General features: G+C 46.2%; 1 protein-coding gene across 7 annotated transcripts; it reads left to right on the top strand.

Annotated features, from left to right (window-relative positions):
* Positions 1 to 20,932: 20,932 nt before the first annotated feature.
* Positions 20,933 to 211,628, top strand: LOXHD1 (lipoxygenase homology PLAT domains 1). Of its 7 annotated transcripts, XM_060310521.1 has the most exons (39): positions 20,933 to 21,645; positions 23,555 to 23,739; positions 46,206 to 46,304; positions 52,477 to 52,625; positions 61,600 to 61,723; positions 64,414 to 64,664; positions 73,925 to 74,060; positions 74,588 to 74,748; positions 75,761 to 75,847; positions 76,276 to 76,411; positions 87,990 to 88,144; positions 89,561 to 89,721; positions 100,648 to 100,724; positions 102,911 to 103,107; positions 105,534 to 105,726; positions 108,754 to 108,914; positions 111,447 to 111,915; positions 112,366 to 112,520; positions 114,632 to 114,765; positions 122,922 to 123,088; positions 123,842 to 123,946; positions 128,193 to 128,321; positions 129,454 to 129,618; positions 130,117 to 130,298; positions 134,676 to 134,792; positions 135,533 to 135,695; positions 139,355 to 139,509; positions 143,423 to 143,632; positions 143,756 to 143,891; positions 167,592 to 167,800; positions 168,664 to 168,849; positions 171,626 to 171,753; positions 177,992 to 178,109; positions 179,033 to 179,207; positions 180,777 to 180,962; positions 196,016 to 196,186; positions 202,482 to 202,614; positions 203,960 to 204,118; positions 209,716 to 211,628. In XM_060310521.1, exons 1-39 carry the CDS (start codon positions 21,488 to 21,490, stop codon positions 210,194 to 210,196), a joined length of 6,663 nt encoding a protein of 2,220 aa, XP_060166504.1. In that variant the 5' UTR covers positions 20,933 to 21,487; the 3' UTR covers positions 210,197 to 211,628. The 7 variants fall into 7 exon arrangements, with proteins under 7 accessions (XP_060166504.1, XP_060166505.1, XP_060166506.1 ...); XM_060310522.1 differs by lacking the exon at positions 129,454 to 129,618; XM_060310523.1 differs by lacking the exons at positions 20,933 to 21,645; positions 23,555 to 23,739; positions 46,206 to 46,304; positions 52,477 to 52,625; positions 61,600 to 61,723 and adding an exon at positions 63,042 to 63,181.
* Positions 211,629 to 216,770: the final 5,142 nt, after the last annotated feature.

The following is a 216,770-nucleotide window of genomic DNA, read 5'->3' as shown; positions in this document are numbered from 1 at the left end:
AAACTAAAAAGCTTTTGCACAACGATGGAAACTATCAACAAAATGAAAAGGCAGCCTCCTGAATAAAAGAAGATATCTGATAAGCGGTTAATACTCAAGGTATACAAAGAGCTCTTATAATTTAACAACAAAAAATGAACAACCCGATTAAAAAATGACCTCAGGACCTGAAGAGATGTTTTCCCAAGGAAGAAATACAGATGGCCAAAAGACACATTAAAAGATGCTCAACATCACTAATCATCAGGTAAATGCAAATCAAAAACCACAATGAGATACCACTCATATCTGTCAGGATAGCTATCATAAAGAAAAAACAACAAATAACAAGTGTTGGTGAGGATGTGGAGAAAAGAGAATCCTCGTGTGCTGTTGGTAAGAACGGAATTTGGTGCAGCCACTATGGAAAACAGTATGGGGTTTTCTCAAAAAAATGAAAACTAGAACTGCCATATGATCCAGCAGTTCTGAGTATTTACCAGAAGAAAACAAAAACACTAATTCAAAAATATATATGTACTCCAATATTTATTGCAGCATTATTTACAATAGCTTAGATATGGAAGCAATCTAAATGTCCATTGATAGATGAGTGGATAAAGAAAATTATAGATATAGATAAATAATGGAATACTACTCAGTCATAAAAAATAAAATCTTGCCATTTGTGACAACATGGATGGATCTAGAGGGTATTATGTCAAGTGAAACGTCAGTCAGAGAAAGATAAATACTGCATGATCTCACTAACGTGGAATCTAAAAAATAAAACAAACAAACAAAACAAAATGAAAACAGACTCATAGATATGGAAGTGGTTGCCAGAAGGGAGGGAGTGGGGAGATGGGTAAAATAGGTGAAAGGGATTAGTAGGGACAAACCTCCAGTTATATAACAAATAAGTTATGGGGATGTAATATACAGCATAAGAAATATGGTCAATAATATTATAATAACTTTGTATGGGGACAGATTGTTATTAGACTTATCATGGTGATCACTTCAAAATGTCTACAAATGTCAAATCACTATATAGTATACCTGAAACAAACATAATATGTATGACTATATTTCAATTAAAAAATATTTTTAAACAAAGGAAAAAAGACAATTTTCCCTTCTGTGATGTGGAGTGTGGAATTGCTGGGGACCAGTTAGGAGGCTACTGATGGTGATGAGGACTAGGGTAGAGCAAAGGGGCAGAGCTGAGAGCTCTGGAGGAGATAAACAGAGTAAGCAGACCATGGATCAGGTTCAGAGATGTATTGGGTGGGGGTGGGGGAGGGGAAGTGAGGTGTCAAGGATGACACTTTCTCAGCAGAGACACAGAAGGCTGAGACACCAGCTCTGCCCTGAGTATGGGATTGCCCGGTGGAGGAGAGAGATCAGCAAGTGTGACAAAGTCACCAAATGGGAAGTTTCAACCGAGGTACCAACCAACAATGGATGCCACCTCCCCAAGAGGTGCTGGACCATGTACACAATTTTTACACAAATTAGCTCAAAACTAGTTAAACTGTTCTTGGCCCCTTCATGCGACTGAAGATTATAAAAGAGGTGGCAAAAAAAAAAAAAAAGAGGTGGCAGAGTTGATAGAATAGTTGGTTTTTGAGAAGGATTTCCAATGTAGAGACCAGTGACCCCCCGTCTCAAGATAAAGGGGTGGGGTGGGGGTCAATGATACCTCTTAACCCCAGGCTTAGTGAGAGGGGCTTCCATGGGACCACCTGGGGAGCATGTCATGGATTCCCTGCACCTGGAATGCAGGGCACTGGAGCCCCACTCTTGCCTGGGGAAGATAAAGTGGCCCAGGGCAGCATGGTCCAGCGAGTGGGGAAAGTTCCAATAGAGTCCTGGAAGAGATGTGTGGCAGAGAGGTCAGCCAGAGGTCATTTGACAGGGGATTTCTGTGGAAGAGGGTAGCCTGCCAAGGGGAGGGACCCTTGGCAGTCGGGGGTTGTGGGGATGCACTGCTGGGGCAGAAGCTGAGGTGGGATTAGGAACTGTCCATCCAAAAGAGGGACAGGGAGCTGAGTTGGAAGGAGTCCTGGGAGCAAACACACAAAGTTTCCCAAGGAAGAGTTGGCCTTAAATATCCAAGGGACCCAACCCTGCAGTGGGGTGGATGTGGGGTGGGGTCAGACCTCCAGTCCCCAAGAGAGGGAGGAGGTCAGAGGGATAGAAGGATGTTCTGCACCTCCCCCCTTCCCTGACCTTGTGAAAATCACAAAGAATGAGTTTGGTGAGTGCGGGCAGGCAGGGTGGGGTGGGGTGCAGGGGCCTGGGACTGGGCTGGAGTAGTAGACAGAGCCAGATTTGGGGTCCTAGTCAGCGGAGCTAAGGAGTGGGTACTTTGTTTTCTAGGAGATGGGGCAACAAGGGAATAATGTGTCCGCATCAATTTTCTGGGAAAGCAACCTGGCAGGAGGACAGAGATTTGCTGGGCATCCAGCTAGGGGACCTGGTCCCAGTGAGACAGGAGGAAGGTGGAGACTAAGAAGGTGGCACAGGGGACAGAGAGGAGGCGTTGACTGCAAAGATGTGCTCTAAGGGGTTTTGCCCTTGACAATGGGTGTGTGAGTGCGTGCACTTTTTTTGATTGGGACAGGAAGAGGAGTGGGTGGAAATGGGGGTAGGGGGTTGGAGCCAGCATGGCTGGAGAATGGGGGGGGATAGGGAGGGGTGAGGAGATGAGAGCCTACGGGCCTTGAGGAGGGATCAGGACTTTATTCTAAGTGCATGAGAAGCCTTTGGAACATATACACTGGGGAGTGACATGATCTGATTTATTTTTAAGTAAAATCCCTCGGGCTGCTCTGAGCAGAGTGGATAGGAGGGAAGGGGGCGGAAGTGGTTGAAGATGTACTTTCCTGATACACCAGGTAGCGGAACAGGGACAGGGTTTGCCTAAAATGTCTGTGAGAACTAACATTTCAGTGAAACAGGAAAACCACCAATCCCACATCACTGCATCACCTGTCCTGCTCCCAGAATAAGAGGTGGTTCATTTTGAGATACCAGACCAGCTAGTACCTTGAATGAGAAATTAGGGACACTAGGTGGGTAGGGAGCCACGGGAGGGAGCCGGAGCCGCCAGGACGAGCACTCCTGTTCTTTGCACTTGTATATGCTCTGTAGCCACCCCCAACCCACATACCTGTAATTCACTCATTCACTCATCATTGCTTGAGTCACACTCACACTCTGCTAGGCACTGGGGATACACAGGACCTCCTGGGAAGGAGCTGTGTCTAGTGGAAGAGAGAAGTCATTGGGGAAGATTGAGTTTTTGCCCTTGTTCTCACCCCTCACCGTGTCCACACCCTTTGCTATGTACCTTTACAGCCCTTGACAATGGGCTCGGACATGTGCATTGCTTTGCTTGGTTGAGGTTGTTAGTAGATTGATGAAAGTGCTTGCCTTGTCAGGGTGGCCCTCCTTGCCCTTCGACCATGGCCATGAGAAGAGCTTTCTCTAGGCAGCTGAACCCATTAGCACAGGCCTGCCCTAGCCACAGCCAGCTGGTCCTGTAGCTGGATGCAGAGCAGTTGAGCTCAGTGAAGATGTCACCCCAGCTGAGCCCCAGACATGTGAGAAATAATGCTTATGCCACTGAGATTTCTGTGGTGGTTGTGTCACAAGAGCTTGCTGGTACGGAGATGCACACTCTAGCTCCGATGTTAGAGTAGACTAGGCTCACACAAGGAAAGCACCAGGTATGTTTAGAAAACAGAACTTCTTCAGTTTAATTGTAGTGTGGGTTTCCTAAGGGGGAGGTTGGATCAGATTACAGGACCTCCAATGCCATGGAATTCTATTAGTGCTGGGGGTATTTGTTATTCTTTTTTTGGCAACCCAACATCTGAATGCCCTTCTAAAGTTTGAGGAGAGCACAGGTCCCAGGTTAAGAGCTGAAAATGCCAAATCCTCACTTTCCCAGCCTCCTTTCCAGCAAGGTGTGGGCACACCACTTAGGCTCAACAAATCAGATGCACAAGCCCCAGACTCTGAATTGGCACAAGGCAGCAGAGTCCATTCTGGTCCAGCATCGGTGGCAGCGGGGTCCTTACCCAACCACATGACCTCAGGCATCTTTCCAGGGTGCAGCCCCTAAGCATGGTTCTTAGCCCTCTGGAAAATCCTGAAACCCCTCTTCCCCCCATTAACTTTTAAATAAATAATTTTTCTACTTAAACTAGCCAGTGTTAGTTTCTGTTGCTTGCAATCCAGTATCCTGGCTGATAAAATTTGGCTGTACTGAGATGTAACTGAAGGTTTTTGAACTGGAGAGTGACACGACCAAAGGCAAGCTTTAGGAGAACTGATTCAGCAGCAGAGGGATGTAGTTAAAGGGGAAGGAGACTTGGGCAATGAGATCGTTTTGTGTGTGTGAGAGAGCGTGTATGTGAGAGAACATGTGTGTGCAAGCATGCATTTGTGCACACGTGCCAGTGGTCAATGGGATAAACAGGCCCCTCCTTCAACCAGAAGTTTGGGGTCCCAATAATTATCCTGTCTGCACTTTGTGTCAGCTTTATCAAGAGTGCAGAAGTATACGTCCATGTTCAGGGCCTCATGGTAAGCCTAGGTTGGACAAGGTGGCTGACACAGACCTCGCTCTGCCTGGGATGGAAGGTAGGTCTGCAAATCATGCCCTGAGCACCTTTTCCCAAGTCAAACATGTGCAGGGTCCTCACACCAAAGAGCCTGGGTTGGGGATCGGGTCAGCAGCCAGGACTGCACCGGGGGCCTGGCCCGGATAAACTTTCATAGTGGAAGACAGCAGGTGAGGCAGGCCAGTGAGAGACAGGGCAGAGCCCGAGGCCCAGCACTGCCTTCTCATGCTCCCTTCCAGTCAATCCTCTCCCCACGTGCCTAGCCCCTACAACCACTAGGCTAGTTTCACCACTTCTAGAATGTCAGATACATGTGATCAGACAGCATGTAGTTTATTCTGACTGGTTTCTTTTTCTACGAATAATGCTTTCGGGACTCATCCGTGTTTGGGCGTGTATCACCTCTTCTTCCCTTTTTTATGGCTGAATAGTCTTGGCCAGTCAATGGGCATCTGAGTTGTTTCTAGTTTGTGGCTATTGTGAATAAAGCTTCTGTGAACATTCAAATGCAGCTTTTGTATGGACATATATTTTCACTCCTCTTAGGTAGATACCCAGGAGTGGAATTATGGGTTGTGTGGGAAGGGTCTTTATAAGAAAGTGACGAACTCTTTTGCAAAGTGGTGGTACCATTTTACACTGCCACCAGCGGTGTGAGAGTTCTAGTTGCTCCACGTCCCCATCAACACTTGGTATGGTTTCAGACTCTGCTCTCTTAATCATTGTGTTCTAAGGCCATGGGATTCTCTAAAAATATTTTGGTTTCAGTTTTTTGAAAAAATTCCAATAAAAATTTAAATTATTTTTTCTCTGAATGGGTCCGCATGTAAAATGAACACTCTATTTCATTTTTTTCTCTGAATGGATCCTCATGAAAAATGTTATTTCCCTAGTGATTTCCCAGTAATCTTTTAAGGTCTCCATCCTGAAGAACCGAATGCATAATTAACCACGGAGGTCAAACCATATGGTGCCAGCAGGGGGCGTGCGTCACCCACACTTAAACTCCACTTCTATTCCTCTTTCAGTCTTTGAGGGGACCCTACACCATCCCTCAGCAGAACACAGGCGGAGGTAAAGTTGATCTTTCCTGAGTGATGACGTTTAGGGCCAGAAATACCTTCCCCTGGTAGGGACTTGGGTGGCTCCAAAACACAAAGCTGCCCCAGGCTCTGGGGAGGGATGTGAGCGCCGACTGCTGCTTGGATGTCCTGCATCACGCAGGAGCTTTGAAAACTCCCACTGCCCAGGCTGCCCCAGACTGACCTCTGGGACAACCCAGGCATCAGCGTTTAAAAACTCTCCAGGTGGCTCTGATGTGCAGCCGGGGCTGTGCACCCTGGGATGGAAGCTTGTTAATCCTCCCCCATGGCCCAGGTGAGCTGATCAAGTTAGTGAGTTCACCTGGGACATAGAGGTCACAGTGGCTCCAAATTTCAGTACATAGAAAAATCCCTGGGAGGAGAGGGGGGTTGTTGAAAATGTAGGTTCCAAGTTTCCCCCTCAGAGATTTTGATTCAGTGGTTGGGGGTAAGGGATCAGAAATTATCATTTTGATGAGTTGTTCCACAGAGTCGAATCCAGAGTCCTGGAATCCCACCTTAGGAAAAATTGACCTTGACAGCATCTCAGAGGGTAGGAGACTGAGAACAGAGAAGGGGAGGTGGTGCCAGGGGGTCCTGGGCACTGCGGCTTGGGGCTAAGGGCACTGTGGGTGGGCTCAGCTCCGGGCAAAGAGGTTGTGAGACACAGAGATGACAGAGAGGAACCATGAAAGTCTTGTGGCTGTTGCAGACCAGCTCCCTCCTCCTCTCTGCACCCCACCTCAGGCTGGGGGGCCAGGCATGGCGGGCAGAGGCCCTCCTGCCCTCCTCAGTCCCCGGTGGTGGTGGGACAGAGGCCCCTCTATCTGATCTAGGTTCTGCAGCAGAGCTAGAGCTGGCGAATCATGGTGGCCACTAGCTGGGGGGCCTGTCATTGTTCCTCAATGTCCACCTGCACCTGCCACTCAGTGTCATAGAATGTCCCAGCTACCTGATGGAGAGTCAGCCAGGTCCAAGTCCACAAAGGCCCCTGGAGCGCCCCCTGCTGTAGGCAGACAAGCAATGCTATCCAGCCCTCATATCTCTTGTGACACTGTCACCCCAGGCAGTGCTCCTATCCTTCTTCATGGATTGAGCTGAAACCTGCCTTTCTGTAATCACCACCTGCGGGTGTAAGATTGCCCTTTCAGCCTTAGTCTAGACAATCATTCACATTTGTAGACTCTTGAAATGTCCTCTTCTCCAGGCCAAACGTGCTCAGAACGATATTGGTTCTGGAACACTTTACCAATCTATCTTGTAAAGTGTGTTTGCTTTTCAGCCCATTCTGTTTTCCTTGTAGCTGCTTTAGAGCTCTGCTGCAATTTGTTCATTCGTGCATCCATTCATTCACTGAACAAAGGGGTACTGAAGGCCACAGTGTGCCAGGCATCTTATAGGTACTGGGAACCTAACAGTGAGCAAGGGGGCACCAGCCCTGCCCTCACAGAGCTCAAGGCTGGGAGAGGCGGGACATGGGTAACAAGTAAGCAGGGCCTTACAAGACAGTCCTCCCAGGAAACTGGATTTCTCATCTGTTCACTAGTGTCTCTGATGTGTTAGTGTGGGTCGGGACCCACAAAGGAAGGAGGACGCCGGCGGTTGGCCCTTGCCTACGGGACCCGAAGGAAGGCTTCTGGGACAATCTGAGATGATAACGAAGTAACACACACAGCCCACCACCCCCGCCCCCGCCATACAAAATAAGAAAGAGAGAAGTCCTCAGTCATGAACGTTTATTAAGCTTCTACTGTCTTCCAGAGGCTTCCGCTTACTGAGTATTTTCTCCAAGTGCTCAATATGCTTTAATGAGTCATTCTCCCCCTTTTATAGGTGGAGAGACAGGCTTGCCCAGGCTGCACAGCCAGGAGGCGGTGGGCAGACCAGTTTTGTCTGATGACTTCACGCCACCAGGACAGAGGAATGAGAGGATTGAAAATTTCTAGCTTTCAGGATTTACATAGAAATCTTAAATTCGGGTTGTGAGAAATCTTAATAAAATCTTAATAAAATAAAATAAGCAAGGAAGAGGAGTCCAGTGGCCCTAAGGAAAACTTGCTTGCTGATCTGGGGTAGAGAGGGGTCTCTGGTTCTCTCTCTCACTCAGAAGCCCCGTGTGGGGCTGCAGGGATGGTAAGGGCTGAGTGGGGTGGGCATCCAGGTGAGCTCGCAGGGTTTCTATTATCTCCTTGCAAGTGCAGAGGGCAATATGGGTAAATGGAGAGCTCTTGTTAGAACAGATGCTGGTTAATCTTGCCGGCCTGTCGGGGCACTGTGGGGGTCACCTAGGACTTGAAGGGCTTTCCCAGTGCCCTCAGCTCTGGCTGCAACACCAGGAACTCATGACTCAGAAAACACTCTGTGGGTGGTCTGAGTGCTCATCAGAGCAGCAGGTCTCTCCTGGCTGAATGGCCACTTCCAGAGCCAGCAGACTTGAGGAGATGGAAGCAGAGAGATCGAGAAGGATCCAGTAAAAACATTGCCTGCCCCGTAAGATGAGCAGAGGTCATGAATAATAGAGAGAAATGGAGTCCTCTGAGTCCTGGGGGCCCGGCTTGTTTGGGGCCCTGCCCTCCTCAGGAAGGTCTCAGGCCCTGGGGGCATCGTTCACGGCCCTTGGGGCTGTGAGGCTGGGGCATCTTTATGGGAGATGCCCCACCTGCCCCTGCTGTGAGGCCAGGTAGGAAACAGATGCCAAGGGCTTGATGTCACCTGATTCTGCATGAAAGGGGGAGGGGGCGGGTGGGAAGGAGGATAGCCTGTCCTCAGTCCCCATGAATAAGTCATGAGACCCAAAGAGAACGGCAGGTGCAGAGGAGGGGGCCAGAAATAAAGCACCGAGGTTCTGCTCAGGGGCCAGCGAGGAGAGGGGAGCAGGGCAGCTGTGTGGGCATGTGTGGGCTCTGGCCCCCCCAGGCGTGTGCACGGGAGCTCCAGGTGAGAGGGCCGCGGGTCCAAGCAGGTGCAAAGGGGTGGGCACCGTGAGCCAGTGAGTGGCAGGAAGGGACAGCCGGCAAAATGATGCCCCAGAAGAGAAAGAGGAGGAAGGAGGACATCGACTTTCTAGGCCTGTATGAGCAGGAGCTGCTGAGCTACGCCTCAGAAGATGACGAAGAGGAGCTGGAGCACGAGTACTACAAGGCCAAAGGTGTGCGGGGTCCTGGCCTGCGGGGCGGGGGCGCAGGCGGGGCCCACGGGGGCGGCACCATCCTGTCCCTGGCTTTGAGGGAGGAACTTTAGGTTCCAACCCAGCCCCTTTCTCGTGGATTATCCTGTTGGGTCTATCCTACACCCCCTTGGGGTACACTGGGGCCTCCACTGTAGCGAGGGTCACAGAGCCTGATTGGCACAGAATAGACTAGAACCGAGTGCCCACACTCTCCAGGTCCTACACGTCCCAGAAGCCATGTTCGCGCCTGGTCTCTGAGGTGTGGCCTGCGTCAGGCTGTGCAGAGGCCTGTGGGAAGAGACCTGGTCATCAGCGGGTGCCGAGCAGGGGCTGGGGCCCGCTGCCCACCGCGGCCGATGGAGGTGAGGGCCTGGGGCTTTGCAAGGCGATGGCCCTGGCCCACATGGGAGGGCAGTTGGTGCTTTGGACCCGGGCCCAGTCCTTCCGGTCTCACCTTCCTCTGGGGTGTATGGGAGCTGCTTAGAAATGCTCTACCGTCTTGTCAGGTAAACCAGAGAAGGGGTGAACGGGGGGCCCAGGGGCCAGTGTTGGCTTTTGCGGAGAGATTCTTTTTGCTTTGCTGTTTTTGTTGGTGTTGTTTTACTTTCACAGTTAAAAAAAAATATGATTGACTGTGAATGCCCATAGGCAGCGGACTTTATCACTCATAGGTCTGTGTTACTCCTCAATGCTGCCTGCCTGGCCCCTGAAGGCATTTAAATTCTCAGCGCTTCCTCTAAACTGGCTCACTTCTCCCTGTAAGCACCAGACTGACTCCCCCATTCATTCAGCAGATAAGTACCGAATGCTTGCTCTGTGCCTCCCATGGGCTTGTTTGCCCTCCTTAATTCCTGTCTGCTGGGAGTTCCTTGATTATATCCGATTCTGTTGGGCTTGTGGCCTCAGCCATCCTGACCTCTGTGCGGGGGGTGGGGGTGGGGCTCCTTTATTTGTCCTGACTCCTAACCCAGCTCCCAGCACAGACCCCAGGCTCAGAGAAGGTGGTCGCTGCTATGGCACTTTGAGGCTGTGACTCTGCTGAAGCCTCTTTCCTGGCGTGGTGTCCTGGGCACCTTCGGGGGTGGAGGTGGGTACTGTGGGGAGGAAAGAAGGACCTAGAACAAGTGAGGTATCGCTGCCTTTTCTCAGCGCGTGTGCTCCAAGCTCTGTCTGGTGGGGCTAGGGGAATTGAGGCTAGATGTGCGGGCAGCACCCATCACAAATACTCTCAGCTTTGGGGTGATTTGCCCCAGCCAGCACGCCTGCTGGTGAGAGCACTCGGAAACCTCTCATAGCCGCCATCCCATCCACTTCTGTTCATGGGTTCTGCCTGCCTTAGTGTGACGATGTGATCCTTCACAGCTTCCCTCTTCTTTTCACCCTTCTCAAAGCCTCTTTACTTCCATTCTCACTTGGAATTCTCAATATCCCCGAGAACAGTCAAGGCAGGTGTGATTAGTCTCAGGTTAATGACTGAGGCTCCGAGAACTGACGTGATGTCAACAAGGTCACAAGCAGGAGAGACAGGAACTTCAACGGTTCCCAAGACAAGTCCCCACTTCAGGCCACGATGCTGTTCGATAGAATCATGTATTTAATGCATCAGGCACCACGCTGAGCACTTTACCCACGTGGATCGGTTTAATCTTCACAACAACCCAACAAGGTGGGTTGGGTTCTTAAAATCTGCTTTTTCAGGTGAGGAAACTGAGGCACAGGGAAGTTAAGTAACATGCCTAAGATCACAAAGCTAGGAAGTAACAGAGTTAGGATTTGAATCTTGCTGCTCCGGCTGGCCCTTACTCTTGTACTGTCCAATCTTGACGCTGCTGAAAATAGCTGGAGGAGAGCAGGCCAGGGTGGGTGCCATGCTGACATTTCTAAGAGACACAGACCCACTGACTCCGCAGTCAGCTACAGGAATGGGCGATAAATGTGTAAGATTCTGACAGTAGTCACTGTCTGAACTTTACCTGCACTGTCATTGTTACCCTCTCTGCTCTAGAACGATGTGTCGCCTACTCCCTTTGAGCACTGGGTTCTTGCATTTTGTGGAGAATCTTGATGAGTGTGATGGGGAAGAAGAAGGAAGAGGAGGAAGGCCTAGGTTTCCTTCTCTGTTGCTCAGGTCACCTCCAGGCTACACTGGAGATTATCAACAGCCAGAGGAAGGAGAGCAGCTTCCCTCCATGCTCTGAGGGTAGGCTGAGGCTGGTGCACTGGTCTACCTCCTGACTAATACAGGGCCCATGAGGGGAAGAGAGTGACTCCTACCAGAATCTGGGATCCGAAGGGACCTCAGAGGTCATGCTGCACAAGCTTCTAGCCCTGGGGCCCTTTCCTCTCCTGTATCCCAGACAGGGGGCTACCCAGCGTCTGTTGGAATACAGTTTCCCAAGGCAGCCTTCCTTCTTGGGGATGTTGTTAATGGAGATGATGGTAGTGATGTTGAAGATGATATTGATGTTGATGATGACAACAGTGGAGATGATGATGGTGATGTGATGATGGTAACAGTTTACCACTTATGGAATGTATATCTTTCATCCAGCTGCGAAGGAGTGTCTGTAAGATAAATTCCCAGAAGTGGAAATATGCTAGGTCAATGAGTATGAAAGTTGAAAACTTTGTTTTATTTGATTTAATCCTTATGATAATCCTTCAAGGAAGAAATTCTCTCTCTTTCGGTGATAAGGAAAATGAATCTCAGTAAGAAATTTGGTTGAAATCATACAGCCAGTATGGTAGAATTGAGATTTACATACTGGTCGATTTATTTCCATAGTCCACATTCATTTCATTGATTGTTTCATTCATTCACTTGTTTTTTCATTCATTCATCCATGTAATTATTTATCGAGCATCTCCCATTTGTCGTGCTCTGTGCTAGGAGCAACGCTTGTTGCTGTTGACAGTTCTTCTTTGTGCTGACCAGGGGATGTTACTAGTTGGGACCCTCCTCTCTGGACCAAACAGAGTTTTGTGTCTTTCATGAGATACCTGTCTTCTCTAAGATAGTTCTTCAGCTGTCTGAACTTTTTAAATTAAAAATTTTAAATTGAAGAATAATATACATATTATATATATGTATATACAGCACATTATAGAATATATATAATATGTATGTGCACATATAAATTATATATGTAATATATATAATTAGCACAAAACTCAAAAAAGAACAGCTGATGAATTTTTACACATGTGCATGCTTGTGTAACCACCATTCAGAACAGGACACAACATTTCTAACCTCCTGAAAGCTCCTTTAAAATTCTTCCCAGAGGTAATGGCCCTCCTGATTCTATCACATACATTAGTTGTTTTTTTTTTTTTTTTTTTTGCGGTACGTGGGCCCCTGACTGTTGTGGCCTCTCCCGTTACGGAGCACAGGCTCCGGACGCGCACATGCACTCATTTCTCTCGGATTTATAATTGGAAGTAGAATCACTGAGCCATAGGGTGGGCTTATGTTTAGTTGCCAGGACTTGTACCAATCTCTACTCCCACCAGCAATGTATGAGCGTGCCAATGGCCCCACACTCTTGACAATACTTAGTATTTGTCCATCTTTTTAATTTTAGCCATTCTGGTGGGTACATGTAGTGTCTCATGGTAATTTTAATTTGCATTTCCCTTATGAATAATGATGCTGAGCCCTTTTCCCTATGTTTATGGGCCATTTGGATATCCTCTTTTATGACATGCCTATTTAAGTCTTTTGCCCATTTTTCAACTTTATTGAAATATAATTAACAATAAAAGGAATCTACTTTAAAAGTGCCATTTGATGGGTATTGACAAATGTATACATCTATGTAACCACTAGCACCATTTATCTATAGGGCATTTAAATTATCCCTCAAAAGTTCCACGTGCCCCTTCCCAGGCAATTCCCCCTAACTTCAACCCTAGGCAACCATGCTCTGCTTTCTGTTAAAACAGATTAAAGTTCACAGAGCTGGCATTACATATCGTGTAGTGCTTTGTGTTTGACTTCTTTTGCTCCACATCGTGTGTCTGAGATTCATCCATATTGCATATGTCAGTTGTTCGTTCCTTTTTATCACTGAGTAGGATTCCACTGTCTGGATATACCACACTTTTAAAAATTCATTCACTTGTTGATACATTTAGGTTGTTTTTCCAGTTTAGAGCTGTTATGAATACAGCTGCTATGAAAGTGTGTGTGCAGATCTTTGTGTGGACATGTTCTTATTTCTCTTGGGTAAATACCTAAAAGGGGAATTTCTGGGTCTTATGGTAAGTGTATGTTTATCTTTAAAACAAATTATTGCCCATTAAAGCAATTGTCTGGTCTTTCTTTTTCTTACTGATTTGTGTGAATTCTTTACATTTTCTGAGTATGAGTCCATTTTTGGCGACAGGCAGACCCCGGAGATATTGTGGATTCGGTTCCAGAGCCCAGCAATGTAGCAAATATCACAATAAAGCGAGTCATACCAATTTTTTGGTTTCCCAGTGCATATGAAAGTTATGTTTCACACCATACTGTAGTCTATTAAGTGTACAATAGCATTATGTCTAAGAAATGTACATATCTTAATTTAGAAATACATTATTGCTAAAAAATATGCTAACCATCGTCTGAGCCTTCGGCAAGTCAATCTTTTTACAGTAGTAACATCAAAGATTACTGATCATAGATCATCATAACAAATATAATAATAATGAAAAAGTTTGAAATATTGCGAGAATTACCAAAACGTGACAGAGACAGGCGTGAGCAAATGCTGAGTGAGCAAATGCTGTTGGAAAAATGGCACCGATAGACCTGCTTGACACAGGGTGGCCACAAACCCTCCATTTGTAAGAAACATGATATCTGTAAAGCACAATAAAAGGGAATTGTGATAAAACAAGGTATTATGTGGGATGCCTGTGTGTGCATTCCAAATATCTTCTAGTCCGTGGCTTGCCTTTTCATTCTCCTGATGGTCTTAATTTTAACTGTCTAATTTATCATTTTTTAATGGTTAGTGTCCTATTTGAGAAGTAGCTCTGTACACTTGGGGCAGCTATGGAGGTAGTTTCTTTATCCCTCTCCCATACCCCAGACTCCTTTCTCTAAACCAGGCATCTCCAGGCCTGTATGTCTTCTCTCATGTGATGTGGTTCTAGAATTTCCACCGTGCTGGTCATTTTCCTATGAACACTCAGTTGGGAAACATCCTTGTATATGTGCAAACCATATGGGCAACACTTCAGGTCCTGGAGTTATCTCAGGGAGGGCTCTAGGAGTTGTTTGCCGATCAGGAATCCCTGTGGTGTAGACTGTGAAGAATGAAGGCTTTGGTTATCACAAGAGACAGGGAGTCACACAAATGTACTTCTTCCTTTCTCCCCCTCACGGGGACCTTCATCAGAACCAGGGACGTCAAAAGACAAGACACCAACAGCAAACAGAACAAGCTTCAAGGGGACAAAGAGAGGGGAATTCCGTGCCCCTGCCCACAGGGACTCACTGGCAAAGTTCTGCATCCCCCCCCACTAAGATGTGTTATCCTGAGATTGCCATGGCAACACCCAGGAGGTCACAGGAAGTGAGGCCTGCAAGGCAGCCTTGTGTAGAGGGCAGAGAGAAAGGTGAGAGCCAGGGGCGGGCTCTGAAGAAGGTCTTGGCTAGGATGGCACCCATGTGCTGTGCTGGAAAGATCACAGACAGGCGTTGGGAGGCCTTGGGCTGGGCTCTGGTGTTGACATTGTGTGTTGTGTGACCTGGGCTTGTCCCCTTGCCTGCAGGTTCCTTACCTGTAGGATGAATGTGCAGCATTAAGTGGGAGATTGTGGTCTCAGAGCAGGGCTTGGTGTGGGTCTGACCCTGGCTCAGAGGCTTGCGGGCTGCAGCAGGGGTCCAGAGCGTGCTCTGGGGCTGGGCATCCCCCTGTGGATCCGGCAGGAGCTATGGCTTCTCCGAGTCCACATAGGATTCTGGGCTTTCTTCTGAGCCTGCGGTCTGTCTTTTTTCCTCCTGCAGTGTACGAGGTGGTCACAGCCACGGGGGATGTTCGTGGCGCAGGGACCAGTGCCAATGTCTTCATCACCCTTTTTGGAGAGAATGGGCTCTCTCCCAAGCTCCATCTTACCAGCAAGTGAGTACCAACTCAGCCTTGGTGGGGTCCTGGGCTGTTAGTGGGGGTTGATAAAGTTCTGGAACCCATGAGAGAAGACAGGTGTGTCCACAGGTGTATTAAGTGGTGTGGGCCTTGCTAACAACCGATCACGTGCCAGCCAGGCCCCTCCCAGTGATTTCCTTAGCTCCTCTCTTGATTTTTTTGTGTATGGTAATGCTTACTTTGGCTCTCAGAATTCCCAAGAATTCATATTAGCTGTCCTTTGATGTGGGAGCATAAGCCCTCAGGATCAAGAAACCTGGTCTAGGCCCAGCTTTACCATTTAGTTGCCGTATAACTTTGGTCAAATCTCTTGGCATCCAAAGCTTTGGCTTCCTCATATGTCATCTGGAAGTGATAATCCTCATCTTACCAAACTCATAGGACTTTTGGGAAGAGGGGACAAGGCCATGCATGTGAGGGAGCCACGAGCTTAAACGCTCTGCACCTACGTCTCACCTGGGACCAGCATCAAACTGAACCTGCCTGCCCGCTAACACACACTCAAGTCAGTGCGTGTGTTTGTGTAGATGTGCTTGTGTGTGCACACTTGTGCCCTCCATTTCATTGTGTCCCATTGAGAGCAGAGGCTGCTGTCTCTTCCTTTCCATCCCCTCCCCCCCACCACACATGTGCACACACAGTTACTACACATGGCAACTTTCTAGCAGAATCATGGCATTCCAGAGATGGCCAGGGACCTCACTGGTGGCCTGGGCAGCTGTATTTCACCCTGTGCTGAGTGGAACAGGGGATTGGTCAGCTGGTTTTGGGCTCCCAATACCCTAGCATTCCTCCCCCTGGAGGAGCTTGACTTATGTTTATCATATCCACCGAGTTTCTCAGTCAGATACTCTTTGCACCGTGGGCTCTGTAGCCAAGAAAAACTTGAAAACAACTAAATCTATTCCAACCTGCTTACGGGGCATCTGGGGCCTAGAGGGGAGTGGTGAGCAACTCTGAGTCATGGAACTTTTGATGGTAAAGCTGGTCCTCAAACCCCAGGGTCTTGATGCAGACATTTCCTCAAGCACATGACCCCGTGGCCCTAGAGGATGTGTGGGAGACTCCCCTGCAGGCCTCCTGGGGCTCCAGGGTGTGACCTCTGGGGTTTATAGCTTGACACCTCCAGGGGCGGCAGGCGAAGCAGTAGAAAGGTGGGTCCACAGGCCAGGAGATCCACAAACTCTGTGCTTAGCAGACAGACCAGGCCCCAGTGGAACACATTTAACCTGAGGGCAGCCTCTGGTGTAAATGCGGCAGCGCTGAGGCAGGCGTAACGTCCTATTTTGTCCATTTCCGCAGAACAGGGTACCTGCCCTCTTGTACTGCTTACACTGCCGAGTGACTCGCTTGTGGAAGCCCTTTGCTCCAGTGCTGTGGGCACGGTAAAGAGAATACATGAAATCCATCCTCTGCCATGTGTCCTCCCCGGAGTGCACCCCTCTAGGGAGAAGCCACTAGACCCTGGGGAGTTGGCCAGCTTCGTTTCTGGAGTCCCCAGCCTGTCTTTTTTTTTTTTTTTTAACAAAAAGAGCCATTTCCCCTCTTGTGGTGGTTCCTCACTGGCTTTCCTCCTTTCATGCACCTGGACCCTCAGACTCTCCCCCCTCACCTTTTTCCTCTGTCAAAACACCTTCTCAGGAAGGTCCCCAGAGTCAACTTTTATAACCGCATGTGAAGGTCTGTCACTGTGTCCCCTCGCCCTGGGAGTCTTGAGTTCCAGCCTTCCTTCTCAATGGGAAGGAAATCTTTGTCACGGTAAAGGGTCTCAGGCACGACTGAGCTGGCAGGGCCAGCAGGTCTCCGGGTGCTTCTGAAGCCACACAGAGGCAGCCAGCTTCTCTGAGATAGCCTGCATGTAGGAATCAACTTCCCCCCAATTACTCCACGGGTCTGCTGGTAGGGGTCCCTCCTGTACCTGTGTCCTGCTCCAAGCAGGGCATCAAGGGCACAGATTAGGCCAGGGTCCCAATCCGGCTGGTCCAGAGGGCTCTTCAGGGGCCCGCAGGAAATGGGTAGTTTCAGGGATACAGGCACGTTTGCAGCATCAGCTGTATGTCCTTGGAGAGGCTGGAGAGGTGATGCATAGCGGGATGCATAGGCGGACCCAGAGGATGATGGGAGGTCTGTTTTGTGCCTGCAGCACCTATCTCAGTGCTTTGCAAATAGAGCTCACTAGACGATTTGGTATCAGTGTGGCTAGAATAGGACTTTACAGGGAAGGATATGTGATCTGGACCTCGACAGGTGAAAAGGACTCATAGAGGAGGGGCAGAAAGAGGGTACTTTAGATGAGGGGGAACAGCTGAAAAAGTATGGAGGCCACAAGGGACACTGCAGACCAATGGGGGCTGGATGGGGACTTACCAGCTGCATGGAGGGGCAGAGAGGAGGGAGGTGGGAAAGGCAGGGGAGGACCAGACTGGAGAAAGCCTTGTGGAGGCTTGATGTACGGTGCAGACAAGAAGGGTTAATCTGACTGCGGTGAGCAGGGTAAACGGGGAGAGAGGAGACCAGAGTCTGGCTGCTGCAAGACCCGAGAAATTGTCTATAAAGAGAATCGCATAGACACAATCCTCACCATCTGAGACCCTTCCAATTCAAGATGGAGATCTCGAGTCTGGGAGGGGAGTACTGCTTTCCGAGGAAGTCCAGGTTGCCGTGTAACCAGCATGCAGAGGCCACGGAGGTCCCCGAGCTCTGTGAGATTTAGATGCAGTTAGCCCAGCCCAGCCCTCACCCTCAGCAGTCCCTGGGGTCTGGCCCACTGGTCTCGCGATCTCCTGTCCTCTCACTGTCTGCTGCTGTTCCCTCCTGGCCACACTGTGTCACCCCAAACCCACACCCACACCCCTGTGTCAACTGGAACTGAGCTCCTTTTCCTTGTTTTACACCCACAAACACGCACACATACATCCACGCAAGCACACATATACACATGCACACATGCACACACGCACACACAAACTACAAGGCATTTTGGTGTGCATCAGACTTCACTGATAACTCGGGGTGCCAGAGTTCACGTGGAAGCAACACAGACAACTTAAAGTGGAATACTAGATAGACGCCCCACCTGCCCGCACCAAGGTCTTAAAGTTAAGCCACCACCCTTCCTGGAAGTTCTCCCCAACCCCTTTCTCTGCAGCCTCTGGCCGTGTCTCTCACCCCACCTTTCTCTCCTGCCTCTCCCTCGTCCTCTTTCTTCTCTCTCCCATCAATTCCACTCTTTCTTGTGGCCTTTCTCCTCTGCCCCAGGCCTTTACCTTCTACTCCCGGCTGGCTTATTAGGATTTTTTATTCTCCAAAACAAAATAATTCCTGCTGCAAGAAGAGCCTCGGTGCCTGACGTTAAAATGCTGACGGGTCTCACCCTCATGGTCTGGGGTCTAAATTCCTCGGCACACGTTGGACCCTCTCTTAGGCAGCAAAGAGTGGGACACGTTCACTTCATTCCCCTGCTAGCTGACCTCCGCTCTGACCTCCACACTAGCGAAATACCAACAGCTCTGGATCCCAGAGGAAGCCCCCTTCCCTGTGACCCAGGACCACCCCCAACAATGAGTCACATGCTTAGGATATGGCAAAAGGATGGGATCTCATGTATCTTCTGGAACACGGTTCTCCTGTTGAGAATTCACCAACTGCAAGTGTGGTAGAATCCTGGCATTTTAGTCTGCTGGCTCTGCCCAGGGGGTAGCTAAAATGCCCTGTGCTGCCTGGAAAGGGTGGGATCCCTGTGGAACGGCAGGCACGGGCAGGGAGCTGTGTCCTGCATTTGACGATTGACCAGGAGCTGTGGAAAACCTGTCATCTCCCACAAGGAAATGTGAAGAAGTGTCTATTTCTGATGTTTCTTTGGCCAGGGACCTCTGTCGTTTGCTGTTTCCATACCGCCTTCAGTCAGTTTTCTGAAACCCACCAGCATTTGCATTCTGACTTATTGGAAGGAGGGATTCCGGAGTCTGACCCCAAGTGGGCTGGGGTTGGAGCTCATCTGGGATTGTTTTGGCCCCTCCCTGAGAGGAGGGAGTCTGTAGAGCCCTGTGTCTGCAGTCCTTTGCTTTCCCTTCTCTGAAGAGAGACCCCTGAAATGCAGAAGGCTTTGCTCTTGTCCGCCAGGATATTGGTCTCCATGTCGTAAACACTGTGGATGATTGCGTCACATCCTGTGGTGCCCTGGATGCTCCAGTGTGGTCCTGAGAGAGCGTGGAGCACGCCTTCTGCCCATCCTGGCAAACCTTTCCTCCTCGTTTCCCTTCTTCCACCTCGCTTTTTAAAATGTCTTTTTTGAGTGACTGTAAAGCAGCATGGTCGATTATTTAACAAACACGCTGGAAAGCGCCAACCCACATTCCACTTGGTCACGCGTGCAGGGCCTTTTTGAAGGTGCAGAGCTCCCCTTGCTGGATGCAGCTGCTGGAGCTGGAACTCTTATGAGAAGCACCCTAAAAAGCCAGCTGCTTTCCATCCAAATCACACCTTGTGTTTTCTTTTCCAAATCATCCTCCACTTCCCCTACTCATTGGCATTGGTTGTTTCCCAAATTCCATGCACCCTCAGCAGATGAAGCCCAGCGAGCCTCAAATTCATTCCGAAGAATTCACCACAAGCAGCTGTGGGCTGGATGGAGCGGGGGGTTCTGAAACAGGGGACTGTACTTTTTTCATAATTACGAAATCAAGATGTGCTTCCTTCAGAAAACTGAAAAAAATGAACACAAGAATAAATAACCAGCACTTCATAATAGTCTTATTATGTAGACATGATGTTTTTGTATAAATCCTCCCCCTCTTTATTGTTTTTAAATGAACTTGGTGTCCTTTTTGTATTAGTTGTTGTTTATACATTCTATTTTTAACCTGCTTTTTCTTTTAAGCCTATTTCATAAACCTGTTTCTGTTGTATTAAATACTCTTTCACAATAGGATTTTTAATGGCTGCATAATATTCCATCATAGAGCTTCCCAGGGTGACTGCTTTGTAGGGTATTTATATGATATAGAGACTCCTGTCTATTCTAAAAATCGACTTCCTTGTCTTGTATACTGAAACAGAAAATACCTCTCATTCATTTCCTTGTTTCCCATTCACACAGTCCTGATGCACATAATCGATGTTCACGTGTTTTGCAAGTCATTTAACAACTGCTTTGACTCTGCAACAGAATACAGGCCATGTTGTCACTCGCCCTTGGAAGTGAGATTCTGACAGGTCCATGTCGCCAGCCTGGGGGCGGGCCTTTTCACTCCAGCAAAACCCGGAATTTCCCGCCACTCTCTCCTCCCGCTCTGTTCCCCGGGCTACACCACTGGGGGCTCTTCTCCCTGACAAGGCGGCCTCGGTGCACATTTTTACCTGATTTTGTGAGCTCTGCACTGCTTTAGGAGGGCCCTGGGCCCCATGTCTCATGCTGTGCCCACCATAAGGAAATATCTCCCCAGACCAGACTGTTTGCCAGAGTGGGTCTGTTTGCAGAATCACAGCTTCTGGGTCTCTAGAACCTTAAAAGCCTTCTGTTACTGAGAGAGTCTGAGTCTTTGCTGCCTTGGGGAGAAGGCCTTTCACCTCCCACTTTATTTTGAAACATGTGATGGCCAATGAACAGACATATCTTCTGCGTTTTTCTTTTCCTATGGGCTGTGTGCTGGTGCTGAAAGCCCTGGCCGGGAGCACTGAGAGAGGTCCACAGCTCTCAGCCCTGTGAGGCCTTCACTGTGGTAGCAGGAAGAGCTGCAAGCAGGCCTGGGCTCAAGCGGCGGGCGTCCTGGCCTACACAGAGGACAGAGCAGATGTCCACGTGAGATTCAGGCTTCCACTCCCAGAGGACTCGGTGCTCCAGCCTTCCTGTGTCTAAGCTGATGGATGCTAGGACGCTCCCGAGTCTGGACTTGCTTGGGCATCTCATTGAGAAACAACTCAGGTGCACTTGCTTCTGTTTGCACCCTCTGTGGGATGCCAGACATGCATTCCCTCACTGCCCCCACTTCCCTGGTCACTGGTTTGTGTTGAATGTTTCCTTCCTTGGAATGGCAGGACCATGGCCCACCACCCAAGGTATGCATCCACTTGGGGCTGCCATTGCAACTCTTCCCAGCAAGAGCAAGGCAGGTGAGGAGGAGAGGCCAGGAGGCCTGCAGACCCAAGAGCACCATGGCATTTATCACACCTTCCTTCCTCCTCCACTCTCCCAACCCAGAGCAACAACAGAGCATTGGATCATGACTTTGGGAGCCAGGTTCTGGTCCCAGCTCTGCTACCAACTAGCAATTTACTTGTTTGTAAAATGGGGCTAATGTTGCCCACCATGCTTGCCTTAATGATACGTAGCAAGGATCCCACAAGAACCTGGGCGTGAAAGCAAGGAATGAATACTAACCATCCTTGCCCTCCACCTCTCCAAACCATGTCAGAAAGGAATCTCAGAATGGGATTGGCTGGCAGTAGCACTTCCTGGAGTGGGATGGTGGAGGAAGTAGGGGGATGCCAGCCTTTGGCTCTCCTCCAGGGCCTGTGAACCAAGTGCTGGTCTGTGCTAACTGTGCACACCTTCATTGCAGGAGCAAATCTGCCTTTGAGAAAGCCAACGTCGATGTGTTCCGGGTGAGAACCAATAATGTGGGCCTCATCTACAAAATCAGGTGAGAACTTGGCCCCTGACCAGGTTGGGTGAGAGGAAGGCAAGTAGAATAGGAACTGATTTCACTACTGACACTTTTGGGTGTTGATTGCTCTCCTGACGTCATCTGAGGGGTGACCAAAGGCCCAAATCTTTCCCTCCCACTCTGAGTCATTGTGCCCTAAATTTGCCCATTAGAGTTTCACTTCTTTGGGTTAAGACAACTTGAGACAATTTTTCACACACTTGGGAAGTATGCTCTGAGAAACCCTAGCAAAGTGATTAGTAGACTCAGTCCAGATTGCCTTCGTTCAAATTTCTGCCCTGCCATTTACCAGTTGTGGGACTTTGGGAAGGTTTCCTCTCCAGGCCTCAGTTTCCTTGTCTGTAATAATGGTGCCCAGCTCCTAAGGCACCATTAGAGTTAGTAAGAATTCAATGAGTCAGTGTTTAGAATATTAACTGGCATACAGTAAGCGCCCAGTGAGTGTTAGAGATGCCAGGTCACATTGCAGGATGCCTTTTCACAGAGATCTCCCCTAATCTTGCTCTGTCTGGTGGAGTTTTTGTGAATGTGTGGGGAGGGATAACTCTGCCAGCCTGGTTGCTAAGGAACAGCCTTCAATTGCCCCTGTTTGCCCCCCTTCACCTACTGCCACCCCCAATCAAGTCATGCCCATTTGCCAGCATGTCAAGATCACTTATGGTCTGACTGTACCCAGACTAGAGGGCCTGGACAGAAGGGAAATGCTACCTCCATTCAGTCCTTGTTTTTTTTTTTTTCCTCCCACTAGAAAATATAGGGCCATGAACTCTCTTTACTGGGAAAATAAGGGACTTATGAGGGCCCTGGCACCGGTTGTGTGGGGAAAGGGGGTTATGAACACGGAAGGGGCTCTTATGGGGGAGGGTCGGGAAGAAGGTGTCAGTGTGTGGGAAAGGCAGCCACTAAGCTGAGGTCCACTATGTGCCAGGCTCCATGCCGGGCAGAGCCATGCATCCTTGGGTATATCATGTGTGTCATCCATGTGTGTGTTGTCTTGGACTGTGGTTGTCCCGTTAAGACCTGCAAGTTGTAAGGCCTCACTGTGATGGGATGCTTGGTGCTAAGTGAGGTCGTCCAAGGGTCAAGTTCTGGGGAAGAAACTGGGCCTCAAAGAGAAAACTGGACTGCCAAGGATGAAGAGGACTGTAGGAAGTGGCAGAAGATAATGGGGGCCAGATTTTGAAAAGTCTGGATCTCTGCTGCCCAGCTCAGCAGCCCCTGGCCCCACGGCGCTATTGATCACTCTAATGTGGCTAGCCCAAACCAGATGCACTGTGTGTGCAAAAACACACCAGGTCTTTGGAAAACTAGTATGAAGTAAAGGATGTAAGATAGCTCATTAATAGATGTTTACACGGTTACCCACTGAAATGATAAGTGGATTAAACAAATTATATTATTAAAATTAGTTTCACCAGTGTCTTTCTTTTTCAATGTGGCTACTAGAAAATCTAAAATTACCTATCTGGCTCACACATGAAGCTCATGTGATATTTCTATGGGGCAACACCAGTCCTATGTGGCCATGGGGGATCCTCTGGGTGGTGGGACTGAGTATCTGGGGTGCGGGGGTGTGTCTGGGAGTCAGGGAGAGAGGGGAAGCTCAAGATGGTCCCGCTGCAAGCCTTAGCAATCCTGGATTTTCCATGGAAGGCAATATCTCCTTGTGGGCAATGTAACGATGCAACATTCATTCATAAGCTCATCCACCTTGCAAGGAGTCCCCACTTTGTAGATAAGGAAACTGAGGTTGGAGAGGTAAAGTAACAACAACATCAAAATGATTAAACCTCTCTTTGGAACAAACATTGGGGTATTTCGGTATGGAAGGGGCATCGTTTCTGTTCTGCCAGTGACGGTGCGGGTGTCTGTTTCTGCACACCAGGATCGAGCATGACAACACAGGTTTGCACGCCAGCTGGTACCTGGACCGTGTGATTGTGACCGACATGAAGCGGCCTCACCTCCGTTACTACTTCAACTGCAACAACTGGCTGAGCAAGGTGGAGGGTGACCGCCAGTGGTGTCGCGACCTGTTGGCCAGCTTCAACCCCATGGACGTGCCCAGAGGTCAGTGCCCAGGCTGGCTTGCCCACCATCCCTCCCTGCCTGCACTGGGCTCACCCAGGCCTCTGTCTTGTTCTGGGCAGCCCCATCACCCCTTGCCACCTCTTGCTGTTGGCTAGGGCCCAGGGGAAGCCCCAGCTTTTCCTTGGGTCCCTCCCAAGAGCAAGTTCTGGGGGCTCATGGAAGTGGGAGATGCAGGAGGTCCTGGAGCCGTGATGGAGGAATGGGCACAGCCCTGAGTGTACCCTATGTTTTCAACAGCTCTTGTTGATGAGTATCTATGGAGCGTTCTCTCTGAGTTCAAAGGCAGTTTTCCCTGTCTTCCTGTTCCCTAGCTTTTTTTCTGATGACCAAGGAAGGTGAGTTCCAGCCAGGGGGGCATGGTGGATGTGAATCGCAATCTACAGCTTCCAGAGTTCCATCGTGCTGCCCCCAACTCCTCCTGATTTTATGAGGAGTGAAACAACTTATTTCAAGTACATTTGGCCCAAATCCTTAAATTCAGTCATTTTTAGCTCTACAGGAAAAATGGGAGGCAGGGGATCAAAGCATATAAAAATGCACGTTGTATCTCATGTCCTATTTTATCACTCCTTTGTCACCTAAAGTCCTGACCTCACCTCACCCCATTATTGAACATATTTGTCTTTTCAAATAAGGGGACATCACATGTGGGTACCGTCATCATAATAGCCTGATTGCACAGAGTCATGGGCCATCGGAGGGGAAAGGAACTTGGCGGCCAGGAGAAGAGAAGTGACTTTCCCACGGTCACCCAGTAGAACACGTTTCACCTCCCAGCACGTACCCAGTGGTCTCCAAGTGCCACTGGCTCTTGCACCCCAGCTGAGCACATAAACATATCCTCTCTTCCAATGGACTTCAGCTCTCAATTTCTCTGTCTACCTCTTATGTCCCACCTCCCAGCTGACCTTGAACACTTGCCCCATTCCTCTGTTGTCCCCATCACAATAACCTGCGGCTTCACTGATTCTTTTTTTAAAGATATGTTATCCATCTTTTACTACAAAAGCCAAATTTGATCATTGCAGAAAATTTAGAAAATATGGAAACACAATTATATAAGAAGAATACCTGTAATCCCATCACCTGGAAAAACATCACTGGTGAAATTTTTGCACACTTATTTCTAGTCTTTTCTATGAATATATAGTTTGAAAGGATGGGCTGTTACAACATCTCCTGTTTTAGAGCATGTATATTTCTAAGCCATTAAATGTCACTCAACACCCCTACTTGTAATGGCTCTGTAGCATTCTGGTGTAGGGAGATACCATCATTTATTCATTGAATCCTTTATAGTTGGACATTTATACTGTGTTCCCCCTCTAAATTTTTTGTTATTATAAATAATACTATTATGAACAATACACCTAAATCTTTGCACAGATAAATGATTCTTTCCTTAAGATAAATTCCTAAGTGGAATTTCTAGGTCAGATAGAATACACAGGGTTAAGGCTTTTAATGGGTATTCCCAAAGTGTGCTAGAAAGGACCCATCAGTGCACAGTCCCACCAGCTGTGCAGGAGCACCCACTCCACTCAGCCTTGCCAACAGCTGGTAGTATTGTTTAATTTCCCAACTGGATGGGAACAGGGGCTTTTATTATGTTTTTTAATTAACTTTTTATTGGAGTATAGTTTATTTACAATGTTGTGTTACTTTCAGGTGTACAGCAAAGTGAATCAGTTGTATGTATACATATATCCACTCTTTTTTAGATTCTTTTCCCATATAGGCCATTACAGAGTATTGAGTAGAGTTCCCTGTGCTATACAGTAGGTCTTTATTAGTTATCTATTTTATATATAGTAGTGTGTATATGTCAATCCTAATCTCCCAATTTATCCCTCCCCCCACTTACCCTCTGCTAACTGTAAGTTTGTTTTCTACATCTGTAACTCTATTTCTGTTTTGTAGACAAGTTTATTTGTACCCTTTTTTTAGATTCCACATATAAGCAATGTCATATGATATTTGTCTTTCTCTTTCTGAATTACTTCAGTCAGTAGGTCCATCTTCACTCTCTAGGTCCATCCATGTTGCTGCAAATGGCATTATTTCGTTCTTTTTATGGCTGAGTAATATTCCATTCCATTCCAATATTCCATTGTATATATGTACCACATCTTCCGCATTGTATATATGTACCACATCTTCTTTATCCATTCCTCTGTTGATGTACACTTAGGCTGCTTCCATGTCCTGGCTATTGTAAATAGTGCTGCAATGAACATTGAGGTGCATGTATCTTTTCGAATTATGGTTTTCTCCAGTTATATTCCCAGGAGTGGGATTGCTGGATCATACAGTAACTGTATTTTTAGTTTTTTAAGGAACCTCCATACTGTTCTCCATAGTGGCTGTACCAGTTTACATTCCCACCTCTAGTGTAGGAGGGTTCCCTTTTCTCCACACCCTCTCCAGCATTTATTGTTTGTAGGTTTTTTGGTGATGGCCATTCTGGAAAAGGAGCTTTTCAATGTTCTCCCTTTGATTACTGGTGAGGTTGAACATTTTCATATGTTTATTGGCCATTTGTGGTGTGTGTGTGTGTGTGTGTGAATTGCCTGCCCATGCCCCCGTGCCTGTCTTTTCTATTGGGCTGAATTTCACCAATTCTCCTATAGACCTTAGGCACTTTAATCCTTGATCCAGTCTCTTTATCAGGATCAATCCTTAGCAAATTGTCAAGCTTGCCATCTTTCTCTTTTGTTCTCTTAGTTTCCCCTTTCTTGGCCTTTTCCCTCCTTTTAGCTCCTTATCCAACCTTCTGCTTTGGTCACATGAAAATCCATTGCTCCACTGTTAGGAGAAGAGCTTCTGAAAATCACCATTGAGAAAGAATGAATTAACTCAGTGGTTCCCCAACTTTCCACAAGAACTGTCCAGGGTAGTGTTTTCTTAAAGTCTCTGAATCAGGCTGCCTAACTGGGCTCCCTGCTCCTTTATGGGCTGGGGGGCATTGGGTTTTTAGTATTTCCAGGCTAGATTCTGGGAGAGGGAATGAAAAAAATGATCTTCATATATTCAGGGACTGTGTTGGTAAACAAAAGGTTAAGTTTCTTTTCTTTTCACCTGGAATTATACTAACTTGGTGTTTGGAGGTCTTTGATCATCAAAATGGGGAAGATAATTATTTCTTTATTCGTAGTTTGACAGGTAAAAATGTTTCAAAATGTGCGATGTGGGCCACAATAGAAGGAGGAGAGAGGAAAGGGGGCATTTTCTGAGTGTATTCCATGCCCTCCTCCCCTTGTTCCCCTCTCCCCACCCCCAAGGGCCATCTCCCAAAGTTCTGGCTAATAATCAGCCGGAACTTTCTTTCATTCCGGCTCCTCAGGGAAGGTTGGTGTTCCAGGCTGACCGACCGACCCTTTGACCAAGGTGATCAGCAGATAATAGTGGAGTGGAGGGGACTGGGCCTTGATCAGTTTTCTAGATGGTTCCTCTACAGGGGATCTCGCATATCATGCTTAAAGACACAAGTGCCTGAGGGGAGCTTGCCCTCCCTGGTGCAGAAGCTAAGCCGAGGTGCACTGGAACTGCTGCCCCGGACAAGAATATCACCCTCGCCGCGTGGCACAGAGCCTGGCATTTCGTCTCTAGGCTTCTATTTAAGTATACTTTGGGGGAGGGACCCAACATGTTCCTACCACCTTGAGGGGAATGGCTGAGTCAGGGCTGTCCTCTTCCTCATGGAGCCACTGGCACCAGTATGAACAGAGACAGCAGGTTCAAGAAGAAGGAGGTAGGAGTCGACCAGCTCACAGTCATGTGGATGGAGGATCCGAGAACCTAGTTCTATTTCTTAGTTGTCAATCGGTTGGTAAAATCTGGCACCTTAAGGGAACCAGGCAATAGGACCAACCAAAAGGGCTTTGTCTTTTGGTCTTCTTTGCATCTGATCACCAGGCCTGGGGGGATGTTGCTGGGGCCTGGGGGCCCAGGCTGTTATATCTCCCCAATCCATCTGGGGTTCCCAAATCCCAGCCACTCACATTCCTCCTTCAAGACTTTTGCTTTATTCAAATATCACTTTCGTTATTATTATTCTTCTTTAACTCACTTTTTACAACTTATATTAACTTGTAAGTATATTTTAAAAAGAAAGTTGAGGGCTTCCCTAGTGGCGCAGTGGTTGAGAGTCCGCCTGCCGAGGGCTTCCCTAGTGGCGCAGTGGTTGAGAGTCCGCCTGCCGATGTAGGCAACACGGGTTCGTGCCCCGGTACGGGAAGATCCCACATGCCATGGAGCGGCTGGGCCCGTGAGCCATGGCCGCTGAGCCTGTGCGTCCGGAGCCTGTGCTCCTCAACGGGAGAGGTCACAACAGTGAGAGGCCTGCGAACTGCAAAAAAAAAAAAAAAAAAAAAAAGTGGATATAGCTATCATTAAAAACTTTATTGTTATCCTTTGCTACAAACATCAAGGATAATTAGCACATATTAAAATAAATATGCAACATTAGATAAGCCTCATGTATCACCCCTAGCATCCCACATACCACCAGTGGTGTGCAAACTGCATCCTTGGAAACACTACCAGCTCTGCTCTGAGAGAAAGGGAAAGCAGAGGCCAGGAGGGAGGGGAGGAGGGCTGCGAAGGTATCTGGGCTCTCCTCTTCATGAGTCTTTGCTTCGCTTTGTCCTTGCCACACTTCTGGGGGTGGGGGTGAGGGAAGGCAGGCAGGTGTTAATTACACAAATGAGTAAACTGAGGCCCGGGAGGTGGTGACTCATCCAAGATCAGACAGCCAATCACTGACAGAGCTGGGACTAGAAGGCAGGGCTACTAGTTGTTGGTGGAATGTGCCTTCTGTCTGCCCCTTGGACAGGGCAAGACCAAGGGCACCTGAGAGATCAGAGCCTGAGGGATCAGAGTGAGGAGCTCATGGAGGTCAGCTGGCCCAGCCTCCTGCTGTCACAGGAATCCTTCCACAGCATCCCCGCCAGTTGCTTCTCCAGCTTTGGTTTAAATCTAGCCTTTCTTGAGTGGGGAATGCTGCCCAACCTCCCAGTGCAACCCATCCCACTGATGAGCGGCACTTGTTGTCAGAAGGATCAGCCTGAAATTAAACCCCCATGAGTCTCCCTGAGATGTTTGCTAATCTGATTCAGACCTCCCCTCACCCGGTACAGGAGATTTTCACGTTAGCCCTTTGGCTGTAGGAAGACAGGGCTCTCTCCTCTCAGGATTGCACCCCTAGGTTCCTCAGCCTCTCCTCTTGTGGGTGTTCCCCAGCCTGACTCCTGAGCAGCGCTGGTTTATCATTGCCCCTCAAGAACGTGCCTCCCAAGCTAGAACCCTGCGTTTCAGATGGGGCCTCATCAGAACAGCAGGCAGAGGGCCTCCCTGACTCCATTGCCTGCTTCTTTTTAAAAATTATTGTGGAAAAATATACATAATATTTATTGCCTGCTTCTTTTAAAATATTATTGTGGAAAAATATACATAATATTTACCATCTTAACTATTTTCAAATGCACCATTCAATGGCACCAAGTACATTCACATTGTTGTGAAACCATCACTACAATCCACCTCCAGAATTCTTTCATCTTCCCCAGCTGAAATTTGTACCTATTAAAGAATAACTCCATATTCCCCTCCCCCTCCCCCAACCCCTGGTAACCTCTATTCTTCTTCCTGTCTCTCTGAAAATGACTACTTAGGAACCTCATATAAGTGGGATCATAGAATATTTGTCCTTTTGTGACTGCTTATTTCACTTAGCATAGTATCTTCAAGGTTCATCCACATTGTAGCATGTGTCAGAATTTCCTTTCTTTGTAAGGCTGAATAATATTCCATTGTATGTATAGACCGCATTTTATTTATCCATTTGTCTGTCAATGGACCTTTGGGTTGTTTCCACCTTTTGACTATTGTGAATAATGTTGCTGTAAACATTGATGTACGAATATCTGTTCGAGTTCCTGCCTTCAGTTCTTTTGGATATATACCCAGAAGTCGAATTACTGGATCATATGGTAATTCTATGTTTAACTTTTTGAGGCACTGCCACGCTCCTTTCCGCAGCAGCTGCACCATTTTGCATTCCTACCAGCAATTCCAATTTTTCCACACACTCATCAATACTTGTTATTTTCTGGGGTTTTTATTTGTTTATATTTGATAATAACCATCTTAATGGTTGTGAGGTGGTGTCTCAACTGTGGTTTCGATTTGCATTTCCTGGGGATAAGTGACGTTGTGCATCTCTTCATGTGCTTATTGGTCATTTGTATATCTTTTTGGAGAAATGTCCATTCAAGTCCTTTGCCCATTTTTTAATCAGGTTGTTTGTTTTCTTGTGGAGTTGTAAGAGTCTATCCAGAATATATTTCTGGATATAAACCCTTTATCAGACATGATTTACAAATATTTTCTCCCATTCCATGGGCTGCCTTTTGTGCTATTTGTGTCTGCTGGTGCATAAAAGTTTTTAATTTTTATGAAGTCTAATTTCCCTAGTTTTTCTTTTGTTGCTTATGCTTCTGGTGTCATATCCGAAGTCACTGCCAAATCCTATGCCATGAAGCTTTTGTCCCAGTGTTTTCTTCTAAGAGTGCTATAGATTTAGCTCTTACATTTTGGTTGTTGATCTATTTTGAATTAAATTTTGTATATGGTGAAAGGTAAGGGTCCAACTTCATTATTTTGTATGTGGATATTCAGTTTTCTCAGCACCATTTGTGGAAAAGACTGTGCTAAGACCATTCCCCATTGAATAGTCTTAGCACCCTTGTTGAAAATCATTTGGCCATATATATGAGGGTTTATTTCTGGGCTCTCTGTTATATTCCATTGGTCTAAATGTCTGTCCTTATGCTAGTACCACACCATTTTTATTACTGTAATTTTGTAGGAGTTTTGAAATCAGGATGTGTGAGACTTCCAAATTTGTTCTTCTTTTTATTTTATTTTTTAGATTTTTTGATGTGGACCATTGAATTTGTTACAATATTGCTTCTGTTTTATGTTTTGGTTTTTTGGCCCTGAGGCATGTGGGATCTTAGCTCCTTGACCAGGGATCAAACGTGCACCCCCTGCATTGGAAGGCGAAGTCTTAACCACTGGACCTCCAGGGAAGTGCCTGTTATTCTTTTTAAAGATTGTTTTGGCTATTCAGTGTCCCTTGATGTCCTGCTTCTTTTTTTCTACTTTTTTTGTTTATTGGGATATACTTCACATACCATATAATTCACCCTTAAAGTGTACATTCAATGTTTTTTTATATATTTGTGAAGTGCAACCATCACCACAATCAAATTTAGAACATTTTTATCATTCCAAAAGAAGTCCTATACCCTTTAGCAGTCACTCACAACACACCCCCTCCCAATACTCCCTAGGTCTAGGCAACCATTAATTTACTTTCTATCTTTATAGTTTTGTCTATTCTAGACATTTCATATACACAGAATCATATAATATGGGGCCTTCTGTGACTTGTTTCTTTCATACAGCATGTTTTCAAGGTTTTATTTTTTTGTTTTTGTTTTTGTTTTTTGCGGTACACGGGCCTCTCACTGTTGTGGCCTCTCCCGTTGCGGAGCACAGGCTCCAGACGCACAGGCTCAGCGGTCATGGCTCACGGGCCCAGCCGCTCCGCGGCATGTGGGATCTTCCCGGACCGGGGCACGAACCCGTGTCCCCTGCATCGGCAGGCGGACTCTCAACCACTGCGCCACCAGGGAAGCCCTGTTTTCAAGGTTTATTCATGTTATAGCATATATCAGTAATTCATTTCTTTTTATGGCCTAATAATACTCCTTTTTATATTTATACTACATTTTATTTATCCATTCATTGGTTAATGGACATTTGGTTTACATCCTGCTTCTTTCAATGCACCCTAAATTCTCATTAAGTATTTGTAACAGTGACACTACACCATAATCACCGGGAAGAAAAGATGAAAATGCTCTCTCCACCCCAAGTCCTCAGTCCTTGCCCAGGACTTAGAGGCTGCTGGAGAAACCTATGGATTCTCCTGACTCATCCCCACGTGAGTCAGCAGGTGTGGGTGTCCCAATCTTGGCTGGCTCTCCACCACATCTCAACAAAAAAATGATCCAGGCAGACATCACACCTCCTAATTAAGCATCTCAGATATATATGCAGCCTGAACAGGGAGGCTGCAGCCACCTCTATGCTCATTTCCTTCTTAGAATGGGTGTCGGGGGTCCTGGCACTTCCTGGGGCCTGGGGAGGGTTGCCAGCTGCTTTTTCAGCATATCTGTGTTGATTACACCTGGAAACACAGTCTTGACTATCGAATCGTTCCAGAAGTGTGGCGAATTTTCCCTCCTGCCATCTGGTTCTTTGTATTCCCCCACCTCCATTGACATGGACACCTGATTCCCTTCCTAGAGGATTTATTTCATCCTGTCTGGAATGGCTCACCCTTTTGACACCCAGAACCCAGAGGGGCATTGACATTTACACACTGATGAAAGCCCTTGGCCAGGATCTAAGGACAGTCTCCCAGCCCTTGAACTGAAGCTTCATCATTAGCAACTGCCATTGGTGATGCCCCCCCCTGAGCTGCTCTTAGATTCTGGGTCAGGGTGAAAATATGGTCTTTTCCCTCAAGGTGCTCACAGTCTAAGAGAGGACAGACATTGCCATAGTACAAGGTATTCACAAAGAAGGTGGAGGACATGATGGTTCAGAGCTCCCGTCTCAAGTCACAGAGTCCTAGGTTCAAATCCCAATGACGCCACCTACTAGCTATGGACAAAATCCTTCTTCAGACTGTGTCTTCGTGTGCATATACCTTACAGATAGTATCTTATTTAAAATTCATAACACGCTGAGGAAGTAAGGTCTATTATTATCTCCGCTTTGCACCTACAACGAAGGTCAGGGTGAAAACATCCATGACCCTGAGTAGTCTCCTCCTCTGTTTCTTGATCTCAGGCCAGCAACTCCCCTTTCTCAACCTGTTTGCTCAGACTGTGTTGGCTCTAGTGTCTGGCAGGCAGCACTCTGAAAGCTGTTCTCTCCGGCACTAATAAACCATGAAGAGGTTTCAAGGGACCCATGGGAAATGGGATTGAAGCCTGAGGGACAGGATGAGACACCCTCTCCCCACCTACTCCCAGATTGTGGAGTGGAAGCCAGACTACTGAGAGCAGTTTCTGGGGTTCAGGCCCCACCTCAGCTACCCCGAAAAGGACTGAATAGGACTGCTCTCGCCAGAGCCCCAGGGCCCGCCTTTCTGCCTGCTGCCTTGGGGGCTTCTCCTTTCTCCCAGACATCTGTCTCAAGTCAGTTTGAGAGAAAATTGTGGATCACCCACTAAAATATATACCAGGGTCAGAGGAAACATCAGGGCCCGTGCCTCTTCCCCCTCACCTGCTCTATTTCACCCTCTCCTTCTGTTTTCTCCATGCCACCCAAACCCCATTGGGTCTAAAGCCCCAGCCTCTCTGGAAAGCATCACCTGTGCCCTTGCCTTGGGTTTTTCTCTCCCTGCAAACTCTGGAGAAAGTGAAGTCTGTGCCTTCCACTGTAGGGCAGTGATTCTCAGCATAGGGCCCCCACCCCAAAGGCAGTTAGGGGATGTGTAAGGAATCTCATGGGCAGAGAGGAGGAACTTTTCCACCTGCTCCCTGAGGTTCAGATACATTCTGGCTGAATCAGCTATAGCCAGAACGAGCCACTGTGGCTGATGGGGGTGTGCTATAGCCCTCAGGAGTTTTGAGATGGATAAATGGCTGAGAAACACCATATCTCAGAGACCGCTGTTTGCCTCTTTGGGTTCTAACTCCTTAATAAGTGTCTATCTGGTGTCTCCGGCTAAGCTCAGGTTTCTCTGAGGGTAACACTTTCACTTGTGCCTGCGCACTTGGTCACTTCGGTGGGGCTTGGGTGAAGATCGATAGGACGCGGGCTCGTGTGTGTGTGGGCTGTGTGCAGACACATCCACTCATGAAGACCAGCAGCAGAGATGGGTGGAAAGAGCTCTCCTGGGGCACAGAGAGCTGGCTTCTAGACTTGCCCCTCTGTAATTGTGCCCCTTAGGCAAGTTACTTGTCCTCTGGGCTGCCTTCTCATCTTACCAGAAAACCCGGATGTTGTCCAAGGTCCCTTGAGGCACTAGCTTCCTCTGGTACTCTGCTAGCTAAGCATCTCTCGGCCCTTTAACCTGGCTCCATGTTTCTTCTGCCCAGTGATCCCCTTGATGCTGGGTCACCTTTAGTGTGACATTTGTGGGGCACAGCACCCACATGCAGTTGATAACACACTGCAGACTTACACAGGCTGAGAACGCAGGGCTACCCGTGCCTTTCTGGCCCCAGGGAGGCTCAGGGCACATCCCTGAAGCTGGAGGTGGGATGGGGTGGCACTGAAAGATCAGGGGTGGGGATGTGGAGGTAGACAGGCAGGATAAGATGGAGTAGATTTGGGGTGACCCAGTGTTGGGGCTCGAAGGAGCATAAGCCAGGGGCTCTCACCGGTAGGGAGGCACGGGCAAGACCTGTTTAGGGCAGACATGGCCTTCTCACTGCCAATATGACGTCATTTCCTGCCTGCTGGCCAAGTAATTGTCCCCATCCTGGTGCCAACCCACAAACCCTCCCACCTTGAAAAGCACTGAGTTGATCACGTGCCTTAAGTCAGTACTGAGCCCACATTGCAACAGGAGAGCCTGCCAGCTTGGCAGTGAGACAGGCTTCTGAAGCCAGGAGCTGAGTTCCAGCTGGCCTGGGGGCTGTGCATACCCCAGGGCTGTCAGAGCCCAGGCACAACAGCTCATCAGGGTTTCAGACCAGGCCTCACTGACAGCCGAGAGGGCCCTTGCATTCAGAAGGGCCCGGAGTGAGGTGGGCCCGGCCACCACCCCTGCTCCCAGCTGGGACCTGTTCGTTAGGGACAAACGTTCTTCTAAGGAGCGTTTAGTCTTCTTTGGTGGATTAATAATAAATACGCCTGCAGCCAGTTTTGTGTTGTGCTCCACAGAGACTGAGGGGCTGGTAGTTGGAGGAAAGGGAGCCCACAAGGAGGAGCAGCAGCTTGGGCAGGTGGGCTGCGTGCAGTGTGCAGGCGGCGGGGAGGCAGATGACGTCCTCATTGCTTCCCGGTCTGGAGCAAATGGATTGGCTTTTTTTTTTTTTGCTCTACCAAATGAGACAGCCAGTGCTGGGGGCCCAAAGTTGCCCAGAGCTGGGGACCAGGTAAAAGTGACATTGCGTTCCTCTGGCACAATCACTGTTTCCACTCCTGTTTATTTCATCAGGTAACTGGGGTATAATTTCCAGCCCAGGCTGTGCTACACAATGATTATCACACAGCTCCGGGTGTGCACCAGGTCTTGGCAAGACTGTGTTGGGCACAGTGCCCAGGGTGCATTTGAAAAAAGGACAGCACAAGAAAGGGATCGTGATTAACGTCTTAGGGGCATGTGCAGGTTGTGCTGACCTGCAGTGGATTACGGACCAGCCAGAGAACCGCATGGTACAGGAGCAAATGCAAGCAGCCTGGGTGACTGATGCAAAAGACACCCATCGTGAGAGCCCTGCCAAATAAACCCGCAGCCCTGACCTACTCCCAGATTCTATTGGATGATATCATAGAGTAGTTAGATCATTAATTTAAAAATATAGCTCTCAGAAAGCACATGGGCTGTGCACCCTGAGTTCTAGTTCTGGCTTTGCCCCCAGCAGGGGTGGGACATGGGGCAGAGCTCAGTTCCTCTCCTGTCCTCAGTTTCTTCCTCTGTGGAGTAGGGGCACCAGATGGCCTCTTGGGTCTTTTCAGTACTAGTAGAGTGTTTATTTTCACAAGCCAACAGAGGATTGTCTGGGGCTAGCCTTCCTCTACGGGGGCAGGAGGAGATTGACTTTTGGCCCCTCCCCTTCTACAGTGGATGCTTCTTCCCCATTTCATCCCCACCCCCTACTTTCTATTCTTTTGCACGTGCCCATCTCCCCACCAAGAGCTCTGTCTCTGAACCCCCAATCTCTGTGGTCAAAACCTGGCTCTGCCTTTCTACCAGTTAAGCATGAACAGATGCCTTAATCTCTCTACCTCTATTTCCTTGTCTGTGAAGTGGGGATAACATTAATTCCCACTTCAGAAAGTGCTTGAGCTGGTTAATTAGGGGAGTGAACGTTAAAGGACTTAGTGCAGTGCAGAACATAGAATAAATGCTCAGTACATGAGGCAAGTCTGGTTGTCGCTGTTGTTACAAAGCCAGTGTTTCTCCCCCTGCTGCTTCTTCCACATCTAGGCTTGCGCTGACACTGAGATGCACAGACTCAAGATTCTGGCCTCTCAGACTCAGAAAGGACTTTGGAGGCACTAAGCGTCAGGATCCCCTCTAGAATCCGGCAGGCTCATCTAGACAACTGGGGATAGGCTCATGACCTTGACGGCAGCCAAAGCTTGCGAGGGGCACCGCTCTTCCCAAACCCCTTCCCTCTCCCTGACGTTTCCCCCGAACCCAGCTCAAATGTTACTCAGGGTCCCCTAGCTCTGTTTGCTGTGGCTGCTTCATGGGAATCATGATTCCTCGGAACCCTACAGAGGTGGTCCTGGGCCCACGGACTCCCAGCCCCGAGGGCTTCGGGGTGGGGAGAGCAGGGCCAGCCCCGCAGCGCTCTCCTCCTCTGAACTTCACAGCAGCTTCCCACCCACCCCATCTGCTACCACCTAGCATTGCAGAAAGTCATCTCCGGAAAGAGTGGGAAGAAGAGAACTGCTTTGAATGAGGCCCCAGTGAAGAGTACCAGATAATTTCAGTACCCAGAACGACCTTATCTACCCTCCTCCGTGTTACAGAGAAGAGATCAGAAGCCCAGGGAAGTTGAGCAAACTGCTCTTGGTCACACAGTGTAACTATAGGCAGAGCTAGAGCCTTGGGCTCAAGAGGCCAGCTCACGCTCCTCCAATGTCATTCGGTGATTCAGTGGGCAGTGCACATTTACTGGGAATCTTCTCTGCACCAGATCCTGGGCTCAGGGTAAATATGTAAGGCCTTTTCTCTGTAGGAGCTTAGAGTCTAGAGGGGAGAGAGTCAGGCCAGTAAATAATCACAGTACAAAGGGATAGAGTGTTGTAGGTGGGGGATGACCCAGGCCAATGGAAGCACAGATGAAGGAGGAATCAGGAGGGCTTCATAGAGGAGGTGATGCTCAATCTGTGACTTCATGGGTGAGGAGTTCGCCCGGCTTTCAAACAGAATGAGGGCACTTTAGGAACTGATGGGTCTTGGTGGCACAGTGTCTCATTCACAAAGCTGGGGACAGACCCTCAAATTCGCAGCTTCACTGTGGCCTCAGGTTCCCTGGGACCACTGCCAGCAACATTCTCTTTCAACCAACCAGCCAGAACCTTTGGGGGAATGCATGGAATTGTATATTTGCCCCATACTTGGTTATTTTGGTTTTCAAATAGGTGTTTATAATAACCTTTGTTTCTATTTTTGGAAATTGCACTTTCACAGAGCTGTATTATGTAATCATGAAAATGTGAGTTTATGATACAGATATTGCCTTGGCCTGTGGGTGTCCATTCCAGCCACCAATGGTTTCCTACTTGACCCCTCCCCTGAGCATCAAGTGTTTTTCATATTCTTTTCCATTATAGGTTATTACAAGATATTGAATATAGTTCCCTGTGCTAGACTGTAGGTCGTTGTTGTTTATCTAGTTTATATATAGTAGTTTGTATCTGTTAATCCCTAATTTATCCCTCCCCTTCTTTCCCCTTTGGTAACCATTAGTTTGCTTTCTATGTCTGTAAGTCTATTTCTGTTTCATAAATAAGTTCATTTGTACCATTTATTTAGATTCCACATATAAGTGATATCATATGATATTTGTCTTTCTCTGTCTGTCTTACTTCACTTAATGTGATAATCTCTGGGTCCATCCATGTTGCTGCAAATGGCATTATTTCATTCTTTTTTTCTGGCTGAGTAATAGCCCATTGTATATATGTACCACATCTTCATTATCCATTCATCTGTTGATGGACACTTAGGTTGCTTCCATGTCTTGGCTATTGTAAATAGTGCTGCTGTGAACATTGGGGTGCATGTATCTTTTCAAATTAGAGTTTTTGTCTTTTCTAGATATATGCCCAGGAGTGGGATTGCTGGGTCATATGGTAACTGTATTTTCAGTTTTTTAAGGAAGCTCCATACTGTTCTCCATAGTGGCTGCACCAATTTACATTCCCACCAACAGTGCAGGAGGGTTCCCTTTTCTCCACACCTTCTCCAGCATTTGTTATTTGTAGACTTTTTGATGATGGCCATTTTGACTGGAATGAGGTGTTACCTCACTGTAGTTTTGATTTGCATTTCTCTAATAATTAACAATGCTGAGCAACTTTTCATGTGCCTGTTGGCCTTATGTGCCTATATGTCTTCTTTGGAAAAATGTCTATTCAGGTCTTCTGCCCATGTTTTGATTGGTTTCTTTGTTTTGTTTTCTTTTTTTTTAAATTAAGCTGTATAAGCTGTTTGTATGTTTCTGACGTAGGGAGGTATTATCACATCCCCATTTTGCAGATGAAGGAAACAAAGGCACAAAAAGGTTAAGTAATTTGTTTATAAGTGAAGGAGCCAAAAGTGAACCCAGAGACTTGAACTTAATCACTGTGTAGGACAGCCTTAGAGACACCTCTGTTAACATTTCGGTGAATTTCTTTTCTATTCTTTTTTTGTGCATGAATGTATTAAACACTATATATTGATGAAAAATGGTATTGTATTATAGTCAGATTTATATCCAATTTTTTTCACTTAATAGCATTGACTAATTTTCTAAACTATTATTTTAAATGGCTGCATGGTATTTCATGAATGAGTGAATACTGTAATTCACCCCCAACAATCCCTCATTTTGGATATTTTTTTTTTTTTTTTTTTTGCATACAGGTTGACATTTATTAACATACATTCTTTTTTTTTTTTAACATCTTTATTGGGGTATAATTGCTTTACAATGGTGTGTTAGTTTCTGCTTTATAACATTGGATATTTTTAAGTTGTTCTCAATTTCTTGTTATTACTAACCGTGCTGTGATAGCCATCTTTTTAGGTAATCAATGAACACAATTATTTCCTAGCATAAACTAATTGTTATGCACAGGGATTGAATTGTTGGCTCAAGGGGTTCACAGAATGATAAGTCTTTTGACACGTGTTACTCACCTCGGGCAGCAACTGAGAAGTGCTGGCTTCCCAGCACTGTGGGAGGATAAACTCCAGCAATGGAGTGGAATCTGGGTTGGAAAGAGGAAATGCAGCCACAGTTGCTGAGTGTGCACGTGGAAGGGAAGGACCTTCAGCAGCGCAGCAGGAGTGGGGCAGGCGAGCAATGGGGGTGCGTGTGGAAATAGCTCCGTGGGGCTTGGCAGTGAGGGAGGTGAGCACGAGGTGGAGTAAAAGCTTATCTACTCAATACTGTCAAACGCCTGATAGCGTTAGGCTGACATCACAGTTTCCTAGGAAATATATGAGCTGTATATTTATTTGGGGGTGGGGGAGATGAAAAGAGCAGAGTACTTTTTCTTGATTACCACCCAAGAGCGACTACTCATGACTGAGTGATGTTTTAATGTTGTGTAACCAGGCTCAGCTGAGTTCAACCCTTGGCCTGTGTTCTAGCAAGTGTTAGGTGCCAAATAAGTGATGCAGACCCCAGAAGTTCTGGAATGGAGCACTTAGGGCTTGGGAGGTAGGGCCCTTCAGAGAGAATCTGGGGTTTAAGCTACAGTCGGTAGGGTGGGTGTAATGACAGCTAAGGAGAGAGCCTTCTTGTCTGGATCCCTTGAGTCCAGGTGTGGGTTTCAATCTTTTCCAACTGTGAAAACTCGTGTCAACCTCCTGCTTCCATAGATTGCCTCATCAGTAGATGGTGACAATAGCCATTGTGAGGATTACAGGAGATAATAGGTGTGCTGGCCCACACTAGTTCTCAGTAAGCCCTGGAGGCTCTCATTATCTATTTTTTAAAAAATTCTTTATTGGAGTCTAATTGCTTTACAATGGTGTGTTAGTTTCTGCTTTATAACAAAGTGAATCAGTTATACATATACATATGTTCCCATATCTCTTCCCTCTTGCGTCTCCCTCCCTCCCACCCCCCTAGGTGGTCACAAAGCACCGAGCTGATCTCCCTGTGCTATGCGGCTGCTTCCCACTAGCTGTCTATTGATTAGTGGGTGTGTCTGCAAGGGCAGCGAAGTCGAGGGCCTTATAGAGAAAGCAGAGGTGTTCCAGTCCTGTTTAAAGAACAGGGTGAATCTGGGTGAGAGATTTGGGTTTCTGGACTGGAGAGAAGAAGGAGGAAACTGTATGGGGACAGCACTGGGGGAGGGAGAATTCGAGCCCATGGGCCTGGGAAGGCATTCACTGATCAGTGGCCATGACCTAGCTCTCAGCATGGAGCCTTGCCGCCCATCCTTGGGTTCTGCAGACCACATTCTCCCCATACCCATGCAGGCTTGAGTAGTTAGGGGCATTCCCTGGCTGGGGGGAGAACATTCCCCCTCGGCTTCCACCCCCAGGGCAGCCCCCCCTGAATCTCTCTCCCTGCCATTTTCATCTCCTCCCACGCAGCGCCTGTGAGATCTCACTTCTGTGTGTTGGCATCCTTGCTCTGGGTGAGCGGAAGTGCCGGGTGTCAGGGTGTGAACCTGGCAGATGCGGTTGGGGGTGGGGTAAAATCAAGACCCGTCATCCTCCTTCCAACCCTCCTCCCCAGTCTCACCTGCCAAAATAAATAAAGCCACTTTCTAATTAAACAGGATCTGGGGATGGGCGAAAGGCAGGGAAAGAAACTCAGTCAGCTCATCATTAGCTCATTCATGATTCTCTGCTTCCTGAAAAAGCCTGGACCACGTGAGCTTCTCGGAGGCTCAAACCACGTTGGGGTTGGGATGGTCTCTTCCTTGGCAAGTGGGACAGAGGCTTAGTTATGGGGTCTTTGCTAGGCTTCTGCTGTTGGGCACACGATGAGCAGCTCAGCTGGCTCAGTTGTGCACGCGGCACCAGGACTTGGGGCTTCCGGCCCCCTCAGGGCTCTGCCTCCCCCTGCCACCCAGGGTTGCTCTTTGGAGATGTGTCCCGTCACTGCTGTGTGCTGACTGTTCCAGACAGCGCGCTGGGGAGGCTGTGGGAGCCGCTGGCACACCCGGCAGCGCAGGAGGCATCTGGGGTCTGCCAGTGCCTGCCTTTTCTGGAAGCCGGCACATGCAACTTCCGGCTGGTCCGCAGGGGACAGATTTCCTGTTTGGAGGGAGTAGCCTTGTGCCTCTGCAATGGGGCGTGCAGAAGCAAAAAAGGGCAAGGGCAAGGCTGGACTTGGGTATCCCCTGGGCAGGGCAAGAAGGACACAGACAACCCAATGATGTGGCCTTGAGGTAGCAATCTGTCTTTAAGCTGTAAATGATACTATCCGTACAGCACCCCAGCTCAACGCTGTTTGGCTTTGGAAGGTACCAGATGATCGGCACCGTGATCTGTATCTGTTGTATATTGTTCAGATCAAACGTTTCAATTAGTTTGTCCACTCCGAGCTCCCGCTGACCTTTAGTGGAAGGAGGCTACTACCTGAAAGGTAGGGTTGCTGGGTTCAGATGTACAGGCTATGCACTGCACAAGTGCAACTATGTAAGGAGACAGCTTTCACATCATAGAGCTTGTAGATTTATGCATTTATTATGACAGTCATCCAACAGATGGCAGTAATGTGTCTTGAGGAAGGGATCCCTTTATCTAATTTGCACAAAGGCACCATTTGGGCTAACGGTAACCCTGCTGAAAGGCCAGAGAGAAATCAGTTCTAGGGAGAATTTTATAACAGATAATATGCCAAATGGGTAAACCACAGGCCAACTTTAGGGCTGGGGTGGGCCATCTCTAGTCCCTGTTTCTCCCATGCTCACTCAGGAAGGGGGTGAACTCCTTGTTAGTCCCTCCTCCAGCCTGACCTTCCCCCTCTCCCCATCTCTGCTCCTTGCTCGTTCACAACCAGGCAATGAGCTGAAAGGCATAACGCCAAAGATTGTAGAACTGGACCTGCCATCGTCCCCACCTTCAGAAAACCCCAGACCAGACCCCCTTCTCCGCTGGACTCAAGGGAACAGCAGGCTCAGCCTAGTCACACAACGTTGTAAGGGCAGGAAAAACGGAGCACAGGACCTGCTCCTTCTCACCCCTTCCACCCCAACAGAGAAAGGGCAATAGTTCCCCCACCTTCAGAGCCCTGAGCTGCTTAGCTAGTGGTTAGGTTGTGCTGTGATTATCCTGCAACCAGCAGCTGACTCCCCTGCGCCAGGCAGCTCCGTTCCCATCCAGGCCACAGAGAGCAGAGTTGCCTGCAGTCCTGTGCCAGAAACACACAGGACGGTGCCTGAGAGCACAAGAGAACACAGGGCAGGGGGTGGCCAAACCCGGTCTTCTACCTGTCTTTGTGTGGACCATGAGACTAGAAAGGCTTTTACGTATTTAAAGGGTTGAAAAGAAATCAAAACAAGAAGAATATTCCATGACACAGGAAGCCTGCAAGCCCTAGAATATTTATTATTTGGCACTTACAGAAAAATGTTGCTGACCTCTGGCCAAGAGCATGAGAGCCCATGAGGTACTCTGGAAACAGCCCTGGATTTGGAGACAAGAGACATGGCTTTGAGCCCTGCGGGCAACATTTAGCAGCTGTGTGTCCTCAGCTAAGCCACCTTGCTCTCTGAGCCCCGGTACCTCGTCTGTCAGTAAGAATGTTCACAGTACCTGCCCTCCCCATGTGGCCCTTGCATGGATCAGACTCCATCAAGGACACGCAAGTGCCTTGTGAACTGCAGCCCCTGTGTGAAGGTTTAGTATTATTTGCCAGGGAAGGTGAGTCATTCCTGGCCTCTTCTTTCCACCTTTCTTCTCATCATCTTTCTCCAGACTGCCTTGCTCCCTTGGCCTCTGGGGCAGGGATTTTTCCCGGCCCTTCCCCTTTCCCCCTGGCCGAACCACCCACTGTGCCAGAAAGGCAAGTTTGCGTTTGTTGAAACTCTGATCACGGGAAATTGGGGGGCTCTCATGTGAACACTTAAGAGGAAGCCTTGCTGTACTGTGCTGGCCGTTTGCCAATGGTGAGGGACCAGAGCCCTGCTTTTATTCTTTCATCAATATATGCACTTCATCACAACTTCAAATGGGCGCTGGGCCCTAGGGCTTGCTTGGAAAATGGCAAATCAGATATTATGGGGTTCTGCCTGAAGAGGAAATATGGGAAAAGGGAGAGAGAACAGTAATAAAAGAAGCTTCTTTGTCTGTCTATGGGGCCTTTTTTTTTTAAAATTAATTAATTAATTTTGGCTGTGTTGGGTCTTCGTTTCTGTGCGAGGGCTTTCTCTAGTTGCAGCGAGCGGGGGCCACTCTTCATCGCGGTGCGTGGGCCTCTCACTGTCGCGGCCTCTCTTGTTGCGGAGCACAAGCTCCAGACGCGCAGGCTCAGTAGTTGTGGCTCACGGGCCTAGTTGCTCCGGGGCATGTGAGATCTTCCTGGACCAGGGCTCGAACCCGTGTCCCCTGCCTTGGCAGGCAGACTCTCAACCACTGCACCACCAGGGAAGCCCTATGGGGCCTTTTAAAGAGCAGATTTAAAAGGCAGTTCTTGGCCACTCCTCAGTGTGATCAAGGGTCATCTTCTATCCATCCAGCCAGCTACATGGGGACCCAGCACCTCATCTTGCTGTAGAAAGTTCCACAGAGTTTAGAAGACAGTCTAGCCTTGTTCCAGAATCGACTTCCTCCTGCATTCTGTTCATCTGGCTTCCTGATCCCTGGGCACGGGCCCCTGATAGCCTCGCCTGGCAAGGCCTAGAAGCTTTCTCTGGCCTATTGGCCCCTGACCATTGGCTTATCATCCTGCTGCCTCACTTAGGCCCTGATACTCTGCTTCTCTGGTCTTTCCCAGGATGAGGATGTGTGTTCCCAAAGCCCTTCATGGACTCCTGCTTTCCGGGCCTCATCTGCATGGGACTTGGGTACCTCTCCCATCCTCTGAGATGCTTCTTTGTTCTCCTGGCTTCCCTCCATAGTCTGCAAGGCTGCCTTTCCTGGTCAAATGTTGTGGAATTGCAGATTGAAGAGGACCCTTAGTGTTCTCACATCCCTCACCTCTTCCATTTTCTCCACAGCATCCCTGACAGGTGGCTCCCCACCAATGTGCTTGGCATAGAGTGACTGCTTAGGTGTCTCTGGGATTGGGAAACTCACTTCCCCCGAGGGCATCCCAGTCCTTTGTTGGATAGCCCTACATAGAAAATGTTTCTTTTGGTGAGCTAAAACATTCCTCTTTATAATTCAACCCACTAATTCAAATTCCGCCTTCTGGAATGATTCAGAGTGTCTGCTACTCCTTCCACAAATATTCCCTAGCCCCCTCATCCTTTCTCCTGCTTCACTGTGCCCAGTTCCCTTTGGGGTCCTGTTGCCCCTCTGACTGATGCTCAGCAGTGGCCTTCAGAGCCTCTCCCAGTCCCCACGCCACCCTGGCACCACCGGCCCTGCAGAGGGGTTTTGCCTCTGTGTGAAGTGAGCCCTGGACTGCACCTGAGAAAGGACTTGAACCAAAGTGAGTGGCTCTCAGAGGCCCTGCCAGCCAGAGGAGGAAAGAACTCCTGCAGGAGGCCTGTGCACCTTGGAGGATGATCAAGAACAGGATTCGCTGGATGAACCCCCGATGAAGGGTCCCTGGAAGGCAACCTGGAAATCTGCCTTGTTAACAAGCTCCCCTGGGAGCCTGAATGTGGCCCAAGTTTCAAGTCACTGAGCCGGGGTTTGCCTGTCTGGACTCTTCTGAAGGCCCTGGCTCCGTGTCTCGTCTCAGAAGAGTCTTAGTGGTGAAGCAAGAAGGGGTGGGAATCTGAGAACAACTGTCTTACTGAAGCCTTCATTTGGGGACAAAGATTGGAGGGTTTTCCCTCTCCCTGGATGGGTTTCACCAAGTAAAGATTGAGGAGAGAAAGAGAAGACTTTGCTCCTTCTTGGCTCAATGTCCTCAGCAGGTCAAAGGCCAGCCGTCAGGGCTGTGCGGGTGGAGTGTCCTCCGTGGGTTCCCTGCAGGATTCTGCACTGTGTCATCTCTAGAGGGCAGCCCTGTACTGCTGGACAGGATTCGAGATGGGAAGGGATGAAATTAGATTTCTTCTCACCTCCCCACCTCAGTCCTTTGCCCTGAGCAACTTGATGAGACTTTGAGATTTAGGAAATTCAATTCAATTAGCTTTTCAACATACTCAGTGAGACTCTAATATGTGCCCAGCACTGCGCTAGGGGCTGTGAGAGAAGCCATATGAGAGAAGGAAGTCCTGCTCCCAGACCTCTTTTAAGTTCTTGAGGAACATAGAATTCTCACCTGCAGGAAACAGCAAACAGCACAAGGAGGAGATGGTGAAACTTGGAAATCATTGACACAGAGAACATGACAGAGCCAAGCAACACAGAGGAGCAAGACACATGGGGGCTGGGACATGAAGGAAGTCTCTAGGGAGGAGGTGGGCAGAGGGGCTCTGATTTGGGCCTCAGTTAAAACAGCTCTAATTTTTATCAGCTTCATATATTAGGCATAAGACATCTAAAAAAAAAAAGATTCTGGTACATGAAAAATAGAAAGCTATTGTAGGAAGGGGAAAGGGAAGGGAAAGTTGCCTCAGCCCTTAGAATTGTTGGCACCCAAAGAAAATCTAGAGGAATCTCCATTTCACACCACATAGCAATCCTTGGCTTTTGCTACCCCACCCTAAGGCAGGCTCCGGTTGGGGAGACCCGGGCAGGGCTCAACATGTTGTCAAGTTTACCTTGAGCTCCACCACCCCCTGACTTGAGGCCATGGCCAAGGCTTAAGCATTTTGGGGTTACAGAGAATGGATTTCTGTTCAATAAATGGAGCAAAGATACAGGAAGCCGATACAGGTCTTTAAATGAGGTAATGCCTGAACATGCATTTGCTAGCTATTATTGGTTCCTCTGGTCTTTGCATTGGTTATGGCCTTGACAACTTACATATAAATTTGATTTTTATTTGCATAATCAATTTTCCCCCATGAATTTTTATACTGTGATGCAGCATAGAGAACAGATTGGAGAAGACAGAGTAGAGGCTGGGGACCCAGTGGGAGTATCCAGAGGAGAAACGCTGGTGGTGGGTTGGTTGTATTTGCGTTGATTCATGCAACCCAAGGCAACAAGTTAGTAGATAAAAACAGAAGTCCCCTCTACCTCTGATTTCTGCTCTGCACGCAGTTCAGCCATGACCATTTAGAACCAACGTCAGGCGACTTGTGTCTTGCTTGGTTATTGAAAGTAATGGTGACAATTCATGCATTGCTGGAGGGAAGGGTGGATGGTTGGTAGCTACTTTGGCCTCTGTTCTTCTCTACTCAGGACCTGAATGAGCTGAGACTTTCTCTGTCTTCATCTCCAGGTAACAAGTATGAACTCAAGGTGTACACTGGTGATGTCATTGGTGCAGGGACTGATGCTGACATCTTCATCAATATCTTTGGAGAGTATGGAGACACAGGTAATGGGTTTGAAATCCTTTCTTCAAAAGCCATGCCCAGAACTACTTCTTAAGTGGGCTGTTTTCCACCCTCCTGGAAGAGGAAGGCAACTCCAGTCTCCTCTAGGCTCTCCTGTTGAGCCTCTCTCTTCTTCTTGTGACGTGGTTTGTCATGGCCTTCCTTGGGCAGCATGGTGTCCATCTTGTCAAGTTTGTGTGTGTGGTGTGTTTTCAGAGTAAGTTGTGCTTGGATTTTTGGTTGATTTAAAATCATCCTGCATCCTAGAACAGACCCAGGCTCCACATCTCCAGGGGACTCATCCTCACTCTCTATCTATCTCCCTAGGCTCCATGCCCATCTTGAATTATATTTTGGGATGTGACTGGGCATGGCCTGATTCATTGCATGATTTGGGGCAGACAAGAATGGGGCCAGGGGATAGACTTACACTTGGCCTCATAGGTGGAGCAGGAACTGAGGGCACAGACACAGCTGCCGGTGTTGGAAGGAAGTTCAGGCCAGCAGAACTGAGACAGGTGGTGTTGTCCTGCTTCTGCCAATTTAAGGGAATACTACAGGAGTCAGAAAGCTACAAAGACATGAATTTTGGACACAGTATATTAAATAATAAAAATGCATTGCTGGGATTTTAAGAAAAAAGAGAAATCTCCAGGTGTCAGAAATGAAGAGAGAACTTAAACTAAAGTATCAGCTATGAATTGATGCTGTGGATCTTGGAATCAGGGAGCCTTTATGTTCAACAATCTACAGGATGGATTTCCATACACATTTGGGGTCAGAAAATGATATTTTGGCTCTGTATGAGGCAAAATATGCAAAAAATTAGAACCACACATAAAGCCAGGATCCCTGAAGTTCACAGGAACATCTTCAGTGAAAAAATAGACTAGGAAAAAAATTGCTCATCAGTATAGTAAACTTATCTCTGTAAGAACTCTAGATTAAAAAGACAGTTAATGGGAAATTGATATCTTAGGCTTACACACATGTGGGCTTGAGGTCTGATTTTACACTACAAGTGTGATTTGGGAACCCTCCCCCTCAGGTACAGAAAATTCATTCCATGCCAGTAATACCCTTTGGTGGTTGGCAGAAGCACTTGCAAGACTTCATGAGATTCCCACAGATAAAGTACTGGAGATGAGTTCACGTTCCAAAACTACAAAACACTCAAGGACACAATCCACCATGACTAACCATCAATAGACACAACACACAATAAGATTAAATTCTCCAGAATTTCAGGTAATAGAGTTATCTGAGAAAGGCTATAACTTAAGTATGTTTAAACTGTCTATAGACATGAAACAAACAGTTAAGGAAAACAACAAGGCACTATGAAAAATATAGCAAACAGAAATACAGTAAATGAAAATATAGTTACTTAATATAAACACTTAATGGTTGGGTTAAACAACACAATTAGAAACTGTTGAATAGAGAATTATTGAACTGTAAGAGAAATATAAACAAAACATGCAGATGTGGCCGAGACATAAAGGGTTGGAAAATATCAGTGAGAGGTCATGAGATGTGGAGGAGAGAATAAGTTCTGACATGTTGAACAGGAGTTTCAGAAACAGAATATATAGAATAGGTGAGAGGAAATATTTGAATAGATAATGGCTGATCACGTTTTTTCAGAATTAAGCAAAGATATGACTCTTCAGATTAAAGTAACAAAAGACACTGAACATGATAAATAAAAACAGATCCACATTTAGATTCATTGTAGTGAAGCCAAAGGCCAAGAGAAAGATCTTAAAAGTAACCAGATTTGGTGGATTATTTTCTATAAACGCAATTAGATTGATAGCAAATTCCTATCAGCAAGCTATAGAGGATATAAGTTTATGGAATAATATCTTCAATCTTCTGGGAATTCCCTGGTGGTCCAGTGGTCGTGGAACTAAGATCCCATAAGTTGTGTGGCATGGCCAAAATAAAAAAAGCAAAAACAAAACAAAAAACAAACAAAAAACACCCAAACTTCAATCTTCTGAGCAAGGACATATATCAACCTAGAATTCTGTACTCAACTAGGTTATCATTCCAGAGTGAAGGCAAAATTAATGGATTTCCAAGCAAACAAAGAGAAATAGGACTGACCACTCACTCATAGACCCACGCTTAAATAACCACTGAAGGATATACTTTAAGAAAAAGGAAATTGTACCCAGAAGAAAAGTGTGAGATGCAAGAAACAAAGATGAGCCCCCCAAATGATAATTATATAACAAATTTAAGAAAGCATTGACTATAAAAAATGATACTAATAATAACTATTATCAAGACATGAGAAAATGTGGACCCTAAACACTGAAAGATAGCAGTCTTTGAGAAAGAAAGGAGATAATGAGAGTTAAAACATAACTTGGTTGTAGCCCATTCCCCTACCCTAGGAGAGCAGATAAGTTGATTAACTTTAGACTTTAATAGTCAAGTATGCATATTAAAATTGTAAAAGTAACCACCCCCAAATAGAAATGTATAATTTCTAAACCAATGGAGGGAATAAAAGGGAATAAAGACTCAATCAACCAAATAGAAGTCAGGAAATGAAGAAAAAAAAAGCATGGCTACTAGCAAAAAGTAAGATAAGTGTGTAAATAATACAATAAATAGAAATAAACTAAACTCATCAATTAAAGAATAGATATTCTCATATTAAATTAAAAGAAATAAAATCCAGCTTAAATATATGATACATAAATGTCTGAGAATATATACAATGGAATAAAGTATACCAGGAACATATCAACTACAAGAAAGAAGCTGGTGCTGCTATATTAATATCCATCAAATTAAACTTTCAGACAAAACACTTCATTAGAAATAAGTGTATTATACAATGACAAAAAGAGCAATTAACCTGGAAGATATGATAATTCTGAACTTGTACAGTTTTAACAACATATTTTCAAAATATGTGAAGCAAAAAATAATAAAATTCTTGGAGAAACTTGACAAGTACATAATCATAGTGGAAGATTTTAATACAACACTCTCAGTAACTGATAAGTCAAATGGATAAAAATTTAGTATGGGTGCAGATTTTAACAACACAGTTAATAGCCTTGATCTAATGGAAGTATGTAGATTCCTAAATCCAAATGGTAAAGAATACATTCTTTTCAAGTGCATAATGACAAATGCAAGTGAATCAATAACATAGAGACAACATTCTTTGATCACAAGTCAATAAAATTAGAAGAAACTTCAACCTCTGGCCCCATTTAGAAATAAAACTTAATTTTCATAAAAACTAATGATCATCTATAAAATCATTAGAACTTAAAAATCATTAGAACCAATGAGAAAGTTTAATAAAGGTGTTGGATACAAGATTAATACACAAATATTAACATAAACAGCAAGCAAATATTTAATTTAAAAATATATGATTTACAATAGCAATTATATGTCTAAGAAAAACTAGCAAAAGCACATTCTGGAAAAAAATAAAGATTTCTACTTAAGGATACACAAGAATAACTAAATATATGGAAAAATATATTATGTTCATGGATGAGAAAAGCCTTAAGTTCAGTAAGATATCCAAATTTCTCAGATTATTCTATAAATGCAATACAATTTCAGTCAAATTCCCAAAAGGCAATATCCCACAGCTTAAGCTGCTATTAAAATTCATGTCCACAAAGGGCTAAGTATTGCCAAGATAACTTTGAATAATGAAAATAATATTTACAGTATTAATAATATGAGGATATTTACCCTGCCAAATATTAAAACATTCAGATCTCTAAAAACTAAAACAGTAAGATATGGATAGAAGGATAAACAAATAAACGAATAGAATAAAGAGTCTAGAAATACACAGAAAATGGTATAAATCAGAGGGAAGAGGATGAAATATTCAACTACTGATGTTTAAACAATTGTCTAACCATATGAGAAAAGATAAAAGTAGATCTTTTTACCTTTCATCATACACAAAAATAGGTTCCAAATGGGCTAGAGACTTAAATGTGAAAAAGCAAACTATGAAATTTTTAGAAGAAACTTTGAGTGTCTTTTTAAAAATCTCAATTTAGGATGGAGTTTCTTGAACAATTCACTAAAAGCACAAACAACAAAGGGGAATATTGATAAAGTCCATTAAAACAAGAAAAATGTCTATATGCTAAAAGCCATAGACAAAGGAAAGACAATAGAAAAATATGATAAAGTACATGAACAGGAAAATTATGGAAGAGCAAGGTCTAAATGGCCAATATATATATGAACCAATCTCTCAGATGTATTTATTGAATATATATATGAATGTCTTTCCAAATAATCTTTTAACCTTTTCAAATAAACAAGGGAATGCAAATTAAAACCATAATTAGATGCCATTGTACACACACTGAAACAAAATTTTAAATATATGTGTTAATAATGATTATGGGGAATGGGAACCCTCATGCACTGCTGGTGGTAATTGATGTAGTACAACCATTTTGGAAGGTAATTTTGCAATACCTAATACACTGAAGATGAATATACCTCAGGACCCAGCAACTCTATAGGTGTCTATTCAGATCAGTTCTTACAAATGGGCAGCAGAAGGTAAGTACAAGAGAGTCCAATTCAGTGCTGTTTACAATAGCAATCAACTAGAAACAATCAAATGTACATCGGTGAAAGAATGAACACATAATAGTGTTTTCTTCATTCAATGACTATTATACAGAAGTTGGACGAATTCTGTTACTAGCATCAACAGAATAATCTCAAAAGCATGACATTAACTTAAAAAAAAGTAAGTTGCACAAGGGTGTGTGATGATAGGACGATGGTAACAGGAGCAATAGCAACGGCCCTGTCCCTTATACAGCACCTACCATCTCCAGGCGCTGCCATAAGGGCTTTGCACACATCCATTCAGTTAATTCTCACAGCAGCCCCAATGAGGTGGAGCCCTTATCATCCCTATTGTACAGACAAGGAACTTATCTTAAGACAGAGCAACGTGCACTATGATCTTATTTCTGTAAAATTCTAAAACATTCAAAAATAATATATTTTCTTTATGGATACATACATGTGCAAGCAAAAATTCACGGGAACAATGGATACCAGTTGACTATAGTGTTTGTTTGTGGGAGGGTGTGGCGGGGGAAGGGATGGACCATGAGACTTTAGACCTACCCGTCATGTTTAATTTCCTTTAAAAAAGAGAAAGGCCTAAGTTAATTACACAAAATGTTAATATCTGTTATACCTCTTACATCTGGGTGGTGGGTACATGGATGACTATTATTATTATCTATATGTTTGAGGTGTGGCAATTTAAAATTTAGAAAAATTTAAAGAATCAAATTTTGGAAAAGAAAGAAAACAGAATAGCATAAGCAAAAGGCTGGTGCTTAGGTGGGGTTGTAAGGGTTAATGTGACTGGTAGGCCTCGGAGGGTAATAATGGAAAACTGAAAAGTAGAAGGAACAGGTTAGATCGAGTCCTAACTATGTGCTCACTACCTGTGTGCCTTTTGGCCAGTTGTTTAGCTTCTCCAAGTCTCAGTTTCTTCATCTGCAAAACAGAGTTGATAATACTTCCCTCCTAGATTGTGCCGTGGAATAAGTGAGGGAAGAAACCGTGTTAAACACCCAGCAGTGTCTGATGCTACTTATCATCACTGTTTTCCAGAGGAGTCAGGCCTAAGGAAGCCTGCTGGCTGATGTCAGGGTCCCAGCCACAGCCCCTAGACCAACGACCATGGTTGTGTTCCTAGTTCAGGGCCAGCAGCCAGTAAACAAGGCAGGGCCTCAGGTCCAGGGATGGGGGTGCAAATCAGTTTACTAGGGTGGGGACTCTGGGTTAAGGCAGAAATCAGAAGCCCAGTTGTGGGTCCTGGGCACAAGCCACACACAAGGCAAGCCTTGGCCTTGACTGGTGGCTGGAGGGATTTAAGGAGCCTGTAGATCTTGGGGTGAAGCTGCCCTTTTTTTAAATTAATAAACTTTATTTTTTAGAGCAGTTTTAGGTTCACAGCAAAATCGAGTGGAAGTACAGAGAGTGTCCACATACCTCCTGTCACAACCCACCACCTCGCACCGTGGTGACTTTTGAAACCATCCTTCAGTGGGCAGCCCATTAAAGTCTGGAGCTGTTTCTTTCTCGTCCTCTGGTCTCCTTTGTAACTTTCTCATGTGTCTGTGCATACAGGTGAGCGTAGGCTGGAGAATGGAAAGGACAACTTTGAAAAGGGAGCGGAAGACAAGTTCACAGTGGATGCCCCGGATCTGGGACAGCTCGTGAAGATCAATGTTGGCCACAATAACAAGGGGCCGTCTGCAGGCTGGTTCCTGTCAAAGGTGGGTTCAGCTGACTGTCTGTGGTCCCTTGGCCTGAGAGGCAGGAATTCTGGCTCTTCAGAAGTTATATTTCAGCCCTAACTTCCCTCTTTAGATCTGTCTCCACTCTTCTGCCTAAGTCCACTGGCCAACCATGCTGCCCTCCCAGTAGCCTCCAAGGCTTTGCCTGTGTTATCACCTTCCTAGAAGGACCACTTCTGTCATCTGAACCCAGCCAGGGTCTGATCATCCTTCAGGGCTCTACCATGAAGTGTTTGCCCTCTGACCACCAGAACCTCTCCCTCCCATGAATGTCTATAACCCCGCCGGGCTTGTAGCGGTTCATTTCACCTTAATCATAAGCTACATTGTGACTTATCTTGGCCTGTTGCTTTGTACCTCAAACTTCTGGATCTCAGGTCCTCATGATTTCACCTACCCAGGACAAAGTGAAGAATCAAGAAGAAAGCAAAAAGGCTTCTGAGAAGCTAAGACATATCTGGCTCAAAGTTCATGAGGAGAGCTCATGTCCCTGGCATTACCTTGCTCTGCCCTGATTCTGAAGGCAAGACCCCTCAGATTCTCACTCAGTGCTTGCTTATAATCCCTTCTAGCAAACTTGCTACCTGTAATTTTAAACCTATAGTAGAAAATTAGAAGGAAAAAGACACACTGTAATTGGTAGGGTTATTGAGAACTGTAATGGGGAGTCAGAGAAGATATAAAAAGCCAAAAGAATATTGAAAAATTATGGAAGTCTGAGGTCATTTAGAAAATGGACTATGTATTTTCCTTAGTCACGAGCTCTCCATCTATTTCAGCTCATCACAGAATGATAGGAGAAGATTGATGGGTAACATATTTTGGAAAATATTTTGAAAAGGTCTTATGGCCTAAAAACAGAAAACCCTCGGATTATAATAATTTGACTATTTAGAATGAAGCTGTCTGATAGTTGAGGTTTTGTTATTCCTTAATCTATCATCTTGTGTCAGTTAGGAACATATCTGGCTGCAAGGATCAGAAAATTGAAGTGCAATGTTAACCGATCAGGGGCTTATTTTTCTCATCTCACATGAGATACAGAGATGGTCAGCTCAGGGCTGGCGCAGCTACTTTCTGAGACTCCTGGTCTCTCGCTGTGTCACCATCCTCAGCACTGCGGCTTTCATCCTCCAGCTTGTTGTCTCATGATCACGTGGTGGCTGCTGAACCTCTCTGCATCTCATCTGTGTTCTAGGCAGGAAGAAAAGAGAAGACCAAAGGGGAAAGACATTTTTCTGGCAAGTCTTGCTTTATTTTGAGAGAAACAAAGCTCTCCTTGGAACTTTTGCCTGTGTCACGTGGCCACCCTAGCTACGCTGGAAACTGGGACTTCAAGTAGGCTTTCCAGCCCTCATAGTAGAAGTAGGCTAAGAAGGTGATTGGAAAGGGTGTTGAGTAAGCATCCTTGAGTGTCTGCCACACGTCTCTCCATAACTAGCCTCAAAGTTCCTTGAGGGTACCTCCCAGCTCTTGGCATGGGACAAGGTGCTGAATCAGTGGAGCAAGGAATGGCCAAGTGTCCTTTGGAAAGAGGGGGCTGGCCTGGCCCTAAGGGCAGCCAGCCTAATTCTGAACAGGGTTCCAGGAGGCTAAGTGGAACTGCTGCTTGGATTGGAGAAGAAATGGGGCAGGAGTCCAGGTCCCAAAGAGCCAATGTGCGGGCAGAGGTGTGTCTTCAGGGCAGACAAGGGAGAGGAGGCAGGTGTGTTTTAGGACCTCAGCCAGGATGGGGCACAGAGCAGGTACCTTGCAGCCCAGTTCCTTCATCCTGGGAGGGAAGACTGAATGAAAACACAGGTGTAGTGGAAGGAGCCGCAAAGTGCACCCGAGGGCCTGAGGGAGGCCTTGACGTAGTCGTTGCAGCTGTACTTCTTGAAGGCAGCTTCCTTCTTGATCACCTGGGCCCTCACCCCCTATGCTCTCGGGAGCTATGTGAAGGAGGCAGGTTTGCACACCGAAACAGGTCCTTTTGTCATCTTCATGCTCAAAGGACAGGGCAGCTTGGCGAGATGTGAAAAATATATGGGTGAGAACACTTTTTTCCTTTAAAACATTATAAATCTTGTTCTGTTACCTTCTGAAATTTGACATCGAAGCCAAGCAGACATTTATTTCTTTCTGGACAAACTGTTTTGTGGTTTTTTGTTTTTCATCCAGGATGCTTATGGGATTTTTTTCTTTTTATTTATAATTTAATTCTTGCCAGATAATGTCTAGGAGTGGGGTCTTTGTTAGTTCATTCATCTTCCCTCCTCTCCCCTCCTCTCCCTTCTCCTTTACTCCCCTCCTCTCCCATTTCCACCCTTCCTCCCTTCTTCCATCCCTCCCTCCCTCCCTCCTTCCTTCCTTCCTTCCTTCCTTCCTTCCTTCCTTCCTTCCTTCCTTCCTTCTTTCCTTCCCTTGTTTTTAACTTCTCTGGAACAAGTTGAATCTTTTCCATGATGCCTAGGATTATTTGTTTGTTTATAGCTCGGAAAAAAGATTTCCTATTATATACTAGATTCTTACTTGAATGGCTTTTTTCGGGTCTCTTCTTCAGGAGCACCAGTTATCCATTTATTGGCTCTCCACTCTCTGTCTTCCAAAGATCTCAGCTTCCCTTTTATTCCTTTCATCTCTATTTTCTTTGCATTCCATAAGAACTTGTCAAATTCTCCCCCACCTCATTATTGATTTGATTTTTCACACTACCAGTTGCATTTCTTTCTACTATTAATATGCATTTTAATTCTGAATGTTTCTTCTATTTTTTTCTTCTTACGAAAGTAATATATATTTATTGTAAAAAGTTTAGGAAATACAAGTAAGCAAAAATAAGATAATCTGAACCACCATAATTTCACCACCCAGAAATTACATATCCTCCAGACATTTTTCTGTGAATGAATACACATATGTCATTTTTAATAATGGGTTCATAATAAGCACAATGTTTTACAAACTGTTTTGTTTTTACTTTCAAGTGTAACATGCCTGTTTCCCCATGCTATTGAAATAGAATAACATTGATATTTTACAATGTAATTTTTAATGCCTATAATATTTCATTGCCCAGATATACCATGAATTATTAAACCAATTCCCCTTTGTTGAACATTTCAATTTTTTTCTCAAAATTATTGATACTATAAATTGTGCTGCAACAAACATTCTTGTAGCTTATCTTTATACACATCTATGATTATTTCCTACAATTAATTCCTAGGAGATGGTTAAAGAGCATGCAGAATTGTAAGAACTTTGATGTATTTGCTGCTGTATAGTATTGCTTTCCTGGATACCTTTCCCATGTAATCTAGCTCTCCTTTCATATCATTTTATTGCCTTTTCACTGCAGCCCTTTCTATTTAAAGATGTTTACTCCTGTTCATAAAGACCATATCTTCTTATATTCTATTAAGCATACCCATTTCTTGAATTCTTTTTCTGTATCCTTTATCCAGTCCTTTCCAGAGTTCTGCTCCTCTTCTGATTCTTCAGAATGATGTTTCCTTCCGCCCTCCCTCCTTCCTACTCTTCCGCCTTCCTTTTCCTCTTCTTACTGGTTGCTAGTCAGACACTATTTTAAACCAGAAGCCCAAGCAGGCTACTTTCAGTGTGAGATTGGTTATTCTCTTTGGAGCCAGTGTTATGTGTAGGGGCAAGTTCAGGGCCTGGTTGTCAGGTCCCCACCTGTCCCCTGAGTGTCAAGGTGGGTGTCCCTCCAAAGGTTCACTGGCTTCTGAAGAACTCCTAACAGTCTGTTCCTTTAATGTAAGCCAAACCAAAATGCCCCTTGGGGATAAGACATAAAAATAATTCAGGAATTTTGCAGGTCAGAACACCTGGATTTACTAGATATTTTCCTGAAGGAAGAATTACGATGAGAGAGGAGGAAGGCGGGTTTTAGGTCCCAGGTAGGGTGGACTCAAGCTGAAAACCAGAGGCTAGAGGAAACCCTGGGCCACCTCTCATCGCTTTGTGACTACACAATGCATAGCCAGCCCTCACCTCCTGCCTTCCCTCTTGACTGGGTCTCCACGCTGCCCCCTCCTCACCTAACCTCCACAGAGACACCAATTAAAATGCTGTTAAATTGTCTGCATTTCCAAATTTGACACTTGCACAGTAAGTGCTCCCATTCTCGAAGTTGCCCGGTTGGTTGCCTTGGACATCACATGACAACTGCTCCTTTGGTATTTATGTGTGAGGGCTTGGTGGGATAAATCTGAAAGCCAATATTATTAACCCCTTCATAAGTCATCTCCCTCCTCTTCTTCCTTAGTCAATTGCCCATGTGTGTTCCTCAGCCCCCTGTTCTTTATCCCCTCTCCGGGGCTGGCATCCTCCCTCCCCCAGGCTTTGCACATGGCTTGGGTCCCCGTGTCTGCTTAGTCCAACAATTGTGACTGACTCAACTGATCAGTTCAACTCAATGATCACCACAAAAGAGCAAGAGTCACGGGATGGAACATTACGCTGCCAGTGGGCCTTGCCCTTGGCCCATCTGCTTCAGTAGAGGACTTGCTTGAGGCCCCACAGCTCTTCAGTGACAGTACTGGGACCTGCCGCAGGTCCTCTGGACTCTGAGTCTGGACTCTCTCCACTGTGTCATGCATTAGAAAATCCAGAATTGGATGGATCGCCTGCCACATGCCTTAGGGAGTGTAAGTTCAACCAGTACCACTGGCTCTAACAGGAAGAGGAGACAGAGGCTAATGAACAGATTTCAGGGACCTCAGGAAGCCCAACATGGCCTCATGTCACCAATTTATACTCAACATTCAACAAACATTTACTGATTGATTATTATATCCTAGGCCCTGAGCTACCAACTGCAGCTGTTGCAGTGAACATGGTTCTGCTTCTAAAAGAGACAAGGCGAGTTCCTGAATACTTCCTTACTATAAGGCAGGTTACTTACTTTAACCTTATATTCCAAAACTTCAGGAAAAGTCCAGCTTTCAGTGAACAAACATTCTGTCCTAAGTGTCCCACATGTGTTGATCAAACCAAATTTCCCAGTTTGAAAATCAGAAAACAGAATCACCCCAACTTTAATACGAAGCAGGATGAGATGAGTCTTACGTGAGGTACAAAAAAAATGTTGGGTGAGTTGTGCCTGATTGAGCAACAGAGAAGGCTTCAGGGAGGGTCCGTTGGAGCTGGGCCATGAAGATGGGCAGGGCTTTGCCAGGAGGAGCAGGGAGGACTCCTTTGGGCAGAGGGGATGACAGATGAGGGGCAGCTGGAAGGTGGCACAGGGATACTAAATAACTGGACCAGGGCACAGGGCTCAGAGAACTGAGAAATAATGTCAGGAAGAAGGTGAGGGCAGGACCATCGCAGGCGCTGATCAGAATAAGCCATCGAAGGTCTTTATCGAATGAGGCAGCCGAGGCAGTAATGAAGGAGTGGGTGTGTGGGCAGGCTCAGAGGGGAGGGATGAAGTGTAGAGGAAAGGGCGAGAGCATTGCGGGTGTCACCATTCAAATGCTGTCATTTACCATGACTCATATTTGTGGTATGTTACACAGTAATTGACACAGTATTGCAGTGTGATGAGCGAGGTGCAGAGCGTGTGGGGAAGGAGGAGGACACCGACCCCCCTTCCTTCGCTGAGCTTTGTTCCCCCCATAGAACATTCCCTTGTTCTTCCATGACACCAGGTCTCCCCTGCTAAGCCCTGGATGCCAAGATTTTTTTCCAAGTAGGTTTGTAAACTCCAAAGTCTTCCTCTTTTATCTTCTCCTGTGTCAAAACCTACCTGCCCCTTGCCCTATGATCTAGGAACTCCAAATGTAAACCACAGTTCAATAGTGGTTCCTGGAATGTGGCGATGACTGCTTATGAGTCAAGCAAGGGCCACCTTTACTGGATAACAGGTACGCATGTTCAAAGGGATGATTGGAAACAGGGATAGGTCTTGCATTCATTTCCTGCCCCGTGGCTGATACAGAGAGGGAACACTGTGGATCACCCAGACTGTCTGCATCTCAGGCACCTCGGCACGTGGGCGGGAAGGAGGAGACCCTTCAGCTTCTCCAGATTGCCCTATGTGTGTGGGGTTTGTTTCTTCTGCCCAGAATGGGTCTCCGCTCCAATCAGGTTATGGAAAGTTGGTGGAAATTATTCCCATATGGAGGAGGGAGAGCTGCTGTGAGTCATGGTTGACTCTCTACACTGATCTGCAAGGTATCGACTCCAAGACAAACCCCATGTGCTCACACAGACATGTTTACCCTGTGCGGGAGGAAATGCAGGCCCCCGTGTCCTGGACTGCTTGGATGTGTCTGTGAACCATCTGGAGAGAACAAGAAAGAAAGAACCCCTGCTTGGCAGCTTCATCTTTTCCTCCTCTTTTTCGCGGTTGGTTTATCCTTCTTGGCTTTTCGTAACGGTGGTCTCGCCTCGTAACTGCTCTGCCCCTGTTGCTGCAGGACAGAGCGGGCTGCACCGTGGACAGGCCCCCTTGTCTGGCTGCCATCTCGCCTCCCAAGGGCTCATGTCCCCTGGTTTCCCTCTTGCTTCTTAGAAGGTCAGCCCAGCCTATAGGCTTGTCTGCAGGTGAGAATATTCCTCCAGGAGATAACAGCTCTTGTCTTCCATTAGGTTATTGCTTCTGTCTGTCTGTCTGTCTCTCACACACACACTCCAGGTGTGTGCTTCTATCATTCATGATAAAGGCCACTCTGTCTTTCCAGTCTTATTTTACAGTTGTCTCTGCCAGAACAGCAGACTGTGAAACTGTGGTCTGGAGGGAGCACCACCATTTCATTCTGTTAGCAAAATCCATTCCTGAGCTGTCTTGAGTTCTTAAAAGGAACTTTATGAAAACCCAGGGATGTCTGGGCAACTTGTGAACACAAGTGGAAAAGCTGCTTGTTCTCCCCCAGAGGGGCCCTTACTAATATCCTTTAAGCAACAGGGGTCATGGGTCCCAAGCAACAGGACCCACATCTGCAGAGGCCAGAATGCCTTTGGGAGAGTCCTCTGCCACGTCCCCCTGGACAACCTTCCTGTGCCGACACAGGCTCCTTCTACATCTCACCCCTCTGCTCCTTCCTACAGCACTCACCATTTGCTACTAGATGTGTTCCAAAATGTTCCACCCTCTGGGAGCCAGCCTCCTCCAGCCTCATCCTGCAGACCTTGGGGCTAACAGATGTCATCAGTAATTGTTTATATATTTCAATACTCATTTGGAAACTTTCCAGAACTGTTCCTGGACTTTTATACTTTTTATATCAGTGCTTAAGTGTTTATGTCTCAGCCTTTCTTTGTGATTTCAGAATGTCTGATTTTTAGAATCTTGTTGGTTATTCAAATATTCATTCATATATTTTCTCTTCCCTTTGTGGTTCAGCTACTTTTGTCCTACAGAGTTATTTAATGGCAACACATTCTATTTTTCAGATTAGCTGAACTTCTCAAGCCAGGAATGTCCATCAGCTATCAGGCCAGGAGAAGGCCCTTTATTGATGACATCTTTGTGAACTGTGAGGGTGTTTTGTCATTTGCTCTTGGAATTACGGCTGGCACACCAGTCTGTGAACATTTAAAGACAGAAATGGTGAATCTGTATATCTGTCGATTAGTAGACTTGACAGCTTATCTGATAAACTAATTCTTTTCCTTCTTCACCTTGCTCTTCCAACCCTGTGAGGGTCAGCATAAAGGGGGTCAGGAGGTATAGCCCAGATCCTTGGCTCCCCAATCTCCCCACAGCCTCAACCCTGGGAGAGGAAAGATATAGAGAAATGTGCAGATACATGAATTGGGAGAGGCTGGACTTCCTTTCAAGGCAGAACCCCTTCTGGACAGGCCACAGAGGTCTCCAGGCAGTCAGCTCTGAAAGTACAGACACTCGATAGAAATCAGCAAGCTCTGAAGGCTGACTCACACCAACCAAACTTACAAGGGACTGACTTATAAACCAGAGCTTAAATGCTGATATATCTGGAGAGAGAACCCTGGTGGGACGGCTGGTCCTGGCCACTGGCTCAGGCCACTCACCCCTCTCTGGTGGGTGGTATACTCAGGAGTTCAGCTCTCAGCCCAGAAGATTCCTTGTTGAACATTGCATTAGAACAAGGTGAGGTGCCTTTAGGCAGACCAAGACATGCCCTGTTTCCACACTACAGACACTCTGATCTTAGGAAGTGAGTCTTTCACTGAGAATCAGAGCCCCACTCTGTCAGGCAGTCCTGGGAGTACCTGGGCAGGTATTTTTACTTTCCAACTCACCCTGTCTGTCACCAGATGCATCTGCCTTCCCATTATGACTGGAGGCTTGGTCTGGTTATTGATGATCACACTTATCTTAGAGTGAGTTTTCAGCTGGATGTTCCTGGGACATTTTGGGAGGGCCCCTCAGCTCCTTGGTGAGCTCTAGAAGACATAGTTATCTCAGCCTCACCAACATAGCTCACATGTGAGTCCCCGCGGGGGCTTCAAGGATGCTCAGTTCTCCTCACTTCACTGTCAGTGGCTGACCTTTTCCAACCTGGTCACCAGATACTGGGATTCTGTGTGCCAGATTCAGGGCTTGTAGTTCCCTTTATGTGGACTCTGCTTCTCAGCAAGAAGGTCAGAATCCCAATCTTCAGCAGGTGAGGAAGACGGTGGTCTTGATGCTGTCTGTAAATCGAGGCTTCCAGTTCTAGCACCTCAGTCTCACAGGGTCCATCCTGCTAAGTTTCTTGCATAGCATTTTTTTAATGATCCTTAGCAGAGGAGGGAACAAGACTCAGTAATTCAAGGAGTTAATTGTCAGTCATCCCTGTTTGACTCTCAGTGCTTTGCAAGGTTTTCCTGACAACAGGTGTGTCCTTGTGATAAGCTTTCCTTGGGCCACGAGGAAGATGAGAAAGTATACTTGGAGTTCACTCAAGTGATGGAGGAATGGATTCGGTCACCAGGTGTGACCTCAATGACACTTAACCTTCCTTCCCTCTCTTCTTCTTCCCAGATTGTCATTGAAGATATTGGGAATAAAAGAAAATATGATTTCCCTCTTAACCGCTGGCTGGCCTTGGATGAAGACGATGGCAAAATTCAGAGGGATATCTTAGTGGCCGGAGCTGAGACCACAGGTAGAACAGAGGAAAGGGGAAGCCCAATTGGCTAATATTTCACTTTCTGCCTGAGGGTCAATGTTCTCATCTGTGGGTCTGCAGGCCTGCAACCAAGTGGGAAGCAGCCATGTCTTTAGACAACATTCCTGCTGCCCCTGAAAGTGTTCTGTCCCCCCGGGCTGGAGTCTGGGGCTCTGCTGATACCAGAGGTGATGGGGAGGCGCCCCTGAGCAGACACTGACTTCCCAGGGCAAGAGAAGTTATGCACAGGATGGAGCCGGGGGTGTGAACTCCCGACACATGTGGGTGTTTATGAGGGTGTTGACTGACCCTTACCTCCTCCTCCTACTGAGCGCTTCCTATATGGCAGACTCTCTCTAGGCACCTGACTCATGTCATTCCTCTAATACTCACAACAACCCTATAGTATGAGAACGGTTACTGTTCCCATTTCACAGTAGAGGAAATTGAGTCACAAGTTAAGAGACCTGTTCCAGGTCACACAGCTGATAAGTGACAAATCCAGGATTTGGTCTGCCTCCTAAATCTCTACCCTGTGTGAGTTCCATGGAAAACCTGAAGCTCCCAGCATGGAAGTTCATAGCTGTTCCAGAATATCAATGTTGGTGAACGCGCACAGCTGAGAACATGCTCTGGGACAGACCCTCCCATGGCTCCCACTGCAGAGAGAATGAGTCCAAGTTCTGGGGTATAAGATAAAATTGCTCCACGATTGGGCTCCAATTGACCATTTCAGCAGCATCTTTCAACATCTTCTACTACCACTTCCACACACACTCCCTGTCCCTCCCCCGATCTGCACACCTTTCACTCTTTCCCACACCTACCCCCTCTCCCTGTTCCCCCCATCTCACCCACATGCTTCCCTCTCCCCTCCCCTTAGCTGCTGGCCTTACTCTTTCTCTTCCTTTCTCTTCGGAATATGCTTTCTCCTCAGCCTGTTACGCCATTTCTCTTCTTTCTGCTTCTCAAATTCCTGCTGCCAGTCACTTCCTCTGAAACTTCCCCTACCCCCTATAGACAGGGCCATCTCTCCCTTCTCTTGCTCCAGACATTTTGGGAAGAACGTGACTGCTATTGTTTAGGAGACCAATGCTCCTCTGCTCCAGTGCTTTTCAACCATGGCATTATGGCGCCTTGGCCTGGGTGAGGGGTGCCACGTTGTCGGGTGTGTCACGACTTTGCATTCTATAGTTTGAGAATTATTTACTTAAAACATCCACTAGAGCAGATTTAATATGCCCCCTTTAACTGTGTTACTATTACTTGCTTCCAGTGGTAGACAAGGAGAAATGACAGTGAGAGGCTGGAATTGCTGACAACTTAGGCTATGACAGTATGCCTAGTGTGAGAACACCATCTGTCCATGTGCTGTGAAGTAAAGCTGGACACCCACTCTTTGAGGGCAGTGGCTATTCCTTTTTATCTTCATAGTCTCCCAAGGCCTGTCATAGAGTAAGCACTCGGTAAATGTTTGTTGAGCAAGGGAAAGTGTGAATGTATGAATGAATAATGCGTCCATGTGGTTGCATGTGCTATCTCCCAAAGACATTTTGTTTCTCTGAGATCAGGGGATGGGGGTAGGATGAAAGGGAGGTGGGGGACTAACAAGGCTTAAAGTACCACTTGCCTTAGACTCTGGGACAGTGTGAAAAAAGGCAGACCACACCTTAGCAGAATTTCCTATAGTTTCCTGTTCAAATGTTTGTCTTTGGTGTTTTCCTTTAGTCTGTCTCATCTCAGAGTTTAATCTCCTCTTGCTGGCTCTTCCCCAGAACTCCATGTCCTCACATTGCCTTCTGACTGACCAAAACCCCAAATGGCCCAACCCACAATGTCCTCTCCCTCCCTCAATCTTCCGCATCCCACCACCTCAGGTGGTAAAGGAGGACATTAGTGTCCTCTATTAAGAGTTATGTTTTTAGGGCTTCCCTGGTGGCGCAGTGGTTAAGAATCTGCCTGCCAATGCAGGGGACATGGGTTTGAGCCCTGGTCTGGGAGGGTCCCACATGCTGCGGAGCGGCTAGGCCCGTGAGCCACAACTGCTGAGGCTGCGCGTCTGGACCCTGTGCTCCACAACAATAGAAGCCACAACAATGAGAGGCCCGCGCACCGCGATGAGGAGTGGCCCCCGCTTGCCGCAGCTAGAGAAAGCCTGTGCACAGAGACGAAGATCCAACACGGCCAAAAATAAATAAATAAATTAAAAAAAAAAAGAGTTATGTTTTTAAGTTATGTGCAAAAGAGCAAGCTCCATGAATCAGATAGTCCTGAATATAAATCTCTCTTAATCGAGTTGACTATTCTAATTAAATGAGACATAATAGAATTCATCTGGCAGCTATTAATAATATGCACATGGTAATTAGCATTAATAATAAGTACTATTCTTAACCAACCCAAGCTCTTCCTTCTCTTTGTTAGTTTCCTGTAATGGGGGCTGGCAGCTTCCTGTAACCTGCAGTTTGTTCCTAAACTCAGATGCACTGACACACCAACTCCAAAAAAGATAAAGTGAAGTGGAAAGGGGCACTGGATGTCGTCTGGGGGAGGAGGACTTAGGGGGATGGGGATGTACAGCAGAGGGAGGGCCTAGGGAGGTGTGGTCAGGTGGCGGAGAAGGTGGGTAGGATATTGTTGTCAGCTTGCACTGAACCCTCTCCTTCCCCCTGTTGTTTCCATACCAGCCATCTCATATATTGTCACCGTCTTCACTGGGGACGTCCGGGGTGCTGGGACCAAATCCAAAATCTACCTGGTCATGTTCGGGGCCAGAGGAAATAAGAACAGTGGGAAAATCTTCCTGGAGGGCGGTGTGTTTTGCCGTGGCCGCAGAGACATCTTCAACATCGAGCTGGCTGTCCTCCTCAGCCCATTGAGCCGGGTCTCCATCGGACATGGCAATGTGGGAGCCAATAGAGGCTGGTACTGTGAGAAGGTAAGGGAGGCTGGGGAGGACCCTGCCCTGATTCAACCCTTCTCTTTAACTTGCAAATACAAACTCTAATCTGCATCCTACTTCCTACTTCCTTTGCACCAGTTACAAAGTACATGAGAAATCCCTCTCACGGGGCCTTTTTTTTTTTTTTTTAATTCAAACAGAAAGTTACAAAAATTATAATCATCCTCATCAGTTCACTCAGTCCCATGTAATTAATTTTTTTTATCTTGATCTTTTGTTAGCACTTTTATGAGTTCATCAGTTTCCCATTAGAGTTCTGAAAATGCTTATTCATTCAGTTCAGCAGTATAGTCAGTTACCAGAAACCTGTACTTGTCAGAGTCTTTTCCATGAATTCCTTAAAGATGAAACCCTTCTAGAGGAACATTTTTGCGAAAGCATCAGAGTACACACAGAATTGTCTGTAAATGACAAAAGACTTAAAAATGACCACAGTTAAAGATTTGATGAAAGTTCATAATAATGTAATTGACAAGGAAATGTAGTTATTTCTGAGATATACATTTTAAAGTAATAACTAGAATTATGACTTATAACATTATACCAGAACATATAAGATTTTTAGAAATTTCATGTAATGTCTGAAACATTTATATTAACATACTTCCATACAAATAACCCAAAGAAAGTTTAGTATGAGTTGCTTTTGTTTGTTTGTTTTTTATACTGCAGGTTCTTATTAGTCATCAATTTTATACACAGCAGTGTATACATGTCAATCCCAATCGCCCAATTCAGCACACCACCATCCCCACTCCACCGCAGTTTTCCTACCTTGGTGTCCATACGTTTATTCTCTACATCTGGGTCTCAACTCCTGCCCTGCAAACCGGTTCATCTGTACCATATTTCTAGGTTCCACATATATGCGTTAATAAACGATATTTGTTTTTCTCTTTCTGACTTACTTCACTCTGTATGACAGTCTCTAGATCCATCCATGTCTCAACAAATTACTCAATATCCTTCCTTTTAATGGCTGAGTAATATTCCATTGTATATATGTACTGCATCTTCTTTATCCATTCATCTGTCGATGGGCATTTAGGTTGCTTCCATGACCTGGCTATTGTAAATAGTGCTGCAACGAAAATTGGGGTGCATGTGTCTTTTTGAATTATGGTTTTCTTGGGGTATATGCCCAGTAGTGGGATTGCTGGATCATATGGTAGTTCTATTTTTAGCTTTTTAAGGAACGTCCATACTGTTCTCCATAATGGCTGTATCAATTTACATTCCCACCAACAGTGCAAGAGGGTACCCTTTTCTCCACACCCTCTCCAGCATTTGTTGTTTGTAGATTTTCTGATGATGCCCATTCTAACTGGTGTGGGGTGATACCTCATTGTAGTTTTGATTTGCATTTCTCTAATAATTAGTGACATTGAGCATCTTTTCATGTGCCTCTTGGCCATCTGTATGTCTTCTTTGGAGAAATGTCTATTTAGGTCTTCTACCCATTTTTGGATTGGGTTGTTTGTTTCTTTAATATTGAGCTGCATGAGCTGTTTGTATATTTTGGAGATTAATCCTTTGTCTGCTGATTCATGTGCAAATATTTTCTCACACTCTGAGGGCTGTCTTTTTGTCTTGTTTATGGTTTCCTTTGCTGTGCAAAAGCTTTGAACTTTCATTAGGTCCCATTTGTTTATTTTTGTTTTTATTTCCATTACTCTAGGAGGTGGATTAAAAACTATCTTGCTGTGATTTATGTCAAAGAGTGTTCTTTCTATGTTTTCCTCTAAGAGTTTTATAGTCCCCGGCCTTACATTTAGGTCTCAAATCCATTTTGAGTTTATTTTTGTGTATGGTGTTAGGGAGTGTTCTAATTTCATTCTTTTATATGTAGCTGTCCAGTTTTCCCATCACCATTTATTGAAGATACTGTCTTTTCTCCATTGTATATCTTTGCCTCCTTTGTCATAGATTAGTTGACCATAGGTGCATGGGTTTATCTCCAGGCTTTCTGTCTTGTTCCATTGATCTGTTTCTGCTTTTGTGCCAATACCACATTGTTTTGATTACTGTAGCTTTGTAGTATAGTCTGAAGTCAGGGAGTCTGATTCCTGCAGTTCCGCTTTTTTCCCTCAAGACTGCTTTTGCTATTTGGGGTCTTTTGTGTCTCCATATAAATTTGAAGATGATTTGTTCTAGCTCCATAGAAAATGCCATTGGTAATTTGATAGGGATTACATTGAATCTGTAGATTGCTTTAGGTAGTATAGTCATTTTCACAATACTGATTCTTCCAATCCAAGAACATGGTATATCTCTCCATCTGTTGGTATCATCTTTAATTTCTTTCATCAGTGTCTTATAGTTTTCTGCAAACAGGTTTTTGTTTCCCTAGGTAGATTTATTCCTAGGTATTTTATTCTTTTTGTTGCAGTGGTAAATGGGAGTGTTTCCATAATTTCTCTTTCAGATTTTCCATCATTAGTGTACAGGAATGCAAGAGATTTCTGTGCATTAACTTTGTATCCTGCTACTTAACCAAATTCATTGATTAGCTCTAGTAGTTTTCTGGTAGCATCTTTTGGATTCTCTATGTATAGTATCACATCATCTGCAAACAGTGACAGTTTTACTTCTTCTTTTCCAATTTGTATTATTTTATTTCTTTTTCTTCTCTGACTGCCATGGCTAGGGCTTCCAAAACTATGTTGAATAATAGTGGTGAGAGTGGACATCCTTGTCTTGTTCCTGATCCTAGAGGAAATGCTTTCAGCTTTTCACCATTGAGAATGATGTTTGCTGTGGGTTTGTCGTATATGGCCTTTATTACGTTGAGGTAGGTTCCCTCTATGCCCACTTTCTGGAGAGTTTTTATCATAAATTGGTGTTGAATTTTGTCGAAAACTTTTTCTGCATCTATTGAGATGATCATATGGTTTTTATCCTTCAATTTGTTAATACGGTGTATCACATTTATTAATTTGCATATAATGAATAATCCTTCAATTCCTGGGATAAATCCCACTTGATCATGGTGTATGATCCTTTTAATGTGCAGTTGGATTCTATTTGATAGTATTTTGTTGAGAACTTTTGCATCTATATTCATCAGTGATATTGACCTGTAGTTTTCTTTTTTTGTGACATCTTTGTCTGATTTTGGTATCACGGTGATGGTGGCCTTGTAGAATGAGTTTGGGCGTGTTCCTTCCTCTGCTATATTTTGGAAGAGTTTGAGAAGGATAGGTGTTAGCTCTTCTCTAAATGTTTGATAGAATTGGCCTATGAAGCCATCTGGTCCTGGGTTTTTGTTTGTTGGAAGATTTTTAATCACAGTTTCAATTTCAGTGCTTGTGATTGGTCTGTTTATATTTTCTGTTTCTTCCTGGTTCAGTCTCGGAAGGTTGTGCCTTTCTAAGGATTTGTCCATTTCGTTCAGGTTGTCTATTTTATTGGCATATAGTTGCTTGTAGTAACCTCTCATGATCCTTTGTATTTCTGCAGTGTCAGTTGTTACTTCTCCTCTTTCATTTCTAATTCTATTGATTTGAGCCTTCTCCCTTTTTTTCTTGATGAGTGTGGCTAATGGATTATCAATTTTGTTTATCTTCTCAAAGAACCAACTTTTAGTTTTATTGATCTTTGCTATTGTTTCATTCATTTCTTTTTCCTTTATTTCTGATCTGATCTTTATGATTTCTGTCCTGCTAAATTTGGGGGGTTTTTGTTCTTCTTTCTCTAATTGCTTTAGGTGTAAGTTAGGTTGTTTATTTGAGATGTTGCTTGTTTCTTGAGGTAGGATTGTATTGCTATAAACTTCCCTCTTAGAACTGCTTTTGCTGCAACCCATACGTTTTGGGTCATTGTGTTTTCATTGTCATTTGTTTCTAGGTATTCTTTGATTTCCTGTTTGATTTCTTCAGTGATCTCTTGGTTATTTAGTAGCATATTGTTTAGCCTCCATGTGTTTGTATATTTTACAGTTTTTTTCATGTAATTGATATCTAGTCTCATTGTTGTTGGAAAAGATACTTGATATGATTTCAATTTTCTTAAATTTACCAAGGCTTGATTCGTGACCCAGGGTGTGATCTATCCTGGAGAATGTTCCGTGCACACTTGAGAAGAAAGTGTATTCTGTTGTTTTTGGATGGAATGTCCTAAAAATATCAGTTAGGTCCATCTTGTTTAATGTGTCATCTAATGCTTGTGTTTCCTTATTTATTTTCATTTTAGATGATCTGTCCATTGGTGAAAGTGGGGTGTTATTAAAGTCTCCTACTATGATTATGTTACTGTCAATTTCCCCTTTTATGGCTGTTAACATTTTCCTTTTGTATTGAGGTACTCCTACGTTGGGTGCATAAATATTTACAATTCCTATATCTTCTTCTTGGACTAATCCCTTGATCATTATGTAGTGTCCTTCTTTGTCTCTTGTAATAGTCTTTCTTTTAAAGTCTATTTTGTGTGATATGAGAATTACTACTCCAGTTTTCTTTTGATTTCCATTTGCATGGAATACGTTTTTCCATCCCCTCACTTGCATTCTGTATGTGTCCCTATGTCTGAAATGGGTCTCTTGTAGACAGCATATATACAGGTCCTGTTTTTGTATCCATTCAGCCAGTCTATGTCTTTTGGTTGGAGCATTTAATCCATTTACATTTAAGGTAGTTATCAATATGTATGTTCCCATTACCATTTTCTTAATTGTTTTGGGTTTGTTATTGTAGGTCTTTTCCTTCTCTTGTGTTTCCTGCCTAGAGAAGTTCCTTTAGCATTTTTTGTAAAGCTGGTTTGGTGGTGCTGAATTCTCTTAGCTTTTTCTTGTCTGTAAAAGTTTAAATTTCTCTGTTGAATCTGTATGAGATCCTTGCTGGGTAGAGTAATCTTGGTTGTAAGTTTTTCCCTTTCATCATTTTAAGTATGTCCTGCCACTCACTTCTGGCTTGTAGAGTTTCTGCTGAAAGATCAGCTGTTAACCTTATGGGGATTCCCTTGTATGTTATTTGCTGTTTTTCCCTTGCTGCTTTTAATATTTTTTCTTTGTATTTAATTTTTGATAGTTTGATTAATATGTTTCTTGGCTTGTTTCTTCTTGGATTTATCCTGTATGGGACTCTCTGCACTTCCTGGACTTGATTGACTATTTCCTTTCCCATATTAGGGAAGTTTTCAACTATAATCTCTTCAAATATTTTATCAGTTCCTTTCTTTTTCTCTTCTTCTAGTATCCCTATAATTCAAATGTTGGGGCATTTAATGTTGTCCCAGAAGTCTCTGAGACTGTCCTCAATTCTTTTCATTCTTTTTTCTTTATTCTGCTCTGTGGTAGTTATTTCCACTATTTTATCTTCTAGGTCACATATCCGTTCTTCTGCCTCAGTTATTCTGCTATTGATTCCTTCTAGAGAATTTTTAATTTCATTTATTGTGTTGTTCCTCTCTGTTTGTTTGCTCTTTAGTTCTTCTAGGTCCTTGTTAAATGTTTCTTGTATTTTCTCCATTCTATTTCCAAAATTTTGGATCATCTTTACTATCATTACTCTGAATTCTTTTTTGGGTAGACTGCCTATTTCTTCTTCATTTGTTTGGCCTGGTGGGTTTTTACCTGCTCCTTCATCTGCTGGGTATTTCTCTGTCTTTCCATTTTGCTTAACTTATTGTGTTTGGGGTCTCCTTTTTGCAGCCTGCAAGTTCGTAATTCCCATTGTTTTTTGTGTCTGCCCCCAGTGGGTAAGTTTGGTTCAGTGGGTTGTGTAGGCTTCCTTGTGGAGGGGACTGGTTGCCTGTGTTCTGGTGGATGAAGCTGGATCTTGTCTTTCTGGTGGGCAGGACCATGTCCAGTGGTGTGTTTTGGGATGTCTGTGAACTTATTATGATTTTAGGCAGCCTCTCTGCTAATGGATGGGGTTGTGTTCCTGTCTTTCTAGTTGTTTGGCATGGGGTGTCCAGCACTGGAGCTTGCTGGTCATTGAGTGGAGCTGGGTCTTCACGTTGAGATGGAGATCTCTGGGTGAACTCTCGCCGATTGATATTACGTGGGGCCGGGAGGTCTCTGATGGTCCAATTTCCTGAACTCGGCTCTCCCACCTCAGCAGCACAGGCCTGACACCCGGCCAGAGCACCAAAACCCTGTCAGCCACACAGCTCAGAAGAAAAGGGAGAAAAAAAAGAAGGAAAGAAAAATAAAATAAAATTTTTAAAATAAAAAATAATTAAAATAAACATATTTTTAAAGTAATTTTTTTAAAAAAAGAAGAGAGCAACCAAACTAATAAACAAATCCACCAATGATAACAAGCGCTAAAAACCATACTAAGTTAAACATAAAAATCAGAAACTAGTCAGTCGTATACAGCAAACCCGAAGTCTACAGTTGCTCCCAAAGTCAACCACCGCAATTTTGGGATGACTCATTGTCTAATCAGGTATTCCACAGATGCAGGGTATATCAAGTTGATTGTGAAGATTTAATCTGCTGCTCCTGAGGCTGCACGGAGAAATTTCCCTTTCTCTTCTTTGTCCACACAACTCCTGGGTTTCAGCTTTGGATTTGGCCCTACCTCTGCATGTAGGTCACACTCTGACATCTGTTCTTCACCCACACAGGAGGGGGTTAAAGGAGGGCTGATTAAGGGGCTCTGGCTCACCCAGGCCGGGGGAGAGAGAGGTACAGAATGCAGCACGAGCCTGCGGCGGCAGAGGCCAGTGTGACATTGCAATAGCCTGAGGTGTGCCATGTGTTCTCCTGGGGAAGTTGTCCCTGGATCATGGAACCCTGGCAGTGGTGGGCTGCACAGGCTCCCGGGAGGGGAGGTGTGGATAGTGACCTGTGCTTGCACACAGGATTCTTGGTGGCTGCAGTAGCAGCCTTAGCATTTTATGCCTGTCTCTGGTGTCCGCACTGATAGCCGTGGCTCACACCTGTCTCTGAAGCTCTTTTAGGCAGTGCTCTGAATCTCCTCTCCTCGTGCACCCCAAAACAACAGTCTCTTGACTCTTAGGAAGTTCTAGACTTTTTCCCAGACTCCCTCCTGGTTAGCTGTGGTGCACTAGCCCCCTTCCAGCTGTGTTCACGCAGCCAACCCCTGTCCTCTCCCTGGGATCTGACCTCCGAAGCCCGAACCTCAGCTCCCAGCCCCCACCTGTCCTGGCGGGTGAGCAGACAAACCTCTCAGGCTGGTGCGTGCTGGTTGGCCCCAATCATCTTTGCGGGAATCTCTCCGCTTTGCCCTCTGCAGCCCTATTGCTGTGCTCTCCTCCATGGCTCCACAGCTTCCCCCAAGCCCACTCCCGTTTCTACAAGTGAAGGGGCTTCCTAGTGTGTGGAAACTTTTCCTCCTTCACAGCTCCCTCCCAGAGGTGTAGGTCCCCTCCCTATTTTTTTGTCTCTGTTTTTTCTTTTTCCCTACCCAGCTACGTGGGGAGTTTCTTGTCTTTGGGGAAGTCTGAGGTCTTCTGCCAGCGTTCAGTAGGTGTTCTTTAGGAGTTGTTGCACATTTAGATGTATTTTTGATGTATTTGTGGGGAGGAAGGTGATCTCCACGTCTTACTCCTCCGCCATCTTGAAGGTCCTCTCAATGGTGGATGCCATTAAAAAATTTTTTGACATTTACTTTACAATGCGCTTCAATTTAGGTATATGTTCCAAGAGTTGAACTTAAGATTTTGATTTTATTTATTAAATTCAGTTTGTTACTTTTGTTTTTGAATCTTCTATCTCCTTAATAGCATTTTGTCTGTTTGATCTATTAATTACGAAGAAATATGTGTTGAAATTTCCAATGTCGGTGGTAGATATTTAAATTTCTTACTGTAGAACTAACAATTTTTGCTTTATATAGTTTTAGGCTACGTTGTGAGGTGTAGAATTAGTATAACCTTCTGGTTAATTGAATCTTTATCACAATCCTATCTGATACTATCTAGCTTTTAACTGATAAATTTAGTCATTTATGTTTTTTATAACTATTAACATGTCTGTTTGTCCTGCTTTTACTATGTCTTTCTTTTTTCTTTTTTCTTTTTTTTTTTTTGATTAACTGATTGGTTGTGGGTTTTATTTTCTTGATAGTGATTTGGAAATTATACACTCTCTGGTTTTTTTAGTGGTTACTATTGAAATTTTAACATACATACTTACTGTAACAAGACCTAAATTTAACCGCCATCTCTAACTCCCTCTTAGACAAATCAAGAACCTTAGAAATTTCTAATGGTAATAATCCTGCATCTAGATTGCATGCCAATTTTGAAAGTAGAGTATTTTAGCTCTCCTTTGAATTATTTTTAAATTCACATATTATATGCTGTTGTTTTGTAGAGTCATATTTGTCCAGATTTACCTACCTGTTTGCCAGTGTGTTTGCTTGCCAATTCTTCTTGCATCTAAGACCTCTTTTCTGGTGTCAATTTTCTTCTTCCTCCTGAAGTACTATGCTTTAGAAGTTCCTTTGGTTAAGTAAGGTCTATTGGTTGTAAACTCTGTTTTTGTTAGTTTGAAAATTATTTTATTTCATTTTCATTCTTGAAAGAAATTTCAGGATACAGAACTCTAGATTGAGTTATAATGCCCCCACCCTCCAATATCCTCTGGCTTCTGTTAGTCCAATTGCCATCATCTGTCTTTTTTCTCTTGATGCTCTTAAGATCTCTGTCTTTGGCATTCTGATGCTTCTCTTCAAAACACCTAGGTGTGTCTGGGTTAGACAGAATGCCATGTTCTAAACCCATAAGTTCTGAATGTGGGTAGAGATGGAGAAGGTGTAGGAGAGAAGGTTAGAATGCCATGTTCTAAACCCATAAGTTCAGAATGTGGGTAGAGATGGAGAAGATGTAGGAGAGAAGGTTAAATAAGGATCAAGTCCTGAAGAGGGTAGTTAGTTTTTGTATTAAATTATAGATATTAATTACCTTTTATGTGACTGACCTTTTTTCCACAAGACAAATATAGGGTATTAATTTAGTATTCTAGTTAACTTGGTTCAGATGGAGATTTTACAATGTGCATAAGGAAATATGGTATTCAAAAAGGGTATGTGTATAGAGAAAAATGTTTGAGGTTTGGAATATAGATGATACCTACTTGGGAAGATTTCTTAGAGGAGGTATTTCTTGATCTAAGATTTAATGAGATGGGCAGTGGGAAGAAAAGTGACATTCCTTGAGGTAAGTAATGCAGACAACCCTAAATGTGGGGCTAAGGAGGCTGTTGAACATTACAAAGAAGTCCCAGCCAGGGGACCTACTGTAGGAGATGTGATCTGCTCCCCCAGGTGGTGATTTTGTGCCCCTTCACTGGCATCCAGCAGACCTTCCCTTGCAGCAGCTGGCTGGATGAGAAGAAGACAGATGGGCTGATCGAGAGGCAGCTCTACGAGATGGTGTCTCTCAGGAAGAAGAGGCTGAAAAGTAGGTGGAGGGGCCCAGAGCCAGCAAAGGCCAGGATTGTCAAACCACTGGGCGCTCCTTCTTCTCAATTCTCCTCTGGAAAGGAAGGGAAAGGGTCCCCCAGGGACCTCAGTTCTCCAAGGTACAGACCACACAGAATTACAGACATGGCACCAAGGCTGATACTCCAGCAGCCCCAAATCGCTAAGCTGCTGTGATGGGCTAGTTGTTAAACTGAATAGCTGCACACACTGCACTCTGAATGTACTGGCCATAGGGTGGGTGGAGTCAACTATTCCCCCTATTTAAAATGTACTAATAGACTTTCACCACTAAAAGGAACATTAAGGCACACTCTCTCAAATAGCAAGGAATCCTTGGCTTCCCAAATTTAGTATTTGTTATAATGGGTTTCTGAGGGTAGGACACACCTGTATACAACCTGTACTTCAGTCCTGATCACCTTTGATTTGCTTGTCTTCCCCACTGGTAGCTTGAAAATCTCTTCACTTTTGAAGTTAATGGTACAACTTGACCTGTCTCTGCAGAATTCCCATGGTCCCTGTGGGTCTGGACGACCGACTTGAAGAAAGCTGGTACCAACTCTCCTATCTTCATCCAGATTTATGGGCAGAAGGGGCGGACGGATGAGATTCTCCTGAATCCCAACAACAAGTGGTTCAAACCCGGAATCATTGAGAAATTTAGGGTAGGAAGAGTGACAGAGTGGGAGGGAAGAAAGAGAAAGGGGTGTAAGAAGCATTTGTCATGGGATTCTGGTTTCCTAAGCCAGGTTTGGACCAAGTTTGAAGACAAAAAGGTAAAGTAGAGACCCTAGGCCCCTGCAAGGAATGCCACATTTAATGTACGGGCAATGTACTGATGGGGTGCAGTTTAGATCTGGCCCTTCATCTGAATCAAACAGTCCAGAACCAAGCATGGGAGAAGAAGCAAGTATGTAATGGCTTTGGACATTCAGGAGCCTGGTGACTTGGGGAATCATTTTAGAACAGAGACCCTGAGCACAGTTAGTGTCAAACCGCCCAGTGTGGACTGAATTAGAGAGTGAGGAGCAAATTTAAAGGAAAGTATACATTTTGGAACATTTAAAAAGAAATTCAGCTTTAAATTTTCAGTATGTATGTAAGCAGAGCAAGGCTTGTTTTGTCAACGGAAGTGCTGCTCTGACCTTTAGGTAAGAATAATTTGTAATTTGCAGCTCTCTTCTCAGAGCACCCCGTTGGCGCTTCTATTATACCTTCAGTTCATTGCTCTTTATGTATTTGTCTTCCTGGCTAGACTTGGAGCCCCTAGGGAAAGGGCATGACCACTGTATTGATCTTTTTGTCTGTTTCAGTGCCCAGCAGAGTCCTGGGGCTTGGGCCTGTGCTAATTTGCAGGGCTGCCATATGGATTTTGTAATTGAAAGCTTATTGCTTGGAAGATTTTATTTAGTCTGGATCCTACTGTGGGTCAGTTATTTTTGTTCAGTTTCACCAGCCCAGATTGAACCTTAGCTCTACGTGGCTGTCTCTCCCTCATGTGCCATTGGTTAAAAGAGCACAAGAAGATAGAATATATGAGGGTGGTTTGAAGCAAACCCACCCTTGATGCTGAAGAAACAGCTCAAAGTGGGTACCCTCCTGGCAGGGGGTCAGCTATGAGGGTAAACACATTTCACTTGGTTCTGTCCACTCAGGCCTTGTTATTTCTCACCATAGATTGAGCTCCCAGACCTCGGCAGGTTTTATAAGATTCGGGCGTGGCATGATAAAAGGAGTCCTGGTTCTGGATGGCATTTAGAAAAGGTGAGATGTACCATCTTGGGGGTTAGAAGGTGGTTGGGAGAGGAACCAAAATGGTCTCTTTCTAATGACCTTGTCTTGTTAGTTTGCGTTTATCTGTTGGGAGTGTGGGTGGGGAAGGGTTGTAGTGAGACCTAAATTTGGACACATGACACATGGACTTCCTGACGGGGACAGGACTTCCAAAGTAGAGTAAGAAGTTGCTTAGGTTTCAGCAGACTTGCACTGTGTCCTAATCACCTGGCTGCTAGGCAACTGTGGGTGTCCAGGGGACCAGAGGGATAAATATTAATCTGGCACTCCATCTTCCACAAGAGTCCTCCCTAGGGGACGGCCTTGTCCTCCTTGAGATGAACTAGCAGAACGGGAACCTCAAGGCATGGATGAATATCTCTGGTACACCACTTGCTCACTCCAGGACTTCATTCCAGATGACCCTGATGAACACCCTGACCAAGGACAAGTATAACTTCAACTGCAATCGCTGGCTGGATGCCAATGAGGATGACAATGAGATCGTTAGGGAAATGACTGCCGAGGGTCCAACAGTACGGAGGATAATGGGCAGTAAGTATTGACTGGCTCTCATCCTGGGGGAGGTAATGGAGCTCTTACTTGGTGTGCCAATGGGTGTCTAGCCCATGAGCTGGTAGTCTTGTCCACTATGCACCATCAGGCTCCTTCTGAATGAGGACTGGGTTTAGAAGGTCCTAGACTCAAGACCGGCTTGTAGTAGCCATCTCCACGATGCTAAGGCTTTATGATGGGCATGGGTGAGAATGGGGAGATTTCTGGGTCTTCAGGTTGGCTATGAGGGGATGAGAAGAATCCACACTGAACAATATTTCTCCACACACTCCCTGAAATTAAAGGCAACTCTTCAAATTATGCATAAGATGATCCTCAAAAAGGAAGGCTGGATCTTGGCTCTTATAGACACACTTGACTGCTCCCTTATGAATCCTCTATTTCTTTTTGGAGCTAGTAGAAGAGAGCTGAGCTTTTAAATAAATTTATTTATTTATTTTTGGCTGTGTTGGGTCTTCGTTTCTGTGCGAGGGCTTTCTCTAGTTGTGGCAAGCGGGGGCCACTCTTCATCGCGGTGCGCGGGCCTCTCACTGTCGCGGCCTCTCTTGTTGCAGAGCACAGGCTCCAGACGCGCAGGCTCAGTAGTTGTGGCTCACGGGCCCAGTTGCTCCGTGGCAGGTGGGATCTTCCCAGACCAGGGCTCGAGCCCGTATCCCCTGCCTTGGCAGGCAGATTCTCAACCACTGTGCCATCAGGGAAGCCCGAGAGCTGAGCTTTTAATCTGGAGTCTAGCAACCACATTCAAAGAGGGAAAAGGAGATCATTTTGCCTCTAGGTTATACCGCCAGAGTGCTGGCAAATACACGGCACGTGTCCTATCCTTTTCTCTTGGCAGACATTACTGAGTAATCACAGCATTCTCTCCCATTTAGTCTGAAATGAGCTTCATAGCCCTCAATATAGCACTGCAAGCAAACATTAGCAATTGATCAGAATTGGCACTTAATATAATTAACCTATTTTCTATCCTTGTGGCTGTGCTTAATTTTTTTTTAATAGTAAAATAACATTGCAAAATTACAAAAAGTGAATTACGATGTCATCCATAGTTCCAGTAGTCCTTCTAAGTATTTGGATAGTGTCACTTCTCAGGCATTTGCACACCCAGTAGAAGCTCTGTATATATATTTTTAAACAATTTGAACAGAGTGAAATACACAAAAACATAGAAACCCCAAACAGCAAATATCTAAAAAGGGATCACCCTGTTAGTCTAATTAGGCCATGCTTGCAATTAGTACTATTTTATGATTCTTCTTCATTTTTAATTAAAATGGACTATGGAATATTTGTGTTCAAAGGTCGTTAAAATAGATTGATGCATATAAGGAAACTGAGGAAGTTCTTGCCCTGATTATACAGTTAGAGACAGAGTGAGACCTAGAACAAGATCTCCTGCCTCCTAGGTCAGCAAACTATACTCTGCCTTTTCACATTCAGCAGTATTTTCTTTGTCAACAAGACTATCATCTCCCTGTAAATATGATAAATAACATAAGATTCCTGCCCACCCCCCAATTAGGACTCTATGTGACGTATCCCACCAAGGCAGAAACACACCTGCTGTTACCTGATCTGCCCTCTTTATGTGCCAGAATTGAGCCTGCAGGTATGAACAATTGAGGAGATGGTCTTGGGATCTAACTGCTTTCTAAATCCTTCTAACCAGTTCTCATAATTTTAGTTCCTCACTCCCTATTTCTAAAGTTACCTGGTGCTGTCATTCCTGACACTTTGCAACCTTACTTCTCAAATTTCACAGCTGATAGCTCTGATCAATTCTCTCTGGTCTGTTAAGTCAGGGGACCTCAAACTTCAGCATTGTCACCTGAAGGGCTTCTTAAAACACAGATTGCTGGGGCCCACCCACAGATTTTCTAATTCAGTAGGTCTGGGGTGGGGGGCTCAGGAATTTGTCCAACAAATTTCTAGGGGCTGTCAGCGCTCCTGGTGAGGACCCACTGTGCTAAGGCACTGTGAAAAGCACACTTTTCTAGCTGTGCTCCAGCTTCTGAAATCTGGTTGCTGTTGTCTATATTCATCCCTTTCCCTGAGCCTTATTGGTGAACATTTTTTGTTTGGTTAAATCTAAAATACCTGTATGCTATCATTTTAGTGAGTTTTTTTCAGAGAGAAAGCTGCCATTTTTACTTAAATGCCCAGGATGTTCTTTTACCTCCATCTCCTCCGTACCTTGACTGAAGCATGGCTCCCCTCCCCCCAAAACCCAGTTTTCCGTCCTCACAGCTGTGGGGCTAGCGGGAGGGGGCATTCTCCTGACTCCCACTGCCCTTTCGGCCTCGAGGCTCACACCACCCACAATGTGGCCTCTGCCCCAGCTCATTTCCATCTTCTGTTCACTCTGGACATGTTCCTCTTTTGCAAGGTGCCCCCTAGTCATTCTCTAGACCCCTCAACTCCTACCATCGTTCTAGGACAGTGAACCAGTCTGCTTGGGCTGCCATAACAAAATACCACAGACTGGGGGGCTGAAACAACATAAATTTATTTTCTCACAGTTCTGGAGGCTAGAAGCCCAAGATCAAGGTGTTGGCAGGTTGGCTTTCTCCTGAGACCTCTCTCCTTGCCTTGAAAGTGACCATCTTCTCGCTGTGTCCTCACATGACCTTTCCCCTGTGTGTGTGCTCATGTCTATGTCCTAATCTCTTCTTATAAGGACATCAATCATATTGGATTAAGGCCCACACATACGACCTCATTTTACTTTATTTACTTCTTTAAAGATCCTACTTCCAAATACATTCTGAGGTACTGGCGGGTTATGACTTCAACATATGGATTTGGTGGGGGACACAACTCAGCCCATAACAGATGGTGTCTCTGAAAGTATGCTCAAGGTCCCATTTATATAAAAATTGCCTAGAGTGTTTGTTAAAATGAATATCCCTGGGCCCAATCCCAGATATACTGACTAGGCTCTCTGAGGGCTATGCCTGGTAATCGGTATTTTTATCAAGCACACCAAGTAATTTTTGCACATATCAAAACCTGAGAGCTTTTGTTCTGCTTCTATCAATGTCCATGTGGACAACCCATTCATCCACATGCTGGTCCTCGTCCACTTTGCTCACCTCCACCTCCCCATGCAACCAGCCACTCCTCAGTACCTCACTTGGGCTCATCCCACAAAGCTGCTCCTCTGAGCTCTGACTCAGTCCCCACCTCTGACTCAGGCTCCTGCCCTCGCAGGCCTCTCATGACCTTGATGACACTCACACCACCCTTGAACTTGAACTCCATCCAGTTCCTTCCTCCCCACATTTCTCCTGCTCTGTCAAGGACTTGTGAGTGTGTGGAGGATGTATTTTAGGGGCAAGAAATCATCCAGGGGAAAGAAAAAGTGGTCCTGAAATTGTGCAGGGTTCAGGTAGACTGTGGAGGAGGACATAAATTCAAGAAATACTCTGAAGGTGGAACTGGTAGGAGTTGAATGAATGCAGTAGACACAGTAGGGAGGTAAACTTCCTGCTGAGGAAGATGGGAGAAACTTTGTTCAGGCATTTGAGCTAGGTCTTGCATGGTAGGGATGTGATAGATAAGGAGAGATCACGGTGGGAGGGGCGGGAAGGAAGAGCATTTCTATAGGTTACATACAAAAACACCCTTGAAACATTTTAAACAGCGTATAAGATATGGGGCTATCATAGCTGTCTTTTGTTTGTTTTTGCCTTCTGTGATACTATTAAAGAACAACTGCAATTAAAAAAAATTCTCTAACGACTAGTATTGGATTGAAGTGAGATAAGCTGGGACCTGGCACCATTTACTGGAGTGCTTGAATCTCTAGCGACAGAATACAAAGAAACTATAAGGGACTAAAAATAACTGCACACATAACTGCAGTTGGGGGCAATTATAAGATACAAGAAGACCACAAACCAACTGCCATTGCTGAGGTACCGGGAGCAAAAGCATAATCCCTGCACACAGCACCGCCAAGGGTGTGGACAGACACCCAAGCCGCCCCTCCAGCCTGACCCACCAATCCGCCCCCACCCTCACCCTATTTAAGGGACCAGCTTGCCCTCCTCAGAGAGCAAGCAAGGGCACCTGCTACTTGTTTTCACTCCCTCGTGCTCTGGCACGAGTCCCAGTAAAGCCTTGCCTGGATTTCTCTTCTGGCCTCTTATCAATTTCTATTGATTAAAGACTTCAAGGACCCGGGTTAGTGACAGAAGGGCTGTCTGTCCTGGCTATAAGGGCAGTTTAATGCCTTCTGGGGGTCCTTGGCAGTACTTTGGAGCCCATATCAACTCGAATTTCTTTTCCCCAACTGTTCTTTCTGGCTCACATAAATTCCTCTTGTTCTTGGAACACTCCCACTCTTGCTCTTGGAACACTCACCTCTACAGGAACTCACATCTCCTTTTCTGGTCTGGATGCTTCTTTGTAACAGTAAATAGAGCGGGTGGCAACATCTCACTTCCCCAGTTGGTACCAAGGTATACCAAGGTATAATGTGCAGGGCTTCCTGAAAATCCCTTCAGTGGAGAGTCTTGGACTCATGTAAAATGAGTAAATACCAATTTAAAACCAATTCTCTATGTTTGAAATTGTGTACTCCTAGTTTATTTAAAAAATAAGGGTCAGTCAAAGAAGAAATCAACACCACGTCTGAGAGCCAAGATGCCTTCCGGGGTGATTGCACTGATTAACACAGACCAGGAGACACAGACAAAACACTCACCAGCCCACAATTTATCTCCACCTTGCCTTTCCCTCAGGAGCTATGTGAGATAGTAAAACCAATGAGATCTGCATTCTGCACTGCATGCCCAGCAGAAGGGATTACATACCACTGATGAGCCAGCAAGAGACCACTGGTCTCAAGTGCTGAAAACTGTGGCTTCTTGCTAATCAGGCTGAGCTGTAATTTTAAAATTAAAGTACAAGAGGCTCTAGTACTTACCCATCTGTTTAAAGTCTTTCACTGCTGATGGCTAATATAATTATTTTTAATTGTCCACAGACTTCTTGCCAGGAAGGTGCTTAGAACCTCAGTGGCAGGTGGGCTGGGAGTGGCCCCTAGAGAGAATTGGGACCCCTGACAATGTCCAGCCAATAGGACCTTCGAGCTCCTGAGCAAAGGGGACTGGGATTCCCAGGCATAGAGATTTCTAAATTCCCTCATCAGCTTGCCTCTGGGAATGGCCTAATAGATACAGCCCCAAAAGGCAAAACCGACCTTCATCAAAAGTCAGAATGAAGTGAGACTGGTGCCCTCCCTTCCCTTTTGTGTTTCCACGTTTCAGTACTCACTCCAGTTAATGCTCTTTGTTCCTCTTACTGTTAACACAGCCTATCATTGGGAGCGTAACACAAAAGCATCAGCTTCATTTATGCGAAGGCTAAAAGTTTAAAACATTTATCTTTTGCATTTTAATAAAGTTGACCGGAGAGGCAGCAGTGGTTGAATTTCAGGTGCTGTCCCTCTGAAGAGGGAGGGACAGGAGACCCTTGGGGGCAGGACAGGAGACACTGTTGGGGGCAGGAGACCTTTCCCCACTCTTGACTTCAGTGGCTGCCTTTGCCAGCCCCACTCAGGCAGGTCCGTGGATAAGCAGATATCCTTGACCTTTTCTTCTAACAAATGCTTTTGCTATAGACACTATATATTCAGACCCACATATTTAAAGGTCAAATTTAATTTTCAGATGTCTTCATATCTCCAAATAAAAATGGGTATATTACTGAAAAATTAAATTAAACTTACTGGTGATTTGTCTGATTCCTCATGTACTTTATCTTCTTTTTAGATGGACCACCAATGAGTAGTGTCCGTTTTTTAAAACAGCTTTATTGAGGTATTCATTTTCCATACAATTCATTTATTTAAAGTATTCAGTGGCTTTTAGTATATTGATAGAATCACGTATCCTTGACCACTATCAAATTCCAGAACATTTTCATTGCATACCCATACCCATTAGCAGTCACACCCATTCCCCCACCTCACTCCTTATCTCTGTACTTACCCATCTGTTTAAACCAATAATCTATTTTTTGTCTCTATAGATTTGCTTGTTCTGGACATTTCATATAAATGGAATCATTTAATATATGACTTTTTGTATCTGTTTCTTTCACTCAGCATAATGTTTTTAATGTCCATTCACCTTGTAGCATGCATCTGTATTTCATTTCTTTTAAATGCTGAATAATATTTCACTGTAAGGATATACCACATTCAACTGTTAATGGACATTTGGGTTATTTCTACCTTTGGGCTATTATGAATAATGTGGCTATGAATATTCATGTAAAGTTTTTTTGTGGACATATGTTTTCATTTCTCTTGGATATATACCTATGAGCTGAATTGCTGGCTGTATGGTAATTCTGTTTTGAGTTTTGAGAAACTATCATACTATTTTTCAAACAGCTGCACCATTTTGCATTTCCATCAGCAATGTATGAGAGTTCCAATTTCTCTACATCCTTGCCAACACTTGTTATTCTTCTTTATTATTCTTTTTTGCTATTGTTTTGGCTATTCTGGGTTCCCTAAAATTCCATATGTATTTTAGAGATGGCTTGTCAATTTCTACAAAGAAATCATTTAAGATCGTGATAGAGATTGCATTTTATCTGTAGATCAGTTTGGGAAGTATTGCCATCTTAACAATATTAAGTCTTCCAATCTGTGAACATCTTTAATTTCTTTCAACAGTTTTTTAGTTTGCAGAGCTTAAGTTTTTCACTTTTTTCTTTTTTATTGAGGTATAATTGACTTACAATGTTATATTTAGTTTCAGGTGTACAACATAATGATTCAAAATTTGTATATATTGCAAAGTGATCACCACAGTAAGTCTAGTTAACATCCATCACAACACGTTGTTACATAATTTTTTTCTTGTGATGAGAACTTTTAAGATATACTGTATTAACAATTTCAAATATGCAGTATGGTATTATTAACCATAGTTGCCATGCTGTACATTACATCTCCATGACTTATTAATTGGTTTTCACTTGTTTTTAAAAATTTATTCATAACTATTTTATTCTTTTCTTGTCTTTTTTTTTTTTTTTTGGTGGTACGCGGGCCTCTCACTGTTGTGGCCTCTCCCATTGCGGAGCACAGGCTCCGGACGCGCAGGCTCAGCAGCCATGGCTCACGGGCCCAGCCGCTCCGCGGCATGTGGGATCTTCCCAGACTGGGGCACGAACCTGTGTCCCCTGCATGGGCAGGCGGACTCTCAACCACTGTGCCACCAGGGAAGCCCTATTTTATTCTTTTTGATGCTATTTTGAATGGAAATGTTTTCTTAATTTTTTTTTTCAGATTGTTCATTGCAAGGTAATAGAAATACAGTTGATTTTGCTATATTGATCTTGTACTCCACAACTTTGCTGAACTCTTATTAGTTCTAATAGTTTTTAGTGAATTCCTTATGATTTTCAATATACAAGATCATGTCATCCATGAATAGAGATAGTTTTACTTCTTTCTAATCTTGATACCTCGTTGCCTTGGCTAAAACCTCCAATACCGTGTTGAAGAGAAGTGGTGGGAGCAGAGATCCTTGTCTTGTTCCGGATCTTAGGGGGAAAGCATCCACTCTTTCACCATTAAATATGATGTCAGCTGTGGGTACTTCATAGATGACTTTTATGGGTTGATGAAGTTCCCTTTCATTCTTAGTTTGTTGATTTTTCATCATGAAAGAGTGTTGAATTTTGTCAAATGCGTTTTCTGAGTCTATTGAGATGATCATGTGATTTTTGTTTCTTTATTCTATTAATATGTTATATTACATTAGTTGATTTTCAGAAATTTAACTTGTATCCCTGGGATAGATCCTACCTTGCCATGGTGTATAGTTCTTTTTTATGGGGCTGGATTTGTTTTGCTAATATTTTTTTGAGGATTTTTGCATCTGTATTCATAACATTGGTCTGTAGTTTTCTTTTCTTTTGGTACCTTTGTCTGGTTTTGGAGCAGGGATATGCTAGCTTCACAAAATGAGTTCAGAAGTATTGCCTTCTACTTTATTTGAGAAGAATTGGTATTAATTCTTCTTTACATGTTTGGTAAAATTCAGTAGTGAAGACATCTAGGCCTGAGCTTTTCTTCATGTGTAGCTTTCTGAATTCTGATTCAATCTTTTACTTGTTATAAATTTATTCATATTGTCTATTTCTTCTTGAGCCATCCTTTTACTCTCAATCTATTTCTGTCTGAATCTAAAGTGTGTCTCTTCCATATATCAGATAGTTAGATGTATTATTTATTCTGCCAATCTCTGTGTAATAAGGAGTATGACTTCTTTTTCATATTTGACTGCTGACAGCTTTCCAGTTACACCAGTAGCTTTCTGCCTCATGTCTGGGCAATTTGGTAAGAAAGCCTGGATGCTCCCTTCCTTCACACTTGTGGAAAGTTCAAGCCATACAAGGACCCATGTGAAGAAACTCTCACCCCTTAACCACCATAAAATGTCAAACCAGTCATCCCTCTCTGCTGTCTCCAGCCATTTTTGGACCTGCTTGAGGGCCTATCATGCTCTCCCCAGAACTGCTCATTATGTGAGTAATCATTTTATATTCACTCTTGGTACATGTGTGGTATCATCAGCCTTGATAGCTGAGCAAATTTGGAGTAGGGAGACCCATCCTGTCTCTGCAGGATTACCACCATATTTTGCCTTTTGATTGAAATATTTAGTCCATTTACATTTAATGTAACTACTAATATGGCAGGATTTATGTCTGCCATTTTGCTATTTGCTTTCTATATATCTTCTCTTTTTTTGTTGTTTCTTTATTCTTCCTTCTTTTGTGGTAAATAGATATTTTCTAGAATACCATTTTAGTTCCCTTGTTTCTTTTAATATATATACATATATGTATATGTATATATAGTGAGAGTTATTTTCTTAGTAGGAAGAATTATACTTAGGGAATTATACCAGGGAATTATAATTAACATCTTAACTTATAACATTCTAGTTCAGATTAATACCAGCTTAATTTCAATAATATACAAAATCTCTGCTCCAGTGTAGGTTTGTTTCTTTTCACCTCCTTTGTGCTATATTGCCATACAGATTATATCTTTGTACATTATAAACCCACCAATACAGTTTTACATTTATTGCTTTATGGAGTTGTCTTTTATATAAGATTTGAGAGGAAAAGAGTTACAAACAAAAATTAAAGTATACTGTCTATATATTTACCTAAGTCATTGCTTTTCCTGGTTCTCTTTATGTCTTTGGGTGTGTTCAAGTTACTGTTTAATGTCCAATGTGAAGGACTCCCTTTAATATTTCTTGTAGAGCAGGTCTGATGGTGATGAATTCTTTTAGTTTTTGTTTATCTGGGAATGCCTTAATATTCCCTTCATTTAAAAAAAATAGACTTTTTTTTTTTTTTTTTTTTTTGCGGTACGCGGGCCTCTCACTTGTGGCCCCTCCCTCCGCGGAGCACAGGCTCCGGAAGCGCAGACCCAGCAGCCATGGCTCACGGGCCCAGCCGCTCCGCGGCATGTGGGATCCTCCCGGACCAGGTCACGAACCCGTGTCCCCTGCATCGGCAGGTGGACTCTCAACCACTGCGCCACCAGGGAAGCCCCCCCCCCCAAAAATAGACTTTTTAGAGCAGTTTTAGGTTCAGAGCAAAATCCCTCTGCTTCACTGACTGCTGCTTTTCATCTGAGTTGCTAGCTTCTCCTGGGCTTGACCTCTAATGTTGGTATCCCTCTATAGTCCTTGTCTGCATCCTCTCCATAGGGGATCTCATCTGGTCCTGTGACTTTCAATGGAATCTATATGCCTATGATGACCAAAGTCAGGTCAACACTCCTGACCCTCCACACACATATTCAACTGCCATCTTGACCTCTTTTTATGATCGTCTAATAAACATCTCAAATTTATAATGAATAAACAACCATTGATTTTTATTTCCAAACCCATCATTCTCCCCAAGTGTCCCTATGGCTTGTTGCTAACACTATTCACCTAGTTGCCCAAGCCAGAAACCTAGGAATCGTCCCTGGTTCTTCTCTTTCCCTCAATTGTCTATCCAGTCCATCAACAAGCACTGTTGTTTCTACCTCAAAAATGTATCTCTAATCTACCAACTTCTCTCCATCTCCACTGTACCCCCAGTCCTAGGCGTCCTCCTCTCTTTTCTAGACTACTGTAATTTTTCCACTAACTGGCCTCTCTGATTCACTCTTTCTTCCCCTACAGTCAGTTCTCCACATGGCAGCCAAATGCTCTTTAAAACATAGATCAGACTAAGTTACTTCCTTGCCTAAAGCCCTATAAAGGCTTCCTGTTGTATTAAAAACAAAAACACAAAGGAAGCCACATGTCTTACCTTAACCCTGTCCTCCTCTGGGCCTCATCTCATCCCCTCCTTCTCCCTCCACTCCAGCCATATTGGCCTTCTCTCCGCTCCTGAAACATAGCTGCTCATCTCCAAATTCGGGCTTCACACCTACCAGCACCCTCTTCTCTCACTACGCCTGTGGCTGGCTCCTATCACCAACATTTTAGTCCAAGCCTTGCCTCCTTGCAGCAAGCTTTTCTGCATCTCTAAATCATCTTCACCCCCTTACTGTACACCTCCCTACTTCCATCACACCCTGTGGCATCACTCCATTATACTATCTTTGTTACAGATACAACTCAGAAATTTTCCTGTTCATGATTTATGATTTTACTGTCCATCTCTCCTCTCCACCCTTCCATTCTCAACTTTAATATAAGTGCCATTGAACAGGAGTCTGTCCTGCTCACTGCTGAATCCCTGCACCTATAATAATGCCTGCCATTCACTAGGCTTCAGTAAACAGATATTGGGCAAAGGAATGAATGAATGAATGAATGAATTTCACTTTTAGCTTAGGAAGTAAGGCCTTATGTGCCAGATGCAGGGTTGCCTGCTCCACTGTACATTTTCAACATGGGAAGAAGATGCTGCCCTTCCCATAGCAGCTGCACTTTGTGCCTTTCTCTCTGCTTCTCTTCCTGGCATGTCCATAGCACTGGGGAGTTCTGAAGAGAAGGGAAGGCTCAGTTCTGGTTCAAAAGAAAAGTTATCTTACTTTTCTTAATAAGACAGGACTCATGAATTGGAGGACAACCTAAGGCAAAAAGTCTACTGGGTTGGATGGAATCAAGTGCCAAAATGTTTGAATTAGACCTGTGGTCCCCAAACACTGCCAACTCCACCAGAGTCCCCTGGGGGAGCTTGTAAATAATGCAGTTTTAGGGGTCCCACTCTGGAAACTAAGATTTGGGAAGTCTGAAGTGGTGCTCAGGAATCTGAATTCTTATAAAAGTTTCCCATGGGATTCTGACAGTTAGCCAGGATTGGGAACCTCTGGTCTGTCTGGGACAAGGGATTTGCAGATGAGCTGGCCCTTGACTGGTGTGAGGCAGCTGGCGGAATGAGCAAGGTCAGCCCAGATGAGAGCCGGGGGGAGAGGGGGAGGCAGTGCTCAGAGGTGGGGAGCAGCAGGGCCAGTGCTGGGAGCAGGGGGCTGCCAGCTAGTTGTGTCCCTCTCTCTGCCTGCCAGTGGCCCGGTACCGCGTGACAGTGTGCACTGGGGAACTTGAAGGTGCGGGAACGGATGCCAACGTCTACCTCTGCCTTTTTGGTGATGTGGGGGACACGGGGGAGCGGCTGCTCTACAACTGCAGGAATAACACCGACCTGTTTGTGAAGGGCAACGTAAGTTCCAGCAGTGCACCTCCCTCAGCCCCGCCCCACCCCTTCCCATTCCCTTATCTTCCCTGCTCTAAGTAGAGCTGATCACTGGTACTGGTGCCTCGGCCATCAGGGAGGCTGTCTCTGGGTGTGCGAACAGGGAACTACATGCATGACAGCCACCAGGCTCCTAAGACTGGGAGCTGGCCCACACCTTAGCTTTGAGAAGAGGGCAGAGCAGGAAGACACTTGAGGTGGGCAGGGAAGGAAGCTGGGCACCTTATGTGTGGACTGAAGGTCCCAGGCATGCTGAAAGCTGGGACACCTGAAGGAACATTGCATCTCCACTAGGCATGACCACTGGCAGCAACTTGTTCGTTTCCTTTTTGAAAGAGAAATCAGGAAAGATGCTAAACATGGAAGTGGGAGAATTGGGTTCTATTCCTAGCCTCATTACAAACATGCTGGGTGATCCCTTTGGTTTCCCCAACCATCCTGGATTTACTGGGGAGGCTGTGTGAAACAATGGGGAAAGAGTCAGGAGGATTGGGGCCAGACCCTCCATTCTCTGAGCCTCAGTTTCCTTGCGTCTGAAATGGGGGAAAGGATGCCTACCTGTGGCTGGCTGTTGTGAGGATTAGAGATGACAGATGTACTGCCTGCCAGCAGACGTGGCCCTCAGCACATAGTAGGTGCTCAGTTAAGAGTCATAGTTCAATAATGTGAGACCCAAGTTTGCTCATCAGGTGAAGAGATTTGGTAAGCCTTGGTCCTCTCCTTCCTCTGCCACCTCTTCCTTAGCAAGGGCAGGGCAAGCCCTGGAATTCAAGTGGAGGTCTTTCTCCACCCTTTCCTACTCTTCTCTTTCTACATCTTCTGATTCCTTCCTTCATGAATCCCACCCTCGAGTTCCTGTTCCCAGAGGGCCCCAGGTACACTTGTGTAGACTTGGCAAGTCTGCAGCCCCTGCTGCATTCCTGCTGCTTCACTGGCAGGCAAAACTGTGAAATTAATAAGACCACTGGTCCCCCTAATCATTCCCTTTCTCAAAAGGGAGCCAGTGTCCTTCTGTAGCAAGGAGCCAGAGGAGATTAACCAAGGAATTAATTCATGATAAATGATTAGTGACTGATAACAGCTTAATCTATTAATCCTCCTAGGGGATTTGCCTTTTAAAAGGAGATCACAGGGAACGGCCATCGTTTATCCAAAAATACAGATCTCAGTTGTTGGGAACTTGACATCGAACATAGTCCAGTGGGAGAAATTGAGGGAGAGGTGCAATTTGTTCTTTATGGGTAGCCCCTGGCCCACCTGTGAAAGACCAATAGCCCAACCCATTGGCTATGGGTTTTAGGATTTCTGGGCCTGTGTCTTCCCTTGGTGTTTGGGTCCCAGGGGAGCCACCGTCTAACTGGCCTTGCTGTCTTCCCCACAAAGGCCGATGAGTTCACCATTGAGTCCGTCACCATGCGGAAGGTAAGGCGGGTGAGGGTCAGACACGACGGCAAAGGCAGCGGCAGTGGCTGGTTCCTGGATCGGGTGCTGGTGAGAGAGGAGGGGCAGCCCGAGAGCGACAACGTGGAGTTCCCTTGTCTCAGGTACATGAGTCCTGTCTGTTTTGATTTTCTCCAGCTTAGGTTATGGGCCTTAGTTTTGGGAAGACTCAGCCTATTCCAGGTGCAGGGAGCAAAATCATAGCTTAAGGATATAGTTGGTCCAGAAAGAGAGGTGGCCCTGCTGGTGGCACTTAGACCTGGGCCTCATATCCCCGCCACCCCCAGCACACACAGGTGACGGAACAACAGCACTGGTATCCCAGTGTGGTGCTGCTACGAAGTCTATTAATTACCGAAATGCTGGCATTTTTCAGTGATAAAATATGACAACTTCAGACTTTAACTGAGAGTTACCTCAGAGGCTTTGTTACATGCTGAACTAAACTTTTGAATTAAAGGTGGGTTTTTTCCCCATTTGGATGGCCTTCTACCACATCTTTTCCCTTTTAATATCTTGTCAAGATATTTTACTTTGTTTTCATTTCCTTATCCCAGCTTACTAGTGAGGTAAATTTTCTTTTCTCTTGTCTTCAGCATTTGGATTTCTTTCACAGCCAGTTTGGGCTCTATCAAACGTTCCTGATAGAGACATTTCTATAATGAGGAACAATACCAGCATTGTTTGTGCTGTCTGGTTGGCCATTCCCATTCACCCGTACAATGTCTGGGAGGTACACGCTTAACTGGAGCTTTGGATCAACGAGGCTCTGCAAATCCCAGGCCCAAGCTGAGTCTTGCACCTATGGACAAGGTGCTGCGTGCGTGCGTGTCCAAGGTCACTTCCTTAGGGCTGGCCCAGGCTTCTCGCCTAAGGGCAGCTCTGCTCGGAGTGGGTGGGGGCAGGTTGCCTAACAGCAGCGAATGCATTGCTCTTTCTCTACCAGGCACACAGACGCACTCGTGCACACATGTGCATGCAGACACATTTGCTACAGCTGATTTGCTTACCACCACACCAGCCCAGGAAGAGCAGCTTCCCAGCTATGGAGGGCCACTGGGGCAATCCCAGGGCACAATGATTGTGAAATGTTTTTGTCCATGACAAAGGCATCTACAGTCTTCAAAGTATGGCCACTGTTAGTATTAAGAGGATTACGTTGGAAAGATAGGTAATGATGCAGGCAGCTCCAAGTCAGTGGCACTAATAGACAGAAAGAGGCTCCGAGTAAGGGTTGGGGAGCCAGGGAAGGCTTCTCAAGAGAGGCAGACAGGACCTGGGCCTGGAAGGAAGATCGGAGAGTGAATGGATGGTGAAGAGAAGGGAGGGTGGGTCATCCAGGCTGGAGAAGTGGTGAGAGGCATGGGACTGAGGAGGGGGTTCGCAGAGGTTGCTAAGGGCTGCCTGGCCCATGGGGAGGGAGCACGAAGAAGGAGGGGGTGGGAGAGTTCTGGTCTCTCCTCAACACTGACCCGTTTGCTCCCTGCTGGACCCAGAGGCTGCCTGGCTGGGATGCTGGATGGACCAGGCTTCCTTGTTTTATTCCCGTCCACTCAAAAGATATTTATGAAGCATTTATATACGCTTGCCCCCTGTCTTCATGAAGTTTGTTGTCTGGAAGGGAACTAAACAATAAGCAAACGAATACACTAAGAAAGCCACAATTGCTGACTTTGAGGAGTGGGCTGGAGGAAACGCACAGTGGTGGCAGCAGCTGCTGGAGAGGCCACACTGAGATGGAGAGGGTGGGTCAGAGATGGAGAAGGTGGGTGGGTCTGTCTTCATGGGGACATTTAGGCTGAATTCTTGCAGGATGAAAAGGAGAGTGCCAGGGGAAAGAGCTTGAGGGTTCTAGAACTCCAATGAGACCAAAGCAGGTGGACAAAGGAGAAAGCCACGTGGTGGGGTCAGAGGTGGGCAGAGGCCCATATCAGGAGGGCTTGGTGGGGCTCTTCCATTTTGGGTAGTTCCCTCTGGTTTCTGCGTGGAGGACAGGTGGTAGGGAGTCCAGAGAGGAAACAGAATGGCAAGAGGTGTTGTGGGGTCCATGACAGTATGTATTAGTTTGCTAGGGCTGCTGTAACAACGTACCACAAACTGAGTGGCTTAAACAGCAGAATTTTGCCTCGCAGTTCTGGAGGCCAGAAGTCCAGACTCAAGGTGTCGGCAGGACCATGCTCTCCCGAAGGAGCTCTGAACAGGGTCTGCTCCACGCCTCTCAGCTTGTGGCAACCGCAGGCGTTCCTGGGCTTGTAGATGGCCATCTTCTCCCTCTGTCTTCACATTGTCTGCCCTCTGTATGTGTCTGTCTCTGTGTCCAGATTTCCACTTTTTATAAGGATATCAGTCATTTTAGATGAGGGCCCACCTTAATGACCTCATTTTAACTCAGTTACCTCTGTGAGGACACTATTTCCAAATAAAGTCACATTCTGAGGTACTAAGGTTAAGGCTTCAACAGATCTTTCCTTGTGGGGGGACACAATTCAGCCCGTAACTTGGCAGCCTGGCCCCAGGTGGTGGCAGCAAAGGTAGGGGGAAGGGCTACACCACAGGTGGATCCTGGAGGTGGAGTTCATAGGACCTGCCACTAAGAGAGAGGAGAATTGGAGACCCCAGGTCTCTGCCTTCAGTAGGTGGGCAGAGGTCACCCTCTGTACCGAAATGGGAAGCCTGGGGAGCGAGGGCTGAGGGTTGGGGATGGGTGGACTCTGCAGGTCCAGTGGGGCCATGTTAGTTTTGAGATGCTTGTGCATCAAGTAGGCAGAGTCAGGCCTTGAGAAATAAATTCAGGAAATGAGAGCATAGAGATGGAATTTAAAGTCAGGGAAATGGAGGGGATCCTTTAGGGAGAGTGTGGATGAAGAAAATGAGGACTGAGCCCTGGGACAGGTGAGGAAGAAGAGGGGGAATGTGAAAAGGGGATGAGGAAGAAGTCTGAGTGTCCACACTGGCTGAATTGCCACGAGCGTGGTGCAAGGGCCAGGAATCTGGCCACCTACCTGCTATGTGACTTTGGGCAAAGCTCTTAACTTCTCTGGTCTTCTGTGCCTTCCCAACCAGCAAGTGTCTTACGGTGATTATGAGGGTGAAATCCGGTTGCACTTTGAAAGGAGCCAAGTCTGCTGATGACACAGGCGATGCTGTTGCTGCTGGTGATTGTAGGGCTGACTAGGAGCTGAAGCCTCTGACATACCCCAGGGCTCTCCATGCCCCCAAACACTTAAGAGTTCACACAGTTTTTAGAAAATGGATTCTTTTTTTTTTCCCCCTGATCTATACAGTAGGTCTTTGTTGGTTATCCTTTTTAATACAGCAGCGTGTACATGTCAATCCCAAACTCCCTAACTATCCCTTCCCTCCACCCTTCCTCTCCAGTAACCATAAGTTCATTCTCTAAGTCTGTGAGTCCGTTTCTGTTTTGTAAATACATTCATTTGTATCATTTCTTTTTAGATTCCTCATATAAGCGATATCATATGATATTTTTCTCTGTCTGACACTTCATTCGGCATGACAATCTCTAAGTCCATCCATGTTGCTACAAATGTCATTATTTCATTCTTTTTTATGGCTGAGTAATATTCCATTGTATATATGTACCACATCTTCTTTATCCATTCATCTATCGATGGACATTTAGGTTGCTTCCGTGTCTTGGCTATTGTAAACAGTGCTGCAATGAACATTGGGGTGCATGTATCCTTTAGGACCATGTTTTTCTCCAGATAAATGTCCAGGAGTGGGATTGCAGGGTCATATGGTAGCTCTATTTTCAGTTTTTTAAGGAAACTCCGTACTGTTCTCCAGAGTGGCTGTACCAATTTACATTCCCACCAACAGTGTAGGAGGATTCCTTTCTCTTCACACCCTCTCCAGCATTTATTGTTTGTGGATTTTTTGATGATGGCCATTTTGACTGGTGTGAGGTGATATCTCATTGTAGTTTTGATTTGCATTTCTTTAATCATTAGCGATGCTGAACATCTTTTCATGTGCCTCTTGGCCATCCGTATGTCTTCCTTGGAAAAATGTCTATTTAGGTCTTCTGCTTATTTTTTGATTGGGTTGTTTGTTTTGATGATATTAAGCAGCATGAGCTGTTTGTAAATTTTGGAGACTAATCTCATGTCGGTCCCATCATGCGCAAATATTTTCTCCCAGTCTGTGGGTTGTCTTTTCATTTTGTTTATGGTTCCCTTTGCTGTGCAAAAACTTTTGAATTTAATTAGGTCCCATTTTTAAATTTTTGTTTTTATTTCCATTACTCTGGGAGACGGATTGGAAAAGATATTGCTGTGATTTATGTCAGAGAGTGTTCTGCCTATGTTTTCCTCTAAGAGTATTACAGTGTCCAGTCTCACATTTAGGTCTTTAATCCATTTTGAGCTTATTTTTGTGTATGGTGTTAAATAATGATCTAATTTCATTTTTTTACATGTAGCTGTCCAGTTTTCCCAGTACCATTTGTTGAAGAGACTTTCTTTCCACCATTGTATAGTCTTGCCTCCTTTGTCATGGATTTATTGACCATAGGTGCGTGGGTTTATTACTGGACTTTCTATCCTGTTCCATTGATCTATAGGTCTATTTTTGTGCCAGTACCATACTGTTTTGATGACTATAGCTTTGTAGTATAGTCTGAAGTCAGGAAGCCTGATTCCTCCAGCTCCATTTTTCTTTCTCAAGATTGCTTTGGCTATTCGGGGTCTTTTGTGTCTCCATACAAATTTTAGGGTTTTTCTGTTCTAGTTCTGCAAAAAATGCCATTGGTAATTTGATAGGGATTGTATTGAATCTGTAGATTGCCTTGGGTAGTATAGTCATTTTCTCAATATTTAATCTTCCAATCCAAGAGCATGGTATATCTTTCTATCCGTTTATGTCTTCTTCAATTTCTTTCATCAGCATCTTATAGTTTTTGGAGTACAGGTCTTTTGTCTCCTTAGGTAGGTTTATTCCTTAGGTCTTTTGTCTCCTTAGGTATTTTATTCTTTCTGATGCAATGGGAAATGGGATTGTTTCTTGACTTTCTCTTTCTGATCTTTCATTGTTAGTATATAGAAATGCAACAGATTTCTGTGTATTAATTTAGTAGGCTGCAACTTTCCCAAATTTATTGATGAGCTCTAGTAGTTTTCTGGAAGCATCTTTAGGCTTTTCTATGTATAACATCATGTCATCTGCAAGCAGTGACTGTTTAACCTCTTCTTTTCTAATTTGGATTCCTTTTATTTCTTTTTCTTCTCTGCTGTAGTTAGGGCTTCCAAAACTATGTTGAATAAAAGTGGTGAGAGTGGGCATCCTTGTCTTATTCCTGATCTTAGAGGAAATGCTTTCAGCTTTTCACCATTGAGTATGATGCTAGCTGTAGGTTTGTTGTATATGGCCTTTATTACATTGAGGTAGGTTCCCTCTATGCCCACTTTCTGGAGAGTTTTTATCATAAATGGGTGTTGAATTTTGTCAAAAGCTTTTTCTGTATCTTTTGAGATGATCATATGGTTTTTATTCTTCAATTTGTGGATGTGGTGTATCACATTGACTGATTTGTGGATATTGAAGAATCCTTGCACCCCTGGGATAAATCCCACTCAATCATGGTGTATGAGCCTTTTAATGTATTTTTGGATTTGAATTGCTAGTATTTTGTTGAGGATTTTTGCATCTATGTTCATCAGTGATATTGGCCTGTAAATTTCTTTTTCAGTGGTATCTTTGTCTGGTTTTGGCATCAGGGTGATTGTGGCCTCATAGAATGGGTTTGGGAGTCTTCCTTCCTCTGCAATTTTTGGGAAAACTTTCAGAAGGATAGGTGTTAGCTCTTCTCTAAATGTTTGATAGAATTCTCCTGTGAAGTCATCAGGTCCTGGACTTTTGTTTGTTGGGAGTTTTTAAATTATAGTTTCAATTTCAGTGTTTGTGATTGGTCTGTTCATATTTTCTAATTCTTCCTGGTTCAGTCTTGGGAGACTGTACCTTTCTAAGAATTTGTCCATTTCTTCCAGGTTGTCCATTTTATTGGCATACAGTTGCATGTAGTAGTCTCCTGTGATCCTTTGTATTTCTGTAGTGTCAGTTGTAACTTCTCCTTTTTCATTTCTAATTTTATTGATTTGAGTCCTCTCCCTCTTTTTCTTGATCAGTCTGGCTAATGGTTTATCAATTTTGTTTATCTTTTCAAAGAACCAGCTTTTTGTTTCATTGATCTTTGCTATTGTCTTCCTTGTCTCTATTTCATTTATTTCTGCTCTGATCTTTATGATTTCTTTCTTTCTACTGACTTTCAGTTTTGTTTGTTCTTCTTTCTCTAGTTGCTTTGGGTGTAAGGTTAGCTTGTTTATTTGAGATTTTTCTTGTTTCCTGAGGTAAGATTGTATTGCTATAAACTTTCCTCTTAGAACTGCTTTTGTTGTATCCCATAGGTTTTGGATGGTTGTGCTTTCATTTTCATTTGTCTCTAGGTATTTTTTTATTTCCTCTTTTATTTCTTCAGTGATCCATTGGTTGTTAACTAGCAAATTGTTTAGCAGCAAATTGTTTAACCTCCACATGTTTGTGTTTTTGATAGTTTTTTTTTCTTGTAGTTCATTTCTAATCTCATAGCATTGTGGTCGGAAAAGATGCTTGATATGATTTCAATTTTCTTAAATTAACCAAGGCTTGCTTTGTGGCCCAGGATGTGGTCAATCCTGGAGAATGTTCCATGTGCACTTTAGAAGAAAGTGTAATCTGCTGTTTTGGGATGCAATGTCCTATAAATATCAATTAAATCTATCTGGTCTATTTTGTCATTTAAAGCTTGTGTTTCCTTATTAATTTTCTGTCTGGATGATCTGTCCATTGATAAAAATGGAGTGTTAACATCCCCCACTGTTATTGTGTAACTGTCAATTTCTCCCTTTATGGCTATTAGTATTTGTCTTATATGTTGAGGTGCTCCTATGTTGCATGCATATATGTTTACAATTGTTATATCTTCTTCTTGGATTGATCCCTTGATTGTTATGTAGTGTCCTTCTTTGTCTCTTATAACCGTCTTTATTGTTAAGTCTATTTTGTCTGTTATGAATATTCTACTCCAGCTTTCTTTTTTTTTTTTTTTCCCAGCTTTCTTTTGAATTCCATTTGCATGGAAGACCTTCTTCCATATCTTCACTTTCAGGCTGTATGTGTCCCTAGGTCTGCTGTGGGTCTCCTGTAGACAGCATACACACGGATCTTGTTTTCAAATCCATTCAGCCAGTCTATGTCTTTTGGTTGGTGCATTTAATCCATTCACACTTAAGGTAATTATCGATATGTGTATTGCTATTGCCATTTTCTTAATTGTTTTGGGTTTCTTTTTGTAGGTCTTTTTTCTTTCCTTCCTCTTTTGTTCTCTTCTCTTGTGGTTTGATGACCATCGTTAGTGTTGTGTTTCTGTTGCTTTTTCTTTTGTGTGTGTATATCTATTGTAGTTTTGGGTTTGCTCTTCCCATGACGTTTTGATATAGCAGTCTATATATGTACAAGGTTGTTTTAAGTTGCTAGTCTCTTTCCCACCTAGAGGAGTTCCTTTAGCATTTGTTGCACAGCTGGTCTGGTGGTGCTGAATTCTCTTAGCTTTTGCTTGTCTGTAAAGCTTTTGATTTCTCTGTCGAATCTGAATGAGATCCTTGCCAGGTAGAGTAGGCTTGGTTGTAGGTACTTCCCTTTCATCGCTTTAAATATATCTTGTCACTCCCTTCTGGCTTGTAGAGTTTCTGCTGAGAAATCAGCTGTTAAACTTATGGGAGTTCCCTTGTATGTTATTTGTCATTTTTCCCTTGTTGTTTTTAATAATTTTTCTTTGTCTTTAATTTTTGTCAGTTTGATTACTATGTGTCTCAGTGTGTTTCTCCTTGGGTTTATCCTGCCTGGGACTCTCTGCACTTCCTGGACTTGGGTGGCTATTTCCTTTCCCATATTAGAGAAGTTTTTGAGTATAATCTCTTCAAATATTTTCTCGGGTCCTTTCTCTCTCTCTTTCCCTTATGGGACCCCTATAACGAGAATGTTGGTGCATTTAATGTTGTCCCAGAGGTCTCTTAGGCTGTCTGCATTTCTTTTCATTCTTTTTTCTTTATTCTGTTCTGTAGCAGTGATTTCCACCATTCTGTCTCTCAGGTCACTTATCCGTTCTTCTGCCTCAGTTATTCTGCTATTGATTCCTTCTAGTGTAGTTTTTATTTCAGTTATTGTATTGTTCATCTCTGTTTGTTTGTTCCTTAATTCTTCTAGGTTTTTGTTAAACATTTCTTGCATCTCCTCAATCTTTGCCTCCATTCTTTTTCTGAGGTCCTGGATCATCTTCACTATCATTATTCTGAATTCTTTTTCTGGAAGGTTTCCTATCTCCACTTCATTTAGCTGTTTTTCTAGTGTTTTATCTTATACCTTCATCTGGGACATAATCCTCTGCCTTTTCATTTTGTCTATCTTTCTGTGATTGTGTTTTTCATTCTGCAGGCTGCAGGATTGTAGTTCTTCTTGCTTCAGCTGTCTGCCCTCTGGTGGATGAGGCTATCTAAGAGGCTTAGAAAATGGATTCTGATATCTTGGTGAGGTGTGTGGTGATGGCATTTGCTGCTTCAGGATCCAGGAGGACTCTGAAGAACCTGGAGCTAGAACCTGGGCTCACAAACTGCTTCTTTCTTCACCTGAGCTATTATTTTACTCCCTGGGAGAGGAGAACAAACCAGGCCTATTTATCAGAACTTCTCTGCCAGGATCAGGGAGTGGTGAGCATCTTAGCTATGGTAGATGTGTGTGTGTTTATGTGTGTGTGTGTGTGTGTGTGTGTGCCTACGTGTGTACGTGTGTGTTTAGGTGCATGTGTTTATGTGTGTGTGCATGTGTTTATGTGTGTGCATGTGTTTGTGTGTGTGTTCATGTATGTACGTGTGTGTGCACACGTGTGCATACTTGCACATTTTTGTGAGCCCAGAGAAAGAGTAATAAAATCTCCAGCAGACTGGCTTATCCATTTAGCAACATCTCACTCTGAAACTGGGCTGAAGTGTTTGAAGCTGAAAGAAAATGACTATATTTGGAAATACCTATTAATATCCTGCAAGTATTTAGGTGGAAACTGAAATGACAAGTCATGGTTTCCTCTGCTGCTGGGGAGGGCCTGGGGATGGAGAAGTGGTGGAGAGAAAGAAGGGAGAGCAGATGGGATTTTGCGATGGCCAGTGGTCTGCTGACTATCCACCCTCCCTGTCCCTGTGAGCACACTGACAGGGCCACATCACTGCCTCCTCCTCCGTGGTCTCCAAGTCTGTGGGAGATGCTGCAGTGACCTCAGCAGGACAATCAGAGGTTGATTGAGGAGCTCTAGTCAGCACTCCCTTGCTCCCCAAAATCTCTCCCTTACCCTGTCATCAAAGCCATGAGTTTGTACCTTAATGTCTTATAATCTCAGACGGTTTTTGGTGTTCTAGATTCACAGCATGAAAGCTCATGGGAAGCATAACAACTTAATTGTCAGCTAGTGTTTTTTTTTAATTGAAGTATAGTTGATTTACAATATTGTGTTAGTCTCAGGTAGTGATTCAATTATATTTTTCAGATTACTTTCCATTATAGGCTATTACAGGATATTGAATATTGTTCCCCGTGTTATACAGTAGATCCTGTTGCTTATCTATTTTATGTGTAGTAGTCAGTGGTAGCTAACAGCCAGCTGATAGCAAGGTCCCATGGGAATGTAAGATCATGTACTTAGTGGGGGAGGGCAAGAGCGAAGAGATGTGAGAGACCACAGTGTTGCCTGAATTGACCCTGGGGAGGGGAGTAGTATATTGGCAGAGAGGACTGTGGTTTAGAGAAGACTGAGCTCCATGTTGGGAGCGCTGGAGAGGAGACAGTGCTTTGACTTCCTTTGATAGGTTCTGTGGCCCAGGGATTGCCTCCCTCTAGGGAGTATAATAGGAGTGGGCTGCAAAGACAAGCACCAAGATGTAGACAAATGGTCAAGAAGAAAGTACCTTTGTTTCCCCATTGCCCTGGAGAACACTGAGGGTGTCTCTTCTTTTGCCATCAGCCCATATCACAGACTGCCTTGGGTACTGGGGCCTGGATAACTCGTGCTTGCACGATTGTCTGATTTCCCAGCCTGGGTCTCTGTGCTCTGTGGGAGCAGTGCTTTTCATGCAGATTGGTCCAATGTCTTTTTCACTGGCAGATGCCATGGCCCACTCCGACATATTGATGAGTCATAGCCCTCAAATCCCAGCCGTGCAGGGTCCAGACCCAGCTTCTCCTTGTTGGCAAATCTCATTCATCCTTGAGGACTCAGATCAGTGGCCCTTCACCATGAGCCCTTCTCACTTCTCTACACTTCTGTTGCACTTACTTTGGTTTAACATCCATCCTTGTCTTGGTCTCTGGTACCTCAGCCAGTCTGTCCTGCCTTCTTAACTAGACTGCAGGTTCTCCAGGGGCTGGGCTGTGTCTTATTCATCATAGTGCATCTTCTCTGCCTTCTCCCCACCCCAGAGCTCTCATCACAGTGCCACGCACATGATGGACTCTTAGAAAAAGAGGTGGGTTGTTTTTTTTTATGATAACGATGACACAGGTGTTCATGGCTTTTAGGACAGACTCTTTACCGTGATTACCGAGGTTCCACATCAAGTGACCCTGCCACCTCTCCAGCCTCATCTGCCAGCACTGCACCGTTCACTCGTTCCATTCCATCCACACTGGCTGTCCGTCTGCTCCTGGAGGCTTCACTCCGTCCTAGCATGTTGTTCACTCTGAATGCGCCTCCTTCCTCTCCTGGTTAACTCTTTGTCATCCTTCCAGTCTCAGCCAGATATCACCTCCCCAGGGCAGCCCTCCTTCCCTAGTCTGGGTTGGGATCCTTTGTTCTGAGCTCTGGTAGAACCATTTCCCTTTGCTGAGTTCAAAGCTCTGGCCTCCTGGTGACTCTGCATGAATTGTGTGATGGTTGGTTGTCAGGCTGCCCCACTCAAAGAGCTAACAGCCCCTCGTTTGCCCAGCAGGTGGTTGGACAAGGATAAGGATGATGGGCAGTTGGTCCGAGAATTGCTGCCCAGCGACAGCAATGCGACACTGAAGAGTAAGTCATCCTGAGGACAGGTGGTAGGTGTGCCCTGGGCAGGACAGACGCCCTCCCTTGGCTGCTTAGAAGGCAGTTGGGGAAAACACATGCCCTTCACTCCACAGAGGCAGCACTGGGCAGGGTGGAGAGGAAGAGGCTCTGAGGGAGGATCTGGAAATCTGTCTGTCTGCGCTGTGCACACAGCTGCGTTATGGCCCTCAGTGTGGGACCCTGATGCATGTGGACCTCTGTCAATGACAGTAACAAGAGCAGTAACAGGCTAATGTTGCCCATTGCTGGGGGTACCTATCATTCAGGGCCTGGAGAGGATAAACACGTTTGGAAGGGGCTATACAATGAAAACATTGTTTTCAATGCCAAGAATTATCCTGGAGGCCTTACAGCTTTCCTTAATGGTGTTATTTCTTCAAGTGCCTTGGTTTGATCATGAGCATTAGACAAAGTTTAAAAGAAACATACCCAGAATCCTCAGTAATACCAACACCTCATTCCTTTTACAAGACCTCATATTTATCATTGATTATCTCATGTGAGCCCTGTGATAACCCCAGAAGGTAGGCAGAGCTGATGTTGTTATGCCCATTTGTCAGATGGGGACACATCTGGTGGAGCTAAATATCTTTGTAAGGTCAGATAGAAAATTCAAGAGTTGGAATTCTACATTCTCTGAATGCAGAATTACAGAATTTAAGAGCTGGGATGATCCTTAAGAGATGAACTAATGCCCCCATTAGACACACGACCCATGCCTGTGGCAAGGGGATCCCCTAGTACAGCCAGGTCTGCACCCAGCAGTGGAGCTGGTACCAGTGCCCAAGAGTCTGTGTCTCCCTGCCTTGCCCTTTCCACTCCAGCAAGCCCTGCTTTACCACATGGAAAGGACCCTTCAGGCTCTCCACTCCCAAGTCAGAACTTTTGAAAGGATTTAGATGGAAAATGGTGTAAAGACGAGGTCTTTTTTTCTCAGTTCCTGCTCTATCTTTACAGCAAGAAGGACAAAAGCCACTTCCTCGGTGCCCTCAGGTGTCCCTGGAGGAGTGGGTCTGGGCCATACCCACAGGTCTGGCCTCTACCAGGGCCTGGCGGGTCTGTAGGGCTGTCCCCCCAGCAGCTGTGCTCAGCTGCCTTTCTCTGAGTCTTTTTTGCCAGTGCTGGAAGGCCCTGAGACAGCCATGCACAGCGGGCCTTGGAACTAGCATCACTTGCCTTCTCAGTGCTTCCCTCCTCATTCCCAAGACCCATACCCTGCAACAAACCTATAGGACTTGGGGTCGTGGCTCAGGTTATCCCAGGACTTGCCTTTTACCAGGCCTTTGTATCCTCCCTTGTGGACAGACGGTGAAGACCTTTCTAGGTCATAAGATGGAGTAGCATCAGCATGGCATTTCAGTTGAGAACGGGGCCGAACGGGGTCCATGTTAGGGTTTCCCTCATAGTTGACTCCTTCTTCTTCTTTTTTTTAAATATCTCCAACTATTTTATTTTAATATATAAACATCAATACATAATAGTTCAAAGAAAGTAGTTGTGATTATTTCAATATCATGCCAGAAAGTTTATTTGCTAAAACTCAGCTTCCATTTCTCAATTTTCTCAATTTTTAAAAAATGAATACAAGGTTATTTTCTTAAATGACTGTGTAAAAACAACTCTCAAATATGCTTAATGTTGAATGCCTAGTGTGTAATGCTAGGCTGGCTCCTTCTTAACTGTTGCCATCTTGAGCCAAATACATTATCTTCTGAAGCTCAGATTCCTCACCTGTAAAACCGAGGTCAGAACACTCAGCACTAACACCGTGTAAACGTGCTACACACTGTCTGCAGGGAGGTAGATGCTCCCTTTGCCTCAGTTTCTTCATCCGTCAGACAAGAAATTGCATGAGGTGTTTGCTTTAAATCCTTGTCTCTTACATTTTAGTATTCTTTGCAAGTCTTCCTGTTCCCAGTGCATTCACACCCCATGGGGCAGGCCAAGCAGGTATTAGAATTCTGATTTTGAGATGAGGGGGGCTGGCAGGAGCCACCCCCCAGTCTCAGGGTTACATAAAGAGAGCAAGACCCCGGGCTCCCAACCCCCAGCTGAGCACCCCAGACCTGGCGGAACAGCCTCCTGCCCCACGCTCCCTCCCGCTCACCCTGCACTAAACCCTCCCTTCCTTCCTCCTGCCTCGGGCTGTTCAGACTTCCGCTATCACATCAGCCTGAAGACAGGGGACCTCCCTGGGGCCAGCACAGATTCTACAGTCTACATCAAGCTCTATGGGGACAAATCTGACACCATCAAGCAAGATCTTCTTGTCTCTGACAACAACCTGAAAGACTACTTTGAACGTGGCCGGGTGGATGAGTTCACCCTGGAGACCCTGAACATTGGACCCGTAAGTCTTCTTCCTGAGACTATGTGATGGCATCTTACCCGTTCACCTGCGTGTATCTGCACATGGATTCACACACACACACACACACACACACACACACACACACACACACTTGCAGACACACAGATGAACCCATTTTGAAGGAAAAAAATGACCAAGGGCATGGGTAGTGAAGTACGTTGTTTTCCAGTTATGACCTGGAGCAGCAGAAGACATGTGAACAGTGGTCAAGCTTCCAGAATCTCTTTGGGGCTTGAAGATGTATTCTTAGTGGCTGTAATCCCAACATTTCCTTTACCTCCATAGCCAGGACTGATGGACCTGGGTCCCAAACACTGGAGAAGGGGACTGTGGTGTACAGGGAAGGAAGAGAGGAGGAAAAGCTGTGAAGAGGGACTGAAAATACTTCCCAATTCCAAACTAGAGTGTGTATCAGAGTGACGCTCAGGAAGCCCGTTTCAGTGTTTACTCCCAGGCCACACCTGAGAGACTCTGCCTTAGAGGATGGGGCCCCCAAGGGTCTCCCTCCATCATGTCTCCAGGTGGCCCTGCTGCGAGGGGTCTGAGCACTTCACCTGGAGAAGTGTGGATCTGACTGCCTGCACTCAAGTGTTGGAGACTTTTCTAGAAATGTCTGAGCTGGGCTTCATGTTATCACCTGCCCGTCTCAGGAGGTGGCTTGTGGAAACTGAGAGGGTTACAACCTCCCCTTTGCTAACCCCTTCCCCTCTTGGTGAGCCTCACCTTATTTCAGGTGCTCTGGGGAATGATCTCATGTCAGTCATTTATATCTTGAAGGTAATGAGCTTAAATCAAGATTTTCCTTGATCAAAATGTATTTACATTTTAAGCTGAATTAATAATTATAGACTGAAATGCTGTTTGCATTACTAAGGATTTCTGGCAACAGCCAACAGATAAATGAGATATCTGAGGGATGGGGGAGGGCGTTAGGGCCCTTCTCGTGTTTCTGAAACCCCCTCAACAAACAGTGTGGCCAAGAGGGTGGGAGCGTGGTTTCAGGCTGCCGACTGCCTGGGTCTGAAGCCCAGTGTTTCCACGTACCTGCCGTGTGCAAGTTACTTCATCTCTGTTTGCCTCAGTTTCCTCATTACTATCAAAAGGGATCCCAATGAGATTGTTATAGCATTAACTATGTTAGTAACACCCACATGCAGTAGTGTGTTCAATAAACACTAGCTGTTATGGACTGAACCATTGCTCACGTCCGGTGCTGGTCGTTGTGGAACTGACAGGTAGTCCCTGCCATTAAGGTGCTTTCTGTCACATCAGGTAGAAAATACCTGTCCCAGTCTTTGCTCTGTCACAGTCCCAGCACCACAGAAAGACAACGAAGCTCTCCCGTGCCCCTTGGCACACACCCCAAAGGCTCTCAAGCTGTGTCTGTAGATATAGTTGGTCTCCTTCCCACAATTCCAGGGGATCGGGCTACATGCACTCAGCTGCGATAGTGCTTCCGTTACCAGCTGCAAAGGTGCACTTAGTATGCAAAAGAGTGAGAGCAAGGCTTACAGGGACAATTTTCTAAACCTAGCCTTTGGGCACCAGACTCACGGCAAGCGTCACTCCTCCAAACCACCACGAAGAGGATCTAGGGGGTGCTGGAAGGGATCTCAAAGGCCATCTGATAATTCCATCTGATGTTAGAATTGCCCTGTATACAGCATTTCAAAAAAAACCATAAAAGTCATTTGAATGTTGAAGAGCCAGGTACATTTAAGGATGGTAACATGATCATTTATGCGCTCATCTATGTTACTTGTGGGCAAAGATTAACATAAAATATAAAATAGTGAAGCAACTGAACTATGGAGTATTATAGGGAAAAAGTGCACTTCAGTGCTAAGAGTGAGAGGAGGAATTGGACACAGAATGACAGAGCCCTAAGAGGTTGTCTGCATATTCTATCACCTGTAGGATGGGTGTGTCGAAGAAGACATGTAAAAATACGTACAATAGTGGATGGTTTAAAACAAAACAAAGCCAAATCACCAGCGTGGCTGTCAGAAGCTGTTGGTTAATATTTTGAACGTTTGCTTTCTCGTGCATTCACCGCATTCTTAGGAAGTCCACCACCTAACTTTCAGTACATACTGGAGCTTTCAAAGCTCCTGCCACACCTGTTCCCACACTTGTTTCTCACAATGTACCCAGGAGGTGAGCTGGACTAAAGACTTGAGGACAGAGGCTCCAGGCAGCAGAGGTGGTGCCCTGGTGCCCTGGCTGGCTGAGGGCAGGCAAGCCTGGGACCCAGCCTCCTCCTGCTAAGCCTGCGCCTCCCAAGGAACTGGAGACCGGGTTGAGGAGGGCCATTTGTGCCGGTGTTTGGGGGTGGGTAGGGATGGAGGGATGAAGGTTTCTACACAGTGGCTCCTTGCTCACTTGCACCCTGGGTTTCCTTCCAGATCAACCGGCTGGTGGTCGGGCACGACAACACGGGCATGAACGCCAGCTGGTTCCTGGGCAGCATCCAGATCCATGTGCCCCGACAAGGCAAGCAGTACATCTTCCCTGCCAACCGCTGGCTGGACAAGAACAAGGCTGATGGGCGCCTGGAGGTGGAGCTGTACCCCAGCGATGTCGTGGACATCCAGAAACGTACGGAGGTGGCCATGGCGGGACTGTCAACAATGTTCCCCGTAGGGTGGGGCAGCAGGGAAGGAGGAGGGACTGTGGGCGACTTGGGTCTTGTCTCAAAGGGGGGAAGCTTCCAGTTGTCCCTGGTACCAGGGTTCTGGGAGGGAAACGGGGCTCCTTTTACAGATGAGGAGACTGAGGACTCAATGGATAAAACATTTTTTGGGGGGATAAAGGCAGCAAATGACTTTATTAAGAAATATACTTTCTGGGAATTCCCTGGAGGTCCAGTGGTTAGGACTCCATGCTTCCACTGCAAGGGACATGGGTTCCATCCCCGGTCAGGGAACTAAGATCCCACATGCTGCGTGGCGCGGCCAAAAAAAGGAATATAGCTTGTCAGCCCTGTGTTCAAGAGGAGTTTGAGAAATAGTCTTCCCCCCGGGAAGATTGGGGAGGAGATAAGCTGTTTATTCATTTATTTATTCAATAAATATACGTTGAATGTTTCTCTGTGCCAGCACTGCCCTAGGCTTTGCAGAGGCAGCCATGAGCAAAACAGACCATTCAACGTATATTTATTGAACATGTATTTTTATTGAATGTGCACATGCATGCACACACACAATCCCCTCCTTCCAGCCTTCAATAATCAATATTTGATTTGTACATATTATAACCATGTAAATATTCTTCACTACTGACACCTACTTATAACAATTAAATTTAATTTTTATACAACTTTTTGTTTTTTCTGGAGTTAATAATAGCCTCACTTATTCATTAGCAGAGTTTTCGATATACCCATCTATATTTCTATATACCCATCTGTACACCCACCTATCTGCATTAGTGCGCTAGGGCTACCATAAAAAATATCACAGACTAGGTGGCTTAAGCAACAAAAATGTGTTTTCTCCCGGTTCTGGAGGCTGGAAGTCCAAGATCAAGGTGTCAGCAGGTTGGGTTTCCTCTGTCCTGGGCTTGCAGATGGCCACCTTCTCACTGTCTCTCACAGGGTCTTCCTGTGTGCATGTGCATGTCTGTGTCCCAATCTCTTCTTACAAGGACACCAGTCATTGGATTGGGACCCACCTTAATGGCCTCATTTTAACTTAATCACCTCTATGAAGGCCCTGTCTCCAAATACAGTCACATTCTGAGATACTACGGGTTAGAGTATCAGCATATGAATTTTGGGGGTACACAATTCTGCCATTACACCATCTTATCTCCATCTTCCCAATAGAACTAAAATTATTTTCATATGTTCAAACCCAACAGGAATTCTGTTGGTTTCCTCTCTGTACTCTTCTCCCCCACTCCCTGTCTCAAGGGAGACTCTGTCCTGTTCTCTAGGCTGCCATGAAGCTGTCCTTTTGAGACTTCCTTTCTACTATCTTTTGGACATTCCATTCTTCTCTCATCTGGGTCAAATCTCCTGTTTCCTGGATTTCATGCCTTCCTCTGCTTTGGTTTATTCCCTCATTTTAGAGGGAACACATTCTCCACTGCAATGGAAAATTTGAATGTCTGCAAATGTCTTTGGTCTACTGTCACCATTGATCCATAATTTGGCTTGTTAGAGAATTCTGAGTTCGAGCTCAGAGTTTAGAAGGAATTATTCTACCATCTTCTAGCTCCCAGGGTTGCATCTGGGAAGTCTGATGCCATTCTGTTACCCAACACTTTGGGTTTTTTCTCTCTAAAAGCCTATAGGATCCTATTTCTATCCTTAGCATTCTGAAATTTCATGATGTCCTCGCTGCCTTTTGTGATTTAATTTCATCCAATCTTCTGGGAACTCACGGGCTCCCTCAGTCTAGAAGCATTTTTTAGTTTGGGGACCCTTTTTTGTATTTATTTCTTTGACAATTTCCACCTCTCTATTTCCTCTGTTTCCTTTAGAACTGAACTTGTAGTGAGATGCTGGACTTCCTCTGATTTTCTTACCTTTCTATCATTTGTTCTTGGGAAATTTCCTTTCTGCTCTTCAGAACTCTCCTTGACTTTACCGTTGCTTTGGAATATCTTCTTTCAGCTAATACCACATTCATTCCCAAGAGCTGGCTCTCGTTCTCTGAATGCTCATTTTTCTCTGTCCTCATTTTGTATAATCCTGGCTGCTATTTTTCTAAGAACCGAGAGAGGGAACTGGGTTCAGGGTTCTCTCCATTCACAATGCCGGCTTTTCCTGAGTCCCCCTGTGGTCCATCTGCTAGCCCACCCTCACTCCCAGCTGAGGCCAATATCTCTAGTTCAACTTCTTCAGGCTCTCAGCTAGTCCTCTTGTTTTCAGCCCCCAATTTCTCACATTGCTACGGTAGTGGGAGATCCCTCATCTTGTTGAAAATAACAGTCTTAACTTGAAAAAAATTATGATTTTGTCTTATAGCATTGCTGAGAGGGCAAGTCTTGTAATAGTCACTTTGAATAAATATGGTCCCATAGTTCTGGGAGACATTTTGCTCTCCTATGGGAAGTGCCCTCTAGGGGTAAACACCTGTAACACATTTCCACCCTCTAACAGCCTGATCAAGTATTACTACTTCAAAATACAGACAATTCTCTGTGTAGCTGTATCTGTTGATATCATCTGAAAGGTGCATATATTTAAATGAAAATTATCATTTCAACCCCTCCTCCTTTACCGAAAATAAGGAAAAGAAACAAACACACAGCCCTGTACTTCTTTCCGCACTGTGGTGTCTGCCCAGGGGTAGGCACACAGCAGAGGGTGCCAGCTGGTGTACTGACTACTCTTCGTCCCTGGCTCCAGAGGACATGTGTGACACACAGGATAACTGAGCTTTGCAGTCTGATGGCTTGGGTTTGCCATTTCCACCACCTACTCAATTCTTCTAAGCCTCAGTTTGGCAATCTTCAAAATGGAAATAATGGGGTTTATGATATTGATGGGAGGGTTGGATAAGAGAATGCCTAAGAAGCACCAGACACAGGGTAGAGGCTTGCGAAGTGTTTGCTTTGTAATGATTACTACTACCGTTATTACTAAATGTCCCATTTCTCCCCCATGTGCCCACCCAGTGATCCACTACGAGGTTGAGATTTGGACAGGGGATGTGGGCGGCGCAAGCACCACTGCCCGAGTCTACATGCAGATCTACGGCGAGGAAGGCAAGACAGAAGTGCTCTTCCTCTCCAGCCGCTCAAAAGTGTTTGAGCGGGCGTCCAAGGACACATTCCAGGTGTGTGTGGGCAAAGCAGTGGGGTTGTCAACAGAGGGCCCAGCAGTTGTCTGAAAGTGGAGGTATTGGTTCTCAGCCCTGGCTTCTTATTAGAATCACCTGGGGAGCTTTAGAAAAAAGGGCTGCTTGGTCTATACCTGCATCAGTTAAATCAGAACCTTTGTGGTGGGACGTGTTTTCTGGGAACGTTTCTGAATGCTTTACCAGAGATACTAATATGCTGCCAATGCTGAGAACTGCTGGAGCAGGTGATTCTAATTTAGCAAAATACTGCACGAGACCCTTGGTTACTACATTCATTCCCAGCCTTGGCCTCTGATTCTACCACTCACTCAGCCTGACGGTGGGGCCGTGCCTCCCAAACAGGATACTGGGAGGCTTGGGGTCTCCCGGCTGTGTTCTGAGGGCCCCAGATCTCCTCACTTCCCTTCGAGTAGAGGAGAAAAAGAGATGAGAGTGCGAGCATGTTGTTGACAGGAGAGGAAGGAGGATGCAAGGGTGGTGCCCCCTGGGGAGGCACATGAATGTCTTATGTGGGACATGAGTGCGTGTGTGCATGTGTGTGTCTGCAGACCTGTGTGTGAATGAAGCGTATTCATGCTGGCTGGTCTATGGGTGTCTGTGTGCCCCAAGCAGCTTGGCCCTCAGCAAAGAGTCCTAACCCAGTGCCCAGCAGAGAGGGTCCTGGCTGAGCTGGGCCAGTGTCACAGGTGTCTGGAATGTTAGCACTGAAGGGGGCCTCCTGGAGTCCAACCCCTCATTACACTGCTGAGGATGCAGAGGCCCGAGCGGTTCACCTCTCTGAGCCTCAGCTTCTTTATCAGCTCAAACCTAGCTTCATAATACCTGCCTGGCCTGCTTCACAGCCCCTGGAAAGATCAAAATAGTCAAAGTCAGCGAAAGGACTTGGGAAATCAAGTCATGCAGATGTAAGAGCAGGGCATCTTCTGGATGTGAACAGACTGCATGGCTGCACACGGTGGTGGCTGCATTAACGGCTGGGCAGACAGTTGGGGGGAGAGGGGACAGCAAGTGAGCTGGCTTGCAAGGATGCTGTGACCTGGAAAGCACTAGAGAGGAGATGGAATGTGCTGAAGAAGGGACTTACCGTATCGAGAGCCCATCCCCTATGTAGCTGAGAAGAATACGTTCCTCTTCCTGGGGGCCCTGGGCTCCATTCTGGCTAATAATTTCCTCACAAAGATGGTTTTGGCTGCATTGTGGCTTCATGAACCGGGAGTCAGAAGGCCCGAGTTCTCATCTAGGCCTGGGCTCCAATTATGGGACACTGAACAACTCGTAGGACAGCCCTGGGCCTCAGTTTCCCCAGCACACAAGCAGAGAACTGGTGGGACTGGGCTTTAAGGATTGTCAAACACCCAGGCAAGGGCCCATCAGCACAGGGAGCCCTAAGAGTGGCCCGACCGGCAGGAACTCCATGTGAGCTGTCCCCTGAGCTCTGCGGGGGCCAGACCACCCCACAGTATGAGGCTCAGAATAGAGTGGCAGATCGAAGGTCAAGGACCTGATCCTGTGAAGCAAAGCTAAATCCACGGACACTGCCCTTTGAGCCAGACACGTGCTAGGCCCAGTGGGAGAGAAAAGCAAGAACGAACAGTCCCTGCTCTCAGGAATTCCCACTTGATGTGTAGACACCAGAGCTCATGGGCAAAGAGGGCATCCAGGCCGGGCCAAGCTCTGGGCCCTCTCCCCTCTGAGCTCCCAGGGAGAGGAGACGCTGGTGTGTGGGAGGGGCCTGGGGGAGACTTCTATTTTTTGAAAAATTAACACTTATTTTTTGCTTCTTGCAAAATTTATACATAATTAATGCTGAAAAAAAATGTTCGGAAGGAGAGCACAGAAAAGCACAAACTAAAAAAAATAAAGTAATAATAAAGCTCAGGAATGAGAATGAATAGGTTTTAGAGGTAGAGGAAGGAATGAAGGCATTCTGCGTGAGGGAATAAAGATGAAGATATGGAATTTAAAAAAAAAGAAGGAATGAGGGCTTCCCTGGTGGCGCAGTGGTTGAGAGTCCGCCTGCCGATGCAGGGGACACGGCTTCGTGCCCCGGTCCGGGAAGATCCCACATGCCGCGGAGCGGCTGGGCCCGTGAGCCATGGCCGCTGAGCCTACGCGTCCAGAGCCTGTGCTCCGCAACGGGAGAGGCCACAACAGTGAGAGGCCCGCGTACCGCAATAAAAAAAAAAAAAAAGAATGAGTGTGATGTGTGTGGGGTGTGTGTGTGTGTGTGTGTGTCTGTGTGTGTGTGTAAAGGGGGAAAGAGAAAGAGAGGGAGGGAGACCATCTTTGCCCTCTGTACAGGGGTTTAGAAGGACACCCGCTTGCGGGGAGGGGGAGGCGGGAAGGGAAACCAGGCTTGCGTGCACGAGAGGAGGAGCGGTGGCAACTTTGAGCTCAGAGGTCCCAGCCTCTTCATCCCACGCTCCTGGCGCAAGACGCGCCAGGCTCCTCAGGGGGCGGGGCGGAGGCCACCCCCGACCCCCAGCCACTGCCCCGCGCTTTGAGCAGCTGGAGGCGGCGGACGTGGGCCAGGTCTTCAAGATCCGGCTCGGCCACACGGGCGAGGGCCTCAGCCCCAGCTGGTTCGTGGACACCGTGTGGCTGCGGCACACGGCAGTGCGGGAGGAGGACCTCACGCCCGAGGAGGAGGCGCGGAGGAAGAAGGAGAAGGACAAGTTGCGGCAGCTGCTCAAAAAGGAGCGTCTGAAGGCCAAGCTGCAGAGGAAGAAGAAGAAGAAGAAGGGCAGCGACGAGGAGGACGAGGGGGAGGAGGAGGAAGAGTCCTCGTCGGAGGAGTCCTCGTCGGAGGAGGAGGACGAGGAAACCGAGGAGGAGGAGGAGGAGGAGGAATTCGGACCCGGGATGCAGGAGGTGATCGAGGAGTACAAGTTTGACGCCCACCGCTGGCTGGCCCGGGGCAAGGAGGACAATGAACTTGTCGTGGAGCTGGTGCCCGCAGGCCGAGAGGGTCCTGAGCGTAAGCCTGAGGAGGTGTCAGATGGTCCCCTGGGGGGTGGCAGGGAGGGGGAGGGTGCCCAGCTCTCCTCTCACGTGGGGGGCCCATGGCTCTCCTCACCTGCCCTCTGCTGAAATGCCTCCACGGACAGTTCTTTGCTGGGGTTGGCATTGCCCTTGTCCTGAGACTCTTGGAAGGAGCCCTGGTATAACTCGCTGTAACTCCACGTGGGGGACATCGGTAGGAGGGTTGCTGACTGTGAGTTTTGCCAGGACTCTCAGCCTCTTGGGCTTCATGGCAAAGAGAAGTCTTGGGTAGGGAGGAGGGACGGGTTCAATTCTAGGTTAATGTAGATGCGGGTGTACCCGGAGGTCCTTCCTACTCCCACCATCTGGCTAGATCAGAGGGGTTGAGCCTCAGGTCCACCCCGAGGCCCAGGTGTCCTCAACACTGTGTGTTTTGTGTCCCCAGCCAACACCTACGAGGTCCAGGTGATCACGGGGAGTGTGCCCAAGGCTGGCACCGATGCCAATGTCTTCCTGACCATCTACGGGGAGGAATATGGGGACACGGGAGAGCGGCCCCTAAAGAAGTCGGACAAGTCCAACAAGTTTGAGCAGGGGCAGGTAGGGCTTGGGCTCTCTGACCCCAGGCGGTGGGTGGGACCCAGATGGAGAGAGCCCTCTGGTGATTCCTGAGGCAGCTCCACCTAGCACAGCACTGCTGTGTCCAGCAGTGTGCTCTGTTCAATCCAGCCAGGTAGAATGGAAGTGCCTCTTCTGTAAGCACCGGCGCTTTGTGGTGGGGACCTAAGAAAGGCACTGGTGGGGATCAGTGCCAGGAAGCCCACAGCAACTAACTGGAGATAGTATAGGTAGCAGATGCTCAGGTGCTGAGTGAGTGGGGCAGGGGTTCAAGGAGGAAGTGCTGACGTAAGATGGTGCTTTGGGGGAAACTTAGTGAGAAGGAGGGATGTGAACTGGGCCGTGGTGGGTGACTATGGTGTCCATGTCTAAAGATGACAGTGAGAGAGGTGTTCTCTGAAGATGTGACCGCATGACAAAGACGTGGGAGTGGAAGTGTGGAAGGCCAGTTGGAGGACAGTGGGTCTTCTCGCTATGCTGTGGTTAATGCCAAGCCATGGTGGGCGCTGCCTCTGGGAAGCTTGACGGGACCAATTTAAGGGGTGAGGGCATGAGAGCCTTGAAGGACAGGCTGAGAAGCCCGACCTGCATCCTGAGGCAGTGACGCCACAAAGGCTTTTGAGCATTGAGAGAAATGCATACCTCTCCCTCTTCTAGGTATAGTAGGAAAAGCATGGAAAATACATCTGTCCTTCTTGTCCTTTGAGATTTTACTACATCCTCTGGCTAGACTGTCTCTCATCTCACCTTTCACATTTCTGCCCCCATCCCAAAGCCAGATTCCCTTATCAACACAGAGGAAAACCAGAAATAAACCAAATCCATTAAAAATACTTCTGGGCTCATTGCTTGATTTATTTCAGATATCCCCTGCTTTTTCCTTCAACACTGCCTTCCCATGACCTGAGAATCAGGATTTATTTCTGTGTTTCAGTACTTTCATTTAAAAATTATAGCCACTATGATGGCTCGAATTGGAAGAAAATTGCTATAGAGGGTGTAACTGGTACGGCTGATGAAATTTGAATAGGGACTGTATGTTAGATAATAGTGTGTTGATTTTAAGTTTCCTGAATTTGGTCATTGTACTCTGATTATATGAGAATGTCCTTGTTCTTAGAAAATCTATGTTGAAGAATTTGAGTGGAGGATCATGATATCTGCCATATACTTTCAAATGATTCAGAAAAAAAATAGAGAAAGGGCAAGAGAGTGTGGGAGAGAAAGCAAATGTTGCAAAATCTAAGTGAAGGATATACAAAATTTCAATGGGTCCTGGTATCATCTGCTTCCTCCAGTGCGTATGTGTATACTTGTATCGTACACAGTCTCTCTTCTCACCTGAATGGTGAGCAATCCAAGTCTTACACTCCGAATTCTGTCAGTCACTTTAGATTTGCACTTTGGCTTATAGTAGGTACTTAATTAAAATTTATGGTTGAAGGAGTTTATGCATGTATGTGCACGCGCAGCACGTGGTCTCAGCACACACCCAAGCAACAGGCCGTACACACACACACACACACACACACACACACTCCCCATAACACAACAGGGAGCGCCCAGCCAACCTGTTTTCTCCTCTACTCCTCTCTTATGGTCACCTTCGTCACCCTCCTACTCCTGCCTCCACATTGCAGGACACAGTGAAAGTGAGACCTCCCTGGCAGGTGCAGGTGTAAAGACAGTAGTGCAACAGGTGAAGGGAATTAAGAGTTGCAAACTTCCAGCTATAAAATAAGTAAGTCACAGGAATGGAATGTACGCATAAGGAATATAGTCAATAATGTTGTAACAATGATGGTAACTGGTCTTTATGTGGTGATCATTCCATAATGTATAAAAACATCAAGACACTATGTTGCACACCTGAAACTAATATAATTTTGTATATTAATGATAACTCAGTAAACAAAAACAAAAACCAATAGAGTAGACCGAACACCAGACAACTGACTGCATTTTCCATTCCGCCTTCCCCTGATGCTTTGGGTCTTACAGCCGGTCTCAGGCTGCCCCAAGTCCTGGGAAGGTGAAGCTGATGGCGAGGTGGGGAGGGCTGCCCCCCAGTGTGCTACTCTGACCCTTCCCAGACAGACACCTTCACCATCTACGCCATTGACCTTGGCCCCCTGACCAAGATTCGGATTCGCCATGACAACTCGGGCAACAGAGCAGGCTGGTTCCTGGACAGAATAGACATCACTGACATGAACAACGAGATCACGTGAGTGGGACTGGAGGGGAGGGAGGGAAGGCCATGCCTGCCACGAAGTAGTCATGGAAAAAAGGGTGGGAGTGGGGTGGCTGTGATGGGTGAGGGTTGGGATAGGGTGGCTGTGGCGGGTGAGGGTGGGGGTAGGGTGGCTGTGGCGGGTGAGGGTGGGGGTGGTGTGGCTGTGGTGGGTGAGGGTGGGGGTGGGGTGTCTAGGATGTGGGTTTGGCCCATGGAGCTGGCTGGGTGGGCATTGCCTCCCTCCCTTCCCTCTCCCTGAGCAGCCCCTCAGCTGCTTGCCCTGTCAGGTGACAGTCTGGTAGGACATCCAATCCAGTTCTTGACTCCATCATTTCAGAAAGTCAGGTTTTCTGTCCTTGCCATGGCCCAATCTCCATGGCCAGACTTAGAACCCATAAGTCTCTCCATGTACAAAGTGACTTCCAGGACATTGTTTTAATGTTCTAGACTAGAAATAAGCAAACTTATTCTGTAAAGGCCAGAGAGCAAATATTTTAGGTTTTCAGGGCCATTTGGTCTCTGTAACAACTGCTCGACTTTGCCTTTGCTGCAGAAAAACAGCCATAGATGATGCTGAGTGAATTGAAGTGGCTGTGTTTCACTAAAACTTCATTTATAGACACTGAAACTTGAATTGCAAGTAATTTTCACATTTCACAAAATATTATTGTTTTTAGATTTTTTTCAACCATTTAAAGATGTGAAATCTCTGCTTAGTTTGTGGGATGTACATAAGCAGGTGGGCCAGGTTTGGCCCACAGGCAATAGTTTGCTGGCCCATGCTTCAGATTCACAACTAGCCCCAGGAGCTCGCTCCCCTTATCTCCTCCTCTTCCATCGCCATCCTTTCTCATTGGTGCTGTACAGTTTCTTTTCTTTGTTTCCTTGGTATTAAGCAGCGGTAAGGGCTCTGTGCTGAGCCAGCTCCAACCACTTGCAAGTAGAGAGAGCAACTCTGAGCAAAGCCTGCCCTGGGAGATAGATGTAAAATCATGGGAGACTGGTAAAAGATGGTGGAGTAGAAGGACGTGCGCTCACTCCCTCTTGCAAGAATCACAACTAACTGCTGAACAATCATCGACAGGAAGACACTGGAACTCACCAAAAAAGATACCCCACATCCAAAGCCAAAGGCAAAGCCTCAATGAGATGGTGGGAGCGGTGCAATCACAATAAAATCAAATCCCATAACCTCTGGGTGGGTGACTTATGAACTGGAGAACAATTATACCACAGAAGTCCACCAACTGGAGTGAAGGTTCTAGCCCCACATCAGGCTTCCCAACCTTAGCGTCTGGCAATGGGAGGAGGAATTCCAAGAGAATCAGGCTTTGAAGCCTAGCAGGATTTGACTGCAGGACTTCAACAGGACTGGGGGAAACAGAGACTCCACTCATGGAGGGCACACACAAAGTAGTGTGTGCACCAGGACCCAGGGGGAAGGAGCAGTGACCCCACAGGAGACTGAACCAGACCTACCTGCTTGTATTGGAGGTTCTCCTGCAGAGGAGGGGGGCAGCTGTGGCTCACCATGAGGATAAGGACACTGGCAGCAGAAGTTCTGGGAAGTACTCCTTGGCGTGAGCCTTCCCATAGTCCACCATTAGCCCCACCAAAGAGGCTGTAGGATCCAGTGCTGGGTCACCTCAGGCCAAACAACCAACGGGGAGGGAACTCAGCCCCACCCACCAGCAGACAAGCCTATTAAAGTTTTACTGAACTCTGCCCACCAGAGCAACACCCAGCTCTACCCACCACCAGTCCCTCCCATCAGGAAGCTTGCACAAGCCTCTTAGATAGCCTCATCCACCAGAGGGCAGACAGCAGAAGCAAGAAGAACCACAGTCCTGCAGCCTGTGGAACAAAAACCACATTCACAGAAAGACAGACAAAATGAAAAGGCAGAGGACTATGTATCAGATGAAGGAACAAGATAAAACACCAGAAAAACAACTAAATAAAGTGGAGATAGGCAACCTTCCAGAAAAAGAATTCAGAATAATAATAGTGAAGATGATCCAGGACCTCGGAAAAAGAATGAAGGCAAAGAGCGAGAAGATGCAAGAAATGTTTAACAAAAACCTAGAAGAATTAAAGAACAAACAGAGATGAACAATACAATAACTGAAATGAAAAATACACTAGAAGGAATCAATAGCAGAATACCTGAGGCAGAAGAACGGATAAGTGACCTGGAAGACAGAATGGTGGAAATCACTGCCACGGAACAGAATAAAGAAAAAAGAATGAAAAGAAATGAAGACAGCCTAAGAGACCTCTGGACAACATTAAACGCAACAACATTCACATTACAGTGGTCCCAGAACGAGAAGAGAGAGAGAAAGGACCCGAGAAAATATTTGAAGAGAGTATATTCAAAAACTTCTCTACCATGGGAAAGGAACTAACCACCCAAGTCCAGGAAGTGCAGAGAGTCCCAGGCAGGATAAACCCAAGGAGAAACACACTGAGACACATAGTAATCAAATTGACAAAAATTAAAGACAAAGAAAAATTATTAAAAGCAACAAGGGAAAAACAACAAATAACATACAAGGGAACTCCCATAAGGTTAACAGCTGATTTCTCAGCAGAAACTCTACAAGCCAGAAGGGAGTGGCATGACATATTTAAAGTGATGGAAGGGAAGAACCTACAACCAAACCTACTCTACACGGCAAGGATCTCATTCAGGTTCGACAGAGAAATCAAAAGCTTTACAGACAAGCAATAGTTAAGAGAATTCAGCACCACCAAACCAGCTCTACAGCAAATGCTAAAAGAACTTCTCTAAGTGGGAAACACAAGAGAAGAAAAGGACTTACAAAAACAAACCCAAAACAATTAAGAAAATGGTAATAGGAACATACATATCGATAATTACCTTAAATGTGAATGGATTAAACGCTCCAACCAAAAGACACAGGCTCGCCGAATGGATACAAAAACAAGACCCACATATATGCTGTCTACAAGAGACCCATTTCAGACCTAGGGACACATACGGACTGAAAGTTAGGGGATGGAAAAAGATATTCCATGCAAATGGAAATCAAGAGAAAGCTGGAGTAGCAATACTCATATCAGATAAAATAGACTTTAAAATAAAGAATGTTACAAAAGACAAGGACACTATGTAATGATCAAGAGATCAATCCAAGAAGAAGATATAACAATTATAAATATATATGCACCCAACATAGGAGCACCTCAATACATAAGGCAAATGCTAACAGCTATACAAGAGGAAATTGACAGTAACACAATAATAGTGGGGGACTTTAACACCTCACTTACACCAATGGAGAGATCATCCAGACAGAACAGAACTGGAACAAAAAATCCTAAAATTTGTATGGAGACATGGAAGACCCCGAATAGCCAAAGCAATCTTGAGGGTAAAAAACAGAGCTGGAGGAATCAGATTCCCTGACTTCAGACTATACTACAAAGCTACAGTAATCAAGACAATATGGTACTGGAACAAAAACAGAAGTATAGATCAATGGAACAGGATAGAAAGCCCAGAGATAAACCCACACACCTATGGTCAACTAATCTATGACAAAGGAGGCAAGGGTATACAATGGAGAAAAGACAGTCTCTTCAGTAAGTGGTGCTGGGGACTTCCCTTGTGGCACAGTGGTTAAGAATCCTCCTGCCAATGCAGGGGACACAGGTTCGAACCCTGGTCTGGGAAGATCCCACGTGCCACAGGGCAACTAAGCCTGTGCACCACAACTACTGAGCCTGCTCTGTAGAGCCCGTGAGCCACAACTACTGAGCCCATGTGCCACAACTAACTGAAGCTCATGCGCCTAGAGCCCATGCTCTGCAACAAGAGAAGCCACTGCCATGAGAAGCCCTTGCACTGCAACGAAGAGTAGCACCCACTCCCCACAACTAGAGAAAAGCCGCGTGCAGCAATGAAGACCCAACACAGCCAAAAATAAATAAATATAAATTAAAAAAAAAAAGTGGTGCTGGGAAAACTGGACAGCTACATGTAAAAGAATGAAATTAGAAAACACCCTAACACCATACACAAAAATAAATGCAAAATGGATTAAATACCTAAATGTAAGACTGGACACTGTAAAACTCTTAGAGGAAAACATAGGAAGAACACTCCTTGACATAAATCACAGCAAGATCTTTTATGACCCCTCTCCTAGAGTAATGGAAATAAAAACAAAATAAACAAATGGGACCTAATGAAACTTAAAAGCTTTTGCACAGCAAAGGAAACTATAAACAAGACAAAAAGACAACCCTCAGAATGAGAGAAAATATTTGCAAATGAATCAACAAACAAAGGATTAATCTCCAAAATATATAAACAGCTCATGCAGCTCAATATTAAAAAAAACTAAACAACCCAATCAAAAAATGGGCAGAAGACCTAAATAGATATTTCTCCAAAGAAGACATACAGATGGCCAAGAGGCACATGAAAAATGCTCAACATCACTAATTATTAGAGAAATGCAAATCAAAACTACAATGAGGTATCGCCTCACACCAGTTAGAATGGGCATCATCAGAAAATCTCCAAACAAGTGCTGGAGAGGGGGTGGAGAAAAGGGGACCCTGTTGCACTGTTGGTGGGAATGTAAATTGATACAGCCACTATGGAGAACAGTATGGAGGTTCCTTAAAAAACTAAAATTAGAATTACCATATGAACCAGCAATCCCACTACTGGGCATATACCCAGAGAATACAATAATTCAACATGCACATGCACAACAATGTTCATTGCAGCACTATTTACCATAGCCAGGTCATGGAAGCAACCTAAATGCCCATCGGCAGACAAATGGATAAAGAAGATGTGGTACATATATACAATGGAATGTTACTCAGCCATAAAATGGAACGAAATTGGGTCATTTGTAGAGATGTGGATGGACCTAGAGATTGTCACAGAGAGTGAAGTAAGTCAGAAAGAGAAAAACAAATATCATATATTAACACATATGTGGAATCTAGAAAAATGGTACAGATGAACCAGTTTGCAAGGCAGAAATAGAGACACAGATGTAGAGAACAAACATCTGGACACCAAGGGGGGGAAGCTGCGTGGGGGTGGGGTGGGGTGGTGGTGGTGCGATGAACTGGGAGATTGGGACTGACATATATACACTAATATGTATAAAATAGATAAGTAATAAGAACCTGCTATATAAAAAATAAATAAATAAAATAGAATTCAAATTAAAAAAAAATGGCCGTTCAGAGAAAGAAAAATTAGAGCAGCAAATCTGCTCTCTCTCTCGAAGAGACACCGTCTTCCCCGACAGTGCCTGTGGCCTCCCATGACCTTTATTAGCTCAGGAATAAGACCTTTGCAGCCAGAAGGGTAAACGAACACTGACCTCATCCCTCAGCTGCCTCTGGACCCAGTCACATGTCTCCATGCAAAGTGACTCCACCCTGACTCCCCTTTGCCGCTCATGCCCCACCCCCAATCCATCGCCACTGTGTCAGAAAAGCTCAGCCAGACCCCCTCTCCCCATCTTCAGCACCCCCTGGTCAGAGCCTCCTGGCTGGTGCCTCTGCTTCACCCAGGCCCTCCTAGTGTCTACAGCCATCCAGCCTTTAGGCCACGTCCCTCCTCTGCTCACATCCCGCAGAGGCCTTCTTGGTGATGAAACTCGGGGCCCAGCAGCCACACAGAGTGTAAGGGGAAGAGCAGAGGCACAAACCCAGAGTTCTGGAATTCCAGACCCACTGTTGCTATGCCGCTCTTCCAGTACCACCAGTTGACATACTTGATGTGCTCCAGCCTTTATGCACAAAATGGGAACACATTAAATACATTTTACAGCGTTCAGTTTTGCAATCCACTCATTCCAGTTTAACTTTCAAGTGAAACTCGTACTTTTAGTGGCCCCGAGCTTTGTTCCAACGCTCAGTTTAAACCTCCTGCTGACCCAACCCCTGGGTCTTCCTTCCATTGCCCTTGCTTAAGTGGAGTGGTGGGCATACCTGGCCAGAACACCTGCATGCCTCTCTTCCCCTTTGCTTCTGAAAAATCCCTACCTACTCCCCTCTGCAGACCTGCCTGAGCAGGATTTATTCCTGTGGGAGGAAGGGGAGGGGCCAATAGGCCCAGTCCTCCACTAGACCTCCTGTGAGTGCTTGTTGTTGCTGTGAGGATAGAGGCTAAACATCCAGTGCTCAGGCCCATCCTGGCTCCAGCTCTGGTTCTCCTGCCTGCGGAGGCTGCAGCCATGGGCGTGCTAAGGGCCTTTAACTTCATGGTGCAGGTATCTCAGGGACCACGGGGGTGGTGCCAAGAAGCCAGGCTCTGACTCCCCGCGCGTGCGCTCTTCACGGGTGTGGGAGGGCTTGTGCCTTCCCCTCTTACTGACTTTTTTCTCTCCCAGCATCAGTCTCCCCCAGCTCTTTCTTTATGCATCTCTCTCCCTCTGTCCCTGTCCTCCTCCAGCTTCCCATACTCTCATTACTCCACCTCGGCCCCAATCCCACTCTTTTCCTTACTTCTGTCTCTCTCCCTTAATCGGCCATAATTTAGAACTAAAGCCTATTATTCATAAATTAGTAAAAGTTTAACTTTCCCACTCATATATTTGAAAGGCAGAGAAGTGGAACGATATACATTTTTCACTTAAACACTAATGTCATAGCAATTTGGTTTATATCTCCCAAGGTTAAATCCACATCTCTCAATACACAGGTGCCCCTCTGTGCCCCATCCGAGCCCCTGGGCCAAGGTGGCGTCCTCTGGCGCTGCCCCTCTACCATGCTGATGTTGGGAAGCAGTAAGGACTGTAGGAGGATGGGGGGCTCAGACAGGGACAAGACCCTGGGCCTACACTGCTCCCACCTCTCCAGACTTTGACCAGACCCTGAATGCATCTTATGCACCTGGACAGCGGTGGGGAAGGGGTGCAGATGGGGCTGTAGAGATGGGCTGCATCCCCAAACCCTCTGAGTTGTTCTGGAAGCTCAGGAGCCCAGTGGGAACTGTCCAGCCCACAATCTCCAGAGATCCCAGGCATGGACTGAAGAGGAAGAAAGGAAGCATTAAGAAGAATCATCATCATCTTCACAATAGTTTTAGCAAATTCCTAACCAAGAGCGTACTGAGAGCCAGGCAGTTTTTTGAAGCACTTAAAAATGTTTGAGTCGGGAAATTCTCACAACCACCTATGAAATAGGCACTATCATCCTCATTCTACAGAGGGTTGCCTGATAAACTGCAGAATGGCCAATTAGATTTGAATGTCAGATAAGCAATGGATAATGTTTTAGTATAAGTATGTCCCCAATACTAGATAGGACATACTTACATTTCAATGTAAGATAAGCAAGATAAGCAAGTATTATTACTTGCTTATCTAAAATTCCAATTTAACTGGGAGTCCTGTGATTTTATTGGCTAAATCTGGCAACCTTCGCACAAAGAGGTAAAGAAACTTGTTCAAACTCACATGACCGTAGGCCGCAGAGCCAGGATTCAACCCCAGTCTGGCTCTAGAGGCGAGTCCTCAGTTCCCGCACCCTGCTGCCTCTCTCGGCCCCCATCCTTAGTTCCCTTCCGTCCAGGCGCCTTCCTTGCTCTGGGTTCAGCCTCTCCACTGAGGAGTCTACCTCGGACCTCCCTTCCCTGGGTGATGCCCGCTGTCTGCTGTGCCAGCTCCTTAGCCATACTCTTTGCACCTTCCAGAAGCATAATTGGGTCATTCCATTAAAATCCACTAATTCAGCCCTTGGGTATGAAGCCCCTCCTATGTGTACAACATTCTCTGCCAAAGTGGCTCTGGCTAACAGGTTGATTCTAGAAAAGGCTGGAACAGTCCCCAGAAGCCCCTTTTCCTCTAGATTCCTCCAATAGGACCCTGATTGAGGGTTTGCTGTGCTCCAGGCACTGTTACCCAGCCATTTTCAGTGGGGCTGTATGGAAACCACATCCCATGTTTGTTGTCTACTCTAGCCAAGTGACTAATGGGGTGACTCCCAGGCTAGGTAGGATGGGAGGGCAATGCTGGGGGTGCGGGGGAAGACAGGGGAGCATTTGGGCCCCATGATGGCCTCTCGTTCCTCAGCCCATGACTACTGTTTCATGACACCTTTCCAAAGAGACATCCCTCAATTCTCCTCACCCCCTGTCCCCACAGGTACTACTTTCCGTGCCAGCGCTGGCTGGCAGTGGAGGAGGATGACGGCCAGCTGTCCAGGGAGCTGTTGCCAGTGGATGAGTCCTATGTGCTGCCGCCAAGCGAGGATGAGGAGGGTGGGGGAGATGACAGCAACCCCCTCGACAACCTGGCCCTGGAGCAGAAAGGTTTCCTAACCTAGAGCTGATTTCTCCCCTCCAGCACCCCTTTCCTCTGTCTCTCCCCCACTAGGTCTCCATCTTCCCTTCCCCTGTGGGCTCTGGGCACTTCCTTCCCTGGGAATCTATCTGTTTTCTCATTCCTCCATGGCAAGAATGGGGAGGTGAAGGGGGCGTATTCTCACATGTCTAGCATATGGCTGGGTATGAAGTACATGGCCTAGCATGGAGTTATTGTCAGGAATAGAATGGAATGGAAGGAATGGAATGGAATGGAATAGAATAGAATAGTTATAGCTGACTCTGACTTAGACTTGTGTCCTCCCCTCCAGGCACATTATAGACTCTCAATATGGATATTTTCGTCAAGGGAAAGAATGAACTTTCAAGAGTTCTATGACGCTTGTGTTCCCTTCCTTGAAACATGCATCCCTAAAACTTCCCAACCTGAAGGAGTCACACCAGGGCTCCTGGCTGTTGAGTCTCTGAACCCCACAGTCACCCCAAGTCTTCCCCAAGCATCCTACAACTTTACTGATTGAGGGTTTCCTGTGTGAGCTGGATGTGGGGTGGGGGGACCTCATCTCTGCCTTCAGGAAGTTTCCAGACTAAAGGCAGCTGCAGAAGAACACATGCTACAAGTAAAGTGATTCATAAAAACAGCCAACACGAGCAGAGAAACATGCTCAGTACGTTTTCTTCCTCCTCCCTTCATGGGAGGTGGAATCTACCACTCACTTCTCCACACTCTTCTCCTGGCAGATAAATCTACCACATTCTCAGTGACCATAAAGACTGGGGACAAGAAGAACGCGGGCACCGATGCCAACGTCTTCATCACACTCTTTGGCACTCAAGATGACACTGGTAAGAAAGCAACGCAGGGCCGAGGTTCACCCACGTTCCCCTCCAGGGAGACTGGGAGATTCAGTGCAATTTTCCAAGGAATTACTGGACGTGACTCTCCCTCTTTCTCTCTTTTATTTTAAGAAACCATATTTTTAAATTCTCTTTATTACTTTATTTTATTTTATGAAGAATACTTAACATGCAATCTATTTTCTTACCAAATTTTAAATGTACGATACATGGTCATTGACTATAGGTATGTGGTGTACAGCAGATCTCTAGAGCTTATTAAACTTACTAAACTGAAACTTTATGCCTGTTGATTATTAAACCCCCATTTCCTCCTATCCCCACCTCCTGATAACTACCATTTCCATCTTTGATTTTATGAATTTGATTTTGATACTTCATTTAAATGGAGTCATGCTCTATTCATCCTTTTGTGTCTGGCTAATTTCACTTAGCATAATATCCTCAGGAACCATCCACATTGTTGCATATTGGAGAATCTCCTTTCACAAGGCTGTATAATATTCCATTGCATGTACATACCATATTTTCTTTATCCATTCATCTGTCAATAGACATTTAGGATTTTTCCCATTCTTAGCTATTGTGAATAGCGCTGCAATGAACACATGAGCGCTAATACTTTTCAAGAATCTGATTTCAATTCTTTTGGATATATACCCAGAATTGGGATTGTGGGTTCATATGGTAGTTCTCTTTTTAACTTTTTTAGGAACTTTCATACTATTATCCATAGCAACTGAATCATTTTTCATTCCCACCAACTGTGTGCAGGGGTTCCAATTTCTCTACATCCTCACCAACACTTGTTGTCTTTTGGTTTGTTTGGGTTTTTTAAAATTTATTTATTTTTGGCTGCATCAGGTCTTACTTGCAGCACATGAGATCTTTCATTGCGGTGCCCGGGCTTTTTGTTGCAGTGCAAGGGCTTCTCTCTAGTTGTGACATGTGGGCTTTGTAGTTGTGGCACGCAGACTTACTTGCCCCGTGGCATGTGGGATCTTAGTTCCTGACCAGAGATGGAACCCACGTCCCCTGCACTGAAAGGCAGATTCTTAACCACTGGACCACCAGGAAAGTCCCCTTTTGTTTTTTTGATAGTAACCATCCTGACAGGTGTGAGATATCTCATTATGGTTTTGATTTGCATTTACTTCATGGTTAGTGACAATGAGCCTTTTTTCTTATACTGTTGGCCATTTTTATGTCTTCTGTGGAGAAATGTCTATTTAAGTCCTTAGCCCGTTTTTAATTGGGTTCTTAGTTTTTTTGTATTTGAGTTGTAAGATTACTTTATATATTTTGGTGATTAACCCCTTATAGATATATAGTTTGCAAATATGTTCTCCCATTCTGCTTTTGTTTTTGTTTTTTTGCGGTACGCGGGCCTCTCATTGTTGTGGCCTCTCCCGTTGCGGAGCACAGGCTCTGGATGCGTAGGCTCAGCGGCCATGGCTCACGGGCCCAGCCGCTCCACGGCATGTGGGATCTTCCCGGACCGGGGCACGAACCCGTGTCCCCTGCATCGGCAGGCGGACTCTCAACCACTGCGCCACCAGGGAAGCCCCTCCCATTCTGTATGTTGCCTTTTCACTCTGTTGTTTCCTTTGCTGTGTAGAAACTTTTTAGTTTAATGTAGTCCCTCTTGTTAATTTTATTTTTTGTTGCTGTGCTTTTGGTGGCATATTCATGAAGTCATTGCCAAGACCAATGTCATAAAGTGTTTCTTTTATGCTTTGTTCTAGGAGTTTTACAGTTTTGGTCCTTCTGTTTAAATCTGTAATTCATTTTGAGTTGATTTTTATGTACAGTATGAGATAAGGGTCCAAATTAAGTATTTTACACGTAGACATCCATTTCCACCATTTATTGGAGAGGCTATCCTTTCCCCATTGTGTATTCTTGCATGCCTCTGACTCTTGAAAGATTTCATGCAACTAGCCCCAACAGAGAAAGGCAATTCCTTTTTTCTTAAAAATCTCCCTGTGAGGTGACTTGTTTGCCTCGGTTGTGAATGCCAGTTCTTTTAAAATTCTTCCTAAATCTTACTAAGTCAGGCCTACTGCATTCTGGGGACAGAGAGCCCCCTGCCCTCTCTTGGTCCTCACTGCTGCCTCTACCACCTCTAGCACCTTTGGAAGCCATGTCAATCATCTTCCCTTCGGTATCCTCTCCCCAAGTAATGGTACCTGATTCTTTGTCCAGGCCTTTCTGAAAGTTTTTACAATTTCCTGTGCCGTTCCTTGAGGTGTCATTCTGTTTTACTTTCAAAACTGTAGCAAACGGGCTCCTCGGTCCAAACAGCGAGTGATCTCTTCTCTGTGTCTTTTGCCAGCTTTCTCCTTCTGTTCTAAAGGCAGAGGTAGCCCTAACTCTATCTCTACCTCAATAACAACCTGGGAACCAGTGGCTCTTCCCAACCTCCAGTGAGATTCAGCCAGTGGGTTCCATGGTACTCTCCAGATGAGATGCTCAGGGAGTCTTGGGGTCCTTCTGGAGCCTCTGTCAAGGCAATCAGAGAAGGTGGAATGTAGTGCTGGAGTCAGCCATCCACTTGGACCATGTGTCCAGCCATCCTGTCATGTTCCTCCATTCAGAGAGGAACCAGTCCCTCAAATATGTAGTCATCCCATATTTGCTCAAAACCCTGTGGGTCCAGAGCTCTATGCCAAGAATTGCTGAAGAATGAAGGAGCTTAATCCCTGACTTTGGGGTACTCTTATTCTAATTCAGCACTGTGGTGATATAGAGCATGGACTCAAGCTTGACTGATTGGTTTAAACTTCTGCCCTACCACTTATTAGCTGTGTGACCTTGGGCAAGTTCCTTAATCTCTCTGTGCTTTAGTTTCCCCCATTTGTAAAATGGAGATTATATTAGTACATGCCTCATAGAGTTGTGTATTTAATGAAATTGAACATGTAAAATATTTGAGACAAAATGACACTCAATAAAACATTTATTATTATTATTATTTACTAGGTTAGGTAATGCAGATATAATGAATGAATCAGACCAAAACTTATAAATGAACGTCCTTGCAATAGTTACTGAGCCATGGTCAATGAAATTGAGGGGCCCTAACAACTGCTTTTATTTGCCAAGGAATTGCTATGTGTTAGGCACATTCTTGAAGACGCAAGTCATCATTTTATTAAATACAACAACTCTATGGGGAAGACCATCCCTTTTGACATTCGAGGAAACCAGTTTCAGGGAATTAAGTAATTTGTCCAAGGCCACCCAGATGCTAAGTGGCAAAACCGGGCATCTAACCAAGGTCTGTCTGACTCTGTGTGCTGAAACCAGTCTGCAATGAGTCTAGATTATCAGAAGACTTCCTACATGAGGTGGGACTTACAGGGTTAAGGAGACTTGAAAGCTGAGGCAGGAGGAGATGGTGATGATCCTGAAACCACCTTAAATTTCAGACTGACACGCAGCCAGAGTCCCAGGACAGATGATGTATGTGAGATGCCTGGTCAGGGGCATTTGAAGCCAACCCTCCTTCTGTCATCCAGAGAAGAGGCTCAGAGAATTCCCGCATGCCCCATCCCTGCAGGGGAGGCCCTGTTTCCCCAGGGAGCGTGGGAGGGTGGCTCTGTCACTGGCTCCCTCCCGGCCATGGAGAAACGCGGGGATTGTGAAAAGGGAGCACACATTGACTTAGGGCCCCACCACTTCCTCCTGGATGACCTTGGATAAGGCACTTAATTTCTGGGTGTGTCTCCTTTTCTTTAGATGCAAACTGGAAATAAAAATATATATGTCAAGGGCTTCCCTGGTGGCGCAGTGGTTGAGAGTCCACCTGCCGATGCAGGGGACACGGGTTCGTGCCCCGGTCTGGGAAGGTCCCACATGCCGCGGAGTGGCTGGGCCCGTGAGCCATGGCCGCTGGGCTTGCGCGTCCAGAGCCTGTGCTCCGCAACGGGAGAGGCCACAACAGTGAGAGGCCCGCGTACGGCAAAATAAATAAATATATAAATAAATAAATATATATATATATAATATATATATATTATATATGTCAAAAGATTATTGTAAAGCTTAATAAAAGGACATACATACACACACACACAAAATGCCAAAGACGCCAAGTGGATGGTAATTGTACAGCCTAAATTTGATGAAAGTTCAGAAATTTGGTCATGATGAGGAGAGACGAAAAAAGGTGGTCAGACTAGGTTGGGAGGTCTCAGGCCCAGCCAGTCATTTGGGGTCATTTGGTTGGCAGGAATGACCCTCCTGAAATCCTCCAAGACAAACAGTGACAAGTTTGAGAGGGACAGCATCGAAATCTTCACAGTGGAGACCCTGGACCTGGGAGATCTGTGGAAAGTCAGGATCGGCCATGACAACACAGGTCTCTGCCTTCCCTCCCTCTTTTCCTGGCTAAGAACGTGAGGACCATGGTCAGGTCCCCGTGGGTGTCTAGGCAAGAATCTGAGGTAGACTTGGATGTCATCTGCCTTCCATAATGACACAGCTTCCTCAGTCCCTCCAGTCTGGTAGAGTCCTGGCTGCACGCAGAGATTCTGGTCTAATTGATCAGGGAGGGGCCAGGACACTGGTGACTTTTAAAGCTTTCCCCAAAACCGCACTCCCAGAAATTTCAGTGGGCAGCCAGATTTGAGAATCCCTGATCAGTGGTCCTCAAATTTGAATGTGTATCAGAGCCACGTTGGGGGGCTTGTTAACACACAGATTTCTGGGCCCCACCCACAGCCTTTGGTTGGAGTAGGTCTGGGGTGGGACCCGAGAGCTTATGTTTCTCACTGGTAATGCTGAGGCTGCTAGGCCGGGGGATCTACTTTGAGAACCACTGATGGAGCCAGTTCTTCCCAGAACCCACTGACACTGCAGCCACACAAAAGCTGTGCCCAAGTTTGTTCTCTCTCAGTAAAGCAGACTCATTTTCTTGGTCTTCAAACCATATCTTCTAAGCCTGAGGAGGCCTTCCTCCTTCCCTCTGGGACTGAGGAACAGGGTCTCTGCCTGGCTTCCATTTCTTTCTTTAAACCTGAGCGCTCATTTTCCCAGGGAGGAGCATCGATCCTTCACTAGTTTCCCTTGCCTTCATGCATCGCACACTGAGGCCAGGGAGCCCAGGGTTTCGCCCCGTCACTGGGTGGAACTATGGAGTCCTCGTTAACACAGGCTCCCTCTGGCATCTCTGGGCTCCCTCTTCGGAGCACCTTCCACCTTGGACAGTGTGCTTGCTCCCCTCCCTCAGACTCTCTGCCTCCTGTCATCTCCTCCCCATGCTCCTTTGCTCTTGCTAATTTCACTGACAGTAGGCTGCAGTGTGATCCACCTTCAGCTGGGTGCAGGGGAATCAGTTCAGTAATGCTGTAAGCAAAAGGGATGGCATGTTCACGGTGGAGCTATAAGCGCCAGCCGTCGAGCAGGGAAGTGTGTTTGGAGTCCCTGAAGTTGTTCACAGAAAACCATCTGTGTAGAGGTCCTTGATGAGTTCTGTGTCTCCTTCCCTCCAGGCAAGGCTCCAGGCTGGTTTTTAGACTGGGTAGAGGTGGACGCCCCATCCCTTGGAAGGTGCATGACATTCCCCTGTGGCCGCTGGTTGGCCAAGAATGAAGACGATGGTGCCATCGTCAGGGACCTCTTCCACGCGGAACTTCAGACAAGGCTGTATACACCATGTAGGAATCTTGCACAGCAAGGCTGGGCCTCCTCCTGCACCCCATTGCTCACCACCCCAACTCAGTCCCGGTCCATCATCCAGTGTTGACCCTTGTCCAGGCACACCTTGGAAATTCCCCTGGCCCTGTGCTGGCTGTGGACAGAGCCCTGGACCCAGGGAAAGGAAATATGGGATGTATTCCACACTGTACCCCAAACTAGCTGGTGACAACAGGCAGAGTGCCTGTGCTTTCAGCCAGTCTGTTGTACTAGCTCTGTGATGGGAGAGGCACGGAGACCCTGGTCTGAGGTGAAAGGAGCTTTCTGTGGGCACTAGGCATGACAAAACACCTCCCCTCACCCTGTGGTTGCTAGGCAACCATGTGAAGGTTCAGGTCCCTGGGTAGCAGCTCCCAGTGAAGGGACCATCTGGGGTGGTGGTGCTCATGAAGAACTTGACCTGCCTGTGTCCTGTTTTCACTTCCCCTCTGACTTTGCCCTCTGTCCCCCACCCTTAGTTGTCCCTTACGAGATCACCCTCTACACCAGTGATGTCTTTGCCGCTGGGACAAACGCCAACATCTTCATCATCATCTATGGCTGCGATGCTGTGTGCACCCAGCAGAAGTACCTGTGCACCAACAAGAGGGAGCAGAAGCTGTTCTTTGAGAGGAAGTCTGCCTCCCGCTTCATAATGGAGGTACCTGGGTCGGCAGGCAGCCGGGGGAGCCAGGACTGGGGGCGGGATGGACCAGAAGACAAGAAGGGGCCCTTTGTCCGGAGTCTGACGTGAGCCTTCCGTCTGATGCGCTGCTGTGAGTGAGGGAGACAGGCAGTTCATCCAACCTCTCTGAGCCTCAGCGCATCTGAGTAGCCAGGAGGACAGTGAACCTGCCCTTCCAGGACCAGTGTCTGAATCAAAGGTGATCATGAGTGCACAGGGCTTAGGGAGCTAGAAGCACAATTCCAGTTCCATTGGGGCCATCTCCAGTGCTACCAACAACAGAGACCCGTGGAGAGAGCCGGCTTCCAGACTTTCTCGTCATATAGTTGTCTCCCGTTCATCTGCTGAGCTATGACCAATCCTCTCATATACACAAAAGCATCCGTATACTCCTCGGCTCCCCCTCAACTCTGGCCTGAGAGTCGTTCGACGGTTACTGTGGATGTATGTCACCACATCCACACCTTGGTATTCTCTGCACTCAGTCCCGTGCCTCCCTGTGCACTCCACCGCGTGCCAGGTGGGGTGGGAGAGACAAGGGAAGAAGAGGACCCAGACTATGCCTGCAAGGGGCTTGCAGTCCAGCTGGGGAACTCCAGATCTCACACGAGGCTAATGAGAGAGTCTGGCGATCATCATAGTAACTGATCCTGGGGGTAGGAAGGCACCATCATAGGGCTTTACCCATATTAACTCACTTAACCCTCATAGCAACTCTGCGCTTTAATCATCCCTGCTTAAATATGGGGAAACTGAGGCACAGAGCGTTTAGTAGCTTACATGAAATCACACAACCAAGGCATAGTGGAAGCAGGATTCAAAGCCAGGAGGACTGGCTCACAATATGTGCTCTTAGCTGCTGTAGTAGACTAGTCCATGGTGATGAGGGCAAACAGCGGGGCTGGCTGAGAGTGCTACAGGTGCTCAGAGATGAGAGAGGGCTCCCTGGAAGTGGTGGTTTTGAGCTGGACCTGAAAGTGGACATAAGCGGGAACAAGGAGGGAAGGATTCCTAGCAAGGGGAACATCATGGCCAGAGGTGGAAGTCAACACAGCAAGTGGCTTGAGGTTTGGCCAGAGGGGATAGGAGGAGAGTGATGCAACTTGGCTAGAGGACGAGATGGAGCAGGACCTAAAGGGGATGACTCTGCAGGACGAGAGATGGGAGCCAGGTAGTGGGGACCTTTTCAGATGTGCCCCTTACTTTCTGGTGGGAAACAAAGTCCAGAGCCCCTTCCTTCTTCCTCGGGCTGTGTCTGCCCTGGGGGACACCCTTTCCCCTCCCCACCTTCTCTGGGAGCAGTCAGCACTTCTGGGAAGTTTGCCACCTTGGTGGAGTTTTGTTTGTTTGTTTGTTTTTTGCAGTGCGCGGGCCTCTCACTGCCGTGGCCTCTCCCATTGCGGAGCACAGGCTCCGGACGCGCAGGCTCAGCGGCCATGGCTCACGGGCCCAGACGCTCCACGGCATGTGGGATCCTCCCGGACCGGGGCACGAACCCATGTCCCCCACATCAGCAGGCGGACTCTCAAACACTGCGCCGCCTTGGTGGAGTTTTTTAACAAGGAAAATTCAAGGGTGATTCATCTATGCACACAGAGCAACACCTCACCCACCCGAGATGTCAAGGCGTGTGTGTCATGCAAGCCTGATGCCGTCAGGGGCCCGAGCTGTGATTACACCTCAGCATGGCTTCTGGGGAGTTTTATTAATGAAGTCCGCCTAATGGGCAGCTATAATTTGCCAGCAATTTGTTGCTATCTTATCTCTTTTCAAATCTCTCTGGGAGCTGCGTGTATGAGAGCTTAGAAACAAATGAGATCGCTTTGTGCCCCTGTCTCTCCATTTCTCTTTTCCAGTTGATCTTCAGATAAGAGGTGGAGCGCTGGTTTGCGAGCCCATAACCCTGGGTTCTGGTTCTGCTCAGCCTCTAACCCATGAGCAAGCCCCATCCTCTCTCCCTGGTCTCATCCTCAGACACACGGATCGGCTGGGAAAATAACAACAATAGCTAATAATTACTGAGCACTTCCCATGTGCCAACCTTGTCCTCAGCACTTGGTGTCCCAAGTCACCATTCCCAGAGTTAGGCTGGCAAACGATTCCATTCGCCAGCTGCCTGGCAGCTCAGCGTCCTTGAGTGCAGATTCTGTGAGCCACGATCTCACCCGTAGCTTCCTGTTTCTCCTGTTGTCAGAGGATAAGGCCCTGTGAAATCACTGGTCTCCGTTTAATGATTCAGAAAGCCCGGGGACTCGTGGGGGACACCACTTCTCTGATGATGCATGGGTGAGCTGGCCAGCGGGGAGTTGGAGCGGAGCTGCAGGGCAGCAGAAGCAATGACAGTTATAGCATCTTGTTAACTCAGGGCGTCTCCAGCAATGTGGCACCATGTTGGTCACTTGGAAGGAGAGAATCACTGACAAGAAGAAGCACGTCTGCGATCTTAGATGTAGGAGTGACCTCGAAGGGTTGCTCTGCCCATGCCTCTGCCTTCAGCTGAGCAATCTTCCTATTTGATAGATGAGGCAGTTGAGACCTGGAAGGTCAAGTGCCTTGTCTAGATCACACAGCTCGTAGGGCTGCAACTGGGAAGGATGGAGGTGGGGTGGGAATAGGGGGAGGTTTCTCAAGCAGGGCTGATGGGCCTTCCCATGGCTGCTGACTGTGGGCCTGTGTGTGTGTGGAGGGTATGCAGTGGTCGGAGCTGTTCTAGTTCATTCCCAGGTCACATCTGTCTAGAGTTATAGAGGCTTTGCATTTGATGAATGACTCACTCACTCATTCAGATGCCACTCACTCATCGGGAGCTCTCATCCATCCTGGAGCCGTCTCTTTGTAGCACTGAGACCTTGATGGAGCAGGCCAGGCAGGTAGCTTTGCACAGCTGCTACCAGGAAACTCAAGTCTGCACACCCTCTTTAACCCCCAACTGCCAAAGCAAAAGGCATGAATTCTGTGGACCAACCATGAGCCAGAGCACCTGGGTAGTACCATATTTCCCTACCCTCTTTTCCCTTTACCCCGACTTCCTTGTTTATATCCACCTGTGATCGCTCAGATCCCCATAGGGCTGAGGCAGGGTGTGAACTGATACCTACAGCACCATTTCAGAAGACAATATGACACATGAGAACTGGGCGAGGCCCTGGAGTGGGACCTGGTGGGATGACGGAGGGCAGCCTGGCAGAGAGAGAGCCGGGGAGACAGGTGCCAGCTGAGTGGCTGCCTTGCCTTGTGTCTGGCCACCTCCCTGCTTCCTTAGAGGGCTCCGAGGGAAGAATCTGGGGATCAGTCACTCCTGGCTGAGTTCCTCCCTTGCATCTTATGCCCATAGGCTCCAGGCAGGAGAGACGGGAGAGCACAGCTCCTGAATTTCAGGGACTCACTGTGGCACGCACGTAATCAGCTCTTTCATTCAAGGGGACGTTCATACATACCTTGGTGGTTAAGGTTCAGCACTGCATGTGAGAGAACACAGCTGACTTTGTCATACCCATTTTTCAAATGAGGAAACAATCATTCTTTCATCCTTCCAGCCAATAGTTATTGAGAATCTAGTTTCTGGGCTTTGGGGATGCAGTGATGAGCAAAACAGATGTGATGCCTACCCTTGTGGCTTTCAGTGGTAGAGAAGAAGGTATCACACCTTCTTTATCACACAGGTAAATGCAAACTTCTGAGAACTGCTGTGGGGGGTGGTTATAGGGTGCTGTCAGACCCTAACATGAAGAGATTTGACTTTCTTAAGGTGGTCAAGGGGGTTCCCTGAAGAAGTGATCCTTGAGCTGAGACCTGAATGATGAGGTTGAACAAACACTGGTTTAGGTAAAGAAGAGAAAAGGGAAGGGGCAGGGGGAGCATGTGCAAAGGCCCTGTGACAAGAGAATGTAGAGTTTGAGGGACTGGAATTTGAGGGATATAGAAGAGGAGTGGCTGGAGATGAAGGGGGCTCTTGGGGGCCAAGGAGAAGGTAAGGGTGGTAAGAGAGGGCATGGGCAGAACTAGAACTCATCTTCTGATACCCCCCAGTCAGTTCTTAAGCCACTGCTAGAAGACAAGGAGCTGGGCTCCACCATGAAAAGGGGGGGGGCAGCCTCCCAGAGCTTGAGTGAACTGAGTTCTGAAGTCTAGGCTGATGTTAAGCTTGCAGGGAGGAAGGGAGGGATGAGCACGGCATATGTAGGGGAGGGCGGGGGCTGGCTTGACTGGACAGGAGGGACATACTGGGAGAAAGTGACCCCAGGAAGTTCAAAGGGACTCAAGGGTGGATGCCCTGGGGAGGCAGGGTTTTGCTGAAGTTGTACTTTCCAGGACCTTTCAGCCAACATCTGGTACATTTTCTCCTTTCCAAAGTTAGAAGATGTGGGAGAAATCATTGAAAAAATTCGGATTGGCCATGATAATACGGGCATAAATCCTGGTTGGCACTGCTCCCACGTGGACATCCGCAGGCTCCTCCCAGATAAAGATGTGAGTTTCTGACTGATCTGTCCTGCTGTTTCTTTTGTTCCTTTTCAGAAGGGATTAAAGACAGATTCTTTGTAAGAAACGGTAGCCTTTTTAAGTTGAGATAAAATCATCTAAGGAAAATTCAGCCAGTTCACTCCGAGTGCAGGAACTAACTCAGGTCCAAGGCAGAATCTTTTAGAACCTGGCTTATGGGTCAAGAAGGAGGGTCTGGGCAACCATGTCTCTGCTCCCCACCCCCAAAGCCATACTACCAGTGAGTGACCAAGTGTGCCCTTCCTGCAACTCAAGGTCGACTCAGAGAAAGAAACCCACCTAACCAACTTGGAAAACATTCCAAAACCATGAAATTCTAAACCTAGGAAGCAGCTGTCAGTCATGGCTGTGGTATGAGCTGGGAGCTGGGAGCAGTTTAAAAAAAACAGAGCTTCTTCCCCTTGCCTGCTGAGTCTGAGTCTCTGGGATGGGGTTCAGATATCTATTTTTAAGTGACTCAGGGAACTCCACCTTCAAGAGCCTACCCCTGACATGGTATGGAAAGTGCTTTAAGTAAGACTGGATCTGCCGGATTTGGGGCAGGCCGGGTGGGTGGGTGGGGGCTCCTCTGTGGCTTTTGTATTATCAGTAGGGCTCCATCACCCCTGTCCTTGGTTGGTCCCCATGAGTGTTGACATGGTGATGAATGACTGAAGTTGGCAGTTTCCACATTAAGGGCTCAGTTTCCTCCTTCCTCCTCACCCCAGGGCACAGAGACCTTGACCTTCCCTTGTGATCGATGGCTTGCCACCTCAGAGGACGACAAGAAGACCATTCGAGAACTGGTCCCTTATGATATCTTCACTGAGAAATACATGAAAGATGGGTCTTTAAGGCAAGTCTACAAGGAAGTGGAAGAGCCTCTGGACAGTAAGTGTGGTGTGATCGCCCTCATCACTGTCAGCAGAGCCCTCCCTTGTAGGGCACCTGCCCTGTGCTGGGCGGAGCCTTTGCACCCAGGAGGTAGAGTCTATAATTACCTTCACTCCATAGACAGGGCAACTGAGGCTCACAGAGGTTACATAACCTGCCGAAGTTCACTCAGCTAATAAAATGGCAGGGCTATTCTTCAAAGGTACTCAGCTATCTCACTCCGAGGTTTGTGCGCAAATCCTTTCCTGGTCTGACGGTGTGATCATACATCCAAATGTGTGCCCTCCTGTGCCTGGACTATACTGGTCCTTGTTCTCTCCCTTGCTTAGTTAATTTGGCTACTAATCTGCAGGGCTTGGTCCTCTCTGCTCTTGCTGGATCCAGCTGTCCCAACCGAGTATGAATCAAATAGCATCCTGGCTTTGTACAGAACTGGAGCTGTGGCGTGTTTGTTCTCAGGGGCTAGGTGCAGCTCTAGTGTCCAAGGTCATGGGTTTCTTTTCTGTATGCGCCAGTTTGCTTGTTCTCATTGATGAGGTTTTTTTCTGCCTGATTTGCCCCAGCCTGACCACACACTTCTTGCTCTCATTCCTTTGCTTTTGAACTACCATGTTCTGGTTCTCTTCTTACCTCTCTGGCCGGCCCCTGAGTGCCGTTCTCCCTTCTCTTGCCGGGTGGTATTGCTCCAGGCTCAGCCCTCAGCCTCAGCTGAGCCTCTGCTGTAGCTCTCACATTTCCTTTAGTCTGAGTTGCCATTTGCTTCAGAGAGAAAAACAAGTGTTGCCTCAATAACGTGCCTTTCCCTACCCATATCCCTTTCTCCAAATTTGCTTTGCTATTGAATCTGGCGGATAATCCCCTTTTCTACTTGGATCCCAGAGGATGCCCAGGAAAGCTGGCCCGGTGGCACACTTTGCTGTTCTGTATTAATAACATGCCACAAACCCACTCTGTGCTGGGTGGTGTTTCTAGGGAAACATCTTTCCACGGAGAGCTGTGTGGCCTTGGTGGGATAGGGAGGGAGGAAGATCCAGGAATAGTAGGATTTGACTGCCTGACCACATTGCTCAGCACCCGGACGCTGAATCGGTTTTCCTAATTCCCAAAGGACTGGAGAGAGTGACGGGGGGTCGGGGGTGGGGAGAAAGGGGCAGGAAGGCCATTTAATCGCAGCCCTGGGGACACAGCACCCCACTCTGGGATGAGGGCTCCTAGAAGAGGTCCCGCCCAGGTGTGAAGCAGGGCTGAGTGCACAGCCAGCAAATGGATGGGGAGAGAAAATGAGGGGGGTGGGGACAGTCGACTGTCGTGTCTAAACCGTGGCAAGATTCCTAATGTTACCTCATGTCAGTATTAGCCAGACAGGCGTGGGAGATGTTGATTCTTTTCGACACGAGAGGATTTGTTTAATGCACACGTGAAATGCTGGCCAGATTTTGAGCTGAGCCGAGCAAGGTGGGGGTGCTGGTTCCTGTCCTTGAGGGGACAGGCCTCTGAGAGCAGTTCTCCCAGTGCGCCAAGGAGGCTTAGCCAGCACAGTGCTGGGTGGGGCGGCAGAGAAGGGAGGGTGGGAAAGGGGACGTAGGGAGGGGGCAGAGTTCAGGATTGGATGTGAGTTTGTGCTCTGTGGTCTAGTCAAGGTGGACATGGGGGTGTGGGTCCAGAGCACAGGAGGGAACTGGGCTGGAGATGCAGCTGCGGGGAACTCACAGAAGTCAACACCCGGAGCAGGCCGGGTAAGAGCTGCGGGAAGTGGACTGTCCTGGGAGACGTGGGCATCCGAGGGTAGGCAGACGATCAGGAACCTATAAAGATGCTCAGGGAGCAGCCAGAGAGGCAGAAGGAGAGCAGGAAAGAATAATGCTCTGGAATCCAAGGGAAAATGAGGGTAATAATAGGAACCGTGTTCTGGGCGTGAGCGTGTTCCACACCAACCGGTAAGAGCAGCTCACATCACCTTACTCTTCTACATTTAATTACATGTGGTTTTGAGCCCACTTGCAAGGGTTGGTAAGAAAGTCCATCTCAGTCACTGCAGGGAGGGGGCATCCCCTTTTCTAGGGTCTTATAAAAATCCGAGGCTCACATCAGGGGCCTGGCCCTTAGTCCAGGTGGGAACAACCTACACCTGTGGTCTCCTGCCGCTCGGTGACACTGCTGCTGCTTGCTCCCCGCCGACATGCAGGTTTCATCTCTCTGGATGGCAGCAATGCTTCTCCATGGACCCTGGCTTTGTCAAAAGACCCTCTCTCTCTTTTTTTTTTTAAAATAAATTTATTTATTTATTTATTTTTGGTTGCTTTGGGTCTTTGTTGCTGCGTGCAGACTTTCTCTAGTTGCGGTGAGCGGGGGCTCCTCTTCATTGCGGTGTGCGGGCTTCTCATTGTGGTGCGCAGGCTTCTCATTGTGGTGGCTTGTCTTTGTTGCGGTGCACGGGCTCTAGGCACGCGGGCTTCAGTAGTTGTGGCTCGCAGGCTCTAGAGCGCAGGCTCAGTAGTTGTGGTGCACAGGCTTAGTTGCTCCATGGCATGTGGGATCTTCCCGGACCAGGGCTCAAACCCGTGTCCCCTGCATTGACAGGCGGATTCTTAACCACTGTGCCACCAGGGAAGCCCAAAAGACCCTCTCTTCAGCCTGGAGGCCTCCTTGCTTCAAGTCCCCAGATAAGCCAGGCAGCTGTCTCCTTATTGGGTCCCTTTGTGCAGGTGAGGGTTTCCTACCACCCATAGGGACTCTCTAACCCTCACCTGCTCCCAGGCTGGGGAAACTGACCTTCTTCCCAGTTGGACCATTTCCGCCTTCACCTCAAAGCCACAACTTTCATCCTTCCCCTTGGGGATAGTCCAGCTAAGTCCCCTCTTCCCTGGCCTGGAACTCTGAAGCCCCTAGGATAAAGGAATATGGAGAGGAGATAAAGAATGCTCAGGCTTCCTAAAAACAAAGCCTGGCCTTTCCCTCCTGGGCTGCGGATTGGGAAAGGGGCTCCTTTGTTCTTCCCTGATGAGTGTAGAGCAGCAAAACAAAAACAAGACAGTGTTTAGTTTCATTTTCCTGAATAACTTTTAATAACTGTCACACCAGTATTTATTGAGCCCTTTCCAAAGGCCATAGGAGATAAAGGAGTGGGTGGCAGTGACTGTGGCTTTGGTGAGGGGGGTTTCCCTGGAGTGCTGGGGGCAGGCTGGTTGAAGAGTAAATGAAAATACGAAAGACACTGAGGGGAAGCTAGTCTTTCAAAAATATTTGATTTTTTCCATAAACCGTTTAGAAGGATCTGGCACTGATACCGGTCACCCTCACATGGGAAGGCACCTTACTGTCAGTGTGTCACGGTAGATAGATTTAGTGACCACGGTGTGCATGTGTGTCAGGCAGTTTTCTGAGTCTTTCCCCCGGAAGCTATAAGCAGCTGGAGGGGTGGATGGTTTGAGGGGGCTGGAAAAGTCTCCATCCCTTGGGTCTCTTAGAGGTAAACTTCCCACTGGTGAAGCCACTCCGACCTGTAGCAGAATGTGTGTAAGGGAACAGACAAAAGGAGGACACTCAGTTCTCCTGGAGTCCCGGGCCACAGCTGAATACCACCTACAAATCCAGTTCCCCCAAACCTAAACAATGCCATCCCTTTCTTCCCTTTGTCTGTCCGGCTGCCCACCCAGTTGTGCTGTACTCGGTGCAGATCTTCACAGGAAACGTTCCCGGGGCAGGGACGGACGCCAAGGTCTACATCACCATCTATGGAGACCTCGGGGACACGGGAGAGCGGTACCTCGGCAAGTCAGAGAACCGCACCAACAAATTCGAGAGAGGAACGGTAGGCGGAGCCCGCCGAGTTACCCCGCCCCTCTCCTCCCTGTCGCGTTATCATTATGGGGGGTGGGGATGAAAGGGGCCAGCTCTTTTTGTCTTGGAACTTTGCGGGATGTCATGCACCCTTATGTGGGCATTTGCCCCCCACAGAGTCTGCTCCCCTTCTCTCAGCCTACGCAGGGTCCTGCATGTGGAGTAGGGGTGGGGCTTGAGCAAGTGGAGTAGGGGTGGGGCTTTGAGGACTGGGTTGTCTTCAAAGAATCCAGCTCACTGCAGTGGTTCACGAGCATGGAGTGGTGAGCACCTGCAGAGTGGCGGTGTTGCCCGGACAGCAGCTTGAACTAGGGGTCTGGAGGCCTCGTTCTGCCATCCACTCCTTACATGGCTGAGCACCTCTGGCCTCAGTTTCCTCATCTGTGAAATAAGGAGGCTGATGTGAATCAGCTAAACTGTTGTGCAGAGTCCTGGGCAGCACCGAGGCTGGGCAGCACGGGAGCCACAGAAGTGTAGGGGCAGCAGACGGGCAGCCACTCCTCCCGCACAGGTCCACTCTGACCCAGCCTATCTATTGGAGGGCCAAGAAAGCCCTCTATTAAGCAAGGGGCTCTGTGGCTACGGAAAAGCCTTGAAAACCACCCCACTGGATGGTGTCCAAGACCCTGCCAGCTCTGACCTAACAGTGGTTTTACAAAAAAGAAGATATCCGACCAAACTTGCCTTCCCACCAGCTTGGCCTCCCTCTCCCCGCCAGAGCTCCCCTCTCTGGAAGGTGCCCCTGCCGCCTTCCCCCTCCATTCACTGAACCCCCCCAGACCAGGCTACAGCTGTGGGGATGAGAGCAAGGTGATTGGCTCTAACTGAGTCTGCGGCCCTCCCTGTGGAGTGCCTGGGGAGATTCCCGCATCAACCAGCGGGTGTTTATCAGGGGTCTCCTTAAGCCCGACCCCCAGCCAGGCATGACCTTTAGTGCTGAGACATTCGCAACTTGGTGAGGAGGAAAGTAGCTCTGGGCCAAGCAGGTGTCACTAAGCAGGTCTGCAGCTGGCGGGTAACCCCAGGAGCCAGACCCCCTGGAAGGAGCCCCAGCCTGACCTCCAGGTCTGGGAGGAGTCAGGCCCCAGGGCTGCCTTTGCTCTATCATCCAAATATGAACCCATTACCTTTAGCTTTGGTTTACTGCTTCTGGAATGGGAATAGCTACTTAGACCCCTGAACTGAAAAACTGAACAAGAGATAGAAGAGCACTTTGTATCAGGGAGAAAAAATTTATAACACACACACACAATATAGTTGTTTGCCACACTTAGACAAGGCAGCTAATAGGAGGTCTATTCATTTTGGAAAAACAGAATAACAAAGAGGTCAAGTGACTCATGTGGTGTGCCTGACTCTGAAGTAGGGACGTTATGATCAGGCTGACTCACATATGCTGCTCTGGCACGTGGCCATGCCATGCGGCGCAGGCGTGCCCAGACCTGCGGCTGGGGCCAGATCACGTGCGTTCAGCTCCTGTCTCTGACACTGACTAGCTGTGTGATCCTGGGCAAGTTCCCTAGCATCTCTGTGCCTCAGTTTCCTCCACCATAAAATAAGTTCACTGAATTAAAACATGTGACGTGCCTAGAACCATGCCTGGCATGAAGTTAGCTCCTTGTTAGTGCTGGCTGTTGTTGAGGCTTGGGAGAGCCCACCTTTCCTGTAGCTCATCACAGTGCCTGGAAAATGCACCATCAGACAGCAGTGTGAGCCATGTGGATGAAAGGTCGCTCGTTCGTGGCTAAATCCACAGGGCCTAGCAGAGTAGGCGCATAAATATTTTTTGAGTGAATAAATGAATGAAGGTATAAATGAAGGTGATGCAATCCATTCTCCTCTGTATTTAGATTCAGATTTTTTTCTCTCTTAGCAATTATGACATTACAAGAAAAGTCTCTGCCTCATCCCTTTCTCTTCCTTCCCTCCTGTGTTGATGTCCCACTGGGGGAGCTGCAGCTACTTCTGGCTCAGTCACTGATGAGTTAGGACTTTAAGTTCACTGCTGAGCATCTAAAAGCTTCCACTTCTCTACTTATTTGCTCCAGAATCTAGGAGTCACCTGGACACCCCTCTCCCTATCAGCACTCCCTTCCCACCCATATCCAATCAATCTTGGAGAGTCGTGGAGAGGATCTCTTCTAAATAACTCTCAGATCAGCCCGGTCAACTTTGTCACTACTCAGCCCTTCCTTATTGCACCTTGTTTAGTGAGCCAGTCTCGTCTCCCTGCTCCAGGCCCCTGAAATCTGATCCATCCTCCAGCTGTCCCCAATTAACCCTTCCAAAGGTGGCCGACTCACTCCCTCACTTCAACCTGTCAAGCTCCCCACCGATCCCAGATCTGGTCTGAGCCTTTCATGGGATTCACAAACCTTCACTGCCTGCCCAGCCAGCCTGCATAGAATGTCCCCCTGGGCCCCAGTTTCCAGAATGCTCCATACTTTCTTCTGTCTCCACTTTTTCCCAAGCCTTTTCTCTGCATCTGTGCACATACGCACATAGGAAATACAGAGTGCTGCTCTGTGGTTTTAACTTTTTACATAAAAGGCATCATCCTATATGCGTGCTTTTTGCATGCAATGGAGTATCTTCGAAATCTATGTGTCCGGAGAGTCAAACACAGATATTGTCGTCTTGTTCTTTGTAACCACTGCACACATAACATTCCACACACGACATTGCCATGGTTATTTACCATTCCCTAAGCACTGTGGACACCAAGGTGGGTCCCAATTTTCCACTGTAAAAAGATATCCTGCAATAAGCATCCTTGTGCACGTATGAAGGTGTCCCCCCAGGACAGATGCAAAGTGGAATTGCTGTGTCGTAAGGTGTACCCATTTTTGCTCTAATGGACTCAGCCACTTGCCAGTGCCCCAAGGCCTGCACAGGCCCACACCCGCCATCAGCATCACACCATCCACCTGCACTTTCCTCAGCCCGCAGCCTGACCTGCCCTGGCTGCCTAGAAGGCCCAGCCCCCCAACTTCAGCGTAATGCCTCCACCTGGCAAGTCTTGCCAGCCCTGCCCCTAGTCCTCGCGCAGGTGGCTGTTCCCACCACCTGGGCTGTCCTGAAGAGGAGCCCAGCATGTCCTATCATCCCTGGGTTCCCAGCACTCAGCACAGTGACTTAGCATATCTTTCAGAAGGGAAGTGGGTGTCATTCAGGGTCACCTCTCCCTCTTCCCCCTCCCCAGGCTCCTGCCAGCTGTGTTTTGACCCCACTTCTAGAACTCCACATGTCACTGAGCAATCCTAAAGGAATGCAAGCACCCAAGAGTGCAATGTCACATCACTAAAGATATAATCAGGGACACAGAGAAGGGCCAATGTCACACCCCTGACAAAATCCCTCATGAACCCACAGTCCAGGTGATAGGCCCTGTGCTCTCCCCAGCCTGGCCTCCGCCACAGCCTCTCCCCTCTCTGCCTGCACTCCTGCAGCCTGACCTGGCTCCTCCAGCTGCCAGCTTCCCCTGGGAATTTCAAGCCTCCTCTCATTATTCAGAAAGATTTCACCTCTTCCATAGCTCTTACCGTCCAGCCTCCCACCTGACCTCAAGCCAATACTCAGCATAACTAAGGATGTCCAGGTACCAGGCTGAGCACCCCACTCACACAGCTCGTCAGGGTCCATATTCCAAACACCCACAGGGCTTATCCCAAGAGGAGCCGGACTGCAAAACGGGGCCATTGTGGAAGCGAGGCCTTGGAATACCAAACTCTGCGTTAGGGATTTGGGCCTGGAAGGCTCCTGGCTAGAAAGGGTCTGTTCAGCCCAACAGTTGAGGGGGATGGAAGGTACTGGATGGATGGGGTTGGAGTGGGTGGAGGTGGGGAGCGCCCCGCCACCCAAGTCCACACATCTGGACTCCCCAGGCCGACACCTTCATCATCGAGGCTGCTGACCTGGGTGTCATCTACAAGATCAAGCTCCGCCACGACAACACCAAATTGTGTGCAGACTGGTACGTGGAGAAGGTGGAGATCTGGAACGACACCAACGAGGACGAGTTCCTGTTCCTGTGCGGGCGCTGGCTGTCCCTGAAGAAGGAGGACGGGCGGCTCGAGAGGCTCTTTTATGAGAAGGTGCGTGAAAGGCAGCCGGGGGGCTTGGTTCAGCCATGGCCTGTTATCCTCATACCTGGGGTGGCTCAGTGGAGCACAGGGTGCCAGAGGTGTAACGGGCCTGGGTTGTGCTCCTCCGGACAGGAGTACACTGGGGACCGGAGCAGCAACTGCAGCAGCCCCGCTGACTTCTGGGAGATCGCCCTGAGCTCCAAGATGGCCGATGTCGACATCGCCACAGTGACAGGGGCCATGGCTGACTACGTTCAGGAAGGCCCAGGTAAGTCAAGCAGAGAACTCATCAGAGGAGGAGCAGGCACATGGATGTGTTTCAACTGTTCTTGGACAGGCCATGTGTTGACCCCACCATCATTTGACCTACATTTAACACTTTGTAATTTACACACAGTTTCCTCACATGTTGTCTATTTCCATCCCCAGGATAGCCCTGTGAACCGAGAGATGTTGACCTAAAACAAATAGATTGCCAGTCATTTCTCCAGTGAAAATGGGTTTATTCAGGATCAGCAGAGAATTGCAGCTTGGAGTCTGCAACCAGGGCAAGCTACACGCAATTCCCCATAGAGCAACGGGAGGAGAACTCTTTTATAGAGGAGAAAATGAAGTTGGGAAGGCTGTAGTAAACGAAGAGTCCGTGGCTGTTCACTGGCTGAGTTGTTGCCAGGAGAGGAGTCTTTCTCCTTCCTGTTGGGCTCTGCCTGCTGTCACAAGGCATGAGCGCTCCCCCTTCTGGTCTCCTGACTCTATGTAATTGAGGTTTCTATTTATTAATTTTTTATATTTTCTCCTGTTGATCAAGACCTTTCTATGAAAGTATCGCTGATCAAGAGTCAGGTCTTCTGGTTTCAGCAGTTTTTTTGTCCCTTAATGTCAGGAAGGGCCTTTCCTGGGTGTAGTGTCCCATGTTGGAGAGAAAGTGCACAGACTGGAATCCTAATGAGATCACATTTGAGTAACAAGGAGGGGTAGGAGAGAGACCTCTCGAGCATTTTTTTAATCCAAAGTCTATGTTACAAAGATAATAGGCTCTGGAGATTATCTGAAGCGTTATGTCATCATCAAAGGTTTGGAAAGAAACTTCTGACAGACCTGATCTGGATATCTTGGGGAAGTTGTCTCATCAAATATCGTATGCTTCAATTCCAGGAGATATTTACTTTCATGTCACTAGATGATGTGCAAGTCCAATCAGGATTTGGAAGCCTTCTTTGTCACGTGAATCCAAGAGTCTGTTCCCTGGAGTTTGGCAGCACAGGTGTTGGTTAGCAGTACTTGATAGGGGCCTCTCCAGAAAGAGTGAAGATAGTCTTTCTGGAGATATCTTTTCCAATAGACAAACTACCCAGGCTGTAAGGTGTGATGCTTAAGGTCTTTGTCCCCAGAGAGCACGCTGTGAAAAGATTGCTCTACAAAAAACACGATTATTTTTAACAAAAGCAGTATGAGAGTCTCTCTCCTTTTGTTGGCTGTGGATCAGAAAAAGCAGAAGCCAAGAGCTTTGGGTGTCCTGTGACTGTCTCAAAGGGCGAGTGTTTGTGAGTTCCAAAAGGAGTGGATCTAAGATTTAGAAGGATCAATGGCAAACTTTGGGACAAGGTATTTGGAGGGTTTCTACAAATGTTGCCGTTGAGTCTTAATAATGCCGTTAGTGCACTTGACTAAACCAGACCATTGAGGGTGATAAGCACAGTGAAGTAAAACCAGCCACACAGTGCAGACTTGTCAAAGTACCTGACGAGCAAAATGCATTCCTCAATCGCTGTGAAGTTCGAGAGGAGTTCCTCAGGTAGGGAGAATCTTTTCCAAAAGGACTTTAGCCACAGAAGAGGCAGTAGCCTGTCTGCAAAGGAAGGCTTTGGTCCAGTGTGAAACATACAGACCATGACTGAAAGATATTTATCTCCATGAGATGGAGGAAGTTGTATGAAATCCATTTACCAGACCTCAAATGGTCCATTAGGAAGTTTAAAATGCCCAGGGGCAGTACAAACAGGCTTCCCTGAATTGTATTTCAGATAAGTGGAATAGTGAGGTAGGCGCTTTTTGTGGCTTTGTTAATGTTTCCTCACTGATATTGATTCATGGGTGCTATCTTTTTGCCAGTAGACCAATGGTTTAATGCATGTACAATGGTGATTAGTGGGAATTTTAGATCTCTAGTAGGACTGGGTTGTTATTTGGTCCAAATCAGAGCTTTCTCTTTTTATCAAACCAACAACTGTTGAATTTTCAATCTTGCTTTTCTTTTTTCTGAGGCCAATTGTTGGGCTTCTCTAGCCAGTTTTGCTATGTTATCATTTGGGGAAATATCCCTTTGGACCATGACAGAGGTTTGACTGCTTTCAGTTCCATTAAGGTCAGCATTCCTTGCAGAAATGTCAGCAAGGTGATTTCCCTCAGCTTCCAAAGAGTCAAGTTTAGAATGCCTTAGAATCTTATCAATAGCTAAAACATTGCATCCAATCATTCCTGAACATAGGGATCATTTTAAATTTTATTTCCACTGGAAGTAAAGAAGCCATGCTCTCCCCACAACATTCCAAAATCACAAACTATTCCAAAAGCATATCTACTATCAGTATGAATATTGACAGTTTTGTCCTTGGCTAAATTACGAGCTCGTGTAAGATTGTAACCTATGGAGCTCACTTTTGAGTAACCATATGAACCACAGGGCTGAAGTAGCCATAGGTAACAACATCAAAAGGAGTTGCAATAGCATACCCAGCACAATATTTATCATTGTCACCTTCTGAATAAGAACTATCAATGAACCATGAGAAGTCAACATTACCCAGAAGAATTTCCTGAAAGTCATCAGGAGGAGTCAGGAGGTGACCCATCAGCATTAAGCAGTGGTGAGGGACTTCATCACAGAGGGAGAGGAGAAGGGTAGCCAGGGTAAGGTTATTACAACGTAAAAGAGTTACGTGGGGACTTCCCTGGTGGCACAGTGGCTAAGAATCCGCCTGCCAATGCAGGAGACATGGGTTTGAGCCCTGGTCCGGGAAGATCCCACATGCCGCGGAGCAGCTAAGCCCATGTGCCACAACTACAGAGCCTGCGCTCTAGAGCCCACGAGCCACAACTACTGAGCCCACGTGCCACAACTACTGAAGCCCGCATGCCTAGAGCCCGTGCTCCGCAACAAGAGAAGCCACCACAATGAGAAGCCCGTGCACAACAACGAAGCGTAGCCCCTGCTCGCTGCAACTAGAGAAAGTCCGCATGCAGCAACGAAGACCCAACGCAGCCATAAATAAATAATTTTTTTTTAAAAGAGTTATGTGAGGACCAGTTAACAAAAGGACTTCATAGGAAGTGAGGTGGCTGACTTAGAAATGTTGAGTATGATGAGAATTCAGGAGGGCTTCTACTTCATGAGGTACAAAAATGGTTAAAGAAGATCCCACAATGATTTTCTCAGTAGCCCTTAACCAAAAGGGCAGTGGCTGTAATGGCTCTAAGGCAAAGGTGGTATCCCAGTGGCACAGGCTCCAGTTGCTGGCTACAATGCCCTATGGGCCAATGGCGTTCCCTGTGTTTTGGGGTAAATACCCCAGGGATAGCCTCTTCCTTTTCATATACCAAAAGGGAAAAGGAAATCTGATTTCCATTTGGGATGCCCAAGGGCAGGTGGGTTCATCAAACTCTCCTTTAAGGCCTTAAAAGCTATGTAACTGGTTCTTCCCATAATATTAGGTCAGGGTTGTTATTGTTTAGTGAAACATACAGAGGTTTGGCCTTAAGAGAGGAATTTGGAATCCAATTTTCGCAATAACAAAGTAGCCCAAGAAAACCGAGCAGTCAGTGCTTAGTTTGGGGTTTGGGGAAACTTGGGACACCATGAAGTCTATCTGGAACTAGGTATAGCTCTTGTTCTGACATAAAATGCCCTAAATATTGAAACTAGGTTTGGACAAACTGCAACTTTTCTTTGGCAATCTTATATCCCTTCAAGATTAAAAGCTTTAGCAAGTAGACACTGTCTTCTTATGAGGAAGCTTGAGAAGGAGAGAAAAGAAACAAATCATCCGCGTGTCGCAACAAAGTAGATCCCTAGGGAAATTTATATCATCCAGATCAGCCTTCAGGATTTGTGAGAAAAAAGGACTCCTAGAAAAACCCTGAAGCATTGCTGTCCAGGGGAATTGTTTTTCTTCCCAAGTGAATGCAAAAAGGTATTGGCTAGCTTCATCAACTGGAATACTAATTGATGTACTGCATAAATCATTTACAGTCAAGAATTTGCTTCTGTGGGAATGAATATTAGTAACATTTGAGGTTTAGGAACAATAGGGTGTTGAGGGATAACTATGCTTTCTATTGCTCGAGGTCCAAGACGAACCTCTACCCTTGACCCTTAGGTTTTCTCACCAGCAAATGGGAGAGTTACAGGGGCTAGTACAAGAAATAATGAAGCCTTGAGCCTTGCAGTCTTCTATTATTGACTTATGCCTTGAAGGGCTTCTTCACTTATACAATATTGATGAATTCTGAGAAGAGATTTTTGGGAATCTATTTGAACCTTGGTGGGAGGTACACTGTGAATTTTTGCCAGTATTGGTTGGAGGTTTTGCCCTTAAGGAAGCTGGTAGCTGATTCAATAGGGACAAATCATCAGTGTTTCCAGAATCATCTCTACTACTGTCAGAGGCGGAACAAATAAAAAATGTCAAAGGGTCATTTAACTCATCTGGTTGGCTGCTTTGATGACTACTGTCAAGTTCTAGAATTATTTCCCCTTTGGGGGAGAAATTCCAACATGATACTTCTCTAAGAAATCTTGGCCTAATAAATGGGAGTGGAGGAACAAAGGAGAAAAGGGTGTGTATTTCTCAAAGGGCCTAAGCAAAAGGGAATAGGTTCAGAGACAGGAACCTCTTGAGGTTCATTAGAGATCCCCACTATTTGAAGTGGTTTAGTACTCTGGGGCAGGGGCTGCTTGAGTAGGGGGGTTGAGCATTGGGAGTGTGCCTCCGTGACAGGACTGGGAGAGATTCATTCCCAACCTGGAGAAATGTTTCTCCGAGCTGATTAAGAGGGAGGATAGGGCAGAGCTCCTGTATTTTCTGTGAGCCCTGTCTGAGAACTGGGAGGACGTTGGAGGGCTGAAGGTGCCTGAAGCACTTAAATCTGTAGCAATCTCTTTTCCAATGTCCTGTATGTTTGCCATAATAGCAGAAACTAAAGGGTTTAGGTTTTGTTTAGGGGCCTTCAATTGTTGGCGATGAAGAATAAGAATTTTGGTGGTCCTCCTTTTAGGTGGCTCATCTAGAGTGCGAGAGAGCTGGTGTGCCAAGTTAACTAACCTGGAGTGGACACAGTTTACCATTCCATCCTGGTCCTTTTTTGCTAGAAGGGAAAGTTTCCTGTTTAGCTACTCAGAGTTAAAAGCTACTCAGGTGGAATCAATAATCTGAAGTCAGTTATAATAGTTATGAACAGGTTCATCAGATTTTTGTGTGCAAGCCTGAATTTTGTTGCAATCAACAGGCTTTGGAAAAGCCTTAGGAATCGCCCGACAAAGTCACCTAGCGATTGCCTGAGCCTGATCATATACCTCGTTTTATTGCACTTTGCTTTCTTGTGCTTCACAGATATTGCGTTTTTTACAAATTGAAGGTTCGTGGCATCTCAGTGTAGAGCAAGCCTATCAGCGCCATTTTTCCAACAGTATTCGCTCCTTTCCTTGTCTTTGTGTCACATTTTGGTAATTCTTGCAATATGTCAAACATTTTTATTATTATTATATTTGTTCTGGTGATCTGTGATGAGTGATCTTTGATGGTACTATTGTAATTGTTTTGGTGTGCCACAAACCTATACAAGATAGGTGAACCAATATAAGATAGTGAACTTAATCAATAAATGTTGTGCATGTTCTGACTGCTCTACCAACCAGCCATTCCCTGTCTCCCTCTCCTGTGGCCTCCCTATTCGCAGAGACACAACAATATTGAAATTAGGCCAGTTAATGCCTACAGTGGCCTCTTGAGTGGTCAAATGAAAGGAAGTTGCAAATCTCTCACTTTAAGTCAAAAGCTTAAAATGACTAGGCTTAGTTAGGAAGGTATATTGAAAGCCAGGACAGTCTGAAAGCTAGGCCTCTTGCACCAAAGAGTTGTGAATGCAAAGAAAAAGTTCTTGAAGGAAATTATTATAAAGGTGCTACTCCAGTGAACACACGAATGATAAGAAAGTGAAACAGCCTCATTGCAAACATGGAGAAAGTTTTCATGGTCTGGATAGAAGATCAAACCAGCCACAACATTCCCTTAAGACAAAGCCTAATCCAGAGCAAGCCTTTAACTCTTCAATTCTATGAAGGCTGAGAGAGGTAAGGAAGCTGCAGAAGAAAAGTTTGAAATTAGCAGAGGTTGGTTCATGAGGTTTAAGGAAAGAAGCCGTCTCTGTAACATCAGAGTGCAAGGTGAAATAGCAAGTGCTGATGTAGAAGCTGCAGCAAGTTATCCAGAAGATCTAGCTGAGGTAATGAAGGCAGCTACACTAAACAACAGATTTTCAATGTAGGCAAAACAGCCTTATATTGGAAGACGATGTCATCTAGGACTTTTATAGCTAGAGAGAAGTCAATACCTGGCTTCAAAGCTTTAAGAACAGCTGACTCTCTTGCTAGGGGCTAATGCAGCCAGTGATTTTAATTTGAAGCCAATTCTCATTCACCATTCTAAAAATCCTAGGGCCCTTAAGCATTATGTTCAATCTACTTTGTCTACGCTTTATAAATGGAACAACAAAGCCTGGATGACAGCACATCACTTTACAGCATAATTTACTGAATATTTTAAGCCCACTGTTGAGACATACTGCTCCGAAAAAAAAACAAAAAAAGATTCTTTTCAAAATATTACTACTTACTGACAACGCACCTGGTCACCCAAGAGCTCTGATGGAGATGTACAGTGAGATTAATGTTGTTTTCATGCCTGCTAACACAACATCCATTCTGCAGCCCATGGATCAAGGAGTCATTTTGACTTTCAAGTCTTATTCTTTAATAAATACATTTTATAAGGCTATAGCTGGCATAGATAGTGATTCCTTTATTAGATCTGGGCAAAGTGAATTGAAAGCCTCTGGAAAGAATTCACCATTCTGGATGCCACTGAAAATATCTGTGATTCATGAGAAGAGGTCAAAATACCAGCATTAGCAGGAGTTTGAAAGAAGTTGACTCCAGCCCTCATGGATGACTTCGAGGGGCTCAAGACTTCAGTGGAGGAAATAACTGCAGGTGTGGTGGAAATAGCAAGAGAGCTAGAATTAGAGGTGGAACCTGAAAATGTGACTGAATTGCTGCCGTCTCATGATAAAACTTTAGCAGATGTGAAGTCGCTTCTTATGGATGAGAAAAGAAGGTGGTTTCTTGAAAAGGAATCTACTCCTGGTGAAGATACTGTGAAGATTGTTGAAATGACAATATAAGATTCAGAATATTACTTAAACTTAGCTGATAAAGCAGTAACAGGGTTTGAGAAAACTGACTCCAATTTTGAAAGAAGTTCTACTGTGGGTAAAGTGCTATCAGAGAGCATTGCACACTACAGAGAAATTGTTCATGAAAGGAAGAGTCAATCGATGCGGCCAACTTCACTGTGGTCTTATTTTTCTTTTTTCTTTTTTTTTTTTTTTGCGGTACGCTGGCCTCTCACTGTTGTGGCCTCTCCCCTTGCGGAACACAGGCTCCGGACGCGCAGGCTCAGCGGCCATGGCTCACGGGCCCAGCCGCTCCGCGGCATGTGTGATCTTCCTGGACCGGGGCACGAACCCGCGTCCCCTGCATCGGCAGGCGGACTCTCAACCACTGCGCCACCAGGGAAGCCCCACTGTGGTCTTATTTTAAGAAATTGCCCCAGCTGCCCCAGCCTTCAGCACCACCACCCTGACCAGTCAGCAGCCACCAACACCGAAGCAAGATCCTCCACCAGCAAAAAGGTTTATGACTCACTGAAGGCTCAGATGGTGGTTAGCATTTTTTGGCGATAAAGTATTTTTAAATTAAGGTATGTAGTTTTTATAGATATAATGCTATTGCACACTTAATAGATTATAGTCTAGCATAAGCATAACTTTTATATCCACTGGGAAACCAAAAAATTTATGTGACTCACTTCATTGCAATATTTGCCGTATGGCAGTGGTCTGAAGTTGAACCTGCAATGTCCTCAAGGTATTTCTATAGTGAAATAGCAGGATGGCTTCCAGTTGTGAGTCTAGACACCTTTCAGGATTTTCCCAATTAACAGTTTTCTTTTTTAATAAATTTATTTATTTATTTATCTATTTTTGGCTGCATTGGGTCTTTGTTGCTGCACGTGGGCTTTCTCTAGTTGCAGCGAGCAGGGGCTACTCTTTGGTGCAGTGCGTGGTCTTCTCATTGCAGTGGAGCATGGGTTCTAGGCGTGCGGGCTTCAGTAGTTGTGGCTAGTGGGCTCTAGAGCGCAGGCTCAGTAGTCGTGGCACACAGACTTAAATTGCTCCACCGCATGCAGGATCTTCCCGGACCAGGGATCGAACCCATGTCCCCTGCATTGGCAGGCGGTTCTTAACCACTGCGCCACCAGAAAAGCCCCAATTAACAGTTTTCATTCAGTGCTGGGCCTGGCCTTCATCACCAAGCATATTCACTGAACTGAATATCACCACTAGCTGATATGTCAGAGAAGCCAGGTTGATGAGTTTGAATGACTATATTAAATTCCTCCTCAAATCTGTAAGGATCATTGGTTACTTTGGGAAAATCTTTGACTATGGCTCAAAGTTCAGCTTTATTCCTGGGAATATAAGAAATTAAGGATTTAGGAGGGAGGAGATCAAGATGGTGGAGTAGGAGGAGACCAAGCTCAACTCCCACCATGAACACATCAAAAATACATCTACAGGGGCTTCCCTGGTGGCGCAGTGGTTGAGAGTCCGCCTGCCGATGTAGGGGATGCGGGTTCGTGCCCCGGTCCGGGAAGATCCCACATGCCACGGAGCGGCTGCGCCAGTGAGCCATGGCCGCCGAGCCTGCGTGTCCGGAGCCTGTGCTCCGCAAAGGGAGAGGCCACAGCAGTGAGAGACCCGCGTACCGCAAAAAAAAAAAACAAAAAAAAACGTCTACATGTGGAGCAGTTCTCACTGAAAATAGACTGGAGGCTGGCAGAGAGACACATCAACCAAGGCTGTAAAGAAAGATCCACATGGAAGTCAGGAAGGGAAGAGAATCGATCAGGTCAGGACCTGTGCCCTAGGAGGGGACACAGAAGAGGAGGGGATGATTACACAGGCTCGGAGATCTCCTTGGGGAGTGAGCAGTTCAAGTCACATACTGGACACCCCTGCCCTGGGGTCTGACACCAAGGAGACAACTTCCCTTAACTGGCTTGAAAACCAGTGGGACTAACAGGAGGCTGTAAGAAACCTGGACTCTGCACATAGGCTTGCTTACTCCCAGGAACAAGGCAGAGGAAGCAGATTGACACTTCCCAGGACTCCAGCCTGTTTCCCACACCGAGCACCCACTCCACCCCTCTAGCTCCAGTGCAGCTCCACTAGGGTGAAGGCTGGCATTGCCGAGAAGAGTGTGCAATTTTGTGGGGGACAGAGCCAGCTTGGACCTGGCACTTCATCTGAATAGGGTGAGTGTGGCCATTACTGGCACTCGCAGAGATGGTAGATCAAGAGCACAGTGGAGCTCTGACCGATGTACCAGGACCAGCCAGCGCATGCCCTGGCCCACACTGGGTGCCCACTCTGACCTCTCTTGCTCCAACACTACTCCCCTCTTGGACAAAGGTGCTAATGCTGGGAGGAGAACCCACTTAGAAGGAACGGAACCAGTTTGGACCTGACCCTCAGGACTTCTGCCTCGGCACCCTGGGACCTGACCCCAACCCCAAGAGGGTGGTGTTGGCCACTGAGCATAGCAGAAGCCCTGGCTCATAACCGGCTCTGGCTCTAGCCTCTCCATCTCCAGCCCCACTTCCCACCAAGGTGATAGCTGCCCGCACACCCCAGGGAAGACATGACTTGTGCTGACTTCAGATCCAGCTCTCTCACCAAAGCCATTGGGCACACACAGACTGCATAGGACTGCTCCCACACAAGGACACCCCTTCAAGACTGGGATAGGTAACTGTTTTACCCAATTTCATAGAGACAGAGAAAGTTAAGCAAAATGCAAAGACAGAGGAATGTGTTTCAAATGAAAGAACAAGACAGAAACTCTGAAAAAACAACTAATAAAACAGAGGTAAATAATTTACCAGATGAAGAGTTCAAAGCATTAGAAATAAGAACGCTAACTGAACTAAGGGGAAAAAATGGATGAACACTGAGAATTTTAACAAGGAACTAGAAAATATAAAAAAAGAACCAATTAGAGCTGAAGAATACAATAACTGAAATGAAAAACACACTAGAAGGAATTAACAGCAGACTAGGTGATACAGAAGAATGCATAAGTGATCTGGAAGATAGAATAATGGAAATCATCCAATGAAAACAGCAAAAAGAAAATCAAATTTTAAAAAAATGAGAAGAGTTTAAGGGACCTCTGAGAGAACATGAAGCACACTAACACTCGCATTGTAAGGATCCCAGGAGAAGGGAGAGAAAAAGGTCAAAAATATATTTAATGAAAGTATGGCTGAAAACTTACTGAACCTGATAAATGCAACAGATATCCAGATAAAGGAAACCCTGAAAGTCCCAAACAAGATGAACCCAAAGAGACCCACAGCAAGACATATAATTACAATGGCAAAAGTTAAAGGCAAAGAGAGAATTCTAAAGGCAGCAAGAGAAAAACAGAGTCACATATTGTAAATCAACTATACTTTAATTAAAAAAAAAAAAAGTACCAGACACTGGGGAAAAAAAGAGTCACATACAAAAGAACGCCCATAAGACTATCAGCTGATTTTTCTGCAGACACTTTGTAGACCAGAAGGGAGTGGCGTGGCATCTTTGAAATGCTGAGAGGGAAAAAGCTACAACATAGGACACTCTACCGAGCAAGATTGTCATTCTTGCTGGAGAGATAAAGAACTTCTCAGACAAACAAAAATTAAAAGTTCATAAATACTAAACCGGCCCTAAAAGAAATGTTAAAGGGTCTTCTCTAAGTGGAAAAGAAAAGGCTGCGGAGACTTCAAGATGGCGGAGGAGTAAGACGTGGAGATCACCTTCCTCCCCACAAATACATCAGAAATACATCTATATGAGGAACAACAACTACAGAACACCTACTGAACACTGGCAGAAGACCTCAGACCTCCCAAAAGGCAAGAAACTCCCCACGTACCTGGGTAGGGCAAAAGAAAAAACAGAGACAAAAGAATGGGGACGGCACCTGCACCTCACGGAGGGAGCTGTGAAGGGGGAAAAGTTTCCACACCCTAGGAAGCCCCTTCACTGGCAGAGACGGGGGAGGGGGTGGAAGGGGGGTGGGAAGCTTCGGAGCCACAGACAAGGGAGCAGCAACAGAGGTGCAGAGGGCAAAGCGGAGAGATTCCCGCAGAGAGGATCAGTGCCGACCAGCACTCACCAGCCTGAGAGGCTTGTCTGCTCACCCGCCGGGGTGGGCGGGGGCTGGGAGCTGAGGCTCGGACTTCAGAGATCAGATCCCAGGGAGAGGACTGGGGTTGGCTGCGTGAACACAGCCTGAACGGTCTAGTGTGCCACAGCTAGCCGGCAGGGAGTCCGGGAAAAGTCTGCAGCTGCCGAAGAGGCAAGAGATCATTGTTTCCTGGTGCGTGAGGAGAGGGGATTCAGAGCACCGCCTAAACGAGCTCCAGAGACTAGCGCGAGCCGCGGCTATCAGCACAAACCCCAGAGATGGGCATGAAATGCTAAGGCTGCCGCTGCAGCCACCAAGAAGCCTGTGTGCAAGCACGGGTCACTCTCCACACCTCCCCTCCCGGGAGCCCGTGCAGCCCACCACTGCCAGGGTCCTGTGATCCAGGGACAACTTCCCTGGGAGAACACACAGGAGAACACACGGCGCGCCTCAGGCTGTTGCAATGTCACACTGGCCTCTGCTGCAGCAGGCTTGCTCTGCATTTCGTGCCCCTCCCTTCCCCTGGCCTGAGTGAGCCAGAACCCCCTAATCAGCTGCTACTTTAACCCCGTCCTGTCTGAGCGAAGAACAGACGCCCTCAGGCGACCTACACACACACACACACACACACATGCAAAGGCGGGGCCAAATCCAAAGCTGAACCCTGGGAGCTGTGCGAACAAAGAAGAGAAAGGGAAATCTCTCCCAGCAGCCTCAGGAGCAGAGGATTAAATCTCCACAATCAACTTGATGTACCCTGCATCTCTGGAATAACTGAATAGACAACGAATCATCCCAAAATTGAAGTGGTGGACTCTGGGAGCAACTGTAGACTTGGGGTTTGCTTTCTGCAAATAATTTGTTTCTGGTTTTATGTTTATCTTAGTTTAGTATTTAGAATTTATTATCATTGGAAGATTTGTTTATTGATTTGGTTGCTCGCTTCCTTTTTTTATATATATAGACATATATATCTTTTTCCTTTTTCTCTTTTTGTGAGTGTGTATGTGTATGTTTCTTTGTGTGAATTTTTCTGAATAGCTTTGCTTTTACGATTTGTCCTCAGGTTCTGTCTGTCCTTTTTCTTTTTCAGTATAGTTTTTAGCACTTGTTATCATTGGTGGATCTTCTTTCTTTCTTTCTTTATTACTTTTTAATTATTTAATTTTTAATAATTTTTTATTTTAATAACTTTATTTTATTTTTCTTTCTTTTTTTTTCTCCCTTTTCTCCTGAACCATGTGGCTGGCAGGGTCTTGGTGCTCTAGCCAGGTGTCAGGCCTGTGCCTCTGAGGTGGGAGAGCTGAGTTCAGGACATTGGTCCACCAGAGACCTCCCAGCTCCATGTAATATCAAAGAGTGAAAGCTCTCCCAGAGATCTCCATCTCAACGCTAACACCCAGCTCCACTCAACGACCAGCAAGCTACAGTGCTAGACACCCTATACCAAACAACTAGCAAGACATGAACACACCCCACCCATTAGCAGAGAGGCTGCCTAAAATCATAAGGTCACAGACACCCCAAAACATACCACCAGACGTGGACCTGCCCTCCATTTACATTTAAGATAGTTATCAATCGTGGAGCTGGGAGGCCTCTGGTGGACCAATGTCCTGAACTTGGTTCTCCCACCTCAGAGGCACAGCCCTCATGCCTGGGTGGAGCACCAAGAGCCTGTCATCCACACAGCTCAGAATAAAAGGGAGAAAAAAAGAAAGAATGAAAAAGATAAAATAAAATAATTTAAAAAAATAATTATTAAAAAAATATTAAAGTAATAAAAAAGAAAGAAAGAAGAGAGCAAACAAACCAAAAAACAAATCCACCAATGATAAGAAGTGCTAAAAACTATACTAGGAAAAATATTTTAAAAACAGACAGACAGAACCCTAGGACAAATGGTAAAAGCAAAGCTATACAGACAAAATTAGACACAGAAGCATACACATACACATTCACAAAAAGAGAAAAAGGGGAAAAAATATATATCATTGCTCCCAAAGTCCACTTCCTCAAGTGTCCATCGACAGATGAATGGATATAGAAGATGTGGCACATATATACAATGGAATATTACTCAGCCATAAAAAGAAATGAAATTGAGTTTTTTGTAGTGAAGTGGATGGACCTAGAGTCTGTCATACACAGTGAAGTAAGTCAGAAAGAGAAAAACAAATACTGTATGCTAACACATATATATGGAATCTAAAAACAAAAGAAAAAAGAAAAAATGATCATGAAGAACCTAGGGGCAAGACAGGAATAAAGATGCAGACCTACTAGAGAATGGACTTGAGGACATGTGGAGGGGGAAGGGTAAGCTGGGACAAAGTGAGAGAGTGGCATGGACATATATGCACTACCAAATGTAAAATAGATAGCTAGTGGGAAGAAGCTGCATAGCACAGGGAGATCAGCTCAGTGCTTTGTGACCACCTAGAGGGGTGGGATAGGCAGGGTGGGCAGGAGGGAGACACAAGAGGGAAGAGATATGGAGATATATGTATATGTATAACTGATTCACTTTGTTATACAGAAGAAACTAACACACCATTGTAAAGCAATTATACTCCAGTAAAGATGTTTAAAAAAATGTAAATGCTCCAACCAAAAGACATAGACTGGCTGTATAAACAAGATACCAAACAAGACCTGTATATATGCTGTCTCCAAGAGACCCACTTCAGATCTAGGGACACATACAGACTGAAAGTGAGGGGATGGAAAAAGATATTCTATTCAAACAGAAATCAAAAGAAAGCTGGAGAAGCAATTCTCATATCAGACAAAATAGACTTTAAAGACTATTATAAGAGACAAAGAAGGACACTACATATTGATCAAGGGATCAATCAAGAAGAACACATAACAATTGTAAATATTTATGCACCCGACATAGGAGCACCTCAGTACATAAGGCAAATGCTAACAGCCATAAAAGGGGAAATTGACAGTAACACAATCATAGTAGAGGACTTTAACACCCCACTTTCACCAATGGAAAGAGCATCAAAAATGAAAATAAATAAGGAAACACAACGTTTAAATAACACATTAAACAAGATGGACTTAATTGATATTTATAGGACATTCCATCTAAAAACAACAGAATACATTTTCTTCTCAAGTGCTTATGAAACATTCTCTAGGATAGATCATATCTTGGGTCACAAATCAAGCCTTGGTAAATTTAAGAAAATTGAGAGCAGAAGCAAGAAGAACTACAATCCTGCAGCCTGTGGAACAGAAACCACATTCACAGAAAGATAGACAAGATGAAAAGGCAGAGGGCTATGTACCAGATGAAGGAACAAGATAAAACCTCAGCAAAACAACTAAATGAAATGGAGATAGACAATCTTCCAGAAAAAGAATTCAGAATAATGATAGTGAAGATGATCCAGGACCTCAGAAAAAGGATAGAGGCAAAGATCGAGAAGATGCAAGAAATGTTTAACAAAGAACTAGAAGAATTAAAGAATAAACAAACAGAGATGAACAATACAATAATTGAAATGAAAAATACACTAGAAGGAATCAATAGCAGAATAACTGAGGCAGAAGAAAGGATAAGTGACCTGGAAGACAGAATGGTGGAATTCACAGCTGTGGAACAGAATAATGAAAAAAGAGCAAAAAGAAATGAAGACAGACTAAGAGACCTCTGGGACAATATTAAACACAACAATATTTGCATTATAGGGGTCCCAGAAGGAGAAGAGAGAGAGATAGGACTGAGAAAATATTTGAAGAGATTATAGACTAAAACTTCCCTACATGGGAAAAGAAATAGCCACCCAAATCCAGGAAACACATAGAGTCCCATACAGGATAAACCCAAGGAGAAACATGCCGAGACACATAGTAATCAAGTTGGCAAACATTAAAGACAAAGAAAAATTATTGAAAGCAGCAAGGGAAAAACGACAAATAACATACAAGGGAACTCCCATAAGGTTAACAGCTGATTTCTCAGCAGAAACTCTACAAGCCAGAAGGGAGTGGCATGATATATTTAAAGTGATGAAAGGGAAGAACCTACAACCAAGATGACTCTACCCAGCAAGTATCTCATTCAGATTCGATGGAGAAATCAAAAGCTTTACAGAAAAGCAAAAGCTAAGAGAATTCAGCACCACCAAACCAGCTCTACAGAAAATGCTAAAGGAACTACTCTAAGTGGGGAACACAAGAGAAGAAGAGGACTTACAAAAAGAAACCCAAAACAATTAAGAAAATGGTAATAGGAACATACATATTGATAATTACCTTAAATGTGAATGGATTAAATGCTCCAACCAAAAGAAACAGGCTTGCTGAATGGATACAAAAACAAGACCCACATATAAGTTGTCTACAAGAGACCCACTTCAGACCTAGGGACACATACAGACTGAAAGTGAGGGGATGGAAAAAGATATTCCATGCATATGGAAATCAAAAGAAAGCTGGAGTAGCTATACTCATATCAGATAAAGTAGACATTAAAATAAAGAATGTTACAACAGACAAGGAAGGACACTACGTAATGATCAAGGGATCAATCCAAGAAGAAGATATAACAATTATAAATATACATGCACCCAACATAGGAGCACCTCAATACATAAAGCAACTGCTAACATCTCTAAAAGAGGAAATCAGCAGTAACACAATAATAGTGGGAGACATTAACACCTCACTTACACCAATGGACAGATCATCCAAACAGAAAATTAATAAGGAGACACAAGTTTAAATGACACAATAGACCAGATAGATTTAACTGATATTTATAGGACATTCCATCCAAAAACAGCAGATTACACTTTCTTCTCAAGTGCACATGGAACATTCTCCAGGATAAATCACACCTTGGGTCACAAAACAAGCCTCAGTAAATTTAAGAAAATTGAAATCATATCAAGCACCTTTTCCAACCACAATGCTATGAGGTTAGAAATCAATTACAGGGAAAAAAACATAAAAAACACAAACACATGGAGGCTAAACAATACGTTACTAAATAACCAAGAGATCACTGAAGAAATCAAAGAGGAAATCAAAAAATACCTAGAGACAAATGACAATGAAAACATGATGATCCAAAACCTATGGGATGCAGCAAAAGCAGTTCTAAGAGGGAAGTTTATAGCTATACGAGCCTACCTCAAGAAACAAGAAAAGTCTCATAAACAATCTAACGTTACACCTAAAGGAACTAGAGAAAGAAGAACAAACAAAACCCAAAGTTAGCAGAAGGAAAGAAATCATAAAGATCAGAGCAGAGGGGGGCTTCCCTGGTGGCGCAGTGGTTGAGAGTCCACCTGCTGATGCAGGGGACACGGGTTTGTGTCCTGGTCCGGGAAGATCCCACATGCCATGGAGCATCCAGGCCCGTGAGCCATGGCCGCTGAGCCTGCACATCCGGAGCCTGTGCTCCAAAATGGGAGAGGCCACAACAGTGAGAGGCCTGTGTACTGCAAAAAAAAAAAGATCAGAGCAGAAATAAATGAAATAGAAACAAAGAAAACAGTAGCAAAGATCAATAAAACTAAAAGCTGGTTCTTTGAGAAGATAAACAAAATTGATAATCCATAGCCAGACTCATCAAGAAAAAGAGGGAGAGGACTCAAATCAATAAAATTAGAAATGAAAAAGGAGAAGTTACAACAGAAACCGCAGAAATACAAAGCATCCTAAGAGAGTACCACAAGCAACTCTAGGCCAATAAAATGGACAACCTGGAAGAAATGGACAAATTCGTAGAATGGTATAACCTTCCAAGACTGAACCAGGAAGAAACAGAAAATATGAATAGACAAATAACAATAATGAAATTGAAACTGTGATTAAAAATCTTCCAACAAACAAAAGTCCAGGACCAGATGGCTTCACAGGTGAATTCTATCAAACATTTAGACAAGAGCTAAAACCCATCCTTCTCAAACTCTTCCAAAAAATTGCAGAGGAAGGAACACTCCCAAACTCATTCTATCAGGCCACCATCACCCTGATACCAAAACTAGACAAAGATATAACAAAAAAAGAAAATTACAGACCAATATCACTGATGAATATAGATGCAAAAATCCTCAACAAAATACTAGCACACAGAATCCAACAACACATTAAAAGGATCATACACCATGACCAAGTGGGATTTATCCCAGGGATGCAAGGATTCTTCAATATACACAAATCAATCAACGTGATACACCATATTAACAAATTGAAGAATAAAAACCATATGATCATCTCAATAGATGCAGAAAAAGCTTTTGACAAAATTCAACACCCATTTATGATAAAAACTCTCCAGAAAGTGTGCATAGAGGGAACCTACCTCAACATAATAAAGGCCATATACGACAACCCCACAGAAAACATCATTCTCAATGGTGAAAAACTGAAAGCATTTCCTCTAAGATCAGGAGGAAGACAAGGATGTCCACTCTCACCACTACTATTCAACATAGTTTTGGAAGTCCTAGCCACGGCACTCAGAGAAGAAAAAGAAATAAAAGGAATACAAATTGGGAAAGAAGAAGTGAAACTGTCACTGTTTTCAGTTGACATAATACTATACATAGAGAATCCTAAAAATGCCACCAGAAAACTACTAGAGCTAATCAATGAATTTGGTAAAGTTGCAGGATACAAAATTAATGCACAGAAATCTCTTGCATTCCTATACACTAATGATGAAAAATCTGAAAGAGAAATTATGGAAACACTCCCATTTACCATTGCAACAAAAAGAATGAAATACCTAGGAATAAACCTACCTAGGGAAACAAAAACCTGTATGCAGAAAACTATAAGACACTGATGAAAGAAATTAAAGATAATACCAACAGATGGAGAGATATACCATGTTCGTGGAATGGGAGAATCAACATTGTGAAAATGACTACACTACCCAAAGCAATCTACAGATTCAGTGCAATCCCTATCAAATTACCAATGGCATTTTTTACGGATCTAGAACAAATCATCTTAAAATTTGTATGGAGACACAAAAGACCCCGAATAGCCAAAGCAGTCTTGAGGGAAAAAAAAGGAGCTGGAGGAATCAGACTCCCTGACTTCAGGCTATACTATAAAGCTACAGTAATCAAGACAATATGGTACTGGCACAAAAACAGAAACATAGATCAATGGAACAAGATAGAAAGCCCAGAGATAAACCCACACACCTATGGTCAACTAATCTATGACAAAGGAGGCAAGGATATACAATGGAGAAAAGACAGTCTCTTCAATAAGTGGTGCTGGGAAAACTGGACAGCTACATATAAAAGAATGAAATTAGAACACTCCCTAACACCATACACAAAAATAAACTCAAAATGGATTTGAGACCTAAATGTAAGGCTGGGGACTATAAAACTCTTAGAGGAAAACACAGAAAGAACACTCTTTGACATAAATCACAGCAAGATATTTTTTGATCCACCTCCTAGAGTAATGGAAATAAAAACAAAAATAAACAAATGGGACCTAATGAAAGTTCAAAGCTTTTGCACAGCAAAGGAAACCATAAACAAGACGAAAAGACAGCCCTCAGAGTGTGAGAAAATATTTGCACATGAATCAGCAGACAAAGGATTAATCTCCAAAATATACAAACAGCTCATGCAGCTCAATATTAAAGAAACAAACAACCCAATCCAAAAATGGGCAGAAGACCTAAATAGACATTTCTCCAAAGAAGACATACAGATGGCAAAGAGGCACATGAAAAGATGCTCAACGTCACTAATTATTAGAGAAATGAAAATCAAAACTACAATAAGGTATCACCTCACAGTTAGAATAGGCATCATCAGAAAATCTACAAAAAACAAATGCTGAAGGGGGTGTGGAGAAAAGGGAACCCTCTTGCATTGTTGGTGGGAATGTAAATTGATACAGCCACTATGGAGAACAGTATGGAGGTTCCTTAGAAAACTAAAAATAGAATTACCATATGACCCAGCAATCCCACTACTGGGCACATACCCTGAGAAAATCATAATTCAAAACAAGTCATGTACCACAATGCTCATAGCAGCTCTATTTACAAAAGCCAGGACATGGAAGCAACCTAAGTGTTCATTGACAGATGAATGGGCAAAGAAGATGTGGCACATGTGTACAATGGAATATTACTCAGCCATAAAAAGAAATGAAATTGAGTTATTTGTAGTGAGGTGGATGGACCTAGAGTCTGTCATACACAGTGAAGTAAGTCAGAAAGAGAAAAACAAATACTGTATGCTAACACATATTTATGGAATCCAAAAAAAAAAAATGGTTCTAAAGAACCTATGGGCCGGACAGGAATAAAGACGCAGACGTAGAGAATGGACCTGAGGGCATGAGGAGGGGGAAGGGTAAGCTGGGACGAAGTGAGAGAGTGGCATGGACCTATATACACTACCAAATGTAAAATAGATAGCTAGTGGGAAGCAGCCACATAGCACAGGGAGATGAGCTCAGTGCTTTGTGACCACCTAGAGGGGTGGGATAGGGAGGGTAGGAGGGAGACATGGGAAGGAGACCCAAGAGGGAGGAGGTATGGGGATATATGTGTATGTATAGCTGATTCACTTTGTTATAAAGTAGAAACTAGCACACCATTGTAGAGCAATTATAGTCCAATAATGATGTTTAAAAAAAACAAAGCTGCAACAAGAAGTAAGAACTTCTAGGAAAGGAAAAATCCCACTAGGAAAGGCAAATAAATTCTATAACTATAATAGATAAAAGATAGACATGAAGATATAAAATATGACATCAAAAACACAAAACATGGGGGAGGGGAGTAAAAAAAAATGTAGATCTTTTAGGCAGTATTTGAACTTAAAAGACTACCAGTTTAAAACAAAGTAGATATAGTTATGGGTCAACACATACAAACCCCAAGATAACCACAAATCAAAAACCTACAATAGATACACAAAAAACTAGAGAGAAAGGAACACAAGCAAATCATCAAACCGAAAGGGAAGAAACTAAAAAGAAGAAAAGAACAAAGAACTACAAAAAAACAGGAAACAAGTAACAAAATGACATAGCTATCGATAATCATTTTAAATGTCAATGGATTAAATGCACCAATCAAAAGACATAGGGTGGCTGATTGGATTAAAAACAAGACCCATCTATACTGCTACTTACAAAAGGCTCACTTGCAGAGAGGCAATTTTAGGCTTATGATAATGTTTGGAAGCCTCAAAGTACCAATCTAAATACACATTCCATTCAGTTCTAGAAATTTTAGCACTATTGTATTCCAATTTGGTTTTAAAAAAATTCAGTTTGAAAAAAAAAAATTCAGTTTGGGGATTTCAGAAGTTCCATTTGGCCATTGATATTCTAAATTGCCTTTGGTCAGGTAGATCCATTTAGTTAGAAATGTGTATGAGGAAGAGCTGAGGTTTTTACACATAAAATTGACCAGATTCCCTGTAGGGGTGCCCTCAAAATATTTAGATAACTGGGATCCTATTTCTCAGAGGTTTTTCTATAGAGTAAAAGAATAATTTTTAAAAAGATTAAAAAACTCAACCATCTTACATTTTAAACAACTCAGTTCAATAGCTTAAACAGTTCAAATATCTCAAACAGCTTGCAAAGGAACTGCAGGCCTAACACTAGCAAGTTCTAAGGGAACAGGTTGGTTCTAGAGGAGCCAGGCCAAAGGCTTCTCAGCCCACTTCTCATAGAACAACCCCTACTCCAAAGGAATGGGTCAAAGGTTGAAACAGCGCAGTTGCAATGAAACAGCCCCCGTTCCAAAGGGAACAGGCTGAAACCTAACCAGTTTCAGTTGAAAGAGTCTGATCTCAAAATCTGACCAAGGTGGCAAATGAGTGCTCGTATACAGAACAAGGCCTTAACCAGAAAGGACAAAACCTTAAAACAGATCCCAGAGAAAGCCTGGAAAGCTTCAAATGCAAAGAGAGTATGAGCTCAGATCCAGGAGAAAGACATACCTTCAAACTCCAGGGTTGACAAGAAAAGCAGTGGGCACAATGGGCTCAATTGTGGGTATCTCACCTGTTTGCTCACCAGCCCCAGACCTGTCGGGGCTCTTCTCTGGATCCCTGTACGGGCCACCAAAATGTTGACCTAAAACAAATAGGCTGCCAGTTATTTCTCTAGCAAAATGGGTTTTTTGGGATCAGCAGAGAATTGCAATTCGGAGTCTGCAACCCTGGCAAACTACCTGCAAGTCCCCACAGAGCAAGGGAGAAGAACTCTTGGAAAAGGCTGTTGGGAGAGTTGTAGTAAACAAAGAGTCCAGGACTTTTCATTGACTGAGTTGTTGCCAGGAAAGAAGTGGAGTCTTTCTTGTTTCTGTTGGACACTGCCATGATCATAGGGAGTGAGAGCTCCCCCTTCTGGTCTCCAGACTCTAGTTGATTGACGTTTTTGTTTATTAATTCTGTTTACAGAGGCCAGCAATTAGCCTCCTTTACAGATGGGGAAACAAAGGCTAAGAGAAGTTAGGATGATGATATCCTTAATCTGCTGATCTACCACCAGGAGGGTATCATCCTAAACTCTGCCCTCACCCAGACTGCCAAGAAATAGTTTCAGCCCAGAGAGCCTAGGACAATTCTCATGAGACAGAAATCAAGAGCAGCAATGAGAATTCCTTGTATGTTGTTTAGGACTCAGCCATGCAAATTTTAGGCATGAGCAGTGGCGGGGTGGCGGGGGTGGGCAGTGGGAAGAAGAAGTCCTGAGCTGGTTTTTTGGAGATTTAAGTTCCATTTCTGGCTCTGACAAGAAAACGTGTGGCCTTGGACGAGTCACTCTTTTAGCTTCAGTTTTTTCCTGCTTCTTAAAACAATATTGTAATCCCCTGAGAAGTTCATTTTTTCCAACCAGATTTTTGAGATAAGGCGGTTGTATATTTTTCTGTTGGACATTTAAATCCACTGCTTTTCTGTTCAATTCAATATTGTAATCCCCTGAGAAGTTCATATTGTACATATAGATCTTTTAGGCAGTATTTGAACTTAAAACAATATTGTAATCCCCTGAGAAGTTCATTTTTTCCAACCAGATTTTTGAGATAAGGCAGTTGTATATTTTTCTGTTGGACATTTAAATCCACTGCTTTTCTGTTCAGTTCTCTTAGATATAAGAGCATGTCAACCACTATATTTTTCTCCAGAAGACCACATGGAGGGTCTGTGGGATAGGATTGGGCAGAGAGCCAATCTTTTTATACTCTACCTTCTTAGACAGGACCCACAAGAAAGTGCTTCTCCTTAATTAAGCACGATGATCAACTGTGGAAAGGCCAGTGGGGCTCTCCTTGTAAAGATGAAATGCAGCCATGGGCAGAAAACAATGCAGGTAATTCCAGCCAGGAAGGTCTAGTCTGGAAATTTTTCAAAGGGCTACAGATTGCATAATCTAACATCTACCACCCCAGGGCAGTGTCTCCCTAGCTGTTGAGGAAGATGAGCCAGGAGAAGGTTTTCCAACCTGTTTCAGTTAGTAACTGCAAGTAACAAGAGACCTAAAGATAATGGCTTAAATGAACAAGGAATTTTTCTTTTCTTACACATAAAAATTCAAAGAGAAGCAGTTGAGAATGATATAGCAGCCCCAGTGAATTCAGGGACCTAGGCTCTTTCAACCTGACCACTCTGGCAATCTTACAAGTGGCTTCCATCCTAAAGGTTGCCCATGGTTCCAAGATGACCTGGAGCTGGAGCTCCAGACATCACATCCACATTCCAAGCAGAATGAATGGAAGGGTGAGGGGCAAAAATATGATCCTCCCAGTTGAGTCAGACCCTTTAAAAGAAATTTCCCGACATCTTATATATCATGACCACCCCTAGCTGCAAGGAGAATGGAAACTGGCTGGGCAACTAGAACTCTATGCCATACTACCTGAGCAAGTTTTTATGCTGTTTGATCTGGATTGTTTTGGAAATGAGTTCCTTCTAGAACTTTCATTTACCAGGTTACATATATAAATGCTATTGTATTATCTTCCCTAAATTCCTACTTTCCGTGAGACCTTGCTTTTGCCAACCTCATTTTTGCTGTGATAAGCTTTTCTTATCTATGATAAGCTTTTCGGGCATCTAACCCCTGTACTTGGCTAGCCATTATCGTTCTCACCCCACTTCACATGGGAGTGCTAGGTGCAACTAAGATAATTGGTCAACAGGGCTTTAAGATGTGGCAACGATGCTCTCTTTGATCTTCTCTTGGGAGTTACTAGCTCCCTCAGTCCTTGGAGGGTAGATACTTGCCAGTCTGAAAAGCTCTGTTGTACTTTGTCTCAGAGGCAGGGAGCTGAGACCAGTGCCTCCAGAGGTCATTTCCAAGTGTCCGAGCCTACCCTGGTCCACGTGGCCCGTGATGAGGCTGGGCTCCCATGATCTCTTGCAGTTATTCCCTACTATGTGTCAGTCACCACGGGGAAGCAGAAGGATGCAGCCACCGACAGCCGGGCCTTCATCTTCCTGATCGGAGAGGATGACGAGCGCAGTAACCGCATCTGGCTGGACTATCCCCGAGGGAAGAAGGGCTTCAGCTGCGGCTCGGTGGAGGAGTTCTATGTTGCAGGCTTGGATGTGGGCGTTATCAAGAAAATAGAGGTGCTGGGCCCTAGGGCCTCGGGATGGTGACCACCCCTAGGGAAGGAGGGAAGGAACTGACCAGTACACAGGTGGGAGGGTGAGTGGGCCCGACCTGAACCCCACTCAAAACAGGCAGCGGAGGAAGAGCTCCTGGCCCCTGCCATCAACTAGCTGGGTGACCTTGGTTGCATCACCTGCCCCTCCAGGTCCGTTTTCCAGCCACCCAATGGGGATGCCTGTGTATTAGTTTTTTATCGCTGTGTAACAAATTACTACAAACTTAATAACTTAAGGCCACACAAATGTATTATCTCACAGTGTCCTGAGTCGGAAGTCCAGGGGTGAGTTAGCTGGATCCTCTTCTCAAGGTCTCACTGGGCTGAAATCAAGTTGCTGCCACGGCTGGGGTCTCATCTGAGACTTGGGGTCCTGTCCCAAGCTCAATGGCCATTGGAGGAATCTGTTTCCTTGTAGTTGTAGGACCAAGGCCAGAGGCTGCCTGCATTCCCTGCCACGTGACCCTCTCCAAAATAAGGCAGTTTGTTTCTTCAAAGCCATTCAGAGAAGATCTCTTCTGCTTCAAATCTCTCTGACTTCTTCCATCTCTGACGTCTAGACCCTCTTTTAAAGGGCTCGCCTAATGAGGTCAGGCCCACCTAGAATAATCTTTCGATTAATTCAAAGTCACCTGACTAGAGACTTTAATTACATCTGCAAAATCTCTCCACCTTCACGGGAGGGACTCTGGTCGGTGAGTGTGAAGCACGTTGGAAGGCAATGCTGAGGGAGGAGGCAGAAGAGTGGGGAAGCGGACCCTGGGCAGGGAGGGCTTCTTTCCCAGTTGTGCCCTGTCCTCATGGCCCCTGTGTGTCCCCTCCTAGCTGGGCCACGACGGGGCCTCCCCCGAGAGCTGCTGGCTGGTGGAGGAGCTATGCTTGGCTGTGCCCACCCAGGGCACCAAGTACACGTTGCGCTGCAATTGCTGGCTCGCCAAGGACCGAGGAGATGGAGTCACCTCCCGTGTCTTTGACCTCCTGGATGCCACGGTGGTGAACATCGGGGTGAAGGTATAGAGGGCACCTGTGTGTGTGCATTGTGTGGCTAAGGGCAGTGCAGGCTGAGGTGGGCGAGCAGCAGGGGAAATGGAAGTGAGAGAAGCAGCAGACTCATCCCTGGGGCATTGGCAGGGGCTGCAGCCCTATATAGCAGCCAGACCCACTTTGCTAGGAGCCAAGAGAATCAAGTCTCTTCTTGTCTGCAGCTCTGTAACGTTGCACAAGTCATCTGGCCTCTCCAGGCCTTGGTTTTCTCATACAGCACATGGAAATAATGCTTTCCATCCTGTTCCATGTAAGATCTTGATGAGAACTAATGACACCATGAACAGTCCAGAAAAGCTTTGCCTGCTCTACACAGACATGCAGAGTCATTATTCTCCAAAGGATGCCGCAACAACACCAGTAGGCCAGTCATGAGGACAGATGGCATTTGGGAGACTGTGAGCCTCTGGGTCTCATAGTGTAGTGAGTGCTGTCTGCATAAGACCCCCTTAAGGGGAAAAAGCTGGAAGGCAGGTGCTCTAAGCTCCTGTCCCATCTCCACCTCTAACTAGCCAAAGGACCTGGGACAAGTTGTATAAAGTCCCAGGTCGGTGTCAGGCAGGAAGCAGGATGCCTGGGTACTGGGCCCCAAGGAAACGTGGCCAGCTGGTGGCGCAGAGGCCTCTGTGTCACATGACCCTGCAGGTTCCCTTTCTCTCTGAAAAGCTGTGGGGTAAATGGAAGGTCCCAGCCCTCATCTCTATTCCTGAATCCAAACCAATGCACTACTAGATTTAGGTCAGAAGCCGTCACACAAAGGTAAGGAGAAATCGCTCTGGGCCTGAGCATGCCCTGCCTATATAGTATATGGAAACAGAACGAAGAGCTGAGTTATGGGCTCTAAAACTCTTGCCAGGCAGGAGTGTGGATGCCTGCCCATCCCCTGCTTGACAGCCAGAGAGCAGAACTTTCTACGGCATCGATACCCCCTCCCTTGCTCAGCCATCTCCATCTGTGGCCAGACGGTCAGTGCAGGAGAGCACACAATTCATCCACGGACCTCCGTCCTGACCCAATTCCCAGCAGGCACGTGGGTGTGTGTGTGTGTGTGTGTCACTCCCAGCGCATACGCACACCCCGCTCGGTACAGCTGCATCTCCCTCTGAGCTCTTTAGTCTGTGGAAATCCAGACCCACACCCCAGTTATTCATGTTACAAAAGAACACACGTTTGTCACTTAACAAAGAACTGTAGGGCTCTTTGGACTGGCCACCTCCCCAGGACATCTGATATCAGACTGGAATTACAAAAGCTCTGTTTCTGTGTCTCTTTCTGGAAACACACCTATGACATAAAAAAGAGATGTGTCTGCATAAAGGAGAGAAAGATGGACACAGAGAACACAGGAGTCTGGAGAGATCAGCCTTAAAGGGACAGTCTCCATGGGGCCACAAAGCACTCACTTTGATCATTCTGTTTCTATGTCTGCTGGATTAGAGCAAAATAGTGTCGGGCTTCTGCTTTCATTTCTGATAGCTCCGTGCCCATCACAAATGCCCTTGTTAGGTGGTCTAAGAGGATTTTCCTGGTAAAGCAAGGTGCTCTTCAATGACCCCCTTGGCAAACATGTTCTCCTGGCCAGGCCTGAAATACTACTTCGAACCTTGCAGTAGCGTGGTGAAGATTCTAGATGCTGCTTGAAAACGCACAACATCGCTGCCATGAATAACTTGGGTTACGAGTCCGAAAGCACCTGGGTGATGGGGACCTAGCGCCTGCACGAGTGACAGCAGCCACTGGGGAAGGGAAGGGCCGGGTACAGGTATATGCAGAGGAGATGCTCAGCCTGGCACATCCTTGGCCACGTGTGCAAGCCTCTCCGGAACCTTCGAGACCTAATTGCTAGTCCTTGGGCACCTGGTGAGAGGCGTGGAGTAAGAAGCCAGGACCAGAGAACCTTCCAGGTCAGGGGTGAAGATGGCCCCTCTTGACACGAGGCTGCCTCTTGGAGGAGCCAAGGCAGGGGCCTCGGTGAGGGCACCATCCTCAGAGGAGTAGGCTGCTCCCTCCGCCTCCAGCAGAGACAAAGGGAATATGTCCTCTTTGGAGCAAACCTCAGGCAAAAGGGCAAAATTCCAATCTAAAGTGAAAACCACGTACAATAGGCGGCTGTCCCACTTCACAAGTGAATGGAGGCAGAAGTCCCTGAACCATCAGACTGGGCACGCTTCCCACTCACCGATGTGCAGGGTGTGTGCTGGCTGCAGCAGGAAGGAGGGGGTCCCTCACAACCATCCCCAAGGCGACGTGTCTGTAGCTCTCACAACTCTACAAAGTGCTTATCCCTATTTTATGGAGGAGGAAGCAGAGGCTGGAGAAGGTGGGGCCTCTGCCCAGGTCAACAGCTAGCACGGGACGGATCTGGGACTCAAATGGCGCCCTGCATGGCTCCAAAAGCCACTGTCTGCCCAACACACGCTGCTGGGATGAACAGACTTAGGTTGGGATTCTACTGACAAAGAAATTGGTTAATGCTGGGGCTCTTGGTCATATTCCTACTGCGCACGTGTTCCCTATCAGAAACTGAACTCCTCTCCAGCACTGAACTGGACACAGCCAGGGACACAGACAGTAACAAGGCCTAGCTCTTGCTCTCCAGACATTTACAGTTGATTAGGGGGAGATCTCTTTTCAGAGCCATGGAGCTTGGAGGGCGTGTTGTCTTGCCCCAGTGAGAAGGAGGCAAATCCGTGGGGTTAACGGTTGAGCCCAATGCCCAGGACCCACATCCCTCTCGTGGCAGGTGCTCTATGAAATGACGGTGTGGACGGGCGACGTGGTTGGTGGTGGCACCGACTCCAACATCTTTATGACCCTCTACGGCACCAACGGCAGCACAGAGGAGGTGCAGCTGGACAAAAAGAAGGCCAGGTATCTGGAGGTGGCCTGTGCCCCTTGCCCCTTTGCCCCTCCACACACCCAATCCTCCACCATCCAGCCCCATCCTGCCTTTAAATAGACTGCTTCCCTCACTCTCCTCTCATCCCCTGGGGCCTCCATGCCTCTGTGTGATTTCTCCCTCCTGGAAAGCTCTTCATCCACTCTCTCTGTCTCAAGACCCTTCTGTTTCAAGGGCTAGCTCAAATCCACCTCCTCCAGGAAGCCTACCTTGATCACCTCAACCCATAGCACTCCTTCCTTCCTACCTTCTGCCTTTCCTTCTTTCCTTCTGTCACTCAAAGATGTTTACTGTAAGGTCTGTGTTAGTTGATAGCGTTGTGTCATTGTGTATCTCCTGCTTTCATTCTTTGTATGGTAGTAATGTAGCCTGTTCACATCAGGGGAAGCTGGGTGAAGGGAACACAGAAACCCTGTTCTATTTTGCAACTTGCCTGCAAGTTCAAAATGATTACAAAAAGGCTAAAATAATTTTTAAAATATTAAAAAACAGTTGAACACCTATGTCAGACACTGTCAGACATTGGAGAAACTGTACAACCGGAAAGAGAAGATGCTCAAACTCACAATGCTTAACACCTGAGGGAACCACAGCAACAGCATGGACACTGATGTGGGCTTATTTTCTGCTGGACATTTTTCTAAGCCCTTTGAATGTATTGATACACCTAGTCTTCCCTACAACTCTATGAGGACCATTATTATCATCCCCATTCTATAGATAAGAAAACTGAGGCACAGCAGGGTCAAGTCATGTTGCTCAAGGTCCCAGAGCCAGTAAGCTATGGCACTGGGCACTGCACCCAGGTGGCCCCAGTCTTAAGCATTAGGTTCTACTGCCTCTTAAGATAGTTATTAGTAATGGCAATAAAGGTGAACCTCTTGTAGTGATTCCTGTCTGCGCCTTCCGGCAAATCCTCAGCTTGGTCCTGGGTTTTGTTTGGTTTTCTATGTTCAGCCATCGTCCCCCAAACCATCCCTGACCCCTGATATCTTAAGCATCAGAGGGGAGAGACTCAGAGTCCAAGCCTAGGATTTCTAAAACCCATCCACAGCCACTCACCCCTGAGACCACACTGCTGCCTCCCCAGGCTGGAGGGCAGCATCCAGAGAAGCCTCCTTTCTGAGTCCTCACAGCTCCTGACTCTGGCCTTGCCTGCAGGCCTCAGTAAGTACTTCTGGATGGTGGCGGTGGTGAGGATGGTGAGGACGATGCTGAAGCTCTTGGGAGCCAGGCACAGGTTTCTTCCCACGGACAGAGCCGTTCACGAGAGCGGGAACTCTGCTCATCTTACGCAGCTCGTGCCTGGGGGTCTGATGAGAACAGTTTTTGCCTGTCTTCTCTTAGCACTTCTACACTCTCATTATGCAACTCCTGTTTCCTTCTGGAATTCTCCCGTGACCAATTCTCCCCTGATGATGATTGTAACAATGGCTAACATTCAACGAGCACCTGCTCCCTGCCAGGCACCCTTGTAAGTGCTTTTTAAAGATATATTAACTCACAACCAGTAAGGTGCCTGAGACACAGAAAGGTGAAGTAACTCCTCAAAGTCACTCAGGTAGTAAGCAGGCGAGCTGAGGTTCGAACTCCTGAAATTGTGGGAATAAACGAAGGCCGAGTGAGAACAGAGGCTATTTCTTTAGAGCTGGCTATAGCAAGGGTGTGAGCCACCATCTCTTTGTTTGGCAGAGGCTAAGGCTGTCAGGACTCTGGCAAAGCTTCAGAGTGTAGCATTACTGGGGGCATGGCGAAGCTGAAGGGGAGCTACCTAGAATCAGGCATCTTATGTGATTGAATTGGGGAACGTATCTGGGTTTCTCTGATTGTCTTGAGTTGGGAGAGGGGGCAAATCAGGGAAGCTGGCAGTCACTCCCCGCATCCTGACCATCATGGGCCCACTGCTGGTGAGGCTGCAGTCTGGCTGCCTGGGATGACTGCTGCTGCAGAGGTGGTGGGTCAGAGTTCTGTTATCATCTCTGGTCTAGCCAGTGTCTGTTTGTATCTTCAATCTCTCACAATATTTACCGCTATACTTTGACCCTAGTCTCCACCCCGCCCCCAGATTCCTGGAATTTCTCGGATTAATTATCCGACGCCTACGTTCCACCTTATTTTATAGACACATGCAGACACAGTTGCTGGTGGGAAAGATAGATACCTCCTTTCTGGTAGTATCTAAATTCCAAAAATGTTGCTTGAAAATTATACCATATTGCAAATGCTTCAAGGTACCTTGTTAAAGAATTTTGGTTTTCCAAATTAAGATTTATTCTTTGAAGAGAGCCATCATTTCTTAATTATTCTGGAGGGCAAGCTCAGGGCTCTTACCCAAGACATATTTTGCTTCATTGCATTTGCAAGTGGCCCGAAGTTCAGCCTGTGTCTTGGAGTCCTCATTATAGGGGTCAGCATCTTGACTCAGGGACTTGGATTGTAAGACCCACTGGGCTTGTGTCGTGCACACAGTTTAGTGTTGTGCAAGGGAGCCTTTCCCAAGAAATGGCGTGTGACCAGGATGGAGGCAGAAACGTGCATGTGTCACACAGAAAGCATTGTGTAGGTTTGCCTGCTGCAGCACCCCTGTTGTAAAATGCTATACCCAGAGGCCAAATTTGATAGCAATTCCCTCAACCCCACTCCCCAGCTAAAGTTCCCAACTTGTCATCTTGCCACTTTGGGGGAAACTGTTCTGGTAAATTAATTCACAGTGAGATGGTCGTGAATGCATGTGGCATTCAAAAAAATGATGCCCTCAAAAGGTAATGCTTAAACCCAAGGAATGACTGTCTAACAGTGGAACTTGAGGCAATTAGTTTCTAATGGATGTAGGGGCTATTTTTAGGCAAATAGATGTGGTTTTTCTCTAGAGGGAAGTAAGTGCCTGTAAGGAATCATTCCTAGGCCCAGTGGAGACACCAGGAACTGGGAAATTCTTTGGTCTGGAAGCAAACCAGATTCTCAGAGTTCTGTTGGCTTTGCCCTTCTGGATGGCCCCCTGGCTTCCACTAACCCTTAGTGCAAAGAAGATGAAAAGAGACTCAGCTCAAGAGAACGCAAACGGAGGGCAGAGCCCAGATGGCTTTCCAATTGCCACTTCAGGAGGCATTTGGGAGCCACTAGTGACGGTGGCCTGGGCTTAGCTTGTAATAGCTTGTAAGTTTTGAACCTTTCCCTCATATCTTTCTCACTTAGATCTCACACTGCCTGGTTAGTGATAAAGCTCTGAGAATGGAAAGGGCCCGTCTTTGGGGACTTCCTGGGCAGGGGAGCTGGTGGGGAGGCTCCTGGAGTTGGTCAGGCTTGGAGGGAGGTCTCAGGGCTGAGTGGGAATGGTGGTAGTCTGAGAGAAGAGGCAAGCGGGCTGAGTTGCAGGGACCGGTGCCTTTGAAAGATCAGGCAGTTGGGAAGTCCTAGCACCCGCTGCTGGGTGACCCCTCTTGACACATCATCTTCAACTCAGAGGCTGCCCTTTAAAAGGACACTGGAAGGTTCGAACATGTGCTGGGCCTGATCATAGCATTTGAGGATGGTAGAGATTTAGAATCTGTTTGAGATTTCTTTAACTTTGATCTACTCTCAAACCAGGGCAAGGATGCTCATGAGATATGGAGGCAGACGGGTTGATGCAGCTCCCTGCTGCACAGCAAGTTCAATGATCTTATTGGTCCCTGAGGAGCCCGGTTCAGAGGAGCCAGGGCCTGTGGGCTCTGCCTTTTACCCCTCAGTTACATCAGCACCTGTGGACACCTACACCACCGCTGAGGCAGTCCTGCTGCTACTCACCAATGCCTGGAGTTCTCTCTGTGCTGGGTCTCTCATCTGCGCCCCCTACAGTCCCGAAGTGCACATTCTTGCCACTTGGGTCTGTATTAGTTTCCCGAGGTTATGATAAAAATTTACTACAAACCTAGTGGCTTAAAACAACGCAAACTTATTCTCTAACATTGTGCTGATGAGCACTTCGGGCCTGGCGAACAGAGGTCTGGTGGCTACTGCAAGGGCCTGGGGAAGGGAGACAGTAGAGGCACTGAGGTTGGCCAAACTGTTGACAATTAAACAATCGGCTCTTGGGACAGAGCTGGGACCGACTTATTAAGGGTTGGCCAATGCTGTCCTTAGAGGGACAGAGCTGCCCCCAGTTGCTGTGGGATGCAGCATGGGCTAGATGGCCACTGGTACTGGAAGGAGCTGGGTCTAACATGAAGCTACAGGTGAGCCTCTGATCCCAGCCAACTCCAGGAGCCTCAGCCCTACCTCTAAGATGCACAGAGGCAAAGTGCCTGAGCAGCTGCCCCAGGGAGGCTAGCTTTGAGCCCCATAACCTTCTTCCCTATCTTCCAGCCACCCCCTCCCCAGGCTCCCTACCCATACATCTTCCCCAGCTTCTTAACAATGTCTAAAACTTTTCCATTAAATACTGGCCCTTCCAGCCTAAGGCTTCGGGTTTGGTTGGCCTGAGGCTGTCCTCCGTCACAGAGACTGGTGAGTGAGTGGGCGCTAGGCCGTTTCCCAAGGACAGCCTTTGATGGGGTGGAGAACAGAAAGAAGGGCTGACAGGAAGGGAGTGAGGGGCGGCTAAAGCTGCTGAGCTCCTTCAGGTGGATGAGCAGGACAAAGCCAGGGCCACTTCGGCAGCCCCATCCTTCTGAGCCAGAGGCAAGGGGACCTGACTCAGAGGCTGACCACTTCTCCAGGGGGGACCCTCAGTGTGTGGCTCTCTCTCGTGTCAACTGGGATGTCTTGAGGGGCTTGGAGCAGCAGGAAAAATGTGGCTGGTGAGCTGTGGAGGAATGAAGGGCCAATGAGGGGCTTTCCTTTCAGATGGAGGCCTTTTACCCTGAGGAGAGGAGTCTATCCAGGTGTAATTGGGGTTTAGCCTTTAATGGAGGGTGAGGGGGCAACTGTAACCCAGTCTTTGGTTTTCTAAAAGAAAAGCTTATTTCTCTCTCCCTTTTTCCTTACACCTGCCCCACCATAAAATCTCCATAAAAGGGAGATATTTGGCTAAATTCAAAGGGTGAAAATTAAAAAAAAAAAATACAAAGCACAGATTTCTAGAGTTCCTTTATTCTGCAAAATTATACACTGACAAGAGTAAGGAATCAATGAGTTGAAAGATTATTTGAGAGAATCTCCACTATGTGAGATGAGCTTGACAGGGGAGTTTGTGAGCACTGCCTTCCGGTGCCCACGTGACCAGAGGGACAGACAGTTTAAACTAGAGCAGGAGGGATTTAGGGCAGACTTCTGGGAGAGTGTTTTTACGTCTAATAATCATAAAGTGCACATAAGCAAGTTATCAAAGGGATTAGGCCTCTTGAAGACGAGGGGTAGTGAGTTCTGAGTTTGCAGCATTTGCAGTCCCAGCTCCCACTGGCTGTGGCCTCTGTTTTTAAAAGTACGTTTTGTTCAAGGAAGCGTAAAATTGCCATGCAGTGTCATATCTTCAGTGATACCTGCGTTACCCCCAGGGGCTTAACAGCAGCAGCATCTGGGATCAGTGAGCAGTCGAGCAATGTCAGCACTGATGGTCACATTTTGCATGCAGCACTCTGGGAAGAGCAGTAAGAAATAAAGATAGAGTGTCTCTGAGATGATGTGGTCATTCGGTAGCAAAATAGTAATAGCAACAAAAGCAATGTTAACTGCCATTTTACAGTTATTACTAGTATTTCCCAACCTAGGGCCACTGCCTTCAGTTATGCATATTCTGTACAGAAAAATGTGAACAACACTATCTAGAGTTGTGCAGTGCACAACTTGCCCCACCATTCGTGGCAGCCCGTCACTCATAGAGTCTCATTTAAAATCTTGCAGGTATGGAATTTTTTTCACATTTTAAGTTGATTTCACATCCATTTGGTCCTCATGACAGTTTTATGAGATTGCCGGGCCAGTGTCATTTTCCCTAGACTACAGATGAGGAAACCAAATCCCAGAGAGGAGCTGGGACTGTTCCATGTGGTTAGCAGAATGAGATTAAGACCCAGAACTGGTACCTCTTGAATCAGGACCGTATCTACCAGCAACTCACTTAACCCAGTCTTTTGGGAACACATCTGGGTTGCAAGAGACAGGCTAGTGGGGAGTCACAGGAAGCTGAGAGGCCTCTTCTTCTCTCCTTACCCTGAATCTGGTCTCTGGCATGGCCTCGCCCTCTCACCATGGCCAGCCTCCCTTCTTCATGCCCCTCCTCTCCACCCCCAGATTTGAGCGAGAGCAGAATGACACCTTCATCATGGAGATTCTGGACATCGCCCCGTTCACCAAGATGCGGATCCGAATTGATGGCCTGGGCAGCCGGCCCGAGTGGTTCCTGGAGAGGGTAACATGGCTGGACCCTCACCCTCCCTTCCACCCACTGCCCACCCGTTCTTCCTGCTCCTTTGGGCTCTCAATGGGCCTTGTTAAAGTGCAAATGTCACCTTAAAGGGTTGTTATGCAGACCTGGCCCAGATAATCAATACGCCCTTTGGTGTGAATTAATCAGAGAACCTAGTTTTATTTATTTGAGTCCAGTCAAAACTGAATCAGCTGCCAGGGAATACAGCCTGCCCTGTCGACAGAGACAGGGTGTGGGCTTCCTGGAGGAAGCGAGTTGGGAGGGGTGAGAGGGGAGCAGGAGCTGGGGCGGCAAGGCTCCAATGGTGGGAACATTAGGCAGACGGCAAGGAGGCTTCCGGTGCCCCTGTGATCACGGTTAGCTGGCTGCCTCTTCTTCCATCTTGGGCCAATGCTCCCCTGTGAGTCATCCTCTCATCCCTCATCCATCAAAGGCCATCGGTCCCAAGTCCCCTCAGGCTCTGCTCCCCTGTCCAGCCTTTAGCAGATTTTTCTTGAGCCAACAGTAGGGTGCTCCCACCAAGGACAATCTGGCGAGCTTGGGTACACAGTTCCGGGATCTATGGCTGACAGTGGTTTGGTTGGTCTGTTTTTCTGTCATTCATTCAGCAAACATTTCTCATGCACAGTGATGGGCACCTCTCGGAAATATATTTAGACGAATTGCCCATTTCCAACTCCCCAAGTGAGGGTAGTCATGGCAGGGGCTTCAGACCCTGTGCCAGGCCCGCGGGGCAGGGTCTTTTCCTGGAGAGGACCCTTTCCTCATGCCTCGAGTCTAAATCAGAAGAACTTGTCTCAGGCCTGGGATCATGGGTCCCGGGGGTCCAGATGAGGGGGCTGCATAGCAGGTGGGCAGCTGGCAGAGGTGAGGGAGGTCTTCCCATGCTGGCCTCTCTCCCCCAGATCCTCCTGAAGAACATGAACACTGGAGACCTGACCATGTTCTACTACGGAGACTGGCTGTCCCAGCGGAAGGGCAAGAAGACCCTGGTGTGTGAGATGTGTGCCGTCATCGACGGGGAGGAGATGATGGAGTGGACTTCCTATACCGTCTCAGTGAAGACCAGTGACATCCGGGGTGAGTCAGTGGGTCCCTCCCTTCTCCTATACCCACCTGCCACTAACCCTGCCCCTCCTTACATTCTGGCTCAGGTCCTGGGCTCCGGTCAAGACATTTTTCTCTGGATGGTCTTCCAAAAGTTAGTCAGGCCAGCTCCTTTCCACAGTGTGCCACCTTCTGCCTGAACAAAGTATTCCTCCCAGTGACTGACTCGGCCCTGTCCTTCCTGCCTCAGCGAAGTGAGGGAGAACGTTACCAGGCCGTATGGTCAGCACTTCTGAAAACGGTGCAGGAGATTAGCTCAGAGGCCCTCTGTCCTCCTGCTGCCTCCTGACACCCCTCACCCAGGTGCCATGCATCTTGGATGCCCCTGGGTTCCTTCCCACATCCCTGTGCTTGGCCGCCATCTGCTGTGTGCCAGCTTTGGCCTGGGGTCTTAGGATGGGATAAGTCCCTGAGCCCGTGTGTGACTGACATTCGAGGGCAGCAAAGACAGCGAGGCTGTGACAGAAGTTGGCACAGGTGCTGGGAACCCAGAGGAGGGCACCTTACCCAGCCTGAGATCAGAGGCAAGGGTCATGGAACTGCTTCCCAGAGGTGGTGCCAAAGTCTGGCCCAGAAAGACAAACAGAAGCCGGTAAGGCAGAGGGGACAGCAGAGGAGGGGCCTTCCAAGCAAAAGTACAAGCGAGCTCAAAGGCCAGCAGCTGAGAGGAAAGCAATGCCTCCTGCCTCCCCTCCCCTATACCAAGCCTGTTCCCCAGCAGCTGGTGCAAGGAATCTGGCAAACTCACTCACACTACTTATAAATGGCTGGTGAGAGAGCCCCTTGTTGGCCCTGGTAGCTTACATTTCAACAGAGAAGCATTCAGCCAAAGAAATGAAGCATCTCCGGCATACATGATGGGTCAGGACAGCTGGCAAAGTTTTTTTTGGCACCTCCCTTCTTCCTTTCCTCCTCAGAGTGAAGCCTTCACTCTCTTCGCTTAAAGTTCCAAGTGTTCACAGTTTTCGAGTCCCTCATCCCTTCATGATGTGCTCTCAGAAAACAATAACTACATTTTTAACCACAGGGTGTGTATCAGAAAATCTTCAAGGAGTGACCTCTCCCAGAAGCCTTTTCTTTTCAGCTGGGGTCAGTACCTCTATTTGGCTTAAGCAAATGATGTGAAGCTCTAGTGTAGAATGTCAACCAGAGGCAGATTTGGGAACAAGGAACTTTCACATTTTACAGGAGGGAGTTTATTTCTAAACTGTAAAGCCAGCCTACACGACACATGTTTAAGTATGGGTGTATTTCCCCCAAACTAGGTGAGTTCTTGTACCAAACCATTCATACTTGGTAACCAGGATCCCAGTTAGCCCAACAGCATTTACAAGCCACAGAGGTGAGATGAAGGATAGAGTTGTAGACCTGGGAGCCCTATGACACTGACCAGCCCTTTCCGACCTCACCCCTGGCCTCGATGACTCTGAACTTGCCCATGTGCCCCCCTGGCTCCTCCCAGGATCCCGAGAGTGAGGCCAGAACAAGAGAGCTATGATTCACAAAGTCCAGCACCCAGAGCCCTTGTCTTGTGCACCCCAGGAGCGGGCACCGATGCCAATGTGTTCATCATCATCTTTGGGGAGAATGGGGACAGCGGGACCCTGGCCCTGAAGCAGTCTGCCAACTGGAACAAGTTCGAGCGGAACAGCACCGACACGTTCAACTTTTCCGACATGCTGAGCCTGGGCCACCTCTGCAAGCTGAGGGTCTGGCACGACAACAAAGGTAGCTCAGGCTCAAGGTCAGGGTGGGAGGGAGGGCAGACCTCAGCTCTCCACCTGAGCCCCACCCCATCTCCCTGGCAGCACGTGGATCCTTCTACCCCAGGGTGACAGGGAACCGAAAGCAGTTGATTGCCACCATTTTTTTTTTAATTTATTTATTTTTGACTGCGTTGGGTCTTTGTTGCTGAGCGCAGGCTTTCTCTAGTTGCGGCGAATAGGGGCTACTCTTCATTGTAGCGCGCAGGCTTCTCATTGCGGTGGCTTATGTTGTTGCAGAGCACAGGCTATAGGCACACGGGCTTCAGTAGTTGTGCCACGTGGGCTCAGTAGTTGTGGCTCGTGGGCTCTAGAGCGCAGGCTCAGTAGTTGTGGCGCACGGGCTTAGTTGCTCCGCGGCATGTGGGATCTTCCCGGACCAGGGCTTGAACCTGTTTCCCCTCCACTGGCAGGCGGATTCTTAACCACTGCGCCACCAGGGAGGCCCGATTGCCACCATTTTGACTGTTCCATCAGTTAGAACAGCCAATGTTTCTGGGCAAATTTTAGTTCCTCCTGCCCCCCCTGCCCCCTGGGGTGTTGAGTAGCTCTTAATTTTCTGTTATGTTGGGGCATTAATTCTACTTAGTTCAGATATAAAAATTAAGAAAAGAAGGGCTACATCACCAAATTCACTTCCCATGGATTTTCTATAAAGGATTATGTTTGTTTATTTATAATAGCTAGTCTAAAATTAGTCAAATTCACTTATAAATATGAATGATGGGATAGACTACAAGCCAAGCGAGACATTTATTTTTAACTTCAAAATACCTAAGGAATACTTTATCATATCTGTAATTGTGCTGAATTTTTTCATTACCCTTTTGTTGTCTTCAGGCCACTCTGAACACTTTTTTCTGGCTTTGGGTCTTTATGTTACACATTATATAATTAGAAAAGAGTTGTTAAATACTAAATTTCACCTCCTTGAGACACATTACTTTCTTAATTTGTGTGTTCTAACTCACCCTCTTGTCTTCCATTGAAACTGGCCTCAACAAAGCTATTCACTCAAATCCTTCTCCAGTCTTTCCTGAGTTTCCCCCATGAGTGGCCCAGAGGCGTCCTGAGTGTTGTATTTGTCCTTACTTCTTCCAAATCCTGACAGAGGACCAATATGTCTGTCATGGTATCTGATGAAGCCCAACTTGGCAGCTTTAACATGGGTTAAACAGTACAATTTTTTCAATAACATGGGATAAGCTCTTATTAAGCACAGAGAAAGTACTCAGTCTTCAGAGCAATAATCTAATGAAGATTTGCACAGCCCTCAGTTTTCAAATCTCAGTGTACGCATGCAGTCATTCATTGAGCGAACATTTACAGCATTCACTATGGTCCTAGTGCTCTGTTAAATATGAAAGATACAAACATTTGACCCTTACAACAATCTTGTGAATTCCTGCAACAAAAGCACTGAATTATCTCCCTTTTCTACAACCAAGAAATATTGAGGCCCTGTGAAGTTTGAACAACTTACTCAGAATCACACAGCAAGAAAGAGACACAGCCAAAACTCAAATTCAGGTCTTCTGATGCCTGTTCTGGGATACCAGCCCATCCTGCCAGTTCCATTCTGCACCCTCACCAGCCACTGTGCCAACAGGTCAAAAAAGAAGAGGAGGAGATGAGGACAGCTTCTTCTACCTCCCTTCTCCCCCATACATATTTATTGTCAGGGTACAGGGGAGGATGACTTCTCCAGAAAAGTGGAAGGGGATGCTTATTCCTCTCCTGTTCATTCAGTGTCATTATACGTCTATGGAAAGAAACATACTTGCAAAATATTCTCAAAATATCCCTAATGAATCTCTACTCTTTCCCAATAAGGAAACAAAACAAAGATCCCTGAATTCTTTCTCACTCTCTCATCATCCATTATGATTGTTTTAGAACTAGTAGAAGGTTGGCCAGTGGTCGAAAGTCTGGCTTAACAACAAGAGCCAAATTATTAAGATCATCTCCTGCCCCAGACAGTTCATAAGATCAAGATGAGCCGCTGCCCACGCCATGCCACAGATGGATCACTTAGTCAAGACAATCACTTCAGTGTTTGAACAAGATACCAGGGGCTCAGTAAAAGCGCTGAGCCCCAATGTGTGTGTCACCACAAGCCTAATTAGAGTGTTTCGACAGACCAGATTGATGAGGGTGGGTGGGGATGGGGTTTGTCTACCCTAATATCCATGCATACAGTTTCCTGTTGCAGTGTCCATGCCAGAGGCAAACCATAGTTTAGGAAGTATATTCCTGGGAAGTGTGCCCCTGTCCTAATCAGAAAGAAGTACATTTTATCTCTGGACTGCCAACACACCCTGGCAAGGCATTACTCTTGAGATCAGGGGCCACAGCTCATTCATATTTATTTTCATAACTGCCTACAAAGGTGCCTGTGGCACAGTGGAGACTCACTAAATCTTAGCTTAGTTGAGACTCTACCCCCTCCCCCACTCCCAGGACAGAGCTGAGAAATACCAGGGCCTTTAATTCTGTTCTTCCACAGCCCCTATCTCAGAAGAAACAGAGAAGCAAAGGGACTAGAACCTTGAGAAGGAAGAAATATTATTCCCAGCCAGTCTGAACAATCCCCTTAGGGTTCAACCACATGATGGGATCAGAGGTCAAGGGGCTCCCTGATCACTTCCTAGTCAGGTCAGAGAACTGGGCAGGGTAGAACTTCATGTAGACCATGATGACCTCCATCCCTTTTCCAAGAAGGGAAGACAGTGTCAGAGCCATTTTTAATATGAAGGTTTCACTCACAGGGTTGTGAGGGTGGAGGGGATGACCAGAAAGACTGAGGATGCCCGTGTTAAATACCAGTTCTGGGTAAACACGCTATAGCCTTTGGAGCTGTGTAGCTGTCCAGGGTACTGACTTCTCTCTGGCGTCTCTCAATTCTGGACCCTGCCACCTGTTTCTAGGGTTCCCACTTTTGAGGCTGACTATTTTCAGACTGGACTGTTATAGACTTCCCTCAGCTTGCCAAAATGGTTCAACTTACCATACGTCTCATCCTCAATTCACAGCAATAAAAGACAGATAATTGCTGATCCAAGATCAAAGTTCATCTCTGTTTCCTGTCTTCAAAGGCTGCTGTCTTCAACTCCATCTTATCTAACTCCACCTGACTAAATATCTGAAACCCTACTGGTTCTTTGTTCCTTGGATGACTTCTCCTGTTGCTACCACACCTTCAAAGTCTGCCTTCTCCTTCCATCCCCATCTGTTTCTCATCACAGACTTTCCAGAGTCCTCTTAGGCATTCCTGCTCCGTGTGGTATCCCTCCTTCCAAACTACCTAGGAGAGCAAAGGCACACATATTTCAGAAAAATGTTCCAGAGAGTCAAGCAGTAGCATTCCAGGAGTCAGGGATAATGTTTGCCTGTAGTGATGCCTATGTTTCCCCCTTTCTTGTTTTTCTCCTCCTACCTGACATGTCCTCTTCCCAGACAACATGAGCCTTTCAGTTCCTCTACTACTGTAGTCCTAATGATTCCTAACAAGTCCTAACAAGTTTTTATATTGATTTCAGTCAATAAATCAAATGTAACCAATTCTCATTATCCACAATAGTTTTGCACTCTAAAGTTGCTGCAAACACTGAACCACTGCTCCTAGGGAAAATACAAGGTTAGGTTCCTGCAGGCCTCTGGTCACAGCATTTTCATCAACCAGTCAATACATAACTTTGTTTTATGTGTGTTCCTGTTTAAAGACACCTCATCTAATATATATTCTTGATTAATTTTTTTAACATCTTTATTGGAGTATAATTGCTTTACAATGGTGTGTTAGTTTCTGCTTTATAACAAAGTGAATCAGTTATACATATACATATGTTCCCATATCTCTTCCCTGTTGCATCTCCCTCCCTCCCACCCTCCCTATCCCACCCCTCTAGGTGGTCACAAACCACCTAGCTGATCTCCCTGTGCTATGTGGCTGCTTCCCACTAGCTATCTATTTTCCGTTTCGTAGTCCATGCCACTCTCTCACTTTGTCACAGCTTACCCTTCCCCCTCCCCATATCCTCAAGTCCATGCTCTAGTAGGTCTGTGTCTTTATTCCCGTCTTACCCCTAGGTTCTTCATGACGTTTTTTTTTCTTAGATTCCATATATATGTGTTAGCATACGGTATTTGTTTTTCTCCTTCTGACTTACTTCACTCTGTATGATAGACTCTAGGTCTATCCACCTCACTACAAATATCTCAATTTCGTTTCTTTTTATGGCTGAGTAATATTCCATTGTATATATGTGTCACATCTTCTTTATCCATTCTTCTGTTGATGGACACTTAGGTTGCTTCCATGTCCTGGCTATTGTAAATAGAGATGCGATGAACATTTTGGTACATAACTCTTTTTGAATTATGGTTTTCTCAGGGTATATGCCCAGTAGTAGGATTGATGCGTCGTATGGTAGTTCTATTTGTAGTTTTTTAAGGAACCTCCATACTGTTCTCCATAGTGGCTGTATCAATTCACATTCCCACCAACAGTGCAAGAGGGTTCCCTTTTCTCCACACCCTCTCCAGCATTTACTGTTTGTAGATTTTTTGATGATGGCCATTCTGACTGGTGTGAGGTGATACCTCACTGAAGTTTTGATTTGCATTTCTCTAATGATTAGTGATGCTGAACATCCTTTCATGTGTTTGTTGGACATCTGTACATCTTCTTTGGAGAAATGTCTATTTAGGTCTTCTGCCCATTTTTGGATTGGGTTGTTTGTTTTTTTGTTATTGAACTGCATGAGCTGCTTGTAAATTTTGGAGATTAATCCTTTGTTTGTTGATTCATTTGCAAATATTTTCTCCCATTCTGAGGGTTGTCTTTTGGTCTTGTTTATGGTTTCCTTTGCTGTGCAAAAGCTTTTAAGTTTCATTAGGTCCCATTTGTTATTTTTGTTTTTATTTCCATTTCTCTAGGAGTTCTTGATTTATTAACAGTGAACTCATGGTCATCAATACTATAACTCATGCCTAAAGGAACATTAAGTGACAAATCTATTTTCTTTGTAAGGCACATCACAGCCTTGTTGCACTTAGAAACACTAGACAGCTCTCTAGCACTATGCTTGGGGGACATTTAAAACAGCAAAATTACCAACAAAAGCATAAAAATGTAAAAATAAAAAACCATAGCACTAAATAGACCAAACAAAGGACACTTATTCATAGTGTGAAAGCTGAAACAAGGAGGCAGAGCACCGTCTTGTTTAACCTCAGCTGGCAACATGTGCATCAGACAGCTCAAATTTTTTGCCACTCTGCACATGTCCATGAATAACTGTGAAAACGCTGTGAGTATTGATTTTAGGGTTACAAATAAATTTTAGCAAGTAGGTTAATTTGTAAATACGGATAATACACAAATAATAAGATTCAACTGGATCTATCTTTGAAAAGGTGATATTTAAGCTAAGACCTGAAGTATTGATAGGAATAGACATTTGGTTAGGTGTGGTGTTTACCAAAAATGAAGCATATTTGAGGCAGAATGAATAGAAAACATAAAAGTCCTGAAATATAAAAAATATTGATATGTTCCAGAAATGAAAGAAGAGTTCAGAATGACTACAAAATAGGGAACGGGGTTGGGAGCTAGAAAGTAGACTGGAATCAGGCTGTGCAAGTTATTATAAGCCATGTCAAGGATTGGGTCTTTATCCTAATTGTCCTGAGAAGCCATCAAAGGATCTCAGAACAGTAGTCACATGGGGAAGATTACCATAGTATCTGTGGGGGATAGGTTAAATGGAAGAGAAAACAAACTTCAAAAGACTGGCTAAGAGATGATGGGAGATAATGATGCTTTGCACAATGATGGTAGCAGTGGGGAATGGAGAAAATGTAGAAAGATTTGAGAAATATTTAAGGCAGAAAGCTTATTAAAGGTCTGGCTAAGAAGGAAACTTGAGCAAGAATGGTGAGGATGCTTGAGGAGTTTCTTCATCTTGATATGTTTAATTTAAAGGTCTGGAAGACATCTAAGAGGTGATAGCTAGTAACAGTGGGGTCTGGAGCTCAGGAGGAAAACTAGCTGGGAGATATTGATCTAAGAGTTGTTAGTACAGAGACATTACTGAAGCCATGAGAGTGATAAGAGCATTTGTGGAGGAAGTGCAGCTTGAGAAAAACAAAAGTGGCCGAGAGCAGATTCCTGAGAATTCTAACCTGAGGTTAGATAATAGAAGGGAAGGAAGAGGAGAAGGAGGAAGAAAAGAGGAGGAAAATGGATTGCCTTAACATTTTTTTACTTCCAAAGGGGAATGTGTCTGGGGAGATGGACCCTGTCTGAGGAACTATGTAATGTTGAGGATCGTTCACTGGTCATGAAATCCCAAGAAGTGGTGTGTTGGTTCATGATGCCATAGTTTCCTGGGCATAAATTTAATAAAGGAAATATGAAAACACATTTGTTTTCAAATAGCAAAGCAATTTAAACTATTGAAAATGTTTATTTCTCCCTAGCAAATTCCCAGAATCCCTTGGTGAGAAATATTTTTATGCAGCCAAACATTTAAATCACTGTAACAAGGGAAAAGGAGGGGAAGATAAAGAGCCTTCTGTCATTTAAGGATTCATGTTTATAAGACAAAAATGTTCGTCACTGCCTCCTAAGTACTCCTCCCCCCCACACACACACAAATTGTCAGGGAAACTTTCTCACCTAGCTTCACCCTCTCTGTTTTCTTGTCCTTTTTATAAAGTGGAATTGCCTTTTTATTCCTGACTGTTCCAGTCCATCCAGTGAATGGCGTGGTACATATGAATTTGCAACAATGAGAAATCTCTAAGATGAACTTCCATTAAAAAGGTTTTCTCTTCTCTTCACTCTCTTCTCTTTCCTAGCTCTCTGAACTTCGAGGCCAGCCCTTGTTTAAATTTTACCTGGCATGAAATAACTTACATCTTTGGCCAAGCCAACAGTTATTCATAAATAGATACCTAAGAGATGAGTTTTCACCTGAAATTCTCTTCCCCTGATAAATTCTAATGCATCCTTCAAACTCCAGATTAACTACCACTTTTTACATGAAATGAAATTAGATGCTCCTTACTCGATGCTCCCGAACTGTTCTGTTTATAACTCTATTCATAGCGCTTACTGTGCTGAATTGTAATTGCCTTGCCAATTACGACTGGCAGATTTTGAATCTCTAAACAGTAGGTCTCTAACTTGTTTGATTCAACTTTGAATTCTCAGTGCCTTGCACTTAGTAGCTATTTAATAATTATGTGAACAAATAACTAAATTCATGTCAAACATCAGCTTGTAGCAGCTTCTTAAGCCTAAATGGATGACTCCAAATGCCATCCTTTTCTGGACTCCCAGGGAAATACCTTTCTCCTCTCTGTGTTTGAGAAGCTCCAGATGTAGCACATTCTATCAGACACTCCTTCAAAGCATTTGTAATTCTCCAAAGGCAGATTTAGTGGGTCAAATGTTCCCCCTGAATTCTTGGCCACTTAGAACCTCAGAATGTGACCTTAATTGCAGATAGGGCCTTTATTAGTTAAGGATTTTGAGATGAAATCATCCTGGATTTAGGGTGGTTCCTAAATCCAATGACTTCTGTTCCTATAAGAAGATGAGAGGACACAAAGAGACATATGGAGAAGTCCACGTGAAGATAGAGGCAGAGACCGGAAATAGAGAACAGAGCTCAAAGACATTGAATGCCAGCGATTGCCAGGAGCTACCCAGAGCTAGGAAGAGGCCAGGAGGATTCTTTCTTGGAGTCTTCAGAAGGATCATTCCCCACTGACACCTTGTTTTCAGACTTGTAGCCTCCATGGTGGTGAGAGAATAAGTTTCTTTTTTTTTTAAGCCACCAAGTTTGTGGTAATTGGTTACAGCAGCCCTAAGAATTGAATACAGTAAGGAAGAGGCCCTTCCAGGGAATAGTGTAGACTTCCTGAGGGCTCCAATTCAATCACCTTTCTGCAGCAAAATATCTGCCTCAGGATTTGCTGCTGAATAGAAAAATATTCAAGCCATTGGGCCAAGATAAAATGCACCATATCAGAGTGAAGTCCCATCAGAGAGCTTGAAGTCAGCAAGGTTAACTGCAGCAGCTTAAAGTACAGTGAGGTGGTCCAGAGCTATAATTCTCAAGATGGTGTCAAGTTGGGATCTGCTTGACAAACATTGCTCTTAACTTTTGCAGCTAGGGTCTCCATAGCCCTGCAGGCAGTTCAGTGGTAACTGGGGCTCAGAAACCAACTATTCTTCTAAGCAGGAAAAAGAGGAAGAATCTAGAACTAAAAGGCATCAGACTAGCTTCTGTTTCTACTATGTGCTTGACATTGAATTCCAGCCCCTGAGACTTCTGCCTTGTGACCTAACTCCAAACATGCACCCTGCCATGATTACATCTCCCTGTTTATGATTAACAAACTCTCTTATGTACTGATCTCCTCACTGTAAGTTCTTCCTATTGCCTTACCTTACTTAAACCGTCCCCCAGAATAGTCATTATATTTGTAACTGCATGCTTAGCCTCTGTCTCCCTTACTTATCAGTTCCATGAGTACCATTGTCATATTCATTGCTCTTTCCCTAATGCCTATCACACTGCCTGTAATATAGTAGGAACTTAATATAGAATTTATTTATACCTCTGTTTCAGTCCCTCTGATCATTCCTGTCTTTTTATGCCTCCACCACAGGGAACGCACATTTCTCCCAAATCAGAATTTTTCCTTGTGTCTTAGTACTTTCAAAAACTGAGTACTAGCCATGAACCTCAGGGTCATCACTAGGTCCTCTAATAATGGCTGTCCCCACTCCTTAGACACTATGCACATATCTAGACTTTCTCAGTTTTCTCAAGGAAAAAAACTGCATTTTTCTTCTATGCAAAAACTCTGCATTCAAATTTGTCTCACCACTGTCAAAACCTTGAAAGAAAAGGGAGGCAGTTCAGCACCTTGGACAGCTCTAAGCCATACTAACGATTGTTTGTTGCTACTACTTTGGCTCTTCAAAGAACTTGATGCCTCCCTTGGATAGCCCAAGACTGATTGCCTTTGGCCCCATCATGGCTCTTTGAACCTAAAGAAATCCCAAGTCATTGATGTTAATCTCTTCCCTTTGTAAGCAGAGAAATGGCCTTCTCCTTTCCAACCAGACTTTGGATCTGAAAGCAGGATCCTATCATCGGCAGGGAAAGAAAGATTTTTGTGTCTTCATTGAGCCCAAGTGGTTGGGATACTAGGGTCAGGAGAGGAACAAGGTTCTGTGCCTAACTTTTTCTTTATAGTAACTTTATCTTCCAGAGATGAAAGTTTAAATATTAATATAAGTCAAGACAGCTAGATATGTATAATGAACTTCCACATACCCATCACATGGATTCAACACATGATTTGTCATACCTGCTTTACCCTTTTTTTCTTTTTTGGCTTCTTTTTGTTTGCTGAAAGATATAAAATCAAATCCTAAACCTCATGTCATTTCGCCCAAACATATTTAGTATGCTTCTCTTTTAAAAGTAGATATTTTCTCAATGCCATTATCACACTTAACAATGATTTATTTATGTCATCCAATTTCCACTCCATATGCAAATTTCCTTAATAACATAAAAAATGTCTTTGTACTTTTGGTTTTATGTGAATCAGGATGCAAACAAGGTCCACACAGCATATTTAGTTGTTATGCTTCTTTAGCCTCCTTTAATGAAGAGCCATACCTAATCCCTTTATTTTTTCATGCCATTGACTGTTGAAGGAACTGGGCCCAATGATCTATAAAATTTTCACACTCCAGACCTGCCTGTTTGCTTCTTCTTGGTATCATTGCTTCCTTATTCCCCATATTTCCTACAATCTGGAGGTCAGCTCTAAAGGCTTGATTAGCTTCAGGTTCAACATTCTTTGGCAAGAATGCCTTATAGGTGGTATCAAGGCTACTTTAAAATGGGACCTGTGTCCTTCATATTACATCACAGCTGTCTCAGTCTCACTGATGCTCACATCTAATGGTGGATCCAGGGGCTGTCTACTTGATTCCTCCATTGTAAATTTCCCCCCATCACTCTTCATCTAATGGCTTCTCCCAGTGACGATCAATTAGGGTTACAAATGATTTTCTAATTGTTATTTCTTATCCACTTATTAGCTAGAATTCTTCTGTAAAAAATTGTCCCTCAGGCTATTTGATTACCATGAAATATAGTTCATAAATGAAAATCAAGATAAATGATTAATTCTTCTCCTTAATTCCAATCACCCAGATAGCTTTTACAACACTGAACAAATTATAACAGAGTGTTTATTTTCTAATTCATCTTGTTCTTCTTGCTTGCTTCCTCTGAAAACTCTGATGAAATCACAGAATGAATTTATATATTTTCTTTTGAATAATATAAATTCATAGAAATATAAAGGACCACAGAAGTCACATTGCTCAAGTAAGGAAACTGAGGCATGCAGATATGATAATACGTTCAGTATGGTGGGTATGCTGAGAATGCAGTCCAGATTTGCCAAATCCATGTGTGTCATTCTGGGCATCCTAGTTTGGATGATGTACATGTGAAAGTGTTTGTGGAAGAATAATAGCTAGATTCTTGTATTCTTTAATAACTAGGACTGTGATGGTTCCATAACTCATTTCAAATCATCTATTTATCTTGTTTAAGAAATTTTGTTTACCCACATGGTAAACAAAAGGTCCAATTTTGTTTGGACCTTAGCTTGACCAAAAAAAAAAAAACCTGAGAGTTCACTATAGAAAGTAAATATAATTTATCAATTCTATGTTTATTGAGCATTAAGTCAATATCCCTGTGTTGCAATCAAGAAGTCATAAGACATGGTTCCCACACCTTAAAATCTAACTGGAGAAGTCAGACATACAACATAAAATCACCATTAAAGAGTTAGTTCATGTTCATGACCTCAATAGCAAAGATTTCCCAAGCCATCTGTGTTCATAGCCAAGGGAATGGACAGATGATGAATGCTATGGGACTGGGGAGTTTGGAGGGTTTCATAGAGGAGGTGGGGCCTAAGTTGTCCAGAGGATAGGTGGGAATTTAGGACAGGGAAATAGCTTGGAGCCTTAATGAAGAGGTAGAAAATGCTAAAGTGGTGCTGAATAAATCTATCTAAGTAGGGTGGAGGATTTGCATTAGGGGGGTCTTCCTTATTGAGGTAAGGAATGAAGTGTATGGAGATAGGGTGAAGAAAGCCCTACATATGAAAACACAGAATTGGGCCCTTTTTTCCCATCAGGTATGGAAGGCCACTGAGGAATCACAGGTAGTAGATGGCATGATGAAGTCCAGGAAGCATGTAGCAGTCAGTCTCTCTCCCACTCAGAATCTGCCCTCTCTTGGCTGGAAAGATTGGGACCCCATGCTCATTCAGTTTTTAAGCTTTTTTCTTATAGTAAACCTTAGGACATTTGGGATAAAACAATCAATTCTACTAGGGCAGGCCTCTGCTCCCTGGTGGGGCTTTGAATTATTTTCCCCCTCCACTCACAGAATGTTACCACCAGCTTCCTTCTTCCTCATTCTTCCCTATTCACTAATAGTGCACACTCACGCATTCAATAAACATTTGTTGAATAATGTGCTATAAGCATTGCTCTAGGCACTAAATATAGTGGTGGATATATCAGGCAAGACCCCTGCTTTCATGGGGCTTACAACCTAGTAAAAGACAGACAATATATAGAAAATGTGCAAGGAAATAAAAACAAAATTATTTCAGATTGTGAAATGGGTATATGTTGATGTGATGGCAAGTAATTGAGGATGAGGAAACCTCTGCAAATAGTGTGGTTAGGAAAGGTCTTCCCAAAGACAGGACATTTGATCTGACGCCTCAGTGATGAAACACTATGGGCATTCAGAGCCTGGGGTATATTTTTCCAGGCAGACCAAAAAGTATATGCAAAGTTTCCAAGGCAAGACTGGATTTCATATATTAAGATACTAAAAGACCAGTGTAAGTGAAATATAGTAAGTAAAATTGCAAGTAGTATGAAATGAAATCAGAATGGAAAGGGACAAAGTCATGTCGATTCTTAGAGTTGCTAGTGAGCTGTTTGTATTTTATTCTGAGAGTGCTGGGAAGCCATTGAAGGGTTTTCCATGGAGAAGTCACAAAATCCGATTCATGATTTTAAAAGATCACTACGATGCATGTAGAAGGATAGTAATTATACCATTGCATATAGAAGTAAAAGTCTGGTTAGCAACTAATTATCCATCAATAAGAACAAGGTAGAAAATTTATTTTGTGTGCATACAATGGAATACCATGCAACTGTGAAAAATGATGGGCAGATATTTATGTACTGATATAGATTGTAAGTGAAAAGGTAAGATGTCAGGCAGTGTGGGGTGTTTGCTATATTTGTGTAAAAAAAAAAAGTAGGACTCTAAAAGAGGAGACTTTGTAAAGAAATGGATTCTCTAATGGTGTGATTCAGATGGTTCCCTATTGGTCTATGGTGGAGACCATCCAGGTAGTGCTGGCCACACAACTAGCCATGCTATAACTGTCGGTCTGTCAACTTCTCTGGTGCCTTCAACAGCAGAACCCAGCCACATGGCATCAGCCTGCCCAGGGCTGCCTGTTCCCATGTTTGATAGGTTATTAGTCTAGAAAGTTGTAGTAGGATCCCTGTTAATCACATTCAACATTTCCAAAACAAGGCAACTAAATAAGCAGTGAGCATGAGGCTGAGAATGAAGCTTCTTTATCTCAGAATGGTTGGGGTTAGCCTGCTATTTACCATGGAAGAAGTTTCTTTGCAGAATCAAACTTGGAAAGAGAACTGGAGATGGGGTGAGACAATGCCATGCTTTCAGAGGAGAGAGGAAAGGGGGATGAGGAGGGAAGGGAGCAACCTGCCAAGAAGCACCAGGGCAACCCGGGCCAGGTAGGCTCCTCCTCTGGTTGTCTTCAACCACACACTGGGGCACTGAATTGCCTGTGAATAAAGTCAAAGCCAGCCCAGAATCCACCCTTCCCATGAGCTCACTGTTTTCCTCTGTCACCACCCTGCCTGGAGCTCAGGAAGTGTAATTCAGGAGTGAAACCTGCCCAGCACGTACAGCAGGGTGAAGAGTGCATTCCAGCAACAGAAGTGATCTCATGATGACCCACCTCTCTGGTTAATGTCATCCCCCTCCACTAACACTCACACACACTTATGCACACACTAACACAAAATTCTCATTGATTCCCATTGATCATTATTGCCATGATATCATAGAAAGACCATCATCCTGGAGAAGAGATGACTCTGATACATTAAGCCAAGGTGTGGCTCTGGGACCAGCAGAACCAGGAGCACCCGAGAACTGGTTAGAGAAAGAAATTCTTGGACCCCAGGACCCCACTACAAACCTAACTGAATCAGAATCTCTGGGGGTGGGGCCCAGTTATCTGTTTTAACAAAGTCCTCCAGGTAATTGCCATGCAGGCTCAAGTTCTCAGCCTTGGCTACACATTGGAATCACCTGGGAAGCTTTAAAGACTGTTGATGCCTGGGTCACACTCCAGAGATCCTGTTGTAGTTGATTTGGGTAAGGCCTGGACAGGGAATCACCTCATTCATATTCACACACACACACACACACACACACCCACACACACACACCCACAGTAGGGGATTGGGGGAGAGCAAAGAATGTCTTCCACTGGGACATCTTCCAACAGGACAAATGATTTGTCTTCTCTTCCTCTGCCTCCCTCTTCACTCCCTCTTCCTTCCTATGTTCCGCTCTCGAAGCCTGGTAGGACTGCTTCCATGGGTCTGACATGCACCATCTCTAGACTGAATACTTCGAGCCTTATTAAGCAGTTGAATTAGTGTATGATAGTATCAGGAATCATCTCAGAAAGCAACCAATTTACAAACTTACAGATGGAACTGGCCCTAATGCAGGAAAGTAAATATATTTATTGAGTTTTAAAAAGTTTATCATAAATACTGACATTTTAAAATAAAGCACCTTAAGTGTATCTAATAGAATGTAAACACTCGAGCAGTTTGATGCCCACATTTATCCACTTAAATGAATACCCAGACTGTTACTACTCAAATATTTTACATCATTTCTTAATCTTTTTGAACTTATATTCTATGTAATTCTGAAAAGATGAGGAACAGGGAAGTGAAGTAACTTGCCCGAGGTCACATAGCATGTATATGGCAGCTCTGGGTATGAATCCAGATATCTTGCTTCGGATTCTGTTATTTCCATTTATTACTAACCATTTGTTATTTACATTTTGAATTTAAATAAAACTTAAAATATGCATGCCAAAAAAATTTTGTTGATAAAATAACTCACCACTTTTTAACTCGACAGAACTATTTTAAAATTTAACTTGTTTTAGGACTTGCTGTTTTCCACTTTCAGTAAAGATCTATGTTTTAAAACATATGAAGTACTTTTTACACTGGGAATGAAGCTATACTAGGACTGCCAATATGTGTGCTCTGTCCATGAGCCTTAATATCTACTCCCTGCAGACTGGGCGACTGGAAGTATGTGTCCACCTTTGTGTGTCTCTTTGTGTTTATAACCCTTGAGACCAATGGCAAGATCTAGAGTTGTTGCTTTGAGCAGTGTCTGATCCTAGAGAATGGCTTTTTGGTGGGGACAGTGGGACTGCCCCCACAGCCCCAAGTGGCACGAGAAGGCAAGATGTGAGACTAGAATATATACATGCCTTCCTTGTAGGGTTGCCTTGTGGACATACTATGGACATATACATATTAAAGGACATACACGACCCTCTAAGAGTTCATGAACCCAAGTTAAGGATTTTGCAAAGAGAATTATAGCCTCTGGGCTAGAAGTGTCTCAGAGATAATCTAACCCAACCCTTCATTTCATCAACAAGAAGACAAAGGCCCAGGAGGACAGAGAACTTGTCCAGGGCCACACAGCCAGTGGGCAGGGGGAATGGAAGTCTGATAGGGGAGGGAGAGCACGTTCAGCTCCCAGTCCCCATGTCTCTTTCCTACAGGGATATTTCCTGGCTGGCACCTGAGCTATGTCGACGTGAAGGACAATTCCCGCGATGAGACCTTCCGTTTCCAATGTGACTGCTGGTTCTCCAAGAATGAGGGCGACAGGCAGACAGTCCGTGACTTTGCCTGTGCCAACAATGAGATCCACGATGAGCTGGAGGAGACCAGTACGTGTGGAGACCGGTGGGCCCTGCTTCGATTCAGCCTGGGCTGAATCTTCAGTTAAACGAGAGTTAGCTCAGGAGGGAGGTGGGAACAATGTTGGAAAATCTAAAGAAGGAGCTCTTACAGCTGCAGGGGAATCAGATGCCCAATGAAGGAAATAATATTGGAGAGGTGCATAAGTAAGCACGCTAAATGTTGTTTCGTGGACCTGGAACAGCCAAGATACTGGTACCAGCTCATGGCCCCAAATCACAGGGACTAATTGGGTAGAGGAAAACCCACAGGGTATAAGCTTACTCTGCCCTGAGGGCTGGGCTGGGCAGTTTGATGTGATGCTCCCTCTGGTTTATTTTTCTGTCATGGACTCTCTCCAACTGATGTCTGTGACAACAGCCACCAAATCAAGCCTTCCTGGAAACAGAATGTGCAGGGCAGCCAGCTTCTCCACCAACCACTTTCTCTTTGGTTCCTTCCTCAGGGGATGTTTAAAGGGAAAGAGTAATTGGTCCATGAGGTGGATGGCCATCCAGGACCAGGGAAGTGTTTCATTAATACAGATGCTAGTATCTGCATCCAACAGATTTGACAAAGGCTTATCAGTAGCAGAGCGTGAAGAAAGGCTCTTCCAACCTTAGTTATTAAGGTAACACTAGCTGCCTGAAGACATAAACCCCCAAATCTCAATGGCTAAATACAACAAAATTTGTTTCTCACTCACATAATAAACTGTCCAGTGAGAGTGTTTGGCAAGAGGCCTTCCACACTGTGATTCAGGGACCCAAGTTCTTCTCATCTGTCTGCCATTTTCAGCACGTGACTGCCACATTTCTTGCAGAGGGAAAAGAGAGCATGGAGAAGGCACACTCCCCTACCTTAACATATTAACTCACATTCTATTAGTCATGCAGCTCCACCTAGATGTAAAGGCATCTGGGTAATGCCATACCTGGCTGGACAGTCACTCCCTGGCAAGCACTGTACACCACGTGGCAAGGGAAGCGTGGATCCTTGGTGGAAAGCCACTCAGCCTTCTCCACCATGCCATCAAAACTACCCAATGATGGACTTAGCTACTTCGAGAGGCAGTGAACACTGATGTCCCTGGTAGCATTCAAACAAGGGCCAACTACTCATCTATCAGCTTTACTGCATGGGAATTCCTGCCCTAATTCAGAGGGTGAACTCTCAGCTTCTGTAATCGCACTTACTGAGAAGTTACTGGGGACCCAGTTTTATTTTAGATGCTAAGTGTGACGCACACTGCTTTGTGATTTCTAGTTTATTTGTATGGACCTTTGTCCACGTGCAGTTCTCCCTACACAGCTGTAAGCTCCCAAAGGTCAAGGACAAAATCACTCATGTTTGTAGCCCTCTGCAGCTCTCTAGGCTTTGGGGCTTAGTAGGTACACAAGTCGTTAGTGCTCAGCAAATGGAAGAAGATGCAGTCGGTCGTTTTCCTTAGAGCCTCACAATCTCATTAGAGGGAGAGGCTAATATACAAATGCCAACACAAACAATAGAGGCTCCTTGGGCCATTGGTGTTCAGGGGAGAAGAGATTCGTCAGGCTGTGAGAATAACCACTGAGCTTCCTTCCCAGATTTCCTGCCAAACAGCTGCTAAGACCTACGGGATTTGGGTTGGCAGGGAGATGGGCAGAGGGGAAGCATCACTTGCATTATTTCCAGAAGGATGTGTGTGGGCTAGAGATGGGAGGGCAGGGACACGGAGCCCAGGAGACGGCCTGGATCAGTCCGTCTTTACTAGGAGCCTGCAGAGGGCAGAGTGGCGCCTTCTAGGCTGCCCACAGGGGGAGAGACAGTGACACCCGTGTCCTAAGATGGAGGCTTATCCTGGGGAGAGCCAGGGCCGCAGTTCAAGCCAATCATTTCAACCCTCAGCTAATTTTATTTAACCACTTGGCAAATACTTATTGAAAACCTACTAAGTGCCACGGCCTAGTGTGGGTTCTGGGGACACATGGGTTCTGGGGACACGCTAATGAATAAAGCAGAGACCCTGCCCTCGTGGCACTTACATTCTGTGTCTGTGTCCCCAGGGGCACCTCTGGGCACTTGACTTGTGAGAGTAAACATGCTCTCATACTTGAACAGAGCTTCACGTGTGTGAAAGCATTCCACACATCCCCTGCTCTCACCGGGTCCTCGCCACCCCACTCCCACCCTATGAGCTAGATAGGGGGCAACTTCACCCCTCTATATCATAGGTAAGGAAAACCAAAAACCAGAAAGGTGAGGTGACATGTCTAAGGCCTAGCCATTAGGACTCATATATCCTGATTGCTAGACCACGACTCATCGCACCACCGCAGCCTAATTGGGCCTGGCTGGTACTCCAGACTGATCCATTGCCCCACCTTGTTTAGCTTCCTGTTTTCTGCCTTCACCTCCAACTCTTTGTTTTTTTTTTTTTAATATAAATTTATTTATTTATTTATTTTTGGCCGTGTTGGGTCTTCGTTTCTGTGCGTGGGCTTTCTCTACTTGTGGCAAGCAGGGGCCACTCTTCATCACGGTGCGCGGGCCTCTCACTGTCGCGGCCTTTCTTGTTGCGGAGCACAGGCTCCAGATGCACAGGCTCAGTAGTTGTGGCTCACGGGCCCAGCCACTCCACGGCATGTGGGATCTTCCCGGACCAGGGCTCAAACCCGTGCCCCCTGCATTGGCAGGCGGACTCTCAACCACTGCGCCGCCAGGGAAGCCCCACCTCCAACTCTTGTTAGCGATTCCTGAAGCTGCTCCCCATCCTCTGCAGGCATCCGTCTCTGCAGGTGATTCCAATGTGCAGGCAAAGCTGAAAATCATTGGCAACCTTCAAATAATACTGATGTCGGATCCTCACTCCAGAGATTTTGTTATAATCACTCCAGGCTAAGTCCTGAACAGTAGGATCACATGCTCATATGTGCATACACATGCACACAGCACACACACATACATGCACACCCTCATGCATGCACACACACACACACACATGCATACACACATGCACACCTGGGAGGACAAAAATATCTCTCTCTCTGGAACATCCTCCAACAAGACCAATGTCTCCCTCTTTACAGCCCTCCTCCTTCTTATCCACCCGCACTTGAAGCCTTTTAGGGCTGCTCAGGCAGCCTTATCTGCAACATTTCCAGCCCAAATACAGTCCAACTTGATGGCCAACTCCCCAAGGATGGAAGACGCACTGCTCCACAAGGCAGCTCTGTTTTAAAAAAAATCATCTTTATATTTACATTCTTGAAGTTTCTATCCTTTGGCAGTCCCAATGGGATGGGGTCAAACAGAAAATTTCAGGAGTGGTCAGGACCCTTGGTTGTATGTGCCTGAACCCCACCCGTAAGCTGGCTCCAGCAGAAAGGGAGCATATTGGTTCCCAGAACTTGGAAGTTTCAGGTGGAGCTGGCTGGGACTTGGCTGTCTCCAGAGGCTACAATGGTTTTAGTATGTCTTTGTCCCCCTTTTCCTCTTAACTGTTTCTTTCTCTACATCATGAGAAGATGGCAGCTGGTACCCACAACCCCACTGCCTTCTAACACAACAGCTTCGGTGGAAGGGAAGAGAGTGTCTCTTAGGGAATAATTCTGACTCTCCAGGCCCGGGACTCTCAACCCCATGCAAACCACATGGTAGGAGCTCGCCAGAGAAGGGTCCTGACAACATGAGGTGGGGAAGGCGACGTGGAGCAGTAAGGTCCTGACGCCCACCAGATGCCCAGGCGTCCTCTGGTGCTACTGCATGGAATCAGGTGCCCCTGCAGTCCTGGCCTCAAGGCAAACACCTGTCTGTTCAGGAGCTGCTCACCTGGTGGGATGTTGGATCCTCTCGGTGCATCCTGGGTTGCTGGTTCATCTCCCTCTGAGGGTGCCACGCCCAGAGCCCAGGCAAGATGTCAAGTGTGGCCAGATCTCTCTCCTCTCCTGCCACCTGAACCACATTCACCACATTCAATGGCTTTGCTGATGGCCCCTTCGTGTGAGTGACTCGCACGGTGGCTGCTGAGCCACTTTCTCCAGCCGGGCTGGTCCTGTATGGGTGTTGGCCCCGGGGTGAGCCTCATACGGACCCCTCCTAGGCTGGGCTCCTACCGGCCCCACTCTTTCAGGTCCCTGGTCCTCCTCTGTCCTTTCCTCCCAGCAACCTATAAATAAAACTGAGAGTCATGCCTTCCACATTTTTATCAAGCCATTGATGAAATGACTTTCCAAGGTGGACATATGCTGATTGAGAGACCGTTGATGCAGCTGGCCACATTTGTTTCTAATCTGTGTAAATGTCCTCACTTACACACCTTCCTTCTCTACCTTCTCCCCGGGGCCATGAGGAGAGGATTGCTTATGGTCCACATGCGCTGCTTCTCGAATGTTCCACTTGAGTTGATCGTAGAGAGCAAGTAGGTTCCTAGCGCTCCCTGCCTCCTCTCCTGGGCTCTGACAAGCCATTTCCTTTACAATGCCCAGGATCCACTTTGAATTCACAGGTGTCTGGTTTGCAGAAATACTTTACCGGCTGCTGGGAAAGCAGAATGGCAGTGGGACCACGCCCTCCCTGCAATGGCCTCGAGCCGTGGGCAGTGGCACAGCCATTTCACGTCCTTGGGCTGTGAGCGGTCGGGCCTGCAGAGCCTCGCTCTTCTTCCAGGGCTTGTGCTGTGGGTCTCTTCCCCTATCGTGGGCATTTTTGCCCTGATTCATTCTACCTGTGACTTGAGAGGAGTCGCAAAGGCAACAGTTTGCTGAGAGGCCGGGATTGACGTTACATGGAGCTGTAGGCACAGCCATCCCTTCTAATTGTCTTTATCACATCTCTGAGATAAAAGCACAGAGATCAAACTATCCCTTTGGATCCAGAATCCCAAATCCTCAATGATTCACTTACTGCAGCAAGAGCTGTATGCACAGGGAAACCTCCAGACAACTATTGTGTCCTCCCGTGTGCCAGCTCCATCCCAGCCCGGTCCCTGGGGAGTGGGGCTGGATCATGTGGATTTCAAGCCCCTCTCATGCCCCTCAGTCTCTTTGCTTACGCTGCTCCCTCCTCCTAGAGCATCCCTCGGTTTTCCGCTGATCATAATCATGGCTCTTTTTCAAGACCAAGCTCATACGCCATCTTCTTCATGAAGCTTACTGCGATCAGCCCAATCGTTCATTGTTCACTCAATAAATATTTATTGAGTGCCTATGTGCCAGGCACTGTTCTGGGCTCTTGGGATCTATAAGTGAGCAAAACGAAGACCCCTGCCCTCATGGAGCTTACATTCAAGTGGGAGGGGGGAATACAATAAACGGTAAAATAATCAGTAAACTCCTTAGCATGTTAGAAGGTACTAGGTGATAAGGGAAGATAATAGAGCTCAGTAGGGCAGGCGCTGGGGAAATCAGGCAGGAAGTGTGGTTTGGGTGGTCTGACAGACTCTGTGAGAAGGTGACATCTGAGTAGGGAGGAAGGAGGGGAGGGAGTGAGTCAAGCCAACATGGGTGGGGGTGGGGAGAGAAAGGGGACATGCTCAAGGCAGAGCTCTGAGGCCGGAGTGTGCCTCCTGTTCTGGAACGGCACGGAGGCTGAGCAGAGCGAGCAAGGGAGAAAGTACTGGAAGATGAGGTTTGAGAGGTAATGGGAGCCTGCTTTACCCTCCCTCCCATGCTATTTTGGTCCTTTGTTTAAGGTTATTCTGTCCTGTGGTGCAGTCGGTGTTTCTGTCTGGGGCTAGAGATGAGTTCTAGTGTCGCCCAGAGTCTAGTCCAGTCCTGACACTTGGCAAATGCTGACATGCTTGTGGGAACTGCGGGGGAGGGAGGTCGTGATGCTGAGCACGACACCAGAGTGAGAGCTGAGACAAGACAGGGAATGAGACTGCTTGCTACAGAAAGTTCCCCGCCTCTCCTCCCTTCTCTTTACACACCAGCTCCACTTTGCATCTCACAGAATCTTCCATCCCTGAGAACCAGGCCCCAGCGTCTCTCCGAAAACTCATCCTAATCTCATGGATCCTGGAGGCAGAGGCATTTGGCCCTTCACTCCCAGTGGCTCCCATGCTTGCCAGGCAAAGAGATTGCTACTATAGATAAAATGAGGACACCACTCTAGACCCCAAATTGAGGCAGGTTCTATTTATAGTGCCTCAGTTGTAGCGATTTTAACCTGCGCCCCACCCCAACCCCCTTAAGGCTGTGATCTAAGACCAGATGTAGGACCTGCAAGGAGTGGCCAGTTTGCTCCTGCTCTGATGGTGGGTGCTGCTTCCCCTCTGCTGACTCTCTCCCACCTTTTCCACCACAGCCTATGAGATCATCATAGAAACTGGCAACGGAGGCGAAACCAGGGAGAACGTCTGGCTCATCCTGGAGGGCAGGAAGAACCGATCCAAAGAGTTTCTCGTGGAAAATTCTTCTAGACAGCGGGCGTTTAGGAAGTAGGAAGAGGGGTGCCCACAGGGGAATGCGGATGGGTGGGGTGGGTAAGAGAGGGACCCCAAGAACCAACCCTTTTAGTGGGGGCCATAAATATACAAATGGGCCTAACCAGCAAGAATTTATTGAGTGCCTACTGTGTGCCAACCCCATTCGAGCTCCAAGGGATGAAACAAGGAGATTTAGAAGAGGGAAGAGAGGGGACTGTCATTTAAAGAGAGCCCCCTCTAAGAGACTAGAATCTATATTATTCCAACTACTAGAAAGAAGGGATAATTTTGTAATATGATAGAAGTGCTAATTATGGCTACAATGGCAATCACAGTACAATATATAAATGTTTCCAAGTAACATGTTGTACACCTTAAATTTACACAATAGTATATGTCAAATGTATTTCAATTTTTAAAAAGTTAATGGAAAACTACAACAAAAATCAGTTAATTAATTAAAGCAAGCCCACTCTGCGGCAGGACCGGGAATCACACATATCATCCTGTGTCCCTACAGATGAGGAGCTCACAGTCTAGTTGAAAAGGGAGACATTCACCCATAAGAATGCAGAAGGATCATATAAGACAGCGTAGACTTTTAGGAGGGAGGGAGGGGAGAGCCTCTAAGATGCTTTATAGGAAAATCAAAATTGGGTCTCGTGTAACAGGTGCCTCTGCTAGCACTCCCGGCTGCCTGCCACACGCCGGAGACTCTCACCGCCTCCTGCACGTCTGAGCCACCTCTGAACTGCTCAGAAGCCCCCTTCATCTCCCCGCTCTGTCCAGAATTGCCTACATAAAGTCTCCCCCTGCCATAACCCCACTGTACCTTCTATTCAAACCCCTCTGAGTGGGGATGGTCAGAGCTGACCCCCCCCCCGCAGACTGCCCCTCCCCCTTCTTTTCCACTGCACTTTACCTCAATGAACCCAGCCAAGTCATCACTCCCCCGAGAAATGTCTGCACCTCCAATCCCGCTGTTCCCATCCCTTGACTTTGCCAAGTCAGATCGACATCAGAGGACTCTTCCCTTCCCCCGCCTCTGCTCTCTGAATCTCATCACCCTCTTCAACCCAATGTCCAAGGCCCAGGACCTCACCTACCTCCAACACCATTCGGTATTACCAATCATTGATTGGACCAAGTAGCCGGAAGGGCTTTTTAATGGTTATGATTGTCTTGTTCCGAAACTAGACTGAACCCTTAAGCAGTGGAGACCTGACATCAGGTCTTGCTTGCTATTCTATCTCTGTTCTTCAGACCAGTGCTTAGGATACAGTTGGCACTCAGTAAATGCTTACTTCCTTCAGTGGGCATGAGCAGTTCTCACTGGCCATATCTTTGCATCCTGCAGGGGGACCACAGACATATTTGAGTTTGACAGCGTCTATCTGGGAGACATTGCCTCCCTCTGCGTGGGCCACCTCGCCAGGGAAGACCGGTTCATCCCCAAGAGAGAGCTGGTCTGGCACGTCAAGACCATCACCATCACCGAGATGGAGTACGGCAACGTGTATGTCCTGGGCCTCTGCCCTCTTCTCCAGGAAGGGCCACGCCCTCAGCGGGGAGGGCCTGTGGCCAGACCAGATGGCAGGGTGTGAGGTGTCCCCTTTGAGGCTGAGGTCGCCTCACTCAGGAGGCGTATGAGGCAGGAAGGGAAGAGGCAGCTACACTGGTTCTGGAGCTTTCTGAACCAGAGGCTTACCCCAGAGGCAGGGGACTAGACTGGATGACCTTGGGTGCTCCAGTGATGCTTCTCTGGAAGGAAAGAAGAGCCAGTCAGACAGGGCCAGACGGCTGAGTCTCTCCTTCCCTTCCCCCATGATCACTGTATAATGATAAAGAGATACAGCTTTGAAGCCTGCTGCTCCAGTCAGAGTGAAAGCCCGTCATTCCTGTGGGCAGAGTAGAGACCAGCTGGAGTAATCCCATGGCCCACGGGCCCTGAGGACCCCAGATAAGGAGATTTACACTTCCCCCACCAAGGCCTTCTGGGAAGTCAGGCATTTCTGCAGGATTAAGGGTCTTAGTTACCTGGGTAACAGTTCACAGCCATCAGTTTTTCTAATTAATACCACTTGGTAACCACGTTGGAAGACAGAAAGAGCCCTGAGGCTCTGGGAGGCAGGAAAGACACTAAGAAGGAACCGGGAGATGAGCAAGGGGAGGCCAAGGGCAGCGCATGCCTCGGGGAGGGTAGGCGCAGAGAGCAGCTAAGGCAGCTGGACATCCCCCCAGAACCACTGCCGGCCCCCCCCCCAGCTCCCCTCGTGCCCCTCCCGGCCTGGCCCTGCTCCTGGCAACGCCTTTCACAAGAAGCGCATGGGACAGAAGCAGCAGCCCTGCCTGACCAGGCGGGTCCCAGCTTCAGGCTCCAGCCTTCAGGAGCCCAGCTTCTCAGAGGAATGTCTGTCCACATTAGACCTGCCACCTGCAGGCTCCCTGGACTTGGCTGCCTCTGACCAAGCTTCCAGCTTGGGAATCAAGCAGGAAAGGTTCTCACATTTGAACTTGCGTCTTAGACACCTCAGGCTGCCATAACTGACTCTGCAGACTGGGCGGCTCAAACAACAGGCATTCTTTTCTCACAGTTCTGGAGGCTGGAAGTCAGAAATCAGGGTGCCAGCAGGGTTGGGTTCTTATGAGGCCTCTCTTCCTAGCTCACTGTGTTCTCGCATGGCAGAGAAAGAGAGAGGGAGATCTGGCATCTCTTCCTCTTCATATAAGGGCACTAATCCCATCATGAGTCCCCACCCTCAGGACCTCATCAAAACCTGATCACCTCCCAAAGCCCCCATCTCCAAATACCATCACTTTGGGGGTTAGGGGCCTCAACATGTGAATTTGGGAGGAGAGAACTCAGCTCATAGCAGCTTCCCTCTCAGGCTGCAATGTTATTTATTGCTCTTTTTGAGAAAAGAGCAATTAATTTACAACAGTAAATCCTGTAAGAGCAATACTGACAAGGACTTGAGAGGTGGGATACAGGGGTCTGGAAGAGTTCCAGCTCACCCAGCGAGCCAGGGCCAGGTCAAAGCCCCTTCTGCAACTTGAACTGTCTCCCTATGGAAAGGAGCATGGCTGCTGATACTGCGCCTCTGCAAATGCCCCAAATAAACAAAACAATACAATACAATAGTAAGTCACCACCTGAGTTAGCTTTAAATCCACAGTGTTGGCTGTGACAGAGAGAGCGCTAAGGATCTCAGCACCCCTCAGCACCTTCTAGCGTCAGGAGGAAGGGGGTGAAGAACTTCCCATCCCACAGTCCTGGGGCCGTTATAGGATTTTTCATCCAGTGGAAAGAATCTGCCACTCCCAGTGAAGCATCTTTTCCTACATTCTCAAGAGTGTGGCCTTTTGTCAGCACGGTGCTTGGGCTGGAAGGGGAGGGAGGGATGTCTGTGGGGTGGGGATCTTCCCTAAGGGAAGTGGGTGCAGGGAGTGCAGACACCCGGATGCTAGAGCTGTCACGGATCAGCCGTGTAGCCTCAGGCCATAACCCAGCACCTCTCAGGGAAGAGAGCTGGATGCCCTCTAGAGTCTGGTGGGAGGGGAAGGATGGCAGGGGTTCCAGCCTGGAGGGCTCTCAGAAGTCATACTCCAGCCTACCTACCTGCGCTGGGCTCAAGCCTGTGATTCCTGGTGTATGAGAACCTCCCCCCAACAAAATATCACCTCTATACAGAGAGGGGACAGTACAGGGGTGTTCCATCATTGTGGCTATTTTCGTGTCATCATTCTAGAACACATTTAAATTCTACTGTGTAAAGACCACTTAACTAGCACTGTATATGGATCCACATGTCCTTTCTAACCAGCATGTTGGACCATAATATTTGGATTTCCATGAAATACAAATTAATTTAATCTCATAAACACAACAATCTCAAATTTTTATGTTCCAACCGATTCCAGTCCTGGCTCTTCTTCTTCAGCGTTTCTGACCAGCTCTGTTTCGTCACTAATATCCTCAGGACCTCGGTGGAAGGACACACAGAGAGGCTTTTGTTTCTTTTTTTAAAACCCAAAGTGGAATCGTTGTTTTATCCCATTATCATATATAATACATAATCATTTTAAAATTCAAATAAGGCAAAAAAAAGTGTGTAAAACAAAGTAAAAATTCTCTAAAGCCCTACCCATCAGAGATGGCCATCTTGAGCATTTGGTGACCCTGTTCTCTCTGGCATATTTCTAATGTCTCACACACACACACTGTTCACAGAAGTGTGATCATATTCTACTTGGTTTTTTTAGCATGTTCATGTTTTTGTTTGTTATTCTCTGCCTTGCCTTTATTGTCGCCCATGACCCTACCCCCATTGCCAGTGGGAACAGCCTGGCATGTTCTTCTGCAGCTGGAGTCTTAACTCCACAAAGCCCTGAGGTCCCACATTTTGGTGATCTTATAATTACGTCTATTAGGAAACATTTCCTTATAACTACACCAGTGAATATTTTTCAGCCACTAAAAACAACAAATTAGGTTTCCCTGGTGGTGCAGTGGTTAAGAATCTGCCTGCTGGGCTTCCCTGGTGGCGCAGTGGTTGAGAGTCCGCCTGCCGATGCAGGGGACATGGGTTCGTGCCCCGGTCCAGAAAGATCCCACATGCCACAGAGCGACTGGGCCCGTGAGTCATGGCCACTGAGCCTGTGCGTTCGGAGCCTGTGCTCCGCAATGGGAGAGGCCACAACAGTGAGAGGCCCACATACAGCAAAAAAAAAAAAAAAAAAAAAAAAGGAATCTGCTTGCCAATGCAAGGGACAGAGGTTCGAACCCTGGTCCAGGAAGATCCCACATGCCGCGGAGCAACAAAGCCTGTGCACCACAACTACTGAGCCTGCACTCTGGAGCCCGTGAGACAAAACTGCCAAAGCCCACGTGCCTAGAGCTTGTGCTTCTCAACGAGAAGTCACTGCAGTGAGAAGCCCACGCACTGCGATGAGGCATAGCCCCCACTTGCTGCACCTAGAGAAAGCCCGAGTGCAGCAACGAAGACCCAACACAGCCAAAAATAAATAAATAAATTTATTAAAAAAAAAAAGAAAGATTTAAATATGTACCAGAAGACTTGGATCAATTCCCAGGAAGTATTGTTGAGTGAGAAAAGTAAGATATGGGAAGGAATGCATTATATGCTGCCATTTTGTAAAGGGAACACTGATGTCCCGAATGTGTCTGTGTCTATGTGGGTCTGTGCAGGGTTGGGTGAAATGGAGGGAAATTTGGCAAGATACATCTACAGCTGTTACATGGGTTATCTGAGGTGAAGGCGAGATGCAGGAGGGGTACGGAAAGAGAAAAAGGAGATAGAGCCAAGCAAAAAGGAAAAGAAAAAGAATACATTTAGAAGAACACCCATATGATCACAGGATTTTTGCATTTATATAGAATTATGTATATTAGTGGGCATTTGCATAAAGAAATACATTTTAAGTGAATGTTTAAGCAAAGAATGCGATTATATCTCCCTCTTAGAAAGTATGGTATGTAACAACAATCTAGATTTATCAAGTGACGAGTTGGGGGCAGAGAGATCTCAAGACAGAGTAATGATTTCTTGTGAAGTGTCTTTAAACGGCTGGCTTGTCAGGTGGCCAGGCAGGCTGTCTCTGGGCCCCAGCTCTGTGTCAACTTGTGCAATGACTTCTCTTCTCCAAGCCTTCATTTCCTTTCTGTGAAATGGGAAGACGAAGTCTACGTATGACTCAGGGTTGTTGTGGGAGTTGATGAGATGCACGAATGCAAAGTCCAGGCATTTAGTGAGCAAGCAGAAAACCAAGTTCTTTTTGCTGTTATGTATTTTCATCTAAAAATTGATTTTGCACCACTGGGCACGCCCTTTCAGGGCTGTGTTCCTGAAATCATTAGCCAGTGCCAGGATTGCTTATTTCCAAAGCTGTTATTTCCAAAGTGATTTGGATGGGAAGAAAACCATGGCAGTCGTTCAGTCCAAACCTCTAGCACTGCCAATGGGAAAATCAAAGTCACGTAGGTAGTAGGTGGCAGGGCTGGGGCAGACCCCAGGCCCCCTTACACCCTATGCAGTGTTTTCTCACTGTGCCCTCTGACTTCTTTCTTGGTAATTATTGGACTCACTGTCATTACCCAGAGGCTAACATTGTGGTGGGGGGAGGGTGTAAAGAAGGGACTTTTTGGTCCAAGACCATTTCTCTTGGCCCTGGACTTGCTTCTGTTTGTGGTAGCTTCTTCAATACTTTGTACTGAAGTACTTTGCACCCCTTTGTACTATGTTGTCCATGAGCACATGCGTGTGTGTGTATGCACATGCAACACACACACACACTCATAGTTCAACTCAGCCAAGTGCGAGGGTTTTGGGAGCACACATTTCATAGCTACTTTTCCACTTGGCTTTGCCTGAGATCGTTGTTCTGGATCCCATAGCGCCTCTGAAGGTGACAACACTGGGTAAAATCATTCATCGGTCCCTTTGAAGGGGCAAGGGGATCAGCCTGGTTGGCGTGGAGTGAGCTTAGAGAAAGGCAGACAGCAAGTCAGAAAGGTAAACGCTGGGAGGAGGGTCGGATCATGTAAGGTCTTGCAGGCCTTTGTAAGGTGGTGATTTTTATTTATTCTGGGAAGCCGGTGGAGGGCTCTGAGCAGAAGGACGACATTCTTGGGCTTACATCTCCACAGGGTCACTTGGATGCTGTGGAGAGGAGTCACGATAAGTAGCGAGAAGCAGGCAGACCAGTTAGGAGGCTGACACGTTCCAGGTCAAAGGTGGTGGTGACTTGGATGAGAGGGGCAGCAGGGCGGAGAGTGAGAGAGCGCATGCTTTTTCAAGTGGGCTGATTCTGGGCCTATTGTGAAGATGGGGTCAGTGGGAATTGCTGGTGGATCGGATGTGGAGTGTGAGGGGAAAAGGAAAAGGAAAATCAAGGAGCAACTAAAATTATGAAGATGTCACTCCCTGTCAACTTTCAGATAAACGAGACCCATCTTCACATTTTAATGCAGACATTTCCCGCCCTAAGATCCTGTCACCTGGGGAAGGAACCACTTGTGGATGCGCAGGTCCTGGGGGAGGGCGTGAGCCTTGGCTGGTGTGCACTAACCTCCCCGACTCCCCCCGCTTCCAGGTACTTCTTCAACTGCGACTGCCTCATCCCCCTCAAGAGGAAGAGGAAGTACTTCAAGGTTTTCGAGGTCACCAAGACCACGGAGAGCTTCGCCAGCAAGGTCCAGAGCCTGGTGCTGGTCAAGTACGAGGTCATCGTGACGACGGGCTATGAGCCAGGGGCGGGCACCGATGCCAACGTCTTCGTGACCATCTTTGGGGCCAACGGCGACACGGGCAAGCGGGAGCTGAAGCAGAAGATGCGCAACCTGTTCGAGAGGGGCAGCACCGACCACTTCTTCCTGGAGACGCTGGAGCTGGGCGAGCTGCGCAAGGTGCGGCTGGAGCACGACAGCAGCGGCTACAGCTCCGGCTGGCTGGTGGAGAAGGTGGAGGTCACCAACACCAGCACCGGCGTGGCCACCATCTTCACCTGCGGCAGGTGGCTGGACCAGAAGCGGGGCGACGGGCTCACCTGGAGAGACCTCTTCCCTTCCGTATGAGGGCTAGAGGCCCTCGCTGCCCCTTCCCACCAACTTGTCCCAACCACACCCGCTCCCCCCCACCTTGGCTTTCAGCAGTCCTTTCCCGAAAGCCTCCTGGAGCTGGGACTGGGGGCCAGAGCTCCATGGTCCTTCAGAGGCCATTGTGGGCAACGGCTCGTGGGGTCCTACACCCTCTCGGGTCTCCTGGATCCAGATGAATCCATCAACCTGTGGCATAATCCGTTGCTGCACAAAAATAACTTTTTGCATTTTCTTTTTCAATAATAGCAGTGACCAGGCTGAAGCTTGCTGCCAGGTGTGGATGGGAAATTGGGGCTTCACCCAGGGGATAGAAGTGGGGAAGAAGAGGCCATCAAGATGATGTATTTTAAGCAAAAACTAATTAACACTATTTTCCCAGAAAAGCTGGGCTAATTAAATTATTACCAACCACACCCTGCAAAGGACTCATCTGGGCATCTGCTCACTTAGATATGCATCCTTTTTCCCAGTTTCAATAAATCCAGGGGCAAACAGAGAAAAACATCAGGAGGAAGAATTTTAGCTGGAAGGATTTATGACCCTGTGAACAGGTACACGAGTCTTTCTGTCACTTTACAAAGGACGCATTGCCAAGTGCTGGCTGGCTGCCCCAGCCAGTGATAACACAGTTGAGAGCCGGAGACCTGAGCAGGTGATAGGGTGCGGGGAATAGGGGGAAGAAGGTGCCTGGAACAGTGCCTGGAACTGCCTGGTCCCTGCTGCACCCGGGCTTGGAGGGGAGGAGGGCATCGGTGGTGTTTAGAACTACGGCTTGCTGTGGGCAATGTGGACTGAAAGCTGAGAAGGGACTGGAACAGAATAAAGATGTGGTCTCTGCCCTCAAAGGGGATGTGACCCTGATGGAGAGGCAGCAAGAGAACCATATACTCATGTGCATGCACAGATGTGCACGTACACACACACACACACACACACATCCTGATCAACAATCACAGCTGGAGTGCAGTACAACTCAGCCCCTGACTTCTGATTTTCCTGCGGAGGCAGGGGTGGGACTGAGCAGAAAGGTGCATCAGGCCAGGAAGACTTCCTGTAGGAGGTACCAAGTACCAGGATTTCTGCTGTGTCACCATGGACCCTCTAGCCCAGACAGGTGTAAACTTGGTGAGGCTTCATGGCTCTGAGCTCTCGGAGACCCTTGGAGAGAGGCTGTGGCAGTAAGCACAGGCCCGGAGGCAGCAAGGAGCAGTCTTGAGTCCCAGCTCTTCCTTTTCCCTGCTGGGAGAGCTTGAGCACATTGCCTCATCTCTTAGGCCTCAGTTTCCTCATCTGTCAAATAGGAAGAATGATAATACCAACCTTGTAGGCTACTATGAGGACTACGTGAGTTAAAATGCAGACAGTTAATTCAGCGCCTGCACTGAAGGGTTTGTCCATCATGTTAAACAAGCAGGACTTAAGGGGGCTGGGGTGGGGTGGGAGAGAAGTAATCATTAAATAGCTTTATTTGTATCTTTTTCTGGAGCCGGTTCTTCCCTTGTCCCTGGATGAAAATTAAGGCAAGCCTCATAACTCTTCTGGACTCTCATAGGTAATAAAACGTCCAACAACCACTTTAAAGTCACAAAGTCCATCTCAGTTCTGTAATTTAAATGTGTGGCTCCAGTACAAAGGCCAAAACATTCCACTCAGAGTTGAGCCTCCTCCCGTCCCCCAGTTCGGTCCTATCACAAGTGGTAACGAGAGTGAGTGAAGAGCGAGCGTGTGGGTGTGTCGATGTGCACACAGGTGTGTATGTGTGTATGAGTGTGGGGTCAGCCTCACCTCTCGTCCCCACCTTGCCCTTTTACCCCTGCTCCCCGCTCTAGCTGACCCCGGTTTCCCACCCCTGGGGGGCAGGGAAGAGAGGTGACGAGGACAGCTTCCTGTTGGGGGCGCTACTGTGGTCAGTGTCCTTTCTGGACTGGCAGCTGTTTGGAGCCTTCCTCCCATGAGCACTTGTGTGGGTTCTATCTCAGGCCCTTCACCACCCCCACCACCCCCACCCTGTCTTGCTTAGGATCTAAGACACCCAATAGGATGTCGTCTGGCATCCTTTGCTCTGACAAACTCTGGGCATTCAGACCACTTGTCTCTGCCGTCAGTGGCCGGTCAGCCCATCCCTCATCCCCACGATTTCTCTGGACACATCCCTCTCTCCAAATAGCCCCACTGAAACCCCAGTCACTAGCCTTGGGCAAAGGGCAGCCAAATGGAAGGAAGGAAGGGAGGAAGGAAGAAAGGAAGGGAGGGAGGGAGGAAGGGAGGGATACTCCCAGCCCACCCTCAGCTCTTTCTGAAAATCCTGCCCTCGTATCCATGGCCCCTTTCTCAGGCTCTCCATCCTCTGTCATACCTGGAGGACGAGGCTCAGCTCAAAGTTAAAATCGCATTCTGCCGTGTCCTCTGGCAAGTGCCACTCAGTCTCACTATGGAATGCATCATCTATTGTCTTGTGGAACCAGCCAAGATTGGATGGGAAAAGCCCCTTGTTTCGTCAGTTGCTGATGTGTTCAATCAATGTTGCCTCACTCTTACTGGAATAGGGCGGGTCTGGTTTGGGGACATACCCCATGACCTGAGTCAACTTTCTTTCCATCCCTTACCTTCCCTGCCTCCTCTGCTTCCCCTCAGGGAACTTGTTAAGATCAGATGAAACTACTGCTGTGAAAGCCCCTTCGAAACCGTTATGCCTTCCGTTCATCCAGGTGCACTTCATCTCACACAGGGCACCCCCCGACCTGCCTCGTTCCCCAAGTTCTCGGGACCTGGGCCGGTTGCCCACAGATCTGTGTCCAGCATGTTACCCTCCAGCAAGGCCACACCCACCATACCCTCTGCTGTGCCTCCTCTGGGGCTGTTCCTGTGCTCTTAAGTCTCCTCACCACCGTCCACCCCTCCCTCCCACCCTGTTCTGAGGCCCCAGGCTTGGAGGGTATAATGGTCAGTAAAAAAAGTCAGACAGAGAAAACAAATATGGTATATCATCACTTAGTTGTGGACTCTAAATCAAACAAACAACAACGACAAAAAACAGACCAGACCAGTCTAGCCTCCCTGCTTTGTAGGGGCGGGAACTGAGGACCAGAGCAGGCCTCTGATTCACCAAGGGTCCCACAGGGGCAAAGCTGCACTTGCACTCGGCTGTTTGACTCCCTTCACACTCTGCGGAGGTGGGGGAGACATGCACATCGGTGGAACGGGGAGTCTTGCAGAATCCACGTGTGTCAGGTCCCATCCCCACAGCCCTGCGTCTTTGCGCTGGCACTGCCTTCCCTTGGGACCCTACACTTCTCCTTCCTCCACCCAGGCTGCAGGCAAAGGTCGAGGGAGACCCACTTACCAGGGTGTTGGGGAGAAGGGTAGAGAAAGGAGGAGTCCCTGCTGCCCTCTGCTCCCACCTGTTGCTGCCCCTGAGCCTGCCCTCTGCCCTGAGGAAGGGGTTCCTAGACACCCGTGAGAAGCCCCCAGGGGAGGGCTCGCTCAAAATCTCACCCCGTCTGCCTCTGGGCTGGGCTTTACCTCTCAATTCCTGCCTCTTCCTTGCAAGCCGGCACAGGAATTCCCCTTTTGGCAGGGCAGAAAGGAAAGCTGGGATCGGGAGGAACAAGCAGGGCGCCCAGGGTGCAAACTTGAGGGAGGCACTAGACCTCAGGCTTGTGCAAAGCCAGGGCTGGCACCCGAAGCTGGGGTTTCCTTAAACATTGCACCCAGGGCATCTCTCTTGCCTCACCCTCAGCCCTGGCCCTAGAAGAAAGACAATCTTCTACCCAAAGCCCCCACAAAGCTCTGTACCCCAACAGTCCGAATTCCAAGGCTGAGACCCAGCAACCAGCCATGGGGAAGATGATGACATACCTTCTCTTGGGAAGGTCCCTCCTGAACCCCTCTCACCCTAAGGCCCCTGCTGCCGACATGGCCCCTGGTCATCACTGGGGTGGTCAACCATGGCAGGTGGCCCTGGATGCCACCTCTCCTCCAGCCAAGACCAACCCCCTCACCAGGGCTCTGGGTGAAGAAAACAAAAGATTTTTTAAAAGGATGGCTTCTTGAGTGCCAAGGTTTTATATCAGTGTGATCTTTCCTCCCTTGATTTAGAGATAAGTCAGCATTAAAGAACATTTGGAGAGAACCTTAAATGTAATGCTACAAATACAAACAAAGTACTTCCAAATAAATATCCCGGGGGTCCGCATTAAAGAAAAGAGACTCATTCGCAGTTAGCACAAGCTACTTACACAGGAGCTGTTGCACCGGCGTCTAAGAAACACTTACTCTTAAGCAGGTTACACAAAAGCCTTCCATCTTATTTTCTCAGCTCTTTGGCTGAACAACACTTTTCTTCCAAGATTTTGATATAAGTACACTCAGCCCGGTTCAGATACACCCCTTCTTGAATTCTGATTATGTGGGCTCCAATGGCATGAGGCCAGAAGTTCTATGGGTGCCCCACTTCCTGAGGACCCTTGGTGTTGTGTGTCTGTCCTGAACAGGTGCCCCCATTAGTCCCAGCCCCTTGACAGAGCGCAGCACCAAGCATCACTCACCCACAGACACCCAAATGCCCTGAGTGAGGCAAGATAAACCTTCCAGGGACAGGTGGGGGACCTCAGCCCTGGACAAAGGGAGCAGTGGAGCCTAGAGGAGAGGAGATTTGACATGATGGGCCTGAGTGAATGACTTTTTAAGGGAGGAAAGAACATTTTACCCTAAATTTAAAAGGGGAACTTTGGGCCCTGGGATGGTGGAGAGGGTGGGAGGCAGTGTTGGTAATGAGCTGGAGGGAAGATGCTTCCAGCCTTGAGGACTCAATGTGGCTTTTCTTCTAGAATCTCCAGCTGAATGTGGAAAAGACTTTTAATGGAGCAGCGATTCCCAGTGTCTTGGTGTTGAGGCCTCAGCCACCAGCCCTCCTACTGGATAGACAATTACCAGTGGCTGACCATGGTGTGGAATGGCCAGAGGGGAAGAGCAGACATTGATGGGGCCTGGGAAACTCTCCAGGAAAAGGAGACGGAGAGAAGGACAAGAGGAGAAATGCTATGGAAGGCAGGGATTTAACAAAAAACAAAACAACATCACCATCATCTTCTACATGGCTAATATTTATAGAGTGCTGACTATATTCCAGACAGTGCCTTACACACGTGAGCTCATTAAATCCTCAGAAAGACCTATGAGGCAGGTGCTATTGTTATCCCCACTTCATAGATGAAGAAACAGAAGCACAGAGAGTGTAAGTAACTTGCCCAAAGTCACACAGCTAACAGGTGCCACCGGAAGTCCAAGGGCAGGGGTTCTCCTCAAATGAAATGTTAGCTGGAAGCTCAAGGTATGTAAAGGTGGAAGAACTTCAGCTGTGGCTGGTTGGGGGCAGGGAGGGTTCTGGGACAGAAAGTGCTCAAGAAGTGCGGGCCCCGCGGGAAGGAACCCTGCTTGCAGGTGAGGTTACGTGCAGGGCAAAGGGAGTGCGGAAAGGACAGTGCCTGGCGGGGAAGGCTCTGGTTTTCTGCCTCCAGGTAATGGAGAGTGTGGGGGAGAAGAAAGGGCCAGAGGCCAGGTGTCATCTTGGGGCCACGCAGTGTCTGCTGGGGTGCAGCAGCTGGGGAGGCCTGGGAGTGAGGCGAGGACAAGGTGCAGGTTAATTTGCTGGGTCACCTTGACTGGCCACGGGGCGCCCAGATTAAACATGATTTCTGGGTGTGTCTTTGAGGGTGTTTCAGGTGAGATGAGCATCTGAACTGGTAGACTCAGTAAAGTAACCAGCCCTCCCCTGTGTGTGTGGGCCTCATCCAATACCTGGAGGGTCTGGATAGAGCCAAAAGCAGAGGAATGGAGAACGTATCCCCTTCCTGCCTGTCTGCTTGAGCTGGACATGGGTCTCCTCCTACCAGTGGGACTGGGATTTTCCCCACCGTTCCCTAGCTCTCAGGCCTTCTGGACTCAGACTGAATTATACTGTTTGCTGTACTGGGTCTCTAGCTTGCAGAGGGCAGATCATGGGACAGCTCAGCCTCCAGAATCATGTGAGCCCATTCTTCCTCAAAATAAATCTCCACGTATATAATATACATATGGTATATAATATATATCATATCAATCCCATTGGTTCTGTTTCCCTGGAGAGCCCTGACAACCACAGCTGGACTCTGTCCTCCTCGACCTCCTGAGGGTTATGGAGACTACGCGTCACGGGAAGAGCTTGGGTGATTTCTGAGAAGTCTGTCCTCCTGGGCACTGAGATAGGAGGTGGGAGAGGGGTACAGATTCGCAAGGCTGCCCGTTGGCCCACGTGTTGGATGGGCAAAAAATCCGAGGAAAGAGAGCCACTCCCCCAGCCCCAGAAGGCCAGGACCCAACAGAGATTAAGTAGACAAGGACAACAGAGGTAGTCCGGGGAGATGTTGGGGGAAGGAGCCTGGTCTGCCATCCTCATGCTTACATTTGGCAAACTGGGGACGGGGAGTGTCCACATGGCTGGCTAGTGGCGGGGCAAGGACTAAGAAGCTATGGTTCCTGAAGGAAGAGACACAGGTGGAACTGGGTAGAA

Source organism: Globicephala melas, chromosome 13, assembly GCF_963455315.2.
Source record: "Globicephala melas chromosome 13, mGloMel1.2, whole genome shotgun sequence".
Lineage (NCBI taxonomy): Eukaryota > Metazoa > Chordata > Mammalia > Artiodactyla > Delphinidae > Globicephala > Globicephala melas.
The sequence above is the reverse complement of the archived record's forward strand: the minus strand, read 5'-3'. Positions and strand labels throughout refer to the sequence as shown.

What these genes read in the sequence shown, in the direction of transcription:
- LOXHD1 (XM_060310521.1), top strand. Translation starts at nt 21,488, where the DNA reads ATGCCAGCCTTTGGCTCTCCTCCAGGGCCTGTGAACCAAGTGCTGGTC. An exon ending in GACATGAACAACGAGATCAC is followed by an intron (nt 114,766 to 122,921) that starts GTGAGTGGGACT and finishes CTGTCCCCACAG; the next exon opens with GTACTACTTTCCGTGCCAGC. An exon ending in GATCGGCCATGACAACACAG is followed by an intron (nt 128,322 to 129,453) that starts GTCTCTGCCTTC and finishes CCTTCCCTCCAG; the next exon opens with GCAAGGCTCCAGGCTGGTTT.